Source organism: Pipra filicauda, unplaced genomic scaffold (assembly GCF_003945595.2).
Source record: "Pipra filicauda isolate LSUMZ 115617 unplaced genomic scaffold, ASM394559v2 scaffold28_size6257848_pilon, whole genome shotgun sequence".
In the NCBI taxonomy this organism is placed as follows: Eukaryota; Metazoa; Chordata; class Aves; order Passeriformes; family Pipridae; genus Pipra; species Pipra filicauda.
In genome coordinates, this window is record NW_024104409.1 from 4,070,742 (window position 1) to 4,332,209 (window position 261,468).

Genomic DNA, 261,468 nt, shown 5'->3' on the forward strand with positions numbered 1-261,468 from the left:
GCTACCAGCATCCCCTTGAACACCAGGCGTTATGACTCTTCAAGTGGATGCTGTATCTCTATTAACACTTTCGCTCATTTGTTTCTTCCTGTTGTTGTGGAATAGCAGGATATGTGAAAAAGTAGGACTGGAGGAGAGAGTGAAAAAAATGAAGCTGTCACCATCCAAAATAATGGTGTTCTTCACCCCAGTTTCAGCCCGCCCTTTTGAATTTGCTTGTCTTGATTACAAAAAGTTATCTCTGAATCATCCACCTGATAAGTGCAAACATGGAAAAGGAGTTGGATTTCACACAGAAATAGTAAATGAATTTGCATTTATAATAGTTTTATTTATATATATATACATTTTCTTTGTGTTTTAAGCCTTTTTTACCAAAAAATGGCACACTGCCATCTGAGCTTTGGCTTTTGCAAAGTACATCATCAATTTACAAAAAGTAGCACTATTGGTGAGAAAAGGCGAAGTCCTATCTATGCGTTTAACTAAGGCTATAGAAAACTCCCATGAAGTTAAGATGGTGTACCCCTAAGCCAGGCCCAAAGAATTGCCACAGCAGCACAGCTCATTTGAGGAACCGAAATTGCTGCATTTCTTCCAGCTGTAGAAAAAGGAACTATTTTTGTTGGTAATAAGTTTATCATCAGTCTCTTGATGAACTGCCTTGATGGTAAGAGAGTAACCTCAGAAGGAAGCAAACAAGATGACTTAGAAAAGTTTGATTTTTGGAAGGCAGCTTTCTAAAGCTAATGGTGAGCAACACTAAAGCTAATGGTGAGCAACAGTTGCCCAAAGATGTCTGGTCTCCTTCCCTTTGTTCCCTGAGTATGAGATACTGCTGAGGAATGTCATACTATAAAGGGCTTTACACTAAGAATGAGTGTAAGATTAGTCAGCTCCCCTCCTTTCCTCATGATGCACTGGAGGATCTCACATGATGGTTGTTTATACCTCTCAACATCTGACCTCTTTAGCCTTGGTCATGCTGGGACTTTGTGGTGCAAGTCACCTGCAGTGAAATATATGTCATGCTAGTCTCTTGCATTTCCTTGCTTGCTGAACCACAAAAACTGAGGCTCTTAAAACTCTGTCTCTTGAAGTTACTTCTTCAGTTAACAAATTATACATACTCTTTTGTCTTGAAATTCAGATTTTTGCTGTGCCTTCATCCTCATTTTCTCTTTCATGTGCCCTGAATCTTATACCTGTGACCAGATGCACAATTGTGTTCACCTCATTTCATCCCCTGGAGGTCAAAGCTTGGTTTCCATAAGTGGAAAGCTAGTATAGGCCCCAGAAGATTACAACAACCTACTTAGGTTGAAGGTACATTTCAAGGTCTTGTTGGATAAGCAGGAGAGGCATCACTTGCTGCACAGATCCTGCTGGGTCTAAATGAAACCCATGCAATGCAATTCAGCTCAGCCCTGAACTTTTGGGCTCCTGAATGCCAAATTTGTTTTTTCACTTCTTTCTGTGAAGGAGACAAATTTCTGCCTTTGCTAAGGAGCCCGGCCCTGTGTGATTTCCCTATGTGTGAGGTCTGCTCACTGGAGTGAAGGGCACAGTTCCTGATGAGACCAGGGTGTCTCTGCTGCTTGGCTGAACTGGCTGAAAATCACAGGCCAAGTATTTTGCTGAAAAATTTAATTTTGTCAAAGACAACGTAGATTTGAAGACAGATATCAGAATCACAGGATTATTGGGGTTTTTTGTTCAGAGGCATGTTGCCACATTTATAGAGGGCCAAGGGAACTGAAGTCAGGCCCAAGGCAAAGATGTGACGACCCACACTTAAGGGGAAAAAAGCACCTAAGATTTGTTAGTGAAGGGTAGAAGAGCTGCCTGCTAAAACAAGGAGTGACCATCTGTCCCCTTGAAAAGATGGGAAGTTGGGCTGGGAGTAGAGCTCACTGTTGAGGCAGATTTCCACAACCGGCTCAGGAACAGACAGTGGTTCTCCAATCTGGTCTACCAAATTGCATCAAAACATCTCCAACACAGCCTGGGGATTGATTTAATTTCATTCTGATTTTTTTTATTTTATTCCAAGTCATGTTGTTTGTTTGGATTATTTGGGGGTATTTTTTATGTTTTTCAAATTTTTCCACTTAGTCTAGACATTAAGGGTTGAATTTCTTGGTAGTCTACTCTATCTACTGTGTTCAAAGGTGCCTCGTGTCCCTTCATCTCTTCTATTGTCTGCCCTTAATGACTCAGTGAAAAATGGATCAACAAAGCAAATGTTCCATTATTGACATTTTCTTTTCCATGAAGCCCATTGAAAATAGTAATACATGCATGCATTTTCTAAGCAAAATATTTTGGATATATTTGACACACTGAAACATACGGATTTTGTTTCCAGTGCTGTGCTTAGACAATCATAAGAAATTCCTCATCTTTTTAAGCATTTTCATTCTCTGAGGTGGAAAAAGGAGCTTTCAATTTTTTTTCCTAATTTGAGGTAGAAAGGCACTAAAAGAATGAGTTTTTTAAATTTTTTTTCTGTATTTTTCCACCAGCATTACCTTTAGCATATATCACATAAAGAGTATACACTAATTTTCATCAATTTAGGCTAACACAAAACTTTCTTCTTTATTTGGCATGTAGTATCAAACCTAATTTGAGTAAATTCTTCAAGAAAATGTTGTTCTTCATTCTCTTCACTGTAGGCATGCCAGTTTCCCTTTTTTTTTGCCTTTTTTTTCTGTTAAATAATTTTGCAAAATATGTGAACGTGGGTCATTAAAAGGATAAATGCATTAAAACACACATCGTTCTCTGGTAACTGAAAAAACAGAATGAGTCATTTAAAAAATAAAGGTATATTTTTTCAGTAACATCCTGATTGCTGCCTTGAAATCCACTTCTTGCTGTTTGTGAGAGCATCCAAACTATTGTAGAAATTCTACATTTCTCTAAGTTTACAGTGCCTGCTGCTTGAGACTGACACATTGGCATCTGAGAAATGTTTTTAGCCTACAGTTTTCATTCACAGACTTTCTCTGCCATGTGCATTTTCTCTTCATTATTTTTATTCCTCTCATTACTCTAATTACCGCTTCTGCATGTACCTACTTGTAAGCGACAGGATGCTTTTGAACAATTCCCTGGAGTTTTGGGGTTTACAAATGGGAAATTATTTATGCAGCTGGAAGAAATTTGTCTATTTTCTAAATGAAGTGCTTTAGGAAGAAAGAAATCACTGAGGAAAAAAAGCCTTGGGAAAAAGCATTTTACTGGAGCAGCAGCAGAGCCATGGAGGGACAATCCACCATTCACTTCATTTCCTTCCCACCATTTTAATTTCCTCTTCTAAATTCCCCATCCTCTGCCAGTGTCAGCACCTCCTGTTTGTTCTGCTGGCATGGATAACCACCTCAACACCTTCTGAGAGGCAGCATCAGGTACTAATGGTGCTGAATGGTGTTTTCCCTTATGGACATCTGGGAGGATGTCTTTGTCATCCTACCCATTTGACCACTCCTACTTTCTGCTAAAGTTGCAACAGGTAACCTGAAAGTCAGAAGAAAATGATCTGAAAGCACAGATGGCTGCAGATGGCGATTTCTCAGTTTGCTGCTATCCTTCCCTAATGACCTCTGCCAGTGCTGCTGGCTGAGGCCATGTACATATATTCACTTAAGGATATTGCTGAACCAGATTTAAGGTATTCTAGCTTCATAAAAATACCTTCAATCTCGTAGCCCTTTCAAACCCTGATCACCAGGACTTTATATCTTTCCTAGACGATGTAGTTAGTGAATGATCTAAATCTGCTGTGTGCAATTTTCATCTAATTTCCCATGAATATATGGAACCCATTCCATGCCTCTTCAGTGGTTTCTTTTGGTGGGTTTAGATACTGTCACACATTTCTACTCTGAACCAACCTAATTTCATTCTCATCTCTGACCTCTCAGCTCACACTTCCAGAGATGTTTCTTGTAGCTTGCTTGACCTGCAGTGCCCATTGGGCACTGTGCTCCAGCTGAGGCCTCACCTTAAATAACATCAGCCTGGGTTTGCCGGGTGTGAGGAACATACTCCTTGGTTGATCATCCTAACCATTAATTAGAGTATTCTAACATCCTTCCACCTTGTATGTAAAGCAAGGCTTCCCCCTGACAGTGTCTCATTGGCTCTGTGAGCACCAGGGAATATTTCAGCTGAGACATGGTTTCCTAGGAAAACATCACAGCAGTGTCAAAAGCTTCTGTAAATCTACCCCATTCACAGGCCTGATTTGTTTGACATTATTTGTCCTTGAAAAGCCTGTATTTATTACAACTCCCCCTGTTATCTTCTAAGTACTTAGAAACATTTTATTATTATTTTGTGAGGAATTGAAGTTTATGTGATGGATCAGTAATTCCCAAGTTCCTCCTTTTTTTCTTTTTTTAAAGTTTCACTTCATAATACAAGAACTGAAATGATTAAACACAGGATGTGTCTTCACCTCATTTTTACATATGAGCCAAACACCTCTGATGGAGCTTTGCATTTATGGTTACTGACCTTGGGAAGCCCAGTGCAAACCTATGTATACACTAGTTTGAACTCATTTGGACCTTGCAGATGCAACTTTTTGACAAACATTTACTATAAAAGAGAAAGAGAAATTACTAGTAAAGCATAAAGGTTATTAATGTGATACTTTAAAATCACATAAAAATGAATAAAAATGCTACTTCTGAAATGCTCAGAACAGAAGTAGATGTTTTATTTAAATGATCTCTAAACAACTGAAGGAAAATTGGAGTGGGAGAAAAGAGCTTTGCCTCCCTCCTAACACTTAAAAGGAAGAAAACAGGTGACAAAATTATTTGTATGAAAAAATGAAAGAATTTAGCCCACCCAACAACTTGGCACTTTGATGGAGCCGTTCCTTTTATTGTGTTCTACTAAGCACAATATTTGGGAGCTTTCCAATAACAGCAAATCAATATGTAAAGTTCCTACTTTGGTAATTTTTCTTCTTTAAGTCTATCATAGTATGTGTTCAAATAAAAATAAAACAGATCTTTTTTTCCCTATCCCCCTGCTTAATAGAGGAAAGAGAAAGAATTATTCCAGTGGAGTTTTTATTGCTTGCAAAAATGAAAGGAATAGGCAACAAGATATGTGGAAGCGGTGGGTAAGTATAAGTGCAGTCACGTGGCCTTCCTGAAAAAGTAAGATGATGGACTCGTGACAATGGTCCCAATCTTTGAAGATGAGCTAGAAGATTCTGAGACAAATAATATCATAGCAGAAAAAAAAATAGTTCCCATAAGAGTTGGTGGATGTAGTGTTGAAAACCATGGAAGACTTCTGCGGCCAAGACAGTGAAGTATACCCTTACTTTTAAGCATGCAGTTTGTCCCATTTATTTCAGTTCCAGCACATGCTGAAAACACATAATATCAGTGGGGAACCTAGCAAATTGACAGATTTCAGAAGAGAAATATTTGCTGTATAGAGAAGGCATGAAAGGAAGTGAGATACCTATGAGAAACAGAGCAGAGAACAAAGGATTTGCTTGTTTACTTTTCTATGATGATACATTTTTCTGACAGTAACAAATAAGTTAGTAACTCCACAAATACCAATATTAAGTAAAATGGATGCTTTTAGCAATTGAGTCAAGTATAATGAGATTAAAGTAATTCTTACTATAAATCCTGTGATTTAAATTCAATTACCTCAGGGACAAATTGCTCCACAAAGTTTTTCATAGAGTCTATTAAATTAATGTGGAGTTGAAATTCTGGAATTGCTCTAATAGTGCTCCCACATTACTTTCAAGGGATCTCATCAGATGGTTTGCATAGCTATTTTTACTTTTTAATAAAGAGAGGATGGCACATGACTTACCAGAAAAGGAAATAAATTTTTGTTACTTTAACCTTATTTAAGTTATATTTCTAATTTAAAGAAAGAGTCTTAATCCAGAAAACAGCCATAGGGTACAGGAGAGCTCCAAGTTAACATTGGCTACACATAACCAAGCCTAGTTTAGATAAATGAAAAGTAAATAAAAGGGTGTGTGTTTTAGATTAATAAAGCTGAAATGTACAGGGGTGAAGACTCATGTTAATATGTTCTGAAGCTGACCATCATCTTGTCACTTACCACAGAAGTTGCATGTGAATAATATTTATCTTTGTTTTTAGGGAAAAATATTTTACTGTCTTACTAAAGATTTGCACAGTTAAAATTTTTATATTATTAGTACTACTACAAGGTGTAATGAACAAGTATGTATTGCTACTAGGGCTTACAGCTTTAAGCATTTTCTTAATAGAATTTTTGCCAATCTGCATTACTGCTGCCAAATAAAAGCATATCCAGACACGTACACTTCTCCCTTCTCTTTGATATTTTAGGACCAACCACATTCCCCAGAATTTGGTTAGTCCGAAAATCTTACTTGACAGGGTAGTGAAGTAAGTCCTGTGAGATTTTTCCTGCAATAACAGAAATCTCTCATTGCTGGATGGAAGAATTGTGCGTGCTGGTGGGTTATGCCAGCCCTGTCCACAGAGCGTGTGGGGCGGTGGGAAAGGCATGTTTGTCCTCCTTGTCTGCTGGGAATGTTTAGCTGGGATTCTGTGCAGCATGGGAGACAGGTCTGTTTGCTCTTGTCACTGTGAACAGATCCACGAGGCTATGAAACACCTGGGGAGATAATTCTTCCCTTGCCAGCAATGGTGGAGCAAGGCAACGGTGACTAGCAAATACATTTTTGACCAGACGAATAACAAAATGGTAAATTAAGGACAAAGTTTGGAGATGCTTTTTGCTCTATGTTGTTCTGTACTCCTACAATGTAGGAACAGGGATATGATTTACAACCAACTTTTTTGCCTGCGTGAGGTTTGAGAAACTTAGAGGGGGTTTCATGTTTTTGACCTGTGGGTGAAGTTATGCCAGAAGAAAAGGTTTGTGGTTTGAATGGAAAAGTACCAACCTGATGAACCTAAAAAAGACCAAGCAATTCCTGGTCAGCCAGATTTGTTAGGTGACAGTTTCTAAGATGAAAGCATCTGAATCCCATGGAAACAAGCAGAGAAGGAGTCAGAGAGAGGCAGCCTTTAAGTGATAATATTTGCAGATATCATGAAGGCCCAGGGGATGATAAATCATGAAAAGGGCAAATCATTGAAATAAATTATTTGGATTGGCTGATGAGATGAACTTAAGCAAGTATATTTCTAAACAGACAAATGCAAAGCTCTGCACTGAAATACAGATTCTGTAGGAAATACTTATCTTTATGAGGGATTCCTTAGGGCATGCCTCAGTTTTGAAAAGGTGGTAGAGGTCACAGTCATTAATCAGCTGTGGAAGTTCTACAGCCAGAATCAAATGGTAAATTGGATTTATAAGTAGAATTTATGGCACTTGTGAGGGATATTGCCTCTATGCTCAGCACTGAGGTACACAAAGCTGTGGTACGGTATCTGGTTCTGTGGTCCAGAGTCCAAGTCAGATGACTACTGTTTAGGAAGGGTGCAGGGAGGAGCCTGCAAAGCACCTGAAAGACCACAAAACATTCTTTACAGTTAACAAACATTCTTTATAGTTAACATTGATGAGTTAAAGACTCAAGAAATTTGTTCTGATTAACAGAAGTTGAGAGACGACTTAAGTCAAAGCTTGGAGGTAACAACACAGGAAAGAGGTCAAGGGCTTTCTTCATTCTATGTGTGAGCTATCAGAAACTCTACCTACTTTGAGTTTAAAATTAGAGCTAGAAAAAAGGACAGGGTTTAAAGCAAGAATAAAGTAATCACTGGAATAACATACCAAGGTTTGTGGTTCAAAATTTTTAATCAGAAGACTGGGTGTTGTTTTAAAAGAAGTTCTCATTCAAACTCAGATGTATCTTATAACTTGCTCTGTAGAGAACTAAATAATCAACCACTACTATCCTATGCATGTAAAATCTTCTGAAGCCTGTATGATGTATAATCTCTTCTGACCAGATAATCAGGGAATCTTTTGAGTTTATAATCATGCAAATATTATGTATCTTCTGTAGGTTAGAAAAAAAAATCTATTTTAGTAGGGCAAATAAGGGCATACAAATACCCTCATCCTGTCACAAAAGCAATATTTTTTGTCATTGGAGGAGGTTTGGGTCATGATAAAAAATCAGAGTTCTACAGCTGATGCGCATTTTATGGTTCTTCCATCTTATGCTCCCGATGATATCCTAGATGACAATGATTGAAGCTGTCTTTTTGTTAGATATGACAGCTTCCACTGATGAGGCTGTTTGTGAAGATCAGTGAAGATCAGATGCTAAGATGAAATGTGTTCAATTTTCTAACCACAGAGTTCTTGCTTTGGTACACTACTGAGAAAGTGGTTCTGTGATCATTAAATACTAGCTCTCTGCAGTTGTACGTCATTTAGCAGTACAAATTTGATAAAAATCAGGCAAGAGCATATGATGCCATTTCAGTTGGTTTAGCCAGTGCACACAGCACAGTGTTTACATTCACTTTGTAATTTTATGTTGATTTTATGCTGCTTTCAGGAAGACAGCATTAAGTTAGAGTTGCCTAAACAGAGAATACTTGCTCTACATTAAATCTACATTACATCTCCTAGGACAAAATTCTCTCTTTAATATATTGTTAAGAAATCGGTGGAGTGACTCTGTACCCATATATTGCATTCTTATAATTACAGTGGCTTTGAGATTTGACACTAAGTTCCCCAAAAAACAGATTCACTTGGTTGCCAAACCACAGCTTGAGAACCAAGCTGCACTGAGAGTATGGAGACACCAAAGAGTAATCTCATTGTGCCTGCTCTGCAACCACAAATGCCAAGCCTTGGGATACCTTTCAAATTGCCAGTGATTCCCGTGGAAAAAAAACCAAACAAAAACACCTAAAAACAGGCAAAGGGAAGTCTCCAACCAAAACAGGAACACTTTCAGGAAAATACCTGGAGGTAAAGATGTTTTACTTTGAACTTGCTCTTTCAAGATCCAGTTATGTCTCTTTAGAGTAGAGCATTATTTGGAAGAGGTTAAATTCCCTCATGTTTGACCTACATTGAGTTCTGGGATTTGGGAGGGTGCTGTGTGAGCTGGGCACACCAATTAATTTTAAGGATGCTAGTCGTCTTAGTACACGGATGATCTGAAAAAATGAGTAACTTCTTTGTCAGCTGGCTGAACAATTTTAGAAACCATTAAGGTGAGTTAGTTGGAGGTTGAACCACAATGATTATATTATTACTTAAAGCCAAAAGAAGGCATGATGACAAAGATCCTCTTTGAAATTAGCTTGGGAGGGAGTGTTCCATAAAGACCAGCAATACAGGCATTAGTATGGTCAGTAAATGAATTAATTTTGGTGGACTGATTTTTAAGGAAGAATGCCTTGGACAGTCTGGAATTACAATAGCAGAATTTACAATGTAGGAGACATGAAAAACGAGAACTTCAAGAAGACTGGAGAGATAGAAAGCGCAGTCTTTGTGGTGTAATTCTGCAATGAGACCACTTGTCCTCATGGAGGTAGATGAACATGGCCCTGTGAAAGCCAGATCAGGTTCTATTTCATTGCTCTACATTTTGAAAATTAATTTTAAAAACATGTTTCAGGGCATGGAGTAGTCCTAGACAGGGGAGTGTCACACTCTGATCTGCTGAATTTCACACATCTTTTATTACTGTCCATTAGCAAATGCTGAAGTCTTTATGAAGAGTCATTAACCTCCCTGTAGCTAGAACAGTATTGTACCAAGTCCTCAAAACACAAAATTTATAACCCTAATGGGTAGTCTTTAAAGACCCCTGAAAGCATCACTTAATAAAAACATGCAGTAAGTCTGATGGTCTTTTTCTTCTTTTACTAGGAGATCCAAGAGATCCCATTCTCTGTCGTTTCAGAATGCAGTCTCTCCTACAGTCATACACTACATAGGATACATCTTGCCTATTTTTTTGGCTTATTTTCATCCCACATTGAGAAAATACATAGCTAAAAATACTTCAGGATGCTTTCCAGGGAATACCACCCATGTGTCCCTCAAGAGACTCTTCTTTAATGTTTCTTAACCCACATGGTATTAAATGTTTCCAGTGACAGACTGTGCCTCCATAAATAAGCTGCATAAGTTCCTAATATGAGCTGTGCATTGCATACGGTGGAATAATTGCCTTTAAAGAATGTTGAGGCTACAAAAAGAAGCAATCATAGAGGTAGGCAATGCCAAAATTAAGGCAGTCTGTGCAAACTCAATATGGTCCTGTTGTGCAAATCACTAGTCTGAGCCAGTCTCTCATTACAGCCTATTTTTTCCTCCTGATTCATTCCAACTACAGGTATGTGCTATTCACTGGGTGGGAAGCCACTTGATATTTCTTTATATTCTTCATTTGTAGTAACTTCTTAGTGGCTTGACACATTACCTTTTACTTACCATCCAAAAATAGAGAAGTCAGCAGCATGAACATGGCTTAGTTGACAAACCAAATTGACTATGATTCTCTCTGTATACCTTCCCTCTCTGGTGTGGCAGAGCTGTGTTCAGATTAAGGAATTTCCCTGCTGTGTTTTCAAATACCTCCCTTCAAACAACAAGGCCCTGGTATCCCTAACAGTGGAAACCATTATGCGAACCAAGCCTAGAGATGCTACCAGCTCTTTTTATGCCTCACATAGTATCCCCTTCAAACTGCCATAGGAAGGAAAACTTGATCCATACATTAGCAAGACCTGTTGATGAGCCATACTCCTTTGAACTACCAGGTAGAGCTATTTTCCTGGGGGAAGTACAAAATCCTTCTTCCCAATGCACCAAACCTCTTTAGTGAGTGCCCCTCCTTACATCGTCCTTCTTGGCTTCAGAGAGCTGAATCCTATAGCATGGGGCCCAGGGAGAAGCAGACTTTCATGCAAATGCCAGGTCTGTGTTTTTTCTATGAGCCAGCACCTAGCAGTATCAGGCTGCAGAAAAACATCCCACTACACAAACCCTTTCAACAGGGAAGAAAACACATTCTGTTTGAGAAATCAATGGAAAAACAGATGTCTAAATGGGTGCAAAGTGGTGCTGCTACTATTAACTATTAATGCAATGATTAAGTATTCCAAGTATTTGGGATACAGTTAACCCCTTTCATCAACTCATCTAGGCATATAAATAGAACTTGCAGGATTTGGCTTCTTCCTAAGCCACATGAATAGCCTATTTTGCATTGGGTTACAACAGATTCAGGGACAAACATGGCACTGACATGCAGAACTTTGCAGAACCTCCCTTAGCATTATAACAGGCAAAACCAAAACCCCAAACCTGTTAGGCTAATGGGAAAAAAGACAGCACCATAGCTTTGAGCAGCCTCAGACTCTGTGCTCTGGTTGTTGAAATCTTTCTGTTTGGCCTCTAGAAGGGTGAAAAGGGTTTCTCACATCTTCTGTGGGGGTCTGAAGAAAACAAGCCCTACCAGGCTTTACCAGGCTTCTAAGTCCAGTGTCTTTAAGAGAGGAGAGGCTTTTTGGAGCAGGGAAGAACTGCCAGCTTTGCCCTGAGCTGGTGATTTCTGCTTAATGATCTTGAATGTGTCTTCAAACAGGGCTGTACAGAAGCTGTAAGATGATTTCCCTCCCCTCCCAGCTTATTTTCATAAGCTGGTTGTTTACTATGAGATCAAATGTTGCTTATTTGCATCTTACTATCTCAGATACGATTCCTTTGAAGTGGGCTGGTTCAAAAATGTTATCCACGTGTCTGTAGCCTTCACTTTCTTGGGGAGCCTTAGTAATCTGCAGTTACCGGGGTAAGACATATGATAATTCTCCCTCTGAAATGACTGGGCGAAAGCATGCAGAGCCTGCCTAATGCTGATATCAATTTTAAACATTGAATTGTTGAAGCTGAGGAAGGTGCAGCTGCTAAAAAAAAGGGAAACATTTTTAAATTAAGACACTCCACAGACCCAGAAAAATTCTTGCTTAGCAAACGAAATGAGGACAAACAGCAAAAGAGAGGTACTTCATTACAGATTTTATCAGCTAACTTTCCCTCAAGGGTGCATCAGGCTTCTTTTCTATTTTCTAATCAAGTCTCCTGCTGAGTGTAGAAGGGAGGAGAAGTCCAAGACACCAGTCATCTGTTCAAAGCTGGTTCATGCCATAGGTGTCCATGGGAAGATCAGTCCCATCACCCCAACCTCTGTTTTGCCATGAAAAGGCAGACTTCAGCACTCTTCACCTTCTGTACTCTGGCAGAGTGGTATCTCCTTTCACACTTCCTGCTGCTTCCATGTAGCTAGTGGTTTTGAGTTAGAATCATAGAATCATAGAATCGATTGGGTTGGAAAAGACCTCCGAGATCATCGAGTCCAACCCTTGGTCCAAATCCAGTCCATTTACTAGATCATGGCACTCAGTGCCACATCCAATCTGCGTTTAAAAATCTCCAGGGATGGTGAATCCACCACCTCTCTGGGCAGCCCATTCCAATGCCTGATTACTCTCTGTAAAGAATTTTCTCCTGATATCCAACTTAAATTTCCCCCGGCGGAGCTTAAGCCCGTGCCCCCTTGTCCTATTGCTGAGTGCCTGAGAGAAGAGACCAACCCCCACCTGGCTAGAACTTCCCTTCAGGTAGTTATAGACGGTGATGAGGTCACCTCTGAGCATCCTCTTCTCCAGGCTAAACAACCCCAGCTCCCTCAGCCTCTCCCCATAGGACTTATGCTCCAGTCCCTTCACCAGCCTTGTTGCTCTTCTCTGGACCCGCTCTAGCACCTCAATATCCTTCCTGAACTGAGGGGCCCAGAACTGAACACAATACTCAAGGTGTGGCCTCACCAACGCAGAGTACAGGGGAAGGATCACTCCCCTGCTCCTGCTGGCCACGCTATTTTTGATACAGGACAAGATCCCATTGGCCTTCTTGGCCACCTGGGCACACTGTTGGCTCATGTTGAGCTTCCTGTCAATTAGTACCCCCAGGTCCCTTTCTGCCTGGCTGCTTTCCAGCCACTCTGTCCCCAGCCTGTAGCGCTGCAGGGGGTTGTTGTGGCCAAGGTGCAGGACCCGGCACTTGGCTTTATTGAACTTCATCCCATTGGAATCAGCCCATCTCTCAAGTCTATCCAGATCCCTCTGCAGAGCCCTCCTGCCTTCCAGCAGGTCGACACTCCCTCCCAGTTTGGTGTCATCAGCAAATTTGCTGATGATGGACTCAATCCCCTCATCTAAATCATCAATAAAGATATTAAACAGGACTGGACCCAACACAGACCCCTGGGGAACACCACTGGTGACCGGCTGCCAGCTGGATGCAGCTCCATTCACCAGCACTCTCTGGGCCCGACCCTCCAGCCAGCTCCTAATTCAGGAGAGGGTACACTTGTCCAAGCCATGGACTACCAGCTTTTCCAGGAGTATATTATGGGAGACAGTGTCAAAGGCCTTGCTGAAGTCTAGATAGACCACATCCACAGCCTTCCCCTCATCCACCAGGTGGGTCACCTGATCGTAAAAAGAGATCAGGTTGGTCAGACAGGACCTGCCCCTCCTAAACCCGTGCTGGCTGGGTCTAATCCCTTGTCCATCCTGAAGGTGCTGTGTGATTGCACTCAGGATGATCTGCTCCATAACCCTGCCAGGGTTCTCCAGGGCAAAGTCTATGCCTAAGCAGGGAGAGTTATTACACGGGACTGAGACTACAATATAAAAGTGGCCAAGGCATGCAGTTATTCAGCTATATTTATCCTGATGGGAAAGGAAGTGGTAGTAATGAGAAGTATGTTGGTGGAACTGAGCAGTAGGAAGGAGATGACATTTCAAAGGAGGGAAAATGCAAATGTGAAAGGCTACTGAAGGCTAGTTAAAGGGAAGGAGAGACAGGACTGAAGAGAGGAGGAGCGTATGTATCTAGCAGACACAACACTCTGGTGGTGTGCTCTATGTGCCCGTGCAGAGCCTTCCCATCAGCAAAGAAATGAAAAGAGTATATAGGTTTCTTCTTCACATACAGCTTTCTAATTCACTCAACCATACCGATTGCTTTCCAACTCAAGAAAGAAAGTGAATACAGGAAGACAGAAATCAATGAAAAAGTAAGAAAGACACACTCTTTCATACTCTTACGATCATCAGACTAAATATATAATTTCTGCAGCTCCATAGAAGGCAATGAAGCTGAAATTAGTTCTTCGTGCAGGTATGGTATTGGGTAGTGATTTTTACGCATTCATAAAATGCAGTATAAATAGTTTATGCTCAGTCCTAAGGGTAAGGTGTTTTGTTTGTTTACTTCTATTAGATCATGGTTATTCTGCAAGCTCAAGGAAATATCTGATTGAAAATTTTAGTACAAATGAGGGAATTATTTTGAAAAAAGGGTGTGAAATATTTGCAGAGTGATAAAATGGAAGTTTAAAAGTACTTCCATTTGAAGAAAGCTGGAAAAATAGTTTAGAAAAATATAGTAGGGGTGTGTAAGCCCAGACACTACAGGAAAAACAACCCAAGTTATTATACTCATTTGCATTTGTTCAAGTACCGTACTGATGGAAGCCTATTCAACCTAAGGCAACTGAAGGCTCACACTAAGATCTTAAATCATCTTGTCCGGGAACTGCTTTATGCTGATGATGCCGCCCTTGTGGCCCACATAGAAGCAGCTCTGCAGCGTTTTACATCCTGCTTTGCAGACACTGCTGAGCTCTTTGGGCTGGAAGTCAGCTTAAAGAAGACAGAAGTTTTCTATCAACCGGCACCTCAGGAAGTCTTCCATCATCCCCATATCACCATTGGCCAATCAGAGCTCAAATCAGTCCAGCAGTTTAATTACCTAGGCAGCCTCATCTCCTCGGATGGTAAGATTGACGGAGAGATAGACAACAGGTTAGCAAAGGCATATAGTGCTTTTGGAAAACTCCATAAAAGAGTATGGCATAATAAACACTTGAAGAAAAGTACCAAGATCAATGTTTACAAAGCCATTGTGCTGTCTACTTTTTTATATGGATCCGAATCATGGGTCATCTACCGCCACCACCTGCGTCTCTTAGAACGCTTCCATCAACGCTGCCTCCGAACAATCCTAAACATCCACTGGTCAGATTATGTGACCAATACATCTGTTCTAGAACAAGCAGCAGTCACAAGTATTGAGGCCATGTTGCTGAGAACACAGCTGCGTTGGGCAGGGCACGTCTCAAGGCTGAAGGACCACCGCCTCCCTAAGATCTTGCTTTACAGTGAACTTGCCACTGGCTGCCACAAGAGAGGAGCCCCGAAGAAAAGATACAAGGACTCCCTGAAACAACATCTCAGCCTTGGCCATATTGATCATCATAACTGGTCTACTCTGGCCTCAAATCGGGAGGCCTGGAGACACACTATCTGTAACTCTGCTGCTTCCTTTGAGAACGCACGCAGGATCACTCTTGAGGAAAAAAGACAGCGCAGAAAGAACCGTGTCTTGCAGAATATACCACCTAAGGAGTCTTTCTGCTGTGCCTTTTGCAATTGGACATGTCTATCTCATATTGGCCTTATTAGCCACCAGCGGGCTTGTAACAAATGTGGATAGAGCCTTTCCCCAATCTTTGTTCGCGAAGCCCAGCCATGATGATGATGATGATGATTTGTTCAAGACAGAAGAAAACTGGAGAGACACGAAAGGCAGAAGCATCATGCCAGACAACTTTCTGATAGATAATGGTCAATCCAGTTGGGCTATTTTGTGTTCTTTCTTTGCTTATGCCTAAAATTCATCTGTTAGGTTTTGTTGTATGTCACATCCACATGGAGTCAATTCTTAGATTTTCTTCCTGAAGAAATAAAAACATTCATTGAGGTGGTGGAGAATTGGAAGTCAGTAATCTTTAATATGGAACAGACTCCAAATTCAGGTTGTTTCATACAAAGTAATCCAAACAAAAAAAAATTGCAAAAAACTGGATTAGCAGGATAGAAACATAAACACTGAACACAATACTAACTGATTTAAATTAAACACAAGTACATAAGGCGGCTAAACCTTTCAGTCACAATCTGTTGTGTTACTGTAGATATACAGACTAGTAAATTCTATGGTATCTGGTTCTTAAGGAATAAATGTCACTTTGTGTCCTCTGACTGCATCTGAAGTCAATAAATCCATCTGCTGCCTTTCACGCATGTAGAATGCATTTTCATCCCCTCCGAGCCATGTTCGTTGGGCAGCTTGCTATAAATAAATGACCTGCATGACACATTCAGATCCTTGAATTTAAGCCATTAATTTAAGTATATATATTGCAGTCTCTCCCAGCTACAGAAGGAAAGGGGAGCACAAATAGCAATAGTCCTAAGGTGCATCCCTTGCCATTACAGGTTGTCAAAAGTGATCTTAAAATATTTGACAAATAATAAATAAAGAAAGATGCTAATTTTAACAAGAGCAGTCTATTTTAATTTCTTTTTGTAAAACCCTCTCACAGGGTTCCTAGCTGTGCCTCTGTAGACTGAGGGCAGTGTGGAGAATAACTTGCATCTTCTTCCATTAAATGAGTATAACACCTTTATTCAATGGCAATATGTTAACTTGTCAAAACTCATCATCTTCATGCTACACAATAAAACACTTCTTAATGCAACACAGTACTATGTCACGCAGCTCACCTAGAAGAAAAATTCCACATAAACTATTTTGTACCAAAGAAAGTTTTCCCTTCAGAAGATAACCCCCATGAGATGTTAATTAACATCTTGTTTGAAAAAATTCTGAATAAACATCTTGCATTGAACCAGTATTAACATAGTATATTATTTTTTATTCTTCCTCAACTGCATTTTTTTTTATTCAAAGCATATTTTCTCCTTTTTTTTTCAGAGAAACTTGAATTTTGTTCCAATTTTGGAGAAATGCAAGCCAACCACCTGTCAATAAAGAGTGTCTCATCTTATTAAAGACCAAAACCAAACAGAATTAGCAGTCTTTAATATTGCTCCACAGCTAGTATGGTTGCTTTTCAATATTTCATGTTGGCATGATTTCTCTTTTAGAAGAACACCATTGCTAAGGTACCCACACAATTCCCCTCTTGACTTGCTGAGTCCCTAACCTATGTTTTATATCAGGTTGTTGGCAAAGAAGTAGAATGAAGAGAGAATATTTTTAAGAGAAAAAGTGCTTTTCTCTGTCAGAAGTATAAGAGCAATCTGGGTACATTTGTGCTGCATGACTGAAGTTTTGTCTCTTTGTTCACATTTTTTGCTAGATCTGACATATCCTCCACAAGAAACTGTGGGTCTCAAGGGAGAAAAGAAGGGAAGAGACTGCAAGCTATTATTCACTGGGATGTTACAAAAATATCTTTCATGTGTCAAGCAGTACAATGTAGGTGGTACAATTTGGCATTATCTTGCATTGCTACTCGTCTATCACCACACTTTTAAAAACTGTCCCTGTCATTGGTGTGGTGTCTACACACAAAGTGATTCCACTTTTTACTTTCCTGCAAAACAAACCCAGATTTCCAAACACTAGAAGCATCCCAGAATAGGTCTGACTAATCTCTGCTAAAATATGTATACTTATGTATAAATATACATGTAAAATGTTATTTCCAAGTTTTTATTTCATAGGACTTACTGAAAGAGACGTTTCTATTTTCATAATCTAAATAATGAGTTTGCAAATCTTTGCAACAAGGATTTAAAGCAAACCCATGCAGTAATATGGAACTGAATCTGAAGGTTTAAATTAGATTATTAGCAGAATTGACTATGTTACAATCTACTTCAGAAAGTAGTAGGCAAAAGCTTTCATGGAACTTCATCTTTCTATGACTGACGTAGCAATATGGGCTCTGGTTACTTGGGCAACTGATCAACAACTTCATCTTGGCTGTAAATGCAATGTGGGGAAGAGATTAAGAAAAGGAAACAGGAAGGAGGGAGATAATTTGAACAGAAAAATAATAATGCCTAGGATCAAGCAGTTTTAGTTGTTCATAAGTACAAGAAAAAGGACTCGATTCCTACATGACAGTATAAAGTGGCATTTAAAGAAGAGGTGCCAAGAGAATTGCAAATCTCTTACTTATTGAGTCTTATCAAAAGTGCCAGATTCTAGTTATATAGAGAATGAAGGGAATATTTTGTACAAGTACAAAACAGAACATGCAGATGTTATCCTCTTCTGGCAGTAGGGAAGCCTTCAACTTCAAAAGGTCTAGGTTGGTTATTTGGGGCACTTACTGTTGTGAAAATACATAGGATTTATTGATAGCCCTGGAGTAAAACCTGGGGGTTTTTCTGACCATATAATAGTGACCCTCTGATTCAAAGAGACTAGATACCCATACATTATAGTTTTATTTGAATATTATCAAAGTTATAAAGATTAGGAATATAATTCTACTCCCATTTCTCATTCTATTTTGCCTCCACAAGGTCTGGGTTGCTTTTTCTTTTTAAACTCTTTTACAGCAGTAAAGTCCATGGGAAACTGTTTTTTATCTTGCACCATAGAAAGCCTTTCACCATGAGGGCACAGAAATGTGATCCTATGAAGAACCAAGTCAGTATGAATCCAAGTCTCCAACACTCTCACACACTTCTAGGGAGACTAGAATGGGAAACAAAACAATAACTAGAAGCAGTGTAGGATGAAGTCTTTAAACTAAAAGCTCTTAGAGCAAATGTGGATACGTGTGCCTATAGGATGAAGTCTTTAAACTAAAAGCTCTTAGAGCAAATGTGGATACGTGTGCCTATTCTATAAGGCACCTGATCTGGTACCTCTTGGCAAGGTAACTGAGAATTTAGAACAATCAAAAATTAAGATAATAATCAGTTGTTCAAAAATCCACTGATTGAAAGGTGCCCTATTATCATTAAAGGGTTGCTTTATTAGGTCCTAAAGGGATTTGCTGTTATTCTGCAGAATAGTATCCTCAGTAATTCCAAAGCAAGCAAGCATACTGTATTGTAACTGTTTCCAGATGATATAAGGGTTGCAGAAATGGCAAACAGTGCAGAATACAGGTGACCGAGCCATCTCAATCATTTGGTAAGCTAACTATGAAAGTTTTAGGCCACATACAAAGCAATATTTGAAGAAAGAAGGAAAGCATCTGAGGTCATGGAAGCTAGAGACTGAACATATGCTCTCAGCCTGATCCTCTTAGAAAGGGTGGACACAATCTTTACTGTATAGTAGTAAATTGTATTATCTCTGACATTGCTGCAACTGTCACTATAATATTGCAGCCAGCCTTGACACTGGCCTAAACATTGTGAATGTCCACTAAAGAGTCACAAAAAAAGGATTAAAAGGTTACAAAACAATCTGAATGAATCGTTCCACCATCAAAGTTAGCCTTAATTTCTGACCACTGGAGTGTCTTGCACCTTGCTCTGTGGGAAGAGACTCCTCTCTAAGTAAATCACTGTTCCAAGTAACAGGAATTAGAAATTGTGATCAAGATAAATCAAACTTTTTTTTAGGCAACCTAAGAAGATTGAGCCCACTGTGTTATTATTTTACTACAATGCCCATTTTTTTCTTTTTTTGACCAGTCTAGGCTCCTCTTATATGCTTTTTTTTTTTTTTTTTGAAGGTAGAAGGGTCAAGGGGCTCTTTTCTTTTAGTTGCGTTTTGGCTAGAGTTAATGTAAAAGGATCTCCTCACGTCCTTGGTGAGGAGGAAAACTGTGACAAAAAGGTACGTCCACTTGCCAAAAATACTACTTATGTGTTTCTTTACACTTTTATTAATCCAATTATTTTAGTAGGTGTGCTCCCAAATACCTGACCTCAGATTAGGATTATCCTGTGAAGGTTTATGCACAAATTTGACTTGGCGCACTGCAAGTTCAGAGAAAAGATGTTCCTGCTGGTGATACTACAAAGTAATTGTCAAAGTTCTTTGATCTCAAACTTCCTGTTGTCTGTCCTAGTTAGAGCAGCCGGGACCAGTTTCATCACTGTGTGGGTGTAACCCAAACTGTGTATTCTATACCCTCTATGTCATTTCCCAGGAACTGTTAACAATAGAACATTTGCAGCAGCTGCCCAGAGCACACCTGACCCCTCAGGCTGTAGTTATGGGTGATGTTAACTCCCCTCCAGGGAGTCATTAGCACCTCCACACCCAGCCTGAGGGGTCATGTCACTAACAGGCCACCAAGGATTCAAAAAATATCTCATGACTCACAATCATCCATTGTGGAATTCCCCGCCCTGGGGGAGGTACTGGGCATTCCCACTCGAACCCAAGTGTACATAATCTTGGGATCTTGGGACTTCTGGTACCACTCGTCAGATCCAGAGGAGGACCAGAACCTTGACTGGACTGCAACCACCACTCTCAACTAGACTGTGACGAGCACTCTCACTAACAGGTTTCCCCCCCACCTTTTCCTTTGGACTCGGGGACCATGTGGGGCTCAGCACAGGGGCCAACGAGCACCATTCTGTTCATGCCCCAGGGTGCTGGGTTATATGTCTGGGTTTTGTGGGTTAAAACCAATTGCTTGTCCATATAATTGTATTATTTTTTTATTAAATTGTAACTCTGACTTGTGGTCTCTTTTGAGTTGGGTTCATTTCTCCTGCCGGTTTACCTTTAAATCAGCACATTGTCTCTCTGTAGAAACTGTAGAATTGCATTTCATAGAATGCAATTGCAAATACTAGTATTAACTTTAAAAAGCTTACAATATGTCAAAGTGAGCTTTGTCCCTTCTGTGAAGATTATTTCAGAAGTTTTCTTGGTTTTTTTTTTTTTCTTCAAACTAAGCACTGAGAGCAAAACTCTCCTCCTTTGAGGAACCCAAAGCATGGAGTTGACTTCTGTGGATTGTCTGCTCTGAAACTGAGGAAACCTCATTGCACAGACACAAAATATTGTCAGTTGAGAGCTCATCTGCAGGATCCTCTCTCCTTTTTAACTCTGCTTAATTCTATGACTGAAATAAGGACAACAGGGTCTATTTTTTGCTTTAAATGTAATTTATTATGTAATTGCTGCTCGGTAAATGAGTTTACATGGGATACAATAATACAGAATTTCAACTGTACTTTAAAGTCTGTCTTGCAAATCAGTGTCATGTTGCTACTCGTTTAAGATCAGTGCTGTCAAATATTAACAAAATACAGGAAATATGTCCTTTTCTTTCAGGAAATGCTGATGTCATTGAGTCAGTAAAACTGTTTCAGCTTAAGAGAATCAGATTTAAATACTACTTACAGACATACCTAACATCTTATAGCAACAATAAATATTAGTGTTATATTAAGTGTTTGCTTAAATTCAGAAGCTAACAGATGAACTAATTCAGTGTTAGTGTTTCTCTTCCCATATACAATGTGATATGACAACTTGATGAAACATTTGCTATTAAAACATTTCTGAAAATATTTTCAGGACATGTACATTTTGTACAATATAGCAATTTTGGGTCTTGTGCAATATTGCACAAAATATATAAGTATGTTCTTTATATATTACAGGTATAGCTGAGGGGAGGAAAACAAAACAAAAAAATGCTTCTTTTTTAATTAGGATAAACAACACCATTTAATTTTCACCAACTGAATTTGTGGTTTTTGGTTTTGAATCCTAAACCACTTTATTTTTAATTTAAATTTATTTAAACTGAAAATACATCTAGTATCACCAAACAGATGAAACTTTTGATCATAACCCTATACTTCAACTTTTCCTCTTTTTTCCTGTCTTGTAACTGAAGACAAGTTACAAGACACAGGCTGGATTCTTCATTACAACTAAGCTTTGCCAGAGGGAAGAGGTTAATGGGAATGCCACACTTTTACTTCCATCATTAAGTCCACAAGTTATTTATTCTAACTGCTCTTCTACTTTGTCTTTCTTGCCATGGTCTAAAGGATGATTCTAGTCCCACTTTCCACTGACAGCACTCAGCCCAATTATGCCTAGGAAACGATATGAAAAAGAAATAAAAAGTAATGCTGGATCTATGGCAGCCAGGGAGCTTTATTTATGCTCCAGGCACATTTTGGTGATCGGTGCAATTACACTTATTGCCCCAGCAGGTCTTTTCCAGACTAAAATAGAATAGTTCATGTCCTTCTTGCTTTGTTCATGTTCTCCTCTTGCTTTGTGGAACATCAGTTTTCCAAACATTATTTCCCTCTTGCATCTGTCTGTCATTTTGCCTCTCTCTCTTTCACATTTCACATATTCTAACACGATCCAAGAAAACAACAGATGGCAACTGCATGCAAGTGGGTGTTATCCACTAGGACTGCAAAACAAGAGCTTGTTTTCCAATAACTTCCTGCCTTTCAGGTTAAAAGTTTCAGAACCTACTGCAATTCTCTAATGCAAATCTCAAAAGCGAGTTAGGATTGGATTGGCTTAGGCAGAGTAAGATCTGCTGTTGACTTCAGCAAGGTGAAATTGAGATCTGCCCTCAATCAAAATTTTGAATCCAACTTCATTGATTAGACTTGGATGTGGGATTTCTAATGTGCAATGCATGAGTAGCAATGATAACACAGTCCAGCAGAAGAAAGAGAGGTAGTATAAAGTATAAGAATGTGAAGTTGGGTGATTATGTGTCAAACATCTGTTACAAAACAGCTGGCAAGTTAAAAGGCTTGGAAGAGAAGGGGTAAAAGGAGGAAGGGAAGAGAGAAGAAACAAAGAAGGAAAGGGGAGAAGGTGAGGCAAAGGAGAGAAGGGGTAGAGAGAGAAGAAAGGAAGGAGAGAAGGATAAGTATAAAACATAGGAGGTATATGCAGTGGTGTTGCTGAACTCCTCCTGATCACAGTTCCATTTCCTCAAAACTACAGGGCTTCCACTTGTGCCAAAAAACCCAATGAAAATAAATGCTCTAAGAGTTACAAACAATGAGACACATTTTTATTAGATTTCCTTGGGTAGAAGTGGGACAATATCTGTATCTTGTCCTTACAAGAAAGTAAGGAATAATTCTCCTTCTGCTCCTCAACAAAAAATATCCTTTTGATCAGCCAAGAGAGAGGACTGCAAATACTTTGGGCTACATATGATGATTAACTATTGAAATGGAGAAGTAAGTATATGAAGCATCAGGTCACAGATGAAGTTTCAGCTTTTTCTTCTTCTGCTGGGCCTGCTCAGCCTACAGCTGAATCAGTACAGCAGGCTACAACTAATATAATTAATAACTGTTACTGAAGAAAGGGTACATATTATTAAAAATAGTGTCAGAACACAGAAAAGAAATAATGAGAATATAAAAGCAAAAGTAGGGGATAATCTTTACTTCTGGGATAAAGGGGGACACAACTGAACTAGAATATAGGACATGTCTATTGACACAACTGAAGAGGTTTCAAAAGGCATACAAAAAGGAGCAATTCAAATCAGACAAAGATGTAAGTAGTTAGTTGGCTTTGCCTCACTTGGCTGTTGGTGTCTAAAGTAATCCATTCAACCTGGGCTAATAAAGCAAATTTCCCAGTGGAAAGAAATAGATGTTTCAAAATAACAATTCAACTGAACACAGATCCCTGCCTTAGGTTAAAATGAATTGCCCTTTCAGGCTATTTTTTTTCTCTGAGTATAAGGTGGACCTTCTGTTGGCTGTTCAAACTTTGATGACATTTCTATTTGCAAAGTTTAGAGCAATTCAAGGCAACTCAGGATATACAATGTCACAACATAAAGAATCAATAACTTCTTGAGATGAGAAAAACTTTTGTACCAAGTGTGGAAGGACTGTGGGGAGTGAATCCCAGCCAATACCCAACCCCCCCCCCCCCAGACACTCACTTATCCCCATTGTGCATGAAACAGGGAATAAGCAAGTATATCTGTGTAGGTATTGGCTCTTAGCCAGGGTCAATCCACCACATAAAGTGGGACTGACCATCTTTTTGTGTAGTACAATCTTTTATTTTGCCTATTTGTCAGGAAGGCTTTTTATGTTGATCAACCTTGATGGATTAAAAGATTGCTAAATAACTGTTTACAAACCCCTGGAGCTATAAAAGCGAGATGAAATACTGCTATCATTAAACATATTTTGCACTATACATTCCTTCTATCAAGAAACAGAAGAAATCTAAACTATGTCTCTTTTCCATTGACTTTTTAATAATGAGAAATCTTTACAGTAGCAAGCAATAGAGTTTGTGAAATACAGATGTCATATTTTTAGTGGCAACCTTTTGCCTGAGCTAACACATTTAGCAAGAAATTAAAATTCACATATAGATTTCCTGATATTGACAAGGAAGTAAGAGAAGCAAGAATGCTGAGATAATTACTCGTTTTAAAAAAAGGATTACTTTGTTTGATTGTCTTAACACTTTTCATATTTGTTCCACTTAATTTTTTTGTGTTATTCAGTGCAATGGTTTTTTTAATTTGTTTGCTTCTAGTGGATCACCACTTTGTGTGTGACTCAAGCCTCAGCAGAGACTTTAATCTCAAGTTTTTCTTTTTTCTTCACTTGCATTGTGTCACTACAATGTTATTATTATAACCGAATAATCTATACACAGCAACGACTCTATTCCATTCCTGATGACTGCGTCTTTTAAGCTTATATTTGTTCCTATTGCCCCAGGTATCAACTGGGCTACAATTCACGCAAAGGATTATCAACCCTCTTCTCATCTAAAAAAAAAAAATACAGTTACACTGTATTGCTTTTTGGTCATACTTCTGTCTTCCAGATCAGTTCAGCGACTGGATCAGAGTGGAGGTCTGTGTCAAGCAGCCTTTTAAGTGGTCTAAATGAGGACCTGGTGAAACAAAGTAAAGCTAGGCACAGTTAAATCATGTCACAAATATGGAATGCCTTTTCTAAGCCTCCAGCAAGTATCATCTTTCAGCAACATAGATATATTCTAGTACCTGACAAACAAAAGAAGTGGCCTACTCTTATTTTTCAAAGGATCTGTCTTTAATTTGGGGAAGAATATATTTAATCATAACAAACGTAGAATCTATCTTGGGCTGATTTGTATCATCACAGTGGTTCTGTGGTGCTTCAGAGCCCTTCTGCGTTTAACAACTATAAACACCTATAAACCACAACAAAAAGGCTTATTTCCTTCCCCAAACACCCTACACTACAAAAGGCAGGGCAGCCAAAGAACTCAGCAAAGAGAAGGTGGGAATGGAAGGAGGCGATAAGAACTGATAGCTGTTCCCGAATATTATTAGTATTAGCACAGGCTGCCAAACATCTTTGTGACTGCTGTATTTTATAGGCAAAGAAAAGGTTTCAGGTTTGCAAATGCAGATCTGAAGAAGGAAAAGCTCATGACTGCTGGTACTGCTGTATCTGAAGGGGCACACCTCTTTCAGAGATGAAGTTCTTTCCTGTGAATACATTCAAATTGTACTGTTGATTTTATTGCCTTTCTGCTCATCCCAGACAGCACTGCTGTTCATATAGGACATAAAATAGATTCTGTTGCAATTAAGTAATTAGCTGCACAATTAAATCTGAAGTTAGATAAGTGCTGTGAGCTGCTCTCCGTAACTGCTTGTAAAGTGACACCCAGCTTGTTTATTCCCTGCTCACTGGACTCCCAACTTCTCTCCTTCAAATCCCTTTTATACTTATTAAGAACAATAGCAATAAATCTCACTGTCAAGTTCTTGCATACCGAGTTACTGAGCCATCACACTTTTACTTGGTCTGTTTCCTCATCTGGCAGTGAGCTCATTCATCTTGAACCAGCTTAGAGAGTGGAGAGAGGAGCTCATATCTATCCCCACTCACCTTTGTATGTCTGCCTGGCAAGGGATTTCAGGTGTTGATCTAGCATGACAAATTGTGTAAGGGAACATACACTTCTCCTCATTATCTACTGTACTACCCACTTCCATCCCACACAACATAATGGTGGTAGAGCTGTCAGCCACTCTTTGCGCAACGTAAATCACTCGCAAATTTTTTAAAAAAAATTCTGCTCTCCCATGAACTTGTATATTGTTCTGCTTGGACCAATTCTGCTAACGCCTACCCATTTGAATAACTGTACTCATTCTTTGAAATCAAAGTATGACTGACTAGTTGCAAGCAAACTGGGTTAAGCCTTTACATTCTGAGCTTTTGAAGACAAAACTGCATCTGATGTGCTTTGCAGTGCTCTTGAACTACTTTAGCATACTAAGAAATAAGGAAATAAAAGTAGAAATGAAGGCAACACTTTTAAGATGTCCTTAAATAGACCTTCAGATAAAACCAATGCTGAACACTAAGAAAGAAATTGTGAATGAAGAAGAATAGTGTCCCAAGTGTAAATGAAAGCTCCACAATCCCATTTAAGCATTCTTAGAACATTAATCCATTTAAGATATTAGGACAGCAAAGGACCATTGTTCAGGACAGCAAGTGAAAGTCAATATGGGTTGGGTTACTCTGTCCAACTCAGACAGATACCATATTTCAATCCTGAAAATACACTCAGAGGAATTTGAGATCTTTTATTATTTAAGAGGTTCCATTGGGGACTTTAAAAGTGTTTATTTTACCATACAGTCACTTGTAAAAGAAAGAAAAAAAATCCACCCCTAATGTATGAGCTAAACATGTACTGCATTATTTTAATCTCCTCATAATTACCATTTTCACATTTCTTTCACTTGTCATAAAATTGAAACTTTCCAGACAGACTGTCTGACAAAATTATCTAGCTAGCTACAGTACATCAAAGAGAGTAGGTGAAAGTAAGTTTTGTACTCACACACACTGAAATTCTGGTTGACCTAAAAAGAAAGCATTTTTTTTTATCTCCTGCCTCTTCTTTTTAAGCTATCCTTGGTTAGTGCAGTTAATATTTCTAATTTTTTAACTGAACTGTTACATCTGAACGTAAAGGAGAATTAAAACAAAGAGCTGAAACAACAATCAGATTGTATAACATTTGTAAAAGACAATGCTGCACTACTGAAAACACTAAGAGAATTCTAATGAAGTTGGAGTTTCCCTGGAGGACCTGTGCTAAATAGTCTTGTCCTGAGAAAGGAGTTCAGATATGGACTTTATGAGAATGAATATCAAACATTTTCAGGGTCTTTTCTTTTAGAAAAAAAAATCCCATCATGGCTTCATGACAGCTGGCTGTGCCTTTTTTATTATAATTTCTTAAAAACTGTTTAGGTCATCTTTAAAAAAGATTTAATCAATTTTCAGTATAAAATTCCTAGAAAAAATAATCTCATTCATTCTGATTTATATTAAACACAAGAGATTATATTAATACAACTCTGTGAGATTTAAAATCTCAGACCGGGTCATTTAGAGCTATTTTAAATCTGCATTTGCGTACATGTATAGCCCGTGAAGGTTTTCATTCAGTGTTCATGCAATGCTAATGCATTCATGGCATGCAGGCCACAAGGCCTCTTCCCACAGACAACAGCACAGAAGGCACAATTTCGCGTATTTTATTTACATTGACAAGGTCAGGGGTCAGGCTGCTGACTGGGAACTCTACTGTTAGACAGACCCAGAACATATGCCAGCAGGGAATTCACTGGCAGCTCGCTTAAGCAAGGATTTAGGATATTAATGTCTAAATGGACCAGTTGGGTGCTCACCTCAACCTTCGTTCTGGGCTAAATTTTTCACCAGCTCTATTCTGTGGCCAGCCAGGCGTGTTGACAATTTTTTGTGAAAGTAATGCCTACAGAGAGTTCAAAGGTTCAGGAATGAGGCAATAAGTATTTTCATCTTTTGGGATTGTGTAAGCCCCACAAATGACCTCAGGCTCTACTGCACTAATGTTGCAAGTTCCACAGCTAACATGAGCTTGTGAGATTGCCTCACAATTCCAGGGAATTAGCCTGCACTTCACAGGGACAACACTGAATTTTAGGGGGGTAACACTAGTTCTGTCTTCAGGAAATCTGGCATTTCACTGAAGCTGTTGGGTCACCAGCACGTCAGCAGTGACTCGTTAGAGATTATTCAGTGCAATCCTCTGTAGACATCATGACATAAAAGCCAAGGTGTTTATAGCTTAAGAAAACAGGAAACCTACCATTTCAACATGAAAAGGTATAAAGATTTCAGGTAATCTTTGATCAGATTTTGCTTAGCTCTTAATGTAACAGCTCTGCTAATATTTTGTGGCTGCCTTTGAGTTGTGGGCTGAGCCTAGAAAAGCTTTAGAATATGGGCACATAAAACTGGGATGGAACTACCACGTTTTACCCAGATACTACTCATCCACTCTACTAACTAGTTTTGTGTACAGTTGTAGACTCCTCCAGTTTAGTAAAACACTAAATACAAACCAGTGAAGTTTATTTAGCAGATATTTTCTATCAGTGTCAATGTGGGTAAGAGAATATAAGATTTGTTTTAGAGCATCATGACGACAACGAAGAACACAGGGAAGGACACCAAAAACCTTTGCCAGTGAATGTATGTTTGATGCAATACAGCTAAACCAAGTAAGCCACAATGAGCTGATACCCTACATTGGTGATTAATGTGTATCAGAAATAGTGTGCCCAGCAGGACCAGTGCAGTGACCGTCCCTTGTACTCAGCACTGGTGAGACTGCACCTTGAATCCTGAGTTCAGCTTTGGGCATCTCACTGTAAGAAGGACATTGAGGTGCTGGAACATGTCCAGAGAAGGGCAGAAAAGCTGGGGAAGGTCTGAAGCACAAGTCTTATGAGAAGCAACTGAGGGAGCTGGCATTGTTCAGCCTGGAGAAAAAGAATGTTCAGGGTGACCTTACTGCTCTCTACAACTACCTGAAAGGAGATTGTAGCCAAGTGGGGGTTGGTCTCTTCTCCCAAGTAACAAGTGATAGGACAAAAGGAAATAGCCTGCGGTTGTGCCAGGGGAGGTTTAGATTGAATATTAGAAAAAATTTCTTCCAGAAAGGGCTGTTAAGCATTGGAACAGGCTGTCCAGGGAGGTGGAGGTATTTAAAAGACATGTAGGTGTGGTATTTAGGGACATGGTTTAGTGGTGGACTTTGCAGTGTTGGGTTAACAGTTGGACTTGATGATCTTAAAGAGTTTTTCCAACCTAAATCATTCTGTAATTCTAAAACACACATCCCTGAGTTCCTCAGATTGAAGGAGTGACTACCCAGGTGCTGTCCTCTTCAGCAGGAAGGACAGCAGCAGGCGCTCAATATGTGGATTTTCTGTCTCTCTCTTCTTGAAGAGGTCATTGTCTTTGCTAGTGTTAATGCTATGCTACATATTCCCTAAGTCCATTAGCTCCTGCATGCACATTGTCAATGCACACTAGGCTTTATCAGTCTGTGAATATCTGCGAAGCCAATGAAATCACATTTTCTGGACATCTCACTGATTTTGTCAGACAATTTCATATCAATAGCAGCAATAACATTATTGTTATATTTCATATAACAATATTGGTTTGGTATTTAATTCCAGAACATTTGACTTCATGCAGCTCTGAAATCAGTAAACTGCTATATTAGTTTATTGTAGCATTTTTTATTTTTCTAGAGTTAAAAGAAATAACAATTACAGAAATCAAATAAAAACAACCCTCCTGCCTCAGAGTCCACATTTGCACCAATAGGACCGCAGAGATGCCCCTACCACTCAGTTAAACAGCATGAGTGAACCAGGTCAGTATATTTTCAGTGGATTTCACAACTGTTTCTGTCAGCAGAAGAATACGAGGGGTTCCAGTGGTGCTCAGGACTTGCAAAACATTGCGGTCATGGTGCTTTCAGCCTCTATCTTAACCTAATCCTTCATTGCTTTAGTTCATATAACTTTTTACTCTCACCCTACATCCATCTAGTGGTTTCACCCGGCCTCTTTGAGTTCCTTCTGCTTAATTCACCATTTTCTAACTGTCCCTTCGGGCTTGGCTCCTAATCCCTCTGCTTCCTCAGCCTGAGGAAAGAAGGAAGAAGGAGCACTGAAAGCACATCAGAGTGTCTTTGTCTGTAGTGCTCTCTGGCCATGAAGGAGAAAGAAAAAGGGGAAGTCTGGTTCAACCAATGTAGTCTTATTGTAGGTCATCCTTCATATAAACAGAATATGTTGACTTAGCTGTTAAAAGAAAATAAAAATTTAAAAATGGGATCATCAAAAATCATCTTTCTGAAACCAGAATGACTCTCCTAGTAGAACTCTGCTCCCCAGTCTAAAGCACAGGAATGGTGAGGTTCCTAGTTTAAGAACTGTTTTCATGTGGGTAAAATCATATGCAGATTTCTCAGGTAGGACAGAGGTTTTAGTCTTCTTTGGTCTCCCCTCTGCTCTCCAATAACACCAGGGAAAGTAGTGAGCATTTCCCTCATGATGTGGCTACTCAGTTGTGTAGCATTCCCAGTCATGTATTGGTTATAGCTGCTTCTGAGTAAAACATTCTCTTTTCTTTTTTGAGAAGTGGCTAAGCTATTTTTGTTCAAGTTTTCAAAAGTTCTGCCTGCGGCAGCATAAGAAATTTCTGCCCAAATCATTAAAGAATGGTGGAGTTACAAACTACTGAAAACAGATGGAGTTTGCCATAAGAAATTGCAGATGCCATCACTTACGGCCTTATACTCTCTGAGCATTTATACTGTAACACATATTCAAATGTGAATGTGAAGCACCACTCGGCAGAGTACTTGTTTCTCTTACCTTCTATATTCTTTGAGAAAAAATAATAAAAATACAGGTTTTATGGCTGCAATAATGATCTTCAAGAAATGTATTTCCAAGTAGCTAGAGGCTGTTAGGTCAACCTTCATCTAAGCAATCAGATTACACAGTCTTCCTTACCTCAATGTCATTATTTCTCACAAAAATCAATAATTACTTTATCCTTACTTGCTGTTTGAGTTCAGCCTAACAGTGCAAACAGCACAGAAAAACACAGAGGCAGAGGGGTCTGAACAGAAGAAAGGTAATGGAGTTAATTTCTAGAAGGAAGTGTCATACAAACAGAGAGCAAAGACCTTTCAATCCTTAACTAAAAAGGCAGTAATTATACATTCTGGGGTGGAAAATCTATTATAAATGCCATTTGTAGAACAAAATCTAGCAGTAACTCTTGCTGTTTTATAATAGTGCAGAGGGAAGAGGTAGATATTCTAATAATCATTAGATACAAAGAAAGACATTATGAATGAAAGTCAGTTTAGCAAGAACCACGAGATAAGACAGTTTACATTAGAATCTTGGTATCTTATTGGTGAATCCATTTTTTTAATATCAACTTGGATTAAACTAGGGGACAAATTTAGGATTCAGGTCAACAAAGGAACAGCTGTGCATTTCCATTTTGATTTGATTTATATTGTTCCCAATCAATTTCATACAAGAGAAGCACCTTCTGGTATTACAAAGGCTCATTATAGTGAATTAGAGTGGCTCCATGGAAATCAGTACTTGTATTTGTTCAAAAGTCACACACAACAGAAAAAACAAGCCAGACTCTCTCTACATCTAGTATCCAAAGCAAGACATCAGTGGCTACAGATAATTTGAGAAAACAACTATAAGTTTTAAGCCAAGGAAACTAATTTTGCCTCACAAAAACAAACAAACAAACAAAACCCCCCAAAAGTAACCTCTTGATCTCAGGAAAAGTATTTGTCAGCAAGGCCTGCCTCAATGGCTTGACTTTCTCTGTTAGTATTGCCAGATGGAACCTACACCACTAGGGAATGGTATGAATTCTGAGAGACTTCTTTTTTGTCTCTTCACATTTTCTGGACATATCTTCAAAGGAGATTAATGTTAGACCTAGCCTCTAGACCAAGATTTAACAGTAAATGAAGACTGACTTACTGTAGTTCAGCCAGACCATTTTGGGTAAAATTCAGGCCTCACTGCATTGAGTGGGAGATTTCCTACAAAGATGAAGCCAGGATTTCATCTCAGCAGTCTTCTCTGTTCTTGTGTAGGAGAACTGAATACAACTAGGCAGAGATGATGCATTGTTCTTTACAGTCTGCACCTGTGTCTAATTTAGTCTTGCAGCTAGAGCTACACAGCAAAGTAGTTGACAGCTACTAGAGAGAACAGTCTGGAAACTGTCAACTCAGAGGGATTCTTTTAGAGTTCTCACTTTTCAGAGTAAGTTCTTTTCTGTTTAATCAAAGGAAAAGTATTTTTGTTAAGAAACTTGACATTCCAAATAAGAGTGCCGTTAAGCCAGGGAATGAAAATATGAAATCGCTGTTTGTTACCAATGCTGTAAATGATCTGCGAAAGCCTTCACAAACACAGCAGATGTAGACTGCTAAATCCTTCCACTTCATGACAGCACTGAACCACTGACAGAATCATGCTTTCCATAGAGAGGACTGAGCAAGTACCAGATATGTAAAGCATATATGACTAGCAAACGAAGCAGATGCCATGTTCAAGCAATAATGTAATATTGTATAGTCAGATAAAATTTCATATGTAGATACACAAAAAAGGTAGATTCTATACATTCACACTATTGTATTAAATCTTGAGTGGTGACAGGTCTGACAGTATGGCCCAAAAACAATGCAACATTCAAGTTGTGCAACTGTTTGTGTACACGTGCATACATGTATACATGCAAGAAAACTATCCTACCATCATTATGCACAGAGATAACAATGTTTCCATTATATGTTTCACAGAAACAGTTTGAAAATCAGTAAATATAGTTTTCTGTTGCTGCGAGTGGAAAGTTGGAGGATGAAGTCAAGGCTGAATTTGAAGTTTTGGAAAAGCTGATTAATTCAGAATTTTAAGGTAATGCTCTAAAAAGCAAAAAATTTTATAGACAAATGACTCAGAAAGGGCTGAAATTTAAAGCATTTTGCTTGACAGGTGTGTATATATATACACACACACAGAGGCAAAAGGATGTTCACAGTTGGAAATTACCATGAATGTATACAAAACTTTGAAATGCCTCATTATTTTCAGCATAGCATAAAACCTATTTAGCATTCAGGTGATGGTTTTAAATAGCGACAGATAAGCAAGTGATTATTACTATTTATTATTTTTTGTATAGATATGACAGAGAATATCAATGTAGTTTTCTAATTTAATATCCCAGAGTGCTAAGATACATTCATAAGTTATTCCATTATTATTTTGCCTCACTGGCGTTTTACTTTGTTCCAGCAGACCTTCTTGTTACTTAGCCTATCTTTAGCCTCCAGCATTTGCAATCTTCAGCTTACAAGAAATTAGGGCAATATCCATAAAAGGATGTTTTAATTTAGTTTATCCTGCCTTAGACCAAGAATGCAGGTTCATAGACCTATATTAGGTACTAAGAATAGAAATTATACTCAACTAACACTCTAGCCAACAGGAAATGCTGAAAATTGTGAGATTTTACCTCTCATAAGTGTTTAAAGCACCTGACACTGAGCTGCAGAAATGCATGTAGGTCTAGATCAACATTCATAATACCTTACGGGGGCTTAGAAGTCTAAGTTGTCCTTGTTTAAACAGATGCTTAAATCACACTGTAATGACCGCCCTTTGGGATAATTGTTCAATGCTGAAAACACAAATGGGAGACTTACTGGAGCAAAATTCTCACAGCCACATGGACATTGAGATATCTGAAAACTGAAGTACAGGCTTGACTCTGGCTTCTATCTCTCCAATGTTCTCTCAGCATCCTTTTACTGGTGCTGAGATTCAAGTCTCAACTGGTTTTTTCTTGATACTAGGCTTAGCTCTTTATCGTGAAAGCTTCAGCCTTTCACAAATTATTTTAAAATTTACTACCGAGCTTTTACATAGATCCAAGAGCACTACCTTTGGCTGAAACAAGTCAGTTTTGAAATCTATTTTTGTAACATCACCTTTCACAAAAACCTCACACGTACGCCATGCATGTGCCAAAAGTCACTCCGGAGTGAGTTGGTTCAAATTCCTCTGGAAGTACAAAATGACTGAATACCGAGAGCAGAGGTGAGGGGCGGCACTGGGGCACATGGGCCTATGAGTGCAGCGGGATGTAAGAAATCAGAGGTAGGAAATACCTTTGGCGCACGCATCTACCTCAGCCACCGCTGCCCACGCCTCGCTTTCCAGGCTGTTTTAACCGTTTCCACCTATGGAGTTCAGCGTCTCTTATAGAAAGAAAACGAGCCGTCCGTGTAGCTGACGCCCCAGCCCTCTCGACTGAACACACCGGGGTCTCGGGCCATCGCCGCCCTCTCTGGCCGGGTCCCCGCACCGCTGGGGCGCAGCCGGGGCCGCGGGAGTCCCTCCCGGAATCCCCGCTATCCCACGCCCCGGCAGCGCAGCAGGACCGGCCCGTGCCCGCCCGGCACTGGTTTCCGGCGGGACTTTGAGCGGCGGCGCTTTCCGTTCCCCGGGCTCGGCCGGGCCGCGGCGGCGGTCCGTGTGCCCGCGGCTCTCCGTGCCTGCCCGCGGTCTCCATGCAGTCTCGGGTGCTGTGCCTGGGCGGCGGGCCCGGGGGTCCCGCTGCGCGCAGAGTCCGCCTGCTCCTACGGCAGGTGCTGGGCGGCGGCGCGGCCGCGGCGCGGTGCAGCCGCCCCGAGGTCAGGGCGCTGCATAGCTCAGGTAACCAACCACCCCGGGCCCCCCCTGGCCCGGCCCCCGCAGCTTCCCCCGCTGCTCCTGCCCCGGCCACAGCGCCCAGCGCTGGCACCGCCGCGCGGTCTCGGGCAGCCGCGCTCTGCTCGCAGCCAGGCTCGGGGGAGGCCGGCAGGAGGTACCGCCCCGTGGACTCGGGTTTGTCCGGACTGCGCTGCCGCCCCCGTGCCGCAGCTCGCGAGTGTGGCGGGTCCGGAGAGGGGCGGCCGAGCTGGTGAAGGGTCTGGAGCACAAGTCCTGTGAGGAGCGGCTGAGGGAGCTCGTGGTGTTGAGCCTGGAGAGAAGGAGGTTCAGGGGTGACCTTATCGCTCTCTACAGCTGCCTGAAAGGAGGTTTTAGCCGAATGGGGGTCGGTCTCTTCTCCTAGGCAGCAAGTGACAGCACGAGGGCATTGCCTCAAGCTGCGCCAGGGGAGGTTTAGGTTGGACATAGGGAAGAATTTCTTCACAGAAAGGGTGATTAGATATTGATTGGAGTGGGCTGCCCAGGGAGGTGGTGGAGTCACCGTCCCTGCAGGTGTTAAAGAAAAGACTGGATGTGACATTCAGCGCCATGGTCTGGTTGACGTGGTGATGTTCGGCCATAGGTTGGACTTGATGATCTCAGAGGTCTTTTCCAACCTGGTTGATTCTGTGATTCTGTGGCATGAGTGTAAAGGGCAGAGTTCAGTCACAGGCTTGCAGGGATGCTTAATGTGGCTCATGTGTCTCGTCCCAGTGTTTCATCCACACTGAAGCAAGGAACAGCCCCGCAGCCCGTACCTATGATAACAGCTCTTCTCTGCAGAGCATGTTACATCTTACCATACTTTCTGTCTCTGCATCGCGTGGCTTCGTCCCTGCGCTGAGGCAGAGCCTCAGTGTTTGTGTCAGGGGCTGCCGAGGCTGGTGCGTGTCAGAGCGTGCCTGCAGGGTATGGTAATGATATAGAGCGCTGACCTTGAGCTTGTAGATGCCGTGAAAGATGACCTGAACTGCCCTGGAATATCCTCTGGTGACCTTTGAGACAGGTGACAGGCCTGTGCAGAGTAGAAGTGGTGTTAGGAAAGAGTGACCCGTGCCTGTGGTAGCTGACACTTTTTAGGATGAATGCCAAAAGCAACAAAGCTCCTAAATACAGAGCGAGTGATGAGTAGCTGTAAATTAGGGAGATAAAATGACAGCAGGTGATGCTGATGGTGGAGTACTTGCTAACACTTTTAATTACACCCCTTTAATCCCATATCTCTCAATTTTATTATTTTTTAATGTTTATTAGTTGACCTGTTCATTTCTTTGTTTAGTTTCTCAAAAGTTACTCAAGAGGAAAGTCTTTGAGGAATTGATAACTATAAAATTCCTTCAAGAATTTTTGAATAGAAAATATTTTAATTGTGAAAAGGACTAAAAAACACAGGATTATTTAGCATCCAACAAGTGAAAGGGAATAAGTTAACAATGAGTGAAACAAGCACCTGAAGAAGGTTGCTCAGCACTTTTCAGCCCTTTGTTGGGATGAGTAACCTTAAGAACAAGAAATTTAGCAACATGAAAAGTAACAAATGTGACATTACTGAAAATACTTCACAATTTTAAATGTGCTATGGCATGTAATTGAGTTTAACTGAGCAATATTCATGAATACACTTTATATGTATATGAATAATAGGAGTACTCCCAGTTACAATCAATGATGGTAAGAGTTTTGGTAGAAAGATTTAAGTCTCAAAGCTCTAGACAACCTTGTAGCTTATTAAAGGCAGGCTAAGAGATAATATTAGGGATATTTGCCCCCCTGACACCTGAGACATCTCATTCTTTATAGTGCTTCCTGTGTTTCTGTGAATTTGGGACCCTGATAGTAAAAATACTGGGTTTTTTCTTGTTTTGTGTTGTTTCTTTTTTTAATTAATTTTTAAAATGTTTGCATGTCCTCTTGCAGACCCTAGCATTCCTACGAGGACACTGAAGTTGCAAAGAGGTGATCTGAAATTTTTTGTACCATATGTTTTTGCACTTTCTTTGCAGCTGCTGTAATTAAAAGTCTTGTTGTAAGCAGTGTTGAGGTTGCATGTCTCTTCCACAAATAAGCAAAATGTTTCTGAAAAGGCTGGAAGCTGTTAAAAAGTCAACAGCAAATTGTTGTGTACCCAGTAACTTGGATCTGACATCCCTCCCAAATTGGATTTACTATCTGTCCTGGTACCTTTTAAGTCTAAGAGAGAAACTGTTGCCGAATTTTCTCCTGCTATATGTGAAGAAGCCATGCTTAGCTTTTTGGCACTGTCTGTAAAGTGAATATGGCTTGCTGGTTCAGTGGGGGCCATGGAGGAATTGCTAGACCTGTCTAATGGTAAAGCTTAAGAGAAGTCTCAAAGTGAAAGAGACTTCGTGACTAAAGGGTAATGGGAATATTTAGGAAGAGTTTGGGTTTACACAACTTATTTAATGAGGGAAACAATTTATAGTAGCAAATGTTGTAGAAGGCTGACTGCCAAAATCAGTTCTAATGCAAGTTTCATGTTTCCTTCTAAAAGATTGAAAAGAATCAAGACTGCAGAGTTACTTGTAATGAATTATTTTAAATGCAGTATGAGCTTAACAAAGTGAAGTTGTACATAACTCAGTTCATTGTTATTTAATTATTTTAATCTTTACATAATATGAATATTTTAAAAAATCCTGACAGAATACACAGATTCAGAGGTGCTTTAAGGGGTTTGTGGGAACAAATGCTGAATTTGATGTAAACTGAAGAGCTGGAAAAATAAAAATCATTGCCAGTCAAATAGTAGAGGCAAAGGAAGGTCTCTCATATGCTTTGCTGCTCAATGTACAGTAAGTAACTTATACTGTATAGTACATATATAGTAGGTACATTTACTGTTTTCTGCAACTCTGTCTGTTCAGGTTCTCTTCCTGTGCTTTCCAAAACCTGGTCAGTTGCAGTTCATAGTCAAACCTGTGCTTAAAACCCAAAAGATCTCAGTAATACGTGTGGGAGTAACTGCTGAGTATAACACAGTCACTTCTGAAAACTGTGTCAGACTTCAGAATCCTAAAATGTTAATCATTGGTGTACTGGATTTAAGTGACTGTGGTAAAAATTGATAAATAATCTGAAAGAAGAAGATGAATTGGACCGTGTGTGGGTTTTTTTTCTGGTTCTATCACTGTGTAAAGACTAAGGAACTGGTGGATGGTGGGTGTAAGTGCTTTCCAGCACATTTCCTTTTCCAGCTTTACCTGTGTCATTATCTTTGTTGAAGTTCACATGTTGGCAGCTGGGAGTGTGGTTCTGGCAATATTTTTTTCACTGGCAAAACTTATTTAAGAAACTTCATTCTTTCTTGCCTCTGATAACATTCCTGTAATTGTTCGTTGCCTCTGTAGTTGTACAGGGAGTTGTATGGGGGCTGCATTGTGGTGACTGAAACGATTCCAGGGATTTGATTTACAGTGAGGCCTTATGAACAGCTGTTGCATCAGCGCAACTGAGAAGGCAGCAAATGGAGATGGGAATTTTCAAAGCCAGTTGTCTGAAAGTTGGCAGTTATACCGACTTATGTTCAAATTATTCTAACATTTAAGAGAGAAAAGACTGGTGGTAGAAAAATAGTGTATTTTATTAAATATGCAGATAGAGCTGGAACAAACGGATGAGCTGTCAGGCAGGTAAGTTGTATAGTCTTTGGTAGGGTTTCACTGTTGTTCCACGAGTGGATGTTAGTATATTGTTTCTGAGTTTTATTATGTAATAGTTGTTCAAAATTTAATTTTTCCTGTTAAACAACTGTTACAGATCTGATACATATTGGTGTGTTCTACATGTCCTGCCCATTTTAATGCATAAAACTGAAGTTGCACCCGCTTGGCAAACTCAGGAACTCAGGGTAGTAAGAGATGCCACAGTGAATTTAAAAGCTGTTTTGTCAGTTTGGGGTAACTTTTCTGTAAATGGGAAGTTTTAAAAACAATCATGTTGATTTTCAGTTGTAGATTCTTTTTAGTTTAAATACATTGTTGAAATTATACTAATGTATTTGTTACCTAAGCTCTGTTTAGAATACATTGATAGTCTGGGTTTTTTTGCACTGAGTGAACTGTACTTCAGGAATCTTCATACAGTTTTAAAACACTCTGAGCTAATTCTTCACATAAGTAGCACTGGCTACAGAAGATTTGAAAGGGAACACTGGTGATGAGGTAGGCATCTGTTACCCTGTGACTGAGAGTAGCTAGTTGATATGGCTTTATACAGGCAGCTATCAGAAACCTCCCACTCGGGCTTTCATGCTCATGGGGGATTTCAGCCATGCGGACGTCAGCTAGGAGAGCAATCTGGCATTGTGTATGCACTCTTGGTACCTTGTGAGCTGTGGAAATTGGTGGAAATTTTGTAACACAGATGCCAGAGAGACTGGTCAGGGTTAACTCTTCACTTCATCTGCTGCTTTCAAGTAGGAAAGAATTGTGACCAGTTTGGTCATAGGTGGGAGGCTGGATTTCAGTGACCAGAATGTGATTGAGTTGCAGATCTGGAGGAAGGCTGGGAAGGTAAGCAGCAGAGTTAGGATCCTTTGATTTATGGACTGCAGGTTTTCACTTACTCAGGAAATTGGTAGGTAGAATCCTTTGTGTAACAACCACAAAGAGGAAAACTGCACAGGAGAGCTTGAAGATTTTTAAAGAAAACTTAAAGATGGCTCAGGAATGAACCACTCCACAGTAGCAAGAGGCCTGCTTGGCCAAGCAGGGAACTTCTCAATGAACTACAGTACAAAAAGGGAGCTTACAAAAGTCCAAATAAGGACAGACAACGGAAGTGTAAAAGCACAATTTGGTGTGTAGGGACAAAATCCCTACCCTCTTGTCAGAGTGCAGATCTTAAGTCTGGAAGGACTCTGATAAGCTTGAGAACTGTGTCATGGGTTTAATCTGTGAAAGTTGAAAAGGAAGTATGAAGTTCTGCCTCTGGACTAAAGTTTTGCTATGTGCCACTGTAGACTGGGGAGGGACTGGTTGAGTAGCAACTTTGGTGAAAAGGCTGTGGGGTTACAGTGTATGTCTAGTTGACTATGAGCCAACACTCATAGCAATTAAGGTGAATCATAGGCTGGACTACATTAGAAGCATGGGCAATAGCAAAGGGAGAGTTCATCTCTAGCACTGGTGGGGCTCTGCCTGGAATGCCGAGTCCAATTGCAGGTTCCATAATTTTAGGAGATAATGAGAAACTGATGGAGTCTGCTGGAGGGTTACCAAAATTGTGAGGGACCTAGAGCACCTCACGCTGAAGAGAAGCTGAGGGATGTGGGTTTGTTTGTTTTGCAGCAGGCCTAATGGAGGAGAAATCTGTTGGCAACTTAACAATTATAATTACAAAAATGATTAAGTCTAACTCTATAGCAGCAGATAATATATCAAAAGGCAGTCATCACAAACTAGGGTCTGGGTGGCTCGAACTGGTCAGTGGGACAAACCTTTTTGTTAGGAGAATAGTACAGCAGGGGAAGAGGTTGGCTAGAACGGCTGTGGAACATCCGTCCTTGAAGGTTTTTGAGATTCAGTCAGACAGAACCATAGCTCACCAGATCTTGTCTTGGAGGTTAAATGATGTTGAGCAGGGAGTTGGAGAAGATCACCAGTATTTCTGAAGTGTTTTGGTAATTGATGAAATGGACATCTTAGCACTTCTTTCACATGATAAGTGTATTATGAAGAGATATTCCGAAATTTGTATATCAAGTCTATGGGAGATCAACATGCTATTAAACATTTAAGACTGACTTTTCACATCGTCACACTTTTGTAATTGAGCACTATCAGACTCCCTACCTTCAAGGTATGCTATTGGCCCAAACAAAAAAAAGCTCTCTGCTAAGTAAAGATTGTAAACTTTCTACGTGACTGGATGTCAGATAAGATTCCATGCTCATGTTGTTGATTTTCTACTAATGCAGAAAAATGAAGGAAAAGATTCACTTCCTGGAGTAAATACCAATATTTTGGTTTAATGATGCTTTGGATTTTGATTAGTAAAGACAATCATTAGCCTAAAACAGACAATTGAAAACTCCAACGTTAGCTTCAAAACTAAAAATTAAAAAAAGAGAAGGTCTAACAAGAATGTTGAGTAGAAATAGAGTAGTATTCAAATTTTATGTTTGAAGTAATTATTTTGGTTTCTTAGAGGAAAAGACTTGAGGTCATAAAAAAGGGAAACTGGAGTGGATTTTTTTTTGTTAGATTGGAGATAGTTTTTTTTGTGTAACCATTCATCTATTTTGACAGCAGCAGCTGTCAGTCTGCAGTGTCCTGTCAGCAGCAGCTGAGCTTCACCTCATCTATATGTGAAAGCAGTGGTGGTCAAGGAACAAACCTAGTGAGTGCAGGGAATAGGTTTCTATCCCTCCTACTTATGTGTTTGGGAGGTTGCCAGTACTGATATGTGATGCAGAATAGGTGACAGTGTTGCTCAGTGACTGTATAATATTTACAGCCATAAAGATAACCAATAAGAGCTGCTGTGAAATGAAAGAAATAAGTTGGCTCTTCAAGAATAAGTGAGGGTGGACAATCTTTTCTGTTTCTTCATGGAAATATGCTGGATAAATATCGGTTAAAAGCATAGGTTTTCTTTCCTCCTTTCCTTCACTTTAGAATGAACTGAAGACCTGGAAATATACATTTGAATATAATACAGATTTCAGACTTTCCTTTAACAGGTGTGATTTTCCCACACAGAAATTCATATTAGCGGAGCTTAGCACCTTCACAGTTTTAATATGCTCTTGCTGTTGTTGGCTTTTGAAACCAGATGGATAGTCTGTGTACAAGTGAATGTGTAATATACCAAGATGATTGTTAGAGTCCATTAACCTCACATATTTTCAGGACTAAAGAGGCCAAAAGGCAATAAATTCAGCGACCTAAAAACATAACGTTCCTGAAGCTTCATTGTAGTGTCTTCTAAAAACCCTCATAATATAAATACAGTTTACACATGAGACTGGAACTATTTGTGTTGTCACTTAAAAAACTAAATACATGTATAGAGCTGTTCAGGGTGGGTTTTTTTGCAGTAGCATTTATTTAAAAATGACCTTTTCAGATGTATTCATTTCCTTTTTTCTTAATGTGTTATTTTACCAGAAAAATGGTGAGTAGAATAAAACTTTTTTCTGCTTTGTAGTTGAGATGCAACTTGTTTATCTTCAGATATTACCAGTGTTGAAAATAATTTAAACTGCAGTGTCTTTTCAGCATATAGGAATGAATAGTAGGATTAGGGAATAGTCTTGTGGGACGTGGAGAGGAGAAGAGGGATAGTTGGTGTGATAATTACTAGCTTTCAAATAGACCAGTCAAACATGCCAAGTGCACAGTAAGACTGCGTGTTTGAGAAGCCTTCTTTCTGAGATTCTAAAATAAAATCATCCACAGTGCGTCAGAACAAAGGTCCATCAAGTCTACTATTCCATATTGAGAACAGTGAGTAAGAGATGTGGGGGGAGAGTAAAAGCACAGGGTGTTGTTCATGCAGGGGTGCCCTGCCAAAGTGCTTTTCCAGCCTCTGGCTGCCTCCTCTGCATCTCAGGGGCTTGGAGCTAGAGATGCTGCCTTTCTATTCAGTAGCCTAGGCCACAGTGGACTGAGTGGAAAAAATAAGCCTGCACACCTGAAGAGCCCTTCCTTCTCAGTTACTGTAAAAAGCAGATATAGATATTGATATCGTTTCTGTCTTAAAGTGTAGGTCTGAAGAAGAGAACATCAGGTTCAGTGCACTGCAGTTACTGTGCATGTTCGAATTTCCATATTGCCAGAGGTGCAATTCACACCTTTCTATTCCAGATGCAGGAGAAAGAGCTCATTGCATGTATTGAGGCTGTTTTCATATCTGCTTTTTTTCCCAGAGTCTCTTCAGAGTCCTGTTATTGAGTCGTGATCTTTATGTGCTGCCAATTTCTGACCCATGTTGCATGGGCTCTTAAAAGACCTGCTTTCCCTGTATATTGTCTGCCCCGTGAATGAGATGTCCCCTTTACCTTTTGGGTTCTGGCTTATTTAGTGCTTGTCTTGTTTCAGTAGCCATACCTCTTTGTGTACCTTGGGCACTGTCTCTCACTGTTTTCCCCAAAGACTGTGGTATCTAAGATTACTGTTTTCTGGGTGGGAAACAAGAAAGCAGGAGCATATCTTCACTGCTTGCCTAAGCAAGCCTTATACAGGCTACAAAGTCTCCATCACAAACTCCTGTGTGTATAGCCCTTGTCTGCAGTAGTGTGGTAGTAGCTTGTGATTGGAGTATATAGGCTATTCCATAATTTACCACATAGTCAAATAATGTGGGATACGTGCTCTCAAATTATGAGTCTTGCTGATTTAATGCCACCATTTTACTAAGAAGACTGTTATCAGTTCCTTGCCAGCTGGTGAAACACTGGAAAGAGCCTGTCTGGAATGAGATATCTGTTCGAAGAGTTTGGAAATGCAGTGCAAATGGACTAACCAAACATGAGTTTTTAAACAAGTACAGAAGAAAAAAAATGAGACAAGAAAATGCAGTCCAGGTGGAAGTGTGTGATAAGATTAGTGGGCTAATCCTTCCTGTGCTCATTTAGCTAGGAAAATGGACTCTCCTGTCTTGGTTTATTATTGCTTGAAGTTCTGTTAAACACTGCTAATATTTTTGCTTTCTGGACAGATGCAGGCTGGAGGCAACATCTGTCACCAGGCAGCAACAAACCTATTAAAAGATGAATACCCTGACTGTATCCTAGGGATTTTGTGGGCTCAGCTCTCACCACATCTTACATATAGTTCCCTCCCAGCCCATTTTTCTTGGAAGTTTGTAGAGTCCATTGATGACTGGAATACCTGTGGGATTTTTGGACATAGTTAGATGTGCTGGTCAAGGGTTAGTGTGCTAGGGACTGAGATAAATACCACCTGAAGAGATAGATTTTCCATTTTTCACCTAGACCAAACTCAGTTGTGATTTGGTTTTTTTTAAGGGAGTGCAGGAAATCAACTAAAGCTTTTCAGCTTGTGTGCTAATAGACTGAGTAATTGAGATTCTGTCCTGTAGTTGATATCATCATTCCAACGTATTGAAAAAGTCTGACATCTTGTTGTTTTGGCATCTTGTCCCTACTGTGTTTTGGAAGACTGTGTATGCACGAAAGAGTATTTACAACTTGAGCTGAGGTGATTTCAGCTAGGAGCTAATTAATCATATATTCTGGTCTCATTGCATGTTGACTGGGGAATGGAGAGAAAATAAACTGTCACTAATTTCCTAAGAATATGTAAGGCAACCTGCTCTTTTTAGAATGTTAAAATTCTTCCTAGCTTTTGCAGGAGGCAGTGAGCTCCTAGGGTGTTTTCATCAACTTGGAGACATTTTCATAGAATCATAGAATATCCTGAGTTGGAAGGGACCCACAAGGATCATTGAGGTCCAACTCCTGGCCCTGCACAGAACACCTCAAGAATCATACCATGTGCTTGAGAGTGTTGTCCAAACGCTTCCTGAATTCTGTCAGGCTTGGTGCTGTGACCACTTCCCTGGGGAGCCTGTTCCAGTATCCAACCACCCTGTAGGTGAAGAACCTTTTCTTAGATCTCCCCTGACACAGCTTCATGCTGCTCTGGTCACCACAGAGAAGAGATCAGTTCCTGCCCCTGCCCCTCCCCTCATGAGGAAGCTACAGATTGCAATGAGGTCTCCTCTTGGTCTTCTGTCCTCCAGGCTGAACAAGCCAGGTGACCTCAGCTGTTCCTCATACTGCTTCCCCTCATCCCATCGCCATGAGTGGCCCAGATTAGAAAGGTGTGGAGGCAAAAATGTTGGTGCCCTGCCATGATCCTCTTTAGCTGTTCCCCGATGAGAAAGTGATTGGAGCTGCAGCAGAAGAAAGAGAAAAGGAGAGAATGCTTAGGCAGTAATAGTTTTTCTTACTTTAAAACTTAGAGAAATGGGCAAAACACTAGGAGAGCCATAGACTAGATATTACTCCCTGCAGTGCTTGAGTCTGTTGTTCTTAAATTTAAGTGACTCTTAATTTAAGATATGTAACAGTTCCCAGAATGGGGGTCAGGGACCTAAGCTAATGCAGAACTTTCTTTTGCAGTGAGTTTGAATGCATCACACTGAAGAGGGTATAGTACTCTTTGGTGTATTTGAAATGCAAATTCAGCAAAGGCCAGAAAATTAGCTATAGCCCTAGACAGCTGCCTAATTCTTAGCTTAGCCCAGCTCTGTCCAGGACCATCCTGCCTCTGGGCTTTTGCACAGATCAGCCAAAGAAGGGTTCTTAGCTCTAGCATGGAAAGTGGGAACTGCTTGGTGCTGCTTGCACTTAGGACCAGGGATGAATTCTTGTTCATCTTTTATATGGCAGTACTGCTGTTGCCTGTCTCCCACTTTCTGGCAAGCCATTGGAGCACTGTATTGTTGCATAAAATGTGGGAACAATAACCAGCTTACTATCTTTTGCCAATATTTTAGGGAAAAAATGGGACCCTGATTATTTATACTTCAGAAACAACATAAAGACCCATGTTCAGGCATGTATGTCAGGTTGTGAATCCCAGTCTTGGCAAGTCAAACCCTTCAATCTGGGAGGAAATCAACTATAATCCTTTCTTTACTGCTTACTGTTTGTTACTCTAGGTGATTCTCCTCTGGCTGCTATAAATCTAAACGTGTAACCTTTCCCATGGATTGTGTGAGTCATGTCAGGACCTGGGGATTCTCAGTCCTGTGAGATGAGCAGTAACATCTGGGTGTGCTGGAAGAAAATGGCTTTTGAGTGCAAAACTACAGTCACTGCTAACTGAAAGGAGAGCTTCTGTGTGTATGGAAGGAGTTTTAGTTACCTCTTAATTTGGACAAGTGGCTTCTTCAGCATTTCCCTTTCTGGTTCCAGCATTTGTCTTCCAAAATGTTTGACTCCTTCCACGGTGCTGCAGACTGAGTCTTCTTGGATAGAGTAGGACAAGGGGCAGATCTACAAGAGAGTTTTTAGAGCTGGATCTTGTTTGCGATCTCTGTACGTTATACAACTGATTTTTGAGAAAAGCACAAACACAAAAGACAGTTCCAAAACTTGGCCTCAGTTCATGGAAAGGTAATGTAATCAGAGTGCTGTGGCAAAACTACACCCCTGTGCAGCAGTCTTACTCCAGTAATCCTCTCCATCCTCATGCACGCACTTCAGTGTCTATTGAGCACTGGAGGTGGTGTTATCTTCAGCACCAGTCATGGAAAAAAACATCATTTAACTAGAGTAATTTTAGTTTCATGGTGCTTCTGAACTCATTTATGTAGCCCAGATTGTCTCTTGAAAAAAATAATCTTCAGGTTTGTTACCAGTCTACAGCTCATTTTCTTGGGATTTGGGTGTTGTGCTGGTTTTTTGTGTGACTGCTGTTGCCTTGGTGCTCACCCATCCTGACTGCAAACTAATTTTCAGTTTTGATTTTCATGAGAAAGAAAGAAGAAATTTAATTCAAGCCTATGGCTGCAGAAAGATAGATAAGACAGCCAGATCATAGTAAGAGACCAGTAAATAAACTGTCCAGATGCTCTAGGTTTGGCGAAATCCAGAGCAAGAAATGCTTGAGACCTCTCAAACCTTGGAAAGGTGCCAGGTTCTGCAACCATGTAGTCAGGGAATGCAGGAAGAGCCCACTGGCATGAATCTGTCATTTTGTACCTCCAACGGATACTGTTTCAGGCTGCTTGAAAGCTCAGGAAGATCATCGCCCTACAAGTGTTTTTCACTGCTAGTTCTGCAGGCAAATGTGCTGATGATTTAATTTCAGTAAATCAACAATGGTAGCTGGAATGGGGTTCTACACTGAGCTTGAATTCCGTAGGTCCCAACAAAGTAATGTATGGTTATAACGAAAAAACCAAAACAGTCAAGGAATATAAATTAAATGCAAATTGTCCGGGTACCTGATCTGTTGAAAAGCAGCAGAGCCTAATTAATAAACACAAACACATTAGAGGCTGCTTTGTGAACACACAGTCAGCCTTACCACAGCAGGCCTATGTTTTTAATTTTAAGGACCTTAGGCTCTAAGAAAGTATCTGAAGTATCTGAGAACTAAAAGACTTCTTTTCTTTTTTTTTTTTAGGTGATACTGTCACTATTGGAGATGTGTCTTTTAAACTCAAAACACCGAAGAACCCAGAACTTGTTCCACAGAACTACAGTAAGAATCTGCTTTCTTTTTGAATGAGGTTCAAGACTTTATTCAGAAAACTTCTACTCACTCAATCACCCCATAGACTTTACTGAAATTATCTAAGAAATATATTTTGAAAAAGCAGGAAATTTGGAGAAGGCTGTCTTTCCTGAGTATATCTCTGGTCAGCTGATTGTATAGGAATCTCTTAACTTTGAATGTAACTTGTTCCACTGGTCAGTAGGATAGTAAAAGGATCATTTGTGTATGTTTAATTATTTTGTTGAAAAGGGTTCCTATCCAGAAATTACTTTTAAAAATAATCTCAAATTGTTTGGTCGTAAAACTGTGGCAGTTTAGAATTATCATTCAATTGCATTGTAATTATATGTCCTAAGAGTTTGGCAGATGTATGGTGTTTTTCTGCTGTGATATTTAGTATTCCCAGATTGTCATGTTATTGTTGTCAGCAAACATACAGATCTTCGCAATCCATCAAAGTTAATGAGAAGTCAATTGCACAGTGATGAAAAATGCTGTCAAATACAAAAGACACAGCTAGTTACACACATTAACAATGCACATACATGTACTTACAAATTAATTCGCATTATGTTTTGATACCTTATTAAAAATGTCATGGATCTGCAGCCATCCTTATTTCCTGATTGTTGATTGAGAATACACGCTTCTTGAGCTTTTTCTTTTGCACCATGGATCAGCAAGTGAATCACGCTTGTGTTGTGGCATTTCGTAGTACAGTGCAGGAAAATGTTTCCTGAGGATCCAAAATGATCAGTTGCTATTTGTTCAACACTTTCACATATAGGCTACTGGATGTCCAAAATGCAAATTAAAAATCGCTCACCAAAACCTGATTTTCCACTCAGATAAATTTGCAGACCAAAACCAAGCACAAATGGCATTCTGAAGGGGTATGCATGTCTTATACTATGCATAGACAAGGACGAGCACCAAGAACTCCCAATTACTGTCCTTGCTGGGCTTGAAAAGTTCTACAGATGAATAGTGAATGTAGCCATTCACTTGAAGTGGATTTGCTTTCCAGTATGTCTAAATTCATTCTATGGCATTTTGACTCAGACACCAAGAAAACTGGGGCACTGGGTTTTCTTTGGCCTTTTAGAAAGATGGCATTGATAATATCAACAAGGGACTTGCCACTGCACACCTGGCAGGATGGCAGGTAACTACTGGGAGAAAGAGATTGAGGGCAAAAGGGATGTTACAGGTGTACAGGGAATGCTGCTGGTACAGTGTCAGAAAGGGCGAGAGCTGCTGCGTGAAAGTTTATGTCGTTTTCTTGGACAATGGTGCTTCAGTTCATCAGACAGGCATTAGGTGATCCTGCTTGAGCAGGAGGGTTGGACAAGATGACATCCAGAGGTCCCTTACAGCTTCAGCTGTTCTGTGTTTCTGTGCTTCATGATTTTGTAGTAACTGTGGGATGGTAGACCTATGTTACTACTGATATGTTTGTTTCTTACCACTATTCTGTCATGCAGCATTTCTTCTGAAATATTTGCCCTTTGAGAAGTGTAGCAGAAATATAGAGTCATAGAATGGCTTGTATTGGAAGGGGTCTTCAAAGACCATCTAGTCCAACACCCCCTGCAATGAGCAGGGACATCTTCAGCTAGATTAGGTTGCTCAGAGAGCAATACAAAGAGGAAGGTTTGGTTTGCTTTCAGTCTGACTTGTGTGAAATCTGTCATTAGTCTGGTGGGCCAGATCACTGATCTGCATCTGGATTGTGGGCTGCTTAATTCTCATACCCCAGGAGGCATCACACTGTCACTTCCCTACCAGGTGATCTAAGGTAACAAAAATTTCCAATGCCATGTGCCAGCTCTTGCTGTTACAGGGTAGCCTATGAGGAAAGGGTTTCTTTTTTAGACTGTAATGACAATTCCCATACCTCATGAGTTCCCTGGGAATGCAGCCAAATGGTTGAGAAATGCTGCTCTGTATTATTACTTTTCATATGCTGCTCTGTATTACTACTTTTTGTAGCTCCTTAAAGGATAGATTTTTGCTTTTCACCCTTTATTTTGTATGCTTCTTTTCTCATTTTGATCACAAAGGACATCAGTTGTCTATGCTTATGACTGATGTGATCCATTTCACTTATTTATAATTCTTGTAGATTGTTTTGCTTTCTGGTTTTGTTTGCTGTACCGAATGTGTTAATTTTAACAATGCCTTCCCAGTCACTATTACACGTTTTGTTCAATCTGCACTTTTCAGCAAGGTAAATGTTAACTGTAAGTTACTCTAGCAACATCTCTTTCTGAGAAGGTAAGAGAATTATAAAAGCATTTGGAAGAATGAAAGGAGAAATTTTTATAGTTAATGATTATAAGAAGGAAAAAGTGGTTGAAAACTGATAGCAAAAAGGTTATTAAATATGGAACTCTACAGAATTATGAGATCTTAGCTAAAATCTGATATCAAAACAAAATGTATCATTTATTAGAACATATATATTATTTTGTTTCTCTTCGTAGTCATAACTGAAAGGAACTTGTGTCATGCTTGGGATACTCTAGTTCATCAGTATTGTACTGACAGTAGGATTACTTAAGGTACAAAACTTTGCTTGTAAACTTAACTATTAAATGAGTTAAAATTTAGTAAAGTAAAATAATAATGTATTTAATAGCATAAAATATATTTCAAATACTTAAAGACAGTTTCTTGGTACATTTAAACTTAGGAATTTTTTTTATCTCTTAGTGTTCAAGTTCTTTGGTAATGTTACTGTGGAGAACAAAGTTATATTCCTGAAGTGAAGTAGGTTGTATTCACGCCATATAGAATATCATCTCTTTATGAGATACTTAGAGAGTATGTGCATTACTTAACACAATTTTTTGTTCTTTTAAGAGTAGTTTTTGTTTTTCTATGTGAATGCTGTAGATACAAGTTGTTTTGGTGTAAAACAGATGAACACAATTTATGCATTTATGTACTAATTTATAAACTAAAATGTCATATATTTTGAATTTTTTTGTAATTAATATTACATTTAAATGAGAAAGGTAGTTACATGATTTCTTTTAAACTAAGACTAGAAATAATTAGATTATCTTTATAAGTGGGAAATATCCCTGAAAAGGTCTCAGACATTGCAATGGTTGTAGTGGAGTAAGAACTAATAGGAGGGAATTGAAGCAGTTACAATTCATTTATTGGTATTGCATATGATATTGTTTTCTAGCCTATCTTTTGTGTAAAATAAAATGTTTCCGCTTTTTTCTTCTGCCACATAAAAGCCGTGTTAAAATGTGGTGCTGTTGAAAGTGCATATCTATAATTTGCAACAGATTTTAGGGATGTTATAACTTATTCTTAACTCAGCATTATTATTCTAGGCTTAAAAATAGCCTTAAAAATCTGAAGAAATCTTAACACAATGAGGAAGGTAAATGTGTTAAGTACCTACAAAACTTCACATTTGTCATTTTGTCACATAATTGCTACAAAAAAATGTGGGTTTTTTGTATTACCAAATTAGATTGATTTTTAACTGATTTTTGCACCTTATTATATTTTGCAGAAACAGATAGGATAGGTATTGCTGGTTGCCCTATGTTTTCATGTCTTTGCTTTTCAGGTTTTATGCTAGATACCTAGCAAGTTCTGTATGAAATATTCCATTTTATGTGTTAATGTGAAATATTAATTTGTTTTGCTGTTGTTGACAAATGGCTTTTTCTCGGAAGATGATAATTAAAGGTACATAAAATCTGAATTCTTTTTAAAGGTGACAAGCAAAAATGAGTCATACACAAGGGAATTTTATTAATGGGATTTCTGTCATAACTGTCTGATACATTCTAGAAAGAGGACACTTATTTTTGCACTGCTCGTTCTTTTATCAGTAAAAATAAACCCTATATTTTTAAAGTCTCACCATGCCTGAAAGCACGATTGTATCTTTAATTTTACTTTGGAGAAATTTTGTATGAATTTCTGTGATAGTTTGGATCTAAAATTGAATTGCAAGAATGCACATTATTTTTTTTTTAATGTTGAATTCATGTCAATGCACTGCTTTCCTTAATGGTTTCTGGAAATGTTATGAAAATGACATTTCATGTATTTTTTAATTTTGACAAAACAATTCCTAACACAGCTCTTCCAGGACACTTCATTCAATGATGGCAAATCCTCATTAAGACAGGGAAAGGGATGTTCTCTTGCAACAGGGCTTTGCTGCTCTGTGAAGGTGCAAGTGCATTTGAGAGACTGTAGTCATGTTACATGCAGCTGCATTGAATTGTACAAGATTAATTTCAAACAGTGCATGGTTTTGTGCCAGATGTCCTGAGTCTTAGTGCCCTCTTCAACGTGTGATCAAAAGGGACGTGCATGTATACAGGGGATTAAGTGAGAAATTCTATTAGTTTTTTTTCAGTTGAAATATATGAAACAGTGATTGTCGTGAGGAATTTAAACAGAATGTTTGTGCGTATAATAATGAGATACAAAGAAGGTAGCACTAAATGGATTACTGTGCTTGAAATTGTTCTACTGTTGAGGAAATTGGGATTATTTCTCTTTAATAGGCTCAGTGGTGTCAGCAGTTTCTGTTCATTTATTCTTCACCAAAAGAGTAAGATGGCTCTGTGTCCTTTTCACAGGATGGCGTGCACCACATACCGAAGCCAGGACAAGTGTATGTTCAGTTTTTGCTCAGAATAGGTTCAGATTTGCACTGGAATGTGTGTCCATTCTTCTCCGTGCTAACTTTACATCTGAGTGTCAGAGTGCAACACATTATAGAGACAGGTTGTATTGCAGTATGACTGTAATGTTGTGCTAACAAAAGATTAAGTCATTGCATAGTTCCTGAGGTTAGCTCACTGGTTAGGGCATGGTGCTAATATCACCAAGGTTACGGGTTTGATCTCCATACAGACCATTCACTTAAGAGTTGGACTGCATGAGCCTTGTGGGACCCTTCGAATTCAGAATATTCTGTAAGTACTTCATTCCTAGCCTCAGGGAAGATGTCTTCTGTTAGAGATGGTGATTATTTCAACAGTACATTTCATGTAGTAACCCAACTGTTATTTGGGTGTTACGACCTCATCCAGAATCTGAAATGGTGATCTTTTTGTAGGTAGAGTTCTGAACATTTTACATCATTATCCCTGTTTTGTCTGTACTGAAAGTGAGGCACAGGGAGATACGGGGACAGGGAAACCTACAGCAAAGGTCTAGGTGGAGCTCAGAGAATCATGTGCCTCAAAGCAAGGTCAGCTGAATCTGAACCATTCCTGAGAGATGTTTGTCATCCTTGTTCTTAAGATGTGATGGTGACATGGCTTTCACAACCTCTCTGCACACTTTGCTCCAGTAGTTAATGATTCTTTTGTGACAAAAGCTTGTTCAAATACCTCATTTAGGTCTTTTGAGGCATACTTTTAGTTCCCTTGGGTCTTATTTTATCTAGCATAACCATGATATACAGATAACTTTTTTCTTCGTGGTGGTTCTGTCTTGCATATTGGAAAACAGTTATTTATTTTCTGAACTGAATTCCAATTTATTTTGATAATTTTTCTTGCTTTTTTCTAGAATCTCTCATACTTTTCAGTGCTGAACTGAGCAGTTGCACCTTAAAGCAGACACAGTATATCCCTCCAGTGGGAGTCTGGGCTACAGATAACTGCTCTGACTGTGTGTTTCTCTGTGAGTTGTACATCCAGCTAAGAATAGTTTCATTTATTCCATGTTTATGTGTCACTAGGAGAAACATAGTTTTCTGAATCCCATTCAGGGTTTCTTCCAGAGAGCTATTTGGTTTTACATGTTTCCTTTATATTATCTTTTAATTTACATGAAGAAATATGATTTATCTATGTAGAACTGAAGCAATCAACTCAGAGGAATTAATCTATGAGTTTATGGTCTCATCTAAGAAGTAACTTCCCCCTTTTTAAGCCCCTGCAAAGACTTGCAACTTATTTCCTTACCACCGCAAGAACAAAAATTTTTGGAATGAAGACAGTTTCCATGAAAAATTTATGAGGAAAAATAGTATTCCAGTGAAAACTGTCTGTGATGTAACCACATTATAAGACTGAAAAGTCTTTGGGCTCTGTGCATCACCATAAAATGGGAAGAGCAGCAATGTTTTACTTGCAAAGTGCTAAATGACAGTCACTGAAAGGAGACCACATAGAAGTGCCTCCCTCTTCACCTTGGCCATGCTGCCTTCTCCACTCTCTCCTGGCCAACTCACTATCTTTCTTCATTGTCCCCCAGCCTGAACAAGCTGTGAAGTGAGTCTCAGTGAGCTGATTTAAAAAATAAAATAAAAATTCCCTTTTTGAAATGTGTTTATGTTTTTAGACAAAGACCTCCCTCCTTTTCCCCTTCTTCCGTAACTGTATTTTATGGCAGCTGCCCCCTTGCTGGATGTACTGCAGACTGCTGTGGACAGCTAAAGGACCCCCTCGGTATTCAGACAAGATCTTTTTCTTGTCATGAATTTTTTCCTCTCCTAAGAAAAAGGAGGAATTTTCAGACTCTGAGCATGCATTGTAGTGAAGGTTCAGGGTATGCAGAGTTCTTCTTTTATCCTGTTGAAAATTATGTATACTTTTCTAAGTGCCTGTTTGTTATTATGTGAATGATCAAACAGGGACACAAGTTCTGCTGTATTTTGTACTGCATTTGGAATAGATATTTTTGGGAATCAGTTCACTGAACTGTCTGAACAGTGGGAAGAGTTAGGTGACACCTTATTTATGGGATTTCTTCTGTAGCTGGGACACAAGGACTTGCCAGAAGATACTGTCTGCTATCTCCAGCAAAACTTATGGCTTCAGTGAGTGTAGCATCTGCCAAGAATTTACGTATGAGTGAACCAGAAAATTTCTGAGGTTAGCATAGCCATTTCAGTCTTGGTTTTATCAAAAGCTGATTTGTGGATCAAACAGGAGCAGCTGCTGTGTTTGCTTCAAAATCTACCTAAAACATTTTCTACTTTTCTTATTTGGGGATTTCTCCATTCAGCTTCAACTGCTCACTTTACAAAATGTTTGTGCAGATTCTGCTAGGTGCTGTCCTACTTATCACATATTATGAATCAATAGAATGCAATATCTTTTGCTATCTGTCCTTGGTACACAGGAATAGCAAATTGTAGCACCAACTACTCTCCTGCATGTGCCAGATGGTGTCTTAGAGAATACACTGTAGAGGCTTCCTATGCAACATCCTGCAGATTAAGAATGTAACTATTTAACTACTGCAAATCAGCAGAGTGCCACTAAACAGATTGTTCAAACACAGTTTGCATTAGATGCTATGTGACTCATTGGATAATTAATAAAAATTGCTGTAATGTACTTGCTGATGCTTTCCTCAGTGAATTTGCCCTATCTTCTAAATGTCGTAGAAAATGGTTACATGATACTTGTAGTAATGTTGACATATGGTTCCTGAATAGAGAGGAATTTTTTTTCAAGTCATGTTAGAGAAAACTTAAAAGCCTTGCAATGCAGAGAACACAGTACAAGTAGTCTAAATATATATAAATGATATACAAGATACTGTGTATGTACATCTAAGGTTGCTTTTGAAAAACTGCTGTGGTTTGGAAATAGTTTATGTAGCATAGGCTGCATGTACAAAGAAAATGTTACATGATTTTAGAACAGCATAGCTGGAAAAATGAAGTAGGCTTAATGTCTGGAACAATGTACTGAACAACTATTATAAAAATACACTAGAGGCACGTTGGCTTCATGCAGGTAGAAGTAATAACAAATGTAAGATCTGTCTTAAAATTTTTGGTACCTTTAAGATAATACTTTTTGTTTGTGTGATGCTTTTCAAATTTGCGTACTTGTCCAGTAGCATAGTTTGGACAGAGCAGTTCTTCTGGTGTGATGTATTACCCTTTATTTCCCAAAGAATGTATCTAGTAGAAACTTGCCTTATTTTCTTGAAAATCTTGTAGAAAGGAAAGGATTTATTTGCATTTGACCAGTTGCGTGTGGTACAATGTGCATTGCTTTTGGAATACAATACTGCAGTGAAGAAGAAAGTATTTTGCATTCGTGTTATCTTACTATACCATATATGAAAGCTAATCCTGGGCATGCTCATGACAGTTTGTTTAGAAAACAAAACAATAAAGCAAACCTGGAATGTTAGTTTACAAATTAATCTGACAGCCATAATGTACGTAGGTAGATTGCTCACCTGTGTGCGTATGCTATTCCTGTTCATATTGGTGGTCAGGATATTGTAGATTTCCTTGCAAGTAGATGATTTCGCATGGCTTTGCTGAGTGCCAGACCAAAGACCAAAACATTCAGTTAAAGTTTTTGTCAAAGTTTTCCTTAGTCACCTTTATGCTTGAAAAATCTTTCTTGAATGTCACACAGTCATTTAATGCTGTTTCTATGATCTTAAAAAATGAATTTTAATTCTGGTATGCAAAGTGAACTGAACCCTCTCAGAACTGAGAGGCACTACTGCTTGCTGTCCTTAACTCTGCCCTGCACGCACTACTTCCCCTGTCTCAGGAAAGCTTAAGTAGCACTGAACCTTGTTTTTTTAAATGTTGGCTTCTAATTCCAACCAGTAATCGCACTGAAAAAAAGTTAAAAAACCAAATATTAATTTGGAGATTTCATTACCTCTTGCTCCTTTCTTTCTGTGCTTCAGCATCCCAGTCACCACCCTTGAGCCTCCAGCTTCAGACCATCATTAGTCTTGTCAGATTGTCCTGAAAGTAACCATATACATACGTGCATACATTAGTCTCCCTCCTGACTTGCTTATGTTCGCCTTCTCTTCCTGCACTAGTGCTTCTTGCTTGTGGGTGAGAAAGAGCCAGGCTTTGCTGGGGGATATGTGAAGGACTGTTCTGGGAATATGACGCCCCTCCTTCAGTGTGCTCTTTCTGCATGATGATTTCCAGTGCTGCCAACATTTGAGTGCATATGGTAAAGGCTTTAGTTTAATTATAATCAAGTTATTGCTTTTTAAAATAATGAGTTTTATATTTCTTAATAGAAGTAAGCAGATCTGCTTTGAGTTGTTTTTTATGATGATTTTGGAAGCTATATGGTATCAATGTAGTGATACGGCAAGGTTTGCATTTCCTTGGTAATTCTGTGGTTTATTGTGTCAAAATATAAACAGGAATGAGTTGTCTTTAAAAAAAATAACAAATTAAGTATGTCCCTGATTACTAATCTTTGTCTGGCACAATCACAGTATTTTTTTTTTTTGGAAGTTCACGATTCAAAAAAGCATTGGGATATAGGCAGGATAAATATTTTAAAAATTATTAATAATGTATTTACATTATATTAACTGAGGCTGAGAAGTCCACTCAACATTGAGTAATAAAAACACGTCTTTATGTTAATTAGTTTAATGTGGAATAAGAATCAGCAACTTTTTCTGTTTTATATTGGTTGTTTTTTTGAAGGATGAAGTTGTGCAGACAAAAAAGCAGTGGGTAAGATAGCTGTGTAAACTTATATGTGAATTAAATGGTCTAATATAAATTCTGTGTGGAATTCTCTGCTTTTCAGCTATCCAGCTTTAGGACAGAACATCTTTGTGTCTTCATTTTATTTTTGAAGACAAGAACAAAAAAATGTGTGAATGGTCAGGTATCTAGCACTTTTCGAAATTTAATAATGTGTTCTTATCTTTGTGTTTCAAAGTGACAGATTCTCTGGCCCAGTCTGTAGTCCACCATTTAAGATGGATAATGCAGAAAGATCTTCTTGGCCAAGATGTCTTTCTTATTGGGCCCCCTGGGCCTCTCCGGCGATCTATTGCCATGCAGTATCTGGTAAGTATGTTGGTTTAAATTCTTGGAGACATAGTTATTAATGTCAGTTAGTCATTCCTATACTAGACAAGTGGTAAAAAGTTAGTCCTAGAAAATCTTACAGCAAGCTATTTAGGAGGTAAATAAGTTTTTCCATAAATGTGCTTTCCAAAGTTCAATTTTTGTTATAGACAAATAGAAAGTACAGACATTTTAATACATGCTTTTCTGCTTAAACTCCAGGGGGAAAAAAAATGAGTTGGAAAACTGTGTTACCATATGCTATCACAAATGGAGAAACAGTTTGTTCTCGGCATTATGTATGTTAGAAGATTAAGATATCTGCCTACTGTTACAGACAACAAATCGTTTTTACTTCATTACATAAAAAAAACAAATGAAGGAAAGGATTTAGTAAAGAAGTGTTCTGAGTAACATTTGGGAACAGTTATTATGAGTGATTAAAGTAGATGCATGTATGATCCTCTCTTGGAATGTGGGAAGGCCTTGCCTACGTCCATCTGCATGAACCATGGGAGCAACATGTACAAAATTTCTCATTTAAAAAGTCAGTGCCCTTAAATGATCAGGAGGAGAGGGTTGTTTGCCCCCAAAAGTGATGTGGGTAGGACTTGGTCTACCATGAGCTGTAACTGGAATCTGGTTGGGCAGAGGGATCGCAAATGGAGGTGTGTAAACAGTAGTCATAAAAATCAGTCATTCCTTTCAAAATCAAAAGATACTAATTCAAATACTAACTCTCAGAGGTAAAGCATAAAAGAGAAAGCTGCAAGATTTGAACTATGCAAAAGAGAGAAAAGATTTCTTAATTCAGCAAACCAGATGTGCTACTCGATAGCTTGATGCATTCCTTAAAAAAATGAGAAGAGTTTGGTATAACCTAAAAAGAGGACTTAGAAAACACCTGATATCCAGGCATGGGACATAGAATGTGTGTTGTTATTTATGCCACTGACTTTACGCACTTGAGATCTATTAGAAAGGCTGCAGCTTACTGATTCAGTGCCATGCCAAAAAACTATGGGAAGGCTGGTCTTTCCGTGTAAGCTGATATGTGCTGTGGTGCCTTTAATGAAGATACATAAGCCTGGAAAAGTTTTATCTGCTGTTACTGAAAGCTTTTACTATGTATTCATATACATGGGGCTAGCTGTTGAAAAAACAGTCTGTTTTTTTCCTTTAATTAAAGAAAGTGCAATTTTATCTACCTGCAACATAAAGGACTTGGTGGCTTTGTAACCAGTAGGCACTGAGAAAGTGGAAAGGAAATAATTTTCATAGGGTTTCATATCTTTGCTTTATTCTTTTCATACAACTGTAGTTAAAAGATGCCTCATAAGAAAGTTCTGTTAAATCAGTGGTACCTTTAATTGAGGAGTAAGGACTAAGAGCATGTCATCATGAGTCCATTTCCTAAGCAGAATGCGTGATAACCCAGATATGGAAATAGCAGGAATATCAGTTAAATAAATATCAGTTAAAAAAACATGTGTTTTTTTATTTTTATTCATGATTTTCAGATGCTGATTGTTTTTTGGGGGCCAGAACCAGAAGATTAACTTAAAGAATTTTACAGATGTTCAATGGAAAGAATATATAGCTGGTTATTTTGGTTTTGGGGAAAACAAAAGTTTATTGAGCAGAAATTGAAACCATTTTGTTTCAGGCAGAACACACTGTAAACATTTTAAAAATAAGAGATATTAGATTTTTTCAGAGTTATTTCAAATCAGTGTGCTGCTGCCTAGAGCTCTTTTGTACAAATGTACCATTAGGCCTATTCTTAAAGTTTACTTACTGAGGTTATAGTCTTACTTTTGTAATAACTTTAATCTGTTGTCCACAGGAGCTAACAAAGCGGGAGGTTGAATATATTGCACTGTCGAGGGACACCACAGAAACTGACCTCAAACAACGACGAGAGATCCGAGATGGTAGTGCTTTTTATCTTGATCAGGCAAGTTGCACTCATGTACCACCTGATAGTTGTTTACAAGTAGTTTGAAGGAAGTAATGGTTTATATGATGAAAAATTAATATATGGATTGATATGTTTCTAATGCAAGTAGAAAGTGTCTTGCACTCTTGATCTCATGATTATCGAAAATGTTGTCTCTACCCAAATCCAAGATTACTCTGTCTCATAAGAGTACTACAGGGTTGATTTAGGCAGACTATTTTTTATATGCTTCTGTAACAACAAGTAAGATCTATTCTGTGCAAGTTAGATCAGAACTACCCTTGGTACGTCTCTTCCCCAATCCTTGTAGCACATTGGATGTATTTCTGAAATTAATCTTCCGATCTAGTTTCATTGCAAAAGAGTCTAGTTCAAGTGTTTCAAACAACTCTGTGTTTTGAAACCCAAGCACAGTAAATGGAGGCAACTGGGAGATGTGGTTTGAAAGCTCACTGCTGATGTGGACTAAAATAATGATTTAAACACTCCTATCGTCAGTATTGCCCCAGATCAGTAGCTGATTTAGTACAGCCATAGAGTGACTTGGGTTAGGTACGGTTTCTCTTCATGAGTTATCAATGACATGTTTCCCTTCTGATTATGCAAGTAAAATACACTTCTGTCTCAGTGTAAAGAGACTAAAGTGTTTTGCTAAGGAGGATGAGTTATGAGGTAGACCAAACTCTTCTCTCTCAGCAATTGTAAATCCGAAATTAAGAGGCTCCAATTGAGGAAGTATGGAAAAAGGAAGAAATAACAACCCTTTATTAAAGGATATATGTATATTGACAAAAACAGTAACAGAACACAAAAACAACTAAGCAATAATCCTGTACCCAAAAGTCCCCTTCAAAAAGGAAACAGTCTGATACTTCTCTGTCCTCTAGTGCAGTTTTAATCGCGGTTGGCAGGAGCGCTGTTGGATCACTGGAGGAGCAGAGCCTGTAGTGCTCAGTGCGGTCAGCAGGGGGCGCTGTTGGGCTCTGGCGGCCACCACGTGGGGGCCCCGGATCACGGGAGAAGCCAAAATGGAGATCTCCCCCCCACCAAGGAGGGGAAGGGGAGAAGGGGAAAGAAGGGCAGTTTCTTTACCACGAAACTCACGTTGTCTGTGGCTGGCTGCGGTCGGGACTCCTCCCTTTCCTTGACGAGCACAAACTCTCTGATGAATTCTGAGCAGATTCGGGCTGGAGACAGGGCACTGTGAAGGCAAGCCGAGGCCGGAGAGGAGCCAGATGGTCAGGTCGAGAGCAAAACGACCTCAAAGCTTGTCCAACACACACACACACACACCTTGACTCTGTTAAGGCAAAAAGTGAAGTGTCCCCCATTTGTAAGGAGAGGAGGAGAAAAAACTCCTCCCCTCTCCCTGCACTTTTTTAGAAGGGCTATTAGCTGGGAATGCAGGTCTGCCAGCTAGTTCTTTTGTATAGTTAATTACCCCTTCCCCCTCCTTGTTCAACATCCTTCTCTTACAGTGGGACAGGGGAAAGGAAAATTTCTGCTTGGATTTTTGGAAAAAGTAAACCTATGACACCTTCATATGAAATGTCCATTTTCCTAGATACTTAAAATTTTTACACAGATTAGGCTTCTAATTACATAAGGTGGGTGAATTCCTCTGATGTAGTATGAACTTAAATGTATTATCTAAAACAGTTTTCAGTTGGTGATGCTGTAGAGGTTAATGATATCACCATCATACAAGTGTTTTTTGAGAGAAAAGATAACCTGAAAGCTCTCTTCTCTGTTTTAAAGAAACATTTTCCTTTTTTTTCCCCTTAAATTCCTGATGATCTCTTTTTCAGCCTGCAGACTTTCAAGAAACCTTTAAACAGACTTTGTTGAAACCACGATATATGACTTTGTGCAATGGAAGATCTTCAGAATGAAGAATTAATAGCTAATCTAAATATATATTTTTTTTTATTTATTTCTAGTAGTTCAGATTGTCTCGTGCTTCTCTGGAAATGTGAGGATTGCACAATATGAGATAATTTGAAGTATTTACTGTGGATTAAGGCTGTAGCTTCTCATTTATCAGAGGATAAGAGCACTTGCGGAGGTTGTGGGATTAACTCCTTGAATCATGTTAGCTCCATGCCTGTTTGCTGTTATGGACAGCCTTATCCTCACACTTGCTATAGGATAGTCAAGGTAATTTAGTGTAGGAGCATTAATTAACTAATGTTTGTAAGGGCCACTGGGGCTGTACTGGGGACTGTAAGAAGCTCACCAAGATGTGAGATGGTCTGTTAACCCTGTATTTGTCTGTAGACACTGATCCCAATGCAAGTATGAGACAGCTTGCTTCGCTTTGTACAAGCTGTTTCGAGTGTTCTCACTCCAGTAAGAACACTCTAGGAAGATTAGCTTTCCAGAGTAAAGGTCTAAGATTACCATCTTCCTCAATGAGTTAGAAATTTTCAGTTAAAAGGTTCTAACCAGAATCCAACACAGTGGTACTTCAGACCAAGACTTTCCTTTAGCAAGATACCATAGTACTAAAATCAGTTGGAATCATGATGTCTTTACTCAGCTCATGTTTTATTCATTGTCTTTGTAGCCAATGTATGGTTAAGCTCTGAACAGAAAATAAGAAAATAAATAATTGGTATTTAGATGAACACTTAGAATATTTGAAACATGGTGTTCCAGCTGAAGTTTTCTCGCCCTACATTTTAGGTAAAGATACGTAAAATATGGTACATACTTGTGTTTAGAACCATCATAGATCTAATTATTCCATTTTATTATTGAGCTATAAAGTTTTACAGGTTACATTGGTGCCTGAATTTTAATTAGTTCATTTAATGATTTTGAGGTTTGCAGATGGCTGTACCAATTCAAAACATTAGAGAAGCCGGACACTACTCTTCTTTAAACCACAGGCCATGAACTGTTTGAAGATAGAGAAAGGTATCAGTAGGTAGCCTTAACAAAATATTCCCTAAAGAGCTTGGATTGCTCCAAGTGGCATAGCTGAGCTAAAGAAAAGGTGAGGAACTGAAGATACTAGGCTCCGCTTTTCAGATTTACCTACTGCTTCCTGTCCTGTGGAATCTCATGCTTGCTCTTTGTGACACCCAAGAGAAGACAGCAAAGTTCGAAAGTCTGGTTTCCAGAACACGCTCTGTATGAATTCTGTGAGTTGAATAAAACTTAGCTGTTGTTTAAGGTAGATGAGGCTCTCTGTATACAAGTCTTAACATAGTACTGTAATTTACACTTTGAATAATAATATACTGTAATGAAACCTGGCATCTTGTGACCAGAAAGAACTTTAATTTAGTGAATCGTCAAGTTTGCAGACCCAGAAGGGTTTGCAAAGTTTTCTGAGTGATTGTTAAGATATTACAGTTGTTTATAGCTCTACTTTTAATAGTGACAGATTAAATGCTATAAATTTTTATCTCAGAGGTTTCCAAACATCTGCTATACTTTAACATGAAGTTACTGAACATAATTGCAGTTAGTTATTTTAAATAGATTTGAAAGGCGGCAATTGGGAAACAGTTACTGTAATTCTGTATTGAAATGTATATTGAAGGGCCAGCGTATCAAATATTCTTGCATATTAGCATTTCTTAGTACTAGAATGAATCAAATGGGAGATTTGGAGTTAGGTAGGTAACAGAGATATCTGAAAAAGGGTTTATTTACCTCAGGAATAGGAGGCCATTAAAAGAAAGTGTAGCAAGGTGAATTTATGCTGATACTTTTGATCTGTTTGGCCCCAGCCACCTGTAGTAGTTTATATTCTCCTTGCCAAGTTCACTGATAAAATAGTGAATTCGTCCTTGGAGGGAGAACTTCTGTATAAACTATTGTAGTTGGTGTTCTACTATTGGTTCGTTGTCTGCCAAGGGCATTTGAAGGAGAAATCGAAGAGGAAGGGAGGAAGGCTCGACCCCTGACTCAGTTAAGGAAGACCCCCAAAGCATACTGCGCGTGCGTTAGGGGATTTCCGAAGTTCTCACGCATGTGCAGAAGAGATGTGCTTACATAATAGGGGGTGGGACTGAGGGCCTCTGGCTGGGCGGTGCTGGCCACACCTGCGGAGGTTGAGGTCACTCAATTAATTGTATAAAAGCAGATAGCGCTTTCTTAGAAGAGAGCTAGCTTTACCTCAAGGACAACGTTGCCTTTGGTGGGGACGCCTGCCAGTTTGTGAACTTACTGACTCTCCAAGGATGCAGCTTCTGCTATGGGTAATTATAGGCATGCTCGGTCGGTAAGATAACTTTATGGGCAACAGCTGGGTAACTGGGGAGGTCATGCTGGGGGCTTATTTCTCTCCTTCTTCCTCCCTTTTGGGTTTGTTTGTTTTGTTGGCCACCTCTTGGTAATAAATATCAGTTTTGTTGAGCTTGCAACGGTGTCTTGGTTTTCAAGATTCAGTATGGTCCCAACCCTCCCTAATACAGAAAGGTAAACATTGAATTGGTAGATTCATTCCCTATTAAACTAATGTAAAATAAAGAATTTATAATGGGGTAATGGTGAATTATTTGTTTTAATTCAAGTACTGACAGCAGAAAATTCTGTTTTCTAGTCTTTACCTTGGGCCATTAATTTTGGCTTTCATCTATAATTCACTATTAAAAGCCTCAAAAATGTCATTATTGCTGTTACTGAGCTAATTAAGTAACCTCTTGATTTTATTCTGTAATTTATTGCATGGGTTAATTATGTTGTATATCAAGCAATTAGTTAAAATCGTATTACATAAATATTTAAATGATACCTTCTAATTTTGCTTTTATTGATAGAAGAGCTTGTCTTGTAGAGTGGTTTTCTGCTTCTATAACTCCTTATAGTTGAGCTGTCAACTTCATTGAACCAGTATGAAGATTCCAAGGAATTAGATTTGATATTTTTTGTCCTTTTTTTTTTCTGATGTGGTTTTGCTTTTTATTGTGTGTGTAAAGGTATAAAAGGCACATCTCTGGTTTACACTCTTATTAGTACAGCCTTCTGCATTAGTAATTATTACATCTAAGGAAATCCTACATTATTTTAGTGTAATAGATGCATTTGGGAGAGCAGCTAAGCCATTTTATTGGTGCTTGAGAGGTGTATTGCTCCAGGATTGTGTCACAAACCATGTTGTCTGAAATGCCTGGTTTTGTTTACCCTGTAACTTCCAGCTTTTGCATAAAATGAAACAAGCTTCCTAAACAAAAACCACTTAATAAAGTGTACAGCCTTTTCTGTTCAAGACAATCAAATTAACTGAGGTTGGAATAAGTATATAGATGTCATATGATTATGTGCTGAAAAATTACAAATTCAATGTCATGTTTTTGAAGATTTGCGGATTAAACTGTATCCACTGAGTGGATATATATGTATATCACTGTCATTTCTGCATATACAGAATTAGACTGTTTTGGAGTATCTTTGAACTATGTGAACATATTCATTTTAATACAATAATTTTACATCCCTAACTGCACCAGCATCATAAGTTACACCATGATAAAATATAAAATTGATTGTCAAGATACCAGAAAAATAATCTTCTAACAAGGCTTGAAAGACTTCTTGTAGCAAACAGTTAAATACCCAGAGTGGCAGAAATGACAGCTTAAACTATCCTGTCTATAAAATGAACATGACATGAAATCCCCTGGAGTAGCACTAAACAGACTTAAGTTTGGTTTCCTTTAATCAAAGCAGAATAGAAAGGGAACTATAAAATCAGACATGAGAATAATTGAATGAAATTATAATAATATTTGAGAGTGAGATTATAATTATATTTGAGAGTGTGTGTGTATGTATTTTTATATGTGTTTGTGTACACAGATAAAAATAAAAATCTTTCTGTATCTTACTAAAGAGCTGTGTAAGGGTAATTCAACTTTAAAAAAATAACCAGTGAGAGCAAATTATTGCTCTCTATCACGGACTAATTCTGTGATTTATTAACTTACTGCTTTGGAGGAGACAGTGGGCTTTTGATGTGCTGGTAAGTTAGCCACAGCAAAGGCATTGTCAGAAAGTATAACTTCATTGACTGACTGTCACTGCAGTATCTGTCTACCTAGAACAAGGAGCGAGAGAGCAAAATTTGTAGAGAGAAGAGATAAGCATTGCACTACTCCAAAAGTGTGAATGTTACTATTTATTTTCTTGTTTTGTCCAACATTGCACAGAAAGAGGGAAACATTAGGTAGAAATCAAGAATATTTGGATGAAGTCAATCTTTATTGTTGTTGACATAGTATATCTTGTATCTAAAAAGAAAATGCATGGTGAGGATCCCTATATAGTAGCCTCTTAACTTTGAGAAGGGATTTTGTTTTAATCATTTGCAATATTTCTTTCATGCTACGAAAAGTGTCAGCATTTAACTTGATTTGTTAGTTGATAGTTCAAACTCTGGTATCTTGTGTTGATGTATCGGGTATGTAGAGGAATGCCTGCGATGTAATGTGGAGGAGTATTAGAACCGTGTATTTATAATTCCTTACAGACTAAAATCAAAAGTGTGAGGTTCTTTTTTCTTATTTTTGTGTCTGTTACATGTATATTCTACTTTCCTTTCAGCTGTTATTTCCTACAATGGGGGAAAGACTAATACTTGGTAATATATGGGGTCTTAATACCCATAGGCAATATGGACTTGATGGATGGTGCTCTGAGTGAAAGTGATTTCTGAGTGATAACCAACTTAATAACTTTTAGATATCTGTCAAATACCTAATTTCCTTTTTATTTTGCTACTCAAAAGGAAGAAAAACTTAAATTACCTTTCTCCCTTATTCTTGTCCTGAAGACAAGAGTTATAGCAAATGAAGATAAAAACCCTCCAAGACGAGAGTTATAGCAAATGAAGATAAAAACCCTCCAAGTTTCTTTGTTTGTAGGTATTTACGCTAGTAAGTCTGTGAAAACACTCAGTTTTCTTGTTCCTGGTTCTGGCTTTGCCCAAGAGGTAAAATGTTTCACGTATCTGATGTAAATATGCTGTTGTACTAATATACCTGTTGTAAAGCAGCTACAATAGCCGGACCCTACCTGTGTGGGGACATGATTTCTTGTAAATACAGTTTGCAGACACTATTGCAAAAACACCTGACTGTCATTTTAGGGTAAGGGGTGATGGAAATAAAACATCATTTGACGTGTGATACTTCAAAAATGGAAAAACAAAAAAGTGGAGAGGAAGCTGAAATCAGTGACTGGAGAAGCAAAAATCAATGACTGTGAAATGAAAGACTGTTCCAGTTCTTGTCACATTAAGATATTTTTGTTCTGATTCACTTCCTAGAGTAAACTTTTCTAGCCAAGTTTTCTGATTTGAAATTCCAATAAACTCAATAGTTTTTTCTTTAGCTGTTTTTCATTCTGTGCCATGGTGTTGCATTATGAATTAGATGCTCACCATTGCAGGCCATTCATCCTCACTGAAACACTAACTACTGCAGACAGCTGGATTCCCTCTGGATACTAACTAGCCTGTCTGACAGTGCTCTTGTATACTGCAATTTCTCTGTCTTTTGTGGGGTTTTCAATAAAAAAAGGAGTGGATAACAGTACCTGTCTTGTAATTTTCCTAACCTCACAGGGGAAAATTCACTATAAAACCTACCCAGAAAACACTTGATTAACTCAGCGGGTAGGCTGAATAGTGAATATGTAGCCCTCTACTCCATTACAGAGTGAAAAAAAAGGTTGAATTTGTTCTTAAGTTACCTTTTTAATTTGACTTATAACATTAGTTACTATTACTTTGATTTTCATAAAACCTGAACATCACATTTGGAATATGTGTAACTCAGTATACTTGTGGCCTAAATTGTAAAATGCGAAACTGTAGTATATCATTGTCTACAAAATGAAAAATTTTGTAACAAAAAACAGACTACACGTTTTTGATAAATAGTAGGTCTGTGTGTCATCTTTCAATGCCTTTATGCATTCAGAAATTTATATTAAATAAATTCTATTTTAAACAACTAGCACAAGGTTTTAAAAATATTTAAGGAAAAAGATTACAGTAATTTTTCATAAAAAGTTGATATTTTTGTTTTTAAACTGGTTGAATATGACTTTAGTAGGCCTTTATGTTACTACATAGTTTTTGTTATTTTGGAGGAAGTCTTATCGTATTCAATCATTTACCAGCAGTTCTGGTCAACTACAAGTGTGATGCCTGTCTGTAAGAACAGTCACAAGGAGAATCCTGGGAACTACAGGTCTGTTAGCCTGACCTTGGTGCCAGGGAAGGGCATGGAGCAGATTATCTTGAGTGCCATCATGTAACATGTACAGGACAACCAGGAAATCAGGCCCAGCCAGCATGGGCTTGTGAAAGGCAGGTCCTGCTTGACCAGCGTGATCTCCTTCTGCGACAAGGTGACCCACGTAATGGATAATGGAAAGGCTGGGGATGTTGTTTACCTAAACTTCTTTAAAGCTTTTGACACTGTTTCCCACAGCATTCTGCTGGAGAAACTGACTGCTCATGACTTGGATGGGTGCTGGGTTAAAAACTGGCAGGATGGCCAGGCCCAGAGAGTGATGGTGAATGGAGTTACATCCAACTGGTGGCCGGTCACCAGTCATGTTTCCCAGGGCTTAGTATTGTGGTCAGTCCTGTTTAACATCTTTTTTGTTAACCTGGATGAGGCAATCGAGTGCACCCTCAGTCAGTTCACAGACAACACCAAGTTGGGTGGGAGTGTTGATCTGCTGGAGGGCAGCAAGACTCTGCAGAGGGATCTGGACAGGCTAGATCAAGGGATTGAGGCCAATGGTATGAGGTTCAGGAAGGCGAAGTACTGGATCCTGTACTTGGATCATAATAACCCCATGCAGTGCTACAGGCCAGGGGAAGAGTGGCTGGAAAGCTGCCCATTGGAAAGGGACCTGGGGGTGCTGGTTCACAACCAGCTGAACATGAGCCAGCAGAGTGCTGAGGTGACCAAGAAGGTCAGTGGTATCCTGGCTTATATCAGAAACAGTGCAGCCAGCAGGACCAAGAAAGTGATTGTCCCTCTGTACTTGGTGCTGTTGAGGCCATACCTTGAGTCCTGTGTTCAGTTTTGGGCCTCTCACTACACGAAGGACACTGAGGTGCTGGATTGAGTCCAACGAAGAGCAGTGAAGCTGATGAAAGGTCTGGAGCACAAGTCTTATGAGGAGCGGCTGAGGGAGCTGGGTTTGTTTAGGTTAAGGGGAGACCTTATTGCTCTCTACAACTACCTGAAAAGAAGTTGTAGAAAGATGGAGGTAGGTCTCTTCTCCCAGGTGACAAGTGACAGGATGAGAGGAAATGGCCTCAAGCTGCACCAGAGGAGGTTTAGATTGGATATTAGAAAAAAATTAGACATTGTTTACAGATATCTTTAAAATTTAGCATAGTAGTTTCCCCAGTAGGAGACAATTTTGTATGCTTCACTGCCCCAACGTGTGTTTGTATGTCGATCTTTAGACTACCTCTAAATTTCTAGAGAGTTTGCTGTTTTCATATCAGTATTATAAAAATTATTATCTTATTGGTTCTTTTGCATCTTTTTAGAAGAATAACATGAGCCATTTACAGTAAATTACAAGCTTTGATCAATGTACTCTTCCTTCCTTGGTAAAATGAGTAATAAAAGCTCCTAACATATTCCATTCTGCATCTCTATAATTTCTTTTTCTGTTACCTGTTACTTGTTGGTTAGTTTGAACAATGTAAATTTTAAAAACTTGATCATTGTATTTGACCCATGGAAATAAATTTAGAAGGTATCAATTTCCTCTGAGTTTTGTGATATTTGTTAGCATGGTAGGTTACAGGGACTCAAACGTCCCCCTCCCTTCACTGGAAAACAGACTGTGCCATGGATTTAATAGTTCAAGTCCTTTTAGCCTGCTGAAGGCAGTCAGCATCATGTTAGCTCAAAACCAGCCAAAGTTTTGTGTTGTCTTTAACATATGGTTGTTAAGGGTCTCTTTTCATCATAAATGACATCTGGACATTACATTGTTGTGATGTTTATGAGATACAAGAATGATTGGAAAGAATTAGGTGGATGAGTTTGTGTGGGATATTGTGCAGGTGGTGGGAACAAGATATTGCATTGGAAGGGACATCTGAAATGTAGGCTACAGATGTTGAGAATCCTTACCTCATTAGTTCTCATGCATTTCAGTAGGTGCATTGTGGTGAGCTTTTTTCTGTCCTTCATCCCTTTCTAACACTCTATAACTTCATCCATGTGTTTATACAGTGTGATTTATGTCAAAACTGGGGTTTACAGCTTCCTGCACTTATATTTTGCAATGCTCAAATGGAGGAGCTCACTGTGGTTCAGCTACAGACAAGTCAATGAAAGTCTGCTTAGGGTTGTCTTGTTTCTAAGGTGGTTTTGCCTTTAAGGGTAAAATACATGTATTTTTAGATGCAGTGTGAAACTGTGGTAAGCGTTCTGTGTCACATATTTGTTGCATAAAGCCATTACAGTGAGATCAGTGCTATGTGAAAGGTTTCTGCTCCCAGCCTGCAGTAGCTGCAGGTATTCCCTGGAGCAGGTATCCAGGTTACCATCCTTCCAGAGCCCTGGGAGCACAGGTGGGAGGCAGCAGCATCTGTCCTCCTCTGATGAGCAAAATAGTCCCTCACTGCAGTGACAGTAAATCTGAAAGTAAACATTTAAGAAATCCCTCTTGGCCTTTTAACAAGTATTTATATGTTTAATCTTAGATTTATTAGCAAGGTTGCATGATATAAGCCCCCCTGTCAAATTTATGTTTGATATTAAACATTTAGAATGAACAAGGCTAGTGAGAGAGGGAGGCAGTGCAACTCTTTCTGGGTTCTCTTTACAGAATTATGAAGATTTGTTTCTTGGAAGCATTTTTAAAAAACGATTTTCAGTGGCAGATTGCAAACTTACTTTCCTTCCTCTGATTTTTTTATTGCATTTTAGTTTCCATACCAATCCATCAATACACAGATAAAACTGAAGTAATGATTCAGAGGATGCCTTGTAGTATGCCTAGCAAAAAGTTACTACTTATTAACAACCAGAATGCAGAAATAGCATAGTTCAGCAAGAGATAGTTCAGCTGTTCTGGTCTTAAGAGCAGACTTTATGCTACTTAACACAAGAATTTTAGAGGTAGATGAAGTGTGCATTACTTAATTGTATTCTGGAGAAAAACTTCCATTATTTCAGATAGGCTTTGAAGATAAATAAAGGAACACAGTTTGGTAGAAGGCCAATCAGAGTACATTAGAACCCATGTTGTGGTCATGGTATTGTTATGGGGTGTCTTTGATTAAGAAGTAAAAAACCATGGTTGTACATTCAGTCTTTCCTGAAGCTGATTGTTAAAGGTACATATAGGTGGGTAAAGATAATTTGAAGCTTATCTTGAAATTTTGTTTTCTCGAGAAATAGAACTTTGACTAACAACTTCGAACAGTTTCCAAGCTCTGTATTTGGTCCTGATGATCAGCAGTCAGCAGTGTAGTAGGCCGCTTCTCAAGATTGCACTGCTAATGAAGAGTATCTTCTTTCTTGAAGTTAATGATTTTTATATACTTCCTAATATTCACTGTCAGCAGTGTCACCCCTACAGCAGATATCCTTCATATACAAGTTCAAGAAAGAGGTTTGTGTTGATACTGGAAGCCTGTCATTTCAGCAAGCCTTCACCCATAATGTGCGTGTCTCAACGTGAGTCAACAAGATTCTATGGATACTCAAAATATTTTGAAACCATATGAACAGAATGTGTATTTTCCTCTGGCTAGTAAAAATCAGTCATAAAGTCTTCACAGACTTATAATGTGCAGAATCCAACCAACTTGGCAAATAAACTGTTTGTTAAAGTGTATTCTGGCTGTATTTCCAGGCTGCGTTTAGACAAAATCGCATTTTGTTCATGCCAGGTATTGGACTGTCTGGTGGAGACTCAGGTTTTCTATTCAAACAGATTGAAACAGATTTTTTACTTGACCAGTGACCTTTCTAGGGAAGAATGTTAATAGAGAATTTATCCTTGGTATACGTTTTATGGGATAAGGAGAAGGGTATTTTATGTTGCCTGTTAGTAGGTTATAATGTCCTCAATGAACAACAACAACAAAATTCATTGCTTATTTAAAGAATTGGTGGTTCAGTGGAAGAGAAATAATCTAAGCATTGTCGCTAATTTTAGCAGGTTTATTCCATGTTCCTCAGATACTGATTGTGAGGCCAGATATAAAAATCTCCTCTTTCTAAGAAAGGAACTTGATCTGGAGATGTGTACCAAGATTTAGTAGTGCCTTTTTTCAGTAGTGTTTACCTGGGTCTGTATTAGATACATTAATGATTAGGGATTATTTCCATTTTAATAGCAATGTGAAAAGCTTATGTTATGGCTAATTTACCAGTTGTTGGTTATGTTTCTAAACTGTGCATAAGAAGCATCTTAATTAGTTAGTCTTATCATTTACTGTCTTCTCAGATGGATCTCTGATTCAGTTGGATGCTTTATAACACATAGCAATCAATTTGTTGTGCAGAACTCTTCGTCTCTATCCTCTTATGCATCCTTTATACCTCTGCTTTCATATATAATTTTTGGGAGTTATTTTTGTATTCTAATGTTTCTCCATTATTCTTTCTCATATCTTCCTTCTTTCTCTCTGACCCAATTTTGGCATCTATTGTATTCATCAGAAGTTTCCATCTAGTATTATATGACAGGTTCTTCTGTAGGAGTTTATGGGAGGCATGATCTAAAGAGACTTCATTTGTCTCCCTTTGTAGCTGTGCTTGTGACTAAAATTGTATTTAAATGTGATAGGAATGCAAAGAAAGACTCTTCGATGCCTCTAAATGTGACCTGTGCCCAAATGTGCCGTGTTGTTATCTGATTACACTTCTGCAAATTGGAGAAGCACAAGAATGCATTGTATTTCAGAGTCTTTTACTGGGCAGTAATTAGGAATATTAGATAGCAAGTGCAGTTAATGTACTTGAGTGAATGTCATTATAATAAGGTTGCACGAAATCACCAGCACAGCTTAGTTTTACATTTTGGCTCAACATTATGCACTTAGATAAGCAGCCATATGTAAACAACAAATTAACTAGAAAGGAAATAATTTTCTATCCCTAAGTCTCCAAAGGATTATAAAGTCAATGGCTGCATTTTTATTCTGGTTTTGTAGAAGACCATATTCAGTCAGGGAATATACTTCTAAATATTTTTTACTTTTTCACTTTTAAAAAAACCGTATTATTTATTAGCACTATTTTGTTTTCATCATCCATGTTTGATTTCAATAGATTTATAATCTAATCAGACTAAACAATGTGCTGAGGATGTATTATGCTGGTGCATATTCTGAAAAATCCAAAGGAATACCAGACCTTTTTCTAAGTATTTTAATATAATTTTCAACTTGTAAAACCACCTTGATTGTATGTTTTCTGTTTAGGTACCTATCCCAGAATTGTTAAAATACCCAAAAGTGCAAAATATTATGTGACATCAAAAAGAAAGGATGTCACATATATTAATATAAACTGTGTATACACTAAAATTCTGCAAAGTTTTATATTTTATTCTGTTGGTACAAAATAGAAGAACTTATTTCTGTCAGTCCCTGTAATAGTTAGGAGATAAAAGTCCAGCTCATGAATGTGTAGCACTGTTAAAGTAGTCAGCTGTCATTCTTCCTGATTGCTACTGATGTGAATCTTATTGATTCTTACAGAAAGAGGCACTGTTTTGGGAAACACTTGGAGGTTCTTTTTCAGCAGGATTTAATGAAATATGGAAGGTTTAATTCTATTATAATATTGTTGTGTTTTTTTTTTTTTAAAAGTGTGCGGTTCGTGCAGCTACTGAAGGCAGAATTCTTGTTCTGGAAGGCTTGGAGAAGGCTGAGCGGAATGTCCTGCCAGTGTTAAACAATTTGCTGGAGAATAGGGAAATGCAGCTTGAAGATGGTCGTTTTCTCATGTCTGCAGAGCGTTATGACAAACTTTTGCAGGTATGGAAATGCTCTTTGGATTTTCCTTTTTCTTTTTTTTTCCTGTTCTTGGTAGTGCTGGAATACTGTTGTGAAGGGGAGAGTACTTACAGATCAAATGGGGGAAATCTCACCAAGGTTTCTGTGGTTTTTTCTGGAATGTTGCATAGAATGAAGTAGGCAGGGTAAGCTATGTGGGAAGTCAAACTATTGTTTTCAAAACCAAAAAGTTTTCATCTGTATCTTGTCTTCACAGGAAAAAGAGTAGTCCATGTTAACCTTATATGAAGCGTGTATGTTTCTAAAACGTGGAACTAAAATATACTTGTGAAAAGATATTTAAGTTGAAATTGTTCCCATGAAGTTCAGATAATGCTTCAACGTTGCAATAGCCTTGTTGCTAAGCCTTTAAAATGTTAGGATACCAAACGAATGAGATCAAGATGAGCGACACTGTATTCATTGGTGCTATTTTGCCTTTAATTTGCAAAAGTATATGTAAAGAGCAATCTAAACTATAGAAAATGGTTAGATTGATAGGAAATGAGATTTTACTCACTAACATTATTTTTTTTTTGACAGTTTCAGTAGTACTTTGCATCTTACTTTCATGTACTGTAGTTGCCAGTCATATACCTGTCAGTCTAACACCTGCTTGCTCACGTTTTCTGTCTACCATACCTAACTGTGGTTAGGTATATAATTCAGACCCATGTGGCACAGGAGGGAAATATGCAGTAAGTCTTCTGTCATTGATCTCAATTGTATGAACTTACCAACTGTGCTGAAGTACCATAGTGAATTTCTAAAAATATGTATATATTTCTTATGCCTCTCATCTGTGGTTAAAATTCTTCTGATCCATGCCTTTTCCAAAAATATTTTATTATATTTAATTAGTAGATGCAGTTATTGGAAGTATTATTATTATATTTCAAAACAAAACTTTTAAAATGTAGTTTTATTTAAAGAATGAAAATGAGAATTCAAACAGATTCATTTGCAAAACATTTTCTTTTCCTTTTTCCATTTAACACTTTTCTAATGATTAAATGTTTCAAAATGAGTGCCTCAGGCAAACTGCTAATAGTTTATGAATTAAATAAATCTCTTGCTACAGTATTAAATCTAATATTGTTGTTTTATTGTTTGGGGAATATTGTATTATATAAACTAATGTTCATTTTTCTTCTCCTGTGTGAATAATTACTGTGCATCTAGGTCTGAAGGAAATGTACTCATGTGTGGTTTCAAGGAAGTCTTAACTGTGATGTGGAAAGATAAAGACTGCATTTTTGGGTGTAATGAATCCTTTACTTGACAATAATACATAAAGGAGGCTAGTTTTGTATTATTTAATATAATACAACATAATTTTTAAATGGAAGTTTTAAAATGGAGATTTTAGTTGCTTTTACACTTGTAATAGGGGGTGAAGAAGAAAAAAGCTTGTTCGTGGTAACCCAATTCTAATATTTTAGAGTAAAATAAATTTTGTGGTCTGTTTATTTTCTGTTCTTCATAAAAACAGTCTTATATTGGTACCTTTTCACATGATGTAATGTAAGGTAGCATCACAACAGGCACCACCATCTGTGGGGTTTTTGGTCAAATTGCTACAGGCCTGAAAGCTATACCTAATCAAGCATTCTTTTTATGTTCATTTTGAAAAAACTTGGTTTTACCTTCCACAGATTTGACGAGTTCAATGCTTTCTAGCCACTCTGAATGAAAGATGAGAACACTACCACGTTTAGGTTGAAGGACCAGTGCTGTTAATTGATCTGGAGCTTAGTCATCATAAGTTTTTAATGATGTGGGTTTTTTTTCTTCTTGTTGCTTTATTTTAATTTATTTAGGATCATACAAAATCAGAGTTAGATGCATGGAAGATTGTTCGGGTCAGTGAAGATTTTCGAGTGATAGCACTGGGCCTGCCAGTACCTAAATACTCTGGTAACCCTTTGGATCCACCTCTTCGCTCTCGATTTCAAGCTAGAGATGTTTATCATCTGCCCTTTAAGGTGAGTGTTGTAGCAGAAGATTGGATTATTCGTACTGGGTAAAGATAATATTTTGGTGTTATGTTTTACTTACCTCACCTCTGAAAAGAATTCTTGACTTATGAATTTATCTCAAAGTACATTTTTAATAATATATTCCTGAGATGCAGGTTTAGAGTTGCCATGGAATGCTGCAGCAGAAAAGTAATGTAAAAAGTAACTTCTGTAAAACATATAAGAATTTGATTTTTTTTTCTTAAATAAAATTAATTCTCTGACAAGGAGTGAGTAGAATCCTCATGTCTAAATTATAGGAAAAGATAGGAAATGCCATATATATCATGACCTGTGACCCACAATATGATCCCAAAATTAATTTATTCTGTGATTTTATGTTCTATTTTCAGGACCATCTTCAGCTATTATATTCAATTGGATCAAACATTTCCACAGAGAGGTAATTTTTCTTAATTAAAAAAAAATTGAAAAAATGAATAAGTGATGTCCTTGCAGGATTCCGTGCTATTTTTGCTTCTCTATCACTGCATAGAGACAGGAACTGAAGAAATTTTTTTGTATGTGTGGGTATACGCTCACACAGCTTTTTGTATGCAGCCTTCATGCTTTAGAACTTCAGTTACACCTTACTTGTTTGCTCTCAGAAGTAGTTCCAGCATCTTTAACTGTATTTAACTTTTTATACTTTAGTATTTTAAATATAGATAGCATGTATAAAACTCTGTAATTACTTTTTCCTATGCAGAATTTCTCAGCTCCTGTCTTTTGCTACAACTCTCTGCTCTCAAGAATCTTCTACACTGGGACTTCCAGATTTTCCTTTAGACAGCTTATCGGCTGCCGTTCAGATTTTGGTATGTGCATACACATGCTGTGAAACTGTATGGGCTTAAAATCTCTCAGATCTGGTTTATTCATCTTGTCAGAAGAAGATTAACATGAATATTTAAAAAAGAAACCTGAAAAAACTAAGAATAGTTTGAGGAAGAAAAGTCTCACTCAGATGTCTCTGGATAATATTTTAACCAAGCATATAGCATAACATTGAAAGATGAAGTATGATATGACATAAAATTTGTGCTGTGATTAAATGTATCTTAGCGCTCAATTTATTATTTTTTCCTCTCTGGTAAATCACGTTACCTGACTTCAGGGGCATCTATGGTTTACCTGGCAGCACTCAGGTAGTCACTGGAGAGAAATAAAAAGCACAACCTAAAAGTGCTTTGGATTTAATGTTATGCTTTAAATCAGATTGATCGCATTACAAGGACACCTATTGTTCTCCAACTGATATGTTAAAGGACCCAAGAAACTATTTGAATGTGGGTAGAGGAAACAGTTACGTTGTCTGAGATGAAGCCTACATTAGGTCTTTGGGTGGTCTGATGGATTTAGAATAAACATGGAAACGGAGGGTTACGTGAAGAGGCAGGTTTTGCACACTTGAAGATGCAGTGCTTCCTGACACCCACAGTTCATAAGGAAATATGCAACTGTACACCTGCTGAATTTACAGTGACAGATCAGGCAGATCAGGAATAAAGCTGTGGCAGTCTTTCTGCTTTCCCAGATAGTCCTCTGTCTCTTGGACTTTATAATTACGTGGAAAAAGCCAAAGTCAGAATGGAAGGTGCCTCCTGAAGGAAGTCTGGGAGATGAGATCTGTATGAAGAGAGAGAGGGGTTGGTACCCTTTTGCATGCAGGAAGATATGGTCAGCCTAGGAGGGTAAAGTACAAGGACAGTTTCTCAAACCCTCTCTCCAAGGTGCAGGAGTCTATAGAAGGATCTTGGGATAGTTCTCTGTTGTCTCATGTGCAGTCCTTCTACCTATGGTGCTGCTCAGCAGCAGATCACTTTCTACATGTTTTATTGGATTATATACATTGAAATATAGTTACTGTGGTGCTCGGTCCCCTCAGCTGTGCTGGATACTTACAGACATAATTTATTTTCTGAATTTGTGATCCTACATTAGATGTAGAAGTCATTAAAATTCAAGTTCAGTGAAATGAAGCAGGATTTGGAGGGCTTTAGGAAAGAAATACGTGTTGGATTTTAAAATAAATTGCAACTTTTTATTCTTTGAGCCCCATAGTGAAAAATTATTTTTAAATGAATGCCAGATGGCTTTCAGAGTAACAGAAACAAAATGAGCCCTAAGCTATTACCTAAACTATGGAATGAAGGAAGCATTTTATTTTACATTAGAGAATGTAAACTATCATTGTATCACAGTGTCTTTTTTAGGTAGACGAAAACTGTTTCTTTTAGAATTAGTTTTAATCACTTGGTTTTCTAAGCTGACTGTTCTCAGTGATTGCTAGCTACAGCATTTTTCCTTCATGTGCTGGGTCAGTGCCATCCTCTGCCTCTAACTTGGCTGGTTTAACTGTTTAAAAGTGTGGAGGGAAGGAGGGAATGTATTGTAGCAAGTAGTTTCTTATCTTCTGTCATGGATTCACACAGTCCTAAAACATATATCTTGGCTTGAAAACTCCTGCCTGCTGAAAAGGAGAATTTTTTAATAGGATCCTGTTCTGAAAAGGCTAATTTTATACACGCCATTGTAATTATTATTCATTTGAGATAATGTGGACAAATTACATGGTATGTCTTTATATATAGACGGAAGGCTTTTAAAATGCAATAAAGGGCTCCCTGATCCTTGAAGCAGTACATTTACTACAGTGCATTAAATGGTTTATTTTTACAGGTTTTTTTTTTTAATGTGGAACATTATAAATAATATAAATCTATTACTGCTTATAAATATAAATTGAATGACACATTTCATAGAGTATGCGTCTCCTGGTTTCATTTCCAAGGAACTTTCTTTCAGTAATGTAAATCCAAGTGTGTAACTGAAAATCAGTTGGTTTTGTTTGAATTATAATATTCGCTTTGATGAAGGCTTAAAAAGATAGTGCCAGTCCAGTGACTGTTTTTCACTAGTGTTACACACAAGTAGTCCTTAAATATTTGCAAGTCGTTATTGAAGCAAACAATCAATACTTAACTTAGGGGGTTTGAAACACTTTTTTCATACCACAAAAGGCTTTATGCATAGTTTCTTGAGTAGTCATAAATTCATTTCTCTTTCTTTCTGTTACTGCAGCAAAATAATAAAATCTTCGTCTAGTTCGCAGCACCTGACAGAAGAGTTAGTACTTAAAACTAACAACTTTTAAAAAAGTAAAAAAACCCTTTGTTTTCAGTTTTGTATAGAAAGTGGAAGCATACTTAGTAACTTAAAACAGAACAGTTTTAGTCAAGCTGCTCAGAAATATCTATGTGCAGATTTGGTAAATAGAACCTGTACAATATAATAGAATCAAAATTAAATCTTCTAAATTTCTGTGAATGTACACATCATTGTGTACACAAGTAGATCCTTACTGTAATACAGATTTCTTGTCATACTGATTCTTTTCTAGTAGTACTGTGAAACTCAGTTACTGGTAGTGGGATTTATCTCTCTTGACCATATATGTGTTTTGATATCTGAGCCCATCACCATAACTTCCATTTATGCACAGGAAAGAAAATAAATTTTAGGACATAGTTCTTCTAATCTGCTATGGACGTTTACATTATATTGAATTAGACCTGAGAAATTCCTGTTTTGATAATTAATTGAGTACTGTTTATAGTGGTCATTTGTATATTGCCCTTACAGTCTTATTTTAATTTCAAAGCTATATAAGATTTTTTGTTTAATGACTGGTGACAGAATGAGCCTATAATTTTTTTAATTTATATTTTTAAATTTGAATTAGGATTCCTTTCCTATGATGTCAGTCCAACATGTTATTGACCGGCTTTACCCCTATAATATTTTCCTTGGAAAGGAAGGCAGGACTGCAGTCAAAGACATGTTAAAAGTAAGTATTGCACTTACTTTTAGTAAGTATTGTAATTCCAGGGAGTGATGGATTATGGCAGTAGTTCTTTGACTAATGTTACTTTGCTACTTTTGCATAAAAAAGAAATTTAAAGTAAACTAAATGGCTACATTATTGCTGATGCTTAAAATCTTCATAATAGTATTTTTTAAAACCTTCATAAGCTAGTAAATTTTGTTACAGTGAAAGGTGAAGCCTCTAGGTTGTCTGGAATATTTAGACCTCAGTTAAAGGCTCCAGAAGAATCCTCATTATATAATAAGTGGTTAATTAACTTGAAAGTAGCTGCTTATATGGTTAAGGTAGTCAAATTCTTAAAAAACACCTCTGGCATTTGACTTTTAAGAGAAGATACTAAAAGGGCTATAGATATGACATGCACAAAATACATTCAGTATAGCGTAATTGTAGATTATAATGGTCTATGGATTTGTTTGGTGTTTTTTGCTTGTTGTTGGTCAGATCTGTTTTGTTGGTTTATCGATGTTTGGTAATAGCTGACAAAGTCTAATTAAGGTGGGTTATTCCACTTATTCTTTTAAAGCATAAGCACAGTGTCCACTTTCTTTCATTTTTTAATACGTTATAGGAGTTATGGATGTTGTTGAATATTAGCATTCACAGCTTAGATCATCTTACCCAGCTCTTTCGGTGCTAAAAATTAGATGTTATTTGAATGTGCGTATTTGGAAATAACCAACTCTGTAGCTAATTAGTGAATTTTTGGTTTCCCTAAAACCAAGCTTATGTGTCAGGGAAATGTTTCTAGCCCATCCCTGCTGACACATCCCCCCTCCATATACTGCCTTTTTGCTTTGGAGTTCAGTCCTCTATTCCGTGTGTAACTAGGCTGCTCTCCTACTTGTCTTCTTGAGTTTTGGTATGGACAGTCCTTCCATTTGAAGGACATTGTCCTTAATGAGCTGCTAGCTTTTCTGAACTGTCAAAGGTGACTCCTGTGGGGTCTTTCCTACTACTTCTCTGAAGAAGCCAATATGGCCTCAAATCCAGTATCTGAAGTCATTTGTCACTTGCCTTCATCACTGCCCCTCAGGATTTTGAATTCCATTATTTCATAGTTGCTACAGCCAAGGCTGCGATTGATTGCCACATCCGTGACCAACTGTTCCTTGTTTGTGTATAGTGGGAGCTGTCTCTGCATCACCCCTCTCTAGCCAGTGCAGTGCCTGTGCTGAGACATTATTCCAAGCAGCCTCAGAAATCTAAATTGATTAACTCTGCGGAGAAAGTCCTAAAGGCCCTGGTGGACAACAAGCTATCCATGAGCCAGCAGTGTGCCCTTGTGGCTCATAAGAGACTCCAACTTTTCGATAGTTATTTCTTCCTTGTCGCATAAACTTGCAGTATTTTACTGAAAGTCATTGGATATTTTGGGTTTGCTCTTTTTAATTCTCACATGCCTGTACCTCTTTGAACGAGTAGGCAACACCTACTTTTTGGACTTTTGTACAGTTTAATCAGGAGAATCTTTCCACAAGATTTTAGAAATAGCATATAGATCAGATTTGTCTTAATAAATGAGCAAGTCTATTTTAGCCTGTATCCAAGTTTTTAACTTCATTCTAAGGCCCTAGAATTTTTCTTCACTTTTTTCATGTTTTGATTAATTCTGTGTTTACTGTCTTGATCTTGTATCAAATAAAACTTTTTTGTTCCTTTTACCTATTTTTCTATTACTTGCTCACCCACTTTAATCTTACCTGACCTCCTCTTCAGAAACTGTTTCCCTGCCTTGCAGTGGGGAATCTAAACATTACATAGGCACTCTCACAGAGAGTGGCCTAATAGTTCAGAAAACTGGAATCTTATTTCTTGTGTAGACAAGAATAATCCTTCTTCAGAAGAATTCTATTCACGTCTCAGGTATTTCTTTTGCAAATTTTGTTCCAAGGAAGGATTTGTTTCTCTCTTGCTCCTTCCAAAGTATTTTATAATCTTTAGGGGTTTGTGTTAATGGATGCTCCTGGTGCCAATACATACCATTGTAGTGGAATCTGTCAGACTTCATCTATCTATCCATCCCATCTTGCACTTGCAGTTCATATTTTGCTTCTTGTGAAGCAGTTCAGTTCTCTTATTATTTGGAAAATTTTCTTTCCTTCCCATGAAGAGAATCTTCCAGCCTTTGGATGCTTCTTTTGAATAGCTTAGCTGCCTTATGGGTTCAGCAGAGTGGTCATCTGCAACTACTACTCATTTAAACTCTCTGTTCCTTTGACCAGCTGGATTGCCAGTGTATTCCTTACAATTTCCATTTTGAGACATTACCAATCATTAGATACTTCCAAGTAGTCAGAATTCTTGTTTCATTTTTTTCTAATTATTACAGTTTGCCTTTTTTCACATGTTTCTAGGCATGCAGAATGTGGCCTGATGATTAAGGACTGCCAAACCACTTCCTTGGTTTTTGGTGGCTAGTCTATTCTTTTTGCTTTTCTTTTGAGTCTGAGTCAATGAGACTACCCACTTCTCATGGGAGTATCTCATACTCCAGTATCTCCCAAACTTTCTAATACTGAATGTATTTCAAGCCACAAATATTACTCCTTTGTAGCTATCAGCTTGAATATTTTGTAGAGGAAGTTGTTTCTGGCTCAGCAGAGGTATATTTAATGTGTTGTACATCCATTTCATGCCACTCTGATTCTGTATCTACCTGTCATAATTCTAAATGAAGAACTGCGTCAAAGAGATCTGTCTTGCTCTGAAAACCACAGACAGCTTTGTTAGCTGGTCCTGTTCAGATGTAAGTGTGGTCACTTGTTTAATTACTGCAGTATTCAGTTCAGCAGCATCTATGTGGTTACATGTGATGAATTCAAATTGTACAAATTGAGTAAGATGAATTTAAGTTATATAAATTCAGTAACATTCTGCACATAGACGGTCCTTTTTCACTGTCCTGACTTAGGGTCTAAAATGCTGGTTACAGAACCCTCAACAACAACAAACAAAAAACCCACCAAAACAAAAAACTCCAACCAAACAAAAAAACACTGTAGAAATTTTACACTCCCAAGACCTTTGTATACAAGGTCTGCCGATGCTGTCTCCAAATCTTTGTTATTTGACGCAGAGCCTGCTGGTGCAGATAATTTTCTTGCTCACTCACAGTTATTTTCTTGCATTGGTAAGGGATTTTAGCATACAAGCAGTTTGCAATTTTGTGTATGAGTGCCTTTGACTCTATCCAAAATGCTATTAACTTTGTAAGAATATTGTAATTTCCTAATGAAGATAAGACTGAGAACATCTGGTAGTTCCTTTCACAAAATCCTAATTGGAGCATTTCTTAGAAGCATAGTTTGAGATACTAAGTAGACATTCCTATCCTCTTTTGTTGTTTAAGCATTTAATGGTATCAGAAGTAGACTCAGCTGTTACAATAAGAATATAATTGGGCACAGCCCTTTACTAAAGCATATTTATCTTAAATACATGTTTAAAAGTAAAATTTTAGTAGGGTTTTGTTCCAGAAAAGGAATTTATGAAGTGATGAAGAGCAAAAGTGTTTGTAAAAACCCATCTCAGTTTTCTTTCTAAACTTTAATCAGCAGTGCTATGAAGCCTACTAGTAATAAAACTACATGTTTTTTAAGAATTACTTTACATTAGTGACTTCTGTTTAAAAAATTTTTTTTCCAAGAATTCTAAGGGGTTGGATAATATTCCTTTTTCTCTTGTTTACTCAGCTTTCGCTCTATTGAATAAAATGGCTCTATGAATTCAGTAGTTTCGGTTATTAGGGGTTTTGTGCATAAACTCCCCAATATGACTCTCCTTCCCCAACATTTTTAGATGGTTTCCATGCTTTCTATGTACAGCATAAAATAAGAGAGTATGATGCTCAAAAGAGGATTGAGAAGACAAATGTCCCATTTTATGTCCTTGATATACCAGAACATGCTGAAGGCTTAGTTTGTACAGGTTGTCCTCAGTTTTCATTGTATAAGGCAGCTGTGAAGCTAAGTAAACGTCATGTTTGGTAGTTATTTTTATTGGTAGTCAGATGTTTAAATCTGCAATTGGTTATAATGACCTGCCAAGATAGGTGATCTATTATTACACATGCTAAAGGCTATCATTAGTTTCTCGTGTTGTTTTGGACTGTCAGACTAAGACTTGGCAAAGTCACCATGTGACAGTTTCACTTTACATCTGTCACTACAGTCTCACTAAGTAGATGGTGTACAATCTCTTTGCCTTGGTTTTAAATGTAAAATACATAGGCCATCAAAAATGTGAACACAGGTATGTAAAGTAAAAGTTGAAGTAAAGTAAGTGGATTTAGGACTTCACAAACAATTAATTGTGAACTTCTGGTATTGCTTTGGAAGGAAGAGTTTGAAAAAACAGAAAGTTTTATTCAGTAACTAATTTCCTCACCTCTTAATTCTACAGCGTTTTGAGCTTCAAGATTCAGAAAACCACTTGATTCCCAGAAAGATTACTAAAGTAGAAAGTGTACATGGAAACAAACCCTTCAAAGCTGATGTAACTGTCCAAATTGGTGAAAAAGAAGTGACATTCCAGGTATGAATTTATATTCATCAAACCATAATATGTTTTTAAAAATCAGTAACTTGTTTTCATCAAGAATTTGACACTTACACTTGATACTGAAAGTAATTTGAATTTTTTTTAATACATGATATTTACTGGAAATGCATTTAGATATTGGAATATTAGTTTATGAATATACAAGATTTTATTTCTAGATAAACTCATACCTCCATGTGAATCATTACAGTTTGGATAAAAAAAAAAAGCCTCTGAATTTCTTTTTAATTGGATTAGAATAGCAGAGAGTACTTATGATGCTCTTGATGCTGCTTTCCCTTTTTCTTTTAGTAAAAACAATAGTCTGTCTTTGTTTACACTTCAAATAAAATCTAATGAGTGCTTGGTAATGTTCTGACACAGGATGTTGGAAAAGTGGAACAAAGTAATCACATCAAATATGATTAGTTTGAGTTTCTTCCAATGAAGTTTATGACCTGCTAGGTAGTGAAATAAGTTCTTATTCAGGAAACAGATGCTGATCTGAGAATTTGAAGTTAATGTTGAAATTGGAGAGTCTAGAGAGTCTGTAAAGGTGAATTAGTGTGAGTCAGAGAGATCACAGTAACATTGGTGAGGAATATCCTCAGAGAGTTTGTACCATGACAAAGTTAAAAGGGGAACAACAGCAAATGGGAATTTTTCAGGAAAAGGTGAATCTGTAGGAATCTGATTCAACTCTTTTCTGAGGCAAAGATTTTTGTTTTCATTTGACATATAGGTGATGCCTTCTGAAAGTATGTCTACAGAATGTCTCTGGGAACAGGAGGGCATAAGAAGTTTGCAGATGAAACAGTTATCAGACTAGAGCAGGAAGTGGAAACAGAGCAAGTGCCTTAATGTGGTGAAACTCTCCAAGGTTCTGGTCAAAGTAGCTCCTTCAGATTTTCACAATACTAATTGCTCTTTCTCTTCTGTGTTTCTCTGATGAGCAGTGAATATTGGGTTTTTTTATTTTGTCTCTAGCACGAAAAGCTTGAAGTTCTTCGCAGACCCCAAAGGTGCAATTGTATTGATTCACATTTTGTTAATCTTTTTCATGAAGTGTGGACAAAGGAGATGTGAAGGACTTTGTCTATCAGAAATTATATGATTAAATTCTGTGACAGTGACAATTCCAAGTTTGATGGATGACAATTATCAACAAAATATTACAGTAGTTTTGGACAAGTGTCACCTAGTCTACACAAAGCCTAGCATTATCATGGTGTAGCTTATTTAGGATTATGGTTCTTTTTTTTCTTATAGGTTCCAGCTGGAACTGGACTGTTAAAAAATCATCCTCGATCAGATACTTTCATAAGGACTTCCAGCCATAATCAACTGTTGGCAGAAATGATGCAATCCCATATGGTTAAAGATATGTGCTTAATTGGAGGAAAAGTAAGAATTTAAATTTCAATTCTCCCCCTTTCCTCATGATCCTTAGAATGTAATCTAATTCTCTTTTTTTTTACTTTTTAGGGCTGTGGCAAAACTGTTATTGCTAAGGAGTTTGCTGATATACTGGGATATAGCATAGAACCTATCATGCTTTACCAGGTAAGGAAACTATCTGCTGATGATCATGCTTTAAATATGATCTCAAGTATAATACACAGACCTCAATTCTTTGTGTATACTGTTCTTCTCAATCAGTGACTTTAAAAGCTGCAGCTGTGTTCATAAAACATAGGTTAAAATATGGGTTAAAACAATAAAGGAAGCAAAGATTTCAATGATAGCAAAGTCTTCTGATCATTATAGAGCATTTTTTACTCTCTGTGTTAGAATGCTCAAGTCTCTTCTTACTGCAGGGCCAAAATAGAGGGAGTACAGTGCAGCAATATAGATAGTACAATGTTATTACATATAAACTGATCCTGATACTGCTTTCCTTCAATTTTATTGAGTTCATTGTGAATGTGAAAGAGATAATCTAAGTAAAATGTATAGTGAATCATCTAACACAATGGTCTTTCTTCTCGCCACAGAGAACTGACAACTCATTCTGTGCTTTGGCATTCAATGTTGTAAAGAAAACTTTGTCTTTTGTGTCTTCTCCTTTTTGGATTTTTTTTTTCCATTTTGAAGTATGTTTGCTGCCTTTGGGTCAGGGCAGTGACCACTGTAGTTCATGCATGTTGAATGCCTCTGGAAGACCTTTTGTAGTTCCTTTTTTGTTCTTCTTGGTCCATATGCCATTTAATCTTATAATGAAATTCTGCAATATCAGCACAATTTTTATATAGTTATGGCAGATAATTTCTTTTTGGTATTAAGAATGCACCATGGGGTTTATGTTTCTGGGGAATTTTTTAAAAGTTATTCTTCATGTAACATAGGCTTAATCTATCTTTGTTTTTTTTTATGTGTCTCCTCTGTCAAGATATCCTAATATCCTCTTATATGTTTTTTTTTTCTGATGCGCAAGATGTGGAATTTTAATCAATATTATAAATTCAGTGCCTTTTCTTTTTTTATATTTATGTTTAATCTGATTACAATTGTGGTGGGACTGCGTTGCAGTAGAGATTAGAAGTTGAAGTTCCATGTATAAAAATATTGCATCCTAGAAATGAAAAACAAGGACTGGTGTTTAAATGTAATATATACATATTCTATTCAATGAATATTAACTTCATTATTCATAGATAGTATAGCAAACAGACAGTAGCCTTCCGTTCTTAACCTAATTGATGCTAATTTATTTATGTTGTGTCTTAGTACAAGTGTGGCTTTCAAGATAAATTTGGGGTGAAGTGTGTGCTAACATAGTTTGAGACATGCACAGGCAGTTGACATAGTTGCCTTAAAATTTAGCTGCATTTTTCATGTGTTGGAAGAAGACATTTACAGTAATTTAAAAAGTAAGGGCAGTGTGAATGTTTTTACTGAGTAAATTGTGAAGTTTTTATTAAAAAAGATTAACATAGAAGTAGTAGTAGTGGTTCCGGGGAATTAGACATGTAGAATAATAAGGGAAAGAAGATTTTGGAGTTGTTGAGTTTTTTTGCAAACCCAGGCTCTGTCATAGCCAAGCCATGTCATAGCCAGTGGTCATCAGTACGTGTTTGGGAAGAACTGTCTGTCTTAGACTGTAATACACTCTAACCTCATGGCATAAACTGAAAAATTACAAGATTTAAAAGTAGAATTCATTAATTTGCTAGCTTTTCACACGGAGAGAGATCAAGTGTAAGGTTTTCTCCATAACCTTGAGGAATGGAAACATTCAAATAAAATATGAAGTCAAGAGTCTCGTATGACCTTTTGAGTCAAAATACACCAAATATCACAGGACTTACAATTGTGAGTGATAATTGGCAATGCTGCAGGGAAACATTAACATCAGATTTAATGCAGTATATTGGTCTCTTTCTTCCGTCCTTTTCTGCTTTACATTTTTCCCAGACAGCATGGAGACCTCCAAAGGAAGAAATGGCAGTGGCGTCTGATTTGGAAGTATAATGGTGTGTGGGGAGAGACACTGACAGAAATGGGTGATGGGGCTGAAGGGTTGAAATAGAAAAAAAGTGAGAGAATATAGAAAAGACAAATATTGATGATGATGATGATGATGAAAAAAGGCAGTCTATTTTATGTTTTCTTGCACTGTTGAGAACCTCCCCAGACAGGATCCCACTGCTTTTCCTTCCCCCATATGGCTTCAGATGATAAGGGCACAGACTTTGAAACTCTATCTGCGTAGCTGGAGTCAGACAGATGACTTCTGCCCTTTTCTAATGCTTTAACTTTCATGGTCAGGTGTGAGCAGATTTGGGTTCCAAAGCTACATATCCTCATCAATGCAATGTTACATTTGTAGTAATATATTTGGATTCCCAGCAGCACCTATTATCTTTTGTACAGTGGTCTACTAAGATAAATGTATAGTTTCTGAGCCAGAACTGAGTGTGTCCAGCCAGTATGCATACTTCTCTCTGTACATGTCACTGTAAACATATTTTTAAATCATCCCAGGAAAATAACTTTTGCAACTTGATAAACCAGCTAAAGGACAAGCACACCCTAACCCTGGATTTGTTGCACACAATATTGGGTATTCACCAGCAAAATAGACAATTATTTGGTTAAAAACATGGCCATTGTTTTTCAACTTCCTACCTTTAGTTAGTATGGCTGTGATGAATATGAGCAGAAGACTTCCTTTTTGGAGGCATATGAGCAGAGCTGACAGTGGAACTATTTGTTTAGTAAACATCTTTCTTTCAAAGGGATCTGTAATTCCTACAAAAATAAAATCTAGGCAAAGGATTTGAAGTATTTCCCACGGAAGTAACCTTTTCTTTCAGTTTCACCAGGGTTTGATCAAGTTCAAAGGGCAAAGGGATTTTACAGAGAGGCTTTTGGTGATACCAGACAATATCACTGAAGCAAACAAATGACTGTGAGCTGCTTGTTCACTATAAAGTCCTGTGTAGCCAACTCAACGTGAGATCCACATGTGTAGATGTTTCCTAATATGTAATATGTTACATAAACTCAATAGTTTTTACAAGAAGCAGTGTATAAAAATATTATTGAATGTATCTGAGCTATAAATAGAATTTCCAAATGCATTTGTTTTTCTCAAAATATGTAATAACGTATCAGGGGCTTTGCATAGCAAAGTAATAGGATAATTTAATGACAACAGGTGTTAAGTTCATATACTAATTCAGCAATGAAGACTATGAAAAGTTTGATAATGCTGTAAATCTAGCATTTTTTTCTACTTTGATTCAAAAGAGCATCTTTTTGTTTCTTTTTTTTCAGAGACATCATATTGTCCTAAATCCATTTCAAAAATTAAGGAGGTTTTTATTTGTCCTGTGGTTTGTTTTTATTTTCCAGTGATTTCTGCAGGCACAAAAATGAGTAGTGGGGCACTTACCCTTGGTCTAAAGCAATAGCACTGTTTTTCTTCAGGCTCTGTGAAGAAATGAATTCTTGGATTTTTTTATATATGTATGATCTTTACTTTTAATATTTGCTTCATCATTCTTTGCATCTGAAGTTGGTTTAAGGGTTTGAAAAGTGTGAAAAGGCCTATCTCTATATATTGATTTCATAAAAAAACCCAACTCTAAAAGCTTTTATGTTGTGAGATGAGAATCAAATTTACCTAAACCAAACCTTTTGAGAACCTAGATCATCATATACTAATAGCTGGCTCAGAGAACAGTTCCTGTCTCATTTGTGATATCTGACATCAGTATACAGATTTCTCATTATATGCAATTCTGTGTAGGCAAATTGCTGAGAAAGGAAACTCATCCTGATTGGGAAAGGTTTGTTTTTAATTTGTCTCTTAATGCAAATAAGCAACAGCAAATGAGGAGCAGCAGCCAGCTAGTTCTTTGTGGACTGTATCTAAGGAACTTTTAGTTTAAATAGCATAAAATATAAGATTTTCTCCTCCCAGAGTTTCAGAGGAAAAAAAAGTAACAGTCAGACTTATAACAGTTTTCCAGCAACTTGCTCCTTTTTTTCTGCAACAAAAACAGTCTTTTAAGCACATCACTAGTGTTTGTGTACTGAGATGTTTTTGTTTCTAGGACTTTTTTTATTTGTATGACCTCATAATTTTTCTTTACAAAATCCTTCCAATTTTGTATTTGAGAAAGACTAACAAATGGTGAGTCCAAGTTGGCGTGAAAAGCAGGAAACTTAGATTTTTCACCTCATAATTGCCAAGAACATGATTAGTACTGTGAGCCATGAAGAATGCCTAGGTTGGAGGCTTGTATTGGTATAGCTGCTAAAAGGGAATGGAACAGAAGTTACCCTATTTGTTTTCTCTCCTAAACATCCTTTTTTCCCCCCTGAATACAAGCTATTTTAGAAAATAAACAATGCAGTGTAAACCGCTTCAGTTACAATGACTGTTACAAATTAAAATAAGCTTTTTGTTTATATGGCAATATATTGTTACCATTGCTTTGTCCAAAATAAGAGGCAAAATTAATTCTTATTCTCCCCTCCAAAGGGAGGCATTTTTCAGTATTAGAGTATTATAAGACTATTTTTAATATCATGTATGAAATTATTTGAATAAAATTTATTAAAAATTGTATAAGAGTGAATAAATAAAAACAATAAGTCACCTGGTAAGTACTTAGCCATAAAATAAGTCCTTTACAAAAACTGCAGGTGTTAGCAACGATATTTCTTTTAATGTGTCCCTAAATTGAATAATATTCAACCATTTAAATCACAATATAAATATTCATTTTATATTTCAGAAAATATCTTGCACCAAAATACACTTCTGAGTTTATCTCCAGAAAATTAATGCATGGTTCTCAAGTGTTGTTGGAATTAGAGATGGACATGCTATATAGCATACTAGGCTCTCAGTCAATTCATATTCTATGCTGTTTCATTTCTCTAGAGATGAAATAGTTCTCTGAATTATAAAACGTGTTAGTTAATTATTCAGTTACAGCATTTACTAGCTGCAGAATGCAGTTCTTATGCAAGTCCTGAAAACACAGGATTGATAAAAATGTTTCATATTATAGTTTTAGTCTAATTAATAGAAAAGAGCAAACACAGCAGTAAAACGACAGAAATGCAACAATAAATATATGATATGGTTTTGAGGATTTGAATGTGAGACTTTAAATTATACAAATGTGGAAGCACCGAAGGAACGAGACTTTGTCCTGTTATTTTAGGGCTTTTAAGGAAATATAGAAAGAGGAAATGATTCAGGGCAGCATATGACGTAATATATTCTATTTTTATTCTTTAAAGTTCAAAGGGTTTGTAGTTGTGAAAAGTACATATGCAAAAGCTACAACTACATAAAAAATATATTCTCATCTGATTTTAGGTTAAATTGTGTTCACAGCACAGCTCAAGGAAGGAATTTAATCTTCCAGGTCACAAAATTACTATTATGTCTTTGTTACTCTAGTGCTTACCTGTTCTAATGGAACATATAAAATATGTTTGCTAGAGGATATAATAGATTTTGCCTTTGATTTTGTTCTATCCCTTAAGCATTATTTTGTGATATGCTATGTACTTTTGATATTATGTGTGTTAATGTCTTCTTTCTTACCCTTGTCTATTTTTCTGTCATGCTTCCACTGCATTTTCCTGCTGAGAGGTGGAATATCATGCTGTGTTCAAGATTAATGATGAAATCTTTGCTCGAAATTATTCGTTTGTTCCAGGTGTAAAGTACTGCCCCCTTCTGTACACAGAGCTGTGTACAAGTTGTCATATGCTGGTATTGTGTTAAAGGGGCAGGCTGGGGGAGTAAGGCTTTTGTTCTTGTTTCAGAGAGGTGACATTGGCAAGAACTAGAAATTCCAAAGACTGTTTAACATTTTGTGTGTAGATTTGTGTGTGTATTTCTAATCCTCTTTGGAAAAGTAATTGAAGATTTCCTGCTAATCTTCCATGGGTATATCCTTAAGGAAGAACAAAAAGCAGTTTTTTAAGGAGAAAGCATGTACCCGTAAATTAAAAAAATAGAGCATGAGCATAAATATATTCTTCTGATGAATTGATGCTTACAGGATATGACGGCTAGAGACTTGCTACAGCAAAGGTATACTCTTCCTAATGGAGACACTGCTTGGAGACCCTCGCCACTTGTTACTGCAGCTCTGGAAGGAAAGCTTGTTATTCTTGATGGCATTCATCGAATTAACCCTGGCACTCTAGCTGTACTTCAAAGGTCAGGATGTGAGCACAGCTAAGTTGGGTGCATGTGATATGTTTGTTGAGTGCATACATGCTGAGACGTTACGTTCTTCTGGTGAATATGGCTTTATAACTTAAAGAATATTGTAAAGATCAAGCTGAGTGTTAAAGTTTCGTAGAATATGTAAAGCTCATTTTTTTACATAATTAAAAGCAGAAGCAATTATTTCATTTTTTATAAGTCTACAATAATACAGGAAATTTAAGTCTGTTTCAACTATGGAATGTAAGTCTGAATTTTTGAATGAGATAGGTTTTACTCTAAAATTATGAAATCTAAAAATTAGTAATATTTGCACAGTGATCTGAACATGCAAGATGTCAAAAAAATTTTAATACTTTGAGTGCATTCTGCTTCTAAATAATATGTGATCATTACAATTATATGTAAAAGTATACTTTATATTGATTGCAAAGAACTATTTCTAAACATTATTCCATAATTCAATAAAAAAATTAGTTAAACTTTGGAGAATAGAAACAGTAATAGCAAATACTATGTTAATAATAATCTATAATGTCAGGTCAATTTTTTCTGCTGTTTCATATGCCTGCATCATATACTACCTTTTGTAAATGTAAAGGACATCTTGAGCTTTAAAACAGGTTGTAGCAAAAACATTTTGTGCTTTCTGTTATTATATATATATGCAGAAGGGCAGAAGAGAGAATTCTACTTGCCTGTGTTTTTGCTTTGTCATCAGTTTAGCTTTTCCATTATGATTTTTTCTTCTGACGTGTGCATGTGTTATAGCTAATCAACTTCTGCCTACGAAAAAGTAAAAGCTAGGTCTGTATGTATGTTAATCATTAAAGCCAGCTGAAAGATATCTCTTAAAGAAACAAAAGAAAAGTATATTACTTGGTACAAGCATAACAAAGCAGCTGTTTCATTCCATTTATGCACACTACACTGGTAAGAAGGATGGTTTTTATTTTTTGCATTCTTACCATTTCTGTTTAAACTAAGTTGACTTAGTGCTAAAACTTACGCATGTTATTTTACCTCCATGTGTGGATGCATCTGAAGTTGTTATAACTTTTTCTTTTTCTGTGGCCCATATTGACTGAGATAGCTTTTAAAAAAACACGTGGAGTTATAGATATTTTAAAAATTAATCAGTGGCTAACTAGAGCTTATTCTTTATTTTCAGACTAGTACATGACAGAGAACTGACTCTGTATGACGGCACCAGATTGTTAAGGAAAGATAGATATCAAAACTTAAAAGAAGAATTACAGCTCTCTGATGAAAAACTGCGCGAAAGGTAAAGTATCAGCTACAACTATGGAAGCAAACAGAATTTCATTTTTTTCATTTTTTTAATAAAAAACTGCAAAATACTTTTCTATTGAATAGATACCTTCTAATCACTGGGAGAAACATCTTTTAAACATCAGGTTCCTTGTGAGCTCTATTTCTTTTTGTGACATGGGAAAATCATATCCTGTTTAGAATGCTTGAACTAGAAGGAAAACATTCAATATCCTTTCAGAGAAGCAGTTAGAAATTGAAGAGAAATTTTAAGTGCATACAAAAATAGATATAAAGCTATATGATATTTAGTTTTTGTAACATTTTATTAAAAGCCTTGGAAAATAAAACTAAGTTGAAATTAAATACTACTTGTTACATTCTTTTGCCTCATTAGCTAGAAAGGTGGTATTTAATTTACAACTAATATGGGGCAGGAAATCCTAAGGATGGGTTGGGACCCATTATGCTTATTCTTTTTGTTCCTTCATTTCCACTTGTCTGCCGGAAACATTTCACAGATAGAAATGTTTTCTAGTCCTCTGAGGCCATATTTGATGCATAGTCAAACACTGCTGACCAATTCTAGTTTATGTTGAGAGTATGTCAAAACAAATGCAGTCTAATATTCAGTAATATATAAGGAGCTAAACATATTGTGATTCTGAAATGGATCTACCATCTGAAAAAACAATTGAAGTTTTATGTCATATGTCCGTACTCATATTAATGCTGCATGCTGTGTGTGTGCCCACTATGAAGAGGCCTCATTGGTTATAGTTCATGATGTACTACTCAATTTCTCTCAATTATCTCACTGAATCTGATTTTTTTCTTTGACCTCCTTTATAGTCCTCCCTTTTCTTTTACTAGTTGTTTTTTTATTTCTGGTTCACTTTGTGATCAAAATACTGTGGGGTTTAAAAAAAAAAAAGGACCAAAAAATGCACTACAAAACCAACCAAAAAACCAAACTTCATTTTAAGCCTTCTACTTTTTTGTAGGTATGTAAGCCTACTTGTTGCAAATTCTATCCACTCTGCTGAGACAATACACTTAGCTAGATGGTCATTTCCTGCATTTGTTTTATTTGAGTGAAGAACTGTACATCAGGGAAGTGTTCTGTTTATTGGGACTTTAAGCATAGACTTTGAAAGAGCGGTAAAAAAGCTCCAAGGGCCCATCTAGGTTGGTATCCCAACTTTGCGGTGGACTCTGTACTTCCAAATATATCTATTGTGTAAGGCTCCTCCCTGCTTCATGTTCATGGTCTTGTCCAAGGTGCTTTCAGGCAGAATGGCAGTAGTTGTACTGTTTTGCTTACTGCCTAGGACTCTTTATTTCATTGCCAATATATTCCAAAAACCTAGACAATGAATCACACATTCATCTTCAGTACTGCCCCTCTTACTGGATCAAATGTCTTTCACAAGAATAGAGCTTTATATCTGGATTCTGCGTCTCCGTTATAACTGTGGCTGTTTTGGCAATGGACTCCCTTTAACCTTCATTAGCTGTTAAATCATGAGAACTGTCTAGGCTATCTTCTTCAATCATTGTTCTGCAGACCATTCTTACTGTGTCACCTCTGAATCTACTTTCCTTTCTTTCAGTCTCATTGAGTAACCTGATGGTTCCACTGTTCTGTTCATTGATAGTTGTGCATTTGTGCATTGGTTTTGGCTATTTTGGAGGCTCCATAAGTCTTTTTTTTTTGGGGGGGAGGGTTTTCCTTGAAAGGCTGTCTCTCCTTCAGATTGCAATGTACTGCTTTTACTTAACCACTTTGATATTTTGCAACATAGTGTTTTGTGAGTTGCTAAACTCTTAGTTATCTATTTGACTGACAGTGAGCTCTCGCTCTAATCCATAAGTGAGAGGTGTCTGCTGTATTAGGCAGGAATGAATTTCTGATTAGGACTTGGTCTTAAAAACAGACAGATACCCCACTGTTTAGGCATGCTTGCATCTGGAAGCTTGGTGTGACCATTTAGCTCCATCTTGGCTATAGATGAAAATTCTTCATCCTGAATTATCTGAAGTCCATTTTGCTGAGAATCCTATCCTTCTCCTAGGTGAAACATTCAATCTGCTCTTGTTTTCTCTACTGACTTACTCAAAACCAGGCTAAAGTAATGCAAACGTAACTACTTCCTTGGTTTTGGCTATGGGCTTGTTTGACAACACTGGACAACTCCTCTCTACAGAGGGGCACTGTTCTCATGAGCCCTTGAGAAACTGAAGGTGTTCTAGGACTTCATCCTGGTTTTGGTGCCTTCCATATTCTGTAAACATCACTACCTTTCACTGGCTCCAGGATGTGAGTCAGTAGTTGACATCTTTGATTCCAGAACTGTATTCTTCCTTGCTACTCATCCTTTTCAGCAGTAGTTATCTGTCCCTGCAAGCTTCAGTACATCCCAGTGTTGCAGAATGCTGCAGAATTAACCCTTCTCTTCAGGCACCTTCTCATCAAATGCTATCTGAGGTACTGACAGCTGATTTAATCACAGACTTTATTCATGGTGGTGCTAACCATCCCTTCTTTGCCTGCAACGTATTGCCTTGTGGAGAAGTGACACAGAGTGTGTTGTACCATGAATTTATTAGCAGATTGGCTGGACAAATTCTTACCTGATTGCAATTGGGAGATGCTTTCTATATTGATGAGAAACATCTCTCTTGCTGCGTGTCACTGACTGTGGCCAGTGATGTTAGCTGTATTTCTGATGTTAGAGTAAGATGAAAAGACAGCTTTACTTACCCTGATTTACTAGATTTGACTAAAGTAATTTCAGTGCAATTGCTCGTTGCCAGGTCAGTGGAATTTATGATGTCATTCCCAGTTTGGACTGAATTTGCAATATTTGAGTGACATATTAAGTCTACTGGTAATTTTCCAATTAGGGAGTTCCTGTGTAAAGTGGTTTCAAGTTTTGTTTGAATCAGAGGATTATTCTGACTTCTTTTTTTTTTGCAAGTCCCACTCATTCAGCCTCAATTGTCATTTGTATATTGGGAATCAATATGGTACAAAGGATACATATTATCTACCTGATATCATGTGCTAATGTAGTTCTTAAGAGAAACAGAGGAAGAGGAAGAAACATACTGAAAGGCACATCAGTGATTCACTGGAAGTGCATTCAGCTCAGTTCTGCTGTGCCTGAGTGTTCTTGATTGTAGTGACTATTTGTAATATAGTTTCCAGTGTCTTTCTTCTGTGCTACTTCTGATTGTTCATAAATGCAAAATAACTCGTTGTTACTCTCTGTTCCCTTAATTTAAGAGTCACTAGTGACATGGCCAGATGCTGTTGTAGGTTACCTAAATACAAATATGTCTCTCATAGTGGAAAAGAAAAATGGATAATGCTTTATAGTAGACTACTTTGTGAATGGAATTTTAAAACAGAATTTCCATCTAAATCTGTTTTAGAGAGAAGGTGTACCATTCCTAACCAATGATCAAAAGTTCTGTAAACACTTTTTTTAGTCTCTGTTTGTAAAAGGATTTGACACATCTAAAGATTTTCCCCATTTTTAAGGAGATAAAAAATTGTGATACTAATGGAGATGTTTTAGGAGACTCCTTCTTCAGATGAGCAAGACACATTTTGGACTAGGCTTTCGTGTTCCTGTACGAAAATGCTTGATATTAAAAAAATAATATTTTCCTACGTTTTTAGTGCCTTTAATTTTTAGTGCTTGAATAGTCAGAATACTCATCTGTGTAGTAGAAGAGAAAGAGAAGAGGGTCAAGTGTTTGTTGATTTTTTTTTTTACTAAAGGGGTGGTATTTCAGATCACACTATGCTCTAAAAAAATCGTTGAGTTATATGTTCACTATTATTTCATTACATTTCTACATCTGTATAAAAATTACCATTTTTCTAAGAAGAGCTTGAGACTGGTGAGTGCAATAGCTCTCTCAGGACTGACAAGTGCAAGCAATATGTTGCTCTTGCCCTTGCCCTTGATTTTGGGATACTCCTTGGCCTGCTGAAAGCCTGTAAGCTACAAGGTAACTAATACTGGCCACACTGTCATTTTTCCTCTATTTTTTGTTAGGCTAGTTTGGCTGTGAAGTTAGCAAACATAGTAAGATAACATTCTTTCATTTGAGGAGACTAAGAATTCTTGTTTATGAGTTTAAAGAGAAGAAAAAAAAGCAGCCCTTGAGAAAGTGACAGATGGTCCTTCAAGATATTTTACATAGAAGGAAATTATAGATGCTGATACCTTATTCATTTCCCCAACCAGGTTCAGAGATTAAGAGAAAGTGTGTTCAGGTACTGTGCATATCCAAGATTTCTGCAATAGAATTTCTTCTCTAGTCATCCATTACGTCACCAAGACAGATATTGTAAAGATAGCACACAGCCTTTGCAAGACAAGCAGTGAAGTGTTTATCTCATGGTGAAGTATTTTAACCTGTTTGTGTGGATATACCCCCCAGAACATGCGCACACACACACGCGGATGTGAAGTCCTTGTTGTGGTGAGCAGAAAGGCAGCTATTATAGGAAAATTCAGAAGAAGGTATGTAATAGGATAGTTCAGAAGCTAAAAGAAGTCACTCATAATTCATGGATGGTTTTAATGCCTTGCAGACAGTGAATTATTTTCCATGCAATTAGGTTGAAAGGGAACACACAGTAGACGAGGCAAATATGAAGTGTGGCAGGGAGTGACTTTATCAAGCAATAGAATTTTTAATTGCTTACATTTTTTAGCTTTTACTTCATTTGTTGTTAAGGGGTTTGGTTTTTTCCCAGTTTAGTGAATTTTAAGATAAAGTAATTTGGTAATTTTAGACTGCGGTGAAATTTAAGAAATACAGCAAGAAAGTAACAATAGGTAATTTTGGTCCTAGTATTATAACAATTCCCAACTCATAAAAATTGATAGAAAATGCGATCTATTAAATCATTTTACAGGAAGAGACAAACAAAAATAGTTTGGTTTTGCACAGTGGCATTAGAAATGCCATTCTGCATTGTATTTCTTTTTTTTCTGAGAAACTTCAATTGCTCGAAACCATGTGTCAATAACAAGAAAATCTTCCCCTAAAATCGCCCACACTGTGTTCTGATCTGCCTCTCGAGAGCAGTGGTGGTAATCCTTGGTTGGAATTAGACAGTAATGTCAAAAGAAGGACACTCATTTTATTAGGAGAGTGCTCTGCTGCCTGTGTTGTCAATAAATATTTGATAGAGAGAAGGATAGAGACTCTTTGCATGAATCAATTAACACCAAATCTTCCCACTGTGTTTGAGGCTCATTAATTAAAAGATGCCAGGTTTTTAACAAGATACACTTACTTGGCCTTCATTTGCAAAAAACACTAGATTTCCTGTCATGTCAAAGATTTCTTTTCTATAAAGTACAACTCCACATAGGAACTCTCCATATTATATTCCTTTAGAGTCTTGATCTATAATATGATGGAATAACTTTGAAGCTCTTCAGTTGTGCTGATGGAAGCTTTCAGAGAACTGCAGGATTGAGTAATTTGTGGCATTTGTTTTAATAATACACTTAGCTTGATATTTTCAACATTGCAAACGTCAGTCCAAACAATAGGCTTTTGAAGTAGCCAAATAGTTTTATTCATGTTTACAAACTGGATGCCTACAACAGTGATGTCGTGATATGTCCAAGTCTAGAGATTAGTCAGTGAATTTAGCTGATATCACCAAATTAGCTTGCTCTGACTTTGCATCTATTCTCCTCCCACTTCTTTCTATGCTTTTCTTGGCTGTCCCCATGGTGCCCCTTGAGTTTGACAGTGACAAGGAGGTGATACAAAAGAAATGTGATTCCTTTACCAGGAAAGTTGACTACTTCTTGTGTTCTCTTATGGTATTGCAGAAGGGCTAGAATTTGATGGATTTCTGGAGGAGAGTTGTTTTTCTTCCTAGTAATGTAGAGAAAGGCAAGTCTGTAAGTATATGTATTTATCCTATCTAGGAAATGTTTTCTTCTATAATAAGGTTGGCTACTGTTCCCTGACCTTTTTTTATGCTTAGTGACATTCCCATTGGTTCCTCTTTCATGTGATGTTTTCAGACATCTATTTCTATTTTTATCAATCAGGGAGTAGCTTCTAGGCTTATGACTTTCAGCTGAGAATAACTCATGCTACTGCCTTAGTTTGCTTTGATACAGGAGACTGCTGTGACTGCCCTGTTGTATCACAGGTTTATTGTTGTGACGAACAGCCAACTATGCAGTAGATTTGTTGATCTATGTCTTCAGTAATTTATAAAGAAAATGACACGGTAACAGCAATATAAGTTGTCTAATTAAATGTCTCTTGCTTTTTCCAAACGAGCATCTATTTTAATAAAAGTACTGTAAAATTAGTTGTTGAAAACAGGCCCTCCTCGCACAATTTGACTGGCTTTTGTATCTGACTTGTTATTCTATTATTTCTGCTGCTTCTAGAGATCATGCACTTGTGCCGATTGATGAGTACCAATGAATGTCCAGTCAGAGGAGGTGAAAATATTACATAAATAAAGAATAAAAAAGGTGTGAAGAAGACAAAGATACCAAAATCAAAGGCAGTGGTTTTTTAGTGCCCTAACACATCTAAAAGTTGTATATTTAAGTTTGTGTTGTAAGCTCCCGTTATCTTCATTAGGTGACTATTAGTCACCTAATCATGCAGTGAGAACTGAGGAACACTGGCTGAAGCTAGCGGGTCAGTTCCATAAAGATTTAAAAAACAATAGTAATAATGTTGTCATATGTTGTCACAGGCAGTTGTGGAGGCAGATAGGATGAAGAAGTTCAGAAGGGTGTTAGACAAATTTGTGGGTAAACGGACATTAAAGCAAATAGATATCTACCCTCTGATATCCTTGAAGATATGGTTGTAGGTGCTAGGCAAGTATGAGGAGGGTAGACTACTGGTAGTGGCTAGACTTCTGTGCTTTCCCCAAGGAGTATCTCCAGCTGTTGTAATGAGGGATGGTACATGTAGTTGGATGGGTAGATTTAAGGATGCAGGACAGCAATTCTTAAGTTCTTGTAAGTCATGATCTGTCTTTTGAGAGACCTGCCTCCTCATGCTGACTCTAAAATGAGCCAGGGGTGAGGTGATCGGTTTGGTCTTTGAAGCATAACTTTCAGGAGTATTATAAAGTTAGGGATATTAATCTCATGCTAAGAGTCTAGATGATCTTCCAAGGGCCACAAAGAGCATCTGTAAGGGGAATACTCCTAGACTGTTACTAAATTCATCTTTTCATGGTATCTAGGCCAGTCTCTACAGTGTCATCCTTTCTGTCAGTCTAATTGAGTACAAGAAGTTACTCATTACTGCAGCTCTGGTAGGTCTTGTTTTCTCCCTGTGAGACATCCTGCTTTAGGTAAAGCACTTGAAAAAGTCCATCAAATGAGTGAGATGTGTCCATTTCAGATATACAGCACAGTAGACTGTAGCTTAGTTGGGTACCCTTCTGAACATAAAAAGATGCGTAAATTTTTTTAAATTGCAAGTCCCATTATGCAGCCTTTTTTTTTTTAACAAAGTTGCATTGCAAATGATCTGAATATACTGTTATATGATTCAGTACAATAACTTATCTCTTTTTCATCTGTTGTAAAATTTAAATTTGATATTCACTGCTTAAGCCAGGTAATGCATTTTTAAACTCTTTTTTCTTTTTTTGTAGGTCTACCTTTCCTATCCATCCTTCTTTCAGAATAGTGGTCTTAGCAGAACCTCCTGTCATTGGAAGTAGTACCCAACAATGGCTGGGTCCAGAGTTTTTGACACTGTTTCTTTTTCATAATGTTCGATCTTTAAGCAAGAGTGAAGAAATTGAAGTTATTAAAAAAATGGTAAATATATTCAGTATTTTAGGCACTTACTGACTACCACTTACTGAACAGGTTTATTTGCTACATAAAGAAATATCTTGCTATTTCACTGTAGCATAAATGAGATACTTTTCACATCTTATCAAAGCAACGTATCTGCTTTTCTTTTAATGGTATTATTCTTATTGTGATATTAAATGATACTGTAATAAGAAAGTAGTCTTCGTCACAAAGCAACTGTGACAACTGTGTGCTCATTGCATCTGAGTATAGCTGTATGTGGAACTTGCATATCTTGCAGTATGATTAATGCCGTTTTTCTTTCAGATTCCCAATGTGCCCAGTGTTGCTGTGGAGCGGTTGTTGTCATTAACGCACAAGCTTCGAGAGACAAATGATGCCACAGTGAGCCCTTTTTCTTTTTTTTTTTTCTTCTCCTTAAATTTACTATCTCCTGCTATGACTGTTTTAGCAAAGGCTGGGTATAACATGCTAAGCTATAGTGTTATTTCAAGGGTCAACTGAGTGGAAAACCAGCCCCAGAAAATTATTGCTGGCAATTACTGTACTGCATAATCTAAACTTTTTTGATTTATGATGTACATATTTGGAGTCTGCATAAGTAAAGCTTTTAGGAATTTACTTGAATTCCAGGGAATCAGGAAGAACAGTACACATGTTGTCAGTGAGTTTAGATATGTGACTCACAGTGAAACATGGTGAGATGCCTTTTGAATAGGTATGTGCATTCAAATACATTTTGATTACTTCACTTTAGTAGTTGGAAATTTGATAGATGACATTGTTGAGGCTTTTTGGGCAATAGGAGCTACCTGGACATTATAAATGCCCGTGGGCAGCAGTAGAGATTCAGGAAAGGGAAAGCTCCAGAACTCCTGGCTGTGTTACTGCTATAGGCTATTTATTAAAGACAACATGTCAAGAAAAATAAGTTCTGCTGACAAAGTGACCACAAAATTCCTTAAAAAGATACAGCTAAGTCATAGTGAAAAGAAAAAGAAATTATTGCTATGGCAACTAAAACGCTGCATGTTTTTGATGTAACTAAAATGTAAAACATTTTTACTGGAGTCCAGGAGTTTAACTGGTATGGAAATTCATTGTCTTTAGTTTTTATGATTTTAACTTCGTTAATAGTTTTTACAGTCTTACTATTTAAGAAGCTGAAAGAGGCTGTTATACTCTTTTGAGCTTAAAAAAAGTAAGTGAAAAGGTAGACGTTTAAGTACACTGTTGGGACAGAGTTGTTATTATTATCTATTTAGCTTCCTATATCTAATGTATATGTGTATTGTTTTTGGCATACTTGGACACATACCATGCCTAAACAGAGCATTACAAAAATCCTTTCCAAATATGGACTTGTGGTTATCTGTAGAATTGTGAAATACCTAAACGAATTATATGATGTTGGCTAAGAAGTGAGTCACAGTATGGTTCGAGGGAGGATTCTTGTGATCAGCAGTGACATAAGACATGTCGAGAATAGCACACCTGTGCAGAGAGCTGAAATGTGTGCCTTATGTATGTTAGGCTATTTATAGAGTTGTCTAAATAAATAAATCTCTGCCAGAGATAATCCTGAAATATTAACCCTTGTTTAGAGCGATTTTGTTAAAAATAGAGTACCTGTAGACTGTTCACTCTGTAGGTGTTGTCTGCGTCGTTGTAATTGTTTGCTTGATTTACAAGAGAATCTGGAGACCACAATCAAGATCCTGTTGAATTAGATGTCTCATAGGTATATATTACAAAGACTGTCACTAACCCAATTTTGAGTTTATGGTTGTTCAATTTAAAAAATACCAAACCATAAAAGAAAGGAGGAAATTTTCTTACCAAAATTTTAACTACCAGTTGCAAGTATCCAAAAGACGTGATGCAGCTTTTCCTCAGTGGTCCGTCCTGTTCCTCCGTGCTTATTTATTTCAGTGCAGGATCTGAACCTATATATTATTTAGAATTTATATGCCCACGTCCCTACAGATTGGACTTAATCAAGGTGGCATGACATATGAAATACACTACCTCATTTCATATGCCCAGCTGCTTTTCTCCATCAGTGCAGTCTCATAGGTTGTGATTTATTGCCTATCTGCCAAAACTTTCTCTGCTTAGGAATTGTTTAAGATACTTTTGTTTAAGATACTTTTGTGAAGAGAGTATGATCTCCAAAGGCAGTGAGAGTTCTGGCTAGTAAGTAGGGATAGCAAGGATACAGCACTTGCTCCTCTCCCTTGCCCTTGCTTCATGCTTGGCTGAGCAGGTCTTGAAATAACACATGAAATGCCATCATTTATATCACAGTCTCCACAGTGCTGGGTGGTGAACTATGATTGTTCAGAAGATGCTTCACAATTTTCTATCAGTGAAAACAGGAGGAGGAGTAGTAATCTTTGCAGTTAGCTCAGTCTAAAGAATTTTTGCTCATTGCTCAGACCTATTGTTCTTTGCTTTCTCATAATTTGAGAGAAGTTTTATAGAATTTCATAGAACTGATTTTTTTTTTTATATAAATACCTTTTTGTTAATATGGTAGTTTTTCAGGGGAAAGAATTGGGTTAAGGCATTTCTCATGCTCAAAAATTAATAAGGGGAGTTAAATAGGCTCTGAACTTCTTGAAATGTTGCTTTTCTCTATTTTTTCCTCTGGATGTCAAATATCAAGACTTTTTTTTCCAATTGAAACCGCAGTGTATATTAAGGTAATTTTGATGCAGTTAGAAATCATGTATATGAACCCAAATGAAACATTTTGAAATTATCTAATTAAAATATTTCACTTGACCCAGTCAAAGCATGGCGTGACTTATCAGATCATGCTCATTGTTGTGTGTTTCCTGCTAAAATAAGGAACCTGTTTGTATTAGATACCTTCATCCGGCAGATATAATTATAGAATGATTTCTTTCTCGGTCTTTATATCTTTCTTTAAATACATCGTCACTTGTTTTGAGGTTCTGTTTGTTTGTTTTTTAAATTTTACTCTGTGTGTTTGAGATCTGTCTTCTCAAGCGTTGAATAATTTCTGTAAATCTTTGCTGAATCAGGTCCAGTTTTTAGCATTTATTTTAACATGTGGACAACAGAAAAGGACACAGTGTTCCAGTAATGGCCCGCCCAGAAGGCATGTGCAGAGGTGATACAATCTCCTTACTGCTGCCCAGCGTTGTCTTGTTTATACGTCCAAGAATCTGCCAGACCCTTTTTCCAGAGCATTACATACTGGAGCTCATGTTCAGTTTGTGAAAAGCAGACGAGTTTTTAGCACATTGATCCTAACCTCCTTGTTATTGTTAATATTGTTTAGGGTTAGGATTTATATTGCACATAAAATTCAGTTCACAGCACATTTTTCTTCCTGTTGCTTACCAAGTGAAATCATAAGGCTAATCTTTTGATGACATAATGATTTCCATGACAGTGACTTATTGCAAAAAATACAGAATTACAAGCTTGCCCATTAAAAAGCAGAAGTTGCTGTAGAAGGCACAAAGAATCTATGAATTAGGAGAAAAATTGAAATAATTCCTTTTGGTTTATGTTTTTCTCCTGACTTGTTTGATTTAAATCCTTCACACAGATCAAGTAATTAAACTATCTTGTATTTTTTGACAGGCACAGTCACTGGCTTCATTTTTATCTACTCGACAACTATTGCGAATTTGTCGTCGACTGTCACAACATCCAGATGAAAGCCTTTATGATGCTGTTAATAAAGCCTGCCTTTCCAGGTAGGACTGCTAGTTTAGGTGGAAGTTCAAGAGCTTCTTGGTCAGTTGCTAACATTCAAGATAGCTTTTAATGCATTTTAATGGATACTACAATTGCTGTCTTGTTCCTTGAAGTCTGTAATTTCTTTAAAAATATTTCTGTGATATTCTCAAACCTAGAAGGTAAGTAGAAAGGACTTTGTAGTCTTTCTCATCTTTATGAAGATACTTCATTACATTATATAAATAGGTTACCATTATCACATTACTTCACTGTTTCAAAACACTCGAAGCAGAACCATATTAATGTCTAGGATAACTGATGTTTTGTGGAGAGTTGGTTTCAGTTCTAAAAGCTGTATCTGGAAAAGCTAGGAACATCTAGAGTTTTGTTGGTTTTGGTTTTTCTTTTGTGGCCTTTGGTTTGCTTGCATTTTGGTGGATTTTTTGGTGGTTTTTTTTTTTCCCCGTTGTCAAAAGAAAACAAATTATTATTATCAAAAGGTCTGGAAAACTGAAAGGGCCTGGTTCTGAACACCTCAGAGCTCACTCTTTCTCTTTGGAACCTGAGGTCCAAGTCAACTGAATCAAGAGAAAAGGTATTTCTGAAAAAACATTAGTTCTGCTGTAGCTCTTACTGGCAGCAGAATGAGGACATTACATGCCTCCAGTCCTGATCCATCCCACATTACAAATATTGAAATAAATGATAACACTGAAGCCTTTCAAAATAAGCGCTCAGCCACAAATGTGGTTCATTGCCTATGAATGAAGCTCATTTCCTCTCCTTAGGGATATGTGAAATGTGCAAGATTGTTTGGGTGTGAAAGGAATAGATATTTGGGGTTTGGACTTGCAGGTAAATTGTCAGATTTAATCTTTAGATTACAGAAAGTGTTGGAAACTTTAAAAAGAAAAACACTTAAAATACAACATCCCCATTATTTCTCTTGTTTTAGGTTTTTACCAAACCTCGCTAGATCAGCTTTACATAAAAATCTTCAGGATTCTGGTATTGAAATGAGTCCAGATAACACAAAGAAACTGGAGGAAAAGGATTACACATGTAAGCTTGTGCTGTCTTCTTTCCTGCTCTTCATGAATGTTACTTAGATTGTTGAACATATAAAGGTGACTTTGTTCTGTGGAATGCATTTCTGCTCTCAATATGTTGATACTTTTGTATTGTCTGCTGTATTCCCAGCTCATGGAATTTTGTTCTCCATCATATTTGTGTTCCTCAGTCTAGAAGATCCATTGTCTCAGGCTTTCTAATACTGCTTTTTCTTTTCTTTTTGTCACTGATAGCTAGTCTTCTGTACAGTTACAACCTTGGTTTGATCTTAATATTTCTCTGTTCTGTTTTTTTATCATTGCTTCTTTCTCTCCCATGTTAAAATCTACCTTTTTCTGATTGAGACTCTTGTTATTTTGTGTTATGATTTGCTTTCATTCTGGCACATGTTTCTTTGTTAGCTTCTCTTCTTTTTATTCTCTTTAAATTGTTGTGGTTGTTACATGTCACCTTTATCGAGCAGATCTTTGTTTCTTTAGCTCATCCAACTTGTATTCATTTGTAGTAACCTTCAGGGCTATGCATGTATTTCTGCTTCTGCCATTTTTCTCCTTTCTCATTGATGTATGACCCCCTTCTATCTTTTGATGTCTTTTGTCAGGCAGCACACTGTAATTTGCCATTTTCCATTCACTAAATGTTTCCTTTACTCTGCTTCACCAACGTTACCTCTGCTCTCATTCTTCTGTGATGTATTTGACTTCTGTGTTTTTACTGTTAGGTCTTTGCAATAGTAAACACATATTTGGTTTTAATTCCTGTGGATTCTAGTTCTATAGACTTATTTGTGTGTGTGTTATATAAAAGTACATATGTAAATGCAGAGATATTTTAATGTATAAATTAAAGTTTCTGTTATGTACAGTATAATATATATGTACAGCCATATGTACATGTATATGCATATATATGCAACCATCTATGTATTGTTATATATATTATTTGAACTGTTGCCAGTTGTGTGATGCTACCTTGAATTTTCTGTGTTTCCCTATTCCATGCCATAAAGGTGAGCAACTAAAAACATCTGTCTAGAAATTAGGCTATTTTCAGTTTTACACCATACCAGATTAGGAAATTAGTATAAAAAAAAATTATTACTGTTTTTAATGCATAGATTATTATTTACACTTAGTTGTTAGTTTCCTAAGGACAGAATTTAGGATTCTTTTGATCTAAGAAATTTTTCTAATGTACTTTTTCTCTCAGAGCTGTAGTCGAAGGTTATTTCAACTAGCACAAATTTAGCCAGTTTTCACCAAAATGATAAACGTGACATATTCTGGCATTAACCCATTTGAGCAGAAATGCGGTGCTGAAAGAGGGAATCAACAGAGGCTCTATACTGTTGTGGCAGGTTGGTTCCACCACCCACACAGCCACTTGTTCGCTCACCTTCACACCTCACTCCACAGTGGGACAGGAGGAGAGAGAAGGAAGAATGAGAGTGAGAAAACTTGTGGGTTGCAGAAATGTAGCCTAACAGTACTGGTGATATTCCAATATCACACAGTGAGAGTGTGAAATTAAACCAAGGCAGCAGTCACAACTGCTGATATTTCTTATGATACTTTTCCCCTAAGATCATTTTTTCATCACTTATTGTAATACACTTCTTTGCAGTTTGAAAGAGAATTCAAATTCATGATAATACAACCTCTTGTTAACAGATACTCTTCCAAGTGTTCTCTTTCTTCAGGCAGAAATCAGAAATTTTAACACAGCCTTGTTAAAATTTGTAAATCATTACTCATGAGTATTGGGTGTTGATTGCATGTCTCCTTAGAGGATGTTGTAAGTAACGCATTTGCTTTTTTCCTGAAAAATGTCCAGGTGAAATAAACAATGGGATTCTGAAGATAGGGGCTGTGACAATGCCAATTTATAACTCAGCTGAGAAAATGAAAGTGCCTGATGTTTTGTTTTATGAAAACGCACAAGTAAGTACAAATCTCTGACTTCTGAGTTACAAAAGTTTTTTTACGTTTGCTATACTAATGTGTATGCTCATATATATAGTAAATAACGTACTAACTAAATTTTAATGATATATTTCTGAAGTAGTTTCTTTAGGCTTAGATTTTTCTCACAGCATTTGGTGATCATTTCAGATGTGTCTTCATCCCTTTGTGAAGAGATTACAACCAACCTGTTGAACATTAATAAAATATGAACTAACAGAGTCTGAACTGAATTTTATTCAGAATTATTTGATCGGATGTTGCATTGACTGGTTTTATTTTTGTCTTGCCGCTGCTGGACTGATCCACTCTTAGAACTGGATTGTTGATTGCATCCTGAGACTGTGTTTTACGGGCCTTTTGCATAAAGTTTTACCTCCCTGTAATGGGTTGACCTTGGCTGGATGTCCAGTGCCTGCCAAGCCTCTCTATCACTCCCCCTTCTCAGTTGGACAGAGGAGAGAAAATAAGTTGGAAAATGACTCTCAGGTTGAGATAAGACATTTTACTAAAGCAGAAGTCTAAGTTTGTGCATGCACAAGTAAAGAGAAAAAACCAATAATTTTTTTCTCTACTTCCCATCAGCAAGTGATCTCTGACCACTTCCCAGGAAGCACGCGTAGTGGAAAGGCAAACATTGTAAATGACAAATGTCTCCCATTTCCTTCTCCTTTCCTTAGCTTTTATATCTGAGCTGATGTCATATGGTATGGAATATCCCTTTGGTTAGTTTGGGTCAGCTGGCCTGATTGCGTCCCCTCCCAGGATCTTGCCTATCCCCAACCTACTGATGGGGGGAATGTTGGGGACAGTGCTGATGCTGTGCCAGCTCTGCTCAGCAGTTCCCATAACACTGGTGTGTTGTCAACACCTTTCTAGGTACCAAAGCAAAGGACAGCACTGTGAGGGCTGCAATGGGAAAATGAACTCCATCTCAACCAGACCCAGTACACTCCCTTTCAACAGGATTAACATTGCATGTTTGAAAAGCAAGGGGAAGAGTAATTAGTAAATGAGTTATTAGTTAGGATTGTTAATTATTTCTTTTTAATTAGTTTTTCTTATTAATTAGTCATTAGTCTTCACTAATGACTAGGTGTTCACTAGGTTCCTAGTAGTAGTGAAGAGTAAGAGTGATTAGTGAGTGAAAGGAAAAGGAAGGGCTTTGTGACTGCAGGTTTTTTAGTTTCTGTTTCTCCCGCATCCCTTTAATAGAGGTAGGTGTACAGCAGCTTTCTTCTCCGTCTAGCGTGGGAGCCTCAAAACTGTCAGACAAGGTATCCTTCCAAAGAGACTGACCCTCTGGGTTACCTTTTACTACTGAAAGGCCACTAGGATAGTATGATCTTGTCGAAGATTTTTCATTTAGGGAGCTGGTGTGGATTTGCTTACTTTTCCTTTCCTATTCTTTTTTTCCTACCTCACTTGCAATTTCTCCGCAGAAAGACTATGCTACACAGGTATCACCTACTGAAGGTGATGACAGACCATGCAAGGGGAACAGATGACAGACTTCTTCATCTTCCCCACTAACATTTCGTGTGAGATTTTATTCTGTGTTGCCATTTCGATAAATTACATAATTTGAGCCTGTGGGAAATGAAATCCTGAGTTCTGCTAGCATTGCTTTTTCCACCTTCTTGCTTATAGCTTCAGAAAACTGTAAACAACCTGTGTTCAGATGTTGTTTAGGGAACCTCTGTTAAAAATGCTGCAGAGAATGACCTGCTCTGTATCTGTCCCTGCCCTCTAAATGCTGAAGGAAACAGCAACCAAATACCAGTCAGGACAGCTGTTCCCATTTCTAAACAAATTCTACTCTTATATTCCATTGCTAGTTTGTAGTTCGGTCATTCCAGTGCTGTAATGATCATTTAGCAAAACCTGCTGGAGAACAAATTTGATTTGAGTTTAGTGCAGTACATCTCCATTTTCTAGAAACCACAGAAACAAATTGAAACAGAGAAAAACATATGTCCTCAACCCTTTGCAGCGCTGCACAATGTAATGAAATGCATAGGTTTTTGCCTCTCTATGTTTGGTCTTGAAACAATTCATGTTCCAGTGAAATTTGATATTACTGTGGAACACTGCTGTTGGTCCTGAACAAGTGGCACAGGGATGGAAATAGTTTTTTAGGTAATACGCCAAATGCCATTTTCAGTCCAAGTGTTGGGGAACATGGGTGAATAAAGGCAAAAGGTGATACAATATTGATATGTCTACTTACAAGTCCTTTGTGTAAGTAACTAATATTAAATGTCTGCATGCTAATTTAAGTCCTAGTGCCAAATAAACCCCCAAGCAAACCAGAAAAGAAGTAGTATCAACACATAATATGTCTTGTGGCTAAGGTGCTTTGTAGAGAAACCATAATGTACACATATTTATTCAATTTAGGATTAAAAAAGAAGTCATCAGAAGGATGTATTTTGCCCTAGCAATAAGATAAAAAACGCAATCAATGTGTGTGGTAAACTGGCTTCCTAGAATTTATCCTGTGTCTGGCCAAAATTACTCTCATCAGTTATGAATGTCCAGTGTATACACATGCCAGAAAATATAATAATTTCCCTTGAAGTACTCTCATTAAATCATGAATTGAGTATTCAGTAGTCTTTTGACATGCCTGGTTAGGATTTTGTGGTATTGCACTGTATTTACAAGAGTTTCTTTCCCCACCCCCAGCCTGTGTTCTAGAGAGATTTGGAAATGTAAAATATCCTTCACATAGAAACATGAGCATTTCTGTGCTCAGAAATTACAGGAAAGCTGCTGATTTTTAATTATTTTCTTTTTTAATCAAACACTAGAGATGTGATGATAATGTGAAAAAATTTATGTTTATTTAAAGGCAAGCATTCATTTCTCTAAGTAGGTTGACCGACCTACTTACAGATGACCTATTTTTACTAGATACAGTGGAGAAATATACACAACTTTATTGCGAGTAAAGTAGTCTGCATTGCCACATTATCCTTAAATCCTTTTGATCCTTTTAAACAAATTATTTGTGAGTAGCAAGATAAGGTTAAATGAGGTACAGTGTGTGTTACCTTTTATGATATAAAATATATGTAAAGATACACCTCAAGCACTTTGGCTTCAATGAGGCACATATAAATTAATAATTAATAAAAATGTACCTAAAATAATTAGCTACATATCGTAAGACACATATAAATACTTTCAGATTCGAGCATGCGTTTTCCTGTCTTTGTTTTCCTTGAAAATAAAATTTTATTAGAATAGAAAAAGTGTATTTTTCATTAATTAGACCTGTTGTTTAATCTTTAATAAAATATATGTGTATAATTTACATGTACGCTGTCTTTTATTCTCTCTGTTTGGTTTCTCTAATGTTCTACTAGGATACATTTTGCTTCCTCCAAGTACAGTTGCTGGAAAATTTGCGTTTACTAAAGAAAGTTCTTACAGTCTTGGTAACAAGCATTCAACTAGGCTAAAAGGAAACGTACAAGGAGTGATTACAGACAGTTAAATATATTTAGGGAAATCAGGCACCCACAATCAGTTGCAGCAGAGGACATAAATGTGGGGAGTTCGTATTTTTGTGTCATTGTTGGATATATTGCCTTTGCTATTATTGGCTGAGAGACTCTTGCTATGAAATAGGTAGCTCTAAGTATAAAGTTCAAAAATTTTTGACCCCAAATCCTTTAAGTAAAGTTCCTGTTGTACTGCTGTCATTAGCAAATGCATAAACTTGAGAGCATAAAAACAGGGGTGAAAATTGTGGTTTTGTTTCTCTAGCACATGATGGTAATGGAAGATATGCTCAAGGACTTTCTGCTGGGAGAACATCTTCTTTTAGTTGGCAACCAGGTGAGTTAAAGATCTCTTACAATACCTGAAACAAACTCATTATTTAATGATGAAATTAAATCTGTTTTGCTTCATTGAAATTTCATTCATTTCTACTACTGAGATGTTTGATCCAATTTTTAATTCTTTATCTAATAGTGTCCAGGGGTTTTATGGGCACATATCTGTGGAAAATGTAAATGCCTTAAATGTTTTTTACATGGCTATCAGAGTAAAAAGTCAAAACATTAATCACAGAATTACTGAATATTCTGAGTTGGAAGGGACACACAAGGATCATAAAAGTTCAACTCCTGGCTTTGCACAGGACAGCCTCAAGAATCACCACGTGCCTAGAAGCATTCTCCAAATGCTTGTTGAACTCTGTCAGGCATAGTGCCATGACCACTTCCTTGGGGAGCCTGTTCCAGTGCCCAACCACCTTGTGGGTGAGGAACCCTTTTCTAATGTCCAACCTAAACCTCCCCTGACACAATAATAGTTATATGTAACATCATTACCATTAAAATCTTCAGTTAATGGCTTTGGTTATCCTTCTTAGCTATGTATCAAAGCTGTCCTTTAAAATCTCCAGTAGCAGATAAGAGATGTACACATGAGTATTATCTAAGTCTATGGTTAGTATCTTTGCTGATGGATATTTCTTTATTTATTTATTAACCAAGTTGGTTTTTCCCCCATAAAATAATCTTCCTTTAGCTTAGCTTTTCCTTAACAAGGATAGAATAATTTTTTAGCAATGTTTCTCTTTTGTAATAGCCCTTAGAAAAAGTTTAACACAAGGCACTAATGATCTAACCTATATAGCAAGGAATATAAAATGCTAATTGTTATTAGTTTGCATATATTAAAATATACAGTCTCATCTGTTTAGCATCCTTGTTATCTACTTGAATTTACAAAGATGGTGTACTTGAAACCTCTGTAGACTTTTGCTGGATGATGCCAGCTTCTCCCAAAAGGTTTAATCTTTTCATAAATAGAAATTGATGTATTTCATAAATGAAACAAGATCTGTTTACTCTTTTTCATAAACAGCGCTGTCTATGCCATCTTCTGAGTTGGTATTTAAAATGTTATATAGTACAGATTGCCTGCAGAACCTGCTGCCAAGGAATAGCAGGAGTGGGCTGAACCACAGGAGAAGGGAGGCAGGGACAGTGTCCTTAATGACAAGTTTTGCAGTCCTTCACTGTCCAGGCAAAAATAATAGGTCTGGGAATAGCAACCGTGTTCACCCAAGTCTGTGGCTGCCAGACAGGTCCATGGGGATGAGGCAGGTCTGAGGTCAAGCTGGGATTGGCAAGGTACGGGGCCAGGCACAGCATTTCCACAGTGTAGGTTGGGAAGGAACCAAGGAAAGGGCCTGAGGATACATGCAGCTCCCAAGGCATGGGGGGCAAAAGGAATCCCCCTGAGGCAGGAACACCATCTCAGAGCTGACCTTCAACTCTGGCAAGTAGAACCCTAGGTGGGGAGGAAGAGCTTGCAGAGCCCAGTGGTACACTCAGGGCTCATTTGGCAGAACATTTTTGAAGACTGTATGAGTACAATTATTAGGATATAAGGTATTTTTCCAGCAGTGGTATTCTCATCTTTAATGTGTGTCACATTTTCTCCAGGCTTTTGAATCTCTAATTGAAAACAGTGTTAAAAGATTTGACTGGGTTGAAGTATTGGAACATATTGCTTTGATTCTAGACATCAGCTGTCTAGAATGGCTGTACCATTAAGTTGGAAAATTAGTTGATTTGCTGTGATTTCTCTTTGGCAAATCAGTAATAAAGGTTTTGGTTTTTAATTGCTAACATACTTCTGAGTACTTTCAGGTTTACTCATTACTAATTTGTTCCACTGTTTTTATGTGTAACTAAGAAAGGGCCAACAGGCTTTTCCTTTTGAAATACTATTTTTAAGTTTGAAGCACTGTATTTGCCATTCTACAATCTTTTAGGACCACGGCAATCATTCTTGATTTCTTGGGAATGATCACTAACCAATTCAGAAATTGCTTACTAATTCCTTAAATATATTACTGTAAATTTGTTCAGCTTGTGATGAATCACATTCATGTACTTTAAAAGCAACCATATTATATCAATTATGCTTTCATGCTCCATGTGCAGATAACTCCACATTGAAGATATTAGAGTTTTCATCCTCTTTTTGTAAAGCAAATTATTAAAAAATAGGATTCTTATTTTCTGTTCAGTTACTTTAACAGTTTGATGTTATAAGAAGGTGGGGGTTTATCACTGCTTGGTACATACATCAGTGTGTAGTTTTGTTTCACATTTGGAAGAAAAAGATAATGATTTTTTGGACATACAGAGTGCTGTTTTGAGTTCCTTTCTGTTAAACTTCATGTTGGTGAATAAATGAATCATGGAAATTCAGTGTAATAACTGACAATTCAAATACTGTGAACCTGGGTATTTCAAAACATATGACTAACATCCCTTTGAATGCTTGTGTAATTTCCTAGATATTTAAATGAGTTGGCATATACCTAGGGACATAATTTGGTCCTTCAAAATTATGCCTATGTAAGTGAGTATCTCCGTTCAATTGTGATTTAATGTGCAAGGCTTGACCTGTAGTCTTTCTTTTTTTGGGTGTAGTCTGTCTTTGTTTGGGTGTTTAAATGTGGTTTTCCACTTTTGCCTCTTTTTTCATAACACATGTACACACTGACAATTCCTGCTATCTTAAGACCTGTCTCTTTTCAAAGTAATTGTGGTCTCTTGTATATTCATTTTAGTTAAGAGCTGACTGATGAGAGTTCTTTTACCAATATTTTTTTCAAGATACAGACTTTGACAATTAGTGAATTCCCTTTGAAATTCAGTGAATTAGAATTAAGTTATCTTGGTGGATGTTAGGGACTGGCTTTCGTAATGAAACTGAAGACAACTTGAAGACAAGTGTTAGATACCAACAGATACCAACAGCTTCTAAAGTAAACTACTTTACAACACTTCATTCATGTGTGTTCCCTGGGTCTTGTATGGCCCAACATAAGTGTAGTACATGCAATGTGGCTTTGTCTAAATATTTGTTTACAGTGGTTGTTTATTTACTTTGGATGCTAACTGGAATGTGCTTCCATTTCATATAAAAATGAACAGGTTTCTTTGAGTTCAGTGGATGGATATGAATTTTCAGCTATGAAATAGTTTCCAAGTAAAGGACATGCCAGTGCTATAAATATGACTTCTCATATTGCTTGCTGAATGAGCCTGTAGTCTGAGAGTGAATGACCATCTATAGTTTCTCAAAGCAACTATACAGCAGCTTCTTCTCTGGCTGAGAGTAAGCAGCTGCTTATTACTTTCACACCAACAGGCAAAGAACAGCAAGAGCCCTGTTCGGTAAAGGTTACTTATTCCAAACTTTGCAATGACTGTTTATTTAGTCATTACATATTGCTCTTGCAGTGGCTTCTGAGAGAAGTCTGACTTATGAGACAGACTGGAGTATTGATTCTTATTACCAAGGAAAATTTTTAGGCTGCGTTTTTGTGAAATTTTTCCTGATGGACATTGTGCAGTTCGTGGATTGGCCACTACTTGCTATCTTTTACTGTCTTGACCTTGGATTTTCTTTGCCAAATATGAGAGAAACTATGTTAATAACCAGAATTTGTTTATGTGGAAAAAGTTGGAAAATAGCGGTGGCTGAAACGCTTTTATTTTGTCTCACAATTTTAAATGTTAAATATAACATTTCCAAAATTGTTGCATTTGGAAGTTGTGTAAAGAGATGTGTTGGATGTTTCCACCTTTATTAGTCATAGGTGAGGTCTTGGCTACCATCGGTTGTCTTTGAAGATACCAAACAAAATATTTCTAGTTACAAGGGATTTGTGGCCTTCTGGATAGAGAAGGCTCACAGACCGCTCAATTCTGAATTATTTTATTGCCTTGAAATTTACTGAATGAGCTGTTCAGAAGTAGAACGAAGAATTCTATAAGGGTGATAAATACTGCAAATGATTTGAAAGAAGACCACAACAAAATCTTTGGAAGCACTTAGTAAAGTGTTGATGTGAGCCCACAGTAGGGTAAACTATCACAAATACATTAATAATGGCTACTGTGTCCAGCGGAGGGCTACGAAGATGATGAATGAACTGAACCATCTCTCTTATGGAGAAAGGGGGCTGGGCCTGTTTAGCTTGGAAAAGGGGATCTTATCAATGCATACAAATACCTTAAGGGTGAATGTCAAGAGGATGGGGCCAGATTCTTTTCAATAGTACCCAGTGATAGGACAAGGGTTAATGTACACAAACTGGAACACAGGAAGTTCCATCTGAATATGAAGAAGAACTTCTTTACTGTGAGGGTGACAGAACACTGAAACAGGCTACCCAGAGAGGCCATGGATGATTCTTCTCTGGAGATACCAAAAACCTGCCTGAACATGATCCTGTGCAACCCACTGTAGGGGAACTTGCTTTAGCGGGGGAGTTGGACTAGATGATTTCAAGAGGTCCCTTCCAATCCCAACCATTCTGTGATTAAAAGAGCTTAGAAATGTAACAGCCTTCTGGCACATTTGCCAATTTATTTTCCTGATAGAAGAATGTAATTTCGTCCTTGCTGCTGCCTTTCTTTAACTGAGAGATTAACTTACAAGAATGCTTGGGCTCCCACTAGGAATTTATTTTATTCTTGAAAAATTTAGTAGGAAAAATGATTGAGTCTTTCTTAAATATTTAAATATTTAAAATGACGTGCTCGACTAGATTTTTCCTTCTAATATAATATTCTTATTTCTAACTCATTGTGAAACTGAATTAAGTACAAACTAAGAGTGTAATAATTTCAGTCATCAGAAAACTTGAAAAAGCAAATCCTTGGCATTTTAACTTTTCTAGAAATAAGGGTCCTTGTTTTTCTGCCTGAACTTGTTTAAAGATAGACAGTTTCCTCTACAAGGTAGGAATGTACTATCCTGAACCAATCTTTTATTATTATTATGAGCGTGGAGAAAATAAACTCCAAATGAGCTAAATTGGACCAGATGCTATGAAATTTTTTGTCTAGAGAATTAGGTATGACAGTTGCGGAAAACTCAGAAAATACTTCTTTACTTGCTACAGTCATAACAGTATGTACGTATATGAGAATAGGCATCCTCTTTAAATGTGTCTCTGCTTACAGTGTCGATTTCTGCTTGTACATATTAAACGGAAGAACCAGAATTAAAAAATAATCAAATTTTTTTTAATGTTTCTTCACATGAATTCTTTCTATTATAAATTTTTCATGTGCTCCTCTCCACTGAACCACAGTTGTCTTACCTTGCTGGAAATGTAAAGGTTGTATTTAGCCTGACAGGGCTCAGGGTTGAAAGTTGTACTTTAAGTCAGAAAAAGACATAAACTCTACAAGCTTATCTAGACCTTTAGTGAGAGATGTATCCAAAGCATTCAATTCATGATTCCTATCAGGGAATTAAGTTTATTTGTTCTAATGGTGAAATCTTATTATTTTGCTGTCACCATAATTTTTGCATGCCCCGGACGATAAACTCATAATAAAAAAATGAGATACTAAACCACAGAACACTTGCTGTTGTGACTGATAAAAATATACATTGCAGCTGGGGCAAGACTTAAAACCGTCTCTGCTTTTGTACAAGTATTTTAATTTGTTGCTAACATTCAAACAAGGTAGCAGTGACAGGGTCGATTGCAGTGGTCCTCTGGTAGCAATGTCTGGTGTCTGCTGGTGATACACCTTCTGCAATTATTAAACTGCATTATTCACGTTTGTTCCAAGCAGGGCTTTATAACACCTGGAGTGTGTGAAACAATTCTGTATAGGTGCTGCTTGTTGCTTTGCTGATAACAGTACATTTTTTTAGAAAACCAGAAATATGATCCTCTATTCTGAAAATAGCAGCCTCAACCAAAATGCATGCATTGCAAATGTTTTTGCTGGCAGAAACAGGCAAACTGAGGCCATGGAAGGTGGTTTAGTGCCAGACCCAGTGTTAGAAACTGCACGTTAGCAAAAGTGTTTTCATTTTCTGAACATTTTCATTGTTCAGCTGCAAGTTTCTGTGATAATGACATTGTCAATACAACACTTTCCGTGAAGTCAGAAACTGAGAACTCTGACATGAGGGTTCTGGATACTAAAATGTAATGATAAGCCAAATTTGTCTTTCATTCCCTAATAATGGAATTTTAAAATTAGTTATGAAATAAGACTTCCTAAGGTGAAAAAGTGATAAACTGCTTTTTTACCAGTTTTAAAATTTGTTTCATTCTTTTTGTAATGAAACAGGTTCTCTGCTATGCAGGATGGCTGTGCGCCAAGATGGAGAAGGTGTGATTGCAGTGTTTCAGCTGAAGGGCAGTACTGAAGAGCACAACCTGGCAACCTCTTTAGCTGCTTCAGTATGACCTGAAAATCATTTAGAAGAAAATAAAAATGAGGCAGTGTGGCTTAGATTTTTTTTTCCCTAAGAGGCAAATTGTTAATTTCAAAAATTTGGGACCAGTTCTTTTGTACTATAACTTTATTGCCTTTGTTTGGGCTGTTCAGGGGATAAATTTGTCCCACTACTGTGAGATCTGTGTCCTGAATTGCAAAATGCCTCCTGGGACCTGTAATAACCTTGTTTATATTTGAAACTGCAGAAGATTAAGTCATTTCATCCTTGGTAGCAAGTGTTTACACTGTCAATTAGAAGAATTTTTAACTAAGAGATTATTTTGTCTTCTGATTGCGTAATTTCTTTTTTGTTATTCATTAGTGCAGATATTTACTTCCCATTTTTCTATTTCAGTTGTCCCATATGTCTGATGGAATAAAAATTGTCCTATATTTGCTCTCTGAAATATTTTTATTCTGTTCAGCTGAAACACTAACACAGATGTTATTTTCTCTCTAATTAGCATGTTTATATCTCTGTTAAATTAAGTAACTGCAATAGTGCATATTTAATATCATACAGCAAGTGTTAATGGCAAACTATTTTGTCCTCTGATTATTACCTCAGGCTACAATAATTGCAAATTACGTGAGATTATATTCTGAATCCAGTCCAAGTTCAACTCAGTCTTTAAGTATGTTCAAGTGAAGGGTAGTTCTGATTCTTTCTGCTTAAATAGTTGACTACTGTCTCTGGGGATGTCCAGAAGATCCAGTTTTATCCCTGGCAGGCGGAGGAAAGGAGGATGACTTTGTTGCAGTTTTGTGGTTTCTTTTTTCTTAGGTGCCAGTAAATCATTTCAGAGGTTTTTTTTTTTCCAAAATGGGTTACCATTTTCCGCAGTTCTTGTCCACCTGAAAAAGACTACCAGGCATATTCTTTATCCCATGGAGGTCAGGTGAATTTAGAATAAACCTGCTTTTCTGGGCCTTACATTAATGCATAGTACTTAAGAAATGAACTCATCCAAACTCTCTTTTTGCAGTTTCGTAGTGGTGCTAAAGAGCCTTCTGAATATCTTTGGTCTCTTCCTTCCTTTTTATTATATTGTGACTTCTCAATAGAGTAGCCAAGACAAAGAGAAGTAGTAACTTGTTATGAAGTAAGAATGTAGAGGGATGGAATCAAAAAGCTTTGACGTGAACTTTGCTCCAGCTACTCTTGCCAGCCAAGGATTTTATGTGGTACACCACAGCCTCTGTGAAGGCACACAATGTACTCTCGGAAGCAGTTCAACCTAGAAGTTGGGCAATGTTAACATGTTTATAATATCTAAAACCTGGTGGGAATGCCTTTTGGCTTTTGAATACTGTATGCACCTTTTAAAAAATGTATGATGTTCTGAAATTGAGGTATACTTAAAATTAAGTAAAAGGAACTGTGCAGAGAGTCTGATGAGATGCGCAAATAAAAGTAAAGAAAGGGTGAGATGTGGTCGTGGCATAGCTCCCATTGACTTCACTGTGTTACTTTAGTAACTGTGCTCTTTCCCTTCCTCCACAGTGCTCCTCGACCATGCTTGTGTCCTCTGAGAGTTCTTAGAAGTGAGGTGCTCTCCTCTTAATACCCTTGGTGATAACAACATGAATAGAAATATACAAAAACATGATCCTCTTTCTATAGGAAAAATCTGTTACTTCGTAGTTGGGAAAATACTTTCAGACATAATTCTAAGAATCTATAATAAACATAAAAACCACATGCACTTTCAGTTAATGCACATGAAAGCCAATTTTTTTTTTTTAAATTACAGTAACCACATTTTTTGATATTAAGTATGTTTGACATTGATTCAATATGTTGATCTATTTCACCATCTTTGTACTTGCCACAGCTGGCTGGAGTCCCAATCTGCAGCAAAATAGGATATGCAATCTGCTTGGGATTGGTACAGAAACTGTGTGCAGACATCTGCCCAGCCATCATTAAGTCTCTTAGGAAAGGAAGCTACTTTCAAGCATGGGTGTTTTGTGCTTGACACTGTTTATTCACCCATTTATGATTTTAAGTATCTGACTGCAAGTAGCAGGAAACATATGTGAATAAAACTGTGTGCCACTAGGGGATTCTTAGCCTGTTTCTGGTTACTTTTAATGCTTCTGAGAAAATTTCTGACTTGCAAGTTTCCCCCCAAATAGTTATGTCCTATAAGTTCTGCAGTTTCATCCCCTTTCAAAGCAGTAGAGAACTGTTTCCGGTGACACTTTTTGGAAACAACTGGTGAAAGATATTAAGCGTGTTGCAGCTTCTTACTACACCTATGTGTAAAGCTGTAGATTCTTCTGAAGAATCAGACGGAAGAAGGTTTCTGAGGAGGCGTGTGGCAGAACACTGACTTGAGTTAGCTCTCTTGTCTGGAGTCAAGTCTGTAGCAGAATCTAGGTAGTTTTATTCTTGTCTGCGCTGTGGTATTTTTTCCTCTGCTCTCATGGTGAGAACTCTCCAGTGGTTTCAACTATTACACATACATGCATGATTCTCCATTTTCATAAATGTAGTCAGATGAGAGACCCATTTTAAGAAGGTTAAGCGGTTTGCAATTCTGCAGCTGGCAGTTACCATCATTCAGCTAGAACTTACAGTCATAAATGCCATAACTTGCAGCTCTGAATGCTCCTATTCTGTTTCAATGCCAAGTGAAACAGATTAGGGAATCTCAAGTTGGTTTAATCTAATCTTTTTAATCTTTCTGTGGGTTATATTTATCTTCTTATCCACTGCTGTGGACTACTAATTGCATTCATGCAGTCAGAGTGAGAATCTCAGCAAAGGGACAGTATCTTGTCAAACAGCTTTTGGCTAAGCTACAATTGAGATTTTCTTTCTACTGTTTCCTTTTCTTTTTCCTTTGCAACCCTCGGTAATCTCACTGGCTTTCTGAGTTCCCAAATCTGCAACCACATCCTTTCAGGAAGGATAAGAATTTCTACATCTTGGTCTGCATCAACATCAGCATTTTAGAGCTGATCAAGAATGTACTTTTGCAGGGACTCTCCTTACTGCAGTTGGATACAAGACCCAGATTCTCTTAGGATAAGACTAAAGTGCTAATTCCTTCCATGGGACCAGGTTAGGCCTGAACTGAAATACCAGCTCCTGAACTGATTTTATAGGGCACAGCAGGGTGTTAGAAACACCTGATTCACTTAATAAACCCACTGTCATCATTTTGCACAGCTTGCTACTGCAGACATCCTCCAATAGGACAATTATACATTTTTATCTCCAACCAAATTCTGATTCTATTTGGGTCTTTTTTAGTAACTCCAGTGGAATGGGATCAGCAAGTATTACCAAGGCTGTGCCCAAACTCCATTTGACAGTTACAGGATGTTTCCTACAACCACTGGGAATGACCTTTTCCTATTAAATGCAAGACAACTTCCTAGCACTGATATTTTTGCAATACCTTTATGAAATAGAAAGGCTGGAAAAACTGGTGTTAGTTAAGGGATGCATCAGCATGTGTGACATAACTCTAGGGATACAATCCTACCTCTGGTTATTTCTAGTAAGACAGATAAGTATTTTGCAAATATATGTAAAATAAAACATATATCGTTTAATTGTGTTCAGAATTCTCTGAACTGAATTGAAGTTGTACTTTCCTGTAAAGGAGTATGGAGAGTATTTTAACAGCTTTGGCAAGTTATCTTTTCTTTGTTTATAACCCTTAAATGTGTACATCTGTATTATGTCTTAATATTATATTTATTTACTGCAGGGTGTTGGGAAAAACAAGGTTGTTGACAGATTCCTTCACCTTCTAAACAGGCCCAGAGAGTATTTACAGCTGCATAGGTAAGAATGTGTTAGATTTTCATCCTTTATGTTTTCAGTCTAATTTCTCATGTTTTAAAACTCATGTTTCTGAAGTTTAATGTATTCTTACTGTTTGAACAAAGACCGTATTATGGCAAGTGGCACACAGACCACAGGAATTTGTCTGGCAGAGGCAATAAGCTGACAGGTTGAGGAGGGGGTGGGTACAAGAATATAATGCAGTCGCATTGTTTAATATAAGAGGAAGTAGAAGTCAAGAGAATACTGATGTTAACTTGGTTCAAGAAGTTAGTAATATATTTTGCTGTCATTTCTGGAGAAATTTCCCTAAGCATGAGATACTGTGTGAGGGAAAAATTCAAAGGTGCTTGTTTGAATATATCACTCATCAGACAAAAAAATTTACATAATAAAGGCTTTTTAGCCTTTTTCCTTTGGCACTTGTGCTAAATGCATGTATTTCTTTCTCACCCATAAACATTTGGATTAGAAAATTACATTACAAGCTAAAAAATGGACTTCAAGACAATAAACCAATTGAAAACAATTCAAAAGATGAAATAATAGCAAATTATCTACCTGCTTTTTATTACATGAGCTTGAAACCAATAAATTGAAATAAAGACTAAATATATCTAGAAGACTCATTTTTGATTGAACTGCATCCTATTTCAGCTTCATTCTTAGTCCTTACCTCTCTGTCTTCAACTTCCCAGCTTCATCACTCTGTCTCCTTTCATTATCACTGTTTTTTAAATAGTGCTAATAAAAACATTGATCTTTGGTATTCTGCCTTTTAACAACACAGTCTCTGTAACACTTTCTCACTTTCTCACCCATTTGTCTTCAAATGTCTTATACTTGTATTCCTGATACTTGAATAGCTCTATCTCACTACTTTTCTACTGCTGCTTTCCTTTATGCTACCTCTTCTAGACTTCCGTCATTTCTCTCTAAAATACTGCTTTCGTGACCTCCTACTTTTAGTTTTGTGTTAACTTTCCTGCTGTCTTCTCTGCTTGGAGCAGAGCGCTCCTTACAGATAAAATACACTGACATTTTTGCAAATCACAATTATTTCACAAAGTACTACAATATTTCCATCTTTCTGTGTGTTTTCCAGTGAGATGTGATCAAGCAGAACAGTGCTTTAATATGAATTCAGATAGCTCAGGAGAACATTGTGTAAGCACAGTGTTTGGGGTGATGATGGAGCTGTAGAATGTATTAGTTTCAGCATGCTAGTTGATGCATCACTAGGAAAAAAAATGTGCTTTTATTGTCTTGTCAATACAACCTTCTATAGTTTCTGTAAAACACTGTTCATGATTCAGGGTTTTAAAGATAGATTGAAGTAGAAAATAAAGCAGAAAATGATGAGCAGTCCTACAAAAATAATTTGTGAATATGGAAACATGAGAAATCTATTTCCTGGGTAGCATTTTGAAATTCTTTGTGAAGAACTCAGTCTATATAATACTTTGCTTGACTTTACAGGACTTTTAAATAAGGATTACAGTATTGTTAGTGCAGACTTCTGCATTGCAAAACAAAATAAGAGCAAGTTTACAAAAAAAACCCCAACAGTTCACTAGTAAGCTGTTACATACTTTGTGGGGAAAAATTTAGTCAGTAGCTTATGGCATAGAAGTATTTTATTAGAAAATATGCTGGAATGTGCACTTCATCTTTCATAACCCTATGTGTTTCTGCAGATTTCCTAGCTACTACCTTTAAGCATGCCAAGGAAAGTATTTCTAAACATAATACTTTCAATGGTGCTCATATACCTGAATTACAGATACTAAGAAATAGAACGTTCCAAGAATGCATTGTAGTTGATTACCTTGTAAGGGAAAAGGATAATTTTAATGCTTTCTTCATGAAAAATGTGGAGGTGATTCCCTGTAAGATGAAGGTGGACTTTCTCTACCCTTTCAGAAATATGTCTGGCAGATGGCACTGCATTAGTCCTTGAATTTTGGTTTACAGACTCTCTAGTTCCACTTCAACTAGTCTCTCTAGAAATGAATGTGCACTTGTCAGCTGCATATTCTGAGACTCAGTTTCAAAGAGGTGGTGAATCTATCAGAAAATGGCTGACATCATGAGTTCCCAAATTTGTCCATATCGACTGTCACTTCATACAGTTAGCTATAGAATGAGTAATAGGCACATATGTACGGTAATGCCAATATGGAATGGGTTTTCCAACTGAATAATGTCTGCTGTGGAGAAGAGAGAGATATATCCTTAGCTATAAATATTCTTGTTGGTGGGTATAATGAAGATGTAGAAACTACAACAGTGGAAAGAGAGAAGAGTTTTAAAATTAATATACTAAAGACCTTTAATAAAATGTAGTGTTATGTAATAAAAAAAAGTAGCAAATAAATAACAGACAAAAATAATTAGACTGAATTTGAGAAGTATTCTGATCTGTGAGTCTAATCACCATTTTCTGAAACATGTTTCTTTAAATGCTATTTAAGTGCCAGAATCATGAGGATATTCCACATTTACTTTTAATAGCTTGTGAATAAGAGGGAAATACACTGTCGTGTAGTTTAATACGGTTTGTTATGCAATGTAATTGTCTTTTATAGAAGAATACTTCACCTCTTTTGACTAAAAACAGGGATATAAGAGAACTAAAAATGCTATTAAAACTGGTTTGGTTTTAATTGTTGATTGTTTGGTTAGGGTGGGTTTTTTTGTTGGTTTGAGGGGTTTTTTTCTGTCTTGATAAAACAGTGTAAGGAGTTCTTCTGATCTAACTCTACATATGTTCAATGACGTTCAAGGAGGGAGTGTTTGCCTTACGCAATGAGCTATTACCAGGAGTAATTTTAAAATCTCACATTTTATATCATACTTCAAGATGATGAGAGGAGATAAAAAACAGAAGAAATAGTGTGTTTTTCCTTAAACTTCCTTTCTGACATCTGTATTTACTTGCAGTGCAACTGATTCACATGGGAAGAGTCAGCCTACCTTAAGATTTCAATTGCTTATGGAGGTTATGAATCCTTTTCCTTAACCTTTTTTACAGCACCTCATTGAGAAATTTAATTTTCTTGAAATTTTTAAGTCTTATAAATCATTTTGGTACCATAAAACAGAAATCTTTAATGAAAGGAAGCTGTGATTAGTTTCAATAATGACAGAAATTAAGAAAAATATTTGCTTAAAAATTAGTCAAAAAATTGGCTGCTTCCTCTTGAACACTTTCTAATATTAGGAGCTGAACAGGAGTTGACCAGCTCTCTCGTCACATTAATTGTTGAGTTAGAGAACTCTTTCTGGAAAAGGTAATAGGTGTAGGCTCAGCTCAGCCTCTCTGTAGGACTGCGCTTACAAAGCGTTTTACTGCTTTTCTGTGTTAAGGAAGAACTTTCATCTGCCAGGATTCCCCTGTCACTCCTTTCCTACAAGAGTAAATTTCAGCAGAGAAATCTTAAATTTTGTTTACCCTCCTGGGATGGTTGTCTCCATTTTGTCCACCCAGGACGCTGTCTACATCTAACAGAATAAACAACAGCTTTACCTTGTCTAATATTAAAATTCAGGGGTTTACTGCTTCCACCTTGAGCATGCATTCCTCATGCTACTAGAAAGGTGAAAACGTACGAGACTTGTGCAGTCACAAACCAATGAGAGGTATTTACAGAAATTCAGCATGTACTGGTTTTACAACCAGTAACTAAGAAACTGGCTGTAAGAAACTTTGGTGTTCTCCATGTACATGTAACACAGGGTCAAATGTTGTTGCGGCGGTCAAGAAAAACACAGAAACAGTCTTCTTCCAAAAAGAATAGCACAGGATAGGATAGATTTTTATTGCAACAGATCTCCAACATTTTTACTCCCCAGTGTAACGTATATGTTGCATTATAATTAGTGTTTCTTCATAAACATATATCACGATTGGCTGCCCTATAGCAAGCTCGTGATGATTCAGCATTTGCAGACTCACGGTGACTTGCTCTTGCAGGCTCATGATGACCCTGCAGAAAGTTCAGGATATCCGCTCTTACAGCTCTGTCTTCCTTCCGACAGACCTGCTGTCAACCCCGACAGTCAAATATTTGTGTTGCTCCTAAATTAGTGAACTCTGGAAAGCCTCATCATTTTATGAACCTTTCTGTTACTACTTTTGCTATCTCTCACGTGAATCCCGCTGAAAGAATTTGCTAGTGGTTCTACACAAAAATCTAAAGTTAAATTTGGTATTTCATTGAAACAGGAAAAAGATTTTAATGAAAACTGATAATCATAGAATATCCTGAGTTGGAAGGTACCCAAAAGGATCATTGAAGACCAGCTCCTGGCTCCGCACAGAACCACCTCAAATCACACCATGTACCTGAGAGCACTGTCCAAACATTTCTTGAACTCTGTCAGGCTTGGTGCTGTGACCACTTCCTTGCGGAGCCTGTTCCAGTACCCAGCCACCCTGTGGCTGAAGAACCTTTTCCTAATATCCAGCCTAAATCTCCCTTGACACAGCTTCGTGCCATTCTCTCAAGTCCTGTCACTGGTCACCAGAGAGACGAGATCAGTACCTGCCCCCCTCCTTCCCCTCATGAGGCTATCTTCCTTTATTATTCTTTGTTATATATTTATTTGGTGGTTGTTATTATTATTATTATTATATCTTACTTTTTTATTTCTCTCATGATAATATCTTACTTTCAATTACAAAGTCCCTTAAACCAAGAAGATTCCACAGAAAGAAGAAAAATAAAGTAAAACTTTAGGGAAGACGCAGACAAGAACCTGTGCCCTGTTAAGACTATAAAATCCTTCTTAGCAATGATGAGTGTAATAGATCAATATAAAACTGTAAGCTCCCAGCTCTCCTGCATTAAAATGTCAGGAGAAAATATCATGGACTTTGAACTGTTGTCTACTTTGATGTAATCAGAGAAAAAAAAGATTAGTTTTACTTCTCTTATCATCAAATCAGTAACTAGTTGCATACAAAGAATGATTTTGCTGGAGTTAAGTGTTCTTTATCTGTCATTTAAACATTTAAGTTTGCATCTATTTGGAATTAAGTCGTACTCTCAATCTGTTTTTTATATTTCAATTAGAATGATTTCTCCTCCTTACAGTTACTATTTTTGTGTAGACTGTATTACAGAACAACAGCATTTGGGGTTGATTTTGTTTCTTTGGTTGTGAAGAGACGTCTGATAGAAAGTTTCCTAAAAGCTTAGATTCTGACTAGGAAAATGTAAAATTCAGGTACTCGCTTTTTATGGTAGTTTCTGGTGATGTAAATAAGATGCTAGGTTTTACATGCTAAAGGCATGTGGATTAATATATATGCATCAAGTTTTTGGAGTCATTTGGTGTTATCTGATCTTAACTTTCATCAAAATACACAGCTAAGCTTTAATACGAGAGTGTAAAAAAATGAAAAAATATTTGAATGTAGTTTATTCTGAAATATAAATGTAGGCAACTAAAAAGAACTGGAAAAATACTGTGGAGAACACATAGTGTCAACTCAAGACCTGTGAAAGCTGCCACCTCTCTATTCTGCTGGGGTTGTATTTGTTGTAAGTCACATAGCCAGAAAGAGCAAGATGCCTCTGTAATGGTCATCTGCCATCATGAGTTGTGTTCCTAATTGCTCTGATAGCAAACAAAAGCCTCTCTGTCTTGATAGTCCCTTTACAAAAAATTAGTTTCAGAAGGAATATCTGTGTTCTAAGCAACATATTTGCTAGGTTTGGGAAGGCACAATGTTAATTTTTCCTTGTCAATGCCTTTTCTTTAAAGTTCGGTATATATTACACTCCTTGATTTTTTTGAGATATGCTAAAGCTATCTGGACACAGTCCTGAGCACCTTGCCTCTAGGTGGCCCTGCTTTAGCAGGGGGGTTGAACTAGATGACATCCAGAGATGCCTTCTAACCTCAGCCACTCTGATTCTGTGATATAGCAACAATTTCTGCAAGGTAGCAGCTGGATGACCCTAGCTAGCTCTAGGGTTAAGAAGTTAAAACGAGTTTATCTTATCTTCATAAAATACATAATCCAGCAGTGGTTGTTCCATGTTGGGAGTCCATTTGCACTGTCCTTAGCTGATACTCAAATGTGTCAATATGGAACAGTAGTTAAAGTTGAGGGAATTAAGAAACAGCTTCAAGCTCACCATCATTTTCAGAATAATAAAAACAGTCTTTGTAATGAGATTGTTTGATAGCTTCTAGATAATTTATTTATTTTTATGAAAATGAGTACAAATATTGAGTGGTTATTAAGCAGAAGTTTCTCAGATATATTTTCTGGCTTCATGCTGTGTCAGTCACAAATGAGCTGTAGGAAATGCAAAATTTGGAGCCCACCATCTCCTCTGCAGACAGTTCATCACAGGCATTCCTGTAGACAATTGAAAATGTCCAAGAATGAAAAGTATCAATCCTTTTCCATTGCAATGGGAACTTCATTACTCTTAGCTAGTGGGAGAACTGATCCCTCCTCTGAGCTACTACAGATGTGGCCACTGAAGTCATGAGAAGTAAAACTAGTCAACTTCAACTCTAATGTTTTCAACATGTAGATCTGCATAACAACGTTGCGGTGGCTTACAGAAATAGAAGCTTCTGATGAGTAGACTGCAGTGTAATCTACATCAATAATTTATTGATGGCTTATGAATGGATTTTCTGCTGCTCAGAGCCTCAGTGAATCTGCAGAAGACATGAATTGATTAGTTCTGTTCCAGTGTTCTCTTTCTGTATATCAAGAAAATAATCTTTTATGAAATTATTTTATTATCAAAAAAGATAATAAGAATCTTCATAAAGTCATATGACAAAAAGAGGGAATGTTTTTTAATGTATGAGAGTTGTTCTCTGTAAGGTCAAAAAAGTTAAAACTGCTTATAAATATGATTTGATGGAGAATGTAGGAAGTTTTCTTCTTTAGCTTTTAAATGTAACAGGTTTTGCCCCTAAATTAGCCATGTTAAGTCTTAGTTCATGTGATATCTTTTCTTACGAGTTGAAATAACTTGTTTTTCACTTTTCTAGGCAGTGACATATATGCCAAAGCAATTTGGCTTTCTTGTAAATTTGATGTTTCTCACTGTCAATGGAATAATAACTGCTGTAGAAATTCTATTTTTTATCTTACATCTTACTGTTATTTTAGAAGACATTACACTACCTTCTGTTGTGTGTCCTAATATTACATTTTCTTTCAAAGAATTTGCCTATGATATGGCATCTTCTTGTTAGTTACTATGTTTATTCTAGTGACTGATGCAGGGTTCATTTTAAAAATTACATTTTGTGTTGTACCTTTTCTGGTTCCCTAATAAGTTACAGTAATCTGATGATCTTTTTTTCAAAAAATTACCTGAGTTTGCATATGTTATCCTTTTCAAAATAAACATAATTTTACTGTGATCTTTAACAATCAAATTAATATGAGGTTTGGGGTAAGAAAATGAGCTTATGGTGTCCCTACAAGCAATACTTACTACAAACTGTCCACTAATCTTTAAATCTTAATTTTCTTTCCCTCTTTTTTAGCTCACTTAATCACTATAAAATCTAATTACATGTTTCTCCTATTGAGATAATTTAAAACTACCCTTTCAGCTTTATTGACTTCAGATTTTTTAAATTCTAATTTTAAAAGTTGTTTCAGAAAGAATAGCTTCCTTTGCCCAAAACATTGATGAATACTAGAATTATAGTGCACCTATTCTCAGAATTGCATTTGATTATCTTCTCTTGAAAGAATGTAGGACCATATTAAGCAATTTAAATGCTGATCTAGCTCAGCAGGTCTGTTTTTAAAAATGAACGACACAGAAAAGCTATGTCTGTAGTGGACTTTTTGAGGTAGTGCTCTATAGCTGCACTAGTTTATTTGAGGAATCCATTGAACACAGCAAAGTTGTGTGTGTATGTGTTTTTGTTTGCTGGCAGCCACAAAACAAAAGGCTAGGTCATTTTACGTCATGGTTTTGAGTCATGAATGTCTAGAATATTTTCTTTTAATATTGTACCTTGTAGTGTGTATTTTATTCTTATGTAGCTCAGATTTGGAAATAAATAATAAGATGACAGTTTTATTATGAAGATTTATGTTGTCAATACACTGAGTGTATTGACTAGCGTATAATAGGTGTCTGTGGTTTTTCCCTCTTGTTTTTTCCCCCCCTTTCTTAAACACATTTTCAGTCAATACAGAGTTGCAATGCAAAGCTTCCTAGATTTCATGCCAGTTAATGGTCTCTGTTTCCGGTGTTAGTTTTTCATAAGCTGGCTGACTAGATCTGCTATTGTCAGATTTCAGGTGTTAGAGACCTAATTCATTTGTCTTTTTGTAGGCATTGAATTCAACTTCAATATCCTGATGCATGGTTGTTATGGAGAAATAGCTCAGGTTAGAAGACCCTGTTGTTTCATTTTCCTCTAAAGCCTAAGTAACAGTTTCTCACTGTTTACTCAATGGAACTTAGTCTTACACACTATAAGGGGAGCTGTAGGGGGTGTCATGTTTCTTCATTTATGGATTTTACAACAAGGATGAGTGAATTTCTTATGTTATTGTAATAAATTAAGTGAAAATGTTGCATCTTGTTTTGACAGATGGACCATGTATCAGTAATTGTGTAACTTTAGATTTAAGCATATAACATGAATTAAACATATAATTCCCTTTGATCTTTCTTCTGCCACCTGCAGTCATACTGATTAATGAGTACCTTTATACTCCAAATAATTTCTTGAATTTTAAACAAGCATATGTCCTGCTGAGAAGCTATAACAGCCTAGCAGGAAAAAAAGGTGGATTTAATTATCAGTGCATACAGATAAGTCAAAAAGGCTTTACAGTGTCATTTTAAACAGAGAAATGAGATAGCCGGTTGGCTTTTCAGACATTTCAGAATTTCATAAACACAGCGGTCAGATCATGCAAAAAATGCAATGGCTGTATGGTAGGTTGGCTAAAGAAATTAATTTGTACATGTCAGAATCAGGCAGACTGATTCTTTGTGTTAAGATTGCCTACTCTTCATCAGGATAATCCACGAATGGATTAGCTAACCAATTAACAGCTTCAAATGGCCCTTGGCCTAATTATTTTTCAAATGCTCTTTAAAATTAGGTCACAGCAGATGGGTATATTCATGTCTGATTGACATGTAATCGAGAGAGATATATCTATGTGCATTTTTAAATAATAATATGTACGTATTTAGATAATAGATACCACATAGAAATGAAGAACAACAACTATTAGAGTATATATTCTGCATCTCTGATTTTTCCTTTCAGCTACCAGAAAGTTTTATTTGGCAAATAAAGGCCAAAACCTGAGTTTGGTTTATGTAAGCTTGTTACTATCAGCACCAACCCATAAAACACAAGGTTGCCTTCCACAGATAATCTCTTACCCTTTCAGCCTCAGCATGAGTGGATACAGAAACCATGACTGTATTCTTCAGCACTTGTCAAGATGAATTAATTCCAGTGAATGTGGGTGTTTGTGATGTTAGCTGACACTGTGTCCTGTATTTGGGCATAAGCCTTCTTGGGGACTCAAATCTTAAATTAAAGCATTGGAATACCTTTTTTTGAAGTTGGGTAATAAGTCTCTGAGGTTGATGGAAATTTCTCCTGCCATATCTTATGGTTCTTCCCCAGAAAGAAGGCATTGCTCTCAAAGAAACAATAACTGTCACAGTAGTATGTTCGAGTAAGTTTGCGGAACTCAGAAAAAGCTAGGGTAACTAATGCAGCAGTAGCAAAAAAAAAAAAAATACAGTGATGTCAGCAAATAAACAAAAAAACATGAAAAGAATTCTCAGAAGTCCTCGTAGGAATGGTACTGTCAGAGGAGTTGCTGTGTTTTAGTAGTAAACATTTTTTTTTGTGGTGGTGGTGGGTTTTTTTGTTTTTGTATTTACTGGAGCGAGGACGGCTTCCTTGGTAAAAGTATGTTCTTAGGAAAGGCATTAGTGAGCATTTCGTATTTTTCTTTAACAATCATGTAAAGACAAAATCAGTTCAGTCAAGTAAGATGACAGTACATGAGACAGCTTTTCTTGATTGCTTCTATATTCCTACAGTCTTACTTCTTTGTGTCAGAACTATTTTCATCAAGGGTGCTAACTGTGATGAAATTAGGAGGTTTAGATATTCATGTCTTTGTTAGAACCTAGTTAATATTAAGGTGTTAATATTATTAAGAGAACATGAATTACAGCTTTTAGTTCCTTTCCTGTGAGAATTTTGAGTGCCAGACATATTTTACATTTAGGAAACTCTGCATGTGGCGTTGTTCAAAAATATTTCAGATTTAGCATATTTTTATTTTTCTATATTTCAGTGTCTTTACGTAATTTGATACGAAGTGGAAATTTAAGAAAAAAAAACCCTAAAGAGACAAATTATTTTTAGCCATTCTTTACTGTGTTTGGGTTATGTTAGGTTTCTGAAGAACAGAAATTAATGATACCTAATTGTATAGCTTATGATTCTGAAAGGACAATAACATTAATCTGTAATAACCCTGGCAAAATCATTCTTATATACATTTCTGAATGTAATAGCCTAAGCAAGTGGAGGAGTTTTGCATTTGCTTGAGTCATCAAGACAAAGGAATTAATATTTGGCTTTATATTTGACTTCTATAATACATTACAAATCCCCTGAAATATTTCCTTAAAATATTATAGCTGAATATCAACAAAATAGAAAACAAATAAAATTATAAAAAAATTTAGGAGCTAGATTTAGGATGTCAACTTTTATTTCATTTTGATACTTTCTGTATTTTTTTCTGATTTACACTACTTTTATAATAGCACTTAAATAAACTGTAAACTCTTGAAGTGTTTATTTTCTGCAAAGATATAGTCAATTCTGTCTTCTCTGAAGAATGAGATCATCTGGGGGATTTGTGTGGGCTGCTGGTGGTACTAAGTACAAATTAGTATTCCATATCAGGGGGTTGTAAGAAATCTCTGCAGAACCAGAGGATTAACTAGCTCAACAAAAGTAAAATAAGCTGGTTTGTGTTACAGTAAAATACCATTTAACATTTTTGTCTTTTCTTGCGTCATCACCTGTGACCATCCATACCACCACTAGAGATCTTAATTTCCTGATGTGTTCTGTTCACTTTACTTTTTTTCATGCATTGGCTCTTAAGTACAAATTTATGATCTCCAAAGCATCCTGTAATGCTTCTTCTTCTTTTATTTTATTCTTGGCCTATGCCTTCCTCAGATCCTCCATTTTCTCACCTTTCTATTACTTTAAAGAGATCACAGTTCAGGTTTGACAAAACCTTCCCCTTTTTACCTTGTATTAATTCCACATTTTTCCATTGCTTATTAGTAACCTATGACTGTGGCTTCATATACTCAAGAGTTTGGTTTACACATTTTAAAATTCTTCACATCTTCAACTGTATAGGCTTGAACCAGAAATGTTAACTGATAGTGGAGGTAGGCTGATGCATATAGTCTGAGAATTTAGTCCCTAAATAATGTGTGTTCAATAAAGAAAAGTCATCGGTTTGTTGGTTTTTTTTGGATGCACTATTGATTTCTTTGCCTAGCATAGAAATTGGTTAGACTAGCAGGATGACAATAGAAGCTTTATTTTTGTGTCCATAATAGAATTTCTAACATAATAGATTAATACTACTGCTGATTTTAGTGGTTAAAAAAATTGTATGTTGCAAGTGAATAAGATATTAATATAACTATTTAGGGCAGTGTTGCTGCTTGTGACAGGCTGCATTTGATGGGGTTAAATGAAGTGAAGGTGGTTCCAGCTTTGTAACCTTTCACCTCCTGGAATAAAGTTCAGATGAAGTAGCTAAACATTAAAAATCTCTCTTCCTGCCCTCTGCTTTATTCCTGTGCATGGAAACTCTGGAATAAATCAATCATGGGTTTAAAGCTAAACAAGAAATTATTAGTTATTAGGGACAGAAATCCTGCTGACAGCAGTTTCAAATAAAGGAAGTGTGCAAGTTATTCTGTCAGTTTAAAACTGTAGTTGGAAGCTGGCCACTTAATAGTGTGCTGCAAACAGTACTGTGTTTGATTTCCTGTACACAAGAAGCTTATCAGAATATTGTTAGTTTTTTACAAGGTGTTACAAAATTAAAGATAGAACTAAGGTGGATATTTAGAAGAGTGAGTCAGCTAGGCTTAAGCAAACAGTTTTGTTATACAGCATGGCTGTGAGAAGTAAGAGATTTTTGTTGCATCAAATCTCACATACAATGCAAAGGTTACTAAGCTTACCTACGGACCAGTATGTGGATCTCAAGCTGTGTTAAGTGAGACTCTCCTGATGGGTTTTGTCATGTGATCAACCCATCATCCTGTTGACACAGACTAAGCCAGATTTTGAAATACAGGAGGAAAGAGTTGGCATAGCCTACTTGCCCTAAGACTAAATTGCATATCCTCTTGCCTGTGAAATCATGGGAGTCATGGGGACCTTCTGTCATGACCCACTTCTGGATTATTCTCTAGGTCATTTGGTCCCTCTGAACCCTGAAGTAAATGGGGTTGGTTATACAGATCTTGACAAAGGTTTTGGCAAGTATTTTGTCTAATCAGTAAGGGCTTTCCCTTGGTTATGGACATAATTTATATAGGTGAATCCATTGTGGTGATGTCTGTTGCTTGACCTTTCTGAATTGGAACTGTTTTCTATTTATCTGTACATTCAGTGGTGGTTGGAATAGATGAAAATAATGAAGATTAAGAATATTCTCATTACAGATTTTAATTAGCACTGTTTTATGTTTGAAGGTAAAAATAATGTGAGCAATTCAAACACAAGATGTCAGAAATACTGTGTTATTAAAGTCTCTGTCCCATCTAAGAGCTTATGCTGTGCATGATATAAAATATAGGAAACCAGTATGGCTTAGATAGAACTAAAAATTGATTTTTAGAATTCCATGTGAGTGTGTTTAGTTTTGTTGTTTTGTTTTGGGGGGGATTTTTTGGGTTATGGTTGTGGTGGTGGTGGTTGTTTGTAGGGGGTTTTTTGTTTGTTTGGGTTGGGTTTGGGGTGGGCTTGTGTCTTTTGATTGTTGGGTTGGGTTGGTTTTGGTTTGGTTGAATTTGGGTTTTTTGGTGTTTTGGGAGGGTTTTTTTGATTGATGATATGTGGAGAAGAGCAGCTAAAACAGTAATGATTCGTGTTTGGTTCTTCTAGGTAGAATCACCTGTTTGTCACGTACATGACAATTTCAGCATACTTAACCAGAAATAGTAACATCAATAATGTGCCTACATACAAAAAATACTTATTCACTTCTCAGTGGTTTTGTTTTGAGGGTTTATGAGAAAGGAGAACTACCATGAAAGTCCTGGCAGAGACAGGGATACTTGCATTTGACCACCAAGCTGGCACACCAGTGTTCCCAGTTATTCAAGAATTCTGAAAAAAGAGATATTTTTTCCTCTTAGAGAGTACTCAGTTTTTCATTTACTCATTTTGCATTTTATTGTAACTAAAATTCTTGTGTATTTTTAATTAATACTGTCTGGTTTTCCACATTTCAGGGATACCACTGTACAAAGCCTTACCCTACAACCTTCTGTTAAAGATGGTCTTATTGTATATGAAGATTCACCACTGGTCAGTAGTAACATTTGGATTTTATATTTAGAAATGCTTTTCATTTGAAATTTAAAATATTCATGATTTGATTTTTCATGGCATATTGAGTCAGCATGGTAGCAAACTTTGCATTAACTTCTACTTTAGACATATTTGCCCCGCTTGCTGTGCCTAATGTGCTTGGGAAACCCCACACACAAAATGAGTATGTAAAATAATTTAGTATTAACCTGACACATTCTAACTGATAGAGTGGTATTTTCCTCCTCCTCTTTCATAGCACCTCACACCTACATGCTGAGTTGGGCTCCAAACAGCTGTTGCAGCCATTCTTTAGTTCATTCAGCTACATGTTGACAGTCTAGATGCAAGCTGGCTTTGCACTTCTCTGTCAGCACTCCATTCTCAGTCGGGCTTCTCACATCCCTCCCTAGCACAGCCCTTTCTATTCCTATCCAGAAGAACCAGGAACACCCACCTTTCTTGTCCCATCTGCCTCCTCTTCCCTCGATTACGATTTGGTCATAGCTTATCCCTGTTCTGAGTCACTTTCTTGTCTCAGTGTCACTGCAACATCACTGCTGCTGATTGAGAAATCAGTAATGCAGCTACTTGCAGGTGTTTGGGGGAGGTTGTGATGTTATGATTCTTTTCTCTTCTAGGTAAAAGCAGTGAAGTTTGGACATATTTTGGTGATCGATGAGGCAGACAAAGCACCAACAAATGTTACCTGTATCTTAAAAACTTTAGTAGAAAGTGGGGAAATGGTTTTGTCAGATGGAAGGCGCATTGTTGCCAGTAAGTAGAGAGAAAATGTTTTGATCATTGTCGATAGAATGCAACATGTTGCTGGTTTTCAGCAATTACTCTGCTAAGTAGAGACCCAAAACAATCCAAATGGATACATTACTTGATGCTAAAAGGTTAACAATGAAAGAATTTACAGTCATTTTCTTTACTACTTTTGGAATAGCCACAAAGTTTTCTTAAATTAGCATTCTTGTGAATTTTGCTGAAAAATAAAATAAAATAAAAAAACACCAACAAAAAACCCGAACCCCAACAAAATGTAATTTGACCTCTCTGCTTCTCATTCACCATAAGAAATAAAGATCTAGTTGACCAGATTATGATCTTGGTTATGCCTATCTAGACAGTTGGGGTATAATTTGATCAGATCTAGAATGAAGATATGGATATACCTAAGGTTGAATTATTAAGGGTTAATCTAGTCAAATATTGCAAATGCTTACATTATTTAAATACATCCTGCAGGATGAAAGTATTTTGTAACTTGATGGAATTTAATTCATGTGAATTGCAGGAACTAAATATTTTTCATTATTTTCCAAAGAAAGACCATGTTTGAAATGCCCTCTTGATGTTACTACACACTGTACTTTATGTAATGAGTTTCATTTTAACAACATTGGGAATAATGTTTGAGTGTGGCAATCATTCAGCACACATGGCACACCTGAGTTTTGCTTGTCATCATAAACTGTAGGTGGGTTTTTTTTAAAATATCTTGCTAACCAGTCCCAATTATTACTGTAGTTTTTTAGAGGTAGTTAAAGGATTCCCAAACACAGTGTGCCACTGGAAACATGCTGTAAGGGAACAATGGAGTCAGTCTGAGTAATTTTGAAGAACCAGGGTCTTCACATGTGTTAAATCACGTATCTCTGGCTTCTCACAGATTTTTGTAGTAACCAGGAGGCATTTCAGTCCTGTCTTCCCAGATCAGATAATGTCAGACTTATATAAAAACACATTTTATTCACCACTGGCTTCACCATTTCAGTGAAATTAGATATAAAGAGGACAGGCAGTCACCACCCCAAGAACAGTGGATGCATTTTTATGTTTTTTGAATTAAACACTTCGGTTAAATTTTCATGTAACAAACTACGAAACTTTAAAATGAAACCTAGAAAACTCATAGTTGAATGGCAAAAAAAAAGGCTATTGAGCCTTTTTTTTGTAACTGTTCTTCTAGTTCTGAGAAGAACAGAATTAGATTAGAAGATTTTTTCTTCTGATTCTAAGAATTCTTCTTCTAATCTAATTATGTTCGTTCATTCAGAATTGCAAAGCTTAAATATGCAATTAATACATTTTATTTCTTTTCCAGATCATGCTCATGTAGAGGGGAGAGAAAATGTAATAGTTATTCATCCTGATTTTAGAATGATAGTTCTGGCAAATAGGCCTGGATTTCCTTTCTTGGGTAATGACTTTTTTGGCACATTAGGTAAGTGATTCATATTAAATTATGATCTTTAATAGAATTGTTTAATAGAATAAGTGTATTAATTAGATTTCACGAGGAGAAGGTGTTCTTATGCATATTGATACTTTGTTTCACATAAGGCACTCAAGGTGAGATTCAGCTTGAAGACTATCATGTAAATCTACATGTGTTAATAAAAGGGTCCAAACTTGCCCTGAAGTGAATATGTGGTCATCTCTGTTAAAACTACTTTGTTTTTTGGGATCTGAACGAAGATTGCAGATAGACAAGGTTATGGGAAATCTTTGTTAATGAGTGTATATAGTATACAAATATAGCAAAAAAATGAGCTGTAAGCATCTCTCTCAACTGTTCACCATTTTTTTCACCATATCAAACAAGCCACAGGTCAGGTGTTCTCCTCTTTCGTACAAGAGATGGTAGCTTGAGATGGTTCTTTTCTCTCCTTCTTCAGCAGTAGACGCTAATGTATTTTTTGCTGTTACCGCTATGCTGCCTGCTTCTTAATCCTCATTTGCCTCTCCATTCATATGGCCATGTGCGATAGGCCTTAGTAAAATACATGTATTTGACAACATATTGAATTCATCTCAGTTTCAGGAAGGGCCGTCCAGATTTCACATCAAACAGCATATCAACAGCAACCTTATTTTGAAAAGTTCCTGGGAGGTCCCAGAAATCCTGTTTACTGGCAAAGATTCCCTAGAGCTTCATCTCACGGCAAAAGCAAGAATTTACATTGCATAAGGGCAAGGGATGAAGAACCATTGGCCTGTATAGTCCAGTGTTACTCTAAGTGGGGGGGCCCCCTGGTGGCCTAGTGATTAGGATGCAGTGCTCTCACCGCCACGGCCCGGGTTCGATTCTCGGTCAGGGTGCTTCCCCGGGCAGATGGAGCTCGTCAGCCCTGTAAGGCCATCCATCTAAGAGAAGGTCACTCTAAACAAACCTACGTCCTGAGGACCTCACTGCCACTGTCCAAGCTTGCTCGGCCCCGGCAGATGAACCTCAGGATTAAAGGGTGGGCTCAGTTCAGCGCGCACTGTGTCTCACCTAAAAAATCCACTGCGCAGGCTCGAAGGGTAAAAAGACCTTTCCCAAATCTTCGTTCGCGAAGACTGGCCATGATGAGACTCTAAGTGGGCCTCTGGCAACGTTTTGGCAGTGTTACATGACAGCTATGAATACCCCTCCAGATTCCACTGATTGTATTATCTGTGTTACTTTGGCCATTTATGTGCAGGCACCCTAATTTGTGGGGTTTTTCTGGTTAGCTTTGGCCATAGTGCTTATTCTGAAGGAAATTAAAACATACTCAAAAAAGCAAGTGCAAACTTAAAAAAAGCAAGTGCAAACTAAATTCCATGTTAAATAGTAGTTCTTTGTTTTTCAGGTGTGGTTCCCACTGAATGGACATTCCATGTCTGAAACTCATTGGCTCTGAATTTCAACCAGCTATCTTGCCCCAATATGATTTAGTGTAGCATATTTCTTTTTCATGACCCAATTTCCTTCCTTACATGGACCCTTTAAACAAAACAGATCATGCCAATGTTACTGCTTTTGAACCGCATGGCAGAGATCTTAACCGCATGGTTAAGATTTTGGAATTCTTCACTGATTTTGTTTTTCAAGCTTAGGGTCTCTAATGCTTTTAATCCAAGTCCTTTTTCATCTTGTTTCTGCAAAGTTTTGTATGACTGTTAAAAGGCTCTCTAAGAATAAACTCAATTTTATAGATTATGTGTTTGGGATCAACATAATGCAAATATATGGAAAGAATATTTTGCCAAATGTCTTACTATACTTCAAGACAGGCAGGGAGAAGGGAGAAATCCAGTGTTTCCTCTAGACTTCTTAACTGGGTTCGCATTAGGGCCTTCCTGCATTTCAAGATTTCCCTGCATCCTGTGGTGTTTTGAAAGGGTTTGCAAATTGGTCCCATTCAACAAGTTATGTTTTCTTTAAAACGTTTTTCTTTTTTTCTGAATTCATTTGGCTTGTGTTTCTTCTTGAAGTTAATTTCTCCCTCATGATTGGCTTCATTGAAATGACAGGAGAGATCTTCAGGTTTCCAGAAAACTCAATGTTCATCACATTTTTCAGAGTAGTTTTTACCTTGTTTAGTTTTAAAAAGCTAGTGTTCAGCATTCTTTTGAGTCATTGCTTTTTCATTAAAGCTGCAATATTAAACTTAAAGGTGCTGTTATGATGCTATCTCTTTATAGATTACTTAACTTTGTGCTTTTTTTTCTTTTTAGGGGACATTTTTAGTTGCCATGCTGTTGATAATCCCAAACCACAGTCTGAAATGGCTATGCTAAGACAATATGGTCCTGATGTTCCAGAGCCAATTCTTCAGAAACTGGTAGCTGCTTTTGGAGAGCTCAGGAGCTTAGCTGACCAAGGCATTATTAACTATCCCTATTCAACTAGAGAAGTTGTGAATATTGTAAAACATTTACAGGTACAGTACCTCAGATTTAATTGAAAAACTGAGTTCATCACTGTTAATTTTTTAATGCTTGAAGGTTTTAGAAAAAGATGCCATTATTGTTCATGCATTTTTATTTAATTCTTATGAGAAGCTTTACATTTTGAAGGAAGCATCCTATTTAGATGTTCAGATAGTCTGAGGGTAAGGATCACAAATACATATGGGCAGATTTTTTTTCTGCATGTTTATTTATAGATATTAAAAAAAAACCACGAGAGTCTGCTTTTCTACTGTGTGAGAAAATATCACATTCATACTGTGAATACAGTGTGCCATGTTCATACTGGCCCTCACTATAAAATTCCATATTTAACATACAATACTTCAGGGACAGTGCAATTGTTCACTTTATGCTGCTACAAAATTTGTGGGTTTAATTCTTTCCTGTGAAAAAACAAGTTCCTGCTGCATAACAGTAGTACATCACTGGTGGACTCTTTCTAAGGAAAATATTAGATGGATAACAGCTTAACAAGGAGGTACATAGGATCCACAATTACTTCCTACACACATTTAACTGTAAAATCATGATTTTAGAGATGATTTGGTTTTTTAAGTGTTAAAGTCTGACTTTATAAATTGAAAGATGTTTTTTGCCTGAAGTATTTGAAATATAAAGTGTCTTAATGCTCTTTGAAATGGCAGTGCTTTTTTTTTGTTCTGTGTATAATCATGAAATTGGTAATTTGATAATTTATAGACTGTTTCTTGAATTATTGAATCCTAGATTTAAAAAAAATAGTGAAAATTAATGTCATTAATACAATTAGAATACAATTTCTCACAAATTTTGACCTACTGTTCCTATGTTTAAGACTGTATAGTATAGCAGGGTTGCATGGTAGTTTTGGGTTTGTGCTCATGAACTTATTCACAAACATTCTTTTATATACACAGACATTTAGATCCTGCATGTTAGATTTAATACTTATAAAAATCTTCAGTTCATCTAGATTTCTGGGGAGTATAGATTTTTGTGCTCTGTGGTCTCTAAAGTGCAAGAAGGTCTCGAGACAAAATTGGTGCTACTATGATATCAATAATATAAAGAAAAAATAATGCTTTATAACTTTGTACTAAGGATTAACAAGATTCAGACCTAAAAGCTAAGGAATCCATCTAAATAAACACATCAGCAAAGTAGTCTGTTGGGATCCATTACCAGCTGATAGATTTTTGTTTACCAAGCTGATAGAACATGTACATGCAGATCTCTAAACACAGTGTTACATTTAAAATGACCGTGGAAAAATTACAGACTTGAGTAACAGTTGCTGTGCTGCTGAAAAGCTGATGTTTTTAGGATTTTTTAAAATGAACTTCTTCCTGTCTTCATACCCTTTTTCTGTTCCTACCTTTCTTCCTAGCTTCTTTCCTTCATCATCTGTCTCCAAGTAATCTGAAGTTGTACTGTCTTCTGTTACTAACTGGTGCAGAAACACAGGACTTAATTCTTTTGAGTGTGAATGGCATCTAATTGAAGATTGAAAGAGCTGCATTGCTAATTGTCTTAAGGGCATTTAACTCTCTGCTTCTGCCTCCTTCACTTAATCAGTTAACATCACATCAAGCTGGGCACTGGGCTCAGATCAGCAGGGAAGTTTCCCATCTGCTAATCTTTCACCTCTTTCAAAGTGAAAATATCCAAATAAATCTCCAACATGCAGCTTTGATTTCTTCTGTAACATTTGTTTTCAAGATCCCAGTCTCTTTGAAGGGATGCAACATTTTGTTTACTGTAACTTGTTTTTCAATCTGAATAAATAAAAAGACTGGGAGGAGCCAAATGTAAACAATGAATATAAGCATAATGGTTATTCCAAAGTAAGAAACTTTTAGGTCTTCAGGTAGAGAAGAAAGAGGAAGGAGGGAAATGAGTCAATAAAATTGCTGGTCCTTAGGAAGGAAGGAGGGAAGTTAGTCATGTTGTTAAACAATTTCCCTTACAGCAGTTCCACAGCCCCGTTTTCTTTGTACTATTGTGTTGATTTTTTTCACATAATTTTGGAATTTTTTGCTTCTGTAAAAAAACGTTGAATGTTGTGGAGAAAAAAATTGCTTTTGATTACTGCTACCTGAGAGCATATCTGAGCATTGGGACTAGTCAGTTAAAAATATTTTGATTACTATGGTATCAGCATATTATTAAGCTAATCTCTGCACTCCGATTAATTGTGGTCCTCAGCATATAGGATTGATTCTAGAGTGCAATTACAAGATTATCTTCCCATAAAGATTAGCAAGTATGGAACATGTGGTAATTTACTTGGAGCTAGACACTGTGTTCAGAGCTAGGTTGCCTCTGTAATAACTTTTCTTAGGGAAAGGTTTTTTTGGTGAAGGTCAAGACACCAAACTATTTTGAAGACATGAAACTGCGGAAATAGGGAAAATTATCTGATGTAGGTACTTAACTTGGTTGCTGCAACTTTTTCTCCCCACATACTATATAGGGAATTTGGGTCTTGAAGCTCTAGATGGCAGGTGACCTGAATATAACCTTTTTGTCTTGTTTGCCTCCAGTTTTCAGACTGTGTCAAATGTCAAAAGTGTTTATATTAATAGTGGCTTATGGGCAAGCTAAGAAGCTCTGCTCTTGCTTTGCTGGATTACCATATGCTGCCTGTAACTACCAACGTGGGTGCTATGACTGCTTCTCTGCAATCTAATATGCTATTTTTCATGAGGCCTTGGCAGATGTTAATCAGGAAACCCACATTAGCCCAGATAAAATGGCAGTAGCTTTTTTACTAACTCTTTTTTAGTTTGGGAAAGCTGAGACTTTTCTGATAGGCCTTCTTTCTTATTTGTATCTGAGATTGTTTTCTAATAGTAAGCACTAGTATAACAGTTTTCAAGCAGTAAATGTCTAAGAAACCGTCTGGACCTGAGGTCTACTAATCATCAGGCTTTTAGGCCTGTTCAGTAAGCTTTTGTGGTAAAATAGGACTTTTTTTTTTATGTTAAGCCTAATCCCAAAAGAAAACTAGGTTTATCAAATCACAGTTTGTATTCATTTCTCACCTTGCTGCCAAATGCATCAGTAACTTTTTACCCTTTTGGCCAACCACAGTGAATCTCAGTTACCAGTTTTCAAAGATAATTAGGTTTCTGCTGATTTAATCAAAATCAGTGGCTGTGTGACAGAGGGACAAGTTGAAATTAGTGTCTCTGTGAGTGGAAAGGCAGGGGGAGAATTCAGCTCCTTGCTTGTCAGTAGATGATGCCCACTAAAGACATGAGCACTGATTAACCATTAGTATGCCTGTGGCTCAGAAGAGCCATACACATGATGCTTCTGCCCTGCTGACAGGACAACTGAGGAGGCACAGAGAGAGCTGGCAACATTCAATGAAAGGGCATCAGGGCTGCAGGAGGAAACCAAGAGCAGAGAGGAATGAGCAGGTAGGGGGAGACCTATTATAATGTGCAGGGTGGACCTTTGAGGTGGTGCTGGCCAGATGGAAAATATGCAGGCATCTGAAGGCACTGGAATATGTAGGGAAGTGAGTGATAGTGAGAACACAAGGTGGAAGTCTAAAACAAAAAAATCTGAACTCATTGCAGACTCAATACCAGATTTATTTATGACTTTGTTTTCAGGGCAATGAGTATACCATATTTTAATTAAGATTCTCTATCTGTACTAAAAAACTACTATTTTGCTCATAGACTTTAAGCAGACTATAGCAATACATCTACTCATGGAATGTTAGATCCATAAAAACATGGATTTTTTTACCAAGCCAAATTCTGTATCAAATAAAGCAGAAAATATATAAATAAAAATATAAAATTGTTAAAAGCAAAACCTATGTTACTTACTATTTTAAGGAATAGCCGAGAATCTAAGCTGTGAAAATACTCTGAGGTGGACACAGAGGTGTAAGGGGAAGAATCAATGAATGAGAACCAGACAGGCTGATGAGAGATCAATATTTTCTCTAGTAATCTCATTCTAAAAATCAATACAAACCAAATGATTTTCTTTTTTTTTGTTCAGCTCAAACCTCAAACATTCAATCTCTTTTGTTTCTTTTATCTTTTTCTTTTTTTTCCCTTTAAGTAAACGGTCATTTCCTTTCTTCAGTAAGCAATTTTCCAGGCAGTTATTAAAAAGTGATTGGATTTGTTCTGATTGAAATGAGAGATTTGTGATTATTTTTTTTTTTAAATAACTGAAGTAGAGGACTTTTTGACAAGTGACTTGTGTTCGAAACAGGTTTTATTGGCAGCAGTGATCAGTTGTACCTCAGGAAATTTTTCATGGTGTCCAAGAGGTATGGAAGTATTGAGGCAATTCATTGCAGAGAAGGCTATCGATGTCAGAATTATGCAATGATTCAGCAAACCATGGAAATACTTGGACACTACTAGTGAAAACCAGATATTATTTGAAGCACTTGACCAAGGTTTCTGCAGTATCTAGTGCAGGACAGGTGAAAGAGCAGATCATGAGTGAATAAGATAGCTTGGTGCCAGTTTGTTGGTCGTGCTTTGCAGTGAGAAGGGGATAACAGAGAAAATGCAGTATTCATCATATACCTAAGGAAAGAATCTAGAATCATAGAATCAACTGGGTTAGAAAAGACCTCTGAGATCATCAAGTCCAACCCTTGACCCAACACCGCTGTCGTTACTAGACCATGGCACTTCAGTGCCCCATCCAGTCTCATCTTAAAAACCGCCAGGGACAGTGAATCCACCACCTCCCTGGGCAGCCCATTCCAATGTCTGATTACTCTCTCTGTAAAGAATTCTTCCTAATATCCAACCTAAACCTCCCCTGGCAGAGCTTAAGACCATGCCCTCTTGTCCTACTGCTGGTTGCCAGGGAGAAGAGACCGATGCCCACCTGGCTACAACCTCCTTTCAGGTAGTTGTAGAGAGCGATGAGGCCTCCCCTGAGCCTCCTCTTCTCCAGGCTAAACAACCCCACCTCCCTCAGCCTCTCCTCATAGGACTTGTGGTTGAGAGTTTGATTATATGGAGTATGCGCAATTGTCGACACGTTTTACTCTTCTTATTAAAAAGAAGCCACGCTTGAAAACAGACTGAAATAAAGTCCTGCATATGGAGTACTAAGTAGCTTTACACGTTTATGAACCTCACCATCATGTACCTTTTTATAAGTTGGTGGGTTTTCTTTTTCAGTATGTTTGACACCAAGGTGCGATTTTCATTATAGAAGTTAGTACTTTGGCTACTAAACATTGTCACAAACTTAAGTTAGAATAGCAGTTGGGAGAAATTTTGGTTTTAGTACCTGTTTAATTCAGTATGGAATGGACATTGTAACAAGGATAGCATAGGCTGTAGGACAACTTATTATCCCACAGTAACTTGTATTTTGCTAGACTGTAATAATGCAGAACCTCTAAAAGGTTCCTTATGGATAGGTTTAAAAAGCAGGACAGTTTAGCATACTTTTATACCAACACTAGTACTAAAATATTCTGTGCCATGTATACCACAGATTAAAAAAGGTTTGTACAAGCCTATTTTAGCATTGGTATTCCAGTCTATCACAGTAACTAGCTAAATTTAGTATTGCTTGTGTCACAGGTATTTTTTTACAGAGATTAGATATTTATTAAGTTGGGAAAAATATTAAACTCCTTACTAAGGCTGATGTTTGATTAAGAGTACAGATCAAAACACTTAGGAAAATTTTCTGCTTTCTTCTGTTTTAGTTTTTAAGCAAGACTCAAATATCTTTATTTTTAATACATTTATAAACTTCTTTGACACTTACATTAAGTCTGTTTTTCAAATTCTTTGTACCAGCCTACTTCACTAGTGGAGAATAAACCAATTAAGACTTCAACTCCCTAAAATACTTCTTCACAAATTTATCTTCATTACTGTAAAAGAGATATACTGAGATTGAAGCATCCAGGTCCTGGTCTGAAATATCTAGTATTTGAATAAAAGGCATATGAAGAAAAAGTTAAAAGTTTTTAAATAAAAAAATTCTCACTCCCACCTCTTGCCAAAAAAACAAAGGTAAAATAAAGCTGTTAAGCAGCAAGGTTCTGGTATATATAGCAATTTGGTGATTATTTTTTTAAATGCTTTTTATTTGGTTTGCTCCATTTACATCTGTGGTGGGCTGACCCCTGGCCAGGTGCCACCAAAGCCACTCTGTCACTCCCTTCCTCTGCTGGGCAGGGAAGAGAAAATATAATGAAAGGCTCATGGGTTGAGATAAGGACAGGGAGAGATCACTCGCCAATTACCATTGTGAGCTAAACAGACTCAACCTGGGGAAATTAGTTTAATTTATTCCTAATCAAATCAGAGTAGGGCAATGAGAATTAAACCCAAATCTTAGAACACCTTCACTCCACCCCTCCCTTCCTCCCAAGCTCAGCTTCACTCCTGACTTTCTCTGCCTCCTCTGCTCCAGCAGCACAGAAGGACAGGGAGTTGTGATCTGTTCATCACACATTGTCTCTACCACTGCTTCCTCCTCAGAGGGAGGATTCTTCACACTCTTTCCCTGCTCCATCACAAGGTCCCTCCTACAGGAGACAGACCTCCACAAACTTCTCCAATATGAGACCTTTCCGTAGGCTGCAGTTCTGCATTAACTGCTCCAGTGTGTGCCTTCCACAGGATCCCAAGTCCTGCCAGCAAATCTGCTCTAATGTGGGCTTCCCGCAGGGTCACAGCCTCCTTTGGGCATATACCTGCTGCAGCTTGGGGTCCTCCACCTCAGTTTCTTTGTTAATCAGTGGCATAAGTTTCTTTGAGTGGTTCTTCATTTCTCTTATTTCTCTAATTTTAGCTTATAGAATCATAGAATAGTTTGAGTTGGAAGGTACCTAGTTCCAGCCCCTCTGCTGTGGGCAGGGAACCGTCCGCTAGACTAGGTTGCTCAAAATTCCATCCATCCTGGCCTAGAACGCTTCCAAGGATTGGGACATCAACAGCTTCTCTGGGCAACCTGTTTCTAGTGCCTCACCACCCTCACAGTAAAGAATTTCTTTCTAATACCTCACCTAAATTTGCCTTCTTTCAGTTTAAACTCATTCCCCCTTGTCCTATCACTACATGCCCTTGTCAAAAGTCCCTCTCCAGCTCTCTTGTAACCCCTTAGATACTGGAAGGCTGCCTAAATATCTCCTCGGGGTTTTTTCTTCTCCGGGCTGAACAACTCTCTCAGCCTGTCCTCATAGGAGAGGTGTGCTAGCCCTCTGGTCATCTTCATGGCCCTCCTCTGGACTCACTCCAGCACTTCCTGTGCTGGGGACTCCAGAGCTGGATGCAATACTCCAGGTGGGGTCTCATAAGAGCAGAGTAGAGGGGCAGAATCCCCTCCCCTCTACCTGCTGGTCACGCTGCTTTTGATGCAGCCCAGGGTACAAATGACTTTCTGGGCTGTGAGCATACAACGTCAGGTCATGTGCATCTTTTCATCCACTGGTACCTCCAGGTCCTTCTTGGCAAGGCTGCTCTCAATCTTTTCACTCAACAGCTTGTATTTATAGCAGTGGTTGCCCCAGTCGAGGTGCAGCACTGTGCACATGGCCTTGTTGAACTTCATGTCATTCCCATGGCCCCACTTCTCAAGCCTGTTTAGGTCCCTCTGCACTTGATCCCACTATGTCATTGATGAAGATATTAAACAGTACTGGTCCCAGTACAACCCCCAGGGGACACCACTTGTCACCCATCTCCATCAGGACCTTGAACCATTGACCACTGCCCTCAGGATGCAACCATCCAACCAATTCCTCCTCCAAAATCATCAGTCCAATACAGTAACAAAAATTCCATTGTTGGAGAACTTGATCAAAATTTGATAAACATTTGGGATTTTTTTAATGTACATGGCACATTTCAACTAGTATTTTTCACTGAGAAAAAAAACTTTGTGAATCCTAAGTGAATTTCTGTTTCTATGAAAATCCGTCATGATGTAAAGTATTTTTTGGCAAGCAAGCAGTGTATCATCTGTTTTTCTATATTCAACAATAGAGTGAGAATTCTTAAATGTATGGCTGAATTATACAAATATATGTGTTTGTGTTTGATCTTCATTGTTTACAGAAAGTAAATTGAAAAAATACAGGCTGCTTTTAACTATATTTTCTAATGATTACAGCATCTTGTAATGTGTATAATGAAAACAATTCACTATTTATGATGTGGACTATTAAATAATTGTCACATGCTTGTTTGTTTCATTCAACAATTTTTAATTTAGAAATTATGTACCTTCTTTATTCTGGAAACTAAAAGCATAGATTACTTAAGCATTTTTCTGTCAAGAAAAGTTACTGTTACAAATATTCATCTTAGAAGTATGTAATGATATGCTGTAACTTAATAGATAGTCACTGAAAGATATTTAGGAGTCTTTGTTTCTTCACAGAAATTTCCATCTGAAGGACTCGCAAATGTTGTTCGAAACGTGTTTGACTTTGACTCCTACAACAATGAAATGTGTGAAATTTTGTACAACACTTTGCACAAGTATGGAATACCTATTGGAGCAAAACCAACCAATGTACAGCTGGCCAAGGAGTAAGAATAACATAAAATATATGTTAAGAAGACATATTTCTCATGATCACTTTTTATAGTGTGTTATCTTGCTGCTAACTGATTTAAAAACAACCTGGAATGCTTGAAAGTCAATCCTCCACTGGTTCAAATTTATAATCTTCCAAATAAGCTACAACAATATAAAATACTTCATAATAGAGTATTTGCTTATTATTACATTTAATCTTTAATGTCCATGTACATATTGATAGCTTGTAAGGTAAACAGTTACATCTTAATAAAGGGAAATACTTGTTTCTTCTCCTGTGTTTTTAATTGAATCGCAACACACTTCTGTCCTGTTATTTATCATCTAAATCTGTAGAAACGAAAGTTGTCTTCAGTGGTAGTTGGGTTTTGTCTTTGATGCTCGCAAAAGGCTCTATGAAAATATTTCTGCTGAATGGGGCAATTCATGTAAGGTCTAAGAGCCATTTTTGTATGTGTCTGTAAATCACAATTATTCTTGGATTATATTACCAGTTGACATATTGCACCATACACTTTTTTCTAGAGATTAGAATCAAAATAGCTACGTTATGTATTAATGCCCTCTGCCCTTCAAACCCCACCCCACTCCCTGAAGGGACCTTACCAGAAGGCTGGAGAGGGACTTTTGACAAGGGCATGTAGTGACAGGACAAGGGGGAATGACTTTAAACTGAATGAGGGCAGGTTTAGATTAGGTATTGGGAAGAAATTGTTTACTATGAGGGTGGTGAGGCACTGGCACAAGTTGCCCAGAGAAGCTATGGATGCCCCATCCCTAGAAGTGTCCAAGGCCAGGTTGGATGGAATTTTGAGCAACCTAGTCCAGTGTAAGATGTTCCTGCCCACAGCAGAGGGGTTGGAACTAGATGATCTTTAAGGTCCCTTCCAACCCAAACCATTCTATGACCCTGTGATTCTATGAAACAAATATAATTAATTCTTCTAAAATTCACAGGAAACAGGCTTAAGTAGATCATATTGAAAAGCAATTGGAAAACTTACTGTGTCTTGAACTTTAATACATAAATTATTTTTGAAGAAACAAATATTTCCCTTTCATGGAGAAAGCTTTATGGATATATAGAAAACTGAGTTTGCCATGTGACACATATATTTTATATTTGCTAAGGAGGGACTGATTTAAATGGCATGATGTCTTGATATTTACTCCAGTGTGGGTGACTATGCACTGAAACAAATTACCCAGAGAGGTTATAGAGTCTCCCTCACTGGAGATATTCAAGAACCATCTGGATACAGTCCTGTGCCTTGTGCTCTAGAATCACCCTGCTTGAGCAAGGAGGTTGTACCAGATAACCTGCTCTGGTCATTTCCAGCCTTACCCATTCTGTGATATTAAGTGTCCATGTGAATGTAGGTTTCTCCTGCTGGAGTAATACTGTTATATCTAACATCTTACATATAACTATTTGAAAAGATTGGCAGTGTAGTGCCTGTGGTGTACCTTTTAATTTTGTTGACAGGATTATTACATGCCTAGGGAACCAGCAACTACAATTTCTGCCAAATTGACAGTACACACTTGAAACTCCTGCCATGGTTTCTCTGCTAAAAGTCCCTTGGTAACTTCTCTTTTCAAGAATTATGATGTTTGCTATAGTTTTTGAGAAATTTGCTCTTTGTATAATTTTTAGAAGTCTTAGATGTGGGAGAGGACTCTTTAGTAATGAGAAGATCAGAGGTTTAGGAAGCATAAGAGAAAGACTGCTGTAATTGGGGACAGTTCAGTCTAGAAGTGATAAAATAGAATGCATTAATTATATTGATGCAATTATATTGAATTAAAGATAATCACCTGATCATTTTTAATTCATCACTGAGGTTTCATAGGACAGGTTACGCCAAGGATGAAGGACTTACAAGAACCCCACAAGATGCCCATCAAAAACTTCACTTGACTGGCAGCTATGAGCACATTCTTTATACACTGATACCCAAGGGGAGGAGAAACTACAGAAGTGGTTCACACACAGTTGATAAAAGCGACATTTTCTTAGATCTCACCAACTGGGCTGACCACCTGGCTCTCATGATCTAGAAATCTGTGTCTCAATTCCTCACTACTGCTGGAATTTGAGGTTATCCTACTGCTCCACTGCAGGACAGCCTTGCTGTTGATCATGAGATTTAACCCTATGGAGCTTGTAAGCCACAGGCAGATCACCTTGAATTACAGACATATCTTTCAGGAATGGTTTCGGCACAGTTGATTCTACCTTGGGGTAAAAGAACATTGAGATAATCTCTTCAAATCTACTCCAGTCCATAATTGCAAGCTCCTGTGATGGACACATTGAGGTAATTTGGTATATGGTGTTTGGACCACTGCAGAAAAGGTACTAGAGTACTGACCTCCTCTCTAATGTTTTCCATGAATCTGAGAGGAGGATAATGATGCTTATGTGGTCCGTCCCACTACCTTATAGAAACATTACCTCTTTTTTTTCATGATTCATGTCTGACGACCTTCAGAGATGGAGTTCTATAACCTCCCAAAGCAAGTCAGTCTTGTTGCTAAATATCCTTGCCATTAGAAAGTCACCTTTCAATCTTTCCTCTTTTTTAAGGCCATTGGTTGATTTTATTTTTCTTTTATGCTCCCTTTCTTCACTTGATTTGTGTCTATCTTTAAGCATTGTGTGTGAAACTGGGTGAGTTCGTTTTTACTGGAGCCAAGTACAAGAGTATAGAACGTAGATGTATAGAGATGTATTTCATGCCACGGTTCCTTTTAAAAAGCTCAGTATGTTTGCATTTCTTTCAATGTTTAACTCATCTCTGGTTTTCTAAACATAAACCTCCACATCCTTTCTGCAGAACCCTCCATAGCTCTTATCCCGTCGTCACTTTATGTAATCAACTTCCTTCATGCTTACACTTTTCTTACTGTCTTGTATTTTTCCAAGTTAGTTCTCTGACTTGTCAAGATCACTTTCTGTTTTAAGCTCGTTTTCCTACCTGCTTCTAGGCTCTCACAAGTTTACAGTCTGAAGGTTTACCAGGTGTGATTTCTACATTGTTCTAGCAAAAACAGCATACCCCCACAGATGACTTCTGTGCTCCCGTCTTAATTTTCTAGACTTCTAAGACTTACTAGTTATCGTAATAAATTGCTCAGGGTTTCTACTAAGTAACACGAACACTGGGATAGTAGTCCAAACCAATTCTGCCCAAGGATGTTAGTCAAACCTACAGCAAATTCATTGTATAAGAATACAAAGGTTTGCATTATAGAAGCATTTCCAGGAGATTCTAGGACAGGAAAATCATTATAGTGAAATGCTCACTCCTTTATACAGGTATCTTCTGGCTTGTCTTGTATCAAATGATTTGTGAATCTTTATTTTAATAAGCTTTGGAGAAGTCTGTCACGTACTACTTAATATAAAACTTGTATAAATCAGAATTATTTAAATTGCTACTGAAACATAACTGCTGTAAATACAGGAAAGAAGCCATGAGACACACTGGCAACGCACTATAATACAGGGTCTCAACAGAAGAAACTTTAGGGTTGTATCCAGCTGAAATTACAAGGGAAATTGAACAGACGCTAGCAGTGAGTCTTATGGGAATTTTAGGTGAGACTTTGGAATTAATATACCTAATCTTGGATGGAAAGATTAGATGGTATCTAATGACCATGTAGAAAATAATTCTTGCAATAGTTCTTTTTTTGAGATAGAAATTAATTTGTAGATACTAATTTGTTTATTTGCAAAATTAGTATCATATATTAGACCTCTAAAACAATGCTTTACTTGAGCTTTTTGTTTTCTTCAGTTGTCATTTTTTCCCAGATAGGGAGTTTGGATTGACAGGAAGCTGAACACGAACCAGCAGTGTGCCCAGGTGGCCAAGAAGGCCAATGGCATCCTGATCTGTATCAGGAACAGTGTGGCCAACAGGTCCAGGGAAGTGATTCTTCCCCTGTTCTGAGTGCTGGTGAGGGCACACCTGGAGTACTGTGTCCAGTTCCGGGCCCCTCAGTTCAGGAAGGATATTGAGGTGCTGGAGCAGGTCCAGAGAAGAGCAACAAGGCTCGAGCACAAGTCCTATGAGGAGAGGCTGAGGGAGGTGTGGTGGTTTAACCTGGAGAAGAGGAGGCTCAGGGGAGACCTCATGACTCTGTACAACTACCTCAAAGGAGGTTGTGGCCAGGTGGGCATCAGTCTCTTCTCCCTGGCAACCAGCATCAGGATAAGAGGGCATTGTCTTAAGCTCTGCCAGGGGAGGTTTAGGTTGGATATTAGGAAGAATTCTTTACAGAGAGAGTCATCAGACATTGAAATGAGCTGCCCAGGGAGGTGGTAAATTCACCGTCCCTGGAGGTTTTTAAGATGAGACAGGATGTGGCACTGAAGTGCCATGGTCTAGTAACCACAGCAGTGTTGGGTCAAGGGTTGGACTTGATGATCTCAGAGGTCCTTTCCAACCCAGTTGATTCTATGATTCTATGATAATCATTCTTCAAGGCACTGACATGTTCTGTATTGTCAGGTTATAACATTATGATATTGTCTGTCCCTCCTCATATCACCTGTCCAGTAGTTTATAATTTTTATCAGTATTGTGCGTAAAGCAGATGGCTTGTCTGCGATGCTTTGCCAAGACATAGTGGGTAAAACAAATTACTCGTGGTACTAACTCATTATCTTTCTTTATGTACAATTACACTTTGTTTTTCACATTGACATCTGTTACATCACATTTGTCTGAACTCATGTTAATCTGCCACTTTGGTGCACAGTTTAGACCATCTGCAGTTTCTAGGTAAAACAGCATTTAGCTCTAATTCTGACATTTATCCTTGATGAAATTGCCATTCCGTATTTTTCCTCCTGTCACTATCCACATCCAAGTGCTTCTTATAATTTGATTATTTTTTTACATTAACTGAATTTTCTGTATGTAATATAAATATGTAATTTTAACAGCTTTAATTTTCTCTTGAGACTGTTCTTTGATGTTGTTTTTCCCCCCCAGGTAATCTGTAGTTAATTGTTGGATATGTCTCATATCATATATGTCTGTTGTCCATCCTGTGCACTGTGGGGGCAGCTGAGGGTGGGCTTTGCACTTGACTATCAGCGAACACGGGTTTTAATATACGACTGTTCTGAATATCTACTGCTTATGTTTTTAATCAAAATATGTTTGAATAAATTGAGGACAACTGGCTGGTAAGGAAATTTTCCTGATTTCAGACTATATCTTTCTTTAGTCCAGAAAAGTTACATGGGATGGAAGTCTTTTCAGCTACATGGACCACAGACTATTACTGGAGCCCTTGAGTAATACATTCCATGCCAACACTGAACTGATTTACAAGATCATGTATTAAACAACTTTGTTGCCTGTCATAGTTCATGTCCGCAGCTGTACTAGTCTGGCAGTGAAGAATTTGCATTCAGTGGAACTTCAGTCTTACAAGATTCATAGCAATTTTCCACTGTGTTCTCCAAATGAATAACTTTATGAAGCAGATTCTGTTGACTTTTTGAACACAGTTGTTTGGGTTTGGGGGTTTTTGTTGTTTGATTTTATTTTTTTAATAACCTAAAATGAATTTATTTTCTGAAATCAAAATTATAAAAATGGGAAGAAATTGTGTTCTGTAGGTGTCACTTTGAAAAGTTTTCTAGCAGCATAAGAGAATTACCTTTTGACAGATCATCTCCCCTTAGACTGCTGTGCATGAAGAAACTCAGACTAGATAGTAATTTTTTGTAGAATTGCCTCATCAGCTCTAAGTCCCATGCAATCACTTTTCTGAACAAAATACCTGCTTGTGTATACATTTCATGGACAGCAGTAATACTGTAGAAAACCAGGATCTAAAATTAAGAGCAAATAAACATTAAAATAAAAACCCCCTGAATTTTCCTTAAGCAAAAGGCTTTGGCAGATCATAATCAAAGAACTGATCAGTTCTTGCTTTTAAATCTTGGCTTAAATTACTTGCTTTTAAATCTTGTCTTTCTTACAAGATTAGTGCAGTCTGTCCTGTAGTTTTTCTGTTTTAGAAACCCTTTCCAGGTTTGAGAAAAGAAAAAATCACTGATCACTCGGTACACCCCTAGCTGGAGAGAGCAGTGGAGTCTCAGTACTCTTTTTACTGAGCCACTGCACTTTTTATACCCATCAGATCTCTTTGCCTTGCATATTTTTGCCAGTGTTGACATTTCCGTAGTATTCTGTCTGCCGTTTAAGTAAATGTTATATGGTTAACTAATTTGAAATACAGCAGTGTGGCAGGAGCACCTTGTGAAGCTTTTACTAGTACTGTCAATTAAAGTTATTTTCAAAACTTGCTTTTTAATTATAAGTTATAGGAAAAGAAGAAAATTTCCCTTCTTCACTGTGTATCATATATATTCGCTAGAGGAAAGCTGTTAAGATGTATACACATTTTCAGTGTGGGCATGTTCCAGTCCTTCTGCACCCTCAGTCTCTTCTGAAAGTTATTCAGGAGGCAGACCTTTAATGCCAGCAGCTTCTTCAATACTCAGTCTTTCTTGGACCCAATTTGTATGAGAGAGCAGTGAGATGGAGAAAAAAAAATTGTCAATCCTTAAAAGAATAAGATCCCTATTACTCTTGACAAAGAGCTCTGTATTATGACCTCTGCTTTCTGTTTTATTCTTAAATTCTGATCTACATTTCCCTGCTCCTTCCTGTTTATGATGACTTGGTCTGCTGCCTCAGAGAAAGTAAATCATTTAGAAATGGGGAAGAGAACAAAACCTCAAGAATCTAGGAGAAAGGAGAAATCAGTTTTCCTGAGGGAAGAGAGGAACTATTAGCAAAGAAAATCTCCAGAACGCTGAAACAGAGTGGAAATGTTTTGTTTCTTTGGGAATGCAATCTGTAATTCTGTTGCTATATAAAGCACAGTATTTGGTTAGAGCTGGTTATTTACATATGTTTTGTGTTACATTTTATAGCTATTCATGATTATTAGTAAAGCTGTTGATTTCTGGGATGTTGTCCATGGGAGTAATGTGTAAGGAATTAAAACTAAAGTCCAAATCCTTGTGAAAGTCGATGTTCCACTGAGCTAACAGGAAATAATTATTCCTGATTATAGACGTATCAGAGATTATGCTACTTGGACTCATAGAGCAAAAAGAAATCTCCAGGATTTTTTTGCACACAAGACAGCTTGTGGTTCAAGAAATAACCAATGTTTTGCCAACAAATCATTTAGAAACCCCAAATGGAAGACTGTAGTAAAATTCTAGTTCATAGACATCTAAATTGACATTTAGTATAGTGACTTGACTGTTTACCCATTCTCTGACTGCAGGAATAAATTTCGCTAAGATTTTTGTGTATGTTGAAATAGTGCATCCTGAATGGTTTTCCCTAATAGTGTTGAATGTTGTCATCTGCCATATTGTACTTGCTTGCTTTTTTTTGAGTCTGGCTTAATTTCTCTTCTTAATTTGGGAAGAATTTTGACTAGATTAGCTAGGTGTAAAGAATGGAAAAACACAAACTGAAGTGAGGAAGAATTCAAAATTAATCACTCTGCAAACATTGACATCTATTAATATTCTTAATTAGGCAAGAAACAGGCAATGAAGATTCTTTTGGTTCTGACTAAGAGAGGGAATTAATGGGATGCACTTTACATGTCCCAGTGGCATATTGCTGACACCTGGATATTTATTTGTCTATGAGCACCAACAATCTATATCATCCACAAAATTTTCTGTTTGCAAAAAGTGTCTTTGGCTGTCCTGGCAGATGGTCCAAACACATAAAGGTGATGGAGGCTGAGTGTCTGTCTGCCTTCAATTTCTGACTTCTCCTGGTGGCTTGAGGTTTGGTGTCAATATACCATTAAGAAATATTAACACATCTTTCCTGCATGAGTAGCAAAGATTGGAGGATATTTGTGTTCATTCCCTGACTTTTCCTCTTAAGTTTTTAGGGGAAAAATAAAACAAAAATAGAATTCCCTAAGTTTCATATATAGTCCAACTGAAGTTTTTTGTTGGTTTTTTTTTGGTTTTGTTTTTTTTTTTATTTGAGATCCCTTCTTATTCTAAAATAATATAAAGAAGAAATTAACAAACCTCTAATATCTAGAAGGGCCAGTTTAAATGGTGAGGAGAGGGAAAATAATTGTAACAGTAGGAACGAGAATCATCAGATAGAACAGAAGAGACCAAGCAGATACTTTTAACAAACAGTCTAAGAGAACTTCCTTAAAATAGACTTTGAAGATATTTATAGAAACTGGGAGAAGGAATGTCTTCTATTCTCTTGCCAAGTCCTGTAGCTGTATGGTAATGTGCAACGACATGGAACACAGAATGTTGTTTTGATAGGAGGTCTCTTTAGGAGCAATTGATCCCAAGTAAAAGAAACCAAAAGTTATAAGTTCATTAGCTTGAAGGTATTCATGCCATTTAATGAACTCAAATTGCTCTCAGTGGTTGCAAATCACTTCAGAGGAAAGAAATAAAAATTGTGCTGTTCCTATTTTGCTGTCATGCTACACCGTCATACACCAGCATTTTCTTTTCCTATATAAGTGAGTTTTACTGTCATCCCTGTATTTCTTCCCTAAATAAAAGGTACAGAAATGAATAAATCTACTAAATTCATACTAAATTAATGGATTTACTTACCGAGGCAAGTAAATGTGGCTTTTGAAGATGTCCCTGTCCTTTCTGTAGATGGCGTTGGCCAGAAGGCAATGGGGTACTCTCATGTCTGTATTACTTTGCCTTTGTTCATGTGACCAGTGGTAAAATAAATAGAAATAATTAATGAAACTTTTATTGCATTGTTAACTAGCTACAGTGTTTACTTTGCTTATTCTGCTGGGCTTTAGATGAGCGAGCCACTGACAGGAATTCCTTTAACGGTTGCTATCACACCCTGCCTGATCCGAATAAAGCAAAGCAAGACATGGTTTGGATATATTTTGCTGCATATGTCACAAAATTTATCCTTTTTAGGCCATTTTATATACATTGCTTCTTCTTTTATGATACTGCATAGATTGTGACTGTATTAGTAATAGAGGAGACTAAATTTTTTGTGATTTAAAAAGGAATGAAATTTTTTTAGCAAGGAATCTTCAGATATATTTAATTAGAAAAATGCAATTGTTTAAATTATTTATTCTGTATCAGTTACAGGTTAATAAATGTACAGATTCACTTGTTCTTGTATTATTTGACAGACTGCCATTACCAGATCATAAATTTATGGGCTACTGGAAAGTTGATCAGCCAGAAAATGCACAACAGAAGCTGCTGTGTCCATCAGAAACTCAAAAAATAGATGTAAAGGTTTGTATTTTAAACTTTTTTTTTAATTCATATAATACTGGTTTTATGTACTGGGACATGAAGGATCTAAAATGTGATTAATTTCTCTAGGAAAAAGAGTGTGTACAAAGTGTGGTTCTTATCGTTTGTTCTTGGGGTTTTTATACTGACCAGAACATTATCATTTTTATATACCTAACCCTCGCAATGTAAGATGTGCTTTTAAATCACTAAGATTGCCAGAAGTTCTTTAAAAGAGATTTTTATAAGAATATTGAAAGTACCACATGTGAAAGAACTTCATAGCTGTTTTGGATGCTTGGAGGTGGCCAGTTTCAGACCCCAGACCTCAATTATTGACTATGATCAGAGACTGAAAATAAAGCTGTTTTCTTTTTCTATTTTGCATACAGCTGAATTCTTACAAGTCTTTGGCACTTCCAAGTTTGAATCTGAACCTTTGGTAAAATTTTATCTGCAGCCAAAGTTTCTAAGTCCTTTTCAGCTCTGGGTTCTTGGTTGAACTTCAGTAATTATTACTGCAGTGAGTGAGGAAAAACATTAACTTCTGATGTGATGTAGGGGTGAGATTTAAACTTTATATAAAAAGAAATTGCCATCGAACTTCTTTGAAACAAAAATGTTCTGATTTTTTTCTTTGTATGAACTGCTTTTTATCAGTACATGATACCTCCTTCATGTCATTAAGCAATAATGGTTCCAAACCATTAAAAGACTAAAGTGAAAAGGCATAATGGTTTCCGTACTGTAAAGAAAATGTAAAGAGAGCTTGCAGAAAACATTTCCCTTTTATTTAGTTAGTAATTGGTCTGGTTTTGGTGTTAAGAGTATTATGCCTTGAAGAACATTTCTAGATTTTCATGAAAAATGGAGAGTGGGATATTTTAGGAAGCCCTCATTGTTATCATTTGTTTTAGGGCCCTGTGTACTTAAATATTCAAGGCTTTCCAGTGGAACGACATGAAGCCAGGTCCCTCAATTTCACTGAAGAACTTGCTTTTTGGACACTGCCTTTAGATGAAATTAACATAGTTTGTGATGTCACTGTAACCAAAGGTACAGTAAGAAAAGCTACTAACTTTTGTGTTGATCCCAAGTATTATAAATAGTGAGATATCTTGGAGAAGATGAAGGACTAGACTGTTGACTTCGTAAGCATAGTAACACTTCAGTGCATTTATAGTAGTGGATATTTCTAGATATGTTTGCAATGGAGTACAGGCATAATACTAGGAATTTTAGTATTGGAATTAAAATATCTACTATGGGAATGGACTATAGGAATAATAATTTTTGATTTCCACTTTTTTTTTTAAACAGTAGGTGAAATACAAAATTAATCAGCCATTGAATTTGGAGCATAATTTCACCGAGTCATTGTGGTCTTTGTAAGGATATGCATCCTTCTCAAACTAAGGGAAAGATGTGTAAATAGAGTAGAACACAGCCACAAAATTGCAAGTCTGCATTACTTAAAAACGATTCTTTGACTTTTCCTCTGTCAGTTCGATTTTAATACAAATCTTTTAACTTGGAGAGTGCTGTGCTTTTTTCCACTGTTCTCATGCTGATTAAAATTCTTTCTCACTGGATCAAGCCTACCTTGACCTGTACTACTTATGTCTCAAAGCGAATTGCACCATTGGAAATATTCATAAATGTATTTAGCGTTCATAATTTTAAACATGTCTAAACTTTATTGTTGTTATAAACAGGTCATTAATGATCAATACTGGAATGATACTTTTTCTACTTGTAGTACAACTTTTAAATAGATTAGCAGACTTTTATGGCAACAAACAGAAATTAGGTGGCTCTGTATTGATTTCAAGAATAGTCTGCAGTCACTCAGGAAGGTGCTACATGTGAAAAGTTCTTGAAGGAATACATGAATTTTAAGGGAAGATGGGATAGAGAACGAGGATGAACCAAGATTATAAACAAACAAAATCGAATGAAAAGGTTTTTTACATATTAGCAACTGGCAGATGCTGTAGTCCTGTCTAGACAAATGTGTCTTGGACTGCTTGTTTGTCAATAGTGTTACAAGATTCCGCCTGTTAATATTTAATCACTATCAAGAGATCATTTCTCTCTTCCTGTGTCAACAGAAGTGATTTTTCTGTACTTTTTGCTGTATTATCTGCCAAGTGTATGACACATCTATTTCCAAAAGAGCAATGCACAGCCTTTCATTATTTTCTCATTTCAGAAGAGGAACCTGAAAACGTTCTTTATGTTACTACCTGCAATCCTGTTACTTTGTACTTCATGAATGTTTCTAGTAAGAGTGGATACTTTGTGAATCTTTATGACCTCTTCCCAAGAACAGTTGGAAGTGTCTGGCAACCTTTTGTGACTGTGGCTCCTCTGGGAAATCCACTCAAAGGTCAAGTGGTTCTACATGAAGAGGAGGTAAAAAAAACTAAAACGCAACTAAATGTTTAATGATGAGCAAAGTAGCATCATGAGGGTGGGATCACCAAGGAGACTACCTCTGTAGACTGGAAATAGCCTACCTCCTGCTGAATGTTCTCTCTTTTACTGTACTTGAAGCTTGGGAGTTGCCTACAGCTTCAGTTTTTATGTGGGGATTTTCCTCTTGCACTTTTTAGCTGGACATTCTTGAAGCTGAATTCTACCTGCTTATCTTATTTCTCACTGATAGAGAGAGATTGGCCTTCATGGGAGAAAGGGAGAGAGTGGATCGAGTTCAGGAGTCTCAGTCAAGCAGCATATTTGCAAAGTGTGAAGTCCAGAGTAAGGTGTAATATGTGAACTTAAGTTCTGCTTCCTTTTTTACTTTTCAAATAGTATATAAAAGAGATGTTTTCTGAGTCACAAAGTAAAATGTTGCTTATATTTCCTTCATGCCACTATTTTTGATTTGTTTGGTGAATCCATTTCTCATTCTATAACATTTGAAGTATTAAGATTAGAAAGGAGACTATGCAAGCCTTAACATCCAGAGTATCAGCAATGCAAATTTAGAACCACTGACAACGTCTGTGTTGGTTTGAGTCAAACGCTTTTTTTAAAGACAAATATTGCTTGCTTTCTACTTTCTCTTACTGTCAGTGAACTGATTGTAACATTTCCAATTCAAAATTTCTTTGCCCAAGAGTGGGAAGAGACAACAGTGTATACTGTGGTGCTGCTGTTCATTTTTTAATATTAATAATAGTTTATTATGTTGCCTACCAGTCATTGTGGTTTGACATGGGCATGAAATCTGGTCATTGTTGTTGGCTGGTTTTTCCTTTTCCTTTTCTGAATTTCTTCTGCACATTTTTCAATAGGTTAGAGACTTCAATCTAGAAGAACTTTTCCTACATTGAATTGGGGTGTTAAATAATTTTCAGTCATTTCTAGTGTTTTTGTGGTACTGTTGTTCCAGGAATGTTTGTCAAGTGTCAGTGCTACTTTCTGGTGTCAAACACTACAGTTGAGCTCGATGCCTTATGAGAAACAAAATTCTTCCTTTAGTAGAACTGCCTGTGCCTTCTTTAGCTTCACCTTGGACACTTTCCAATGCAAGTTGGAAAAAAAATGATTCTGAGGTTACCTTCTTGTTAAACAACTATAGAAGTACCATTTGAGCTCTTTTGAGTTGCACATAACACATTTGTTTGGTTCTAAATAATCCTTATTCTTCTTTGGCGAAGTTGGTGCAGGAAACTAAAACAGATGGCAGTCTATCTTGTATCTAAAAATGTTTGGAATGTCTCGCACTTCTTAATATCAAGCCAGCAATATTCCTTGTTTTCTAATTCTCTAAAATTTCTACCATTTTGTTTTTAACCAAATCACGGTAGCATTTGGTGTCAGCAATGAAGCTTTTATCAAAGGTTCTTCTGTGAAGCTTTAGGTAGTTTTCTCAGTGTCTGGTTTTGTCTGTCCTCATGGAATATATTTTTCAGTGATAGTATGATGTATATGTTTTTCAGACTAAAATAAAATTTGCTCTTTGGAGAAACTATTGTAGCTCAGTGTCCCTTTCCAGGTGAGTTCAGTCAAGCTGTAACTTCATGTTTTTCTCTGGCAAAGCTTAAATATTACCTGTTTCAGACTTGCCTTTCTTGGCAAGTGCTACAGGTGAATAAACCTTGTCTGTAAATAAGCCTGGTTTACACTGCTGGAAAATAATACAGAATTAAAATGTTCTGAATGTTTTGCATTATCTTAAAACTTTTTACACAGTGTTACAATTGAGGCAGATCTTACTCATTGCTTGTGAAAATACATTTGATTTAATTACAAACTTGGTTGCAAAAAGTCATTGTATACTTAGGACGCCATTCAAAAGTAATTTTTGACTTCTTGAGAACTTAAGTAAGAGTCTTGCACTTCCTGCATCAGAAAAAAAGATGAAAAGGGGTTCTTTTGTATAGTGGATGCTTGTATCCATGGACTACATTAGCAATTTATTTGGGATTGGTTTTTAAGCAAGTCACCAAAACACAGGTCAGACAAATGCTGCTGTTGTAGTCTTCACAGCTAAGGTTTCATTCCCAACTCTTTCTGCAGTGGAGCCATGGAAACATCATGTGCTCTGTGCACCTGTGAAATGAGGTGGATGTTGCTGTGTATGAAATAAAATCCGTTATTATTGACATTAGGAGGTAAGCATATGGTCTAAGACAATAATCCAAGTACCTTCTATATTTGCCAGGAGAATAAAGGTGATCTGAAGAGCATTTCATCCCAGTTAAGGTAGAACATGATGAATTGTCCTCTGGAAGTGCCTCTGTCTTTCTACTGGCAGCAGAAGGAGCCTTAACATATAGTCAAGATGACTACTTTCAGATCTGCTAAGGTCACTGGCAGGCATAAACTCAAAATTTGCAGCATTCACATGTTAAGAAAAGTGGCACATCTGTATTTTGGGCAAGGCTCCAAGGGTTAGCCACTTGTGCTAAGGGTGCATCAAGCAAAACAAGAGAAACAAGCAATATAAATGATGTATGTTATGCTTTAGAGGTTCGTTTGTGTTTACTTGCAAAAAGACCAAGAAGTATTAGCAATATTTGTAGGAATAAGAACTTGCATTTATTAAGTAAAAAGGCCACTTGACAGCTGCTATTTCCTAAATAACATAATACATTAATTAGACAATACCAAAAGCATTTTTTTCCATTTTTTCTTTTAATAAAGGTCTTTGGAGATGAATGCTTCTGACTAATTTATAAAAAAGAACAGTTTTAAATGGAAGATAACCTTATTGGAAAAGATGAGATTATGATACTGTGGCTTTTCAAATAAAGTTGTGTGATTTATTTCACAGATGACATCCATCTGGATTCATTAGAGCCCTCCAGTGAAATAAAATAAAAAATCACCATTCCTTCCTGTCCATTTAAATAAAATTTTACTGAAAGCAAACTCCTCAGGGATTTAACTTAATTGCACAAATTGGGTATTTATCTCATTTTAAAGCACATTTACATCTTCTTGGAGAAAGAGTAAATGATTTTATTTCTCACATTGGCCATTGGTCTCGGTGAGCACAGCCTGTTCTGCTTCTATCTTTTTGTTCAGACTAAAGTGATAGACTTTGAAAGGACTTTTCAGAAATCTCAAGTAACTTCCTTGTAAGATGGGAATTGCATTCATATTTTCAAAGCAGCAATGCCCCTGCCCACGTGTACTTCAGGGTGTACTTCTACTTCCTGTTAAAGCTTTGTGCCCACCACTTACACTTTTTCTTTCTGCACCAATTAGTTTTAGTGTTCAGAAGAAGAACAAATACAGACTGAAAAGAATTTTGATAACTCTATGCATGATTTTGTATGGGGTTGTAGGAGCAAAATGCACATGGAGAATTGATTTGCCTTAAGTTAACAGCACACTTCCAGGTTTTTTTACACACACTTTACTCTGCTGAAAGGCTGCATCTGGACAAACAGAGTAACCTATAGTCTATGTCAAGGAGCACAACAATGTTCATCCAAGCAGTGTCCTGCCAGCATTCTTTAACTCTGCTTTTATATTTCTTGGTCAGGAAGTGGGGTAGTGAGGGAGGGAAGTGCTTTTCCCTGTCCCATGTGCTGCTGCAGTTTTGTCAAAGCTCCTTGATAACAAGGGGGTGAGGGAGCCTGTGACACAGAAACTGACACAGAGATCCACCTTGCTCACTACACATAGAAGATGTCAATCATCATTTAAAAGAAGACTTTTTTAACAGTTTTGACTTTTTTAACAGATCTGGCCTGAAGCACGTAATTCCTGAGTATGGAAGTACCTGTAACATACTAGTAGTAACATCTGAAACTTCTAGTTCCCATAATATTCTGATGTATGTTTTCAGGACAAAGGGTGTATTTTTTTCAAAAACTAGTAGATGTTATTTAATTATTTTTTTTTCTGCATATTATATAAGACTTTCCTTTTCTACAAGCACATAGAAATGTGCTTACATAGAAATGTATGCATCTTTTATAGAAAGGGAGAAGACTCATTTTCCATAAGCACAAAGCTTATATCTCTGCTTATCTCTACTAGATCTCTATCCCAGTTCACTGAAATCTTGAGTACAATAAAGTCTCCCAAATCATCTGAAAGATGCCACTTGCATGAATTAGAACACCAGTAATCTACTTGCATACATTTCCCTTCCTCTGAAGACATGGAGGTTTGAGCCCCAAACCACAGATTCTTGCACAGACTTTTTTCAATTGAACCTGGTGAACAGTGTGTTAATGTTTGTATCTATGCCTAATATTTACAGTGTCAGGATTGTTACCTGTATGTCACTCAAGGGGTCCTTGAATGACTCTAATAGAAAAGGTGGTACATGAGGCAAGAAGAGGTATGAAGGGATTACCCTGCCAAGCTAAAGATCAGCCTCAGTCTGAAGCTGGCAGCTAAGAAGAGTCTGTATTTGCAAGCTTGCTTGCTCAGGACATGAGCAGTGAGGGCAGAAGAGATCAAAACTGACAGTGAGTTTGAGGAGCAAAATACAAAAGGGTTAAAGCGAGTTATTTGTACTGTCCCACTCTGAAAATTCCCCAAGCTCTCCACTCTGTCTGCAAGACTATAAGGAAAAACTTCCCATACCAGCAAAATGAATCACAGCCCTGTTTGATTTAAAGACTTTTTAGAGGAAAATGCTGGCTAAAATAAAAACAGTGGTAAGGAAAGGGAAACTTTGGAGTAACTAAAAATAAAGGCACACCACTTCACAAGATTGGTTATTGCATCTGTCCAGAGCTTGGAATTCCAGACACTGGGGTTGGGAGGTCACCCAAAGGTTACTTTTCTCCCAGTCAAGAACAAACACAGTGGAATTGCACACCAACGTCTTTTCCCAGCCCGCTTGAAGAGTTGCCAAAGCTGCTCTCGGATGTGTTCGCAAGTGACGCAAAAATCTATTCTTAAACACAGACAGAATATACATCAGTCACAGCACAGAAGGAAACCATTAACATCAAAAGGGGTGGGGTGGAGAGGCTTTTTATATTACCAACTTCTCTCATAAATTTAACGCTAAGTGGAAAAATGTAATTGATTCGTATGTGTTCTTTATCTCACGTGGAAGGCTAATGCATTGCCTCGGTACAGCAGTGCTGCTACAGAATAGTATAAATAAAATATAGCAGAAAATCAAAATCCAAAGCAAATGCCCTATTTTTTTTCCTGAACCACGTTTATATAATTTTGGTTTGTAATACCTAAGCAAACTTCCTTTTTTAGAAATATTGAACTTGAACTGAAATTCCCAAATGCTCCAAATAACTGATAATATTTTAAATGCTTTACCATATTTAGTTTAAAATTCTATCATTATTAAAGTTAACTCTCACAAATAATTCTAGTGAAGGTATGAAGTGTACCCAAAAAGAACAAAACCACCGTGACTCAGATTGTTTGTATTTGTTTTATTTAGGGGAATTTGTGGGAATTTATGTTTTACTTCCTTAACGTCTATCATGTGTTATTGCACATGTTGTACGTAGACAGTTTACTTTTAGTAAGTTCTTGCAGAACCTAATGTCCTTGCAGACCCTAACATTTCCTTGAATGGCAAACAAAAAATTCAACCCAAGGCTTAATTAACTTGTTCCTTTGTACCTTTTAAATTTCATTTGATGCAGTTAAGGTTGTCCCTGAATGACTGTTCTCTTGAATTCTTAGGTAAACACATTAGGAGCAGCTGGAGTATTTTGCAAAAAGAAATGTTTAAAATGCCCCTGTCATTTGACATGTGTGGATCCTGGGGCATTGAGAAATCTGAAGAAGTTCAAAATTTAGCATACCATATTTTCGTGTGACGTGGAAAATGCACCACTCTGTGCAATACCCCGTCTGCTTTTTATGTCCGTTCTGCTGTCCTCCCACAGCTGTCCTCTCTCTGACACTCTAAGCTGTCTGAGTGTGCAGGTTACAGAAGGATTGTCACACACTGAGATATTTAATAGGCTCCAGAGTATCAGAAGTATGAAACTGGAGAGAAAGTACTAAGCCATTTCTTCTTCACCAGTTTGTCACCTTCGGTGTTACTGAAGCCATGGGTACATTAGAGAAATGGTAAGAAAACATAAAGTAAAAAGAAATATTTTAGTGACTTGACAGAACGAATTGATGTGTCCCTCACCTGTAACTGATCAGAGCTTGGACATGTAAACCATACTGGTCTAGTTCCTAGAGGTTATACAGAAGTGAATGTGAGCCCTTGCATGTACTTAAACCTCTCCAATTCAATTTCTCTATGAACTTTGAAAAGAATGAGGAAAATTCAGCTTATGTTTTCCAACAAAATCTAGATTACCTTTTCAAAATGTCCTAAGTTGCTGGAGTTGCAAAAGTGCTTCAGATAGAATTGTTGCAGTCTCTTAAATGAGCTTAAGATGTACATGGATCTGCTTTTCATTTACAGAGCAATGTTATATTGTTGCTGGATACAAGCAGTGGTGCCCTTCGCCGACTTTTGCTCTTACCAGATGCTCAAGAGTCTCCTAAAAGAACATCATGGTGGCGCAACAAAGAAGAGATGGTGAGGAGTCGCACCTGCCTCTGTTGTACTAAGTTTTTTTAAAAGCAAAGCTCAGTATTGAAAAACAGTCCCAGGATCATTAAGCTTTTCTGGTATTACAGCCCAAGCATTTAATTGTTTAGTCTTCTGTGTATTTAAATGTCTTACACAGCAAACAGTTATTAATTTTTATGGAATAGTGATATGAAAAATATAAATAAATGGTCTGAAGACATGTATCTTTAAAATATCCCTCTTTGGAGCTAGAACTGGAAATAATGGAACATTTTGTTACAAGGAATTCTGTCCAAAATAATGAACTCAGTTATTATGCAATTATATGACTAGGAACAAGACAGGCTAGATAGCATTTTGATAGGTAATTAATGCCATGGATTCTTCTAAATAAAGGAAAAAAAATAGTGCACTTTCAGGGGAGTCAGGGAAACTCACTGGGACGATCTAACAAACACTAATTGCTCTATGACATATTTTTATACAGAGCAACTACAAAATGTGCCGAGAGTTTTCACACAAAAACTGGCTGGTGTTCTACAAAGAAGCAGGGTAAGAATAAATTATATCCTTGTATTATATTGATCTATAACAGATTTCCTTGTGTATATCCCTATCTGATTATCCTTCTCTTGGCTTCCAATTTTACAGAAACCACCTTATTGTGCTGGATGTATTGGAGGGTCAAACTCATACCATCTCCCTTCCGATCAGTCTGAAATCTGTTTTCCTGGCAGCTGAAGACCGCTGGCTCTTGGTGGAAAATGAAACAAATAAGTTAGTTCAACATGGTTTTCTTAGTGGCATTATTTCTGGTTTGTGTCTTGTTTATGTTCAGGAGTTTCACTCCTGGTCGCAGAGTTGTTTTTTCAGACTGACTGGAATTAAAATTTGGTGTTTAAAATGCAGATTTGCTTGTGGTGAAAGTGCAGGTAGGCTTATAGAATAGGAAATGAACAGGATATGCCTGCCTCTTAAAGTGTAGACTAGCTTTGATTGTATGCATATTTATACTGATTTTACTGAGGTGGTATTGAACTTCAGAAATAACAATGTTCATGGACCTAGTCTTGGAAATACAGACACATTGTCCAGAGTTGGCACCTACTTCCTTTACTTTCATGATCACATGGAAGAAATGTTACTGCACTATCTTGTTTTTATAAATCAACAGCAAATGAAAATGTGTAAATAGTTGCCAGAAGACAAATCTGCCAATTGCTGGCTTACCCTTTCCTATCTCACAGATGTTGGTAAATTGTATTTAGTTTTAGCAAAAGGTGTTGATAACCTTGTTTATATAAATGCAGAATGTTTTCACTGTTTCGGAAGATAAAAGTCCTTGTTTAGAGTTACAGGCTTAATCAGGAATTATTATAAATGTGTATCCTTTACAGGAAATTTCTTTTAACCAAGCGTGCCCATATGGAAGCTCAAGACAGTGAGGTTTGCCAGCTGTATGCATTGAGTGAAGAGCCAGCTGAAATGGGATTTGGCCTAACAACAGGTATTGAATGCAAGCTTGACTAGTTTCTTCTTTTTTTTTTATCATTTCTGTTTGCAGCTGCACAAACAAGGCTTTTTAAAGGTCTGAGTAATTAACCTTCTCTCCAGTTCTGTTTTTGTCCTCCCCTTATCATGTTTGCTTAATAATAACTTTTCACAAGGCATGGCGCATCCCATGCCCAAAGCATCTTTGTTTCATTTAAGCATTTAAGACCCTCAGTCATGGACTTTCAGGAAACGGACAAGCATATAGAATGGAAAAGGAAGAAAGATGACTAGACAGCAATTAGAACAGGAATACAAGGGAACAAATCAGGTTGTACTCTGTTGCAGATCTGCTGCACACAAACATCTCCCAGCCTCAGAAAAATACAAAAGACCTACTGTTAAAACAGAACAGAAGTCACAGTTTCTGTAGTTCTGTCGATAGTGTGCAGGGGACCATTCAGGCCATCACACCTGTGTTGAAAGATAGGGGGAATTTGATCATTAAAATTCCCAGATGATGCTAGGCATTGAGACATGTCTTAATTACAGAATAAGGCAGAAATCTCCAGTGGTCGTAATTCAGACGGGTAAGATCTGTCTATCTTCAGATCTGATAGCATTTTCAACCCTGAGCATTTGATCATGGTGCACAAAATCTCTGGTGTACTTGGTACATGTGCATCCCACCTAACAGTTTATAGGTTTTGCCACTGTGTCTCAGAGAGGCAGAGGAAACAGAGAAACCACTTTATATCTATTGAAGAGGGAAAAGGTTTTGTTCTGGTTCTTGTGGCTAGCATAAGTATGAAAAATGAGATTAACACAGTGTAAACGTGATAAAGCAAATGTTATTGGCAAATAACAAATAGGGCTAATTTTGCATAAACAGCAACAAAGTGGATACCAAAAACTAACCACAGCCTAAATATCTAGAATCCATTTTATCTCTTGTGAGTTTACTCTACCAACTTATCAAGCACCATCAGAGCACAATAGTTTCCTTCCTCTACCTACCTTATTTAGAAAACATTCTAGAGTATCATTCCTCAGATGGATAGAAACATCGTTATAATTTCCAGTCTCAAAGTATTTGTGGACAGTTTTTTACTGCATGCTTTCTGTGCTATTTTAATCCTTTGTTATCTGATTTCTTCTCTTCCAATCCAAAAAGTTATCATATCCCCTCTCTACTTTTTTCCAAAACATTCAGCAAACCCTGAATGTAGCATCTTCAGCCTGTTCTTGTTCTTTGAGACAGAACCTGTGACAGGAGAACCAACAAATGGTAGTACTGCAGACCCAAACCAGTAGCCCATTTATCCTTCGAGGGAGAAAAGACTTTCTCCCACTGCCAGATGAACGAGATAGTCTGCCCATTGAAGTGGAAACAGTGTAAGCTGCAGCACTAAAGATAGCACATTCTGTGTTGATAACGTGGGCAAGGTAAAAGGCTCTTACAGTTGAACAGAATAAAATTTAGTTTTCCTTAGCTTAAAGACGAAGAAAACTAGACCATTATTTAGCAGAAATGCATTACAAATATTATTAAAATTTCAAAGATAGCAAGACAGTCACTGAGAAATGTCACATTGACACTTATCTGTGCAAACCTACCTTGGTAGGTTTGCCTTTTGGTACATTTGCATTATAACAATTTTCAATGAGATCACATGCTGTTTTATTCCATAGACTTCCTGCCTCATTTGCACAGTAGAGGGCAAAATTAAGTGGTATAAGCATCTACGAAGCTAGTAATTAGTGATTTTGAGTACTTAACTTTACAAAACTAAGATTATTTCCTGGCTTCTTTTGTGTGGTATAGCATAGTATAATCAGATCTTCTGCTTTTTAGTAATTTTATGCTCAAAGTAATAGCAATGTTCAGTGCTCAGCACTCTTACAGTTAATATTGTTTCCTGTTGCACATCTGGATTTAATGACTTTCATTTTGTTTAATTTCCCTGTTTAGCGTCAGAACTGTGTGTGCCACATGCAGTTTCAAGTGACCAGCTATCTTCAGAAAACCTCAGTGCAGCTGTGGGACAAAAGATCAGCTCCCCCAACAGGATCTTCTCGGATGAACAGAATTATGCTACTATTGTTATTGGTTTCCCAGACCTCTTGGTAAATACTCGGCATTATTATTAAGTGAAGTAATATGATCTTGCTTATTCTTTAACCAGTTAAGTACCTGTTTACCAAATGATATGGAAAAAGAAGGGAATGACAAATTCATGTAGTGTACACCATTTGTTAGGGTAGTCTAATCTAGAGGGATTTCAGTGGAGTTTTAAATAATAAGAAATTGGACAACATAATGTCTAGCATAGACAAAATTTGGTGGTGGTGAGGTCTGAACAGTGCTGGCTAGAGGAATATTTTCTAAATCATGTGGTTTTACATTTTTTTAATTAAACATAACAACTGCGAGAAAGGATATCAGTATAATTTTGAACTATTCAGTGTGAACTTTTTGCTCAGTGTGCAGCAGGTAAAGACTAGATTTAAGAAAAAGAAAAAAAGATATAGAAAATTTTAGGAAAAACCATACAGCCCCTTCAGTATTCAATAATGTAGTTGAGTGTAAATGCTGCATGTAGGTGTGGTCACTGCTGTGACACAATTAGAAAAGGACCAGAAAGGAAAGTGAAACTTGGCAGTGTAATGACTAGGGTTGTTGCAAGGAGTGGAGGTAAACACAAGGAAAATAAAAGCAGTATGTTTAACTCTTTGAATTTTTTTTCCTAATTGCCACCTAATGATATGTTAAAAAAGTAGTTCTTATGGAATAAATAATTGTAAGTCATGTTTGCTTAATAAATTGGGGCAAATTAGAAAATATAAGTGTTAACATACATGAATTTTGGGAAAGCCAAATAACAAAAAAAAATTTGAAATCCCAAAGGATTCAAAAATATATTTTTGACAATAAGGCATTCCCTGTATTTGCAACTAGCTTTTGAGTTTTCCTTGATCTAGATTTAAATGACTAGATTGATTATTCTAGCTATTCATGTTGTTTACAATAGATGTGAGTTTATTGCTGGAAAAGGGAGATGGTTTAGAGGAGGGAGTACTAAAGGTGCTACACTCTTCAATACTAACACACCAATACTGATCATGAAGCATCTTGCTCTGCCAGATTTAGACTGAGGCCCCATCTTTCCTCACACGTGGTTTTAGATGTCCATGTGAGTGTCGAAGGGGGAGTGCTAAGAGTAAATAATGTAAGGGTGATGGGGCAAAACTTCGAATTCAGTGTTTAGTGTTAATGGTGTAGGTGTTTAGTATGAGTAAGGTATCTGAGCTCTTATTTGTAGTAGCAGTGCTCAGCTTACTAAACACTGAGGCCTTCAAGATGATTTATTTCTCTAGGCTGTTTTAACCATAGTGGGAGATGGTGGGAAATGAAGGAACTGACTTTCATGTGAACAACTATATTTACGTTTCTGAACCTGGAGCTTTATTGCCTTGCTTTGAATTTACTACTGAAATATCTGTTTGCATTTATCTACGTTAGTGGAAACTTAGATTATGGTAACAGTTTGTTACATAGTTTGATTCCAGATTAGGTTATTTCAATGCTTTCTGTTCCTGGTTCAATATGAAAAAAAGGTTCAACTTCAGATCTTCAGAAATTCTTAATGCCTAAAACTCGTGTATATGATTTGTTGGTTTTCATTCCTATAGGAGTTTTTGATAACAAAATAATGCAGGTCTCTTCCTTGTCATGTGGTAACATAAGAAGTAACCACAGTAGCCACATTTGATTTGAAATTAAATAAAGAATGGAATTTATCAAGAAATGTTTGTTCCTAGGCTCAATAATGGTAACGTTTTCTTCACTAGACTCCTTCTCTCTTGCAGTCTCCCAGTGAAGTGTATAGCTGGAAAAGAAACTCCTCTCTGAGTCAAAAATGTGCTTCTCCTTCTGATCCATTCTATTATGGAACCCAGAGGAAAACAGGAGCTGCAAAACAAACCAATTGTGTAACTTTATTGGCTTCTAATCAGATAGTCAGAATTTTAGCACCTGGAGACGTGCCTTTGAAAGACATTTACCCAAAAGGTAAGAGGTTCATGTACTTGTGCTGCAACACACTTTTTTTTTGTTTTGCAAACTTCAATCACTCATTTATTTTTCCAAAATCTTAATCACAGAGCAAATGTTTGAGAAGGATGAGAGTAGTTGCACTTATTTTTAAAATTATTTTGAATCATATTAACATGCTGTATTATGCTTCTGGGAACTAACAGGCTGTCTACACTATGAATATCCCGGTAGATGGGATCTTCCTCTGTCTGCTCTGGAAACCCACTATGATCATTCTAGTTCAACAATCAGCCTTCACCAGTATTTCCAAGTTCTGCTCAGTGTCACGCAGAGATGCATTGATAAACCTGTCGTCTGACTAACTCAGTATTCTATCCCCAGCAGAACTCTAGGAGAGGTTATTTTGGGAATGCATGTGAGCCTATCCACTTCTTTGTCTTTCCTTGCATATTTCTCAATAGTTGCAGTTGTTTTCTTACGGAAGTTAAAGCCTCAGGCTTTAAATCTCCTTTTATGGACCTGTTGTCCACGAGTTTGTCTGCTCCCTCTTTGAGCTTAATTGTCTCTATAGCAAACTCACAAGTTCACGATTTTCTGTGATAACTGATCTCCTACTAGGTTTATCAAGTGCCACTTATTCAAGTATTGCAGCTTTGGGTGAGTAACAGTTCGGCATTCACCGTAACCATCACCTTCATGACTGTGCCAACTTCACTCACATCTGCCTTCTCTCCAAACTGAAGAGATCCAAGCTTTGTAGTTCTTCTCTTGTCCAGGAGAATGTTGCGTGAGCAGCATTCACATACAGCAAAACTGTCCTCCATTTATACACTAATAAAGCAGGTGTAGACTAGAGATCTTCAGACCTTTTTGTGCTGCCATGCCAAGCTTTCTGTTATTACTGTAACTTTAGCTTCTTCAGCAAATAACTAAAAATATCCTAATTATTGCTATATAACAGCATTTGTGAGTTCTGCATTAGTTACCTCTAGGAATCTCCAAAGAAAGTTTACTATTAAAAGAGAAAACCCCCAAAGTATTTGTATATGGTAGAATGGCAGGGTTTTTTGAATTCATCAGCATGAGAAGCTATTTGTGATTTATTCTGTTTGCGAACTCTCTGTCCCAGAATAAACACTTTATTCCAAATTAACTCCCTTGGACAGAATGAATTATCTAATATGCCTGCCCTCATTTAACAGAGATTAACTTCCCTGTGTAGAGAAATCCTTTTATTTATTACTAAGAGCCAAGTCAAGGATATCAACAAGGTAGAAAACTTAAGTTACCTACATTTACAAAGGAAAGATTACCTTTTAAAAAGATTAAACTTAACAAAATTAGTTAATGTTTGCATCTTGGAACCAATTATACCACTTCAGGCTGTAATCTTCTCATACTTTATAAACTACTGAAGGGTCAGACTGGGTCACTTTTTGTCAGGCCTTCACAGAAAAAAAGAGGATCTGACTCTAAAGTGGATGGTTTAGAAATTCAGACAATAAGTCTTCTGAGTTTTTGTTAAAATTAATTTATTAATTTGGGAGTGAGAGAGGGATACAGTATTTCCAAATGATAGCTAAAATTGACAGGTATTTCTAAAAGCCTTTTAAATTGCTGTGGTATGTGATATTTTAACATGCTAGATTACTATAGTTAAAAACCAGGGGACATTCTTTGTGAATCCCGGATAACAGTGACCTGAGCATTTTATCAGTCTGAAAATTGACTTTCATCTGACCAAACAGTTTAATTTTTTTTTCCTCAACTATGATGAAATATATTCATGAACAGTGATTGATAGCTTTAAATATGTAGAAAATTTTATGAGGTTTGTACAGTGCTTTATGGCCATTTAAGTTGAAAAATTTCAGGCCTTGAAGATCATTATCATTGAATTTTCTTTTCTAGTTTTTCTTTTCTAAATGATGTTTTAATTTATTAATTACAAAAATTGATCTTAACTGAATCATGTTTAATATGACCTTAGTGATACAATTAAATGGGACTTGAGCAAGACTCTAGGTTTTCTATTCCATAGCCATTATTCGGGACTTTTTCAGGACATTTCCATTTATCAGTTAATGACCAGTTTTTCTAGTGAAGGAGGAGCTATGAGGGAAATCCTAGAGAGACCTCTGCTACTAAGCATGTCATGAAAAAACCAGAAAAATGAAGTAACACTGAAGTGACGGTGCTGATGTTACTGGTTATTATTCATGGCAGGAAGGATTCACCATGAAGGATTATAGAAGGACTACAATTCCCTCTGCAATAGAAATAGCAGATGAAATTCAGTATAGATATAATATACATGAGGGAAGAAAGAATCCTAATTCTATATCAAAGAAGATGGGGCTTATCAGAACTTCTTACAAGCATTATTTTGCTGTCATGATAAATGGTTTCATTAAGATAGCAGTTCAAAGCTCAATAGCAGTTAAAAGAAGCAAATCAAATGTTAAGAATTACTAGGGAAGGAACAAAAAAACCCAAAGAACCTGTTTGTGCTGTTGTGCAAATCCATGTGTCCTTAACACGGTTTAGTTTTGTTCTTCCATCTCAAGGTGAGAGAAGGCTGAACTGGAGTAAGTTCAGAAAAAGACAACAAGGAGGAGCAAGTTTAGATCGGCCAACCCTCCAACATGTGGAGACAAGATCAGGAAAGGGGCAGATGGTAGAGTTCTATAAAAATGTGTGGCATGGAGATCTGGGAAAAGCAACAATTTTGCACTCAGTACCACAGTTAGGGAGCAGCTAATAAAGCTAGTAGGAACTTCGTCAAAACAAACAAGACATGGTTTTTCATAGAGTAAGGAACCAGCCTGTGAAATCACTTCCCAAAGGATGTTGTGACTGCTGAAACATGGATTTAAAGGAAATCTGGACAAACTCCTGGGAAGTTACAAAATATGTAGATGTAAAAACATAGACACCACATTCAGCTAAAGAAGCCCTTAGATTGGAACTGGTTGGTGACTGAGGAAAATACCATGTGCACTTGTCTGTTCTTACACTTTCCAAGCATCTCTTGGAGACAAAATACTAGATTAGAGGGACCTCGTACTGCCATTCTCATGGCATGAGTCATAAATATTTCCAAGTGTAAGAAGGGGAAAACAGAAGAAAAGAGGCATGCATTTATGTGCTCACTTGGAAGGTGAGATAATAAAGTACTAGTCCTTACAGTGCTCATTTGAGATTCTGTGTTTACAACCTTCTCTGCTGGGCTATTGTTTCTTCTGGAGTTTGCCTCTCAGTCTCACTAACTGACAGAATATTTAATTGAATACTCATTTAACTGCTACCCATAGCTGCTTAACAATCTTGATCCCTTAAAATTCAGTGTTGCTTATTCCTGATTGTGCTGCATAATTCATGGGGGCTTTTGGACATTTGGTGAATTATCGGTGCTGTTGTTTCTGCATTAGAAAACCTGTAGTTAATTAACTAGGAAAGTTCTATGAGACTTCATATGCTTGGAAAGTGTAAGAACAGACAAGCATTTCTCTAATTTATTAACTTAATTTTTATCCCTTAGCATTTATCCCACGGTGCTATCCTTTCCAATTTAGTATCAGCCCTTGTTCTAGATCTTCATCAGAATTTTTTTTCTATATATTATATATGTGTATATTATTCTCAGTTACTAACAAAAGAGAAAGCACATTTTAGAAGAGTAACAAAATCTAGGGAAAACATTTTTCTAGGCTTTTTCTTCCTATTTCTGATGTGTTTGATATTTCCATTTTTATGAAGATGAATAAAGTCAACAGATGTGCTACTGTAGGTATGTATACTATAGATATCTAGATACAGTAGATATGCATAAAGTGGTGTTGTGGGTTACTCTATATACTCATTGGATATTAGATCCCTTATACTGCTGATCTTACTGGTCTTTTCTGTGTGTGCTGTAGGCAAGCTCAACACTTCTGCAGCCACTCTCTCCTTGGTTTCAAGGAGGTTAAAGATACATTGTTTCTGAAGGAAATCTAGACTTACTTTTATCTTGTGACAATGACATTTTGTACCAATACTGTGCTGTAATTCTGTCTTCTGGTTTATTTTCTGAAAAACTGCCTTGATTTACTCCAGGCAGCTCCTAACTGGAAGCCACTTCTGAGCCCGGGCAAAGTGTACTCATATGTTGGCAAAAACCAATGTAGGCACACGCACAAAAATTTATTTCTGAGGGAAGTACCATATATTAGCTGTATTCATTAAACTGTCCATAAACAGAATATTAAATGCTTGATAGTCTAGGGCTATTTACTATAAAGTTATAAAATCTTTGGATACTGAAAACCTACCTCCAAAAGGAGTGGTTCAATTTAAGAGAACAGCGTTTAGGTTAATATTACTGAGAAATTTTAAAGTGGAAATCATGAACACAATGTTTTGAAATGTTCCTCAATATGCTTTTAAAGTCAGATATAAAACTGACATTATCTTCAGTGGCAGATAAAAACAGTGAGTTAGGGATTGTGGTAATGAGTGATTAGTGCTTTTGTGAGCAGTTACATCTGTGTGTAATTTTGACATTTGCTATACAAATACATTGTTATTTGTTAACTGTGACTGTTTACTCACTATCATAATAATAAAACAATTCCCTATTTGCAAGTTATATTCCTGTATTGAATGTGAAAGCTTGTCATTTTCTGACAGGTACTGTATAATGAAATGTTTAAATTTAATCTGCTAAATGCAAATGCAATAACCAGTTAATCATACAGCAGGAAAATAACATGTTTGGTTTTTTTCAGATGTCACTCCTCCACAAGCTGCTGGATACTTGGAAGTAACAGATCTTAACTCCAAGAAAATCAAATACATTGCAATTCCTAGGTAACTGATTTTATTGATTAGAGCAGCCTCTGTCTTAGAGGAAAAGCAAAGAGAATTTAGTGTCCATTATTACATCAGGATAAGCAAATATTTCTTCTGATGTGGAAAGTAAGACTAATTCATACCTTGTGTAAAATTCTGCAAACACTGAAGCATTTTGTTGTCAACATAATTTATCTGTTTACTAGATGATACCAATGAAAATGTAGCTATTAATTAGTAAATATGAAAAGTACCTTTATATTCTGATTTTCATCCCCTTTGCTCCTTCCTCCTCTTCCATCCATCTACCCTGTTACATTCTGGTTTGCTGCCTTTATTTTCTTTTCCTTTTTCCCTATCTTTAGGATCTGACAAAGATAGGCAGAATGATCTGGTGGTAGGTGTTAGGAAACTAGGAATCAAGTTAGGCCCAATATAAAGTTCACTTTGAAAATAACTTGAGCTTCTCTACATTTTGCTTCTCCATTTGGAAAGTATACATTCCCTCACAAGTATCGTGTGATACACAAATATCTTGTATGATAAATCAAAATAACCAGACTGTGTGTCTTCTGTTTGGTTTTAACATCTGTCTCTCACAACTATAGAGAGTATTTGCAAATGTTTTATAATATAAAGATATATTTTGGTTACAAATTGTCATTTTCCATTGCAATAATAATAAAGGGAGTTTTTTAAAATGGCAATCTCTCAGCTTTGCATATTTAAATAGCCTGTGTATTAAATTCACACATCAGGAATTTTATACTTTTTTTTTTAATCTATCCATTTGATGTTGATTTTTGATAATATTGATTCTGATTTAAAGTAATTCTGGTTCATTAATAATCTGGGGAACATTTTAAATAATAGATCCTTATTTTTGGACTGTTCACCATTTTATAATTGGCTCATTGGCTTGCATCTGATACAGTTATTAAAAAATATAAGACCTTAATATAAAAATAGTTGGGAATTACATTATTTTACACCAGGATTTTATAAGATGTTACAGAATTTACGAAACCATACTTCAACATCATGACCATTAATCTAGCATTAGGATTTAAGCTGTATATGGCAGATCTGAGCAGAAGTCCAAGTTTAAAAATATATTCCAGTAGGAACTGATAAGTAAAGTGAGTTTTCATATATATGTATGAATAATTCTGTGTTAAAATATAACAGCCTTTTCTCCTTCTGGTGTAGTTAGCCTGGTCAAATGCTAAGATAACTTTTTTCAGTTGAGTCAGCACATGACAATTTCAGCCATAGGTAGAGGCATATGTGTTGCTCCTTTTTATATTTTTGAAAATTATTAATTGTAGTGTTAGTGTAGGTTGCTGACTCATTATGCCTATCACTAACAGTACTGAAAAATACATAGAGTCTTTCCTACGTTATCTGAATTTCCCTTCAGATTGTGTACCTATTGGGCCCTCTGTTTCAGCAGCAAACTTTTGTCAGCAAGGTCACTGTTTAAATCAGTGCTAAGATTCTCTGTGCATAAAGCTGTACTATCGTTAAATAAGTGTTTAAATCTTCATTTGATATTAAATCATTAGAGAAAGGTATTACTCTAATTTGATGGAAATGCATTTTCCTCAGTGCCAGGTCATGTCTTCTCCTATTTCTTTTGTAGTTTTATATACATTTGTAGCTTTTCTATAACATCTTTTTACAATTTTTATAGTTTTTTTCTAAAGACTGACTATTTTCAGAGAGATTCAATACAGCAGTGGGTTAGGCAACATATTCCCTTTCAACCTGGTCTTTTAAACTGCTTCTTACACTGTCAAGTATCTTTTGGTTATATCCAGTTTCAGTAGGTGGAATGTTTCAGATAAAACAGTGGGTCTGTAGGGCTTAGTTGTAGTCTCTCATGAAATGAGGATGGAATTCCATTTAATTGTCATCTTAACTACATAAATAATCATTCCCCTTTTAATTGAAACTTCAGGAAAAATCATATTAATTCTTGTTTTTCAGATCACAGTCTCTCTCTCCATATACATCATGGCTCTCTAAGATCTCAGATGCCGATGCCCTTTTGGCACCACTGGGCAAAGTAGGTTTGGTTACTGTGGACATGGGAGGAGGTGTGAGGCTGTGGGAGACTGGGCTGGAAAGCCTCCAGCGGTCACTGCAGGACTGGAGGAACATGATTGGCCAAGAAGATGGTCGTCCTGTGCAGGTAGGAGTTCACAAAGCTGAAGTGAAATACATTTAACAAAATGAGTTGTGCGTGAGTTTTCAGGAGGAAAAGATGTGTTGCAAAATACTGTGAAGTTGAAATACACCTGTGAGAAAAGCTGAATAGACTTGTTCACTGAAAAAAAGAGGCATAGTAGCTTAAATTTTAAAACTTTTTGTGACCCCTGTAATTATGATTACTGACAGACTGTCTTACACTGTTTGTATTTTTGCCAAATTCCACTGCAATTAAATGCAAATAAATTCTTTATCTCTTGCTGATTTTTAACTGTAAGTTTCATAATGTAGAATAATGAAATTAATTTTTAAGCGAAGGATATACTTTTCCAGAATTCAGATGCTTGGGAAAAAATATTGTGGTTTTACTTCGAAAAAGAAACTTCAAACCTAGGTGAAAGATGCCTTGAGTTCACTAGGCTTTGGCTAGTTTTGATAATTCTCCTAGCAGAAAAGTTGCAAGGATCTTCATACGCTTGTGTTCTCATGTGGAATGTTTAAGGAGATGCTGAAAACACACCGTGTATACATGTATTCTGTGTGTGCAGGTATTTATGTATACACAAGTGTTAATGTACTGGCTACTATGTATGATTGCAACATAGAGGGAAAATTCAGGACTATTCAATTGCATCTTTAATTTCTGTTAGTGACTGGAGAAAGTATCACTTCAAACAACTAGAGTGTGCTTTAGGAGGACTTCTCCACTTCAACTAGGAGGATTCTGTCTGCCACAACTCGGAGGATCTCTGTCTACCACTGCAATTATTTCTGTTTCATGAATTTCTGTAACCACTCATAGTAAATTAGAATGGGAAAACAGAATCAGTCTGTTCTAAATTAGATCTCTCTTGGTCTTTGTTTACATGGCGTCTCAAGTGTGAATGAGATGTATTAGGCCAAAATCATCTTCTTTCACTTTCTTTTCCCACTCTTAGCTCTCTTTCTACAAGACGTTCTGCAGTTACAGAGACTTGGGGAAGAACTGATGTGTTCTTGTTACTTGACCTCAGCAAATGCCATTCATAAAAGTAATGAGAAAAGGAAACTGTTTCCCAGTAGCACGTTTGTGTTTGACACTTGGTCACTTTACCAGTGCCATTTTTATTGCTGGTGCAGTAGCACTAGCACCATCTTATGGCCAGATATAGTCGGTTTACACCAGCCCAGTTTCATCTGATGATCAAGTTGACTAATGGAAATTAAAAGAGCCAGCAGGAAGAGTTAGAGTTTTATTTGTTTTAACAGTTATTTTTCCTTCTTTTTGTTTTTTTTTGGGGGAGGGAGGGTGTTATTTTTTTTATAACTTAACATTTCATTGAACAATATTACTTTACTTTCAATAATAGTCAACTAATTTTTAGAGAATACTGGCTTAGAAAATACATGTAATCAAAAAATTTAAGTCATTTAACTAGTAGTGTCAAGTAACCATTTTAAAGACAGCTAAGAAGTTTTCTCACGGTCACAAAGAAGTTTTCAAGATCCGCTGTAGAATTTCTCTCCACTGACAGCCTGCCTCTCTACTAGGCACATTCCAAGGTGCAGTCTCCTTTGAGTATCTTTCTTCTTTCCTCTGTCAACACAGGGTACATAGCTCAAAGCAGTGGTTTGTCAGAACTGGAATAGCAGTTTAATTTGTGCTAAAGGGCTGGAACAAAGCCTCCTATGTGATCTTCAGACCTGTGTAATTATAACTAACTTCTGTTTCTCTACTTTTTTACTTTGCTTCAAATGGAAAGATAATGAAACCTAAGAAATTTTGTTTACAAAGGCATTACAGAGCAATAAGCAGAAAATTAGGTCTTTTATTTTATGTAATCTCCGATAAGATAATAGATATGTAGTTGCTAATTGGATATGAAGGCCTTCACCTTTCCTACTTAATTTTTCAATGGACCTAGACATAAAAGCAATACTTCATTAAGACATTCATTTCTGGAAATGAAAAGATCCCGTTAGCTTGAAAACATATTCATGTAGATTCCCTGTGCAATTAAGCAATTAAGAACTTCAGTGTCTCCTGTTCTAGAGACAATTACTTTGCTAAGAATGCTGCAGCTAAATATTTCTTGATACCTGTTTTTTACAAAATTGGACATACTTTGCAGCCTTGTATTGATCTGTTCATTCCAGTGTATGAAAATCATCTCCTTTTTTGTAGTGTTTCATGTGCATACTCGTGTTAAGTAACTTGGAGTCTAATGAGGCATCTCTAATTCCTTGACTAAACCTATCATTCCCAATCATCTTGTAGCAGAAACTCACTTAAGGAAATTGTCAGTGTTCCACATATCACTCATCCACCCCAAAAAAACTGTCATTGATGCATATCACAAAGCTGCTACAGGCTTAGCTAAGCTTATTATCCCTTCATGGTGATATTCTTAGACCAACACGAGATCTGTCTAGGTGGCTGGGAACCACTGTTTTGCAGAAACACACAGAATCTCTTTGACTCCTCCTGACTTTTTAGAGAAAAAAGAATTAGAGGGCTTTCAATATAAATATAATTTCAAAGAATTAGAAACAAATCTTCAACTAGGCTTCAGTTGGAACTATTGGTATTCTCTTCTAGGGATGCCTTTTGGCTTTCACAAACACATTAGCTCTCAGAAACAGGCTGGATATACATAAGCAATGAAACAGAGGAAAACAAACAGGTGTTCCACTTATAATCATTAATTAGGCTCCCTTGGTATAATGTCGTGGCAATCTTCAAAAGAGTCAACATTTGTTTTGTATTGTTGACATACTCAACAGAGTTCAAGCTGCTGAAGTCTTGAGGCTACAAAGTTAATTTATCAAAATATGGTATGTGTTTACGTAAGTCTGCATTTATACAGGCAGGTCAGAAATTTTCATCATTTATGGAAATTTTAAACTCAAAATAACACTACAGTATTCTGAAATGACTGGAGTGAATTGAAGTGCCTAAAATCCAAAATCTAAACAAAATTCTGTATTTTCTAAAGCTATGAACTCCAGCCCAACAATTGTGTAGCTTTTTCACTGTTTGATGTCCCTGAGTAGTGTTTCTTCATTATCAAATATCTGAAAAGAATTTGAAAGACAATTTCTTTTTAAAATCTTGCCCTAAAAGTTTCATGTCAATAGGCAGACATTGGTAAGTTTGTGTTACTTTTTTTCATCAAAGGGTTATTGATAGAAATTAAATAGAAAAACACTGATTACATTCTGACATAGTTGGGATACTATTTTTCAATAAGCATTGTTTAACCGTATGTCTCATTTAGATGAAGTACAATGCTTAGATAAAAATAATTAAAAGATGCATAATTTTTCAATAGATGGTAAAGCATTTATCTGTGACTATTAGCAAAAACATTTATTTCTGTATTTCTTCCACTTAATGTTCTCCTGCTGTAGGCTGTTGTCTAAAATGTTTTATGCTACGTAAAGATTATACTCAGAATGTCAGAAGTCCTAGGACATACCCAAACCTGTTGAGTGCATAAAAATGTACTTGATCAAAGATTGCAAAAGCTTTGTCACCTAGTATATGATAATATGATAAGATAGATCTGAACTCAAAACTGAATTCACAACATTCATGCAGACTGATTCAGTCTGTTGGAAGAGGTCCTAGAGGAGGATGGCTCAGGAGCACTTGGAATATTTGGGATATGTTTCGGGCCTTGGCACTAAAAGGAGACATGAATGAAATGTATGTAAGAATAGGGAAGGCTTTAGATTAAGTTTTTTTTGAGTGTTCATTTCTGACCATCTGCCCTGTGAAAGTGACTGAGAGAATAGTTTTCTGTCAAAAAGAATGTTTTAATCTGAAATAGTGATTCCTTTTCTCACTAGTGCTAGACAGGTGTTCTTTTGGTGTCCTCTGTAACTAGTTAACATTTTACTGATACAGTGTTTCCACAAATAATCCTTGTAAGTAGCTAAATGGAGAAGTGAAAAAAAATTTCTTCATCCATCCACAACTAGTTCCCTTTAGACACCGCTAAACTTTAAAATATATAATTATGCAGCATCTGGGACCAGTAAGCATTGTCATTGCTTTCCAGAGAAGGGAACTGAGACTTAAGGAAGGCAGGTCACCTGTTCAAGTTCATGCTATATGTCTACACTGCAGTGTCAGTGGGATAAATGAATTATACACCCATATTAACATACTCTGTGTTGCCAAGTTAAATAGCTTGAAAGTCCTCGAATGCTGCAATCAGTATGAACATACCTTAAATTGGGGAAAATAAAAGCATATAAATGCAGCACAGCCACCTAAGGGAACGAATGTCAACTCTAGATTGCTCAAGGTTGAAACATGCTTGGCTGAGTAATGGCATACTTAGCAAAACTCAAGAATGCAGTAAATGGATATTTTTCTCAGATTTAAATGGCTGTCTTCATGGTCTTATAGCAGCACTCAAAAGTTATAACAAAACATGTAAATTATCCTTTGTCCTGTGAACTGCTAGCAGATATGAACATGTGGTTCATGTTAGTAATGTAGAAGAGCAATGTGTATGTGTTCATCACCAGTAGTCTTTTTTATGTTGTAACTGCTCAAATCACCCCTGATGCAAGGGCTTTTTGCTAAAACCAACATTTTCATGAGTTCAGCAGCACTCAGTAGTAATTCCCAACATTTAGACTTTCTTCTGCAATCCATCGGTTAACCTTTGGATCTGATTAGGGCAAAGGCAAATGCTTAGTAGCAATTATAGGATGCCAGGCCTATCATTAGAAATATATTTTTTAAATATGTTCTTTTCCTACCTATATTGCAGGTAAATCTTGTGTTGAACTAGAGTCAAAGCTCAGTACGTTTCTGAAGTAATCATAATGCCAAAAATGTCACATTTACTGTTGAAGTTAAAAGAAGCACAGTCACATTCAATTAGTTGGGGAGGTGTACATATGTAGTTGTGCATGTATAAATATATATTCACACACAGGTATATGCATATGCACACGCACATGTTAATTTTTTCCCCAGTTTACATACCTGGACATTGGCTCTCTTGAATTAGAATTACCTCAAGAGATCATCCTAACCTGGCAGATAGCCAGTCCCTCAGGGACTGTATTTCATAATAAGCAAGAATTGAAAGTTGATTTGGGTAGTGATCATCTTATTCCCTTCCTTGAATAATCTCATTTGTATTTGTACAATTCCATTTGTTTTCCATGCAGCTAATAGTGTAGGACTCTACATGAAGTATTTGCACCTTAAGTGAACTAATATTTTTGGTTTTATTGAATACATCCTTTTTTTTCTTTTGATTTTCTGAAGCTGTGCTTGGAAGTTCAGAGTAATTAAAGTTCACCTGATGAAATTTATTTTTTAAGGTTGGATGTTTATCTGTAGAATAATAGATTCAGGAGTTTCAGTGATCTCAACTTGTTTATATTTACTCCAGGATCTACTTTAATCTATACTGATAGTTTGGAATTTATTGGGGTTTTTTTAAAGTAGCATTTTACTTTATAACATTTTAGCAAAAACCCAGCCTTTTCCTGATGTTAAGACTGAACTGGGCAAAGCTGCAGTTCTTGAATCGAGACAAAAGCATGACCTTTAGCAAGAGCAGCTGGTCCTTCTCCCCACTACCACCCCCGTTCTCTGTTTTCTACTTTAGATCGAGCAGTTTTTCTGACCACATGAGGGCATCGGTGGGCTAATAACAGTGATTTCCCTCAGCCTTAAATACTGTCGCTGTTCTAAAATTCCACTAAAGTTATGATTCTTTCAACAGTTTTGCTATTCAAGACAGAAGCTTAATGCCTGTATGAATTTTAAAAGCTACTTCTAGAAAGAAATGTTCACAGGAGTCAGGTGATTCATGAAGCTTCATCAGTTCATTTTGAACTCTTGCAAAGTTTTACAGGCAAGATAGAAAATGAAAATGAAGCCAAATGAATGAAGAAAATGTATTAAAAGTTTTATACTGCAGTGCAACTAATGTTTTTTCATTTCAGGATACAATTTAAGAAATAGAATGTATTTCCTACGTTTTTATTGTCTTGTCCAAGACTGAATTTTTCTGTGGAAAAATTACTTGTGGGCTCAATTTTGTGCTGTTGATGTGAATAGAAATTATGCTATTAATTTTTAGTACATAGAAAAAAACTGTACATGATGAACATAATAGTACAAGAGAATATGGTAGAAGCCATTAGATTTTTTTTTTGCCTGTTTATGCCTTTCTCTCACTAGTTTCTGTAAGTAGATTATAAAATGTTTTCTTTCTGTCTTAAGTAGAATCAGTTTTATAGTAGAGTGTAAAACCACCACAGAACAGGCAAATTAGCCTTTGATTTGCCTGATGTAGAACTTTTATATGCTCTTTGAGAATGTAATGCATATATTCATGTTGCTGATAAAGAAGGTGTTGGAGGAAAATATGTTCTTGTGATCTGTGAAATGCAGCTGAGGGTAATACTGAGGGTTTAAGGTTGGAGGAGGGGGGAGTAAAAGAAAACAATTATTTTGTTTCAGGGAAAAATCAATCTTTTGCACATCTGCTGAAATACATTCTGCATTCCGTGGAATACATTTCCTAATCCTTTGTGCCACTGTGGGATTGATTACTTAATGCCTTTTTCAGCTGGAGCATAGTCATGTTTTGTTTCAGCCAAAGTCAGTCTTTTTTCATAATAATGTATTAGAGTGATAACAGGTTTTTTCACTGATTTTGATGAAGAAATAACCACCTCCCAAATCGCCTGTAAGATAAAAATCTAAGATGTTTTCACTTCTTTTCCTTCAATGATCTTCTGATACATGCCAAATCTTTATCCAGGGCGATAATGAAGTAAGCAAGTTATTTAAAAAACATAGATATTTTAACTTTACAATGTTTCTAGTGGGTTTATATTCTTATAATTAATGTTTTTCAATGATTTAATGCCTTGTGTGGAAAGTAACCCATATTCTTCACTGACTATAAGCTGTCCTGTTTAATTTATTTTATATTAATGAAAAGGCAAAATAGCAGATTAATTCTTTCCTTCCACATCTCAGATATGTTAGGATAAGAGGAGATACCTTCTAATTTGAATCTTAGAAGGATTCTGTCCTTTATGATAAAAAGAGTAAATGAAGAATGGGATCCTGCCAGCCTAGATCCTGCCTACATCTGTCTACTTTTCAGGACAGTCTAATCATGCAACTAATTAATCTAATACACACCTCCTTAATTTACATTGAACTAAGCACCTGCATCGTGTGAATTGTATTCTACATCAAATCTTCATGCACACATTCTTTTTCCTATTTTCTTCTGATCAACAGTAAGAAGCACGCAATAATGCAGTATTATTATTAATACTAAAATAAGTGCATGTGAAAATAATGTTTGGATTCCTTAACATTTTCTTTTAAAGATTTTCCTACATAGATATTGTCTACAGCTGTAAATACTGCAGCTGTGACCCTGTTTGCTTGTATAATTTGTATGTATTTATTAGGTTGTGACACATGAAATCATGCTGGTTGCAGCTTTAGTAAATGTGTTCTATGTGGAATCATCCACTGAATGCTTAAAGGGCTTAGAAGAGAGGTTGGTTCCTTGTCACCAGATGCAACAAGGAGTAATTCCATTTATTTCTATTATGAAGATGTAAAAGCCTGTAAGGAATGCCCAGCTCTGCTTAAACATTCCCACTAAGAATGTTAAGGACAAGAAATATTTTATTTGGAGGAATGAAAATACAGTTCATTTTTTAAAGTAAAAATTTAATCCCTTTACACCTGCACAATGCTAGCCTGGGAGCAGAGTACTTTTTTTTTTTTGTCTCCCCCCCCTTTTTGTATCTAGAGTATTGAAATAACCATTGTGTTTTATGTAAGGGGATTAGATATGAGTTCATCCGGTCAGGGCCAGAGATAATTAAAACTAAGAGGTGAAAGGTCTGTTCCCTTGTACATGAGGCAGCATGCCCCCATTGGAAACTAGAGTTTCTTTGCCAGTCCTGAGGCAGAAACTTGCTTTCGTTGCTGTGAGCACCACAAAGGAGCTTTTCTGGCAAGCACTCCTAAATGGGAGGCACTGACACCTCCTGCGCCCTTCAGGAATTTTAATGAAGTTAACTGCATCGGAATACAAAAGTAAGCTTCTATATTAAAAGACCATCTACTCTCTAGCTAGTTTGCAGTGCTGAACAGAGGCCTGCCAATTACAGGGTAGGATGACAGGAATATCTATGACCAAAAAAATTATCTACATCCCAGTCACATTCCAGTCAGCATTAAGGATGAAGTCCTTCACATTTTACTGGAAGGTCTCACTTCTTGATTATTTTTCTATTCAAAGCTAGAAATATTTTCAAGCTCATCTGACTTCTGCTTACAAATTCTATAAGATAGTTCTTAACCTGTAACCATGAGTTCTCTTTCTGCCAGCAGTTAAGTCTAAGTACATATTCTGCTTAGAACATATTTTAGAGAGTCAGCTTTTTACACATCTAAGACAGTGAGAGCTGTTGATTAGATCTCCTGCATGGACCTCCCAGGAATAAAGAAAATTTCAACTGGGACAAGACAGGAGGAGGTGAAATTCCCTCTCTCTTTCCCTGTCTCCCCAATAAAGATGACTTAGGGAATTTTAGTCTTTAGTTTGCTGTAACAGACTTGAAGAATAAGCTTATGTATGGGCTTAAAATACATGGGGAAACATTGTGAATACTCTGAGACATGAATAAAAGATATACTGAAATGTTCATTTCAGTCGACTTTGCTAAGTGTCTTTTACTCATCAATACTATTATAAACATCTTAATAATAAAGCTATTAATATGCATTCAAGCCAGATGTACTTTGAATAGTACTTGTTAAGATACAGAAATGCACAGTTGTGCTACTTGGGACTGCCTTTGGCGTGATGAGGCTCCTTTTTAAAGGTATTTTTTTGTTCTCAGTTTCATTGCAATGTAGGATGAAGATTACTGGATGCTAAAATATCATTAAGGTCACTTGTACAAATTCAGCTGAAGCTAAATTTGATAATGCTTTTTGCCAGTTTTACTCACAGGGCCACAGAGCTTTGTTTGCAATACATTAGAAGAAAATTAATTCTGAACTCAAAAGGGAAGTACTGTGTTGTGAAAATAACTCATGTTAGAATGAAATATGGGTATTTGTGGGGCATAAATAATTTGAATAATAGAGTACAACATCTCTCTCCATAATTCCCACACTTTTGGTATGGGTTATTTTGTTATGGGTTAATGCAAGCCCTTTTCTTCCCATAGTTGTGACAGTGTCTCGTAGGGGCAATGCACAGTATATCTGGGTCAACTGTGTGATCATCAACAAACTCAGCTTCTGTCTCTTACTTAGAGATTATAAAAGTATCAAAAATATGCCAGTGCTCTGTTACTCTCAAGGGGTTAATGTTATTAAATTAGATTATTTCACATCAGAATTCAATAGAATTCAATCCCACATTCACTTAAGTGGTTTGAATGTGGTTCTAGATCCACTTCCAAACATAGCTAAGATTTGTTTAGTACACAATATACCATAGTTTGTCTGACCAGCTAAAGTCTAGACAAAACTACCAGGCTTTGACTCATCTTCACAGTGACCACTATTACAGATTGGTACGCCTTTAGTAGCTGTTTGGCATAAATTTGACACAGATGTGAAACACCTGGTTTTACTATGTTGTTGAGTGCAGTAAATCATGTAACTGGCTTCTTTGAGCCCCTTTATCTTTTTTACATTACTGTATGAAGGATAATAAGGTCACTTAGTTTCCAAACTGAATGCATTTGTATCAGTTTATCTTACTTAGTTCGCTCTTAGAATCTTAGTGTTGTCGGGAAAAAAAAAGCAGTGTAACCAGGTAAAACCATTCTGGCATACATTCACATATCTCAGAAGGAACTGACATAGGGCAAGTTGTTCAAATACTGTGTATCTCTCACTGAATGCAAAATGAGTGTTTAGTTCTATTCCTGCCTGGCTGACCTTGCCGTCAGGAATGAATGGATGTGTAAGAGGCACGACCAGAAAATTCAGTCAAAGCATTCACAAGTCTTAGTGTTTGTTGTTGTTTCTTCATTTTCTTCTTAAGCACTTCTTTCTTACCATTGCCTCTTCAGAAAAGCACGTTCCTTTAGTATCTTTCTGACCTGCAGTCTTCATATTCCTCTTGCACAAAATTTTTGTTTGTTTGCGTCATTGACTTTGGAAGACCTACAGAGCCTCTGCCACAAAGTCCTTTTGAATGTACGCATTACTTACTGCTATAAGGACCTGAGAGTATAGTATAGTCAAAGAAAATAAGAGAATGAAAATATTTTAAATCAGGAATGTTTACATCATTTAAACATCATTGAGGTTTACTAAGAATTGGGACTCTTTAGAGAATAAAATAAGAATCATGTATCCCAGGAGAGGATGGCAGTTGTGCTTCTTATGTGATAAGACTGAAGGAAAGCCTGCATGAAAGGAATGGAAAAGTGCTTTCATGCTCTGATTGTGAATCATCAATATATGCAAACAAGTTTAGATAACATACAATTGAAACATGTGTGCCATGAGTGTTTTGGAAATAGTGGTTATTTTGGAAATCAAAAGGAAGTTTCAGAAGGAAAAATTCACAGTTTTCCCAGTTATTCTACTCTGACCTGTGCCTCATAGCTGGAGCTCAAGGCTACTTGACTGAATTTGTCTGTTGTTTCACAAAGCCGTGATATGCACACCAGGCAGTGTGGAATCTGCACAGTGATGCAGTAATGAATAGTGCCTTTCAGTGCATGTATAGCTAAGAAGAGCACAGATTTCCTCAAGAAGAGATTCTTAGTCAAAACTCTCATTGAAAGAAACAATGGAAGTCTTGCGATAGATTCAAACGGAAAATATTCAGGAGAGAACAAGTCAACTTTTGAGCAAGGAAATTATGTATTTATATATTTGAAAAACATCCATCATAACAGTAAGAGAAAACTCTTTTTAGAAAGTCCAATCAGGCAACCATGGAAAAATTACGGTGGATTTTAGGTTTGTTTGAGCCATTTCTCTACTTTTAGTACTTGTTTTTCTTGTCTTCTTTCTCAAGCAAGACAAACTAGATTTTAGTTGCTGACTATCCTTCAGTTTCTCAGTTCCCTCCAGTTTTGGATCCTACCCCTTAAGTCTACCTTTCTAATGTCATTAATTCCTCCAGTTCTTAGAGGAGTGACTTATCTATGGCTCTTCCATCTCTTTATATTTGTCGCACTGAAGAATGTATCATTTTCCAGAAGTTTTTCTCTTCAGTTTTTTCTTCATGCTCTCTCTGATTTCATGTCAAGGCTCAGTGACTTATTGTTTATTTATTTCTAAAATATATCTTCAATTCTAGTATAGATATTTGCTAGTCTAACTTTTAGTTTATAGAAGCGCTTGCAGAGGAGAGAGAAGTTGTTTGTTGTAAAATTGCCTGAAAACACATGGAATGGGAAGGAGAAAAGCCTGATAAGTCACTAAGGGGATCTAAGAGCTCAAAACAAAAACAGGAAAGCACATTCAGAAAATTTTCTTCAAAGGATTCTACAGTGTGCTAATGTAATGCCATTTCTAAGTATATTGTAAATTAAAAAAATAATTACCCCAGCAAACCAGTGCTAATAAAAATTGGTTGTTAAAGTATTAAGAGTTAGCAGAATTCTACCTTTTGTCTGCACAGATGAGACTTAAAAAATAAGTAAATTAATGAAACTGCTGCAATGGACCTACATGACATTTACACATCTGTTGGTGGTGTTCCATTCTAGTGTCATTGAATTTACAATTATTTTATCCAGTAGGCTATTAACTATATATAAAAAAAGGTAATGAAGAGATCACATTCTTAAGATATGATAGATTGTACCCCTTATTTCTTTTTTTCTCTCTCAAGAAAATTTTTTCCAAGTTTTAACAGAAATGAAATGTTGGATGTACTGTCCTTTTAAGAACAGAAAGCCAGTAATCATTATAAAATAAAATATTATCTATTAACCATATGCCATTTCAAATTTACAAATACCTGCTTTAATCAGATCAACACTGTTGCAAAATAACTATTTGTGAACAACTTACACGTGAGAAAGACACATGAGCAGTAAAGCTCTATTGTCTACAGAACTTTTAAGATTTAAACAATGCTTGTATTTCAAAATGTTTAGTGAAATTTTTCAATGGAAGAACTTGACAAAAATAGAATATGACATTTGCATCACTGGTTATGGTTATGTGTGTTTCACAGAGCTTCCTTTTGCAGAATAAAGAACCTTCTATAAAAAACCCAGAAGCATGAACCTGTAAAATTTTTGCATGATTTTATTGTTTCGCATTACAGAATAATATTTTGTTTTGATTCATGAGGCTGACATTACCATTTTGGTTTTATAGGTTTATTTTAAACTAAGTTCAGTGATTTTTGACCTGTGTTTCTGTTAGTTTTTAAATCTACCAGTTATAAAAAAAGAACGGTTTATGTATATAACCCTAAGGGTAACGTACTGTTGTGGTTAAGTGTCTCTCTTCTTTACAAATGTTAAATGAATGTAATTTATCAGATTAGATCTTGATTTTACACTCATGACTAATGGTTTACAGAGGATGTATTGTACATACCTCTTTGAATTGATATAAATTCTATAAATGGAAAGAAAATTATGTTTTGAATAGCTGCCAAGACAGAGTTGTTAGAGAACATGTTTTCAGTTCAAAAACGTGTATGGAATTCATGTCAGCGTGGAGTTGAGTCTGCAAGACAGTGAATTCAAGGATTAAACTGCACTACAGTGAAAACCCTGATAATGCCGGTGAACTTTTGAGAAGGCAGTAAATCGTAGTTATTGGGACACAAATTCATCGGAGAATTAAATGTACTATGGTAGATGAGAAGAAAGTTAATTTGTAGTGGTTAGAGACATTAATTTTCCATCTCAGTCATTAAGTTTCATTTTAAAAAAATTAAGTGGCATTAAATTATGGAAGATTCATAACTGAAGGGCAGTTTACACATGAATCATTGATTCACTACATGACTCAGAATTCGTAATGGGAAGGAGTATTTTTACCTTCAGTCACCCACTTAAATCCATCTCCAGCCTAAAGTGACTCAGCCCTGACCATCTGACAGCTGTTGGGTGTTCAGCTGTGCCATGAATCAATGGGGAAAGTGCTGTCAGCAGGCAGGTCTAGAAAACCCACCTCGGTAGACTTTTGTGGTCATGGCAGGGAAGGTAAGGGTTGCGTGAGCGTGTCATTTGAACGAATCCCAGAGAAGAGCACGTCATTTCTTTAGTCCCTTTAGTTCATGAAAGGAAGATCAATCTACCCATCAATAATGAACATGGAACTGCAACTGTGCATGAAATGTGTAAATGGATGTATGGTGCTATGGATATACAATACTGTGAGAAGTGTTCGAACTGCAGGTGATTCTGTCTACAGGGGGATTTCGAATTATGTTAGGCATTTATCAGCAAGTGCTTTTCTAGTGTGGATGTGATCTAAATGCACTGAGGGTTCCATCTTAGGTTGGGTGTGGGTCTAGTGTGCCACTTGGGAGCCCTGTTTTTCTCTGCTGTATTCTGTTGTCCTCTTCAGGTGGAATGTTGCTGGTCCTATAGCTCTTCAACACTCCTAGTATCATATTATTAGATTGTTAGAGTTCTTTCTTTGCTATAAGAGATATTTACAGCTCTGTTTATCTATTTTACAGATAACCATTCAGAGGGAAAGTGGTTTGGATGTCAGTTCCCCTAAACATGGAAAAGTGGATCCAGACAACATGCCACATGTTGGTGGAAATATGTGGGCTGGTGGAACAGGTTTTTCATTGTTGTTTTTTTTAATGCATTATTGCCAGATATCTAAGGGAGATGCTGTGTGAGTCAAAAATGGTTTTATAAAACCATCCTCTGCCTAGAGCTATTTTATCCAATACAGGGTTGCTTTATTGCCAGTGAAAATAAATACTTGCAGTGTCTAACTTAAACTGTATATAGCAGATCTCTTCTTCAATTAGATTTTGTTTCTTTTCGTTGGTCATACAGAGAACTAAAAAACATGCAGCCACAGAAACTAGATTGAGCCATTTACCATCCTTTTAGATGTCCCTGTAGCTGCAGCAATTTAGGTAGTGTAGGCAAGAAGTACACAGAAAGTGTATCCTAGTTCTAAAAGGGCATAATAGTGATCACTAGATAAAGTGGTTTGGAAACAGTTTAAACCAACAAATTCTAGGGATGAGTAGCTTTAAGGACCAGGAGCTTTGAGGAGATGTACAAGATTTATAAGTTCTATGGTCCCCTTTATACAAGGTAGAAACCGTTATGAATCTGGTCACAAGGGACTATAAACACAAGTATTCCATGGGAGTTCTTCCTTGCCATGATAGCTGTTTGGCTTTGAAAATCTTTGGCAAAAAATATTTCTACTGGGGATTGTTGGCAGCATTTTTGGAACATCTGTAGATATGGCAATGGAAGCTTTAAAGAGAATGTGTTTTTATTTATTATCAAATGCATATTCTTAATGATCTTTTTATCTCAACCATGTTAGGTGGGAGAGACACTGCTGGGTTAGGTGGCAAAGGTGGGCCATATCGACTGGATGCAGGCCACAGGGTTTATCAAGTATCTCAGGCTGAAAAAGATGCTGTTCCTGAAGAGGTTAAGAGGGCTGCTCGAGAGATGGGTGAAAAGGCCTTTAAACAGAGGTAATGTGAAAATCTTTATTTTCCTTTCCGTTTCCCAGAAGAATTTGAAAAAGATAGCTAAAAAGAATTTTCTATCTTAACTGCATTTATCAGCTACATTACCCTGTTCATTCTCATTTAACAGATCTTACCAGCACAGGTTTAGCTGTTCTGGACAAGATGTATAGAATGTTTTATTGAATTAAGCTACACTGTTAAAATGACTGTGTGGTTTGGTAGAGTAAAACATAACTAGGTGGATAGGGAGAGTGATGTCAATATTTATCTTTTTAAAAAGGGATAAACCATATGAAAATTTCTGTGAATTAAGATGAATCCAGATTGTATGTTGTTAGGAGTTTATCACCTAAGAAATGTCTTTCAAAATGGACCATTGCAAGCAAATTTCTTCTGTTTGAAAGGTCTCTAGCCAAAAGTTGAGATGATTTGAACTATTAAGCCTCAGCAGGCACTTTTACATGAACAACAGGTCTTCCCAGCATGAGTGTAATGTGTGATTACTAATGAACTATTTCCCAGCCTGTGCACTGAGATTCAGATTTCTTCCACCAACTGAACTGTCTAGTCAACCTCTGGTACATTTGCATTGAAAAAAGCATCCCCACTCTTCCAAATTGCTTGTCAGCTGCTTCGTAATAGAAACAATTGATTTGTATGGCCTTAGATAATGTACATCTCTTTTTGCATATGTCCATATGCACATGTAGCATCCTTTCATGAATTTCTACCTGCCTGTGTGGTCATTTAGCAAATTTGTGTTAGAGGAAATTCCTGGATACCGCTACATGCTGTGGGAACAGTGCAGCTGTGTCCTGTAAAATCTGATTATCTGTACATGAGGTAACAATTTATGTCCTGCAAAAACCAAGTGAGCTGGCATGTACCAGCTGTAAATGGAGCCTATTACGAAACCACATTTGACTTGAATTATTGTTCTGTACTACCTGGGTAGTTGTGGGAACTAACAGGTAAAAGTTAAGAACAGGGAGGAGGAGGTTGGAGTCCTCAGGCTGACGAAAAAACGTAAGGGAAACTGCAGATTTCACTGTTTTGTTTATACAGGATTATCTGGAAGGGAGAATTTTCATATGAAAATTATTGATTACTTTCTTGGCTAGGTAATATTTCTTGTCATAAACATTTTAAATTGCCCTATTTGACTAGAATGAAATTAGCAGCTACTCTTGAATAGAGGCAGTATTTTTCATGGTATTTTTCTGAACTAGCTTTTAGTGGGAATTGATGTAGAGTTTAACAAAGTAAAACTGTGTGTGAGGTTCTTTTTGTTTGAAAAAAATGTTTTCTTCATAGATTTGAAGATGCTGAACTCGGATGGCAGGATCCATGAAATTAAGTGCATAGGCCTGAAAGTTCCCTTTTCCTGCCTCTAATGAATGTTGGCTATAATGACTGTACAAAATTTTAAATATAAAAAGACATAATCACTAAAGACAGCAAAGATTTGATATTTGATTTTAATATTGTCATTGAAGGAGTAGTCTAAACAGTAGTTTTCACATATACTTTATGTTCCAGGCAAGTAACTTGTGACGGTATTAAAAAACTTGTAATTAGAAATATAGTTAGCCTATACATACTTTACTATTCATTTACAGTTAATTTAAAAATCAATATTTTCAAAACACCGTGAGTGAAATTATGCTGTTATGAAGTGCTTGTTTGAAATGAGCTGGGCACAGATAGGCCAATATATTTTTGCTCAGGACTGATACCAGCCACATGCTGGATGGTAGAGAAGCCAGATGCACAACTGCTGCCTTGCTACATGTTGTTGGGTCATGGACAATATGGAACAGCACACAGTCCTAGCATATCCACCTCTCTCCTTGCCAGTTCTTCGCAGTTGGACCTCTGTAATAACATTCCAATTGTGAATGTCACCACTTTAGCAGGATCTGCTTAGCTACAATGCTAAGAAGAATGATACAGAACTTGAAATGAGCAAACTTATAGAAAAAGCGTATATCTAGTTTCATGGTGCAGGTGTTGTGCTCTCTAGACAGGAAGGTATTCAGTGACATGACTCATTTTCTGTATGGGAGAGTACATTTTTGTTAATGTTCATTTAAAACTTCTTTGTTTCAAGGTTTCTTCATTTTATGAAGCACAAAGATAACTATTTGAGACAGTTACTATTTGTAGGTTTTCAGGGACAGATTTTATAGTGTGTCTTTACTTAACTTTTGTGCTAAAGCAGGAATCAGGATATGTTTAAAATGCTCCGACAGTGAAGTAATGAATAGACACTCATGATCCTTTTATGTACACATAGCAACACCTGAGCCAATAAAACCTTTTGAATTTGATCACTTTTCAGGACATCTGCTTTACTTCTCAAACTTTAAAGCAGATTAGGAGAAAGTAGAAGGATTAGTAACTTTAATAAGTTTTGATGTGATTCAATCCCTGTAGACACTGGTGAACACCTGCCTTGTCAAAAAAATCACAAAAGCAGCTACCACTTCTTTAATTTGTCTCTTCTGTGTGCTTGTTGCCATCTGAATTTCCCTGTTATCAAGTACATAAACTTTCGGTTTACATAAATAAATGTAAGATATGCTTGTTTTCTAAGCTAAGTTTTCTTAGCTCCTTGTTCTTTGCTTTAGATTGAAAGAGATTCAGATGAGTGAATATGATGCATCAACTTACGAAAGGTTCTCCGGAGCAGTTCGACGCCAAGTTCAGTCACTCCGCATCATCTTAGATAATCTGCAGGTAATCTTAGATTCCCTAATTAAGGAACACATTGAGGTCATTACATTAGGCCCCAAATACTATCCTGCTACTATTCTGTTACTGTGTGGTGATCATACTTTGAGGCTAAAAGCAGATTCAGGTTATAATCATGGTTGGGAAAAACAGTTTCATATTACTAATTTAAAAGAACCTTATAAGTGGGTCCCAGTGCTCATCTCTACAAGTTACAGTATTCCCATACCACAACTTCCAGAGATTACTTATTCAGGAGCACAATTTTGTGAAAGAAAATACTACTATACAGTATGAAAAGAATTTATGAAGGTGTGTAGAGCACAGTCTTTGTCTTTACCTCTTGTCCAAAAGACTTTTTTTTTAACTAAGAAGCGCAAATGCTAAAAGAGACACTCCACACCAGTACAAATTAAAAGAAACGCTCCACTCCAGTGTAAATTAAAAGAGACACCCACTCCAGGTCAGTGCTTTACTGCATATACAGCTGAAAACATGGATTTTTCTCAGGTTTGTTTTTGATTCTTGCTAATGAAAATAGGTATAGCCCAAATCTCCTAAGATCAAAACCACCAGTTTGCCTTTCTTATGGTAATTGATGTGGTGTTTTTCCTGGGGTTTTTTGATACTAGTGCTCATATACAGGGTAAATAAAATTGAAAGTGCATTGTTTCTAGGAGGAATCTGCTAATCTTCAGTGAAAATTAAAGGAAAATTAATTTACTCCTTATAAGATATATTTGATTATAAGTATTTCTGTTGAAGACTACTAACCATTAGTGTATATATACCTTAGTTTATTAGTTAGTCACTGTGCTGTGTCTTCAGCAATAAAACTGACATATAGAAAGAAATTACTTTGTATGATAAACAGATTCCAAATGGGTCAAGAAACTCAATCCCCTGGTATTACAAGCAAGAAGGGTAACATTTCTTCATCTTACTTATATCTTTAGGCCTTTGTAGCTACAACAACATTACTACCATCGCATATATACGCAGAGAACCAGTTTTATTAGCCTGTTTTATTATGAATGTATCAATTCAGAGAACTCCTGACATAATGAACATTTAAGATGGACATGAGTAGATGATGCATGCTCTTAATATGTGTCTCAGTACAGGACATAGACAGGTTTCTATTGGAAAAATTTGGATGTAAGTCTCAGGATTTTTCTACATCGTTTATATCTAGATTTTTTTTTACCATGTTTCTAGCACACATACTATTGGAAGCATACTGTGAGTATGAAATGAATAAGTGAATCTTCAGTTTGAAGTCTTTTTTTAATCTGCCTTATCTATCCCTTGGAGCCAAAAGTGTTACATTCAGGGATCATGTTAATCATAATCAAAATATAACATACTTTAATATAAGGAGACCTATTCTCTTACTTTGTTAGAAAGGTCATTTTAATATCAAGGCAAAATCTTATAAGCCTCAGTATTTTATGAGACTGTAGTAACTTCCTGCCAAAATCTGTAATAGCTAACCACAGAATTAGTAAACGGAATCTATGATGAAAGAAACAAATCACTGAATTTGGAAAAGCTAGATCACAGAATAAGAGCAATAGTGAAAGCAGATTTTTAACTTTTTAAATTTTTATACAGATGTTGGTAGGGATTTTATTAGAAGATGCAGTAGGAAAATTAAGATAAATGATAAGAGGAGTTACTTAGTTGCAAAGTGCCTTCTGTTAATAGGAAAGCTGAGTCCAAGCAAATTTCATGTGATCTTTTTGAGAGGGAAAAAATTTATTTGGATTCTTCAGCATTGTAATTCATTCAACCCTGATGAAGAACCGTGCCTCTTTTTTTCTGGCTAGCCCTATGTACACCACGGGTTCTCAGCTAGAATGGTGTTCTTTCTGTTACCAGTCAGACATTCCTCATATCTCAAATAAGAAGCCAATGACACAGTCCATTCCAGTAAACTTTGCAGCTCAGATGTCTGTGTCTTTTAACTTTATGAAAATCCCAAATTACCTTCTCAGTAGAGAACACACTTGGCTTTTTAAAAATTTTTGAGTTTACTTTGTTTCAAACTCAGTCTGTTTACATAATAGATATATGGTGCCCATGTTTATTTAACCTGGATTTTCTTTTCAACATATGCCTTTCTATTGTTGGTTTTGTGGGTTTGTTTAAAATATGTTCCTTTGGTTAAATTTTACCTCCCAGAATCGAGAGTCTGGGATTCAGGTCCAGTTGTCGATAGCTCACCAAAAGTTAGTAGTAGCAGATGTTTGGAATAGACTGATCCTTGAAAGTGATACATAAATATAGTCTGAGAATGTAATTTCATTGTTCATTTTATTTTTTATAACTCACTGATCTCTATCAGATCTTTGAACAACATCAACAAAACTTTACAGGTTTTTGTTTATCTTCTGTAGAAGTAGCAAAGCCAGAAGTCCAGGAAATCCGGTCACTGATGAGCCTTCCTCTCTCTCCTAAAGCTTGTCTGTCTGAGCTACAGATTCAAAAGGTTATGGTCAGTCAGTAACTCAGAAAGGCCTTCTTAAATGTTAGGTGACTTGCTTTCCAGAAAGTACTTCTCTCTTAATTGATTATTACAGAAGGAATCAGGGGCAACTGTCCCTTTAGCTTCTGAGCTTCATGTAGGTCCCCACACTGGAACAGAGCCTACTGGGCTCTGTCTGATTTAGACCATGTGGGAACTATCTGGTCATAGCAGCAAGAATAAAATAGTGGCAGTCCTAGAATAAACATGGCTCAGAGAACTGAAAATGTGAAAACCCCTGTGTCCTGTCAGTAGCAGTTTTGTGATTTCAACAGCTAAGGGAACATTTGTGTCACGTTCTCCCAGAAACAAATGCAGACCACAACTGGCAGTGTTTCATAGCATCCCATATCATTACGAGTTACATATTTAGATGTGATCACTTCACATACACATCTTCTTCTGTGACATTTACAGACATCACAGTTGTAATTTGCAGGGTTTTTTGTAAATATGCCTGTGAAAAGAATATGCTTCCAGTGAAAAGAATTACTGCAGTGGTGCATTGTGATCGGCCACTCCCATGCTGATAAGATATGGTATCTAGCACATTTTTCTAATTTCAAAAGCAACACAATGAATATATTTTTTCGTCTATATGGTTGCAGCGTATTGAAATAGTAATGTGTTGTATGCCCTTTCTTGTCAAATATCAAAGGAAGATATATATGTATTAGTTCTAGTTTTCTCTTAAAATTGTAAGTGCTTTTAAATTTATATTGGTTTTAAACATGTGAAAATTACATATTAAAAATCCTTTGGACCTTCTTTGTTATATGCAATATTTGCGCATTTTATAACACACATGCTTAAGAGAATTTTTTTTTCAGCTTTTATAAGAGGAAATAAACTCTTAGGAATTCTAAGAATTCCTAAGAGGAATTCTGCATGGAAGAGGCAGGTGCTAAGTAGCCTAAATAATTTTAGCATTATTTTGGAAAGAGGTTAGATCAGATTTTGTCAGCATTCTTTCCTATTTTAGGAGAGAATGTCAACTCTGTGTTCCTCCAATAAAATTTCAGCTCAAATACTGGCTTTTGTTGCATAAGCTTCAAAAGGTATTAAACTGTTTTTAACTTTCTCCGTAGTAAAAAGCCTTCTCACACTGCTGTTCCTTGAACATCAAATAGCCACAAAGGTAAAGCATTGGCAGTGAAAAGAATAGTGAAACTAGTTGAGAATTTATTTGCTCAATGATGCTGAATCTTTATAATCTTCTGTTGTTTGTTCCTACTGCCTATGGAAAGGAGGCTAATAACAAAAATTTGACAAAACACCAGTGCTAAGGAAATGTTAAAGATCTACCTCTTTTCCAGTACTTAGAGTGGTTAAGATGACTAAGAACAAAGTCATCTCAGCTGCATCACCCTGGAAGGTACATGATTCATTTTAAAAAGGCTTTGCTTACTCAGCAGCATGTTGTCTCCAGGAGCACTTTTTTAGTGGTTAGCTGGAGTGTTGAAATTTGCCACTGGCTTTTTCACAGCAGGAAACCTCCCTACAGTGCAACATTTTGGTGGGAGATGTAGAAGTCACCAGGAGTTTGCGAGTGTCTCTTTGTGATATTACACAACTCTGAAGGCAACAAAGGAATCAATCCTATGGAAGAAGGAACTTCAACTTTCATCCCAAGCATATTTAATGATAGTGGAAACTACTAGTTGGTGGTACAAAGAAACTCATGGATGCCCTACGGCCAAAGCTGGTTGAAGTGAGATTGACTGTAGCATCATGGAAGTGTATCAGAGAACACAACTGACTGAATTCATAACCTAAGAAATGCTTTCCACTTTCCCCTTCAGTGATTTCCATGTATCAGCATTGTTTTTGCCTCCCATCAGGAAGCATTTGTAAAGCTTTTGACACTACCTAATTAAAAAAACTGTATTTTTCATAGCTATGTAAATTCTCTAAAATTAATTAATCAAAACATTTTCTGTGGTTTTGTAGTCTTTCTGCCCACTTATTTTCACAGGCAAGTAGTCAATTACTCTTGAGTAATTACAGACAATAGGCTGTAGTCCAGAACACCTTCATCTTACACACCAAAACAAAAACCTCATAAATTTTAACCCAAAATCAAAGATTCTCTGAGCCTTAAGAAGGCATTATCTGCCTGCTCAGAGCATACATAACTCAGATTTATCCTTTCAAATCCCAGGCCTGCAGTTCACTGAGGATTTGTCATAAATTACTAACTGTTCAACAGAGAGAAATTGCTTTTCATTCCTGAAAACCAATGTTTAAGGCAGTCTGTGTCCTGCTGGATATTTGATTTTCCTCCAATTGGTAACCAACAATTTGCTGAGAGGGCAAAAGCATTATATGTGTGTAAATTCAAAATTGTCTTTCCTTGCTGAATCAGCAAGGATGTGCATCCTTACTAGGGTGAACAATTTCAACGTGTAGATCTAAACAGAAATTAAATAAATGATGAAACCTGTATATACAGACTTTACTGTCTTTAGATGGAAATTACATATTATGAACCATGAGGAAGCTATCCTTTGAAAACATTCTTAAATATGTTCCTTATAACATTGAGTCTTCAATATGCATTGCGTGCTCTGTGGATAGGAGTACCCTGAATATTTGAGTTCCTGGATTGTAATGCAAGTTCATCAAGTCAGGCTGTAGATAACTAGTGTCCCTTTAACTAAAACAAAAGAAGTATTTAATGGACTGTCTTTTGAGTACCATGATTTTAAAAGTAGGGTTTTTTAAATATATAACTGGTTCATTATTAATACTGTTTTAAAAGAAAGCATTTACCATTGCCTAAGGTGAATACTGCTTAGTTTTATATTTAAGTCACCCAATGACTTTTTCTTGTGCTGCTTGGATTGAGAATACATAACAAATGGTCAGTTATGTGTGTCCCTCTGGTTGTATGTATTTCTGAACAGGCTTGCTACACAGATTTTCAGCATATTTGAAAAAAGAAAAGTTAATATTTCTGCAGTCCACAGTTAAACTCCCTTAACAACTTAACAACTTAAAAAAGACAAAATTACAGAGGGAACGTGTTCTTTGTCAGTGTTAATTTTTCCTTCAGAGAAGAAGAACAGGACAGCTATGAACATGTGTTTGGATTTCTTTGACTTATGCCAAAACTATCACATTGTTACAAAGAAAATTAATGCATGTGTGATCTGCAGTAGGTCTTAAATTGTCTAACATACACTCACATCGCTGAGTGACGTAAGACTTCTTTTCTGTTGTAGGCCAAGGGTAAGGAAAGACAATGGCTGAGACACCAAGCTGTTGGAGAGCTAGATGATGCCAAAATCATTGATGGGCTGACAGGAGAAAAAGCCATATATAAACGACGGGGAGAACTTGAGCCACAAGTAAGTATCCAACAAGAAACAGGGAAAGGTGGAGAAGAGCTTAACCAGTTTGCTGGTTTCATAGTGGCTATACAGTATCTGTGTTTGAGTTTGAGTGAGTTATAGGGATGAGAAACTCAGAAGAAGATGTCCCTGATACAGAGGCAACCACAGGATGGAAAATTTGCTTTACCTCTTCTTATAGTCTTACATGCATATTTCCTGTTGGCCACCCTCAGAGAGAGAACACTGATCTAGGCAGTGCTTAGTTTTGATCCAGTGAAACAGTTTTTATGTTCTTATTTTGTATTTTAATGACCATAAGGCAATTAGCAGAAAACATTTATTTTGTTAGTTTTTACCAAAAAAAAGGAAGATATTTTCTCACTAATTTAATTTTTGTTAACAGATACGCTGATACTCTAGAAATTAAAAAAAAAAAGAGTGGTTTGCAAATGTCTTTTCCTTATTCCATGGTATGCAAATAATTTCAACTTCTGCAGATATTTAGATTTGCAATAATAAAAATTATGATGGAAAAAAAATATGAGGAAAAGCCGTTAAGATATGACAAAGTTGATTGTCCAATGGATTAATTCAGCCATTCCTTAGAAGGCATTATGGTTAAACCTATGTGAGTCAGGAACAGAGAAACCACTTGAATCAGACCAACAAAACCTGGCTAAAACTTGTGGGGCTAGTACATAATATTTAACAGTAATACTTAATGACAGATTGCAGTTTTTAACCACACAAAGAATTTTTTTTTTTTTAATAACTGAGTACAGCATCTTTTTGCGTATCAGTTACCCGCATTTGATGAATCCCTGGTATTATTTTTTATGCTGTTTGATTCTGATGTCTATTGCTTTGAACAATTTATGGGACTTGGCACTGCCTGTGTGAAAGATCAATAAGGGAAAAGTGATTGAAGCCTCAGTTCTCATTTGTTTCAAAATGTGTTTAGTCTATGTATCAGTTTTAAGGCTTTGTAAAAATAATTCAATAAGGAAAAAAAACCAGATGCCTTAAGTTTGTGCATAAAAACCAAAATAAATGTTTGATTTAATGGTTTCTCTTTCCTTATGTTTTTTGAGGGCAGGGATGCCACAGCCTATAAAAAGAATAATTAAAAGAATAAAGCACACAAATGGTTTACAGATAAAAGAAAAATTTTAGTTATTTGTTTATAATGTGACTGGGTGTTTTGCTAGATCATCTTCAATAGCCTCATACTTGAATCCAGACACATCTCATTGCATGCTAAATAAAACACCTACTTTAAATGTACTGTGCCAAAAATCGTTAAAACAGATGGGATTTGTTTTCAGGAAAAAATAATGATTTCACCGTTAGAATAAAGAAGAAACTAGTAGTTAATCAGAACAAGATTTCAAACATTTTTGGAATGTTATTAACCTCAGCAGACAAATTTTTACAGTCTTATACGAATCCCTGTTAGTACTGTAAGCCAAGGAAAAGCATTTCCATTATGGGCCTTGGCAGAAAGAGCAAATTTGAGAGTCTCTTATGCTGAAATAAAATGTGAAGAATCAAAGCTGAAATAGAAAAAGTATTTTCCTGACAAATGTGTGGAATTTTTTGAGGTATTTTGTTTCCAGTCATTGAAGGTGAAGGGAAAGAATGAGCTAAGGTATCTGTCAAGGAACTGGTTTGAAATAAAAACAAAGTTAAAATCTTTTTGTTCTTTACAAAAAGAAAAAAAAGAGTGTTTGCTGAATACAATTTTCTAGCTTCACAAAGCGCATTGGGTTCACTTTCTAAAATGTTTTGTTACTACTGATGTTTAGCTTTCCCATTAATACTGGGGTTCCTTCTGTTGTGTTTCCCTGTCAGCCTGGGAGCCCTCAGCAAAAACCCAAACGCCTGCGCCTGGTGGTGGATGTTTCTGGCAGCATGTACCGCTTCAATGGGGTGGATGGACGGCTGGAACGCTCCATGGAGGCTGTCTGCATGGTCATGGAAGCTTTTGAGAATTATGAACACAAATTCAAGGTAATTGCAGCTGGGCTAGGAACTCTGTGGTTATTGCACAGGCTGTGTGGAGCAGTGGAAAAAATGTTTCAGCAGGCAGTCTAGCCAAAGAGCATTATTCATTCCCACAAGGAAATAAAGACAATAATCTATTTCTAGCAACCTGAAAAATAATACTAGTGAAAGGATAAGAAACATTACACGTTTCAGTAGGGGAGGATTCAATCTAAGACTTTTAAGATTTCAATTTAGTGAGATTTGCTCCTTTTTTCTGTTTTTATCTGTTTCTTTGAGCAGAAATGCTTAAGCCTACAGAACACAAGTGAATATAAGCTTCAGGACATGCAAAGATGCTCTGCCCTTCTATCTGCCCAGAGTGCACACAACAGTACTTTATCATGGGAAAAGACCAAACTTCTTTGTCCTTATTTGTGTTCTCTTCCAATTATCTGAAAGCAAGAAAATAATTTCTTGTACTGAAAGATATTAGTTCCAAATGTTATTTAATGGTAGCCTGCAAAGGAAATGTAAATAAATTTAATACCCTTTTTGTATCAATAAACCTTAACAAGGTTAAGAGCATGTTTCTTTAACCATAAAGAAAACACTAATGGCCAGTCTCAAGTTAGTTCTGGACAGATTCAGTGTTTAATGGAAGAACAGAGATGCCCAATACCTTTACTGAAGAGCATCTCAAACATAAGAATTATAATGCATCTAAAGCAAATGTAAAATCTCCTGAACAAAATTAATAGAATCATAGTCCAGATCAATTCAGCGAGGTCCACTTCACATTGTTCCACCAACAACATAATCCTTCAGGTTTCTGCTCTTCCATGGAATCTCATATACAAAATCAGACCATATGGAGGTGTATGCTTCTAGAATGTCTTCTTAAGTACAATCACTCAGACTTTTACTTTTCAGCAGAAAAGGCTATAAAAGGAGACAGGCATTGTTTTTAGGCTACTTTCCTAAGGAAATGAGGCACATGCTCCCATCTTCTCTGGCAGTGATGCTTTCTCACCTTTAAACTTGCTTAAACTGAGCACGTTGCAAAATTGCAAACAAATTGAAACTGTAGTTTTGTTCCTAGAGTCACTGCATTCCTGCAAATGTAATGAAAATAGGCTAGGTAGAAAATTATCCTCTTGGAGGAAAATGCTGTAATTGTTTTAAAATATCACTGACTCAATTCTGTAAAACAGTTGACAATCTGCAAGATGCTGCTGATTTTTCTCAGTACAAAGCTGAAGGTTTGGTATGTCTGCAAAAATAGCATACATTTCTCATATCTAAAAGAGGAACCATTTGAAAAAAATAGAAGAACACACAACTGTATAGTGTGCAATGAGAAATCTGCAGTTTATCCCTTTTTTCTTTCTTTCTTTTCCTTATCCTTTTCTTGACTGGTTTTATAAAAGTAAATTTTTTTGGACTGCAAGGCCTGCAAGGGTCACAACAATATATGCTGCAAATTTGAGGGGTTTCTTGTACAATGTGTTGAACCAACGGGATCATCAGGCTTGTTGAGCAAAGGGGTTTTACAAACTAAAATTCCCTTCTGCTATCTAACTGCAGTGCAAATTCTGGAAAGCAATTCCTGGCTTTCAAGATCACTTTTCTGATGATGGTTGGTTTAGTTCTCTAATAAATATGGTTGTGAATTAGTCATATGAACTTTTCCTTGGCTGTTTTATCCTACTAGTTGAGCTTTCCCCATGAGTGGTACGCTTTGCTGTCATGGATGATGCTGATTGTCTCATTGGTCTTAACAGCATGACTGAAGGTAGAAAATACTTTGCCTTCTTATACAGAAGAGCTGAGTATTGGGTATGTGACTGTACCAAGCAGGTAGTGAAAGTTATCCTTCATGAAAGGACAGACAAGTGCCAGCAGGTATTTGTCCGCTTTTTATGCTTGCATGGGACATCCTGCCTCCTTCTGTTTCCCATAAGTGCAGGCAGTGAATCATTCCTTGTCAAGGGGGAAACGGGAGACCCATTGCACAGTCGGGAAATCCATTTAAATTAACAGCCATGTTTCAAAGCCCTCCTCCAATGTCATCTGTTCGCGCTTCCTCTGAAGTGCTTTATTAAAGGAAAGAGTGAGAGTGACTGAGATAATATAAGCCACATTGTCAGTCTTATCCTAATAATGGAGGTTAAGTATGTTCCTACGAATGCCCCTTGGCCCCTTTAAATGTGTGGATGCATCACTTATACATGTATGTTATAATAAGCAAGCTATTTTGCAGGCTTAAATTTTGTTCATCTTTAGAACATCTTATTTTAGGTGCCAGTTGTTTGAAATTGTACATAAGGGCAGTTTGTTCTTTATTTTATCTGAGGTATGTCTGTCTCAAACTGCATGGTTTTATATCACCCCTGATTACCATCATTTGCACACATGATGGTAGGTTGAGGAGGCATGTCCAGTGAATTATCCAACAGCAATTTTATGAAGCCTTTAAAATATTGTAAGTGACTCAATAAATAGCCTGTTATGTAACTGGTAGGAAAAGCCTGACTTATTATTTATAGCTATATTAAAGGGATATTGCAGATTTTATATACCTGTTTCAGCATTTAGCGTTTGTAAAATCTACTATGGAGGCAACACTGCTAATTCAGGAAAAGGAGAAATGATCCACATTCTTGGCAGAATAGTTTCTTTTAAATAATAAAAAAAAAGGTTTGAAATAAATTTAGGAAAAAAAATGTTTAGTGTTGTCCAAAGAAGAGATGAATTTATAAAGGTCCAGCCCTCCAGCAGAGTTCTGTTTAATTCACACTGCCTTTTACGTTCAGCAGACATCTTCCTTCAGCTTTTTAAATGCCTTTAGAAATAAATCCTTTTGGCATGGCAGCTGCAGAAGACAAAGTCTTCCGTTTTACCCATTTTAGACAGCAGCACCCATCCATTCAGTGCAAAATGTGACAGTGGAATAGAGATTGCTTTAACCTTTCCTTATGGAAAGAGATCAATAAAATGATGCTGTTTCAAGAGACATGTTTATATGTTGTGTACTCAGCTCTGAGTAGAGCGGTTCTTGTCTCAGTATACCTGAGGCTATTGGAAAACAAGCCGCTGTGTACCACAATAATATGTGAATTCAATTAAGTCTTCACTATGGCAAACATGTATTTTGCTGCTGGATTTGTCCTGAGCGTCTTTGCTTGCAATCTATTTTGTAAAACAAAAGTCAGTTCCGAGTAAGATCATATCACAGCTCTTCTCTCACTGGTAACTCCATCCACATAAATTTTCCTAGGGAATTTATGAGAAAAAACCATCAGATTGGATCCTTGCTTTTCAAAGGCCCTTCTTCTGTGCTCATCTTTAGCTACTGCAAAGGAAGAAAACTTGTTTTGACAAAGTCTTAAAGTGCCTGCGTGTGTTTGGATTCCCAGTTGACCAGGTCTGTGGAGCTGTCTGCACCTTTTCTTTACAAGGACTGCACCAAGATAATATGAAATCACTAAGGGTTCATTTGCTAGAATGCAAATCAGGAGGTAATAATTTACTGCAAGGAAAGCTGGGTGAGAGGTTTAAATTATTTGCCCTTTCAGAGTGAGCTTCTTTGATCCAGTTTTACTGCTGTCCCAAACTCTGTATTCCTAAATTGTGACAGATTCCATACATTCCCCTGAGCAAACATCTCCCTTCTGTCATTTCTAAAGCTTGACTGTGAGCCTACTCCCATCTCTCCCTCCCAGGGAGGATCTCCCAGGCAGCAGTCCTATGTTGACTTAAGTCAATCCAAGTCAGTGCAGCTACATTCCCATCCCCTCCTTTGCTGGGGCACATACACTCAACCTCACAGCTGGGGGAGCTGAGCTGCCCAAAACCAACTTCACGCTCATTAGGCTTTGGCTACTCCTGGTCCTTGACTTAACTTCCACAGGGATCAGAGGACCATGAGGACCAGCATGGGAGGGCTGGTGACCACAGCTCTTCTCTTCCACAGCATGGCAGGATCTCACTCTGTTTTTCAGGAGGCCCTGCTTGACCCAGAATGCAGCAGTCAGGATGAAGCAAACAGCCACTTTTTCTTCCCTGCTGCCTCACCAAACATTTTTAAATCACAACTAGCATAGTAAGCTGTCAGCAAAGAAACAAGGAAACTGATGACATCTGTTAAAGATAAGCATGGTACTCAGTGCATGCATGGGCACACACAAAGAATAATAAGCAGCTAGCTGAGAAGGGAGCAGACGGGCCATGATGTTCCCAGGTGAACGCCTTGACATGCTTGCAATAGTTTACTCAGATCATTTCAGCCTCGTCTTGCCTGAACCCAGGTTGTATGTTCCGCCTTATGCAAGAATGTGGAGGGGGCCAAACTGTAGGGTCAACATCAAGTGTTTCCTCTAGGAGCTACAGCAGTCTGTCACATATGCTCAGGCTTTTTGAGATGAAAGGTTGGTCTGTTACTGGTATATGCCAAGATCCAAAACGATATTCCCAAATGGCAAAGTTTGGCCTATTCCCATAAACTCCGTATGGCAGAGCTGATACCAGGACACCCAGTGTGAGACAACCAGGAAACCAGAAAGGAGCTTTCTACAAAGGCTTCAGCCTTTTTACACAGGAGAATGACAGTATTTTGCTTTACATAGCAAAATTGTCGATTTAAAAGTGATGCTGAATACAAAACTGCTCAGCAAAGGCTGTGCAAGGTTTTATAATTAAGAGCCTGCCCTGAAGACATGTGGAGATTTCTGACATTGCATAAGGACCATGAGCTCTGTATATTTTCTGCTCCATTAAACCTCTGCTTTATTTAGTTCCTCTGATTTGAATTATCTCTAGGTTTTAAAACAACATTCATGCACACACTTCTTGTGTGCATGAATGGATTTATTAAACAGGATTTATTAAACAGGATTTATTCTTGTTTTAATTAGGAAGTATGCTGAATGTAACCTCAGCATTATTCTCAAAATCTGTATATTTTCATTTGCCATGTCTTTATATTCATCAGAAAAGAGAGAGTCTGAGACGTTACTAGTGATAAGAAATAGGTTTTGAAGAGAAAACACGTGTCAGACTGGAAGCTTTGTGTGAGGCTGAGTAGTAAATACTAGACATGGAAGAAAAAAGGAGAACAGTAATGGGAAAAGCCAACAAAGCAGAAAGAAATGGGATTGTATGGGGACTAGATTATATAAAAATTTTCTAGAAGGAGGAAGTCTGGGTTATGTGAGGCTGTCATAAAATGATCTCACCTTGGGTGAAATAATCTATAGTATGTGGCACGTTTGCTGCTTCACAGAGGGAAGTGTCACCTTTAAAAGTGTTGTTCCAGCAGCTATAGCTTTCTTTTGATATATTTTTAAGCGAATTAGTGATGTGGAAACAAAAAGAGCTTTGTCTATAAAGAATGCCATTTCTCCACTCTCTAGGACCTGACATACCAAATAAAGTGGCTTTTATTAGGGAAGAAAAGACAGAAAAACTTTGAGGAATAGACCTGCCTTTTACGAAATGATTATATGGGAATTAGGGATGGTGAACTCAGCAGGGATCTGTAACAGTACATGAAAAAAATGAAAACAGAAAGGCAAAATATTGCATAAGGGCTCCCTGTCAACTAAATGCAGGTCTGTGCCAGCTAGTCGGGGGAAATACAGGCATGTTCATGCTGAGGAATTGCCAGCTCAGGTCTCTCTGGGCTCAGGATCTGTACACTGTGCTCTGTTGGTTGGTGTAGAGAGCTCTTAAATCCATTTTTGTCCTGCTCATGAATTCTCCCTGGAGTGACTGCCACATCCACAACACAAAGGGCAGGTCAGGACCTTGCTGTAACTCAACTTGTCTTGGTTTTCATGTAACAACAATTAAGCTCTCACATAAAACAGAGACATTCCCAATATTGCATTATTTGTTCAATGCGATTTTTGAACTATTACAGTTCTATATGTCATTTTTGCAGCATCTTTCACAGGAGAATCATGTGCACACCATCTCCTTGGAAAACATACAGAGTCTCTTGGAATGCACTTCTCTACTTACCGTCAACAATGGCTTTGATCTGTTATGCACAAAAATAAGAAGTGCTGATTTTCAAAAAAGGCAGCTTGTAATACCTTTTTTTTAAGAGCAGAATGAGGTCACAAAAAAGGTTCATCAAACATGGGAGCTACTGTCAAACAATGTGCTTCTTGTTTGTCAGACTCAAGAGGATGAAAATTACTGCTTTAAAAAAAAAACATGGACAATGTGAGAGGGCAAGGTCTCGATTTTACACATCACTGCTCTGCAGTTGGTGGGATGATGTGAAAACAGACCATGGAAATAAATAACTTTTCTTTAATTTCATTATTTAGAAATTCTTTCCCATGTTTTCATGTCAGTGAGAAATTGCAATTAGTTTTCTTAAGCAGCTCATAAAGAGAAGCAGGGAACAGTATATGGGTTTTCTTGCTGAAAGCAAATTGCCTTTGATCTGTCTTATATCATTGTGGCCCAAGTGCCATTTGTGACTAACAGATGACTGATGAAGTTTCTTTCTTGTAGTACGATATTGTTGGACATTCAGGAGACGGCTTCAACATCGCATTGGTTGGGAGTGACAAAGTTCCCAAGAACAATAAGCAAAGATTAGAGATTCTTAAGGTAAATCCTACTGATAAGTGATGCTGGATAATTAAGGAGTTTGTGACTGCAAAGATAAAATTGTGGGTGGGTCACAGAACACAAAACATGAGGAGAGTAAAATAAAAGAAAGACAAGAAAGCAAAATCTGTGTATTTGCATAAAATCGAAACAGGACCTTTCAGAGACATGGCAGAAAACAAATAATGCCAAAATAGTAGATGCTGGGTACACCTTTTTCTGGACTGCTGTGGTCATAAATGTGTTATTTTGACTATCTGTCAAAGGATAGGGGAAGTTCCAAGCATTATATAGTGATATAGGTAGCTCTGCCTAAACAATGTGGTGATATTATTAGTGCACAAGTGACTAATTTGAACTGTAGAGAGGTCCCAGGTCAGCAATTTAGCCTGGCACCTTCAAGAAGTTATGTATCACAGTAGCAGTGGAAAAATGTGTCAATGCTGGATTGAAAACATGTTAAATCACAATCACGAAGTGAGTGTACTCACCAAAATTTTACTGTGCTAGGATGAAGAAAAATTGAGTATATTGTAGGATTTACCTGTTTGGCAGCTTGATAGGTTAGAACTGTGTATTCGAGTTTCCTTCAAAAATTATTTTAAAAAGACTGGGAGCTACTTCAGTTAAAAGGACTGGATTTAGTAATGTCTAATATTCCTTCTGCATGGGAAACAGCTTCATCAATGAAAACAGTGTATTTATTTCATAACAGCTCAAACAGAATGTTTCATAACTTTTAAATCTGACTGCTACTGTTATAAGTCACATATTTTATAATAACTGTGACACTACTAGGATTTGGAAGTCTAGTGCAAATTATGAACAGACAGGAGCTGGTCATGGTATTAGGAAACTAAGCCCTGAATTCTTCCTTAAATACATAGGAATGTAGCTACTCAAACTGCAGCTGACCGAAGTATTTTACCTTCCCTAAGGCCCAGTCTAATTAGGTCCATGTGTGGGTTTTGATTGTTTGACCCACTGTGTTTTTAGGAAGTGCTGCCTGTCTTAAGATATGATATATTATATACAAAAAGCTGCATCTTCTGTTGTACCTGGAGTACTGCCCACATTTCCGATGCATCCCCTAATACAGCAGAACTGAGTATTTACTCCCTCCTGTGCTAGCTGAAATGAATGTTTATTCCTAAAGTCATCTTACGTATTTCCATGTGGTTATGCTGTGCACACAGACTATGCATGCCCATGCTCAGTTCTGCATGAGTGGAGACCACACCTTGGAAGGGACAGAGCATGCCATTCGTGAAATTGCCAAGGAAGAGGCTGATGAGTATTTCGTTATCGTCTTAAGTGATGCAAATCTTGAACGATACGGTATTCAGCCTTCAAGGTTTGCCCAGGTCTTGACCACCAATACTCAAGTCAATGCTTTCGCCATATTTATAGGATCCTTGGGAGACCAAGCAGACAGGTGAGTACATTTGTTTTATGCCTAATACCATTTGCTTTCGTATGTCATAAATCTAAACTATGATTTTATTGCAGTGAAGTTTGGCATAGTTGACCCTGCTAACCTGCACTAAGGTTTTGATTGTGGTATTGTAAAATCATAGAATGGTTTGCTTTGGAAGGGACCTTTAAATATCATCTATTCCAATCCTCCTTCCATGAACAGGTATGTCTTTTACTAGATCACATTGCTCAAAGCCCCATCCAACTTAACTTTGACCACTTCCAGAGACAGGGCATCCACAACTTCTCTGGGTAACCTGTGCCAGTGCATGATCACTCTCATTGTAAAAATCTCTTCCATATCTCCAATCTAAATCTACCCTCTTCCATTTTAAAACTGCTAAACCTTATCCTATCATTACAGGCCCTGGTGAAAAGTCTCACTCCATCCTTATGAGCCCCCTGTTTTTATTGAAAGGCCTCAATAAGGTCTTCCTGGACTTTTTTCCTCTCCAGGCTCAACAGCCCCAATTCTCTCATCCTGTCTTCATAGGAGAGGTGTTCTACTCCTCTGACCATTTTTGTGGTCCTCCTCTGGACCCTCTCCAACAGGTCCATATCTTTCCTGTGCTGAGGACCCCAGCACAGCACTCCAGGTGGGATCTCACAAGAGTGGAGTAGAGGGGCAGAATCACCTCCCTTGACCTGCTGGTCATGCTTCTTTTGATGGAAGAAATCCAGGTTATAATTGGATGTCTGACCTGCAAGGGCACATTGCCAGGTCATGTCCAAGTTTTCATCCTTTTTTAAAATTATTATTATTATTAATAATATTTTGTTGTTATTAATAATAACTATTATTAATAATAATATTAATAATCTACTAGCAAGAAGCTAGTAGATAGCTTCTGACTTGTGTCAGGAAGGAGACTGGCTTGTGGGTCCCACAGACATCCCTTGTGGCCAGCTAGTTGAGAGCATTCTGTGCATCCAAAGGAGGCAACTGAAGCCATCCTACTCTGGAGGATGTGCACTATCCCTGTATGTAATATCACTATGTAATCGTAACAGAGACAGGATGCCTTTGTCATTGCCCAGTGTGTGGTTCCAATGCATGTAGGCCTACAAAAAAGACAATAAAACAAAAGAAGCTGAAGTTTAATGGTCTGGGTTTAGTTCTACTACATAATTTCACTTTAAATTGTTTGGGCACAAGGGAGAAAAAGGAAATTATGTCCCAGGTGTCCTTCCAGGCTCCACATCCACTGAGGACAAGTACATGCAGCAAAAGTCTGATATAGCCACATATATCAAGTGTCTTTTCTGCTTCTGAGTCTTCAACTAGAGCAGAATGAGAGAAATCCCAAAGGGAATTGGCCCTCAGTACATAATTTTAATCAGTAAAGGGTTGAAAGATACAGCTGCAGAGCCACCATTGTGGCTGCATGTCTGTACATCAGAGCTGCATTATGCGTCAAAAGAGAATCTGTTCTGAAATATTATAATTACAGAAAGTCCTTTTACTTTTGCTAGGAATTAAAAGAAAAAAAAAAGGCATTGACCATGTCCTGCTGTGTAAGAGATCTTATAATGGCCTAGTTCAGTGGGTATGGAAAATGCACACAATGCTGTCACTGAAATGCATTTCTATGTACATGGAAGTCCAGAATTAGACAAAGCCTTCCTGTAACTGCTGTGGGGGAAGGAGAAGGAAATTCTCTGTTGCTGCTTTTTTAACTACTAATTTTAAAAGTGAGACTTTGCTTAGTATTGGAGGAATGGTGTGGAGCATAAATTCCTTTAAAAAGCAGTGAAAAATAAATCCCAAGCTTGCTAACTGTATGCGAGGGAGATGGAGTTTGTAACGTGCATCTAGCTTAACTTTTTTAAGGGAGGTTAAGCTGTGAATAAAAATGTGTTGGATTAATATTGAGAGAAAAATACATTTCCATCTAATCTGCTGCAATCTCAGAGAAGAAATATAAAGAGTACATTTAGAATCACTGGAACTGTTGAACTGAAAGAGCTGTGGGTTCATGGTAGTCGATTTAAAGTGTCTTCATTTCCAGTATATATCTCTAGCTGCCACCAGCAAGCCAGTTTGGTGACACCTCATGGGATCACTGATACCTTGATCAAAATGGAGTTTTGGCGTGTCAGAAAGAGGACCTGGATAGAAATCTCTGGAAACATTCTTGTTTGTCTAGCTGAAAGGATCTCTCTGCCTTAGCTGCTCTTACTGTTTCCTCCCACTGCTGCTTTCCCAAACCTTTAATTGCATTATTACAGCGATGTGAATGGCGTGGATTGGGAAGGTATGCAAAAGGAAAACATCCATTCTGAAGGAACCCTGGTTTGTGGTAGGGAAGATAATTTGAGATGGTAATTGTGTCTTGTCTCTCATTCTGCTCCTTAGGCTGCAGAGGACGCTACCAGCAGGTCGGTCTTTTATTGCCATGGATACCAAAGAGATCCCCCAGATTTTGCAGCAGATCTTCACATCTACCATGTTATCAAGTGCCTAAGCATCACTGATGTCACGGTGTGTGAATTTAAAGAAGAAACCCACTCCTGCTGCAGATATAAACCCTAAAGCTGAGGATAAATACATTTCTTAATAAAATACATACTGTTCTCTAATCAGCAAAGCAACCCAAATCTACACGACAGCCAGGCTGTAAATTTTCACCCAAAATCTCTCAACTGACTTAGCACATTCAAAGAAATGCAGAGGGGCAGAGGATGGCAACAGAACAAATGTTTTTCCGGAGGGACAAACAAATAAAGGACAGTTTGTGATCATTCCTCTGCATGCCATGTTGCCAGCATTACAGTGTCATCTCACCCTATCTTATTAAATACGGTTCACTGGGATTTGGTAATATTATGCAAGGCAGAGCCAGGCAATCTGTTTCAGTGTTTTGCGCGCATACGTTTGAATGGGTGGTTAACTCCATCTCCCATTTAAACAGGACTGCTCTCGTCAGGCAGGAAACCCTTCCTTCCTCTGCTGTTGCTTTCTTGTCTTGAGGGGCATCAGGGCTTCACCCCGATGCTGAGAACAATGGAGCAGTTTGGAAACAATGACCATCACATGTAAACATTCATTATCTGATCAGGCAGAGTTGTCAGATCTAGAGAAAGTGCCTTTTAAGAAGGAAAACAAAACAAAAATAGATTTTTTCAGTTCTGCCTGTGAAAAGTAAGGGGAAAGGGTCTTAAGAACACAATAACCAGTGTTTCCAAGGAGGGAGCTACTGCAGTAGCTCCTTTGCATGGCTGATTATGCTGTCCCATTGCACTGTTGTACAGAATCCCTGGGATGGCCTCAGCACATGGGGGTGACTTTTATGTCTGGAGACAAAAAAGTTACTAATGCTTTGCAAAAAGCTCATTCATGGTCTGTTTTTCTTGGGTCTTTTAAAAATGAAACTGGAAGAGAGATTTAGGCATGAGAAAATAAGTTATTTTTTTATAAAGGAAGAGGCAAACATCTGTTGTAGCAAGATATCTGTCTGTGTTAGAGTATATTTAACATCCAAGTTAATCTTTACAAAACTTACTTTGCAACTCAGTCGGTTGGCCCCATGAGATGGTACTCTTTATCTACCAAAAAAGAGATATTTTGTAGTTCTTTGGGAACAATGGAATACTTGATGAATTAAATGTATGATTTAATTAAACTGATACTTTGCTGATACTTTGCTGATATTAATATAAGGGTAACTGAATAGGAGAAAATTCAGGAAGACTACTTATCAAAATCTAAAGGAGGAATTGCAATTCTTCTAATATTTCTCTTAATCCTACAGTTGCTCAAACTGCACCATGAGCAGCATGTTTGGACGGGAGGAGGCAAATTAATTTGATCTTGTTAAATACAACCATTGGTGTTTTAAAGGGTCATTCTCTACTCCACCAGTCCTGCAGCAAAAATCTTTACCAGAGCATCAAAAATGTGCTCTATTTAGGATGTGTTATAAAGTCTGATCAGCTTTGAAACTCTTTATGATGAGAGGATGGAAGACATTTTTCAAAGGCTTGTTAGTATTGTTATAATAGCTATATATGTGAAAACAAAGAGGCTGAAGATGCAATTCCTGTTTGGAGAGAAAGGAATTGGGAGGAGACGGTTGAGAAGGTTATCCCTGTGTGGGACAAGTGCATGTATACACACATACACACAGATGCTACTGCTAAGGGGAAGTGCACTTCAAAATAAAAATACCTTGGTCCCATAAACTTATGCTGAGGTACTAAATGCAATAAAGAATTGGCATATTAATAAGGCTGTTAGTTAATGTGTTTTGACATGGAAATTCCTTCAGCACTTCTGCTTTTATTGCCAGCAGTCCTGAAAAAAAGAAGGATTTTATTACAGTTAATTAGCAAGTTCACTGTATGCTTTCTAGATGACTTGAGTGGATAAACTTTCTCATCTCAGATTTACATGCAGTAAAATACATGCAGCTATCTTTATAATAAAAAAATTAGTGCTATTTAAGGGAAACTCTGCAGTAAATCCAATTTTGAACCTTTCGTTTGATTATCCCTATAAATTATATTTCACTTCATGCTATTTAAAATTACCCTTCTGTAGTGTTTGGTTTTATTCTTTGTTTCAGAATATGTCTGTTGTCTTTCAGTTCATGTTTTATGGGCCCATAGAATATGGCCACATCCAGGGCCAGGCCTGGCCATGAGGGTGGGTGGAAGAGGGAGGAAGCAGTTCTAAACCTGCCCTCTTTTAGTTGATAGCCATTCCCCCTTGTCCTTTCACTACATGCCCTTGTCAAAAGTCCCTCTCCAGCTCTCTTGTAGCCCCCTTTAGGTACTGGAAGGCTGCTATAATGTCTGCCCGGAGCCTTCTCTTCTCCAGGCTAAACAACCCCAGCTCTCTCAGCCTCTTTTCATAGGAGAGGTGCTCCAGCCATCTGAGCATCTTTGTGTCCCTCCTCTGGACTCACTCCCACAGGTCCATGTCCTTACCATGCTGAGTCCCCAGAGCTGGATGCAGTACTGCAGGTGGGATATGATGAGAGTGGAGTAGAGGGGAAGTGTAACTGGTAGATTCTGAGAGAAAGAGAGAAGAAGCAAGTGAACTCTTTTTTAAATTTTCAGTTCAGAAGGAAAGGTTTTGGGATTTGCCTTTAATAACGCTTCATTGCATAGCATATTTGACCTGACAGTGTCTCTCTAAATTGTAAAAATTCAGAGCAAAATTTTCCCCCAGCCATGCAACTCTCACCTACTTTATTGCCCATTGCTACCCCAGGGAAATCAAAGCAGCAGCTGTGCTTTTCCATGTCTCACAAGGACTTGCAGTATTATTTTCATGCTCAGAAATTCAACATTCTTCTTTTACATCCCTGGGATTTGCAGAGCTGCCTAATATGCATTTATTTTTAATTGATGAAATGCTTAAGAGTAACATGACTTTCTCTAGCTAACAGCAGCAGCAGTGACTGCTCTCATTGCAATGCATGCACCAGCACTGCTTGTCACTCATTCCCTCTTAAATTGTCACTCACGCGCTCTGAAAGTGTGTTAAGGTATTTTTCATCTCTTCCCACAGTTTATTAAGGCACTTCTGCACTTATCAGGTTTTTTATGGAAAGGCACTGTTTTGGTGAATGAATAGAGCTGCTGGTTGGAGCAGGTCCTGACCTATTGCTAATGCTTTAATAGCATTAACCACATCAGCAGTAGTGATTTTAATTACCTCTTATAATGCAGATTTTGATCTAATTCTGTTTCTATATGTAATGTGTTCATACCCACTAGCCAGTTAGTAACAGTACACAGTCATCTGGGATTATTATTTACCTGAGGTGCAAAAAAACCCCCAAAAAACCACCAGAAAAAACAGGAAGCCCAAGCAGATGTGACTTTAGTCAGAGCAAAGCATGTTCCACATTTACAGACTTAAACAGCTTCATGTGACTGTATAAAAGCAATAGGTTTTATCTTGCACATGAAGTGCAAGGAGGGTTAGGAGGGATGCCTAATCTTTGACACCAGCAGTCCATTTCCTTTTTTCACTTCTTTCCTTTACCAACATTAGGTGTCAAGCGTGATTGTGAATGTCGTGCTAGAGCTTATCCTGATAGATAAGGATAGACAGATAACGTGCTAGAGTTAGCCTGATAAAATTAAGACTAATCCTAATGGCTGATCAAGTATACTGATGTAATATTTGAGTAAACACATGTACGGCAGAAGATACAGGTACTGTATAATATGTCCAAAATCAAACCAAGAGAAGAACCTGATGCCTCGTTGAGAGTATGACTAAGAGATGCAAGGATACCAGAAGTCTTCTTATCTATACAGTTAAAATATGTCTTAAAAATTACTACAAAACAAGTATTAAAATAATTTTTACAGTTTAAAACCCAAGCTATTGTGCTATGTTGGCTATTGCACATTATTATGTTTATTAATAGCACACCTGTAAAAATGAGAATGTACAAGATATTTACTGAGAAATAAAATATGTCTTAACCGTGTATCAAATCCAGAAAGCCGCTTTGAAAATATAATCATTGTACACAACCTCTAAATTTGAAAAGGTTCAGGGTTTAGTTAATGCTTTAAGTACTACTGTTTTAGTGATAATAAGTAAAGCTCTTCAGTTTGTGTGCTGTAAAAGTAATGGAAGTTGTTATTCAGTTCCTTAATAATTCTGCTTCTGGGGCAAACATGTCTGTTTTGACCCCATCCTTAAAAAAATACAAAAGAAACCCAAACCAACTTGTATTTTACCATTTTCTATTCTTTCTGCCAGCATGTGGGAGAGAGAGCAAACACACTCTCCTGTCCTTACTATGAGCCTTTTAGAAAAAGAAGGTCAGTGTTTCTCCCTCTCCCTGTGTGTAGCAGCACTCAACACATGGAAACATCTTACACAGTTCATTATGTTAGAAGACATTTTATCCAATGTAACAGGTATCCAACTGTACCCCAACATCACATGAGGTAAGTTGCGGTCTTCGATTAGTGCTCTGGGTGTTTTAGTTATTGAGTGATAGGTATCGATACCTAAAGCAATTGAGCGTTTTGAAATAGTACAGTGAAGTCAAGACCCTTCTGTGTCTGTTGAATTAAAATGCCTCCCACACCCTATGGCATTGTGCTATTAGGGATATTTTTTCCAAGACAATTCATGGTGTAGGTGTTTGATGTGACCATGCTCTGCTGAAAATGCAGGTGATCGCTCACTCAAGAATGTGTGATTGTTTACAACAATTTGTAGCAAACAGGTTCCCCTAGAAAAAAATACACTTGCAAGGCAAACCATTCAGCTGAAGGACTTCATCATCTTGGAGACAGGTTTTGTACCATCAAACTAAACAGGTAAAAAATTGCCTAACTCAGAAGTACTTTTGTTGTTGAAATTGTGACAATGTTAACAGTATCGTTACTGAATAAAATGTTTTAAAGTCAACTATGTTTTCCATGAAATAAGTGTATGTGGGAAGATTGAGAAGAGATTCAACATTCTTCAGGATGAAGGTGATGGTAGGGGTTTTCGAAGACAAGGGCAGAATTATAAAATTGGAATAACTTCATTTTCATGACCATCTGTTCTCCAACTTTTGACAGGATAAATAAGCATATGAAAATCTACTTTAAAAAACCAAACAGATACCCTTAGCATTACTCACAACATCCTTAGTCTGAACATCTGGCATGATTGCATGCAGAAAAATTCTGTGTCCTCCATGCTACATGTGTAGTGTGATCCTAGTCAAGAGAAAACTCATTGCAGTAAGTATACTGATAGTTGGAAATGTAAAAAAAAGATCTCAGATTTTGACCCTCAGTTTCCCAGACATCACACACAGTTTTGCTTTGAACAGGCTGAGCTGTGCAAATCCAGGTAGTCTGGAAACTAGACCCAGACCCTGGTTCCCTGAAGCTGTGGATCCCTACCAACTGGGTGTAGTCTGGCACCAGATTTCCCCTAGTTCCAAAACAAACATAAAGGAAGAGAGCAGGAGGGGAAAAAAAAGGACAAATTCATGATTTTCAACCTGTTCATCTTCTTGACCTGGCTTGTCTTGAGTGCCAATGCAGGCATGAGCAGGACAGAGGTGAAAAATGCAAAGGAGCCTGCCTGGAAAGATCTACCAGGCACAGCCACAGTGATAAAATTACATTAAAAACCACAGTCCAAAGCCAGGAGAGGGTCATCAGAGGAGGCACAGTCAGCTCACAGAGCATGAGTGAGCTGCTGCCATGTAGTTGCCAAGACCTGCTATGGGGATCATGGAACACAAAACCATCCTCACTCAGGTTGGTAGACTCAGAGAGATCTCAGCCTTCACAGTCAGCACCACATCAGAGCCATTATGGCTGAGCCACTGGCTTCAGCCCTACAACTCTTGTGCTCAAGGCTCCTCATCAGCAACAGGCATAAAATAAACTTTCCTACCCCAGGCATGTGCTCAGCATGAGTTGAGGCTTGTTAACATCATTGAACAGTGGCATGGGGACTAGAATAAAACATCTGTGTTCCCTGAACACAAATTTCATGAGCTTTTTTTCTTTTTAAATGCTTACAAGTTCCTTCTAGCACAAGCCAAAGTTTAAAAGTCCCTGGAACCTCTTACTGAGGGTGGAAATATTCACTGGCCACCTATAAACTAAACACATCTCACAAATATGAAGAAAAAAAAGTTCTTTTTATACCTAGACTTGATACAAACCCCATTCTTAGGAAGAGCCTTTTCAGTTCAAATCATTAAATGAATCTTTTATATGAACTTCTCTGGCTAGATTCTCAGAGTAGGATGACAATGTTACATTCAGATAGTGGTATGGAGAAAGTCCACAAATAACATTACAGGGTTAGGAAAGTGTGTGATGCTGAAGAGTGATATGAGGAATGGTGTCCCACATATTTTTGCTGTCGCCATGATTAAATCATGCCATCTGTACCAACATCTGCATTTCAGCTTGAATGGGTTTGACATCTGTAAGGTCACCTATTATAGTTTCCAAATTGACAATTATAAATAACTTTGGGTTTTTTTAAGAAATGCATTGGATTAGGAACAGAACTGCTTCCCTGACATAATATACAGAAGCAGGAAACACACCTCCCTGTTACGATTGCTCTGCATATGCTGTCCCCATCCCAGAAATATTTGGTGGTAGCAAAGGAGCAGCCTTAGCATTGCCTCCTCCCCTCCTCCCACTCGAGCAGTACAGAGAGGGGTAGTGCAGGGACAGATTTTGCAGATACAGGGACATCTAGGTGTTGCTGCTGGCCTTTGCAGCACATAGTCCTCCATCCGAGCCAGTGACCCCCCCCAGCTGCTCCTCTCCTTCCCCCCTGCTGGGGGTTTCATCTGTCCAAGACTCTGACAGCCTAATTTCCTGCTTCTGGCTCATGGGAAAGCCTAAACTTGGTTGTAGTGAAAAGCCTGCAAGTGCTGCATTGAGCAGCAGAAAGTGTGGCTGAATTTTGATGCACCAAAATGACCGTATATTTTTTTGATCAGAATTATTTGACTGCTCTGCAGGTCCCCCCTACTCCCTACTGTACCCAGTCCTTGATGTTCCTCACCATATGAAAGGTGAACAGGAAACACTGAAAATCTGTGTCTTTCTTCAGTAGTCATATAATGTGCCCAAAATGTACAAAATCAGAATAGAGATACAGCTGCCATAGTCCTCCTCACTCCCTCAATTTTCTGACATGATGCACTTTCAACGTGGCATGGTTCCCAGAGAGCAAATCAGGTGCAAGAGGAACATGGGACAGCGTTAATGCTGATTGTGCATCAGACGCAGAGAAGTATGAATTCTTTTATTAAGGTTTTAAGCATGTGGTATTATAACTCTGAAGTCATTAATAAGTTTATAATGCAATGAAAACATTAAGTTTTCATTCATGTCCTTTCTCTGCTTTTTTATTCATCAACTGTGAGGTTTTATCCACATGCATATGAGCAGATAAATCACTCAATTAGAGAATAGCTAGATAGCGCCAAAGGCCAAAATATCATTTAAAACTAGTATCTTATGGTGTTAATCCAATACTTGGAATCACAAAATATAAGCAAAACATTTCCATAAATGCATCTCAATGATTTATAAAGCAGTTGAAAGATTCTGGTGCTTGGTCAAAAGCAGCTCAAAAGCCTATTAGCCTTTTTTTTAATCATCCTTTCTCTTTAGTGCCTCATCTAAGGTGGCTCAGGATTGATAGGCAGATGGACAGTTACTTAACACAAGTTAAATCTCAGTCACCAGTACATGCAAGTCCCCTACATGAGATCCTCCATTCCTTTCTCAGGGCCATCCAAATGGTTGTGCTAAAAGATTTTGCAAGCAATTTGCTAAAGCAAGCCAGTATAATGTACACTGAGCATTTGCAGCAAGTTGTTACATTAACACCTAAGCATGACCCTTGTAATGAACAATCACGTGAGCCTTTTGAGGTGTTATTTGCATCCTCTACACAGCACACCTGCAATAAAAGCCGTTACACAAATTGTAGTCAGCGTGTGGTTTTTAAAAGTTTCCTACTTCTCAAGCACTGGTGTGCACCCTCATTAATGTGCCTCAGTAATGTCATTTGCAGGGTAAAGAAATAGGAAGCAGCTAAGATTCTCTGTAAAAACAAAAAGTTAAAAGATCCTTCCCTTCGCCACCACTATGAAAAATGATACAGAGGGAAGAGAGAATGCAGGTGAGAAGTTATTTTTCTAAAAAAAATGAGAGCAGGAATAGATGAGAGAGGGCTGGCTAGAAACAGGCAGGAAGCAACCCAAAGCCAAGGTGAGAAAAACAAAAGCAAATGGCCAAGAATAAGTTCACCTAGGCACAGATTGAGAGAGAAGAGACCCTAAAAAGAGCTCTTTTCTCTCTCTATTTATCCCTCTCTAGTGCTGTGGAGAGTGGCTCTAAGTAGGTGTCAGATGCCAGACTTAGTGTCTCCTCATCCCACCCAACAGTTCTTCCCCAGCTGCCATCACCTTTCCAGGTCAGGGCTTTGCAGGGCAGCATTTCCCTGGGCTTTCAGCTGAAACCTATTCAGTACATGCTTCAGAAAACAAACACACCCCTTCAGAGGGTTTGAGGCATCCTGTCTGTCTGCTCACAGCCTGTAAAGCCCAACCTAGCTTGAGAAAATGGTAGACAGTAAACCAAAAGGGCACTGAGCTTTTCCCGTTACCATGAAGGAGTCTGAAAGCAGCATTATTTAACTCAACTGGCTGCTCTTAACAAAAGGCACATTGTTTCTCTGGATGCCTTCTTCTAGGAAAAGCATCTCTGTGAATGTGGGAAACTTGGACTGGCAAGGCAGTGAAGGTCAAAGTTTAGTCATTTTTCCTCTAAACAGGAATTCAACACTTCATGGGTTTAAAAAAAGCCAACAAACTAACCGCCTTTGAATCACTCCAGTTTCACACTTTGTCCAAAACTAGGTAAGTGTCATTTGCCCAACCCTTAAATTTTTACTTACTCTCCAGAGTTTTGGATGGATCTGGACCCAAGCCATAGGGAACCAGTGTCCAGCCTGAATCTCCACTTCCCTCCAGGCAGCAATACTCATTGCCACTGGCTTTTCACCAAGCTACCATGCTGAACCACCCATGTACCTAGCTAGTGATGTAGCCACTACTATTGTCCTCCACTGCCTTAGGGTAATAGCTCACATCACACACCATTTCTTCCCATTTCTTATCTCCTGCTGCAGTAGGATCACTGCAAGTGGGAAGAATTTGTTGATTTTAACATTATTGTTTGGGATATTTTCATGCGGGTGTTAATCAGCCAGCCTTCTCCGCACTATGGAGGATATGCCAGTATGCCCTCAAGCCTCCATAAGGCAGGCATGCCTCGAACAGGAAAGGGTGGGAAAAAATGGAACAAGCAGGGGCTTTCTCATAGAGCATTAAAGTGTTATGGTACAGGATTACATTAGGTCAACAGAGGCATTAAGATTCTTGAAACAAACTTGCGATTAAGACAGTTTTAATTTAACAAGGACTAGTGCATACAAATATTTAAGTACTTGAATATCCCTTTCTAGTAACTGAAACTCCAAGTATCCATCAGTCATGGATCCTTGGTTAACACCAAGATGAAGCAAACCCTTCAGGGAGGCAAAGACAGAGAAAATTTTCACATAGGTATAAAATGAACTAATTCCATCACACGTAGTTGGGGTTTAAACATTATTTTTTTCAGTTCAGATGCTGTGGTGTCTGTGGAGACACAGCTGATAGTGTGGTTTAATCTTTTTTTCTGGAAAGTTAGTTATTTTATTAACACTTATTTGATCTCTTGGTGATTACTGTAAAGCATGCCAAAAGATTTGCGATGATCAGTTGCTTATGGAAAAACTTGGAGAAATGAGAGATCCTATGATCACATTAACCCTTGTGCAGCCAGATGCGGTGCTACCTGCACGCCAGGTTTGACACAACCTAATTGTAACAAAGTGCATTAGGAGAAGCCCGGCTCCATTTTGCAGACCGATCTGAAGATATTTCTCTTCACTGAGGCTGATGGGCTCTGTCAATTTATGCTATTTGTATCCAAGCACTTAAAAAAAAATAAACGAGAGAGCAACCAGAGGATTTTGAGGGGCTATCTTCCCTCCCCTGATGGGCATGGCAAATATGTTGGCTCCCATCACTCAGGAGCCACCAGGCTTCAAAGTCAGCAGGATGGCAGACCTCTGGGTTAGATCTGAAAGGGTCGGCTCCAGCCCCCCAGCATGCAGATAAGTAGGAGAAAACCTAAGGGCACAGACAAATAAGAAGCTCAACAAAATGACTAATCCATCATCATCCAAGGCCCTGTTGGCTTCTCAGCAGGGTGCCAGCACACACTGATCATTTCTGCTTGAATTTAGACCCACAGTGGTCAATTAATTTTTATAGAATCCTCCATCTTTTTAGCCCAATCCTGCCAGAAAAACCTTTAAAAAAATAAAAAATCTATAGCTTCTCCAAATGCAAGGACAAAGTTTGGCATTAAACCCTCAGAAATTACAATCTGAAAGCAGACACCCCATTGTGCTCTTGTGGTCGCTGTCTGGATTTTATGAGTTTTGTCCCTGAAAAGAACAAGGTCCTTTGTCCAAATAACTCGAATAATGGAGAATATGATAAAAACAGCCAAAAGACCCCCTGCGTTGGAGGTAACTCCATCCTCCTCCAGATGCAGACCATCAGCCATTGCCCCATGACTGTCAGGTGGGCTGGTGTGCCAGGCCAAATGGGGGATCTCACTCTTCCCTTGCCTCTGGGAACACCAACACAATGTGTGCCCTCTGCCAGCCACCTCCTTCTGCAGGGCACCAGGCCAAGGGAGTCTGGTTGTGGGCACAGAGTGGCTCCTGCACCCACTTCCCCAAGGTGAGCCTTCCACATCCGTGTTTCTAGTATTTCCTAAGCTTCATGAGTCCATGAAATCCTAGTCACTAACCAATCTCTCATTATCTTAAAACCAAAAATCCCGTTAATGGCTTTACCTCATACTCTGCAGCTCTGGAAACCTGCCCAGCTTCCTCTTGAGTTACTTACTTCAGCTGATGATTTTGGCAGGTTTTTCCCCCAGATCTTGGCTACTGTTCCTTGGAGGAACTGTGCCTAACCCTCTTGTTTTGTGGTTGTCTGTCCTCAGGCTTGACTCCACAAGGCATTTATTCCTGCTCCTGTTCATACGCTAAAAACTGAGCAGGCAATTAGTCAGTGCAATGCACAGAAGCTCGCAGGCACCTACAATCAATTAACTTCACCATGTGTTCATTAGGTAAGCAAATGTTTCCATGCATACCCATGTAATAAAATCACTGACAGTGTTTAAACCTGCTTTCCTTAGCTTAATTTAAAAACTAAGCTTTATTGCAGTGGTTCTCCCATGACAAGGCTGAAAGCTGCAGATCTTGCTCCTGTGACTCCTTTAATAAAGTTTAATAAAGTTCCCATTTACGAGCATCTCTTGTGCCATTATCTGGTATGAGGTGCATGAGACAAAAGCCTTCAGAGCCAGCACCTTATCCTTTATTAATAACATTGTTAGGGTTTCATTTGGGCCTCTTTTGGAGGTCAGTGAGTTTTAATGACCATCCTCATTTCCAACATCAAAAGCTGAGCGGGGGCTGCACAAAGCCAAGGCACAGCCATAGACAGCTAGTGGAAGAAAGTAACCCCAAGTTTCAAGCCGAGACACCAACCATCTAGAAAGCAGACAGGAATGTAGGGTGGGATCTCAATTCCCCAAAGACATGCAGTTGCACCAGATAAAACATAATAGCCTTCTACAATTGTCTCTTGTGTTCAGGCTCTTATTAGGTGACACCCTTGGAGAGTTGCATCCAATTTTCCCATGATTTGCCCTTGAGGTATATCCATGGAGAGGTTTCAGCCAGGTTCAGGACTAACCCCGTAAGTGCCTGTTGCTTCCTCAGCTGCATTTAAAGCCAAACAGCTCAAACAGGGAACTGAAATGCTGCTTGCAGGAGGCATGGGCAACCTACAGGTGGGTGCTCACATCAACCGCCACCATCCCCAGTGCAAAACCCACAGACAGTGGTGACAAGGACATTGGAGACTAAGCTGTATCTCCTAAGGGAAAGAACTAGGATTTCTTTATCTCTCCAGAGACAAAATAGAAGCATTTCTCTCAAATAAATTGAGCAAATTTTACATGCAGACCTGTTCTTTACCCTACAACACATATCCTTAGAAGACCATTGCCCCTCTGAGCCAGGTGGGCTGAAGGACTTAGAACTCTCTTGGCCACAACTCACAGACAGTCACAGTTTCCTCTTTGTGCTGAGTTAACGGCACAAGCAAATCTGGGAGCTGTGCTCAGTGTACGCCAGCTGCTGAATAATGACGTACGAACAAAGGAAACCCGTGTTCCCAGCCCTGGCGTCTCCCAGCAGAACAGTCTCCTCTTTGTGGCTTGAAAGAGCCCAGCACTATTTATGGCACTTCTGTTTCTGTTCTTCAGCAATTTCATGTTCATTGAAAACCAACTTTCTAATTTTGCAATGCCATACAAAAAGCACAGACAGGATGGGTTTGTAAGCTGCTCTTGCCTGTAAAAAACAGAAAAAAATAATAATTATACCACCAAGTCTTCCATCAGCAGACTCTTCCCCTCTTCCCCACTAAAGAGGTTTTCAGCCTCTGCATTTGCAGGTGGACAAGTACCTCACCTCTGGCAAAGCACTTCATCAAGGGAAATGGTATCATTGAGAAGGAATGCACACGGCAGGACTCAAAGAAGTTTACCAGCTTAAGTTAACTGTGAAGCCTCACTGACACATAAATATATCTGGGGGCTTGTGTGAGATGACAGTGCAGCTCCTGACCTTCTGGGAAGTTTGTGAGGGACATTGGTTTGTATTTATGGTGAATGCAATAACAGGCTGCATGTGATTTGAGGCATAGAACCATAGAACAGTTTGGTTTGGAAGGGATCTTAAAGACCACCTAGTTCCAACCCCCCTGCCATGGGCAGGGACACCTTCCACTTGACCAGGGTGCTCAAAGTCCCATCCAACCCAGCCTTGAACACTTCTAGGAATGGGACATCCACATTCTCTGTGGATGTGTTCCAGTGCCTCACCACCTCATAGTGACGAATTTCTTCCTAATATCCAATCTAAATCATGTAAGTCCAAAACCAGTGTCTCATTCTTGGGGAATATTTGAGAGGAAGGTGAAATTTGGTTCATAATGCTGTGAAAGAGCTACAAAAGGGTTACAAAAATAGCTGGAAATATCTGTGTTACTGCCACTGCTTACCATGGACCTACACAGCTGCCACAACATCTGCTTCAGAAGCCTAAGGTGAAATTAAAAGGCTTATTTGAAGTCCAGAATGACTTATTGTACAGTTCCTTAAATCTCCAGCTAAACAAGAGCAAACTGAGAAGTTCCCACCTGATTTAACCACATTTCAGAAAGAAACCTGTCTAGACAGTGAATGCCAAGAAAGACAGAACACAGAACACCTGGCAAAGTCATAGCCACCATGCTTACAACTGAAGAAACACTTCTTTTGTTTCAACTTCTAAGTTCCAAAATTGAAGCTCTCAATTTTTATTCAGAAGTCTGTTTGGAGACTGCATTAGATGAAAATTTCCCCTTCTTCTAAAGTGAAGTTTCCAGCCCTTCTGCTTTCAGGAAAAGTTTTAAAAATATGACATGAATCAAGCAAAGGATTAAAATGTCATAATAATTTCTGATGTCTGCCCTGAAATCAGGTTTGAGACAGTTTGGAGTCTCTTTGATGTGTTTTGAATACTTGTCATAGCTTTGGCTTCTAAAAATGTTCACATCTAAGTAAGACAGACAAAAACATAGATGACTGTTTGACCTGAGTGAATCAGATACACCATCTTGAAAGATAACATGATTTTTGGCTAAGTGTATGTGTGTCCTCAGAAGTTTACTATTTGACCTTTCTTTCTAAACAACACTTCAGCAGTAGGATGGGAAGCTGCTCCCCAGGCAATTTTTTGAGCCACATTGTCATTATTAAGTATTTAAATATCTTTTTAAAATTCTCTCCAGATATCAAATTATCCACCATAAAGGGTCTGCTCCTTCTTAACTGGGCATGTCCTCAAAGATTCCTACTTGCATGAGTCTCCTTGTCACTGAGAGGCAAGTATTGGACCACCAGATTCTAAGTGTTTCAAAAGTCTTGCTAAATCACTACAAACTAGTTCTGGATGGGGCATTTTACAGCTGGGCTGCTGGGAAGGTCTGGAGAGACCTTTTTACCCAGACAGCTAATGAAGGGGCTGGAGAAGGTGCTGGAGTATTTCTGGTGTTCTGGTCAAAAACAGGGGAGAAGAAGCTTGGGGCCAAATCTGCAGGCAGCCTCAGGTTTCCAAGTCCAGAAAATCATTTATATTGGACTTAGAGGATTTAAGATATCAGCTTTTGCCAGAGGTAATTTGGAATCTTGGGGTAAAAGAACAGATATCTAATGTCCAAGGCTAGCATGTTATTCAGGCAAGAGCAGGGGTCCTTGGAGACTGGGTATCAGTAGATAAAAATGAGGGGACATACTCAGCACAAAAAGCTCAGCAAAGGCAGCAAGGTATCCCATAAATTAATTTTCACATCAGCTATCCAGAAAGACACAATTAGATGAAGTGTAATCACTTAAAGTCAAACAAGTGTGCAGAAACAGGACTAGCAAAATAAGCTGCTTCTTTAGATCTCCTCTATGCAGTACTTTGGACATGACTTGGTTCTCCATTAGCTGGAGTCTTAGCTAATGTATTCTTAGCACTGTAATTAATTATATTTTCCTTCCTCTGCAGGACTTTCCATGTTTCTGGAAATCATTCCAGAGTAGATTACATAATTTAGTCTTGTCCCACCAGCGCTGCCCCATCACATCAGTCACAGGTCCTGACCTAGGGCTCTCTGCAGCCTGACTCAGATCAGGGGCTGGGTCTGGACCCAGGGCTCATTGAAAACAGAGCATGCCAAGCCACGTCAGTCCTCAGCAGGCTCCAGACTCTCAGGCAGGCATGAGAAGCAGCACCGTTGTACTGCAGCTTGGCCAGTGAGCAAGGATTGATAATCGCCCTCAACCCAGGAACAAAGACCATCAGGGATCCCGCTTCACACCACTCCAGGTACTCAGATGTCATAACACATTTTTGTTAAGCATTAGCTAAGTACAAGAATTCAAGTAGCTGCAGGAACTACACCATAGTTTATTTTTTTTCTGCCTGTGGGTATCAAATTTGTGTATCCAAATTAAGCCACAAGTGCAAATAATGGAGCAATGAGCTGAACTGACCCCTTGCCATTTGCTTGGCTCTTAGCGCTTTAGCATCAACAGAAGTCAGCTACACCTGCCCTCCTCTGCTTGCACAGACAGAGAGAAGAAATTTAGCTTTTCATTTTCTCTCATGCTTCAATTAGTTTCCAGCTGTGGACAAATCTTCACATAAAGTTGCAGCACTGCCTGAAAGGAAGGGGACATTTCTCTACTGCTGTGACCAAGCTCTCTAGGGTTTTGGGTTGTAAAGTCACAGCCAGTGACTGCTGTTTCTCCCGTCAGTTTTTGGATTTCAAACCAGTTTCAGATGTTTAAACATTTGTCATTTAAATGGTTTGCAGTAGGATTAACTCTTACCTCACTCCATGGGCAACATTAATATTGATAAAAGTGGACTGGGAAGATACCCAGCTGAGCCATGGTGCCTGTGCCAAAGGTGAGAAGACACCAGTTCCTTTGCTGCAATTTACTCTTTTACAAGGAGAAGAAATGGCTGTGAGTACTGACTTTTCTGTCACCACTAGTGACACTTTATGAGAGTGAAACAGAATCTTTTAAGCACTGACTTCCTTTTTATTTTCCTTCACAAAAGCTTCTGTATTACAATAATTAACTTTTAAAAGCTCAGTGGTCATGGGACATGTTTGAGTCCCAAGGAGACCTTTGCACAACAACGGACACCTTGGAAGGGATCCTTGGAGGGCAGCAGTAAGAAAGATGCTTCACTAGGGAGCAGAGGGGTTTTCATGAACAGGGTTAGGTTTAGAGGCTGACCCTTGACCAGCATTTCTCTCTAGCAAGGTTCTGGGTCTCAGAGCCTAAAACCAGCTCATTCCTCTGTTTGTAGTCTGCTGTGGCTCCTTGTGTCGAGTGTCTTCTTCCCCTGCTCAGTTTTGGCATCCCCCTCTTGCAGAAACAGAAGCCTTTGTCAGTGAAAGCAGTGAGATAGTCATCAATTTAAAAGCCTTGGAAGCCTTTCCACACATTGAAAAGCTTTTATGATCAGTTGCTGCCAATATCTGGACACAGAAACAGCTCTCCACCTCAGATCTTGGATACAGACCTGTGTCCTCAACCAGCCACAGACTACAGGCTTGGAGCAGAAATACTGGAGGAAACACTAGGGTGCATGTTAAGCACAGAAAATTGGAGTAAATGCTCATGACAGTGCCTTTTAATCCCCGTCTGACATGTGAACTAAGTACAAAATGGAAAACTTGGCTGTGGCATGCAGGGAACTGAGCAAGTTGGCCCACACTCACTAAACAGGAGCAGAATTTGGCCTGGGATGTAGAACTCTACTTCTCAAAGTCAACATGTGTTTTGGGGTGAAAGAAACCCAAAAAAGGCTCCAAAGGGAATCACAGCTGGAGACTGCATCCAAAAATCTCCAGTGAGTCACCTCCTTCTGGAAGAGGGATGAATTCTTGCAAGGCATCTTTATTTCAGGCAAAGTCTGTCACTCCTGAGTCATGCCAAAGCAACACCACTGAGATGACCAAGCAGAGAAAAATATCCACACTGGCTTTCCCAAGCAGAATAGGTGGTAAGTGTCATGTTGGGGCATAACGGCATCCCTCTGCAGCCCTGGTCCCTTTTGGAGAGCCCTTCCTCCTCTCTGACTCCTAAAACCCAAAAGAGGATGACAAAGAGGTGGAAAGAGGCCTAAACTAGAGCAGTTCGGCTCCGCGGGAGGGACGTGGTTGCCCCCGGTGCCCCCCTGCAGTGAGTCAGGTGCCTGGAGGACACCCAAATTGCACCAACCCTGGCCCTTGTGCAGCTGCTGAGGGCAATCCCTCCAGCCACAGAGGACGCTGCCAGCCTCAGCTCCTGTGAGACAGAGTAATTCATCAGGGGGAGGGGGGAGAGTGGAGGGATGAGTGGGGTGCACAGGAGGCAGGAGAGGAGAAAATGGACTGGGGGGATAGTGGAAAGAGGACGTCTGCCAAGAAAGCCAGAAAGCGCCTACACATACTATGTAAATAAATACTATTTTCCTGTCCCTATTTTTGACTCATGTGAAAATAGACCCTTTTTCTGTGCCTGGTGATGGATCTGGAGGTGGATTTCAGCACCTGCAAGGGGTGTCCCCTTGGGGAGCATACACTCCCCAGCAACTCCCTTCACATTAGGATGGTAGCAAAGAAAGACCTGCAGACATCCACCCGCTGCTCCTTCCCACAGCACCTGCAGACCCAATAGTCAAAAAGCCCCAGATATTGCGCAACTCTAACACCCTAAAGGAAAAGGAAAAGGCAGAATTCTTCCCCATGCGCACCTCAAAACTCTATTTTTCCTTTCGGTGAAGCAACTTGTACTCCTCAAGGTTGCAAGCTTACCAAAAAGACATAAATGGGATCTAAGGGATCTACTGTTGCTGTATGGTTTACAAAAAGAGAATACCTGTGTGCACGTAGGAGGAAAAACCATCCACTCGAGCTTACATGCCCTGGAAAAGGACCCATGTCAAGCCCACTATTTCAAACCATCATCATTTTCCTAGGACTGGTAGGGACTTGGGTTAATTTGGTTTGCAGATGGTGTGAGACTCTCACATGGGGTCAGGTACAGGAGCTCAGTGTCTTTTGAACATGGCTACACAACAGCAAGTTTGAGCATGATGCTGGCAGCAAGTCATATCACTTTCTCGTCTGGGTGGCTGAGGTTTCACAGTACAGAATCAGCAGCTTTCTCAGCTCTGGTTAAATCACATAGGGAAATAAATACAAAAAAGGGTCTGAAACCAAGCCTTTGTAAGCTGAAAATACTGAAAATACATAATCTGATGCAAAAGTAGATCTTGATTTTTACTGAGTTGACACATTCCTACATCAGCTGCTTCAAATTGCATGAGGTGGAAGCATCGCACTATTACTTGTTCACAGCTTGGACTGCAGCTTGGTTTCTGAAGGAGTGAGTTAACAAGTCAGGTTGATTCAATCTTGCCACACAGCAACAGACTTGTGTAAGTATTTGGGTGTTGTTTGGGCAAGTTTCCATTAAGAGTAGTTTATTTTCCCCAAAGCTTTGACGAGGAAGTAATTATGCTAAAAGGGGCAAGACACACACGGCCTATCCATCAGCTTCTTTCCTCTGGATGAGTGACATTATTATTAACACTGTAATCCATCTATCCAGCGCATCTGAATGTGATTCAGGACTCATTTCTGTCAGCCCTCCTTTGATGGTTCCAAATGAGAGTACCTAGGGGGCATGAGGCTTTTAGTGGGCTTTCATTCTACCAGTCCCACCATTTCCTGAACCTTCTTTCCCTTTCTGCTAGATGGAGGAGGAATGGTTCACTTCAGATGGTAGAATTTTGGGTCAACCTTTCTTTAAAACAACAAGTTAACCCCCAAAAAGACTGGACACTGTACCGAATGACTTCAGCAAAACTTAGAAATCTGTAGTGATACTTGCTTGTATCTGTAGGGAGCTTGACAGCAGAGGGTAGCTTTAAGGCCCCAAAATAGCAGTGGTTTTGCTCCCTTTGGGGAAGACTCAGCATTCTGGGAGTCTTTTGTAGACACAGCCCAGGTGACAGAAGCAAAGTCCCATGGGGGTTGCAAGCAGAAACAGCAGAGAAACACTGACCTGATGAACATGTATACATGCACATATCACATAAATATATACTTTTTTCTAATTCTCCCTAGGATTCATGAAATTAGAAGGCGGCATCAAAATAGGCTCTGCATATAGGCTAGCAAATCACCACATAAACGGGCTGTCTGGAGATTTTATGTCTTTTTTTCTATTGGGAGCAGGAGACTGTTATTATTCTGGCACTGAGATGAGCTGAGGGCATCAGTTTCCACGCAAATCCCTATGATATCAGTCTCGTTATGGGGAAAAATAAAAGTTCAACAACACAGGAGCTGGAGAAAAGTCAAAAAATAGGCAAAATGAGAGCCTGAGCCCTTCTCTGAGCAAAGCTAAGAGAGCTTGGTTATCTTGCCTTCTCCCTTTAGCATGGTCAGTTTGCAACCACACATTGCTACCATACAGTAGTGTTCCTTCTTGACAAAATAATCTATATTTGTAAGGCTGGCAGGTCTGTCATCTTGCCATTTGGCTCTCACAAAAAACAGGAAAAATTATTTATCTTGAAGGTATTTATTACTTTCAAAAGATATAATGGAATTGGGTTGCTTTAAGAAATGGTCTGTAAACTATAGAGGAAACATTTAAAATGATAACAGTGATTTAACAGACACATACTGCAAATGCATTTTTATGTACAGATATAAAACAGGAATTACACTTTTGGGATCCCAGCTTCCAGTCTGTTAAGCACAGTATTGCATGCAGACACACCATCTTGTGTAACTCTGCCTCTGAGAGCTCTTCAGAGAACTCCGTTGTATGTAAGAAGCTGAGAAAGCAAAACATCACAGCCTGGCACCCTTAAAATCCTACATTGTCCTTTCCCCGCTTCTGCAGCTTCACCTCTGCTACTGAGTTCTCCTTTTTTCAGGCAAAGCTTTTATGTATATGCATATCCATGCATGCCAAACCCCAAAGGGAGGAGGAACTGACTCAGTTCAGAGCCTGTTTCCCATTTTGGATATGGTCTTCACCACACAAAATGCTCACCCCTGGGCAGAAAGGGAGAATTAGCCCGAGAAATAAGAGCTGCCTGAAATTTTTTCAGTCGAAGTATAGACTGGTCATTACAGGGAAATAGTTTGAAACAGAGGCACTCTGAAAGTGAAAATGCCTTGCATAAAAATGTAGCTAAAGAGAGGTTTCCAGAAACGTTTGAGTGGTTTTATTCACCCTCCTCTTCATTTCATGAGGTGCTAACGATAGCATGTCACAAGATTAGCACAGGCATCCTATTGTATTTTGAGTATCAGCCAATACTCAGAACTAATTTAAAACACATTTTCTTTTTTTAATGTCAGGCTTTTGTTACATGAGCACCAAGGGACATTTCAAAACAAAGATGGTATTCAAAATGCATAAGGAAGTCTGCCTTCTTGGCTTGATAATGTGAAATTCATTTTTAGTCAAAAAGAAGTCAGTTTTTTGAAAGCTCACTGGGAAAGAACAATTGGTAGATGCTGAGGTTAGCTAAATGGCTCCTTCTTATTCAACCACTCAGTCATCAGGACTAGGGAAGAGTGGCAGATGGTCCAGCCATCACTGTGAGAAAAGATTGTTTTAGTCTTAAACAGGAGTCCATAGAGTCCAGAAATTAATGTGAGCTGTTGTGTCATATTAAAGAAACACTAAAACCAATCTCACATTTTAAATATTTAAATATTTTCCAGTCAAGATTGCCCACTTCTTGGGTGCTTGTTCCCTTCCTCCCCCATCCCTGATAGGGATAAAGTAGCACATACACCCAGGGCCCATTCTCTGAAGTTAAACCATTTAATCACAAAAAAAAGAAAAAACCAACAACAGACACCAAATTCAACAAACTATGTGTCAGTGTTCTTAATTGTAGAAATCTGCGTAGGAGAAAATCCTCCCAAAGATGAAAATTGAGCTGCTGATAATGCTGGAAATTTTTTTTTTCTAAGGGTTAAGTGAAACAAAGAGCCCAATAAGGGTAAAATCTGGCTCTCTTTAGGTGCATGTGTAAGGTGACAATTGGAGAATTTTATGATCTGGAGAGAAAAGTAGGGTTTTCCCTGCCACAGAGTTCTTGTGGAGTTTTTTGGGTGTTTTTTGTGAATGCCTTTGTGTACAACGAGTGTTTACAGAATATGTTCCTCCACCCTCACACGCTCACACTCTGCTCAGGGCCATCACACTCCTCTGCCCACTCTGAACCGTCAACGCTTTGATTCTCATCTTCAGGCTTGAGGGATGGTGGCATCTGAGCAGGAGCATTTCACAGATATCTGCTCCAAGGTCTGTGGGGAAGTGTGATTTTAATGCACTCTAGCAAGGCTTTTCACCTGAGGGTGAGGCAGAACTGAAAGGTGCTGCTAAACGCACATGTTGAAAAGAGATAATCTGACACTTCACCCAGGAAAAAGAAAAAAAAAAGAGAGAGAAGGCGGCATTATTGCAGCCACCAATGAGTTTTCCAGAATTGTGTCTTTTCTTAAAAAGTGACTATTCTTGTGAGGTGAACTGCACCCCTGTGGAAGTGAAATAAACTGAGGGTGTTGGGAATTTAAAGAGAATTATCTGGTCTAATCCTTTTCTAGAAACGCTGGTGACCAGCTGAAGCTAAAGATGGTCTTTTCTGGAGCTGAAGGAATGTCTTAGCAGCAGCCAGCTATGCAGGTCAGCTTTGGGACACAACTGAGAAAGACCAACATGGGTCAGCATTTCTCAAGGTGAACATTTATCAAGAGCTGGGAAGATCTTCAAGTCAAAGAAGCCACCCAGGTATCTGTCTGTATGGGACTGGAGGGACTCAGGCCTTATGGACACAGCAGCGACGCAAAACCTCCATGGCAGAATGGCTCAAAGACTTCAGAGCTCTCAAGGTAGTGCAGCACATGTCCAAGCATTGTGTGGCAAAGAAGGATGCAAGAGAAACCTTGGGAGAGTGTGCCAGCACCAGCAGAGCCCTCAGACTGCAGTGAGTGGGAGATACATAAAAGCTATAGCAAAAGGTGAGTTTGAAAGAACCTATGATTGATGTTTAAACTGACACGCAGCAGGCCAAAATGGTACCAAAATTAATACCAGTGCTGAAAGCAACGAAATGTAAACAGATGGAATTCAGGATACGTATGGATCAGCTTACACCTGTCAGTGTACATTCATAATAAATATATGGGAGGATATTCAGCTGGTACATGAGAGGATTTGGTGAGTATTAAACAAAACAAAGACGGTACTTTGACCTCTGAAAACAAACAGAAGTAGCTCCAAAAAGCTCTGTGAAAAGCCAGAAACACTAGGCTTGACACGAGGCAAAAACGTTACTTCTCTGAGTGCAACAAACACATTTTACACAAGAAGGTGGTTGAGAGAATGGGACAGCGCCAGCGCACCCCTCACAGAAAGGGTCAGGTACTTTTTGCCATCAGTTTTGCTCTCACTAATTCTGACACAGGTGCTTGGGAAATTGGAAAAACTGTCAAGAAGCTGTGCATGCTTCCCGTGTGGATGTTCTGCTTTAGAAAGCAGGTGAACTTCCAGGAGAAATGGTGGAAAACAGAGATGACTTGTCAGCTTAGCTGCTGGCCAATTCCAGATAACCATGCCACAGACCAGCCTTTGGATGAAGTGATTGTGGTCACTTCACAGAGGAATCACAGAGGAGTCAGGGAGTCATAGAGTCATAAAGGAGTCATAGGGCCATGGAAGCATAGAACATATAATCACTGGGGTTGGATTTTAAGGATCCCCTAGTCCAACCTCCCTGCCATGAGCAGGGACATCTTTCACTAACTCACGTTGCTCCAAGCCCCATGCAACCTGGCCTTGAACATTTCCAGGGATGGCGCATTCACAGCTTCTCTGGGCAACCTTAGACAGCGTCTCACCACCCTTGCAGTAAAGAATTTCTTCCTAATATCTAATCTAAACCCACCCTCTTTCAGTTTAAAGCCATTACCCCTTGTCCTATCACTACATACCCTGCTAGAAAGTCCCTCCTCAGCTCTCTCGTAGCTCCCTTCAGGTACTAGAAGGCTGCTGTAAGGTCTCCCTGGAGCCTTCTCTTCTCCAGGCTGAACTGCCCCAATTATCTCAAGCCTGTCTTTACGGAGGAGGTGCTCCAGCCATCTGAGCATTGTTGCGGCCCTCCTCTAGATTTGCTGCATCAGGACTATGTTCTTATAGTAGGGTCTCACAAGAGCAGGAATAGAGGGACAGAATCACCTCCCCGGACCTGCTGGCCACGCTGATTTTGATGCAGCCCAGGATGTGGTTGGATTTCTGGACTAGGAGAGCACTTTGCTGGCTCTTGTTGAGCTTCTTGTCCACTAACACTCCCAAATCCTTCTCCTCAGGGTTGCTCTCAATCCTTTCTCTGCCCAACCTGTATTTGTTCTTTGGATTGCCCTGACCCAGGTACAGCATCTTGCACTTGGCCTTGTTGAACTTCATGGGATTCACATAGGCCCAGGTACTGAGCCTGTCAAGGTATCCTCTGGGTAGCATTCCTTCCCTCCAGTGTGTCATATGGAATCATAGAGGAGTAGGCATATCTACACTCCTTATGAAGACAGGGTTATGCCTCACCAAAATAATATTTTTCAGGCTGGCTACCAAATTCTGCTACCCAGAAATATAAAAGCTGTGTTTAGTGAACATGAGGGGATTCTCATATCAAACATGAGTAAATCAGTAGAAAGTATTGTTTAATTTACACATGAACTTAAAAATATTAACGAGTTAGAGTGGCCCCTGAATGTATCTTTCCACAGCTCAAGTTCTGTGATGGCAAAACCCTAGATTTTCATCAAGTGCGCTAAACAAAGCATGCACAAGTGGACCTGCCAAGATTTCCTCCCTCTAACACAAGAGCCAAGTGTAAACCTAAACCTTTTCTCATCAGCATGAAAGAACACTAATTAAAAATCCTGGGGTTAAAACATGCTGCTAAACAGAGAGGAGAAACAGGAAACTACATGAGCTGGGAGAGAAAGTGCAAAATTGGATCTCAGAAAACCTTACACATAAAGTCCCTTTCTTATTTTATTGTCTTTCATCGCTTGTTGCCTCTCTAGCATAGCCAAGGCATGTGCAAGGTTGCAGCTGAGCCAGACAGGCCAGCAGGGGACATGAGCATGGTCATCCCACTGCCCCATTGGGCACCAAGGAGGACTGTGATGATGGAGCTGCTGTCCCTCATTATGCAGCAAGGCAATGATGATGATGGGGAAGGCCAGAGTCCAGGAAATATGAGTCTAAATGTTTGTTACCTATGCACATTTACTCCTACACTTTTCCTATGGTTCCACAACTGAGGGGGATGGGGCCAGCTAGTATACAGGAGATTTAAAATCCTAGAAAGATGAGCAGGATCTCATTTAGCTTGGCTCTGGCTCTGCCTGCTTTCCACCTCTGAGGCTACAGGCAAGGGGCTCATGTCTCGTGCAGCTCTTTTCCGTAGAAGACCATGTGAGTATTGAGCCACAAAAGGGGGTGAAGGAGGAAAAGAAGTCTGTGTCTGTCCCCTTTCCTCTTGCCTTTTCACAGATAGACCAGCTATCAGACAAGTTGTGATGTTCATATTTTGGTCCAATTTGAGAAAGGGGAACTGTAAGGAGCATTTTTGCTAGATACAAAAGAAAGTACAGGGAAGAGTTCATGGGACAGCATTTTGTGTTAAGAAGTACCTTCGCGGTTGGGGAAGATACATTTCAGTAATGCATTTCATCAAGGCCATGTGTTTCTTTATACCTTCTTGATTGGTGCAGGTGAAAAGAAATATACAGTCCCTGATGAAATGCATTACTGAAAACATGAAACAAGGATACTAATGGGTTTTGGACAAGTTTCTGGAAATTCTAACTTTCCTCTGCAATCAACAGGGCTGGAGTTACCCAGTAGCAAGCTCAGAAAAAAACCCACCAAGTTGCTTCTCTTAATTTTCTTCAACAAGGGCTCAGGAGTGTCAGAGATACTTGTTATGGCAAGACATTACCTACAAGATTATTTAAAGATGAAGTGCAGTGAGTAAGAGGCCCTAATCCTAAACTCAGCATGTAATATATGCTTTGGACCACTGACGGACACGACGAGCCTCCTATGTGGCCAAGCACCAAACTTTACCTCTCTCTAAGTTAGGGCTGCTGCATGCTGGAGAGATCTGCCCTGTGCTTTAAAGTGGTATTTATCAGAACATGCCAAAGTGCTTTGAGACAGCAAACATATAGCTGCTAATGTGTAGTAACTAGTGTTGTATTAGCAGCGCATTGTACCAGCTGTCAACAAAATAAATTATCTGGGATGCTATTTGGTGACTGAGAGCTGAGCTGTTCTGTTTGGCCCCTAAGAAAAACATGTATTTTTTTCACATCATAAACTCTACACATAAACAAACATAAAGCTACTGCTCATAAATCAGTTTTCCAAGAGCATAAAGTTACTAAACTATACACAACCTTGAGAACCAGTCTATGGAGACAGATTGCTAAGATCAGAGCCTTAACTCTGCATGAGAGTCCACTGAAGTCACATCTTGAAAGTGCAAAATATTAGTGGGTATAAGCTCTTAGCACGACCCTGCTGCCAAGTCCCACAGGGGGAACAAGTCCCAACCACCCTCATGAACCATTTTGCTTCTAAGAGAGATGGAGAAAAAGCAGGGGATAGCACAACCATTCACTCAGTTTTAACCTAGACATTAAGCTAAATGTCTCCTTAGATGTTTTAAATAGTGTTCAGAAACTCCTATTTTTGTTGCACAAGAAAGGTGACATAACACCAAATTTTTAAGACTCTATGGAGAGCTGACGGAGCCATCAGCCCAGCCACATACTGACAGAGTTAAATCCCAGCCTACCTGCAAATTTTGCCATGGACCTCAGTGGCATCCATTCACTCCTCAGCCATTAAGCCACATATTATGGATAATTAACCTGGAAATTGTGTGAAGCTGAGATAGCCACTGGCATCACCCTAGAATATTTAAACAAAACAAGATACCAAACAAACAACAAAGGCTCCAGACATCCTGCTACGCAAGCACAGCTGACCTGACTTTGAGCATGGGGTGGGCAGGTAAGGCACTTCAGCTGGGCTGTGGATGCAGAACACTGGCAAAGAGCGGTGTAAGATAAGAGAGAGCGTGTTCTGAGGGTACATAAAGGGCAGATGTCTGGAGGTCAGCATTGTGAGACTCAAGCACCAACCTGAGACACTTTATTAATAATTTCCTTGGTCATGCCCAGTGAGGTAACTAGAGCTTCCCACCTTGACTGACACAGGGAATCAGCAGGCAGTGCAGTGGTGAGGTACACTTCTCCTCCAGATCGTTCTGGCAACTCTGCTTCATACCACATAGTTCCTGTGGGCTTAGCCTGCGACATCTCATGAGGGCTCAGCACCCAGGCTGTGGTCCCAGCACGTACCTGCATGGCCCAGCAGTGCCATTTCCCAAATCTGAGGGCAGAAACAAGCTCCCGTGCTTGCACAATATGATGCAAAGCCTTAAGCACAGGTAACCCTGGGCAGCTGGGCAGTTTTCCCTCTGTTCTTGTGGCTCCACAAGCTGCTACACTCTAAGGCCCATTGTAAGCAGGTTAATTTTGACATATACGCTTTTCTTTAGTCAGTGGATTAAGAAGCCCAAGTGCAAAATCTGCTTAATTGTACTCTTTTAGAACATTCGCTGTAGCAAAGGACCATCATTAGAGGATAAGTCAGCCTCCCTCTCCTTCCTGTGATGGCTATTGAAGGAGCCAAGCAATATCCTAACTTCAGTTTTAGGTAAGTGCCCAAATCAGGTGAAATTGATCCTGACCTGACTTAATGCACTAGCAGGATTTTTTTTTCATTGGAACTGGGAAGACTGAATATGTATCAAAATACTGCAATTGGTTATTTTGAGACAAGGGTAATGTTTTTAATTAAACATACTCATCTGAAATACATTATATGAACAGAACCAAAGGATAGTAATCAGCGTTACAGCTATGTGCTATGGAGAAGGCAACACTCACTTCCAGGCTGAAGCCCATTTAAGCATCCTCAGGCCTCTTAGAGAAGCCAGTGAGCGCTGATGCCTTGGGAGAATGGAGGCACAGACCTCCAATCTGTAGTTTTTAAAAACCTGAACTAATAAACATTTTCGTTTTAAAAAACGTAGACATGAAAGAGCAAAAGCAACCAAAGCACACAGGTCCCTTTTTATTGACAGGCCTATTTTAATAGGTCAATCTACAGCATTTAACTGACAGCTTTGAATCTGTAAGAAAAAAAAAAAAGGACTTTGAAAAGATCTGGTTTACAAGTCTAAGCTGATGAGATATAGCAGCCAGGATCATCTTACATTTTTGTGAAGTTATTTAGACAGCCCGAGCTGTCAGCCAGGCTGCAACGAAGTCAGTAATGTAGAAAGTAACATAGAAAACACAATTTTCTCCCATTGAGAATGTGGAGTTCATGCCGTTAGTATGCAGAGCTGGATTAAATTCAAGAGCTGCTGCAGTCATATTGGCTTTGCTTCCAAACATCACAACGTTGGAAGTTTCCTTCCAACAGTCTAGCAGATGTCATGTCTAACACAGTAGGCACCTCCAGATAAACAAAGTCTCACATATGATGGGCTCCAGTGTGGTGCAAATACCACCTGGATAGTCAGCTGGGTCCACCTGAGTAGAGCTCCAGAGTTCTGCTAGAGACCCATGCTGGGTCTACTGAAAAGTGTGTAACAGTAACAAAGAAGGGGAAGAGTCACCAGGACAACAGGCTGTGGGAGCCAGTAGGGGTCGAGCCCTTCCCTATAAGCAAGTTCTGTCACTGCCAATGCAAAACAGTTCTCCTCCCTTCCAAAAACTCAGTTGTCTGTCAGTGCATCAATAGGGGCTACAGATGCATGTGCAGCCAAGGAAAAAACATAAATTCCTCTTTTGTCTTGTCTCTCTGTCTTATTAAGGTTACCAGGCATAATGTGTTACTACATATCAGCTGAGCCTGGGTGATGGCACCAAGGACACACGCAGTTAATAGCAAACCTAAGATAAGATACATTGACTCAAGCCTCAGTGATGGAGGCTTAAACTAATCCAGTTAACCTTGAATTTGCAGTAGGTAAGAAGCATACGTGCAAATAATTATTGGACCTCACCTCACACACCTTAAGCTGTGGCAATACATCTGCTTAGTCTAAGCTGCTCGTTTCCATTTCTGGGTGTGTGGCGTTGGCACGACAGTGCTGAGACTCTCTTCTGAATTAAAATTCAGCATCACAGCACAAGACTGAGGTCAAAACAAGGATTAAAAAGTCAGCCAGGCCCATTAGGACAATGCAATCTCCAGCAATGTTCATTGGGGGTAGTGTTGCAGAAACTTTTTCTAGCAATGCATTTCTCAGGGCCATATGTAATCAGATGATGAACTTAAGTCATACGCATACTCCAGTGAAATGACATCTACATTAGAGCCTTCCTTCTGACACAGCAAGATGTTCAAAAGTGAACATAAACTGGAGGGAATGCAGATAAACAGCTCCACAAGAGACACTCCCAGATTTTGCAGTTGATGATCTCCAGAACTGCTGTATAAGCAAGAAGTCCCCACCTGTTCATGCACAAATAAGATTAAAAAAACTCAAGCAGATGGTGACTTAATCCCCAACTCCATCACCAACTGATGCTAGACAAAATGAGGAACACGCCTCATGCTTTAAACCTTTGCTTGTAATGGAAAAATCTTCAAAATTGGGTGTCTGTAAGGACAAAGTACTGCCATTCCAAAGTACTGTACTAATTTGGAGATTTCACTCAATAAAGGGAGATATCCAACTTTAAATATTGATTACAGGCACAGGGTATTCAACAGGATCAAGCAACATCTGAACATGCAGAAATTAAGTGGAAAACTCAGGCTCAATGCCTCAAATAATCCAAACAGAGATGCAAACAGCTGTCCATTCCTCCTCACCTCATGATCACTTGAAGTGGTCTCCTCTGAAACTCACGGCTTACTTAACACACACAAAACCAGGGTACTCTGCCTTCAGGATGGTATCGTGCACCACTCACCACCACTCCACTGTTCATGCTAACAGTAAGGATTAAAATGTAGAAAACCAGCCAAAACTGCTGTTGCTATTCAAGCAGCTTTAAAACCATGCCTTATGCAAATGATGTTTCTTAAAAGAAAAGCACAAGCTTGTGTCTGCTGTCCTGGTTCCCCTTCCCTCTGCTCCTGCTGAAAGGCACAGCATGTCTACATTTAACAGCAAGTCCTACACCAGCCAGAGGAATCCTGCATGCTGGCTTTGCACAGCAACACATCCCTTCACATCTGGGATGAGGGAGGAGGGCCAGGCTCCCCTCTCAGTTCCACAGAGGCAGCAAAAAGGAATATTTGCTTCTGTGTGTTTACAGTAGAGTAGCAATGAATTTCCACTGCTAATAAAGGCTTTCCTGCAGTGCAGGAGCCTATGAGAAGGACCCAGAGCAAGCAGAAGCACATCACTGTCTCAAATCTGAATCATCCCACCTTACTTCACAGATCTGAAGTTAACCTACAGCAGACATGAAACTTTATCCTCCTAAATGAGTTTACTCCACTTCTATCCTAAGGGACAATTTACCAATGGAATCTTTTCAGCAGTAGGAAATGCTGAAAGGAGTTTTTAGTCTTCAAAAACACACTCCACCACACACCCCTCCACTTGACATTGCCCTTCTGCCTGAAAGAAGGAAAAAACCCACACAGCCACATCAAGGTTATTTCAGACAGATTAAAATGTACCAAGTTCAGAATTTCTCTCTTACCAATGAATAAAATAGAAAAAAATCATATGGTGTTTAATAAACCCAAGTATTTTGCTCAACTTTTAGGAAATCTGAAAACCAGGGAGATAGATCTGCACCATTCTTACAGCATTCCCATTAGGAAATACACAGTAGGTTTTCTCCAGCTTGCAGAAGGCAGGTTCAAATCTATCCTTTAAAGTCCCTCGAGCTGTGCCACAGGTACATACACAGTCCAGACACATGCAAAGATAACAGACCAAGGGGTCATAATAACTGAAGCACTCATGCAACTGGTCATGAGACTGCTTTGGTCAAAATAAGAGCTGGAGTTCAAACAAGCCCAGCTCACATGGTCTGAGCGGACTGGAAAGCAACCGTATGCACAGCTCAGACAGCAGAGCCAAGTGTAAAGCCTGCAGCAGCTGGATGAGAGGTCACAATGACACCTCCAGTGCCTAATGCATATGGAAAGAATCAGGTTCTTGTGAAAATCCAGGTTAACCATTCCTCTTTCAGCATAACACTGATGTCCAGGAAGTCTTCTTAGAGTGCTTGACTGTTCTGGACCCAAAGGTCTGGTATCAGAAACACTCAGACACTTAAGTATTTTCTCGGTGCTACAGGACCTCCATACCTTTAAACTGATGGGCCAAATATCTGACCTCCCAACTAGTCCTTCATGTCAAATGGTCTGCAATTTTAAAGCTAGCTTTTACATAAAGGTTAAAATACGTGTTATTGTCCAAATCTTTAATAGCTCACTGTTATTGATTTGTATTAAAGCAAATCTGAAGTAACAGTTTGACCAGTTTTATTATTTTTCCAATTGCATTAATTTTACATAGTACAAAATTCTCTTATTTAAGCAAATCACATAAAACCAGCATAACAAATTTTGCCAGACAGGAAATACACCTTTATCGACATATTTTAAAGCATGTTGTTTTCAATAAGAGTTTAATTTGTTCTTATGTTTCAGAGTTGTCATGTACATAGGAAGCTTCCAGACATCCAGGTTCCAGTTCAGAATTTATTTGCATATAAAAATATATTATAATGGAAAAAAGCATTAAAGTTCTCAACTATATAAAATTACAAATATATTTGCATAAAAGCAACTTTAAATTACAATTTAAACTATATTTTAAAGCTAAATAGAGCTGTAACATTTAAGTTATCTTATTCCATCTGCTGCAACATAAAAAAACTGGTATCGCCACAGTTAAATACTTGTAGGAGTTTACAAAGGTTATGTGCAGGAGGTGAGTATCTTGGGGAGCAAAGTTACCAGACAAGGGCAGCAGTTCTCAGGGACCGATGTCACTTATCCTTCAGAGGACACCCACAGGCAAGCACAGTGCCAAAAATTAATTTCACATACCTGAAAATAAAGAAGATAGATCATTACATTCTAAATTGAATAAGATTGCATGCTGTTGACACATCAGACACCCATCTACGCCCAGGTTGCTAGACTGCCTGACAGGCCGAATTATGTCTTTTTTAAATTAACATGAAAGCTGAAATGCTAGTGTGCAAAAATATAAGGCAAGTACTGTTCTAACAAATGCCTTAGGCTTGAAAAGGTATCTGTACAAAGTTCTGTGTAACCTCAAGCATATAAATACAACTCCTCAAAAATGTGATGATATAAAATATCAGATAGAAGTTGGACCTCCTACTCACTGTACAAATGAGGCTCTGCTAAGATGCCTAGAGATTTGTTTAGTTGGTATTGAAAAAAACACAGCAAAAAAACCACTAAAACACTAGAGCAGGTGGTAGTTTCTGCCCTCATCTTTGATGCACCTTGCAACGGAAAAAACCGAAATCTATATACTATAGGCAGTCCCTTAAGAGTTAGCTGCAACGTGGCTGTGCAAGATACAGCAGTGTAAATATTTACTGGTTTAGGGTTTCATTGTCCTACACAAACCTTCAAAAACTCAGATTTTTTTTTTTTTTTTGGAAGAGCAGTCAATTAAAACTCAGTGGGAAAGATGGAGTTCCCTCAAGCACACATCCATGACAGAAGACAGGAAACTAGAAATATATTTTAAGTAAGAGAAGTGAAACCAGGATTAAGATACAAGTAAGACAGCAAGGAAGTAGGAAGCTCATAAGGGCAGGTGTCTTGAATTAAGTCTGGGTCTTCAAGAAACACAGGGAAGGGAAAATACCTAATGAATATATGAAACTCTCAGTTCACAGTTTGAGAGAGCTTTGTTTATGCTGCTATTTAGGTCTAGTCCTACAATTTGTTAGTTTGGGCTCTGTAGCTTAGTTGCACACAAAACAAACAAACATACCAAAACACAAAACAAACACATATTTTATGTTTACAACAGCAGAGGAAGAAGCAAAAAGACTAGGCAGAGTACCTGGCTGGCAATAGGTGGCCAGTTTTTTAGTTTGTTTTTTTTTTTCCTTAAAAATCATAATGAAGAATCCATTACTGTGACTGGAAGATACAATTTCTAGATAGTGAGAGAAAATGTGATCTAAATTCCATTCATGGTAAAGACAAGTACAAACAGGATTTTGACATTTAGTTTAGGTCAATAGATACAGTTATCCGGCTCCTCAATTCTTTCATAAAGCAAAGTCCAGAATAGAAATGTTTTCCTCACCTATGGTTATTCCTCATGTTGCTTAGCTTTATAATGAAGGAACAAATCCCCAACTTTTTAGCTGAGTTTTGAGTATTTAGGAAAGTGATGTTTACTTGATCTGTACACTGACAAGGAGTGGTGAATTCAGCTGCCTCAGAGGTAGAGACAGGGGTTCATTGCCTTGAACTGCATGCCTTGAACATTCAGGCAAAGATCTGAATTTAGGCTATTTCACCTTCTTATACACAATGATCCATAGGACTAGCAAACTAAAATAAAACTGCACTATACAAACTATTTCTATTTTTCCCTTGGCCATTGGCTTTCATCACTCTTTCACAGTACCAACTGACATGCAACTAATAAAAATCTACTTACTTGCTAGTGTTCTGTCAAGATCAGCAATGAAGTCCTCCAGTTCTTTTGTGTCTCCGAGCTTTGCTGCAAAAGAAGAGCCAATACTGCTTAGACATGATATATTGCTCTGGCTAGAAGAAACACTGGAACCACACAATCCTCCAAATCATTTTCAGTGGTATCTAACATGGTGTGGATTATTGTCAGCCAAGTTCAGTAGGATTGCTGCAATGTCCAAATACACTTAGACAACAGGGGAGACTGAATTGAAATTCTAGCTTTTATAGTTTTCCATTGGACAGAAGCAACACAAAGCAATCCTTTGTTTAGTTTCCTTGAAAAGCAGAGGTTGAAGTGAAGAAAAAAAAAAGCTATATGTCAGATAATCCATGCCCTTGCTACTGTGGGTATCTTCCTCATTTAATCTATTCAGATACTGTATGCATGGCACAAACAAAACCCCAGCCAATTACCTCCCAGTCCAACTCAAATCTCAGCCTCCTAAAATCATGTCAGTATCACGGGTTTGCTGTGCTGTCAGATCCCTTGATCTTAGTCCATACACTATGAATTTGGAACCCAACATCCAAAGTTTTCACCCCTGACAACACCACTGGTTCCATTCAATCTAGTTTTACTGCAAGTGGCTTCCTTATTTTTCTAATCTTCATTTTTGTGGTCTATTATAAGCCAGTTTCCAACTCTATTTCTGTCTTTCTGTCTTCTCAACAGGAAGAAGATCTTGACCTTTAGTGTAATTCCTTGCCAAGTATTTCCTTTCAGTTTAACTGAATTCTTTTGCTACTTCATATTAACTGTTACTCATTATTTCTTTCTAGTATCGTGTTAATTGAAAATAAAGCATTTAACTTGTTTTTTCATGACTGGTCACTGTGGAAAAGACATGAAAGTGTGAAAGGCCATTCAACATTCATATGAGAAGACTATTTGTAATGAAAGCACCATGTAGTACATATGTATGTGTTCATTTATTGATATATCTGCTCTAGAGTTAATTCAAGTTAACCTGAATGAAACACTGTCATGGGAAGTTACATCAGCTGGAAGACAGAAGCCACTTTGAAACAGCATAGCTTCAAAGGAGGAAGGAATTACTAATACATGGCTTGTATCAGCAGTGCAAAGGTCTATATGGATCTGGCAATTTTGTTAACTTAAATAGCAGCATAGGGCTTCAGAGGAGTCCCTCTACCCCTACATTCAGTCTAAGTGTTTTTATAGCAGGTGGGACACAAGCTACTTAGTTGCTTCAGTAAAGAAGTAACACAACTTAATAATATAACTGTTATGTAAGTTTTACAATTAATCCTTATCAGACAGAAAACTGTAATTTTCTTTAGCTCGGTGTTTCAAAACCAAAAAAGAGTTGCCAGGTCACCTGCAAAGAAGTGCAGGCAGCAACCTACTGCCACTTAGAATCCAGACAATAATACCTGGATCTGAAATGTGTTCAACAGTAATCCTTAGTTTTATTATCATAAAAAAAAAAGTCCGTGTAAGCATGAATCCTGGCTCACAGAAAGAAGCCCATATAGTTGAGGAAAAAAATGCCAATGGTTAAAAATAAGCATACCTTTACATGGAGTTACAGATGGAGATGGCAAGCTTGGAGTAGATGCAGTTGGAGAGTTGAGTTTTTCATCACTGAGGCTGAAACTATTTCTGTAGAGTGAATCTGCACCTGTAAAAAAGTAACATTATAAAGCAAATTTAACACCTTCTGCAATTTTGCAACATAATTGAAATCAGAAGTGGGGCCTTTCCTATATGGTCTGTTGAACTCAAATCAACAGACTTCAAAATCAGAGGAATAAATAAATAAATTATGTATTGTTGAAGGCTGTTGTTCCCACTCCTACTGTTAAAAAGCAAGCAGTTCTAGGCTCTGTCCTCACCCCCAGTATGGAAAGTGTTAGCTTTCCCTGAAGTCAGCATCATTTGAAAAATATTACAGGAATGACAATTATCTCACATCAGCTAAATTAGACCTGGTAGGATCCGCCTAATTCACAATATCCTGGGAAATTTTGTTACCTAAACTTTGCAAAAGTTATATAAAAAAGCTGAATAGAGAGCTCCAGGAAAAGGACAGCCTCCCAGAATGGAGAATATATTTAGTGTTGTCCTTTATTCTCAAAGCAAATGCAACCATTTCTCCATACATTACTCTGCTGCTTTAGATCTACAGCCTCTTTTAATTTTCTTTTATTCTGTGACTCTCTGGAGTTCATGAAGCAGTACATCAGTACACAAGATATTCTGCAATCTTATTTTAGGTCATCTTTCAAAGAAAGCTTTATATGCCCTGGAAAGCAACAGGAAAAGTTCCAAATATTTTGATGTTCTTGTATTTTAGACAAGGCCTTAAGTTTCAAAAGTATCAAAAAGTATCTTTACCTTGCCTTTTTTCATATAACGAGTTCCATGATGCACAGTGCACACAAAGTATTAGTCATGGCTCCACTGGAAGGAGGAATTGCCATTGTGCTAGAGACACTAAAGCTGCTAGTTCTGTAGTTTTAAGCCAGTGGTCTGAAAACTGTAGTTGTATAAAAAGAAACCATTGTAACGTGAACATGTCAGTGGTCTCTATTTATCTGGTACATTTCCTAGGCCATAAATGTATGTCTTATTACACGGGGTGGTAACTACCACTGCTTGCCATTGAGGCAATTCTGCCTCCCTGCAGCACATGCAGCATTTGTCTATGGAGCCTAGAAGGTGGTTGCACTGCAGCATTAAGTCCATTCAAGGGAGAACTGTCACACTTCCTTGGATACCTTCCTATACCAGGAGATGACTGCCTTAGTTAAATTAAGGGTGTCTTGCTGAAATAGCAAAAGGGAGCAGGACCACAGCCTGCCTCGCCAAAATCTGAACATCTACACCTCCACTGAACATTGCCACGATGTTTCCAGGTATCAAACATCAAGACCATCCTCTTGCAGACTACTCCTTCACTGCAAGTTCCACCATCTTTGGGAAGAAGAGTGTGTGTCCACACCCCACCTCCTCTAGCCTGCTGTCCCCACCAGCACAAGACCACCGTCCACAGGAGTATACAGTTACAGTGACAAATCAGACCAGATGACTGCACCCACGAAGCCTGTCAGATCTCTCCTCAGCCGCAAGCTGATTTATTTCTCCTGTGCTGGCTTCCAAGCCTACCTGTATTACAACATATGCTGAAAATGCCTTTGTGAAAAGCTTCAACCTGGAACACTTTTCTCCTTCACGTGCATTTTGGTCCACCATTGTACTGTATCTTTCAGTTTGCTCTACAATCAGCTCTGACCGTGTTCTGGCAAACACACATGCTGCCCACAGCACCATGCAAACATGAGTGATGATGTGACTGACATCTGTTGCCTGGGACTACTGCCACCAAATCAGTCACCAGTTGGTATTTCTTGTTTATAAAGAAAAGTATGCTTCTTCATGCAATCTTTTAATTGCAGTTTCTTTATCTTCACTCTTAAGAAGTGCCTGTTCTCTCTAAATTTGAGTAGATCCAAACCAATCTACTTGAAACTTCAGATACAAGAAAGATTCGATGAATACAGCAGAATTGAGATAACTTGAGTTAAAAAAAATGGAAAAAGGAAGCCATTTTAAAAGTGGCTTCTAAAAACAAAAAATAATTTAAGGGATAAAAAAAAAATAAAATCTAACACTGTTCTGCAATGATGAGTGTCACCAGTCCTGTACTATTACGCAGCATGAATCCTGTACACTAAGTGTTACTTTCTCTCCATTAAAGGTATTTCCTCCTGAAATCAGCTTACAGATTTCCTACTAAAACCACACTTCTTTTCAGCCAAGATGCAAGCCCAAATGACCAAGAAACATAGAATCAAAAATTCTAGCTGTTCAGGACAAAACCCCCACCATCACCAAAAAGCCAAGTAACTTGTAATAGCTCCTCACACAAACAGTACTGTAGCCAAGACTAACTCACTGAAACACTGACAGAACAGACCAAATATAAAACACCCTCCAGGTTATGTATTTGAAAAAAAGGAGAACAAAAACTTGCAAATTATTTCATATTTCAAAGGTTTTACAGCTCATTGAATTAATAAAAAAATAATACAGAGAATAAAGACTACAAAACTGAGCATACTTTTAATGTGGAGTTTATGCTACTAGAATCCAGACACCAAATGTAGTGATGCCGGGGATTTATATTACAAACCAATCCTTCCCACACACAAAATCCAAAGTCACAGTCGCTCTTATCTAGAACCAGAATAAAAACTTCTTTCTGTGAATGTTTGTGAGGGCAACTCATATTGCAAAAGCCTTAGTAAGCCATTAAAATTGGCCACAAACTATTCACACAGTTCTTTCTTTATATCCATGTACACATCCAACCTAGCAGTGACCTCTGACACGTTTTGTGATTTTCTCTCCATGTTCCTTCTCTAAGTAGCTCAAAGTACTCACTGCTCACTTGGCAATGTATGGACACTAGAAAATGTTATTTCATACTGGCTTCCACAAACATTGTGCTGGGAAATATTTACAACTGGGCAAAGATAAAACAAAACAGAACTGTTGCTTTAAATATCTGAATGTTTTTCTTCCAGTTTCAAAAGGTAAAATATTTTCACAGAACAGTGTTATCTTCTGATGGACTATTGATATTTTCCTGAAACTTTCTCAAAGCAAAAACATACTTGAGCTACTGGCTGTGGCTTACACACAGGACCAAGCACCCAGAATTCTGGTGGTGCAAGGAGGAATGCATTGACTCCACCATCAAGGTCACTATAACTGCTGAAAACAATGTACTGTTAAAAAAATACTTGGGACATCCATCGTTGAAAAATATCTGGTTTGGCAAAGTGTGGTTGTAGAGCTGAAAGCTCTGGGAAAAGGTCACTTCAGTCCTTGCCCTCTACCAGCTGCCATGGCCAAGATTTGCTCATTCACCTTCAATAATGGCCCTTGGAAGGGTTCCACTGCTACACAAATACAGCATCCTCTGCAACCCAGCAAACAGAGGCTAATGCCAAGGGTCTCATTGCTGCTGTGTTTCCTCATCCAGCTCCTTCTCTCCCACTGCAAATTTATCATTCACTACTTATTTTTCACTTTGTACTTTGATTCTAGTCCCTGTGCATATATATAAACTATGCCCCTTCCACTGTTTTAAAAAACACTCAAATTGTCTCTTTAAAAAAAGGTCTTAAAATCTGAGACTTAAGTTACTGAGTTCATTTACATCAGTCATACTAAGCCAATAGCTACAAAATTAGGGGGTAGGAATAAATATGGCTGTATTTTACTTTGGCAGAGTACTCTGTAGTTAGTATTGACCTTTCCTGTTCTAATATATGGTTAAACCACAAAAAAAGAAAAACAAACAGGGTAACACCATGTAAATATAGAATGTCCTCATGAAATGAGCAATTGATTGGTTCTGGGTAGTAATTAACTGAAGGAGGAAAACATGAAACTTTTCATTTCCATTGGAAAAGTTCAGTTGTCTAACTTCTTTAATATTATGTTCTTTCTAGTACCATAGTTCAAGATAATTTTAAAGAGCATTGGAAGTAAAACTTTTACTGCAGCTTTCAGTGGGAAAGTTTTAGAGGAAAAAAATAAAGCACAACCCTAAAGTTTTCAGAGAGGAGCTTTAAAATTCCACTCAAGTGTCTACAAACTATGAATTTATTATAAAACTCAGAATTTAATGAATAGACTGCAAAACTAATTCCTAGTCAGAACATAGCCTACTTGCTAATAAAATAAGAGAAAAATCAGGAAACTGTAATGCCACCAGTAGAAGTGAGAAATATTCGTGATACAAAGAACTTGTTCTACAACACATACAGCAGCCCTCAAGGATAGTGTTTGTTTTTATCTAATCACAGTTACAGCTGGCTGCATTGTTTATTTTTTGTGGGGTTTTTGCCTAGCTAATGAACATCTGGTCCCAGACTGATAAAAACACCTTTTCACTATTGACACATCTAAGCTTCATTACTTAAAAGATTTCAAATCACATACTTACAAGAAAGTGATCTAGGAAGCCAGAAATTCAGATCATGATATACACAAAACATGTTTTCTCATATACAAAGCTTACCTTTCCAATCCCCCGCCACCCTTACACTCTACAAGGCCGTGTTTCCAACTCCAACCTTCCCCCTTACTAATCTTCCTTTCTAATGAGTAAGAGCAACAGATATGCTGGAGTGGTAAGAAAAAAAAGCACATTTCTCAGTATACTGAAATACCTGGAGAGAAGGCTATGCATCTGAAACTTCTGATTTTTCTTTCCCTTGGACATATCAGTAATTCAATAGTTTCTTAATTTAATAATTTCTCAGATCATTTAATAAAACGTTATTTCGCCAAAGAGCCTTACTTCATTTTTTTCATTATAAATACTGCCTTCTTGTTTGAGACAGGCCATTGGAAGTTCACAGACACAATCTACCTTCTCATAAGGTTCCTTCTTCATTATACTGGGATTTGCTACAAAGACCAAAGCCCTACTTCTACAACCTATCTTTCACAGCAACTCATAGCAAATGCCTATAGAAGAGCTTAAGAGTGGTACAGTCACACACTGATAGTTTCAAGACAAGCTCTACCAAATTCTTGTAAAGCACATATTAGTATCTTTTCTGAGACAGCAGTAGCATCAGCCTAAGCAGACCACAATGGCCCCATCCCTCCTGCTGTGATTTTATCTAGTTATTTTTGATTATGTGAACTTTTAATATCCATACCTTAAGGCAACATATTTTACAGTTTAACTGTTCACCATGAAAGAAATAACACCCTTTTTTTTTTTTGAAACACGTTAATTTAATTTGATTTCCTCATACTGGTGAGGTAGCAGTCACTTAGGATTTTCCAGAAGACTAGTTTGTCCCCACCCAAGACATCTCTTCTTTAGCCTGAGTGTCCCAGTCTATTTAATCATTCGAAAACTATTTTATGTCTTCATTCATTTCTGTTGCCTTTTTCTTTACCTTCTTTACAGCCACATATTACAAGATTGCCAACGTAAACAGGCTTTTCAGGGTGAGTGCTTCAGCTCTAGATAGCATAGGCATTAGTACAAGCAGATGGAGACATCCATGGCATGTAATCACAAATCCTTGCACTACACCAGGCACTGGGTGTTAACAGATCCTGTTCAATCCCTTAATAAACTTGCACCCACTTGATTTTTAAATTATAAAATTAAGAGCTCTAGATGCACTCAGGACTTCTTTGTTGTGTTCAAAAGCCAGGGAGTATGGCTTAGAAAACATTTACATAGTTCTAAAAGTAACTGTGAAGGAACACTGCAGGTTGTATGAGTGCAAAAATTGAATTGATGCATTTGTTTTTCAATGCTTTTAACAGAGAGACTGGAAGATGAACCTTCCTCAGGAAAACACGGAGCTACAAGTGTGAAACATTTCTGAGAGCACAAAACCAGACTGATTTAGCTTTTCAGTGTTATTGTAACTTTGGCACAAGAAATACTGAAGTGTTTCCCTTCTAAACCTCTCATAAAGTCCAACTTTCCATTCATTATCCTAAGCCTAAATTTGGAAAACTGTCCTGACATTGCCACATACTGTGCTAGCACAATGCACTGACTGACATGCAATTTAGACAGGCAAGCCAGCACTCTTCTTCGCAAGCTTATTCTGACATGAGAAGAAAATGCTATCTGTAAGAGTGCATCAATATAGCTGCATCTATGCTAGTGGCTTTTGCCAGAACAGCATGCTCTAGCACAAATCCCATCTTATCACAATCAACATAGGCTGTAAATAGCAAAGAGTTATAAAGTATTCCTCAACTTAGAAGTTCCAGCATGATTAATAACCTAAAGTACAAAGCTGCTATACTTCCATTCATTTGAATACATCAAGTTGAAACATAGCCAGTACTCACAGTCCAGCAACTCAAGAATGCTGGAGTAACTCCTCAGTTGCATCAAGATTTCCAGCACTGACCCAATCAGCTGTTGTGGTTAATGTAATACTTGTAGGCCAAGATCATCACGGACATCTGCACACACAAGCCTTTCTGATACTGTAAGGTCTTGAGTCCATTCTGGTGCGTACAATATTTAACCACAGCCAAGCCAGACCTCATCCAAAGATCATTTAGTCAAATAACAGGACAAGATGCAGGAGAACAAAGTACTATCATACCCCTTTTCCACAGTAGTGTCTTCAAAATCATACTTTTTCTTAAGAGTCTGAAATATGTAATGTAAGAATTTAAATTAGTATTTTTGGAGCTACCTTCTCAAGAGATTTTAAGGATAAAAGCAATATTTGAAGGATTAACTACATTGATAGAGATCTTTTGTAAATTTTTCTGGTAAATTAAATGGGCTCATCCTCGGGACAGAAACCCCAGGAGAGAGAAGGTTTTCCTTACCCTACTGGGCAGTATTGTTCAACCACTTGACATCTATTACTAGCTTCTCATAAAGTTGAATTTAGGGCTGATTCAGGGGCACTGAAACAAACAGTTGCAACAGTTTAAAGTGTTTCCTCCCCTTACAGTACCATCCCTGACTGAAAAGATAGCACTGCAGGAGTGGCCAAAAGATACATACACCTAACCTTCAGCCACATCACATCAGTTAGGAGGATTAGATTAAACAACAAACCACAGATAGTACTAAAACACAATAGTCTGAACTGTTCTATACACACATGACAAAGTGTACTTGCAACAGTCTTGGCACTGGATAAGATTTTGCAAAGACAAAGTCTTCATAAACAAAAAGATCATTCAAACTATCTGCAGATAATATGGTTAGAATTTCTTTTGCATTGCTACATATTCATACTATCAGAACTTGCTCTTTTGGCTCAGTTTCTCCTTGATCCTGCAGCGGTGTTTAACCTAAGCATGACCATGGAAAGAGTAAGGTCATGAATTCAGAAAAACAGAAAAAGCTGCGGTAAGCAGGAAACTCTCTGCATCTATTCTTAAAATAGGTGTAGCTGGATTACATCAGACACTGGACTCTAATTTATAAAAGGCACTTCTCATAAACCTGCAATTCCTCTCCAATACTACTCTAACTTCAAAACAGAAGTTGTTTGCACTGAATGATGCCTTTAGGAATGGGGAGAGCTGGCTATTTTTTTGTTTCCCTTCCCTTAAACATATCCTCATACACTCCTGGTGTACCCTCATGGTCCCATATATGCCAGTGTCCAGAAGACAGTCATTTTGATTTCTCCGGAGCCACCTTTTACATGATGCATCACCAAGGGAGGAACTCAAGCATAGGATGGAATTCAGAAACTTGACAAGTTTCTCATACAAGATCTTTGAGGACTTTGTACAGAGCCATTAAATCCTGTCTATCCTACTAACCCATTAATCTTTTCAGCCTAAATCAGTGCAGATTTGTGACACAGACTTTTATTTTTCAGAACTTCCTGAAGATCTGGTCTGCCCACTTACACGAGCATGCTGTTTTCTCACCAGGCTTTCTGCCCAGACAGAGAACACCGTCATTTTCCTCCAGAGATCTTTCTTGTCAATTCTAACAGAGCAATTTTAAACAGTTTTCGAGGTTGAAGTTGTCTGAACCATAGCAGACACGGTAAGTAACTGCAGATAGTTTTATCCATGCAATAAGTTCTTGATATTGGGTTGAAGGTTTTTTTGTGGTTCTAAACAGTGGAGTATTCCACTCTAAGTGTCTAAATCGTGAGATACAATAAGTGTATGCGAGAGGTTAATACATAACAACACGGACGACTGCACAAGAAATAGTAACACTGGGGCCGTACTGCTGAAGTTACTAACAGACTTAGAACACAGCTCACATAACTTCAGATCTCACCGTACACACCCCCAGCCATCCAAGACAAAAGTGTTCAGACTAAATTGGGCACACGTTTCCAAATCTTCCTTGGAGGGAAAGAAATACTAACAAGGAGTGATTTGTCCACTACAACATGAAAAGCAGAACAGCACCTTGATCCCTGTACTACAGAAAAAACCCAAAGGCACTGCTAGGCAAGGTATCCATGTTCAGGGCAAGTGAAACATTACCCATCAATGAAATAAATCATATCCATGATGAAGAAATAAAGGGCTCCGATAATCTGGAGAAGCTATGCTTTCACAGCTTAAGTACTAGGAAGATAGCATTAGTGTTTTAGCGCTAAGTCAACAGAACCGCACTCTAAGTCCCTGAACTGATAGAGGCAGAATAGAAATTAGAGGAGCAGGCTTATTATAAATAGCTGCAAAATAGATAAGTTTCATAAAGCTTCCTAGGAACTAAAAAACCTGGCTATTGTTCACTGTTAGCAGAACTTATTTCTGACAAAGTAACCTACTGTTCCCAAGGAGAACAGCAGTTTCCATCCAGACTCACTGTCTGGAACAGAAGAGATGTTTTCTCTCCCTCATTATTAAAAACAGTAATAAGGGTTGAACGTTTTTCCAATTTAACTAGAAACAATTTAGTTCCAATTCTATATTTTCTCGCTCAAAGCAGCTTTACACCCTCCCTGTTCCATTTTCTGCTCACACCATTCATATATACATCTACTGTACTTGGGCACAATGTAGCTTAAAATTAGCACCTCTGAAACAGTGATAACGCTATTCCATCCAGTTGGATGGATAGATCCAACTAACGAGAAATCTGGATGCGTTTCCACCTGTTGTAAAAAGCACACTTTAGTTCACTCTCTGGCTACCGAGAAACAACACACGGTCCCTGCGAACCTAAGAGATATCTTTTACTCCAGACGCCGGGACACCTTAGTGTCCCGCAGCCAGCTGGCAGCACGACCTTCTCCCGTGGAGTGCTTTTTTGCGCTCATCTGCCCTGCAGCCAGACCTGATGTGGCTCCCCTCCAGCCACTCTAGCCTCCATTCAACGCCGCAGAGTAAAACCAGCAGGGCCAGACTTCTCATCCCTGCGACTTCTTACCCAAAACGTTAACGAAAGGCATTGTTTTTAAAGAAATAGACGGGTTTCTCGCTCCCAGATCCCTGCCTCTCTCAAGGACGTGTTGGTTTAACACTTGCTTTGGAGCGTCGCTTCCCGCGCACCCCCCACCCCCGGGACAGGCATAGCCGGCACGGACGGACCGACGGACACTCACTCTCGGAGTCGCTGAGGCCGCTGCCGTCGCTGACGCTGGCGCTGCTCCGCCGCTTCATGCGCTCCAGGTGGTCGCCGTAGTAGAAGCGGCGCCGGCCGGCGGGGCAGGAGAACTCGGCCAGCACCGCGTCGAACTCGCCCAGCGCCTCCGCCAGGCCCCCGCCGCCGTCCGCCCCCGGCCCTGCCGGGCGGCAGCAGCGCCGTCAGACCGGGACGGGCGCTGCCCCACCGCAACCCCCCCCGCCCGCCCCGGCAGAGAGAAAGGAAAGGGAGAGAGGAAGGGGTCCCGCCCGCCCCCTCGTCCCGCTGCTCCCACCTTGCCCCGCCGGCCGCTGGGCTGCAGGAGACTTCATGGCGGCGGCGGGCGGAGATGCCCCGGCGCCGCTGCCGCCTCCCGCCGCCAGCATGAACCGCCTGGCTCCGCCGGCCCTCTCTTATAGCCCGGCCGGGCCGGGCCGGGCCGTGGCGGAGCGGCGGGCGGGGGGCGGTGCCGCGGGCGGTGCAGGTGTGCCGTGCAGGGCCGGGGGCAGCGGCACGCCCGGGGCTCGGCCAGGGTGTCTGGGCAGCTGGAGCCCGGCTAGCAACGCAGTCACCGCCGGGAGGTGTCGCTTCTTGTCCTGTGCCCGCCGCCCCGGCAGCGGGATGGGGGCTCCTCCGGGTGATGCCGGTGCGCTAACTTCGGGACCGGGTGTGTGCCGGGCTGCTGGCGGAGGGAGGATACAGCGAGCGTCAGAGCCAGCTGCAAGGAGGGACTCTCACGGGAACACAAGGCTGGATCATCCTCACCCAGCCCCGTGGCTGCTCCCGACCGAGGGCACAGAGCAGGACGAGGTGGCAGCAGCTTACTCGGAGTGAGCCAGTGGCTTTGCATGCAACTGCTGCTCGGCCACCCTGAGAGTCCCTTCCATCCCCATCCCCACCGCATTGTGCTGGCATCTGTCCATGGTTATTGCCCTGCTCCATACGTTAGTGAGCAGTGGACACGGCCGTGGGGACAGCTGAGCCACTTTATTCCAAGGGTGACCCGAGGAGAGGAGCAGGTGGTAGTGGAAATGTAAGAAATGCTTAGGCACAGGGAACCATGGCCCCAGGTGCCTCAGCCAGGGCGTTCTCCGGTGGAGTGCTTTCCTTATTCTTAGGAGAAAGATATTAGCACTTGTCCTGAAGTCAGGTTAACCTGATGTTTGTACATGCCATAGCTACCGAGTATTGCTCTTGTGCTGTCTCTCGCTCGTTTTAAATGAAAGCTGTCTGAGCAGCTAAAATACCAGTTCTGTTAAATACTCACTGGGGAAGACTGTCATATTTAGTTACATCCAGAAATACTGAAAACAGACACCAGGTGCTATTCCACGAGAATGCATCAGGAGCTATAATTATGTTTGTGTGTTGATGAGAATATTTAGAGTTAGAATAGAAGTGTCTGGGACAGGGAGAAGGAAGGAAAAACGTATCTCCAAAACTTTTTGACATTTTCAGACATGCTGTCATTGCTCCTGCAAGATACAATATGAGAAAAACAATATTCTAGACAATAAAACAGATTTGTTCACCTCTCCTTACTGTCTGATATGGAGGCATTTATTTATTTTTGCAGTGAATCAAAAGAAGTTCTCATGGTGAAGTTCAACTGTTATTTATTCTGTGGCTTCCTCCTCCCTGGTCTTCCTCTGTTTTTCTTTCTGCTAATAAAAGTGGCTACAAACAATCCTTTTTAAAGACCATAGTGTCACAGATGGAAAGCAAGGTTAAAAAGTGGGGAACAAGGAGATACAAGAGCATGACGTCAGTAGCACGAGTAGGACAAAAGACAATAGACAAGGCAGAAAGGGGAACTGTTGAGTATGTAACTAGGTAGAACTCACAGCCCAAAAAGACAAGGACCTGGCCCTGCAGCTGATGTCAGTTCTTTTTTGCTCAAGCATCTAAATGTGTGATCAGCCCTACCTGTCCCAGCCCCACATCCCAGCCAAGCACTGGTCCTGTGCTTGGTCTAAAGACGTGACTTAAGGGCAAAAGATGTTTGAGGCTTGAATCTATCCATTTTGTGAGGAATACAGGCAAAATAACCAAAGGATAGAAGTCCTCCTGTGCCCTTCCTGTTATTTCTCACAAAGATGGTCAAACAATCTCACAGCTTTTTGGAATGGGATCTGAGATCACATCATAAAGAAAGAGCACAAAGGGGGATGATGCTGTACAACAGGGCTTGAGTTGCTTGGGGCCTTGCTGCCACAAAAAGGGAAATGACCTGCCCTGCTTCTCCCTTCTTGTACTCCTGGCCTAAACCAAAGCATGTGCTTTGAGCAGGTTTGTCTCATCTTCTGCTGAGCCAATTCAACATGTTAGAACAGCAGAAAACTAATCCGCAAGAAAGTGAGTAATTTTCAGTTGAACTGAGTTGAGCAGGCTCAGCGCAGGGAGCTAATAAAAGGAGAGAGTGGATGGGTAGGGGGGAAAAATAATTGCTTCCTTGTAGTAATATAAGAATTTATCCCCGGTATTCTCTTTAAATTATTATTTTGCATTCAAATTGACATTTTCAGAATAATTTTTAAGCATGATGTAGAAATTATGTCATAAACTTCCATTCTTTACAGTCATATGTTTGGGAAACCTTTCCTTAAAGACAACCTGGGCTTAAAAATCCTTGGTCATGCTTACTGCTCCATAGACGAGTCTTTTAACATTTCTTTCAGTAAATACTTGTGTTTTCTCCTAAGTAGCCTTGATTCTGCTGAATGCAACTGACACTCAGCTGGTGAACTTTTAATTTTCCACATAAACCATTAGCCTTTACAGGAGGAAGCAAAGATTGACTTTTATGCTTATCAGTTCTATGTCATAGACCATGTAGCCATGCACATCCATAAATATTCTTGAAAGGCCATAACATGCTCCTGCTGAAATAGCTGCATTTTTGTCCCTAATGCCAACAGGAGGAGCCCATGTCTGGCAAAACGAAGAAGTCAGTTTTGAGTGCAGTGCCCTGAAACACTGCAGGCTGACACGCCTGGCTGCTCATGTTTACTGGGAGAAACATCCAACACAACTTATAATGTAAACCTCAGCTACTGAATCCCTCCCATTTTCTAGGACGCTGTCCAAGCTGTATCTAAAGTGAATTTCTTCTTGACCATTCAACGCAGTGCCTCCAGATCCTCCCCAGCTGGTGACACAATGTTTACAGCGGTTTCCTACTGCATTTTTAACCTCACAAACTTGTAAGCCACACAGCTGTTTAAACCAACAAATCCTGCCTGTAAGTATGCTTCAGGGAAAGACTTTTAAAACAGACGCTCTCATATAACCAAATTGCAAGGCTTACAAGGTACTAGTTTTCTAAATGAAACATGGAGTAAATTGGGACACCAAACAGAATCCTAGGAGGGGTTTACAGAGGCATTGGTGCTGCAGATTGACTAATCTAGTGGTTTTCAAACCATGACCCAG

General features: G+C 37.9%; 2 protein-coding genes and 1 long non-coding RNA gene across 5 annotated transcripts; 1 reads left to right on the plus strand and 2 right to left on the minus strand.

The window, feature by feature from the left end:
* Positions 1–34,283: 34,283 nt before the first annotated feature.
* VWA8 (von Willebrand factor A domain containing 8) lies at positions 34,284–216,059 on the plus strand. 2 transcript variants are annotated; one of them, XM_027720277.2, is made up of 45 exons: positions 34,284–34,492; positions 46,654–46,731; positions 56,430–56,560; positions 58,407–58,517; positions 72,346–72,513; positions 74,352–74,516; positions 74,903–74,952; positions 75,259–75,367; positions 78,295–78,399; positions 82,843–82,974; positions 84,250–84,384; positions 84,466–84,543; positions 90,516–90,676; positions 91,857–91,970; positions 99,642–99,810; positions 100,117–100,194; positions 103,429–103,544; positions 104,483–104,589; positions 106,432–106,538; positions 110,334–110,405; positions 120,580–120,656; positions 134,213–134,288; positions 134,933–135,068; positions 136,405–136,524; positions 138,786–138,991; positions 147,402–147,553; positions 156,789–156,897; positions 157,815–157,953; positions 159,110–159,312; positions 165,773–165,889; positions 166,371–166,435; positions 166,535–166,660; positions 167,281–167,390; positions 169,347–169,501; positions 171,245–171,446; positions 176,201–176,282; positions 178,254–178,458; positions 192,158–192,266; positions 193,000–193,156; positions 195,784–195,892; positions 201,638–201,763; positions 203,600–203,758; positions 210,260–210,358; positions 211,555–211,793; positions 214,191–216,059. In XM_027720277.2, the coding sequence occupies exons 1-45, from the start codon at positions 34,348–34,350 to the stop codon at positions 214,297–214,299; spliced, it is 5,718 nt and encodes a 1,905-aa protein (XP_027576078.1). In that variant the 5' UTR covers positions 34,284–34,347; the 3' UTR covers positions 214,300–216,059. The 2 variants fall into 2 exon arrangements, with proteins under 2 accessions (XP_027576078.1, XP_039238840.1); XM_039382906.1 differs by lacking the exons at positions 34,284–34,492; positions 46,654–46,731 and adding an exon at positions 55,582–55,697.
* Positions 44,248–55,563, minus strand: LOC120323571. The gene is made up of 5 exons (XR_005564152.1): positions 55,389–55,563; positions 54,949–55,032; positions 47,329–47,482; positions 45,388–45,518; positions 44,248–44,410 (listed from the first exon to the last, which is right to left on the minus strand). It is a non-coding gene; the product is annotated as an uncharacterized LOC120323571 (long non-coding RNA).
* Positions 216,060–244,709: 28,650 nt separating the features above from the next.
* RGCC (regulator of cell cycle) lies at positions 244,710–258,747 on the minus strand. 2 transcript variants are annotated; one of them, XM_039382925.1, is made up of 6 exons: positions 258,332–258,747; positions 258,017–258,196; positions 248,479–248,586; positions 246,906–246,968; positions 246,297–246,392; positions 244,710–245,296 (listed from the first exon to the last, which is right to left on the minus strand). In XM_039382925.1, the coding sequence occupies exons 1-6, from the start codon at positions 258,420–258,422 to the stop codon at positions 245,289–245,291; spliced, it is 546 nt and encodes a 181-aa protein (XP_039238859.1). In that variant the 5' UTR covers positions 258,423–258,747; the 3' UTR covers positions 244,710–245,288. The 2 variants fall into 2 exon arrangements, with proteins under 2 accessions (XP_039238859.1, XP_027576149.1); XM_027720348.2 differs by lacking the exon at positions 246,297–246,392 and having other exon boundaries at positions 258,332–258,729.
* Between the last annotated feature and the right edge of the window lie 2,721 nt (positions 258,748–261,468).

Bases quoted from the DNA above. Each gene is read 5' to 3' on its own strand.
- VWA8 (XM_027720277.2), top strand. From the start codon at position 34,348: ATGCAGTCTCGGGTGCTGTGCCTGGGCGGCGGGCCCGGGGGTCCCGCT. The intron at 156,898-157,814 runs GTTTGTATTTTA...CATTTGTTTTAG, and splicing joins CTCAAAAAATAGATGTAAAG to GGCCCTGTGTACTTAAATAT. The intron at 159,313-165,772 runs GTAAAAAAAACT...TTTCATTTACAG, and splicing joins TGGTTCTACATGAAGAGGAG to AGCAATGTTATATTGTTGCT.
- RGCC (XM_039382925.1), bottom strand. From the start codon at position 258,422: ATGCTGGCGGCGGGAGGCGGCAGCGGCGCCGGGGCATCTCCGCCCGCC. The intron at 258,197-258,331 runs GTGGGAGCAGCG...GCCGCCCGGCAG, and splicing joins CCAGCGGCCGGCGGGGCAAG to GGCCGGGGGCGGACGGCGGC. The intron at 248,587-258,016 runs GTGAGTGTCCGT...ACTTTTTTACAG, and splicing joins CGGCCTCAGCGACTCCGAGA to GTGCAGATTCACTCTACAGA.